The sequence below is a fragment of the Pristiophorus japonicus genome, chromosome 3 (assembly GCF_044704955.1).
Source record: "Pristiophorus japonicus isolate sPriJap1 chromosome 3, sPriJap1.hap1, whole genome shotgun sequence".
Taxonomy (NCBI): Eukaryota; Metazoa; Chordata; class Chondrichthyes; family Pristiophoridae; genus Pristiophorus; species Pristiophorus japonicus.
The window spans coordinates 215,232,985-215,521,342 of record NC_091979.1 but is presented as its reverse complement, the minus strand read 5'-3'; the positions used below and the strand labels follow the sequence as shown (position 1 = coordinate 215,521,342).

Sequence of the window (288,358 nt, the reverse complement as noted above, 5' to 3'; positions counted from 1 at the left end):
AGATTGAAATCAATGATCCTGTATTTGTATTAAATTATGGACAAAGTCCCAAGTGGCTTCCCGGCACTGTCGTGGCCAAAGAGGGGAGCAAGGTGTTTCGGGTCAAACTTTCAAATGGACTCATTCACCGGAAACACTTGGACCAAATCAAACTCAGATTCACGGACTATCCTGAGCAACCCACGTTGGACCCTATCTTTTTTGATCCCCCAACATACACACCAGTGGCAACCGGCACCACGGTTGACCACGAAGCAGAACCCATCATCCACAGCAGCCCTGCAGGGCCCAACACACCAGGCAGCCCAGCAAGGCCAGCTGCACAGCAGCCCAGCGAGGGCACAACAAATGATTCAACATCACCAGCTTTCACACCAAGATGATCAACCAAGGCAAGAAGGGCCCCAGATCGACTCACATTGTAAATAGTTACACTATTGACTTTGTGGGGGAATGTCATATATGTGGACTTGTATTCACTCTGTACAGCCACCACAGGGCTCATTCCCCAGAGTCCCAAGGGATCCCATAATCCCTTGGGAGCACAGGTATTTAACAAGGCTTGACAGGTTGGAGAGGCACTCTGGAGACCTGCAATAAAAGACTAAGGTAACGCTTTACTTTGAGATCACAATGTTCAGTCTGACTCTTTCTCCATACACAACACTAACCTTTTGTGTTTCATGCACAAGTACCCCCAGGTCCCGCTGTACTGCAGCACTTTGCAATTTTTCTCCATTTAAATAATAATTTGCTTTTTGATTTTTTTTCTGCCAAAGTGCATGACCTCACACTTTCCAACATTGTACTCCTTCTGCTAAACTTTTGCTAGTAGAGTGGAGAAGGGAGAACCAGTGGATGTGGTGTATTTGGACTTTCAAAAGACTTTTGACAAGGTCCCACACAAGAGAGTGATGTGCAAAATTAAAGCACATGATGTTGAGGGTAATGTACTGACGTGGATAGAGAACTGGTTGGCAGACAGAAGCAGAGAGTCGGGATAAACGGGTCCTTTTCAGAATGGCAGGTTGTGACTACTGGGGTGCCGCAGGGCTCAGTGCTGGGACCCCAGCTATTTACAATATACATTAATGATTTGGATGAGGGAATTGAGTGTAATATCTCCAAGTTTGCAGATGACACTAAGCTGGGTGGCGGTGTGAGCTGTGAGGAGGACGCTAAAAGGCTGCAGGGTGACTTGGACAGGTTAGGTGAGTGGGCAAACGCGTGGCAGATGCAATATAATGTGGATAAATGTGAGGTTATGCACTTTGGTGGCAAAAACACGATGGCAGAATATTATCTGAATGGTGGCAGATTAGGAAAAGGGGAGGTGCAACGAGACCTGAGTGCCATGGTTCATTGAAAGTTGGCATGCAGGTACAGCAGGCGGTGAAGAGGGCAAATGGTATGTTGGCCTTCATAGCTAGTGGATTTGAGTATAGGAGCAGGGAGGTCTTACTGCAGTTGTACAGGACCTTGGTGAGGCCTCACCTGAATATTGTGTTCAGTTTTGGTCTCCGAATCTGAGGAAGGACGTTCTTGCTATTGATGGAGTGCAGCGAAGGTTCACCAGACTGATTCCCGGGATGGCAGGACTGGCATATGAGGAGAGACTGGATCAACTGGGCCTTTATTCACTGAAGTTTAGAAGGATGAGAGGGGATCTCATAGAAACATATAAAATTCTGACAGGACTGGACAAGTTAGATGCAGGAAGAATGTTCCCGATGTTGGGGAAGTCCAGAACCAAGGGACATAGTCTAAGGATAAGGGGTAAGCCATTTAGGACTGAGATGAGGAGAAACTTCTTCACTCAGAGAGTTGTTAACCTGTGGAATTCCCTACCGCAGAGAGTTGTTGATGCCAGTTCATTGGATATATTCAAGAGGGAGCTAGATATGGTCCTTACGGTTAATGGGATCAAAGGGTATGGAGAGAAAGCAGGAAAGGGGTACTGAGATGAAAGATCAGCCATGATCTTATTGAATGTTGGTGCAGGCTCGAAGGGCCAAATGGCCTACCCCTGCACCTATTTTCTATGTTTCTATGTTAACCGATAAGGGATTAAGAGGTTATGGGGCACGGGCAGGGAAGGGGACCTGAATCTATGATCTGATCAGCCATGATTCTATTATATGGCAGAGCAGTCTCGAGGGGCCATACGGCCTACTCCTGCTCCTATTTCTTATGTTCTTATGTTCTTTATGATCCCTAATGGCTGTGCTGATTTCTTGTCCTCACATTCTCTTTGTGAACAAAATAGTGATTAAAAATAGATAAAGAGAAGGTACAAGAAAGGCCGGCGGTAATTAAAGTGGATAAGTCACTCGGTCCGGCTGGGATGCATCATAGATTGCTGAGGGAAATAAGGTAGAAATTGTGGACGTGCTGGCTACAATCTTCCAAATTTCTTTAGATATAGGGGTAGTGCCAGAGGACTGGAGGATTGCAAATGTTATACCCTTGTTCAAAAATGGAGAGAATCATAGAAAATTACAGCCATTTTGGCCCATCGTGTCTGTGCTGACCGACAAAGCTATCCAGCTTAATCCCACTTTCTAGCCCTTTGTCCGTAGCCTAGTAGGTTACAGCACTTCAAGTGCACATCCAAATACTTTTAAAATGTGGTGAGGGTTTCTGTCTCTATCACCCATTCAGGCAGTGAGTTCCAGATCCCCACCACCCTCTAGTTGAAAGAAATTCCCCTTGCATCCACTCTAAACTTCCTACCAATTACTTTAAATCTATGCCCCCTGGTTGTTGACCCCTCTGCTAATGGAAATAGGTCCTTCCTATCCATTCTATCTCAGCCCCTCATAATTTTATACATCTCAATAAGGTCTCCCCTCAGCCACCTCTGTTCCAAATAAAACAAATCCAGATTATCCAATCTTTCCTCATAGCTAAAATTCTCCAGTCCAGGCAACATCCTCATAAATCTCCTCTGTACCTTCTCTAGTACAATCACATATTTCCTGTAATGTGGTGACCAGAACTGCATGCAGTACTCTAGCTGTGGCATAACTAGTATTTTATACAGTTCAAGCATAATCTCCCTGCTCTTGTATTCTATACCTCTACTAATAAAGGCAAGTATTCTTAACCACTTTATCTACCTGGCCTGCTACCTTCAGGGATTTGTGGACATGCACTCCAAAGTCCCATTGTTCCTCTACACTTCTCAGTGTCCTATGATTTAATTTGTATTCCCTTGCCTTGTTAGTCCTCCTCAAATGCATTACCTCACACTTCTCCGGATTAGGGTTTAGGGTTGCGCACCTGACCAGTTCATTGATATCTTCCTGCAGTCTACAGCTTTCTTCTTCATTATCAACCACAGAGCCAATTTTTGTATCATCTGCAAACTTCTTAATCATACCCACTACATTCAAGTCTAAGTCATTGATATATACCACAAAAAGCAAGGGACCTAGTACTGAGCCCTGTGGAACCCCACTGGAAGCAGCCTTCCAGTCACAAAAACACCTATCAACCATTATTACCCATTGCTTCCTACCTCTAAGCCAATTCTGGATCCAACTTGTCACTTTACCTTGGATCCCATGGGCTTTTACCTTCATGACCAATCTGCCATGTGGGACCTTATAAAAAACCTTGCTAAAATCCACATACACTACATCAAACGCACTACCCTCATCCACCCTCCTTGTTACCTCCTCAAAAAATTCAATCAAGTTAGTCAGACACGACCTTCCTTTAACAAATCCATGCTCACTATCCTTGATTAATCCGTGTCTTTCTAAATGAAGATTTATCCTGTCCCCCAGAAATGTTTCCAATAATTTTCCCACCACCGAGGTTAGGCTGACTGGCCTGTAATTACTCAGTCTAACCCTTTCTCCCTTTTAAAACAAAGATACCACATTAGCAGTTCACCAGTCCTCTGGCACCACACCTGTAGCCAGAGAGGATTGGAATATGATGGTCATAGCCTCTGCTATTTCCTCTTTTGTTTCTCTTAAAATCCCCATCTGGGCCTGGGGATTTATCCACTAAACCCCTTAATACTTCCTCTCTCACAGTTAATATTAGGGTAGTTGAAATCTGCTACTATTTTTGCCCTATAGTTTTTTCACTTCTCAGAAATGTGCCTATATATTTGCTCTTCTATCTCCCTCTGACTGTTAGTACACTCCCAGCAATGTGATTGCTCATTGTTTGTTCTTCAATTCAACCCATATGGCCTCATTTGATGATTCTTCTCACATATCATCCCTTCTCATGGCTGTAATTGTTTCTTTATTCAATACTGCGTTCCCCCTCCCCTCCTTTTTTTATCCCCCTCTCTATCCCGTCTGAAAACCCTGTAACCAGGAATGTTGACTTACCATACCTGCCCTTCTTTCAGCCATGTCTTAGCAATAGCTATAATATCATACTCCCAAGTGTCTATCTGTGCTCTCTGCTCATCTGCCTTATTCCCTAGACTCCTTGCATTGAAGTATATACCATTTAGCACTGCCAAACTCCAATGTTGTCCATTGTCGAGCTTTTATTCCCTCTGCCTTCCAAATTCACTTTCTAATTTTCAGCTTTCCAATTTAAGCTTAGCTTTTCTCCCTTGTGAATCTATTCTCAGGATCCCATCCCCCTACCAAGCTAATTTAAACCCTCCCCAACAGCACTAGCAACCCCCTCCCTCCAACAAGGATATTGGTCCCAGCTCTGTTGATGTGCAACCAGTCTGGCTTGTACATGTCCCACCTCCCCCAGAACTGGTTTCAATGTCCTAGGAATCTAAAGCCCTTCCTCCTGCACCATCTCTCCAGCCACGTATCCATCTGCTCTATCCTCCTAGTTCTGTACTCACTTGTATGTGGCACTGGGAGTAATCCGGAGATTACTACCTTTGAGGTCCTGCTTTTTAATCTTTTTCCTAGCTCCCTAAAATTTGCCTGCAGGACCTCATCCCTCTTTCTATCTATGTCATTGGTACCGATGTGGACCACGACCTCAGGCCTCTGGCTGTTCACCCTCCCCCCTCAGAATGTCCTGCAGCAGCTCAGTGACATCCTTGACCCTGGCACCAGGGAGGCAACATACGATCCCGGAGTCATATCTGCAGCCTTAGAAACACCTGTCTGCTCCCCTAACTATTGAATGCCCTACCACTATTGCTCTTCCACTCTTCTTTCCCCCCCCCCCCCCTTTGCAGCTGAGCCACCTGTGGTGCTGTGGACTTGGCTCCTGCTGCACTCCCCAGAGGAACCATTCTCAGAACAGAATACCAGCCTGGTCATGAGGACTTCGGTCTGGTGGTCGCCCATTCCCTCTCTGCCTGCACACTCTTAAGCTGTGGGGTGACCACCTTCAGAAATGTGCCATCCACATAGCTCTCAGCCTCGCGGATGCACTGCAGTGACTTCAACTGCCGCTCAAGCTCCGAAGCCTGGAGCTTGAGCTGCTTCAGCTGACGACACTTCCTGCACACATGGTCGTCCAGGTCACGAGAAGCATCCAGGATTTCCCACATGGCACAGGATGTGCATTCCACTGGACTGAGCTGCCCTGCCATACCTCTATTTATTAGATTAATTAATTAAGATTTTTAGTATACCCCTCTGTCCTTACTTAAAGACTAAAAGACAAAGAGGAAAAAAAACAATGATATTCAGCAGAAGGATAAGCCAAGAAATTACAGGCCAGTCAGTTTAATATCAGTGGTGGGGATGCTTTTAGAAACAATAATTCCGGTAGAAAATTAACAGCCACTTGCATGGACTACATATGTGTAAAGGAGAGCTAGCACAGATTTAACGGCACATCATGTTTGACTAACTTGATTGAATTTTTTGATGAGGTAACAGAGAGGGTGGTTGAAGGCAATGTGGTTGATGTTGTGTATATGGACTTTCAAAAAGGCATTTGATAAAGTATCACATATTAGGCTAGTTAGCAAAACTGAAGCCCACGGGACACAAGGGGCAATAGCAGCATGGATACAAAATAGGCTAAAGGATAGAAAACAGAGTTGTGTTGAATGGCTGTTTTTCATACTGGAGGGAGGCACGCAGTGTTGTTCCCCAGGATTCAGTGCTGTTTTTGATATACATTAATGATTTGAACTTGTGGGTATTGGGTACTGTTGTAGAGAGTAGAAATATATATAGACTTAGGCATTAGGCACCTGCTGGATATTTAAAACTCACATAAGCTTAAATGGACACACACATAAAATGGCTGCCCAGGCATTATGGGAAATCAGGTAGTCAAACTGTGAACTGTTGAACGTTCACTGACCGAGCAATAACCCTGTGAGGCCCACTGTAGGAATGCCTGGGAAGACAGAGATAAGAAGGAAACCATCTCCTGTGAACAAGGCCATGAAACCAATTATTTCAGGAAGAAAGATAAGAGGGAAACCATTTGCTGTAAACAAGGCTATATACCAATTATTTCTCCAAGAAGAAAGAACATAAGGGGAATTCTATTGGGTTAAAATAACCTATATGTAATCTATAATCATTGTGATTGGCTTGTGTCCAGCCGTGATGGGCTGTGTAGCTGCAGTAAACTGTTTTGTAACTGTTGTGAAACATATAAAGGTACATGTAACTCTTTGTTCTGTGAAGAGAAACCTGGATACGGTCCTGAGTTTTTCCTTCCCGCTGAGCGTAATAAAAGCTGCTTCAGCATTGGAACTGACCCTGAGTGTTGAGTGATTCTTCTAAGAAAACACTAACGCTAACAATGGCGTAGTCGGCAGGATTTCCCGGAGTCGCTGGACGCCCTTGGGAAAAAAAACCCGGGTGAGTATAAAAAACAATTTTTAAGTATAAAGGGTGCGGAAGGTGGAAGCTGGTTGATCGACATGAGGAGACGGTCTAATATCTCAAACGCCTAGCCTGAGCCTGAATTAAGAGGACTTTTGTCCCACGTGACGGCCAGGAACCAAGTAGGCGTAGGGAACACACTTAGACCGTGGGATCGTGATACCGAGAGACATCTTCCGGACCCAGTAGTGAAATTTGAAATACCCCGGGGTAGAACCAAGCGGTGTACAGCGGCTAACGGAATCCAAACCTGTGAACAGGGTCGGACCAACAGGCTGAGCGGTGGTAGGTAGTCGTTAAGGATATGTAGAGCACTGCGGGAATTGCTTAAACGCGTTTTTAAGAATTGTATAAGTTTGTGTAACAGCAGAACTTGTGACCTGACAGTAGCCAAGAGACAGTTTACTACAAGTCGCGCTAGAAAGAAAGCGGACCTCTGAGAGTAGATTCCTAACGATACCAGTCCTACCCAGGAATGGCCATGAAAACAAGTAAACTCGAGTGGGGACCAGAAGGGTCGCTTACCCGCCACCTGGCGGAAAAACAAAAGAAGCTAATTGAAAAAATGATTAAAGCAGGGTGGAATCCTCAGGAATTAGTTATGTGAGGAATTATTTAGATAAAACTACGAATTCCCTGAAAGGTCATGGATCCAAAAATAGAGCCGGCCAAAACAAGAAGAGAGACTGTTGTAAATGTCTGATCGTTGAGTGAGAAGTATCTGTGTGATTTTTGACTGCAGAATGAATTTTTTATGTTTTCATGTTCCGAAAGCCTGGTTGGAAGAGGAATGCAAGTGTCTGTTTATTTTAGAAACAGAGTGAAAGTCTTTTTTTTAAACCCTTTGTAATGTTGTCCTGTATGTGGGAAGTTTTAAGACATTTAAGTTAGAAACGCAGGTGTGGATTTATTCGGATGATAAGTTACGGAGCTAGGAAAATAAACAAATAAAGAATAGGTTTGTTGAGCAAAATATTTATTTGACATGCTCACTTACTTGCCGAAAGAAAACATGCAATGATTGATTGGGTTGAAAGACATAAATTTAGTCTCGGAATGAGATAAAGAATGCTTTAAAAAAAAAGAGCTTCCAAAAGAAAAGTTTTAAATAAAGATTGAAATTACAACGTTTGAATTGGGATTTTGAGATATTCAGAGAAGGCACAGGAAATACTGAGGTGGATTTAAAAAAAAAGAGAAAGATTAAATTAAATCTGATCAGGTCAAACTCCTGGGCAAGTGGCGAGCTATCTGCGAAGGTGTAAAAGGAACTTTTGGAAAATGTTAAAAAAAAAACAGCAAGCTTTAGTAACGACTTTGAAACTGGAGCATTTTGAGATAACGAAAAAGCACTCAAACTCTCAAAGATGGACTTCATTCCAGTTATGGAGAAAAAGAAAAAGATAAAGACGCCACTTTGAAAGTAAACAAATGATTTTAAATTAACAACTTTATGGAGTTACGAACCCTCCGTGTAAAATACAAAACCTAATTTGAAGAAAGGAAAAAAAAAAAGATGTAACGGACTAAATGGAAAAAGACATAACTTACTAAATACTAGTTGATGTTTGCTGTGAAAAAGATATTGGTTTAATTAGAAGAGAAAAAAAATTGGAATAAGTAAAAAAACACTCTACATGGATTCGAATTTTAAATTATGAAAAAGTTTCAATGCAGTTTGAAAAGATTTCCAAAATGGACAGTGTTTATCAAAAATGTCCCGAACAGTCTGAACAAGCAGGAGGGTTTTGAAGATAATGAGGAGAAAGAGAGAAATAAAAAAAAACAGAATTGAATTTCAGTAAACAAAATTGCTATTGTATGTGTGGTCTTGTTTTAAAACAATTTAAAAAAAAAAAAAATTCTTTGGCAAGTACTTGAATTAGAAGTTAAGAAAACATTGGAGTTTACTCTAATGATTTATGCTGTTTAACGGATTCCTAATTTCGAAGCCAGTTTTGAAGGCACAAAGACTTTTTTTTTCAGATGATTACGTGAAGTCACGTAATGACATCAGGTCTTCTTACAAACCTGGAAAGGAGTTAACCCTTTCCATTGACAGCCGTTTTATACTGAACATTATTAATTTGGATTTCTTAATAGGGAAAAAAAAAGACTCACCTAACAGAGGAAACAAAAATAAAAACAGAACTAGCTTATGTAATAATACTTGCCTGATACAATAAAGAAATAGATATTCAATAAAACAAATTGAAGAGTTAAAAGCTAAGATAAACAGGCTGGAAGAGATAACGGGACTAGACGGATAGTGCAGTGCGCAGCCATAGCACCATCACCTCTGGCAATAGAGCCAATGTACCCCACGGTGGGTAGGTGTAGTCCACAAACCCAACCTAACGGTAAAGCAGACAGCGATGTTTGGAGGAATAGCTTTGGCCTTGGTCATAATAGGAGTTTGGGTAATATTTAAGTGGGTAAAGACACAGGCGCACGCCCTACAGATTCAGCTCGAAATGGTTCGATTATAACCTTGTGCTTCTGATTTTGCAGGGTGACAGGGACACTCGTAGAGCAAAAAAACTTAACCCCTGGTGACGACCAGGCCGTCTGTTTAAAATTACAGATAATACTTACCGGAATGGGAATACGAACGGCGCTACTCGTAATATGGATAGCCCTGCGACAGGCACGTACCCTGGGCAACACCGACGGACAGCAGAGCACGCTGGAAATAAACAACTATATGAACTATGGAGTCTTGTTTAATTTAACGGACGGAATGTGCATCCCAGCAGCCAAGGACTGGAGCAAGGACAGGACTTATTTTAATAAGAATCCTAATAAGAATAAGAGTATGTGTACAGTGCTCCACGGGTATAAGGAGCAGATGCATTAAACGGAGGGATGTCAAAGGGCCTGATGAATGTACTTTCGGCATAATTTGCGCGCCTCCGGGACAATCCCAGCAATCAGTCATCCGCAAGAAGGGAATGGGGCTGTGTGGGTATTACGAGGAGGCGGGGGCGGCTGCAATATAATTGTATGTATGTTTCTCACCCCCTCCGACACCGCGCCCCATAAGAATCACTACATTGCCCGAAGAACTGCCTTGTCCCATAACTACTAAGGGACCAGAAAATGGGATTGCAATGTACAACGAAGGGGAATTATTGTATGATAATGTTAAACATGAAATTGTGCCTGTTCTGATCAATATTTCAGGCATCCAGATGCCGGAATATTGTACCGAACAGTCAAGGAAGATGTACAATGTATTAAGTAAAGTCGTAATGCAGCAGGCTGCCGATGCCATGGGTGCCAGTAAGTTCCGGGGACAGGGGTTAGCACCCAGGGTGAAGAGGGAAATAGTAAATGATGTTGCTACCGTTTTCAATACAGGAACCTCCGTAGTGAACTCGATAGACATACAAGGGCTAAATGAGAGGGTAGAACAGCTTAAAGGGGTGATGAAGGGGTTATTGGAGAGGGTGGAGCAAAACCAGGAAGACCAGGCCAACCTAGGAAAGGAGGGTGCCGAAATCCAGTTGGATGGCATCTCAGTCCTGGAAGCTCACGCTAAAACCATCAATCACCTCATTGATAGAGAACAAGAAGATACAATAAAGCAAAGACAGGGGCAACTCTGTCATGCTTATGGTCTGTGGATGGTGGGACAGATCCGCCACAACCTCGACCAGATCCAACGCGGGGAAGTACCCGATTGGATAGACAGTTCACATTTGGCTCAGTTGGCGAACCAAAGGGGGACACTGGATAATTGTACTCTGAAGGGACTGACCCGAGTATACCCCGCAATTCCAGATTGCCAGATGGGTAGGACTACCGGGATAGGGATAGTCCTGTTGATCCCCATAGCAACGCCGGACTCAGGGCCGTTCCCCTTATACCAACTAGAGAATATCGGAGTAATACGGGAAAATGTCTCCATTCGCTACTACCTAACCACCACCTCTGCCGTTCGTCGCAACAACATACTTACTGGGATTTCCCTAGCAGATTGCAAGCAAAGGGGGGAAATCACAGTATGCCCTCACCCGGTGGGCCGAGGGGAACTAGACGAGTGCGGGTTTAACCGAACCAACGGGTGTGTACTAGAAATAGTGCCCGCACACATGCACTTCGCGAGGGCAGGCTACGGAGGGAGGGGAAGATACTGCGTCTCTACTACTGAGCGTTCATACCAGTATAATGACCTGCAGTGCCCTATACCGCAGCCAAACTTTTGCTTTACACCACTACGACCTGTCGCGATCGGGCAATCGCATATCACCCAGGTTAGGCGCCGGAAGTCCGAAGTTATTGAAGTAACTGATCAGCTCCATGATCATTTGCAGGATTATGACGAGCCAGAGCAGGTCCCTATCCCACATCTAACCGAAGTATTACGGGAGTTGAGGCTCAGAGTGGGTCAATCTGTAAAACTCTATCACCAGCTACAAACTAAAATCAAAGAAGATACCGAGGTAGACTTACAAAGTCAGAGTTGGTGGAGAAAGGTCTGGGACTGGGGAATAAATGTGAATATCCACCCATGGATTCGAATTATTTCACACACACTGGTCGGAATACAATTAATCTTAGCAATAACATGGGGCGTGATGGCCTGCCAGGTATGCAGGCGCCACAAACGGCGGAAACGGACCAATCACCGTTCCCTGGATATTAAACAAGCCTGTTTGATAAGGGGACGGGAGGAGCTAGCCTTTGTTAATTTGATCTAAGCAACCGGGACTCCTGAAACCGCGTGACTGGCCAGCACGTTGAGGCAAGGAGTACCGGGCAGTGCACAAATATCAGATAAAGGCAGTACGGTCGGTTAAAAGGGGACTAGGACTCGTCCCTTTACCGAAAGGGGGGAATTGTTGTAGAGAGTAGAAATATATATAGACTTAGGCATTAGGCACCTGCTGGATATTTAAAACTCACATAAGCTTAAATGGACACACACATAAAATGGCTGCCCAGGCATTATGGGAAATCAGGTAGTCAAACTGTGAACTGTTGAACGTTCACTGACCGAGCAATAACCCTGTGAGGCCCACTGTAGGAATGCCTGGGAAGACAGAGATAAGAAGGAAACCATCTCCTGTGAACAAGGCCATGAAACCAATTATTTCAGGAAGAAAGATAAGAGGGAAACCATTTGCTGTAAACAAGGCTATATACCAATTATTTCTCCAAGAAGAAAGAACATAAGGGGAATTCTATTGGGTTAAAATAACCTATATGTAATCTATAATCATTGTGATTGGCTTGTGTCCAGCCGTGATGGGCTGTGTAGCTGCAGTAAACTGTTTTGTAACTGTTGTGAAACATATAAAGGTACATGTAACTCTTTGTTCTGTGAAGAGAAACCTGGATACGGTCCTGAGTTTTTCCTTCCCGCTGAGCGTAATAAAAGCTGCTTCAGCATTGGAACTGACCCTGAGTGTTGAGTGATTCTTCTAAGAAAACACTAACGCTAACAGGTACAATTTCAAATATGCAGATGACACGAATCTTGGAAATGTAACAAATAGTGAGGAAGATAGTAATAGAGGCTGGTGAATGGACGGACACATAGCAGATGAAATTCAACGCAGAGAAGAGTAATGTGATACATTTTGGTAAGAAGGAGGAGAGACAATACATGCTAAATGGTACATTTCTAAAGGGGTTGCAAGAACAGAGAGACCTGGGGGTGCTTGTGCACAAATCTTTCAAGGTGGCAGGACAGGTTAACAAAGCAGTTAATGAAGCATATGAGATCCTGAGCTTTATAAATAGAGGCATAGAGTACAAAAGCCAGGAAGTTATGTTAAACCTATATGCAACACTAGTTCGGCCCGAGCTGGAGTATTCTGTCCAATTCTGAGCACTACACTTTAGGAAGGACATGAAGGCTTTGGAGAGGTACAGAAAAGATTTACTGGAGTGGTTCCAGTGATGAGGGATACAGTTACGTGGATAGACTATGGTTTTTCTTCTTGGAACAGAGAAGGCTAAGCGGAGATTTGATAGAGGTGTTTAAAATAATGCAGGATTTAGATTCGTAAATAAAGAGAAGTGGGCTAGAAATTCATTATAGGCAAGAAATGGGCAGTGTTTAGATTTAAATTGGTTCAGTAGTGCCAGTTGAAAATCAGCTAGGCGGCTTGCAAAATTCATCCTCATTAAAATGATTACAGTCATGATTCTAGACTAAAAGATCATGCTCAGTGGCGTTACAGTGAAAAGCTAGACCAATATTGGGGCAGTCTAATTGCAAGTAATGATTGCCACAGGTTTTTTTCTCTACTTAAAGGGGAGGTCCATTGATGATGCAGCACCTCATACTAGCATTGTTGGGTGTATGGTTGCCTCAACAACCATAAGAAGAAGGACAAGGAGAATGAGCACTTATTTACAAATCTTGATGGCAGATCGCCTGCCCAGGGAGAGAGCCTGGGGCTTTTCCAAGGAAGCTTTGGAGGCCGTTGGTTTTAGCGGTGGAGAGTAAGCGGGCAGTCCTGTACCAACTGGCTGGAGGCCCTCGCCCCAAGTCTGCCAGACTGTGTGGAGGGAGGGGCAGCACTGTGGTCCCCTGGACCCACACCCAGTGCAGGAGGAAGTTTAACAAGTTCACATGGGTGGTCAAGGTGAGTGAAGGCTTCAACAAATGCTACATGTCACCATCTGTACCACAAGTTTGACACACTGATCAATACACCACAACCCCAGCACTCACACCCACACCTCACACAGCTATTCAACTGTAGCAGGCACATCACCCAGGCACATTGTTCCACACTCAGTCACACACTTTCCCTTCTCTTGCAGGCCAAGATGGCTTACAACTGGAGGGAGCAGGAGCGGATAGGCGGGGGCCAAGCCCACATTGAACAGCTGAGCCAGCTGGAGACAAGAGTGCTGGAGACCATTGGGCGGCAGGACATCGGCACCATTGTACCGGTGATGTTGACCCCCCCTGGGGACAACAACGATATGTTCATTTCTAATCTTTCTTCTCACATTCCACTTCCCCTCAGCCCACAATCTTTTCTCACTTTTAAGCTACCCATGCTGTATGTATGCATTTCTCCCTTCCCGCTGCCCTCCCCTTACCATAACCTGACTCTTGTGCCTTTATGCTTTCAGATAATCAGCCAGCACCTGAGCAGCCTGTCCCTGAGGGCACCGTACAGAGCGAGGCGGGAGAAGAAGAGGAAGAACACACCGCATCACTGCATGTCTCACCCGCAGGCACCAGCTCAGACACTGGCTCTACGCGTTCTTTAGAGGCTAATATAGTAGTGGGATCTGCACAGGGTGAGGCACCAGCCATAAGTGGGCTGCAGCAAGACCAGGGGGAAAGGGTAGCTCGAGGGCCAGCTCTCCCAAGCGCGAGTTCGCGTGTGAGTTCTGCTGCACAGGACTCAGATGAGGACCACGATAGGGAGGCCTTCAGATGTAGGGTGATGGGCATGCACACGGAAATGATAAGTGCAATGGCAGGGCTGCTCGAGAGTCTCTCGGCAATGGCAAGGAGCGTGGAGGTGTGTGTCATGTATCCTACATGGCTACTGTTGGTACTATCACAAGGTGTGCCACCAGAGGGCACAGCAGTGGGAGACTTGTAGGTTACCTGTACAGGTGTGCCTGGCCTAGTATAAAAGGCAGGCCACCAGGTGTGATCCTCACTCTGGAGTTAATTAATAAAGGACTAAGGTCACTACAATTTAAGTACAACACATTGCCTCGTGGATGTCATGATTGTAACCTTCACATAACTCTAACCTTTATGTAACAACACCATACACTGTATACACCTGAGAAATGTACACCTTGACCACAGGGGGTGAACTTGTGGGAGACACTCCTCACCTGGTCATCCAGGTATATAAAGGGAGGTCCCACGCAGGGTCAGCATTCCTTGGACCTGGGAATAAAGGTTCAGGTCACGTAGTGACCTTGTCTGCATTACATGCTTCGTGTGATTCTATAGTAAGGTGTAAGGACACCACACACTCCTTTTCCCACATTACAACAGTGACTACATTCCAAAAGTACTTAATTGGCTGTAAAGTGTTTTGAGATGTCCGGTGTTCGTGAAAGGCATTATATAAATCCAAGTCTTTTTTTTCTTGCAACATCCAGGTAACTTTTTGTTTGTGTGTCGTAGTGAGGAGTAGCAGAAGGATTAGAGATCATCTACTCTCTGTGGAGGTTCCAGGAGCGATCCTCAGTTTGTATGGAATTAGCTGGTCAATTGTCTATAGTTGGCCCAAGTGCCCGAGCTCCAGGAAGAAGGGGGTGGACTTAGCCTGGGTCCCACACCTGAAATGACCCCTGCTGGACAATGTGCATAGAGGGGGAAATTACTGCTGTGTGTTATTTATAATGAAATCCTGAACATGTTTATGAATTGATTTACGGTTTCATTTCAAAGAGCAGAGAGGAAATCTTCCTGCTGAGTGAGAACAGGGGTGGGGTCAGTTGTGTTGCCCGAAATGGTCAATCAGCCCACCAACACTCAGGCCTAGATGGTCCGCTAGTAAGTCTGGTGGGGTACGGCATCCCCCAGCCCGACAGGAGTGCCGCGGACCCAAGAACATTTTCTGAGTGGGCCTAATTTAATTTTTGTTTTGCCTGTGGATGTTTAAAGGGCTCGTCCTCCTCCAAGGCAGGGAAATGCATCAGGCCTCTAACAGATCCCACACAAATTGCATGACTCAGTCGCCCGACAGTGTTTGAACTTGCTGCGGTGGGCCAGTTAAGATTTAATAGTCCCTCGGGGACCCAGACGACTTTGGCCGCCTGCTGAGCACAGGTGTTCCTCTTACCCAGTGTTGCTGTGGCTGCAATACAGAGAATGTGGTGCATGGTGTCCCTTCCTCATTACTGGCTTATTTGGTCACACCCTCCCCTTTTTGGACAGGAGAATGAAGTCGGAAAATTACCTAAACTGTCCACATTGCAGTGGTCAGTGATGGGACTGATGGTGAATGCTGGGGTGTGCACATTGATTTCTGACGTGTGCAAGGATCTCATCGGAGTGCAAGCTGGAAAAACTCCCCTCTGACATTTGCCTATGAATCAGCCATCACTACACTCTAAGAATAATTCATGATGTGAAGCACTTTGATCTGCTTCAACCTGTTGTACAGCTCTAAATATGAGTGTTATATTTAATCTGGTCACAGTTACAATTTATTAACATTGATTACAATTTCATGCTTCATGAGGCTGGAGTGTAAGGTCCCTCAATGCAGCAGCCAACATTCCCTGTGCACCCTGGAATCTTTCCCAATCCTCCCCACTGTGTTCTGTGCACACAGTTTCAACATCAGGTCTGCCCTCAGGTTCAAACCAAAGGTAGAGAACCAATAACAGCTATCAGCGTCAGATAACCTCTCGAGAATTTTATCTCTACCTGCGTAAGCGATAAAAGGAAAACAAGCTGTCAGCTCCTCATTGATGAATGGGCCTCCCAGTGTGGTACTGAACGACACAGACCAGGAAGATCCCAGCTCACTCCACAGCTGCACCAGGATTAGGTGAGGGAAGGGACAACTATACTGTGTCCTGTGGGCAACGGGTGAGGGCAGGCTCAAGCGTGGTTGTGCTGTACTCCATGGTAAAATAGCCTGCTGATATTCACTGCTCAGACTGACACATGAGGAATGAGTGAGGTCCTGGAGAGAGTCTCGTGCATTGGAAGCAAAGCCCAATGTAAAGCAAGCTGCAAAAGATGTTACCTAATCCAAGCTGCGATTCTACATCTACAGCTAACACAACATGCAGGAGGGACTCAATAATTACAAAAATATATTCAAATACTGTTCATGAAAACAATTCACTACCACTACAATGCAATAGTAACATGAAAGTGATGCGCTGGTGAGAGTAACAAAGTGAGGGACAGAGATCACTGTTCCACTCAACTCCTGAAACTATGAGTTATGGGAAGATGGAGGGGGGGACTTGAGGAGGGAGTGCAGCTGTGCCTGGCCACTGGATTTAGAGACACTGCCAACAGACCAAATGTTCCCATCTTGGGAGCAGATTTGCCAACCCTTTGGGATTGTCCTGGAGTCTTCAGGAATGACAGGATGAACGTCCAGGATACTAAAACTGTTTTTTATCAAAGTCACAAATGACATCCTATCCCTCCTCATCCTGTCCACAGTCTTTGACATGGTTGACCACTCTATCCTTCTCCATCGTCTAGCTGGGTGGGACTGCACTCGCTTGGTTCCATTCTTATCTATCCAGCCGTAGCCAGAGAATCACCTGCTTCTCTTCCCATTCCTGCTCTCACACCGTTACCTCTTGAGTCCCCCAAGGATCTATCCCCTCCTATTTGTCATTTACATGCTGCCCCTTGGCGACATCATCCAAAAACACAGCATCAGTTTTCACATGTATGCTAATGACACCCAGCTCTACCTCACTACCACTTCTCTTGACCCCTCCACTGCCTTGGATTTGTCACGCTGCTTGTCCGACATTTAGCATTGATGAGCAGAAATTTCCTCCAATTTAATATTCGGAAGAATGAAGCCATTGTCTTTGGTCCCCGTCACAAACTCCAATTCCCTAGCGACTGACTCCATCCCTCTTCCTCGCATCTCTCTGAGGCTGAACTAGAATGTTCACAAATTTGGTGTCATATTCAACCCGAGATCAGCTTCCGACCATATATCCATGCCATCACTAAAACAGCCTATTTTTGACTGCGCCCCGCCTCAGCTCATCTGCTGCTGAAACTCTCAGCCATGCCTTTGTTTCCGCTAGACTTAACTATTCTAGTGCTTTCCAGGCAGGCATCCCATCTTCTATCCTCCATAAATTTGAGGTCATCCAAAACTCTGCTGCCCGTATCCTAACTCGCACCAAGTTCCTTTGTTCGTTGATCTACATTGGATCCCGGTCCAGCAACGCCTCGATTGTAAAATTCTCAACTTTGTTTTCAAAGCCCTCAGGGTGACGTCCTCACTTTCTCTGTAACCTCCCCCAGCCCTATAACCTTCCGAGATCTCTGCGCTCTTCCAATTCTGGCCTCTTGCATATCCCTGATTTTAATCATTCCACCATTGGCGGCCGTGCCTTCAGCTGCCTGGGCCCTAAGCTCTGGAATTCCCTCCCTAAACCTCTCTACTTCTCTCCCCTCCTTTAAGTTGCTCCTTAAAACCTACTTCTTCGACCAAGTTTTTTGTCACCCGTCCTAATATCTCTATGTGGCTCGGTGTCAAATTTTGTCTGATAACACTCCTTGAAGTGCCATTGGACATTTTACTGAGTTAAAGGTGGCATATAAACACAAGTTGTCGTTGCTGCAGCAGTTGTCTGCAGTGTCTCTGGGTTATGGAGAGTTTTATCGAGGACCCCATACTTGGCTGGGGTTCCAATGCCCTACGCGTTAATCTATCCTGGCTCACACGTGTAGCTTTCAGTAAGATCACTGGCTAATGATCAGGTGAGGGAACCCTGACTTAGATTTACATCCTTAGCCTGGGATAATGAAACTAACCATAAAGCAGTCCTGTGTGATCAGCTACCCGAGAAAGGGCCAGGAATTCAAGCACAGAGCTCCCTGGTGCGAATGAATCAGAATACAACATTTACACACAGGCTAATCAGGCAGAGCAATATGTGATTCTTTCTAAGAAATATTGACCAAGCAAATCCAATTTCCAGCTATTTATAGATGGGCCCTCCTGACTCTTCTACGATAAAAACATTTACTTTGCTTCTATTAATAGTTGTAATCTAATAAAGCTTTTTATATCTTGAGATGTTATGACACTAGATTCGAACCCTGATGAATTTACTTCTGGGCCTCATTCCAATAACCGTGAGGACCTTTTCCAACAACTCTGAGTACAGTGCATTCACACAAAATGTACTTTTCTCTCTTTTATATCTCCAACATATACATGAGACTTGAGGGCATACTCCAGGCTGACACTCCAGTGCAGTACTGAGGGAATCTTTTAGGTGAGATGTTAAACTGAGTTTGCCATGTTAGGTGAACATAAAAGCTCTCATGGAACTATTTCAAAGAAGAGCAGGGAAGTTCTTCAAGTGTCCTGGACAATATCAACATAATTAAAAACAAATTGATTGGTCATGTTACGCACAGCTGTTTATGGGATCTTGTTGTATGCAAATTGGCTGCATGTTTCCTACAACAGTAACTACACTTCAAAAGTACATTGTGTGTGAAGCACTTTGGGGAGCTTGAAATTGTAAAAGGTGTTTTCCTTTTCTTTCTTACACAAGCAAACAAACTGTTATATATGTGAACTTGCATTTATTCTGTACAGCCACCAGAGGGCTCATCCCCTGGAGTCCTGAGGGATCCCATAATCCCTTGGGAGCACAGGTATTTAAGGAGGCCTCACAGGTTGGCGACCTGCAATAAAAGAATAATGTCACACTTTACTTTGAGCTCACCGTGTTCAGTCTGACTCTTTCTCCACACATAACAACTGGACACGAGATACAGATAGCGAACCCAAAGATGCAGAGAACAGTGGGCATCTTGGAGAAATTCTCGGAGGGAGATGATTGGGAAACTTTCGTGGAGCGACTCGACCAATACTTCGTGGCCAACGAGCTAGATGGGGAAGTGGGGCATCAACATATGGCCTCATGAAGAATCTACTCACTCCAGCGAAACCCAGGGTGAAATTGGATGACGATTTGTGCACACTGGTCCGAGAGCATTTGAACCTGAAGGAAAGTGTTCTGATGACGAGGTACATGTTCTACACCTACAAAAGGTCTGAAGGCCAGGAAGTGGCAAGTTATGTCGCCGAGCTAAGACGCCTTGTGAATTTGAAGGACATTTGGAACACATGCTCAGAGACTTTTTCGTACTTAGCATTGGCCACGAAACCATACTTCGCAAACTTTTGACTGTAGAGACCCCAACCTTGAGTAAGGCCACAGCGATAGCCCAGGCGTTCATTGCCACCAGTGACAATACGAAGCAAATTTCTCAGCACACAAGTGTTGCTACAAGTACTGTGAACAAAGTGATGTTGTTTTCAAATCATAACGTACAGGGCAGGTCAAACATACCTGCAGCTGCACGTCCGCAGATGATTCAGAGTCCACCATCAAGGATGATGAATGCGAGGCCATTAACACCTTGTTGGCGCTGCGGGGGTGATCATTGTTTCCATTCATGCTGATTCAAAGAGTACGTTTGCACGGGCTGTGGAACAATGGGACACCTCCAACGAGTGTGTAAGCGAGCTGCAAATCCTGCTAAAGTTGCAAACCATCATGTGCAGAGGAGGACAGATCCACGGAGGATCACGACGGACCAGAGCCTCAGACCAAGGAGGCAGAGGTACATGGGGTGCACACATTCACCACGAATTGTCCCCCCGATAATGCTGAATGTTGAACTAACTGGACTCCCAGTTTCAATGGAGCTGGACATGGGCGCGAGCCAGTCCATCATGGGCAAAAAGACTTTCAAAAGATTGTGGTGCAACAAGGCCCTCAAGGCCAGTCTTAACTCGAATTTGCACGAAACTAAGAACTTACACAAAAGGACTGATTCCTGTCATAGGCAGTGCTACCGTAAAGGTCTCCCACGATGGAGCGGTGCACAAGCTACCACTCTGGGTGTACCGGGCGATGATCCCACATTGCTCGGCAGGAGCTAGCTGGGAAAGATACACTGGAACTGGGATGACGTCCAAGCACTATCGTCTGCTGATGACACTTCGTGTGCCCAGGTCTTAAACAAATTTCCTTCACTGTTCGAACCAAGCATTGGGAAATTCCAAGGAGCAAAAGTGCAGATCCACCTAATTCCAAGGGCGCGATCCATCCATCACAAGGCGAGAGCAGTACCGTACATGATGAGAGAAAGGGTAGAGATCGAGCTAGACCGGCTGCAAAGAGAGGGCATCATTTCACCGATCGAGTTCAAAGAGTGGGCCAGTCCTATCTTCCCAGTCCTCAAGGGAGATGGCACCGTCAGAATCTGTGGCGATTACAAAGTAACTATCAATCGTTTCTCACTGCAGGATCAATACCCACTACCAAAGCCCGATGAGCTCTTTGCAACGCTGGCGGGAGGAAAGACATTCACAAAGCTAGATCTGACTTCAGCCTACATGATGCAGGAACTGGAGGAATCATTGAAGGCCCTCACCTGCATCAACATGTTTATAACAGATGCCCGTTTGAGTCCAATAAGCGGCAGCGATATTCCAGAGAAACATGGAAAGCTTACTGAAGTCATTCCCCCCACACTGTGGTCTTCCAGGACGACATCTTGGTCACAGGTCATAACACAGTCGAGCATCTGCAGAACCTGGAGGAGGTTCTTAGCCGACTCAACCCCATGGGGCTCAGGTTAAAATGCTCGAAGTGCGTTTTCCTGGCACCTGAAGTGGAGTTCTTGGGAAGGAGGATTGCGGCGGATGACATCAGGCCCACTAACGCGAACATGGAGGCAATCGAGAATGCACTGAGGCCACAGAACGTGATGGAGCTGCGGTCGTTTCTGGGACTCCTAAACTACTTTGGTAACTTCTTACCAGGTCTCAGCACACTGTTAGAACCACTGCATGTCTTACTATGAAAAGGGGATGAATGGGTTTGGGGCAAAAGCCAAGAAAATGCCTTTGTAAAAGCGAGAAAATTGTTATGCTCAAATAAATTGCTTGTGTTGTATGATTCATGTAAGCGTTTGGTACTAGCATGTGATTCGTGGTCATATGACGTCAGATGTGTATTGCAACAAGTTAATGATTTCGGGAAACTGCAACCGGTTGCTTATGCATCCAGGAGTCTGTCTAAGGCTGAGAGAGCCTACAGAATGATTGAGAAAGAAGCATTTGCGTGTGTCTATGGGGTAAAGAAAATGCATCAATACCTGTTTGGGCTAAAATTCGAATTGGAAACTGACCATAAGCCACTCATATCCCTGTTTTCCGAGAGTAAAGGGATAAATACTAACGCATTGGCCCACTGACAGAGATGGGCGCTCAGGTTGTCCACATACAACTACGCCATCCGCCACAGACCAGGCACAGAAAACTGCGCTGATGCTCTCAGTAGGCTGCCATTGCCCACCACGGGAGTGGAAATGCTGCAGCCCGCAGATTTAGCCATGGTTATGGAAGCATTTGAGAGTGAGCAATCACCCGTCACTGCCCGGCAGATCAAAATCTGGAGGAGCCAGGGCCCCTTATTATCCTTAGTCAAAAGCTGTGTGCTTCACGGGAGCTGGTCCAGTGTCCCAGTGGAAATGCAGGAAGCGATAAAGCTGTTCCAGCAACGTAAAGATGAAATGTCTATTCAGGCACACTGCCTTCTGTGGGGCAATCGTGTAGTAGTTCCCAAGAAGGGCAGAGACACCTTCATCAATGACCTCCACAGTACCCACCCTGGCATCGTAATGATGAAAGCGATAGCAAGATTCCACGTGTGGTGGCCCGGTATCGATGCAGACTTAGAGTCCTGCGTTCATAGATGTAATTCATGCTCGCAGTTAAGCAATGTACCCATGGAGGTGCCGCTAAGTTTATGGTATTGGCCCTCCAAACCATGGTCGAGGGTACACATCGACGATGCAGGCCCGTTCTTGGGTAAAATGTTCCTTGTGGTCGTAGATGCGTACTCCAAGTGGATTGAATGTGAGATAATGTCGGCTAGCACGTCCGCTGCCAGTACTGAAAGCCTACGGGCCATGTTTGCCACACACGGCCTACCCGATGTCCTGGTGAGCGACAATGGGCCATGTTTTACCAGTGCTGAGTTCAAAGAATTCATGACCTGTATTGGAATCAAACATGTCACATCTGCCCCATTTAAACCAGCGTCCAATGGTCAGGCAGAGAGAGCAGTGCAAACCATCAAACAAGGCTTGAAGAGAGTAACAGAAGGCTCGCTGCAGACTCGCCTATCCCGAGTCCTGTTTAGCTACCGTACGAGACCCCAATCGCTCACTGGGATCCCACCTGCTGAACTGCTCATGAAAAGAGCACTTAAGACAAGGCTCTCATTAGTTTACCCTGATCTACATGAATAGGTAGAGAGCAGGCGGCGTCAACAAAGTGCATACCATGATAGCGCAAATGTGTCACGTGAGATTGAAATCAATGATCCTGAATTTGTTTTGAATCATGCACAAGGTCCCAAGTGGCTTCCCGGCACTGTCGTGGCCAAAGAGGGGAGCGTGGTGTTTCGGGTCAAACTTTCAAATGGACCCATTCACCGGAAACACTTGGACCAAATCAAACTCAGATTCATGGACTATCCTGAGCAATCCACCTTGGACCCGAACTTATTTGATCCCCCAACATACACACCAGTGGCAACCGGCACCACAGTTGACCACGAAGCAGAACCCATCATCCACTGCAGCCCAGCAGGACCCAACACACCAGGCAGCCCAGCAAGGCCAGCTGCACAGCAGCTCAGCGAGAGCACAACAAATGATCCAACAATACCAGCTTTCACACCGAGATGATCAACCAGGGCAAGAAGGGCCCCAGATCGACTCACATTGTAAATAGTTACACTGGAGTGTTGTTATATATGTTTACTTGTATTTACTCTGTACAGCCACCAGGCGGCTCATCCACTGGAGTCCCAATGGATCCCATAATCCCTTGGGTCGGTTACCACTTGTGTGTGTGTTGGAGGGTCGAAAAAGGTAGAGTCTATTGTTGGTTGTTCTGGATAATCCATAAATCTGAATTTGGTTTGGTACAAGTGTTTTCTGCAGGTGAGTGCATTTGCGAGTTTGATCACAAACACCCTACTCCCCTCTTTGGCCAAAACAGTGCCAGGAAGCCACTTGGGACCTTTTCCATAGTTCAACACAAATACAGGATCATTTATCTCAATTTCGCATGACACATTTGCGCGATCATGATATGTAAACTGTTGAAGCCGCCTGCTCTCTACCTGTTCATGTAGATCAGGGTATATTAACGAGAGCCTTGTCTTAAGTGCCCTTTTCATGAGTAATTCAGCGGGAGGGACCCCAGTGAGCAAGTGGGGTCTTATGTGGTAACTAAGCAGGACTTGGGATAAGTGAGTCTGCAGTGAGCCTTTAATTACCCTCTTCAAGCTCTGCTTGATTGTTTGAACTGCTCGTTCCGCCTGACCGTTGGACGCTGGTTTAAATGGGACAGATGTGACATGTTTGATCCCATTGCGGGTCATGAACTCCTTGAAATCGGCACTGGTAAAGCACGGCCCATTGTCACTTACAAGGACATCAGGTAGGCCGTGCATGGCAAACATGGCCCGAAGTCTTTCAATGGTGGCAGCGGATGTGTTTGCAGACGTTATCACACTTTCAATCCATTTGGAGTACGCATCTACAACCACTAAGAACATTTTTCCCAAGGATGGGCTTGCATTGTCGACATGGACCCTGGACCACGGTTTGGAGGGCTAGGGCCATAAACTTAGAGGCACCTCCCTGGGTGCATTGCTTAACTGTGAACATGTATTACATTTGTGCACACAGGACTCTAAGTCTGCATCGATACCGGGCCACCACACGTGGGATCTGGCTATCGCTTTCATCATTACAATGCCTGGGTGGGTACTGTGGAAATCACTGATCAAAGTGTCCCTGCCCTTTTTTGGCACCACTACCCAATTACCCCACAGGGGGCAGTCTGCCTGTAAAGACATTTCATCTTTGTGCTGCTGGTACGGCTTTATTTCCTCCTGCATCCCTAATAGGACATTAGACCAACTCCCGTGGAGCACACAGTTTTTTTACTAAGGACAGTAAGGTGTCCTGGCTCGTCCAGGTTCTAATCTATCGGGCGGTAACAGGTGATTGCTCACTCTCGAATGCTTCCATTACCATAACTAAATCTGCGGGCTGTGCCATCTCGCAAGGTTCTGTGCTGGGGCCCCAGCTGTTTACATTGTACATTAATGATTTAGACGAGGGGATTAAATGTAGTATCTCCAAATTTGCAGATGACATTAAGTTGGGTGGCAGTGTGAGCTGCGAGGAGGATGCTATGAGGCTGTAGAGTGACTTGGATAGGTTAGGTGAGTGGGCAAATGCATGGCAGATGAAGTATAATGTGGATAAATGTGAGGTTATCCACTTTGGTGGTAAAAACAGAGAGACAGACTATTATCTGAATGGTAACAGATTAGGAAAAGGGGAGGTGCAACGAGACCTGGGTGTCATGGTTCATCAGTCATTGAAGGTTGGCATGCAGGTACAGCAGGCGGTTAAGAAAGCAAATGGCATGCTGGCCTTCATAGTGAGGGGATTTGAGTACAGGGGCAGGGAGGTGTTACTACAGTTGTACAGGGCCTTGGTGAGGCCACACCTGGAGTATTGTGTACAGTTTTGGTCTCCTAACTTGAGGAAGGACGTTCTTGCTATTGAGGGAGTGTAGCGAAGGTTCACCAGACTGATTCCCGGGAAGGCGGGACTGACATATCAAGAAAGATTGGATCAACTGGGCTTGTATTCACTGGAGTTCAGACAAATGAGAGGGGATCTCATAGAAACGTTTAAAATTCTGACGGGTTTAGACAGGTTAGATGCAGGAAGAATGTTCCCAATGTTGGGGAAGTCCAGAACCAGGGGTCACAGTTTAAGGATAAGGGGAAAGCCATTTAGGACCGAGATGAAGAGAAACTTCTTCACCCAGAGTGGTGAACCTGTGGAATACTCTACCACAGAAAGTTGTTGAGGCCAATTCACTAAATATATTCAAAAAGGAGCTAGATGTAGTCCTTACTACTAGGGGGAATCAAGGGGTATGGCAAGAAAGCAGGAATGGGGTACTGAAGTTGCATGTTCAGCCATGAACTCATTGAATGGCGGTGCAGGCTCGAAGGGCCGAATGGCCTACTCCTGCACCTATTTTCTATGTTTCTTTATGTTTCCACCCTTGTGGTGTGCAATGGTAGCCTACTGAGAGCATTGGCACAGTTTTCTGTGCCTCGCCTGTGGCGGATGGCATAGTTGCCTGTGGACAACGTGAGCGCCCATCTCTGGATGCGGGCCGATGCATTTGTATTTATCCCCTTGCTTTCAGAAAAGAGGGATATAAGCGGCTTATGGTCGGTTTCCAATTCAAATTTGAGCCCGAACAGATACTGGTGCATTTTCTTTACCCCGTAAACACACGCTAACGCTTCTTTTTCGATTATACTGTAGGCCCTCTCGCCCTTAGACAGACTTCTGGATGCATAAGCAACAGGTCGCAATTTCCCAAATTCATTAGCTTGTTGCAATACACACCCGACCCCGTACGACGACACATCACATGTTAGTACCAAATGCTTACATGGATCATACAACACAAGCAATTTGTTTGAGCATAACAGCTTCCTAGCTTTCTCAAAGGCATTTTCTTGGCTTTTACCCTATACCCATTCATCTCCTTTACACAATAAAGAGTGCAGCGGTTTTAACAATGTGCTAAGACCCGGTAAGAAGTTACAAAAGTAGTTCAGGAGTTCTAGAAACGACCGCAACTCCGTCACGTTCTGTGGTCTTGGTGCGTTCCTGATTGCCTCAGTCTTCGAATCGGTGGGCCTGATGCCGTCCGCCGCGATTCCTGTCCCCAGGAACTCCACTTCAGACACCACGAAAATGCACTTCCGAGCGTTTTAGCCTGAGCCCCACACGATTAAGCCGACTAAGAACCTCTAACATGCTCTGCAGGTGCTCGACAGTAACCCGACCTATAACCAAGATGTCGTCCTGGAAGACCACGGTGCGCGGGACCGACTTCAGCAAGCTTTCGATGTTCCTCTGGAATATCACCGCGGTCGATCAAATCCCAAATGGGCATCTGTTGTAAATGAAGAGACCTTTGTGCGTGTTGATGTAGGTGAGGCCTTTCGATGATTCCTCCAGCTCCTGCGTCATGTAGGCCGAGGTCAAGTCCAGCTTCGTGAACATTTCCCTCCCGCCAGCATCGCAAATGGGTCTTCTGCCTTCGATAGTGGGTATTGATCCTGCAGTGAGAAATGATTGATAGTTACTTTAGAATCACCAAAGATTCTGACGGTGCTGTCTCCCTTGAGGACTGGAACAAGCGGACTGGCCCACTCGTTGAATTCGATCGGCGAAATGATGCCTTCTCCTTGCAGCCTGTCCAGTTCGATCTCCACACTCTCTCTCATCATGTAAGGTACCGCTCTCACCTTGTGATGGATGGGTCGCGCCCCCGGAATCAAATGGATCTGCACTTTTGCTCCTTGGAACTTCCCGATGCCTGGTTCGAACAGCGAGGGGAACTTGTTTAGGAACTGGACACATGAGGTGTCGTCGACAGACGAAAGTGCTCAGATGTCGTCCCAGTTCCAGCGTATCTTTACCAGCCAGCTCCTGCCGAACAGCGTGGGGCCATCGCCTGGTACCACCCAGAGTGGTAACTCGTGCACCGCTCCATCGTAGCACTGCCAATACGGAATCAGTTCCTTTGTGTATGTTCTCAGTTTAGTACGAATGGGAGTCAGGACAGGCCTTGAGGCCTTGCTGCACCACAATTTATCGAAAGTCTTCTTGCTCATTATGGACTGACTTGCGCCCGTGTCCAGCTCCATGGACACCGGGAGTCCATTTAATTCAACCTTCAGCATTATCGGGGGACACTTTGTGGTAAATGTGTGCACCCCATATACCTCTGCCTCCTTGGTCTGAGGCTCTGGTTCGCCATGATCCATCGTGGATCTGTCCTCCTCTGCAACATGGTGGTTTGCAGGATTAGCAGGATTTGCAACTCGCCTGCACATACGTTGGAGGTGTCCCATTTGTCTACAGCCCTTGCAAACGTATCCTTTGAAGTGGCATGAATGGAAACGATGATCACCCCCACAGAGCCAACAAGATGTAAATGCCCTTGTATTCACCACCCTTGATGGTGGCCTCTGCGGACGTGCAGCTGCAGGCGTGCAAGTCCTGCCCTGTATATTTCGATTCGAAAACAACGTTACTTTGTTCACAGTACTTGCAGCAGCACTCTTGTGCTGAGAAATTTGCTTGGTATTGTCACCGGTGGCGATAAAACGCCTGGCTATCGCTATGGCTTTACTCAAGGTTTACGAAGTATTACTTCATGGCCAATGCCAAGTACAAAGAAGTCCGTGAGCATGTGCTCCAAGTATCCTTCAAATTTGCAATGTCCTGCAAGGTGCCTTAGCTCGGTGATGTAGCTTGCTACTTCCTGGCCTTCAGACCTCTTGTACGTGTAGAACAGATACCTCGCCATCAGAACTCTTTCCTTTGGATTTAGATGCTCCCGGACCAGTGTGCACAATTCATCGTATGACTTGTTTGTGGGTTTTGCTGGAGTGAGCAGATTTTTCATGAGGCCATACGTTGGTGCCCCGCAAATGGTGAGGAGAATCGCCCTTCGTTTGGCAGCGTTCGCTTCTCCTTCCAGCTCGTTGGCCACGAAGTATTGGTCGAGTCGCTCCACGAAGGTTTCCCAATCATCTCCGTCTGAAAATTTCTCCAGGATGCCCACGGTTCTCTGCGTTGTTGCGGTGGGGTTTGTCATTTGTATCTCGTCGCCAGTTGGTAAGTCATGACTAAAGAGTCAGACCAGATACTGCAAGCTCAAAGTAAGGTGTGAACATAGTCCTTTATTACAGATCTCAGAATGCCTCTCCAGCCTGTGAGGCCTCCTTATATATAGGTGCTCCCAAGGGATTGTGGGATCCCTTGGAACTCCAGGGGATAAGCCCTCTGTTGGTTAGACATGGTATTTACAGGTTTACATACATAACAGATATATTTTTGGAATCTAGGGGAATAATCCCTGGAGATCGGGCGGGAAAGTGAAGTTGAGGTTGAAGATCAGCTATGATCTTTATGAATGGCGGAGCAGGCTCAAGGGGCCGTATGGCTTACTCCTTCTCCTATTTTTTATGTTTTTAAATCAACCAGAACTAATATTATTTGCAAATGCTAATTGCATTATTTCCTTTTAACATTATCACTGGGAGATCTTTACATTAAAAATAATCCCAAGATTTAGAAAAAAACATCTGCTCATTTTAAAAATCGAAATCCTGCCTCTAAACCGCTGCCTTCCTGACCACTGTAATATTAATGGCGGTGTTTCAGGCCCTGGACGAGGCTCCCATTAAAAGCAGGTGAATGAAGCCTACTGAAGATTCAAAGTCGTGGATCGATTATATCATTGGAACCACGACGATGTGATATTTCCAAGTTTGCTGACGACACAAAACTAGGTGGAATTGTGAGTTGTGAGGAGGATGCAAAGACGCTGCAAGGCGATTTAGATAGGTTAAGTGAGTGGGCAAACACATGGCAGATGCAGTATAATGTGGATAAATGTGAAGTTATCCACTTTGGTAAGAAAAACATGAGGACGAAGTATTAGTTAAATGGTGAAGGCTTGGGAAGTGTCGATGTACAGAGGGACCTGGGTGTCCTTGTACACCAGTCATTGAAAGCAAACATGCAGGTGCAGCAAACAGTTTGGAAAGCAAATGGTATGTTGGCCTTCATTGCAAGAGAATTTGAGTACAGGAGCAAGGATGTCTTACTACAGTTATACAGGGCCTTGGTGAGACTGCACCTGGAGTATTGTGTGCAGTTTTGGTCTCCTTACCTAAGAAAGGATATACTTGCCATAGAGGGAGTGCAGCGAAGGTTCACCAGACTGATTCCTGGGATGGCAGGACTGTCGTATGAGGAGAGACTGGGTCGACTAGGCCTGTATTCACAAAAGTTAGATGAATGAGAGGGGATCTCATCGAAACGTATAAAATTCTGACTGGGTTGGATAGACTGGATGCAGGGAGGATGTTTCCCCTGGCTGGGAAGTCTAGAACAAGGGGGTCACAGTCTCAGGATACGGGGTAGGAAATTTAGGACCGAGATAAGGAGAAATTTTTTCACTCAGAGGGTGGTGAACCTGTGGAATTCTCTATCACAGAAGGCAGTGGAGGCCAAGTCACTGAATATATTTAAGACGGAGATAGATAGATTTCTAGAAACAAAAGACATCAAGGGGTATGGGGAAAAAGCGGGAATATGGTGTTGAGATAGGGGATCAGCCATGATCATATTGAATGGCGGTGCAGACTCGAAGGACCGAATGGCCTACTACTGCTCCTATTTTCTATGTTTCTATGTTATCTTAAGGTCCACTTGGGCGAGTCCTGTGCTGTCTGTTGCACCGCAACTGAAAAGTGGCAGGAGGAGATGACAGGCCGAAAGAGATGCAAGCAAGTTTAAAAACTTTACCTCTCTTTGAAATCCTTGTGCCCGCCCCACCCCCGATCACAATGCGGAAAGGGAGTCCCAAACCTTATTGACCTTCCGATTGTGAATAGGCCAGCGCCAGACTTCTCCGCAATCCCAACGCGATCGCACTGCAACCCTTTGTCCACTGACTGGCGGGGATTGTTCCCAAGGGTTCCCAGCTGCAGCCTCTGCTGCGAGCTGCACAGTCCCACCTGTTGGGCAGGACTCTGCATGCATTTAGTTAAATGAGCCCCTGTCACTATGCTTGGCAGGGCCTCCACATCCCTGACCTTGCCGGATCAGTCGCCCGCGACCGGACTCACCTGCACCCTCCCAGCACCCCTGTGAAAGTCGAGGTCAAGATGCCTGTGGTTGCACCAAAACCACGGAGCCCACCAGTGGCATGCTTCAATGATGGGCACGATAGTTTTAATTCAGCATAGCAAGATAACCGTTGATTTTAATAGGGCGGCACTATGCTATCACTGTTCCGCAGAGGGAGACAGAGGAGCGGTGCAAAAGTCCCAGGGGTGTAAGTCACATATAGAGTGCCCTTTAAGATGCAGCAAGTGTTTTGGGGCTGTTACCTGGCTGTGGTGCCATGGAAATGCTCTGCAGCCACCTGCTCCTCCGAGTGTCAGTTGCTTGGGACCATCAAGCTTTTCGGGACTAAACAAATTGGTCCAGATCTTTCTGGAAAAATAACAGCGAGCTCACGATGCTTGGCATCATTCATGTAGAAATCATCTCTCATATTCAGGACATGAAGAGGAGAGAGTTGTAAATCTCCAGAACTTGCTGCTTGATTCACACCACTCCACTGTTTGCTATGCACAAATGAGATCTCACCCTTAGCCTCCCCACTATTTTTAAGAACCTGCTGGAACATAAAAGTGTAAGTACCTTTTTAACACCATGATAATTGTTAATGAATGCCAATCAATCTCTCCGGCCCAGAAAGCGAACAATTTAAAATCTGGACTCTCATTCCTTCAGGTAGTAAATTGTTGTTGGAGATTTTAAAAATTATTTTTTTTTTTACTTTCTTACTTTTCCTTTCTCTCTCTCTCTCTCTCTCTCTCTCTCAATACATTCTTTTTCCCTCTCTTTATTTCTCTTTCTGTACCTGATTTGACGTTGAATTCACCCATTCTAATTCACTCTCCTTCTCAGACTGTCCGCTGTTTTTTTCTCAATCCTTTAATCTCACTGGTTAAGGAGAGAGACTGCTGGTCCTAGTGTTTACCGAGATCCCAGATGGTCTGTTACTCTCATTGCCCCACGTCTCGCACTTTCAGCAAGTTACGGTGCAAATTATATTTGAGCTGAAGGGTGTAGCAAAAGGTCTAACACTGCAAGATGCCCCGATCCAGCAATATTTCACTCAAAGTTTCCAGCCATTCAAATGCCTTTTACCCTAGCTGCAACCTTGTTTTAAAATTAGCAGGAAAAACAGGAGATGTAGCCATACAGGTGGGGAGAGTAAGGAGATCTCTGCATCCATGTGAGCAACTCTACAATCCACTCGAGTCATTTGGCTGTATCAAAGGAATGATGCACAAAGAAAAACAGGATGTAAAGCTCAGAGTTATGTGACGTGCTGGGCCCAGGACTGGAGGGCCCCCTTGTGAATCTAAGGGGGAGAAATTGGGGTCATTTGCACCTCCCATTGCCGCCCGGGGCGCTAACGGGTGCAAACAATTTTTCAGCTCGGCACAGCGCTGCTAACAACTCCCACTAAATCCCGGTAACCGGAAGCGCCCCGCTCCGTTGCCGATGACAACGTCATCACCATGTGCAGCAACCCGCTTTTGCCCCGAAGCAAATATTCAGTATCACCCCCTGAAGCTGCGCCGGGTGATGCTAATGATGCCAATACTTGGCATCTGGCTGCTCACAGAGCACTAGTTAAAGGGGAGGAATAAAAAATTGTCTGATTTACTTGTCGCGGGCCATTGCCTCCTTCAACGCGGGGTCCATGCCGCGATCTGGCAGCCCGGCAAGTGCTGGACTGATGGCATGGCACCCCACTCCACAGGACCCCACAGAGGCTGCAGCTTGTTCCTCCGCTTTTATTATGCTCATAATAAAGGATGAAACTGAGTACCGTATACAATGAGTAAGTGTGACCTCAGCTCCTTTAATTAGACTCCAGAGTGCAGGTACAGCGTGAGACCTGCTTATATACAGTGCTCCCAAGGGATGCTGGGATCCCGTGGGACTCCAACAGGTAGGTTGTCAAGGGTTAAATACATAACACCTTTAATGAAAGGGAGGGCACCTCCTACGTGGCAACGCTACGCAGCCCAGTGCATAGTGTTCCCACCCCCTTAACGCCCCAGAGATGAAGTGCAGTGCCTTTTTTTGTGCTCCACTTCCTCTCGTGAGTGGTAACCCCAATTTCGCGAGCGGGGCGGGACTTCCACGCCTGGCGCAGGAACTCCCGCCTCACGGATGTTACCGTCCTCAAATGCAATTTTCCAGCCTAACTCTTTATCTGTGGCAGCAACAGCCACAATGGCCATTTGTTTATCCCCTGGATCATTCCAGGCCTGAGGAGAGATTACAGGGGGTCAGTATTTTCAGGAGACAGTCACATTTTTGGGGAACTTGGCAGGTTTTCTCCAAAAGTGATGAGGAATAGTTTGGCCACATGGTGCCTATATGGTGCAATCGCTGACTTTCTCAGAGTGCTGGGTGCAGTATACTGTGGTTACTGTGTATATGTTCACACACTGGATGTAGTATAATGTGGTATATGTATATGTGCCATATATTGGGTGCCGTATAATGTGGTTACTACGTATATGTCCATACATTTGGTGCACAGGAGTTACAACAGCTGGCCGAAAGTCATGATGTGCGAGGATTCTTCATCGCAGTCAAGGCCACCTATGGTCCAAACACCCAAGGCCCCACCCCACTGCTGGCCAAGAACGGGGAAACAGTCATCAAGGACACCAAGGCAGTCAGGGCTTGCTGGAAGGAGCACTTCGAAGATCTCCTCAATAGAGACTCTGCCTTTGACTTGAGTGTTCTCAACTCCATCCTGCAGCAGGCTACCCACCACTACCTCAGTAAGACTCCAACATTGCATGAGGTAGAAGAAGCCATAAGACAGCTTAAGAACAACAAGGCTACGGATGCGGATGGAATCCTTGCTGAGGCATTGAAGTATGGCAGAGAGGCACTGCTGGTGTGAATACACAACCTCATCTCTCTCGTCTGGAGGGAGGAAAGCATGCCGGGGGATCTCAGAGATGCGGTAATCATGACCATCTTTAAAAAAGGGGACAAGTCCGACTGCAGCAACTACAGAGGAATCTCCCTGCTATCAGCCACTGGGAAAGTCATCGCTAGAGTCCTCCTCAACGATCTTCTTCCCGTGGCCGAGGAACTTCTCCCGGAGTCACAGGGCGGATTTCGTCCCCTATGGGGCACAACGGACATGATTTTTGCAGCGCGACAGTTACAGGAAAAATGCTGGGAACAGCACCAGCCCTAATACTTGGCCTTCTTCGACCTTACAAAGGCTTTTGACACTGTCAATGCGAGGGTCTATGGAGTATTCTTCTCCATTTCGGATGCCCCCAAAAGTTTGTTACTATCCTCCGCCTGCTCCACGATGACATGGAGGCCATGATCCTTACCAACGGATCCAACACAGACCCAATCCACGACTGGACCGGGGTCAAACAGGGCTGCATCATTGTCCCAACCCTCTTGTCAATCTTTAACGCTGCAATGCTCCACCTCACAGTCAACAAGTTCCCTGCTGGATTGGAACGAAACTACAGAACCAGTGGGCACCTTTTCAACCTGCGACATCTCCAGAAGTTGGGTGGTCAGCAGTTTAATGGGAATGGGAGCCAAGGGAGCAGGGGTGTGTCTCATGGACAAAATGAGCTCAGAGAGGGCATGAGGGGAGTTAGGAGAGAAACTGGAGGATGTCCCAGGTTCAGAGTTCGGGCAGGGGGGAACCTGGGCTTAGGTTTGTCTTAGTGGACAAGGGGAAGGGGGGTGGGAGAGGTCATGCCAGATACAACTGAATGGATCATCTTGATCTTAATGACAAAGAGACCCAACTGTCTTCTTTTCTGGGCTCTCTGCAGAGTTAAAAACCTATCACATTGACAGACAACAGATAGCCTAGGCACAATCAGACCTTAATGAAGATAAGATTAAGTCAATTTAGTTGTAAACTCCATTCTGTATCAGCCTTGTGGCTTCTGACCTTGTGCAACTTTCAACTCTTTCAAATATGTTAAAAGAAGGATGATTAGGCAAATTGTTTTAACATTACTACAAAACCAACCAAGCACAAAGAACATATGTACACAATCCTCCCAGCCAGCCAGTCCACAGATAAGCCACCATAACAATGTGAGGTGATAACCTTTAACCAATGGAAAATAACACTATACCCACAGGATAACAGGCCCAATTGGGTCCTCTCATGATTAAACAAAAGGGTCACAGCAGAATGAATCTATCTCATCCATTCATTGAGTGGGTACATTTTAGTTTTAAAAAAACAGATCTGAATTTCCTCTGGTTGCACTTTGCTGCCTTGGATATGAGAGGCCCTGTCCCCCACTCTCTGGCGTCAGGCACATTTAAAAGTTTCCGGCAGGCACCGTTTATGATACACTTGGATGCCCGTCTCAGGCGGAGGGTGGGGAGCTGAGGAAATTCTCTTTGCTGCCTCTGCCATGGCAGCAGTGGCCCAGGGTCCAGAGGGGGCTGAAATTAAACTCTGCTGATTTCATTGGAGGCCAGCCAGTCTCCCAAAACCCATTGAATGATCGATAATTGATTAGAAACTGGCCTTTAAAACAGACGGGTAAACTCACCATAACCAGATCCTGTCCCGACCTCTGCCTCCTCCAAACCACAACCTGTTGTTTTCGCAACCCTAGGGTTACAACAACAACTTGTTTTTATATAGAGCCTTTAATGTAGTAAAACATCCCAAGGCACTTCACAGGAGTGTTATAAGACAAAAAAAGAAATTTGACAGAGAGCCAGTTAAGAAGAAATTACGGCACATGACCAAAAGCTTGGTCAAAGAGATAGTTTTAAGGAGCGTCTTGAAAGAGGAATGAAAGGAAGAGAAGCGGAGAGGTTTACACAGGAAGTTCCAGAGCTTGGGGCCAAGGGGACAGAAGACACGCCCACCAATGATTGAATGATTATAATCAGGGATTCTCAAGAGGGCAAAATTAGAAGAGTGCCGATATCGCGGGGGTTTGTGGGGCTGGAGGAGATTACAGAGTTAGGGAGGGATGAAGCCATGGAGGGATTTGAAAACATGAATGAGAATTTTGAAATCGAGGCGTTACTTAACCGGGAGCCAATGTAAGTCAGCAAGCACAGTGACAGGTGAGCAGGACTTGGTGTGGGCTGGAGAATGTTTGGCTCCTGACCTTCATATTAGGTTGCATGCACACTGCAACAAATGTGCCAATAAGGTCAATTTTCTTGACTCATTTCCTCCAACGCAGAAGTCAGAAAAAGGACATAAGAGCCATCAGTAATCTGTTAGATACATGCATGCATGCACATCAGATTGACTGATGTTTTTAATGTTGGCGATGCAGTATAGAATTACCCTGTGGTGAACAATTTCATGATCTGGTGACTTTGACAGCTGCTGGCAGTGGGTCCGAATGATGGAGACTGGCTCTAGAAAATGGAACAACACATCCAGGCTTTCCCTCCTGAAGCACAGACTGCATAGCTCCAGGCTCAGGTGAAGGGCCAAGGTTTGTGCACTCTGGAAGATAGGAACCAGTGAGTGACACCCCAGTGTATCAGGTTCCCGAACCGTTTTATGCAGACTGCCAGGTTCCATCAGAGAAAAATCAGGACCCTTGCCTCTTGTTATGGAACTACTGAGGAACGTGAGGAACTGAGAAATGTACCTCTGGATGACACTGTTACGTATATCAACAATGAAATACAATTAACCATAAAAAGTTAAAGCAAGCAATGGTACTTCCTCAACATTAGCACAAGAGCAAAGGATACAGTGTTGCAAATTTTATGGACAATTGTCAGAAACAACTTAGTGATAAGCCCTGATATTGCTGCTAATAGTGCTCGGGATCTCTGATTTTTTTAAATCGTTTTTCATGATACATGTTTATGGTTACCAAGTATTGTGGAATAGTACAATTCCAGGTTAGAATCACTCCCGGGGCAGGTATAGCATGGGTTAGAAACAGAGTAAAGCTCGCTCTACACTGTCCCATCAAACACACTCAGGGCAGGTACAGCACGGGTTAGATACAGAGTAATCAAATAAATCTGGAAATAAAAGCTAGTATCAGTAATGGTGACTATGAAATTACCAGATTGTCATAAAAACCCATCTGGTTCACTAATGTCCTTTAGGGAAAGAAATCTGCCGTCCTTACCTGGACTGGCCTATATGTGACTCCAGACACACAGCAATGTGGTTGACTCTTAACTACCCTCTGAAATGGCCTAGCAAGCCACTCAGTTGTAACAAACCGCTACGAGAAACAATAATAAGGATAAAACTGGACGGACCACTTGGCATCGACCTATTGACCGGCTTCGGACACGACAACGACACTCCCAGCCCAGTCAACCCTCCTCACGAACATCTGGGGACTTGTGCCAAAATTGGGAAAGCTGTCCCACAGACTAGTCAAGCAACAGCCTGACATAGTCATACTCACAAAATTAAACCTTTCAGCCAATGTCCCAGACTCATCCATCACCAGTCCCACTGGCTGGACAGATCCACCAGGGGTGGTGATACAGTGGTAAACGTTCGGGAGGGAGTGGCTCTGGGAGTCTTCAACATTGACTCTGGATACCATTAAGTCTCAAGGCTTCAGGCCAGGCATGGGCAAGGAAATCTGCTAATTACCACCTACGGCCCTCCCTCAGCTGATGAATCAGTACTCCTCAATGTTAAACACCACTTGGAAGAAGCACTGAGGGTAGCAAGGGCAAAGAATGTATTCTGGGTGGAAGACTTCAATGTTCGGGAGGGAGTGGCCCTGGGAGTCTTCAATATTGACTTCGGACACCATTAAGTCTCAAGGCTTCAGGTCAGGCATGGGCAAGGAAATCTGCTGATTACCACTGACTGACCAAGCTGGCCGAGTCCTTAAGGACATATCTGCCAGATTGGGCCTGTGGCAAGTGGTGAGAGAACCAACACGAGGGAAAAATCTACTTGACCTCATCCTCACCAGTCTACCTGTCGCAGATGCATCGGTCCATGACAGCATTGGTAGCAGTGACCATCGCACAGTCAGTGTGGAGACGAAGTCCTGTCTTCACACTGAGGACACCCCTCCATCGTGCAGCATGGCACTACCACCATGCTCAATGAGATAGATTCAGAACAGATCGAGCAGCTCAAAATTAGGCATCCATGAGGAGCTGTGGGGAATCAGCAGCAGCATAATTGTATTCCACCACAATCTGCAACCTCATGGCCCGGCATATCCTTCACTCTACCATTACCATCAAGCCAGGGGACCAACCCTGGTTTAATGAACAGTGCAGGAGAGCATGCCAGGAAAAGCACCAGGCATACCTGAGAATTAGGTGCCAACCTGGGGAAGCTGCAACACAGGACTACATGTACGCTAAACAGCAGAAGCAGCATGATTTGGACAGAGCTAAACAATCCCGTAATCAACAGATCAGATCAAAGCTCTGCAGTCCAGCCACATCCAGTCATGAATGGTGTTGGACAATTAAATAACTAACGGGAGGAGAAGGCTCCATGAATATCCCCATTCTCAATGATGGCGGAGCCCAGCACACGAGTGCAAAAGATAAGGCTGAAGCGTTTGCAATCACCTAAAGTCAGAAGTGCCAAGTTGATGATCTATATCGGCCTCCTCCTGAGGTCCCCACCATTACAGAAGTCAATCTTCAGCCAATTTTATTTATTCCACATGATAACAAGAAACGGCTGAGTGCACTGGATACAGCAAAGGCTATGGGCCCCGACAAAATCCTGGTTGTCGTGCTGAAGACTTGTGCTCCAAAACTGGCCACACATCTAGCCAAGCTGTTCCAATACAGCTACAACACTGGCATCTACCCGACTGTGAACATAACATAAGAACATAAGAATTAGGAACAGGAGTCGGCCATCTAGCCCCTCGAGCCTGCTCCGCCATTCAAAAAGATCATGGATGATCTGGCCGTGGACTCAGCTCCACTTACCCGCCCACTCCCCGTAACCCTTAATTCCCTTATTGGTTAAAAATATATCTATCTGTGATTTGAATACATTCAATGAGCTAGCCTCAACTGCTTCCTTGGGCAGAGAATTCCACAGATTCACAACCCTCTGGGAGAAGAAATTCCTCTCAACTCGGTTTTAAATTGGCTCCCCTGTATTTTGAGGCTGTGCCCCCTAGTTCTAGTCTCCCCGACCAGAGGAAACAACCTCTTTGCCTCGATCTTGTCTATCCCTTTCATTATTTTAAATGTTTCTATAAGATCACCCCTCATCCTTCTGAACTCCAACGAGTAAAGGCCCAGTCTACTCAATCTATCATCATAAGGTAACCCTCTCATCTCCGGAATCAGCCTCGTGAATCGTCTCTGTACCCCCTCCAAAGCTAGTATATCCTTCCTTAAGTAAGGTGACCAAAACTGTACGCAGTACTCCAGGTGCGGCCTCACTAATACCCTATACAGTTGTAGCAGGACCTCCCTGCTTTTGTAATCCATCCCTCTCGCAATGAAGGCCAACATTCCATTCGCCTTCCTGATTACCTGCTGCACCTGCAAACTAACTTTTTGGGATTCATGCACAAGGATCCCCAGGTCCCTCTGCACCACAGCATGTTATAATTTCTCTCCATTCAAATAATATTCCCTTTTACTGTTTTTTTTCCCAAGGTGGATGACCTCACACTTTCTGACATTGTATTCCAGCTGCCAAACCTTAGCCCATTCACTTAACCTATCTCAATCTCTTTGCAGCCTCTCCGTGTCCTCTGCACAACTCGCTTTCCCACTAATCTTTGTGTCATCTGCAAATTTTGTTACACTACATTCTGTCCCCTCTTCCAGGTCATCTATGTATATTGTAAACAGTTGTGGTCCCAGCACCGATCCCTGTGGCACATCACTAACCACCGATTTCCAACCCGAAAAGGACCCATTTATCCCGACTCTCTGCTTTCTGTTAGCCAGCCAATTCTCTATCCATACTAATACATTTCCTTTGACTCTGCGTACCTTTATCTTCTGCAGTAACCTTTTGTGTGGCACCTTATCGAATGCCTTTTGGAAATCTAAATACACCACATCCATCAGTACACCTCTATCCACCATGCTCATTATATCCTCAAAGAATTCCAGTAAATTAGTTAAACATGATTTCCCCTTCATGAATCCATGTTGCGTCTGCTTGATTGCACTATTCCTATCTCGATGTCCCGCTATTTCTTCCTTAATGATAGTTTCAAGCATTTTCCCCACTACAGATGTTAAACTAACCGGCCTATAGTTACCTGCCTTTTGTCTGCCCCCTTTTTTAAACAGAGGTGTTACATTAGCTGCTTTCCAATCTGCTGGTACCTCCCCAGAATCCAGAGAATTTTGGTAGATTATAACGAATGCATCTGCTATAACTTCCGCCATCTCTTTTAATACCCTGGGATGCATTTCATCAGGACCAGGGGACTTGTCTACCTTGAGTCCCATTAGCCTGATCAGCACTACCCCTCTAGTGATCGTGATTGTCTCAAGGTCCTCCCTTCCCACATTCCTGTGACCAGCAATTTTTGGCATGGTTTTTGTGTCTTCCACTGTGAAGACTGAAGCAAAATAATTGTTTAAGGTCTCAGCCATTTCCACATTTCCCATTATTAAATCCCCCTTCTCATCTTCTAAGGGACCAACATTTACTTTAGTCACTCTTTTCCGTTTTATATATCTGTAAAAGCTTTTACTATTTGTTTTTATGTTTTGCGCAAGTTTACCTTCGTAATCTATCTTTCCTTTCTTTATTGCTTTCTTAGTCATTCTTTGCTGTTGCTTAAAATTTTCCCAATCTTCTAGTTTCCCACTAACCTTGGCCACCTTATACGCATTGGTTTTTAATTTGATACTCTCCTTTATTTCCTTGGTTATCCATGGCTGGTTATCCCTTCTCTTACCGCCCTTCTTTTTCACTGGAATATATTTTTGTTGAGCACTATGAAAGAGCTCCTTAAAAGTCCTCCACTGTTCCTCAATTGTGCCACCGTTTAGTCTGTGTTTCCAGTCTACTTTAGCCAACTCTGCCCTCATCCCACTGTAGTCCCCTTTGTTTAAGCATAGTACGCTCGTTTGAGACACTACTTCCTCACCCTCAATCTGTATTACAAATTCAACCATATTGTGATCACTCATTCCGAGAGGATCTTTTACTAGGAGATAGTTTATTATTCCTGTCTCATTACACAGGACCAGATCTAAGTTAGCTTGTTCCCTTGTAGGTTCTATAACATACTGTTCTAAGAAACAATCCCGTATGCATTCTATGAATTCCTCCTCCAGGCTACCCCGTGCGATTTGATTTGACCAATCGATATGTAGGTTAAAATCCCCCATGATTACTGCCGTTCCTTTTTCACATGCCTCCATTATTCCCTTGATTATTGCCCGCCCCACCGTGAAGTTATTATTTGGGGGCCTATAAACTACGCCCACCAGTGACTTTTTCCCCTTACTATCTCTAATCTCCACCCACAATGATTCAACATTTTGTTCATTAGAGCCAATATCGTCTCTCACAACTGCCCTGATATCATCCTTTATTAACAGAGCTACGCCACCTCCTTTCCCTTCTTGTCTATCTTTCTGAATTGTCAGATACCCCTGTATGTTTAATTACCAGTTTTGGCCACCCTGCAACCACGTTTCTGTAATGGCCACCAAATCATACCCATTTGTAATGATTTGTGCCATCAACTCATTTACTTTATTTCGAATGCTGCGTGCGTTTAGATAGAGTGTTTTAATACTAGTTTTTAAACTATGATTTTTAGTTTTGACCCCTCCTGCAGCCCATATATATTCAGTGGCCCTTTTTGTTTTTTGCCTTGGGTTTCTCTGCCCCCCACTTTTACTCATCTCCTTTCTGTCTTTTGCTTTTGTCTCCTTTTTGTTTCCCTCTGTGGAAAATTGCCCAGCTATGTCCTGTCCATCATTAAGAATGGGGATATTCATGGAACCAAAAAGCTTGACAAATCCAATCAGACCAATTATCAGACCATCAGTCTACTCTCAATCATCAGCAAAGGTGTTATCGACTGTGCTATCAAGTGGAGCTTATTCACCAATAACCTGCTCACCGATGCTCAGTTTGCGTTCCACCAGGACAACTTGGCTCCACTCCTCATTACAGCCTTTGTCCAAACATGGACAAAAGAGCTGAATTCCAGAGCTGAGGTGAGAGTGACTGCCCTTGACATCAAGGCAGCATTTGATCAAGTGTGGCATCAAGAAGCCCTAGTAAAATTGAAGTCAATGGGAATCAGGGGAAAACTCTCCACTGGCTGGAGTCATTCCTAGCACAAAGGAAGTTGGTTGTGGGTGTTGGAGGTCAATCATCTCAGCCCCAGAACACTGCTGCAGGAGTTCCTCAGAGCAGTGTCCTAGGCCCAAACATCTTCAGCTACTTCATCAATGACCTTCCTTCGATCATAAGGTCAGAAGTGGGGATGACTGCACAGTTCTCAGTTCCATTCGTAACTCCTCAGCATGCAGCAAGACCTGGATGACATTAAGCTTGGGCTGATAAGTGGCAAGTAACATTTACACCACACAAGTGCCGGGCAATGACTGTCTCCAACAAGCGAGAGTTTAACCACATCCCCTTGACATTCAACGGCATCACCATTGCCGAATACTCCACCATCTACATCTTGGGGTTCACCATTGACCAGAAACTTAACTGGACCAGCCACATAAATACTGTGGCAGCAAGAGCGGGTCAGAGGCTGAGTATTCTGTGGAGAGTGTCTCACCTCCTTACTCCCCAAAGCCTTTGCACCATCTACAAGGCACAAGTCAGGAGTATTATGTTCAAAATAACTCCACAAGACTGTTGTAAGCTCAAACCATTGTGACCTTGGTCTCTTTAACGTAACTCCAAAGTGAGTAAGCAGCATAGTGGATTACCTTTTACACCTGCTTGCCCAGGGTGCACAGGTGACCCTTAGGTCTCCGACAGGTATGCCCCCTGGTAGCAAGTCTTACACATTGGTGAGGTTTGCATACATAACATCACTCCCCCCCCCCGCCAAAGTCTTATGCACAAGTTATTTACAGGTTGAGGTTATCAGGCGCTCTGCGTTCCCGGGTCGATCGCCTGAGTTGAAGTCCTGGCATGGGTGAGTTGGTCGGATAATTGCTGCACGGCAGCGCGGCTGGTCTGATCGGACTGTCGGACATGGTGGGTTATCCTCGTGGTTGACAGCGAGGTCGATTGCTGGTTGGGTGTGTGTTGGTGGATCATAGATGATAAAGTCTTCTTCAAACTGTTCTTGGTTGTCAGTGAATCGCAGTTTCGTCTGATCCAAGTGCTTTCTGCACGTTTGCCCATTCAATAGCTTAACAACAAACACTCTATTCCCCTCCTTGGCTAAAACAGTGCCAGCAATCCATTTGGGACCATGACCGTAATTGAGAACAAACACAGGATCATTAACCTTAATGTCATGCGATACAGCTGCGCGATCGTGGTATACATTATGTCGGTGCCGCCGGGTTTCTACGTGATCATTGAGATCCGGGTGGACTAAGGAGAGCTTGGATTTGAGTGCTCTCTTCATTAACAATTCTGCAGGGGGAGCCCTAGTGAGTGAGTGGGGGCGCGTCCGGTAGCTGAGCAGGACCCGAGATAACTGGGTCTGCAAGGAGCCGTCTGTTATTCGTTTCAAGCTCTGCTTGATGGTTTGGACTGCCTGTTCCGCTTGACCATTGGATGCGGGCTTAAATGGGGCAGACCTGACATGCTGAATGCCATTACGGGTCATGAACTCGTTGAATTCCGAGCTGGTGAAACACGGTCCATTGTCACTAACAAGAACGTCTGGCAAACCATGGGTGGCGAGCATAGCCCTGAGGCTTTCAATGGTGGCAGTGGATATACACGATGATATTATTGTACATTCAATCCATTTAGAGTAAGTGTCCATTGCTATTAGAAACATCTTTCCTAGAAAAGGGCCAGCTAAATCTACGTGGACCCTGGTGTGCCCCCTGGCAAGTCTTACAAATTGGTGAGGTTTGCATACATAACAAGGAGCGTGATGGAATGCTCTCCACAACACTCAAGAAGCTCGACACCATCCAGAACATAAGAACATAAGAACATATGAACATAAGAAATAGGAGCAGGAGTAGGCCATTTGGCCCCTCGAGCCTGCTCTGCCATTCAATAAGATCCTGGCTGATCTGATCATGGACTCAGCTCCACTTCCCTGCGCGCTCCCCATAACCCTTTACTCCCTTATCGCTCAAAAATCTGTCTATCCCCGCCTTAAATATATTCAGTGACCCAGCTTCCACAGCTCTTTGGGGCAGAGAATTTTATAGATTTACAACCCTCTGAGAGAAGAAATTCCTCCTCATCTCAGTTTTAAATTGGCGGCCCCTTATTCTGAGACTATGTCACCTAGTTTTAGTTTTCCCTGAGAGTGGAAATATCCTCTCTGCATTCACCTTGTCGAGCCCTCTCATTATCTTGTATGTTTCAATAAGATCACCTCTCATTCTTCTGAACTCCAATGTGTAGAGGCCCAACCTACTCAACCTATCTTCATAAGTCAACCCCCTCAGCTCCGGAATCAACCTTGTGAACCTTCTCTGAACAGCCTCCAATACAAGAATATCCTTTCTTAAATACGGAGACCAAAACTGCACGCAGTACTCCAGGTGTTGCCTTACCAATAACCTGTACAGTTGTAGCAGGATTTATTTGCTTTTATATTCTATCCCCCTTGCAATGATGGCCAACATTGCATTTGCTTTCCTGATTATTTGCTGCACCTGCACACTAACTTTTTGTGTTTCATGCACAAGGATCCCCAGGTCCCTCTGTACTGCAGCACTTTGCAATTTTTCTCCATTTGAATTATAATTTGCTTTTCTATTATTTCTGCCAATGTGGATGACCTCACATTTTCTCACATTATAGTCCATCTGCCAAATTTTTGCCCACTCACTTAGCCTGTCTATATCCCTTTGAAGATTTTTTGTGTCCTCCTCACAATTTTCTTTCCCACCCATCTTTGTATCATCAGCAAACTTGGCTACATTACACTCGGTCCCTTCATCCAAGTCATTAATATAGATTGGAAATACTTGAGTATCCAGCACTGATTCCTGTGGCACCCCATGAGTCACTGTTTGCCAACCTGAAAATGACTCATTTATCCCGACTCTCGGTTTTCTGTTAGTTAACCAATCCTCTATCCATGCTAATATATTACCACCAACCCCGTGAACTTTTACCTTGTGCAGTACCTCTTATGTGGCACCTTATCGAATGCCTTCCGAAGTCCAAATACACCACATCCACTGGTTCCCCCTTATCCACCCCGGTCATTATATCCTCAAAGATTTCCAGAAAATTTATCAAACATGATTTCCCTTTCAAAAAATCATGCTGACTCTGCTTGATTGAATCATGCTTTTCCAAATGTCCCGCTATTGCTTCCTTAATAATGGACTCCAACATTTTCCCAATGACAGATGTTGGGCTAACTGGTCTATAGTTTCCTGCTTTTTGTCTGCCTCCTTTTTTAAATAGGGGCGTTATATTTTGGTTTTCCAATCCGCTGGGACCGCCCGAGAATCCAGGGAATTTTGATAGATAACAACCAATGCATCCACTATCTCTGCAGCCACTTCTTTTAAGACCCTAGGATGTAAGCCATCAGGTCCAGGGGACTTGTCCGCCTTTAGCCCATTATTTTGCTGAATAGTACTTCATTTGTGATAGTGATTGTATTAAGTTCCTCCCTCCCTATAGCCCCTTGATTATCCACTGTTGGGATGTTTTTAGTGTCTTCTACCGTGAAGACTGATACAAAATATTTGTTCTCTGCCATTTCCCTGTTCTCCATTATTAATTCCCCAGTCTCATCCTCTAGGGGACCAATAATTACTTTAGCCACTCTTATCCTTTTTATGTACCTGTAGAAACTCTTACTGTCATGTATGTATGCTTGGGGTTACTAGCCACCAGGTGGCGCCACTGTCGAAGTTCAGCCTGTGTGTGCAGCACATGTATAAAAGGCAAGCCATCTTGTAATGTAATCACTTTGGGCCCTAATAAAGCAGAACCAGGTTTGTACCTGTGTTAGTTTACAGTATTCAGTCTATTGAGTTATTACAAACATAACATTTGGCGACAAGGTAACTTAAGAACCTTCGCATGCAAAAATGAGCACAATTGGAATTCTGGAGAGATTCATGGAGGGAGAAGACTGGGCAGATTTTGTAACTCGCCTGGACCAGTACTTCGTGGCCAACAAAATGGAGGAACCCACTGACGCAGTTAGGCGCAGGGCGGTCTTCCTCACAGTTTGCGGCCCGAAAGTTTATGGACTCGTAAAGAATCTTCTCTTGCCTGCAAGTCCAACGGACAAGGACTATGAAGAATTGTGTGCTCTGGTACGTGACCATCTCAAACCAGAAGAAGGCATCATTATCTCAAGATATTGATTCTACACGCACGTTCGTTCTGAAGGCCAGGATGTGTTGGAATTCATTGCCGACCTAAGACATCTAGCTGGACCAAGTTCTAAAATGTATTGGTAGACATGCTGCGGGACTTCTATGTAGTCGGTATCAACCACGAGGTGATCCTGCGTAAGCTACTGGCGGCGGAAACGCTGGACTTGAGCAAGGCCATCACGATTGCCCAGGCATGCATGACGACGGACAAACACTTAAAGCAGATATCATCGGAAAATCGGAACTCAGCAAGTACTGCAAACAAGATTGTATCATTGTTTGGCAGAGCTGCATATGGCAGGGCTTCCTCGACTGCGTATGCGAAACCTGTGGCTGCCCAAAGTCCGCCAATGGGAATGAATCTGATTTCACCATGTTGGCGTTGTGGGGACAATCATCAGCCTCATTAGTGTCGGTTTAAACAGTACATTTGTAAAGGTTGTTTGAGACTGGGGCATCTCCAGCATATGTGTCTGCAACTGAGCAAGCGTACTGCGACTCATCACGTGGAGAATGATGACCAGTATAGCACGGATCCAGACCTGCAATCAAAGATACCAAAGGAGGAAATGTATGGACTGTATTCGTTCCTAAAAAAGAGCCAACCAATAATGATTAACATGAAACTTAAAGGTGTGCCGGTATCGATGGAATTGGACACGGATGCGAGTCAATCGATAATGAGCCATTCGACAAACTGTGGGATACCAAGGCTGTGAGGCCTATGCTGAGTCCAGTCAACGCCAAGTTACGTACGTACACTAAAGAACTCATAATGGTGATTGGCAGTGCAGTAGTCAAGGTGTCTTATGATGGTGCAGTTCATGATTTACCGTTATGGATTGTTCCAGGCAATGGTCCAACGCTGTTCGTCAGGAATTGGATAGAAAAAATCAAATGGAATTGGAACGATATCAAAGCATTGTCCTTGGAGGATGATACTCCTTGTGCTCAAGTGCTGAGCAAGTTCCCCTTGCTGTTTGAACCAGGCATCGGCAATTTCACGGGAGCCAAGGTGCAGATCCACTGGACTCGGATGCAAGACACGTCCATCATAAAGCTCAGGCAGTTCCATACATAGAAACATAGAAAGTAGGTGCAGGAGTAGGCCATTTGGCCCTTCGAGCCTGCACCACCACTCAATATGATCATGGCTGATCATGCAACTTCAGAACCCCATTCCTGCTTTCTCTCCATACCCCTTGATCCCTTTAGCCGTAGGGGCCACATCTAACTCCCTTTTGAATATATCTAATGAACTGGCCTCAACAACTTTCTGTGGTAGAGAATTCCACAGGTTCATAATTCTCTGAGTGAAGAAGTTTCTCCTCTATCTCAGTCCTAAATGGCTTACCCCTTATCTTTAGACTATGTCCTCTGGTTCTGGACTTCCCCAACATCGGCAACATTCTTCCTGCATCTAACCTGTTGAATCTCTTCAGAATTTTATATGTTTCTATGATATCCCCTCTCATTCTTCTAAATTCCAATGAAGAGAGCCTAGTCAATCCAGTCTTTCTTCATATTTCAGTCCTGCCATCCCGGGAATCAGTCTGGTGAACCTTCGCTGCACTCCCTCAATAGGAAGAATGTCCTTCCTCAGATGAGGAGATCAAAACTGCATACAATACTCAAGGTGTGGTTTCATCAAGGCTCTGTACAACTGCAGTAAGACCTCCCTACTTCTATACTCAAATCCCCTCGCTATGAAGGCTAGCATGCCAATTGTCTTCTTTACTGCCTGCTGTACCTGCATGCCTACCTTCAATGACTGATGTACTATGACACCCAGGTCTCATTGTACCTCCCCTTTCACTAATCTGTCACCATTCAGATAATGATCTTCCTTCCTGTTTTTGCAACCAAAGTGGATAACCTCACACTTATCCACATTATACTGCATCTGCCATGCATTTGCCCATTCACCTAACCTGTCCAAGTCCCACTGCAGCCTCCTAGCATCCTCCTCGCAGTTTGTACTGCCACCCAGCTTAGTGTCATCTGCAAACTTGGAGATATTACACTCAATTCCTTCGTATAAACCATTAATGTATATTGTAAATAGCTAGGGTCCCAGCACTGAGCCCTGCGCCACCCCACTAGTCACTGCCCGCCATTCTGAAAAGGACCTGTTTATTCCCACTCTTTGCCTCCTGTCTGCCAACCAGTTCTCTATCCATGTCAATACATTACCCCCAATACCATGTGCTTTAATTTTGCACACTGATCTCTTGTGTGGGACCTTGTCAAAAGCCTTTTGAAAGTCCAAATACACCACATCCACTGGTTCTCCCTTTTCTACTCTACTAGTTACATCCTCAAATTTTTCTAGAAGATTTGTCAAGCATGATTTCCCTTTCATAAATCCGTGCTGACTTGGACCGATCCTGTCACTGCTTTCCAAATGCGCTGCTATTACATCATTAATAATTAATTCCAACATTTTCCCCACTACTGATGTCAGGCTAACCGGTCTATAATTCCCTGTTTTCTCTCTCCCTCCTTTTTTAAAAAGTGGGGTTACATTAGCTACCCTCCAATCCATAGGAACTGAACCAGAGTCTATAGAATGTTGGAAAATGACTACCAATACATCCACTATTTCTAGGGCCACTTCCTTAAGTACTCTGGGATGCAGACTATCAGGCCCTGGGGATTTATTGGCCTTCAGTCCCTTCAATTTCCCTAACAATTTCCTGACTAATAAGGATTTCCCTCAGTTCCCCCTTCTCGCTAGACCCGCGGTCCCCTAGTATTTTCGGGAGGTTATTCATGTCTTCCTTAGTGAAGACAGAACCAATGTATTTGTTCAATTATCCTGCCATTTCCTTGTTCTCCATTATGAATTCCCCTGATTCTGACTGCAGGGGACCTACATTAGTCTTCACTAATCTTTTTATCTTCACATATCTATAGAAGCTTTTGCGGTCAGTTTTTTATGTTCCCTGCAAGCTTACTCTCATATTCTATTTTCCCCCTCTGAATTAAATCCTTAGTCTTCCACTGCTAAATTCTAAATTTCTCCCAGTTCTCAGGTTTGCTGCTTTTTCTGGCCAATTTATATGCCTCTTCCTTGGATTTAACACTTTCCCTAATTTCCCTTGTTAGCCACGGTTGAGCCACCTTACCTTTTTTATTCTTACGCCACGCAGGGATGTACAATTGTTGTAGTTCATTCATGTGATATTTAAATGTCTGCCATTGCCTATCCCCAGTCAACCCTTTAATTATCTTTCTCCAGTCTATCCTAGCCAATTCACGTCTCATACCGTCGAAGTTTCCTTTCTATAAGTTCAGGACCCTAGTCTCTGAATTAACTGTGTCACTCTCCATCTTAATAAAGAATTCTACCATATTATGGTCACTCTTCCCCAAGGGACTCCACATGACCAGATTGCTAATTAATCTTCTCTTGTTACACAAGACCCAGTCTTGGATGTCCTACTCTCTAGTTGGTTCCTCGACATATTGGTCCAGAAATCCATCCCTTATACACTCCAGGAAATCCTCCTCCATAGTATTGCTACCAGTTTGGTTAGCCCAAACAATATGCAGATTAAAGTCACCCATGATAACTGCTGTACCCTTATTGCACGTGTCCCTAATTTCCTGTTCGATGCCATCCCCAATCTCCCTACTACTGTTTGGTGGTCTGTACACAACTCCCACTAACGTTTCCTGCCCTTTGGTGTTTCGCAGCTCTACCCATATAGATTCCACATGATCCACGCTAATGTCCTTCCTTACTATGGCGTTAATCTCCTCTTTAACTAGTAACGCTACCCCACCTCCTTTTCCTTCCTGAATATTGAATACCCCTGGATGTTGCGTTCCCAGCCTTGGTTACCTTGGAGCCATGTCTCCATAATCCCAATTACATCATATCCGTTAACAGCTATCTGCGCAGTCAATTCATCCACCTTATTACGAATGCTCCTCGCATTGAGACACGGAGCCTTCAGGCTTGTTTTTTTTTAACACTCTTTGTCCTTTTAGAATTATGTTGTAATGTGGTCCTTTTGATTTTTGCCCTTGATTTCTCTGCCCTCCACGCTTGCTTTTCTCCTTCCTACCTTTTGCTTCTGCCCTCATTTTACTTCCCTCTGCCTCCCTGCATTGATTCCCATCCCCCTGCCTTTTTAGTTTAACCCCTCCCCAACAGCACTAGCAAACACTCCGCCTAGGACATCAGTTCTGGTTTTGCCCCGGTGCAGACCGTCTGGTTTGTACTGGTCCCACCTCCCCCAGAACCGGTTCTAATGTCCCAGGAATTTGAATCCCTCCCGCTTGCACCATTCCTCAAGCCATGTATTTAGCTGAGCTATCCTGCAATTCCTACTCTGACTAGCACGTGGCACTGGTAGCAATCCTGAGATTACTACCTTTGAAGTCCTACTTTTTAATTTAACTCCCAGCTGCCTAAATTCTACTTGTAGGACCTCATCCCATTTATTACCTGTATCGTTGGTACCTATATGTACCATGACAGCTGGCTGTTCACCCTCCCCCTCCAGAATGCACTGCAACACCTCTGAAATATCCTTGACACTTGCACCAGGGAGGCAACATAACCATCCTGGAGTCTCGTTTGCGGCCACAGAAACGCCTATCTATACCCTTACAATAGAATCCCCTACCACTATAGCTTTCTCACTCTTTTTCCTGCCCTCCTGTGCAGCAGAGCCACCCCTCGTGCCGTGGACTTGGCTGCTGCTGCCTTCCCCAAGGTGGTGTATCTGTTTTGGAAGGAGATGCCTGCAGGGGACCCCTGCACTACCTTCCTTCCACTGCTCTTCCTGATGGTCATTCATTCCCTGTCTGCCTGTGTAACCTTTGCCTGCGGTGTGGCCAACTCACTAAACGTGCTATTCACAACATCCTCAGCATTGTGGATGCTCCAGAGTGAATCCATGCGCAGCTTCAGTGTCGCAATATGGTCTGTCAGGAGCTGCAGCTGGATACACTTCCTGCACACATAGTAGTCATTGACATTGGAAGCGTCCCTAACTTCCCACATAGTACAGGAGGAGCATGACACAGGTCTGATGAGGAAGAAGGTCGAAATCAAACTGGACAGACTCCAGCATGAAGGGATCATGTCACCAGTCGAATTTAACGAATGGGCCAGCCCCATTGTTCCTGTGTTGAAAAGTGATGGCACTGTCAGGATTTGTGGAGACTACAAGGTTACGATCAACAGAGTTTCGAAACAGAATCAATACCCGTTACCGAAGGCTGATGACCTGTTTGTAATGCTAGCTGGGGGGGAAGTCGTTCACTAAACTGGATCTGACGTCGGCCTACATAGGAGCTTGTCGAGACATCGAAGAAACTTACGTGCATCAACACTCATAAAGGATTGTTTATCTACAACAGGTGTCCTTTCAGAATTCGCTCAGCTGCAACCATATTTCAGAGGAATATGGAGAGTCTACTGAAGTCCGTCTCTAGAAACGTCATGTTCCAAGACGACACATGCCGTGACACCGCCGAACATCTGAACAACCTGGAAGAGGTTCTACATCACCTGACAAAGTGGGACTCAGACTGAAGCGTTCGAAGTTTGTCTTCATGGCACTGGAAGTCGAATTCCCATGGAGGAAAATTGCTGCTGACGGCATCAGGCCTACAGACTCGAAAACCAAGGCTGTCAAAAATGCACCCAAGCCTCAGAATGTGACGGAGCTGCGTTCATTCCTTGGTCTACTCAACTATTTCGGTAATTTCCTACCCAGATTAAGCATTTTATTAGAGCCACTACACACGCTGCTAAGAAAAGGCGACAATTGGGTTTGGGGTGCGTCTCAAGATAGAGCTTTTGAGAAAGCTACTAATCTGCTTTGCTCTAACAAGCAGCCGATACATTATGATCCATGCAAGCGTCTAGTATTGGCCTGTGATGCTTCGTCATATGGAGTTGGTTGCGTGTTCCAACAAGCTAATGGGTCAGGTAAACTACAACCTGTTGCATATGCTTCTAAAAGTTTGTCAAAGGCAGAAAGAGCCTACAGCATGGTAGAAAAAGAAGCATTAGCCTGTGTGTATAGGGTTAAAAAGATGCATCAGTACTTGTTTGGTCTTCGGTTTGAACTGAAAATAGATCACAAGCCACTCATTTCATTGTTTTTGGGAAACAAAGGTATCAATACCAATGCATCGTCCCGCATCCAGAGATGGGCACTGACATTATCTGCCTATGATTATGTCATTCATCATAAACCTGGCACCGAGAATTGTGCCGATGCACTGAGCCGTCTGCCGTTGCCCACACCGGAGGTGGAGACGCTACAACCTGCAGACCTACTGTTAGTTATGGATGCTTTTGAAAGTGAAGGAACCCCTGTCACGGCTCAACATGTTAAGACCTGGACCAACCAGGACTCGATATTATCGGTTGTGAAACGTTGTGTCCTTAGTGGTGACTGGTCTGCCATACCCAAGCAAATGGGTGATGAGACCAAACCTTACAACCGTCACCAAGACGAACTATCCATTCAGTCAGATTGTTTACTGTGGGGTAATCGTGTTGTTATGCCGAAGAAAGGCAGAGAGAAATTTGTACATGATCTACATAGCACGCATCCCAGTATTGTCATGATGAAAGCCATTGCCAGGTCTCATGTATGGCGGCCTGGAATTGACTCTGATCTGGAATCATGTGTGCATCAGTGAAACACTTTCATGCAGCTTAGTAAAGCACCAGCGGAATCGTCGCTGAGTCTGTGATCGTGGCCATCTAAACCATGGTCCAGGATCCACATCGACTTTGCAGGTCCCTTCCTGGGAAAGATGTTTTTAGTTGTGGTGGTTGCATATTCCAAGTGAATAGAGTGTATAATCATGTTATCCAGTACATCCAGCTACCATTGAGAGCCTTCATGTCGTGTTTGCCACTCATGGTCTGCCCGACATCGTTGTAAGCGACAACAGATCTTGCTTCACTAGTGTGGAGTTTCAAGAGTTCATGAAACTCAATGGTATCAAACATGTGAGGTCAGCACCATTCAAACCCGCATCTAATGGTCAAGCAGAGCGTGCTGTCCAAACCATCAAGCAGAGTATGAAACTCAAGGTTCACTGCAGACTCGCTTGTCCTGTAACTAAGCAATATGCTTGACAAGACCCCACACGCTTACCGGGGTCTCCCCCCCTGAACTATTGATGAAGAGAGGTCTCAAGACCAAGCTCTCTCTTGTCCACCCTGATTTGAACGATCATGTTGAATACAGATGTCAAAATCAGCAGTGGTATCATGTTCGCGCTGCTGTGTCACGCGGCATTTCTGTCAACGATCCTGTGTCTGTACTAAATTATGGTCAAGGTCCCAAGTGGATCGCCGGTACTGTTACAGCCAAGTAATGTTTATCGTCAAGCTCAAGAATGGGCAAACATGCAGGAAACATGTTGATCAGATAAAGCTGCGACACACGGATGAACTGGAACAGTCTGAGGAAGACACAATCAGTGACCGACCAACATACCCCCAGTCATCAGAGAACTCCGCTGTCATTAATGAATCTGAACTTTCAATCCCTGACATGGTCATTGCCGCTCCCATCAGATCGGCTACCCAGTCCCCAGTTATAACAGACTCAGAACGCTTGCCCAAGGCTGGAGTTGAACTGAGATGATTAACTCGGGAGTGGAAAGCCCCGGACCATCTCAATTTGTAAAATGACTGTTAATAATATCTTAAAGGGGGATATTGTCATGTATGTATGCTTGGGGTTACTAGCCACCAGGTGGCGCGACTGTGTGCGGCCCAGATATAAAAGGCCAGCCATCTTGTAATGTAATCACTTTGGGCCCTAATAAAGCAGCGCCAGGTTTATACCTGTGTTAGTTTACAGTATTCAGTCTATCGAGTTATTACATACATAACACTTACTATCTGTTTATATTTCATGCTAGCTTACTTTCATAATCTATCTTCCCTCTCTTTATCATTTTTTTACTTGTTCTTTGCTGGCATTTAAACATTTCCCAATCCTCTGGCCTCCCACTAATCTTGGCCACATTGTATGCCCTTGTTTTCAATTTGATACCATCCCTTATTTCCTTAGTCATCATCATAGTCGAATCGAGGATGACTTGCTTCCACGTCAAAAAGTTCACAGGTGTTTCAATGATGGCCCTAAAATTCCAGATCCGAACTAAATCTTGAAGGGTGGAAGATGCCTGTGCTTGGATTTTTTTAACGTGTGGTGACCATTGCACACCAGCCACCCCACAGGCTTGACAGAACTAGGTCTTGGTCCAGTAGCAAGGATTAACCAAGACGACTGGAGACCAGCTCTGCTGCACGGACCTAGTGTGCATACATATCGCAGTGTGGGCTGGCCCGAGCTGCCCCTGGGCCCTCGCCTCTTCTGGGCCCCGAACTCTCGCCTCTCCTGGGCCCCGCTCACGTCCCTCGACAATCTCTCGCGGCTCCTTCGCCCCGATCTCGCCGCTCCTGCAGTACCTGCCCACGCTCCAATCATCGACCTGGACCTTGATGACATCACTCTTTGCTGCCGTTGCTCTCCTGCTTCAGCTCACGCTGCTCCCTGGAGGGGGCCGCACAGACTGCTGGGCTAGGCCGCCACGCTGCTCCTTCCGCTTCCCGACCTGCTCCAATGATGCTTGCAGGCCGGGCTCTCAGCATCTTTCCTTCTCATTGGGATATATTTTTGTTGTAAGTTATGAAATAACTCTTTACATGTCTGCCACTGCTTATCAACCGTCCCATACTTTAGTCTATTTTCCCAGTCCACTTTATCCAACTCTACCTCCATACCTTTGTAGTCTCCTTTATTTAAGCTTAGGACATTGGTTTGGGAACCAACTTTCTCACCGTCCAACTGAATTTGAAATTAAACCATGTAATGGTCACTCATTCCTAGAGGATCCTTTACTAGGAGATCATTTATTAATTCTGCCTCATTACACAATACTAGATCTGAGATAGCCTGCTCCCTGGTTGGTTCCACAACGTACTGTTCGCGGAAACTATCCCGGATACACTCTATGAACTCTTCCTCAAGGTTACCCTGGCCAATTTGCTTTGTCCAATCAATATGAAGGTTAAAATCGCCCATGATAATTGCCTTTCCTTTTTTACAAGCCTCCATTATTTCTTGATTTATACTCCGTCCAACAGTGTAGCTATTTTTAGGGGGCGTATACACTAATTTACATTATTTAAGCTTAGGACGCTGGTTTGAGAACCCACTTGATCCTCTGCGCCAACATCGTTTTTCACTAATGCACTGATCCCATCCTTTATTAACAGAGCTACCCCATCTCCGTTTCCTTTCTGTCTGTTCTCCCGAATTGTCAAATACCCCTGAATATTTAGTTCCCAGTCCTGGTCACCTTGCAACCACGTCTCTGTAATGGCGATCAGATCATACCTACTTGCATCTATTTGTGCTGTCAACTCATCTATTTTGTTACAAATGCTACATGCATTTAGACCAAGAGCTTTTAAATTTGTTTTTTTACCAGAAGAGGAGGATTAGGAATGTAGTGCAGGAGTCTCCCGAGTCCACCTCGCTCTCCAACCGGTATTCTCTTCTGAGTACCGGTGGGGCGATGGTGCCTCTGGGGAGTGCAGCCTGAGCCAAGTCCACAGCATCTTTGGCAGCACCTCCCAAACTTGTGAACTCTACCACATAGAAGAACAAGGGCAGCAGGTGCATGCTAACACTATCACCTGAAAGTTCCCCTCCAAGTCACACACCATCCTGACTTGCCTTTCTTTCACCATCTCGGTCAAAATCCTGGAATGCCCTCCCTAACTGTACTGTGGGAGTACCTTCACCACAAGGACTGCAGCAGTTCAAGGCGGCGGCTCACCACCACTTTCTCAAGGGCAATTAGGGATAGGCCTTGCCAGCAATGCCCACATCCCAGGATCGAATAAAAAAAGTAAAGCTCCCTCTACACTGTCCCATCAAACACTCCCAGGGGAGGTACAGCATGGGTTAGATCCCGAGTAAATCTCTCTCTACATTATCCCATCAAACACTCCCAGGGCAGGAGCATGGAGTAACTTAATGCCAGCACATCTGATATATCACCTCTATTGTTGATAAAGTGGAATGCCACACTGTGTAATATTAGTAACACATGCATTTAAATAAATGGATCCAGGCCTTTGAAAAGATAATGGAGAAAATGATTCAATTTGAACCTATTGAACGTTTTTTCCTAATTTTACATAAGCAGATTTTAATGCACAAAAATGAATTAATAAACAAATTCTTTTGTAACTTGAATTTTTACTCTGATAATTACCATGAGAAATTTCACATTCTCCCTCCCCCACCCGGATTCACTTGCTCTAAATATAAAATCAGAAACATTCCTACACATTAATGAAGAATTAAACTGGAAAAAACATCATGTAAATAAACATGCGGAAAACGTTAAATGAATTATTCTGCAAGCTTTGAAAAGATCTTGTCATAATCTGTTCCATTCTGTATATTTTGCTGTCGATTGTAGTTAGGTGTGTTTCACCTCTCGCATCCTCACTGCGGGCGGGGGCGGGGGCGGGGTGATTGGTCGGCTTTTCCAATGGAATTACACGCAGGCGGGGCAAAGTGTTGCTGGTGGGAGTGCTGTTTGATTAGGAGAAATACGGTGCTGACATTTGAACACTGGAGGGATTACTGTGCTGTAAGCAGCTGATGCGATTTCATCACTTTACAAGAGAACCCCGAGATCGAACTGAAGTGAAATTACGAGACACGAGGTCGCTGCCTGCAAACCATTAACGTCAGTGACACTGCCGGGTCATCAAACACAGTAGTACAAAAGAACTTGGATTCGTATTTCCGACACTGGCAGCCAGCCGTGGCCGTTTACTCAATTCTGCAAAGGGTGGGGGGGAAGAAAAGACTTGTAAAGAAAATAAAGTGAATTTTAAAAGAAGTTGGATTAGTTTCTGCCCAAAATCCGACCATGACTAAGATACTAAGAGCGTGCAACTTGTTCAAATCCCTCAAACATGGCATTACAACTTGCAATCACATACAGCGGCCGGTGTGGTGTCTGGGGAAATCAGGAGTCAGATTATTCAGCGTCAAGGTAAAGACATTTATTTATTTTGCAGATTAGAGGCTATTGGAGAGAGAAAAAACTAGTTATACTGTTCTACTCAGTCAATTTGTGAGTAAATAACTCAATGGAATAAAGTTTTTCGATGCAAGTATTTTAAGCTAGAATCAGTCTTCGGTTTGATATGCAAAACAAAATGCAGCTATATAATTAATTTGCAGTTATAGTCTTGGGCCTATTTTGGAGAAAAAATCCTGTGAATCTAAGTGTTTGACATGGGAACACAGTGGTTCGAAACGCTTTTTGTTGTGTGTATATTTGTTTCCGTTCTGGGAGCCACCTTTTTGGAGGCAATCACTTGGGATAGATTTGTATTTGGAGACTTGGATTTAACAACTTGTTGCATTGCATTAGCTGGTTACAAATCTCCCGGCCACAATGGCTCAAAACGATACTATTCCGGCAACAAATGAATGCTGAATTTAAAGGGAAGGGCTGCACACAGTGTGTAGCAAAGGTGCATTTCCGCGTTGTTATGAGAGGGAGTGAAGGGGGATGGATGGGAACCAGTCCTGTGAGTTTTTTGTGCGCAGCCCTGAGTGAGCCGGGTGGAGTTTGCAGTCCCGGGACGGTCAGGGAGCTCCTCGCACGGCTCCGGGGTCCGGATCTGGCCCGGGAGCGCGCAGAACACTGCGCACGCGCGCTGGCGGCTTGGCTACATTTGCTAAATGTACATCGGATTAAAGGGGCCCTCTTTGGTTATTTCTCCACCCCCAAATATCTCATTTACTCAACGTAGCCCGAGTCGTGCCAGGGTGCTGTTCCAAAGCTTTGCCCAAGTCCCTATTTCTAAACATGGCGTGTCTCTGCGTTTGGCAGGCTCTTTGACTGTGGAGGGCGTTACAGCTGGGCTTATTTTTGTCCTTGCTTGACACTTGGGGGAAGGAGGCACAAGAGCTCTCCCCGGTGTCCTGACCAATATTTATCCTTCAATCAACATCATTAAAACAGATGATCTGGTCATCATCACATTGCTGTTTGTGGGAACTTGCTGTGCACAAATTGGCTGCCACGTCTCCTACATTACAACAGTGACGACACATCAAAAAAATAGTTTGTTGCTTGTAAAGTGTTTTGGGACGTCCAATGATTGTGAAAGGCGATATATAAATTCAAGCCCTTTCACAAGGTAGGGGTCAGGAGCAGGAATCATGGCCGTTTCCTTTAACCACCATCACCCCCCCCCCCTCCCCCCCCTCCCCTCCCCTCCCTTGTTGAGGGTTGCTACAGGCAGCTGTTGTGCCCTGGATATGAGCCTGGGGCCTTGACGGCCTTTAGTTATGTACCAGCTGAGTGAGCTGGAAGGGTGCGTTCTTGACACAAGTGAAGTAGCGAGGTAAACGTGCAATGAAAAACTTAGGTGGTTGCTGAGAAGTGATTGGTGAGTTGGAAGGCACTGCCCTATGTAATCACAGGAAATACAGATGAGCCCCATCTGGTTGTGTAGTAAAGGACAAGATTCATACAGCATAGTAACCTTGCTTTGCCTCAGGGTATCAACTAATTAGACACAGTAGAAGGTTCTTGTGATGCAAATCAGCCAAGTTCGGAACTGCGACGTTCCTGCTTGAGTTTCTGAAAATCCAAAGCAGGAAACTGCAACTGCTGTAAATCTGAAGCCAATAAAGAAACTTCAGGTCAGTCAGCACCTGTGGAAAGATTTATGTTTTGAATTTGGAACTTTCATCCGAACAGGTGAAAGGTTATATCTAAAACATTAACTAGCCTGTTCTCTCAATAGATGCTGACTCTGTCCAACACTGCATTTTAAAAATATTAGAAAAATATTGGACACTAACCCCCCCGCCCCCAGCTTTCTTCTCATTGCACGCTAACTCAGAGGCTGCTGTCGGTATCGAAATGATGGGATCAGAGTTAAACTTTGCAGCTGGGGCTGATTTCAGAAATGGAGGGTTCACATATTGGGACCACTGGCCTCTTTTCTTTGAACTTGGATACTGGCAGGATTCCAGAGGCCAGCAGTGCGAGTACATAAGCTGTATTACTCAAATTGACCTTCGTTGAAAAAAATGTCTGGCTTGTTAATGGATGACAGTAGATAAAAAACTTTAAATGTTTTATCTCAGGCATGTTTTAGCAATGAGCTGCAGTGGAGAGGTGTTAATTCATCTTTAATATTCTCCCACACCTCCTAGGTGGCACTCAGAACGGTAATGGAATAAGTCCTACTTAGCTTGGGAGAGGTGCATTTTATAAGATGGATTGAAAAGTGTGAAAAAAGTGAACTATCTAATGTCTTCATTTCCATGTGGGCCAGTGGCTCTCAGAGGTGCAAAAGGTTAGAATTAGTTTCAGGGATGGGACAAACTAAAGAAAGACTTGCACAATGAAAGAAATACAGCACAATGTCCCAACGTGCTTTACAGCCAATGAAGTACTTTTTTGTGGAGTGTAGTCACTTTTGTAATGAGGGAAACGCTGTAGTTAATTTGTGCACAGCAAGCTCCCACAAACAGCAATGTGACAATCAGAGTTTCAGATATACAAGTTGGAGGATTATTTGCTGTGGTAGGTTAGCACACTGTCCTTCCATCTCTGCAACCTGACTGATGGGATGAAAGTCTCTTTCCTGGGAGGGAGGGCTCTGTTTTAATGTGGACAATTACAAGGTGATGAGACTGGGGAAGGAGAGTAAGCAGTAAGTTGAATGGTAGTGAACGACAGGACAAAACACAGGAGATGGAGGACTAGTAGATAGTTCACTGAAGCAATCAGCACAGTGAGTGACAGCACAATCTTGGTCCATAGCTAGTTAGAGGGACAGGGTCCCAAGGGGGTAACGGTGAGCTCACAAAGGCCACCGATTCACTTGGTAATGCCAGCTACTGTTGACTTTAGCAAAGCTGTCCAGAGATAGGGGTGTTCATAGATTGAACTCAACAGTTTGACTAAACTGCATAATTAGGGTGTGCTGAGAAGAAGGGAGGTGAAGAGACAGGTTCGATTTAATTGTTTCACACAGCGGGTGGGATTGTGTGGGATTGACTGCCTGGGGGAGAATGCAGTAAATTCAAATGGCAGCTGTAAAGCTTTTTGATGATTGAGGGATATAACCTTTTTGAAGTTTGGGGCTGATGAGATGGGCTGAAATGCTGTCCTGGTCGTGTGCTTTCTGCTGTTGCTCAGTGAAATGAGCTCGGCAGTGCCAGCCCAATTTCTGGCAGACACAAGCCCATAGCCGTCAATCTCGGTTAAAAAAGCTACACGCATGACTATTTATTATGGGGAGAAATTGGAATAGTTGCACCTTTCCAGTCAGATATGCCTTTGAGGTTAGGATGTGTTAGAAGGAGGCTTTGAGGGTGTCCTTGAAATGTTTCCTCTACCCACCTGGAGCTCACTTGCCGTGTAGGAGTTCCGAGTAGAGTGCTTGCTTTGGGAGTCTTGTGTCAGGCATGAGAACAACGTGGCCCACCCAACGGAGCCGGTCGAGCGTGGTCACTGCTCCGACGCTGGGGATGTTGGCCTGGTCGAGAACACCGACGTTGCGTCTATACTCCCAGTGGATTTGCAGGATCTTGCGGAGGCAGTGCTGGTGGTATTTCTCCAGCGATTTGAGGTGTCTACTGTATACGGTCCACATCTCTCAGCCATATAGGAGGGCAGGTATCACTACTGCTCTGAAGTCCATAAGCTTGGTGCCAGATTTGAGATCCTGGTCTTCCTCAGGTGACCGAAGGCTGCGCTGGCACACTGGAAGTGATGTTGGACCTCGCTGTCGATGTGCAACATCCCCACCGGCACAGGGCGATCTTGGGCCAGGGATTCCCCGAAGTGGAGGAAGAGCATCCGGGAAGGCGCTGAACACCTCGAGTCTCGACGCCAGGAGCATGCAGAAACCAAGCGCAGACAGTAGAAGAGCGTGCGGCAAACCAAACTCCCCACCCACCCTTTCCTTCAACGACTGTCTGTCCCACCTGTGACAGAGACTGTAATTCCCGTATTGGACTGTTAAGTCACTGAGAACTCACTTTTAGAGTGGAAGCAAGTCTTCCTCGATTTTGAGAGACTGCCTATGATGATGATGTTAGAAGGAACTCTACATCTGCTGTGCATTGGGTGCTCAATAAATTCATGTGTTCTATTTCTTAGCTCTGCTCTTGATGAGTGTATATTTCATTTATAAATGTATCTTTACAGAAGTTAAATATTTTTTGGTTTTGTTCAATAATACTAGGTGGTCAGGATAGGTTTGTTGCACCCGTTTCCTGTCGCACACATTTACATATGAAATGTTTAATTCCTCACATTTCATGGGTACGAACAGTTATCCTTTTTGCTCTCCATAACTTGGGATAGGTACATCAGCCAGCTGATGGAAAATCACAAGCAGAGATTTACTGGTGTGTTGTACGCTCAAGTCACATGATCTTCCCCCATCCCGACCCACACTACTAATAAAGTCCTGTGCACAGATCAGTGAACTCCTTGTATTACAGCTGTTGCTGGCCGAGTTGGGAATGCTTTCCCAGTCTTATTGTTACATTGATGCACTCCCACTTAGCGAGAGGGAATTTCCAGTGTCCGGTATCACAAGCAGGGCCTTCATGCAGTGGATGACTTGGTGGAAAGTTGCTGTTGCTTTGCCTGCAGTTTTCTGTTCTGACCTGGATAGAAAATTACAAACTGTGCATATGCAATTTTTGAATACGGTTCCCAATGGCAGAGCAGAGCCTTCAGTTCTGCCCAATATATGCAGAGAAATAATATAGATAAGGCCCCCTCCATGATGTGAGACATGACATGTGTAAGTAGCATGCTTGGGAGGAGCAGGTGACTTTGGACCTATGGTTCCCAAAGCTCGCCACTGAGGTTTTCCTCGTCTCATGTCTGAGTCTGTTGTAGACTAAGTGCTAGAGATTGGTTGCTATAATTAGTCAACAACTCCATTATTGTAGCCTGTGACTAGTAGGATGGTACAAGGAGAACCTGGTGGACCTTGTTTTTTTCAGTCTAGCAAATAGAAACATAGAAAATAGGTGCAGGAGTAGGCCATTCGGCCCTTGGAGCCTGCACCACTTTTCAATAAGATCATGGCTGATCATTCACCTCAGTGCCCCTTTCCTGCTTCCTCTCCATACCCCTTGAACCCTTTTGCCATAAGGGCCATATCTAACTCCCTCTTGAATATATCCAATGAACTGGCATCAACAACTCTGTGGTAGGGAATTCCACAGGTTAACAACTCTGAGTGAAGAAGTTTCTTCTCTATCTCAGTCCTAAATGGCTTACCCCTTATCCTTAGACTATGTCCTCTGGTTCTGGACTTCCCCAACATCGACAACATTCTTCCTGCATCTAACCTGTCCAGTCCCGTCAGAATTTTATATGTTTCTACGAGATCCCCTCTCATCCTTCTAAACTCCAGTGAATACAGGCCCAGTCGATCCAGTCTCTCCTCATATGTCAGTCCTGCCATCCCGGGAATCAGTCTGGTGAACCTTCGCTGCACTCCCTCAATAGCAAGAACGTCCTTCCTCAGATTCGGAGACCAAAACTGAACACAATATTCCAGGTGAGGCCTCACTAAGGCCCTGTACAACTGCAGTAAGACCTCCCTGCTCCTATACTCAAATCCTCTCGATATGAAGGCCAACATACCATTTGCCTTTTTCACTGCCTGCTGTACCTGCATGCTAACTTTCAATGACTGATGTACCATGACACCCCGGTCTCGTTGCACCTCCCCTTTTCCTAATCTGCCGCCATTCAGATAATTTGCCTTCGTGTTTTTGCCATAAAAGTGGATAACCTCACATTTATCCACATTATACTGTATCTGCCATGCGTTTGCCCACTCACCTAACCTGTCCAAGTCACCCTGCAGCCTCTTAGTGTCCTCCTCACAGCTCACACTGCCACCGAGCTTAGTGTCATCTGCAAACTTGGAGCTATTACACTCAATTCCTTCATCTAAATCATTAATATTGTAAATAGCTGGGGTCGCAGCACTGAGCCCTGCGGTACCCCACTAGTCACTGCCTGTCATTCTGCACCACCCATACCGATTCCACATCATCCAAGCTAATGTCCTTCCTTACTATTGCGTTAATTTCCTCTTTAACCAGCAACGCCACCCCACCTCCTTTTCCTTTCTGTCTATCCTTCCTGAATGTTGAATACCCGTGGATGTTGCGTTCCCATCCTTGGTCACCCTGGAGCCATGTCTCCGTGATGCCAATTACATCATATCTGTTAAACAGGTATCTGCGCAGTTAATTCGTCCACCTTAATACGAATACTCCTCGCATTGAGGCACAGTGCCTTCAGGCTTGTCTTTTTAACACACTTTGCCCCTTTAGAATTTTCTGTAATGTGGCCCTTTTTATTTTTGCCTTGGGTTTCTCTGTCCTCCTTTTACTTTACTACTTTCTATCTTTTGCTTCTGCCCCCATTCTACTTCCCTCTGTCTCCCTGCATAGGTTCCCATCCCCCTGCCATATTAGTTTAACCCCTCCCCAATAACACGAGCAAACACTCCCCCTAGGACATTAGTTCCGGTCCTGCCCAGGTGTTGACCGTCCAGTTTGTACTGGCCCCACCTCCCCCAGAACCAGTTCCAATGCCCAAGGAATTTGAATCCCTCCCTTTTGCAGCACTCCTCAAGCCACATATTCATCTGAGCTATCCTGCGATTCCTACTCTGATTAGCACGTGGCACTGGTAGCAATCCTGAGATTACTACTTTTGAGGTCCTACTTTTTAATTTAGGTCCTAGCTCCCTAAATTCTTGTAGGAGCTCATCCTGTTTTTTTACCTATATCGTTGGTACCTATATGTACCACGACAACTGGCTGTTCACCCTTCCCCTTCAAAATATCCTGCAGCCGCTCCAAGACATCCTTGATCCTTGCACCAGAGAGGCAACATACCATCCTCGATTGTGACCGTAGAAACGTCTATCTATTCCCCTTACAATAGAATCCCCTACCACTATAGCTCTCCCACTCTTTTTCCTGCCCTCCTGTGCAGCAGAGCCACCCACGGTGTCCTGAACTTGGCGACGGCTGCTGCTGCTCTCCCCTGATGAGTCATCCCCTTCAACAGTACCCAAAGCTGTTTTGCAGGGGGATGACTGCAGGGGACTCCTGCACTACCTTTCTTCCACTGCTCTTCCTGTTGGTCACCCATCCCCTATCTAGCTGTGTAACCTTTACCTGCGGTGTGGCCAACTCATTAAACGTGCTATTCACGACATCTTCAGCATCGCGGATGCTCCAGAGTAAATCTACCCGCAGCTCCAGTGCCGTTATGCGGTATATCAGGTGCTGCAGCTGGATACACTTCCCGTACTTAGTGGTCAGGGACACTGGAAGCGTCCCTGATTTCCCACATAGCACAGGAGGAGCATGATATGTGTCCAAGCTCTCCTGCCATGACTTAACCCTTAGATTAACTTAATTTGGCAACAACAATGCTAAAGGTTACCTACTGATAAAGAAAAAGAAAAACTACTCACCAATCACCAGCCAGTCACTTACCCCCTTGGCTGTGATGTCACCCTTCGATTTCTTTCTACTTTTTTGCTTTCTCTCCCTGCAGCTTTACCTGCTGACCTTTTATAGGCCTTACCACGCTGCCGCTCCGCCTCCTCGATGTCCCGCTTGCCTCCCGACGACGTTGGGCCTTTTATAAGCCTCCCCACGCTGCCTATGTTCCATGGCCTGGGGTGGGGCTGCTTCATGGTGCGGCTCAGTGCAATATTGCCCCTCACCGACCAGAAGGTCCCAGGTTTGATTGCTAGTCTTGGCTGTTGCAGAAACTGTGAGCGTGTCAGTTGGCTTCATTATTCCTGGGTTAAGGAGGGGAAAGTAAACTCTGGTTGCTGCTGCTTTTAGCTGCCCAGTGAGTCCTGTTGGATAGTGTGTTTGTACATCAGCCGAGGAGGACAGAATCTGGCTCAGCTGTGATGCCCTTATGGTAGAATGGCCTACCAACGCGCTCAGTATAAGCTTTCATTAATGAAGAGAGGAAAAAAATCAGGATATCGTGCCTTAAAAATGATAGATGCACTGGTCATGAAAATATAATCATTTGGAAGGGATGATGGCCTTTTAGTTAAGTTACAGTTATCATCAGTTTACACCTTTTCAAGTGTGTAATCATTTTTAAGATGCTTAACCTACATTAAGTTGAGTTTTATGACATTGCCCCAGTACAATTAATATTATAATTGGAAGCTAAATGAGATGCGGATTGTGGAGAGGGTCTGGGTAGTTAGATTTTTGTTCACAATGTTGTCCACAATCAATTAAGATGTCAATCCCAAAATACTTGCGTAAATTTAAAAAAAAATAATGTATGTGGAAAAAATAATTTCACTCCATGACATGAAAGGAATTTTCTTAACTCTGTTTTCATACTGATTTCTTTTGGCTCTTTGTTGGGGTAGTTTCATGGACTTGATACCACAGGGCTGCCAGCACCATGTTTATCACACGTGAGCCTGGATAGTGAGTGTCGACAGGCTATTTACCATGCGAAGGAATCATCCCATGCCCTGTCCTGTACTCCGCTTACTCAAAGTTGGGAACATTTGTAAAACTATTACTACTGGTATATCCAAGTATGACTTGAGTGAGTGGGGAAACTGGCAGATGGATTTCAATGTGGGAAGGTGTGAAGTCATCTAGTTTGGACCTTAGAAAATACTCTGATTTATCTTTCTTAACGGTGAGAAGCTAGGAATTGTAGAGGAGCAGAGAGATTTAAGGGTCCAAGTAATCACTAAAAACTCATGTACAGGTGCAAAAACTAATTAAAAAGGCTAATGAAATGTTGGCCTTCATCTCAAGGGCTGGAATATAAAGGCATGGAAGTTATGTTACAGCTGTACAGAGCTCTGGTTAGACACAGTCTAGAGTACTGCATTCATTTTCGGGCACCTCACCTCAGGAAGGATATATTGGCCTTGGAGGGGGTGCAGTGCAGATTCACCAGTGTTGCTCGAATGGCAATTTCGCTAGTCGTGTGACTAGTAGTTGCCTGTGACGGTTCTTGAGTTAAATACCAAATGACACACTAGACAATGGCGGTACCATTAATGTTCGTTAAATACAGAAGAAGTACAAGACTCACCACTTATACTTTACAGTTACCCAATAGGTCCGCGGATGATCAGTCCGTCCCAACACTGTTCCGTCAAGCATCTCTTCCCTGGTGTCTCCTTCTGCCGAGTGTTACTCCTAGGTCCTCGCTATGGACTGTCCGAACCTGTCTATCTTTATATCCTCCTTTTCATGCAATATTCCTATCCTAACTCGTCGAGTTGGTGCCAATAAGTCTGAGGTGATTAGGTAAGTAAGTCTAAGGTAATTAGCTTCTTTCCTGCTGAAATTGACAGTGCATACTCGTCTTTGTGTTGGGGGAAATTGGCTCCGCTTTGTCTGCCCAGACCAGTGACCTTATGGCCTGTACTTCCACAACCAGAATGATGGTGATGAAGGGATACAGATGATAAACTCACCGATAATGACAGCGAAATGACAGAAATATTAAATAATTACTTTCCCTTGGTATTTACCAGAGAGACCAACATAGTAGACATAACATTAGAAGAGATCAAAAAAGATATAAAGACATTTAAGGTAGATAGGGGGAGATTATTGATAAAATCAAACTTAGAAAGGATAAAACAACTGGTCTGGATGGATTGCACTGGTGCATATTAAAAGAAGTTGAGAAAGAAATAGCAGAGGCACTATTCCGTATATATGAAAAGGGAATAGTGCCAGAGGACTGGCGGGCAGGTAACGTGATTCCCATAATTAAAAAGGGAGAGTGAACAAGCCCAGGGAACTATAGACCAATTAACTTGGCTTCGGTGGTAGGAAAGATAATGGTTCCTTACTCAAAGATGGAATAGAAAAACAGCTAGAAACTGAAAATATAATCAGCATGGATTTCAAACGGGAAGGTCATACTTGACCAACCTTATTGAATTCTTTGAAAAAGTAACTAAGGGTGATGCAGTAGATGTAATATATTTGGATTTTCAAAAGGCCTTTTAATGTACCGCATAGTAGACTCATGACTAACGTCACGGGTGTCGGGGAACAAGTAGCAGAATGGACAAGCTGGCTATAATACAGAAAGCAGAGAGTAGGACAAAAGGTGGGAAGTGGTGTTCCACAAGGATCGGTGCTGGGAACACTGTGGTTCATCATTAAAAAATGATTGTACTAAAGATTCCAGAGTACAAATTTCAAAATTTGCTTGACGACACCAAATTGGAATTGTGGTTAATACAGAGGAGCACTGTGACAAAATACAGGAAGATATTTTCAATTTACCCCCAGCCTCAGCAGCTTTTTGGGAGAAAGAAAGAGTTCCAGATTTCCACTATTCTCTTTGTCTGAAGAAATGCTTCCTGACATCACCCCTGAACAGACTAGTTGTAATTTTAAGGTTATGCTGCCTTGTTCTGGACTCTCCAACCAACAGTTTCTCTCTATTTACCCTATCAATTCGTTTAATCATAAATTCTTCAATTAAACCACCCCTTAATCTTCTACAACAACAAAGGCAGATAAATCCCCTGGACCTGATGGCTTGCATCCTCGGGTCTTAAGAGAAGTAGCGGCAGGGTTTGTGGATGCATTGCTTGTAATTTACCAAAATTCCCTGGATTCTAGGGAGGTCCCAGCAGATTGAAAAACTGCAAATGTAATACCCCTATTTAAAAAAAAAAAGGAGGCAGACAAAATGCAGGAAACTGTAGACTAGTTAGCCTAACATCTGTGGTTAGGAAATTGTTGGAGTCCATTATTAAAGAAGCAGAGTCAGCATGGCTTTATGAAGGGGAAGTCATGTTTGACAAATTAGCTGGAATTCTTTGAGGATGTCACAAACAGGGTGGATAAAGGGGAACTAGTGAATGTGATGTATTTCGACTTCCAGAAGGCATTTGACAAGGTGTCACATAAAAGGTTACTGCACAAGATAAAAGTTCACTGGGTTGGGGGTAATATATTAGCATGGATAGAAGATTGGCTAACTAACTGAAAACAGAGAGTCGGCATAAATGGTTTATTCTCTGGTTGGCAACCAGTAACTAGTGGGGTGCCACAGGGATCAGTGCTGGGACCCCAACTATTTACAATCTATATTAACGACTTGGAAGAAGGGACTGAGTGTAACATAGCCAAGTTTGCTGGCGATACAAAGATGGGAGGAAAAGCAATGTGTGAGGAGGACACACAAAATCTGCAAAAGGACATAGACAGGCTAAGTGAGTGGGCAAACATTTGGCAGATGGAGTATAATGTTGGAAAGTGTGAGGTCATGCACTTTGGCAGAAAAAAATCAAGAGTAATTTATTATTTAAATGGAGAAAGATTGCAAATTGCGGCAGTACAGTGGGACCTGGGGGTACTGGTGCATGAAACACAAAAGGATAGTATGCAGGTACAGCAAGTGATCATGAAGGCCTATGGAATCTTGGCCTTTATTGCAAAGGGGATGGAGTATAAAAGCAGGGAAGTCTTGCCAAAGCTATACAGGGTATTGATGAGGCCACACCTGGAATACTGCATGCAGTTTTGGTTTCCATATTTACGAAAGGATGTACTTGCTTTGGAGGCAGTTCAGCGAAGGTTCACTGGGTTGATTCTGGAGATGAGGGGGTTGACTTGAGGAAAGGTTGAGTAGGTTGGGCCTCTACTCATTGGAATTCAGAAGAATGAGAGGTGATCTTATCAAAACGTATAAGATTATGAGGGGGCTTGACAAGGTGGATGCAGAGAGGATGTTTCCACTGATGGGGGAGAATAGAACTGGAGGGCATGATCTTGGAATAAGGGGCCACCCATTTAAAACTGAGATGAGGAGACATTTCTTCTGAGGGTTGTAAATCTGTGGAATTCGCTGCCTCAGAGAAGCTGGGACATTGAATAAATTTGAGACAGAAATAGACAGTTTCTTAAACGATAAGGGGTTTTGGGGAGCAGGCAGGGAAGTGGAGCTGAGTCCATGATCAGATCAACCAAGATCCTATTGAATGGTGGAGCAGGTTCGAGGGGTTGTATGACCTACCCCTGTTCCAATTTCTTATGTTCTTATGTTCTTACCTTGGATATAGCATCTTTAACAAAGTAATACATTCCAAGGCGCTTCACGTGAACATACCAAATAAAATTTGACACCGAGCCACATAAGGAGAGATAGGACAAGTGACCAAAAACTAGGTCAAAGAGGTAGGTTTTAAGGAGTGTCTTAAAGGAGGAGGGGTTGAGGTTTAGGGAGGGAATTCCAGAGTTTAGTGCCTAGGCAACTGAAAGCACAGCCATCAATGGATGCGCAAGAGGCCAGAATTGGAGGAGCGCAGAGATCTCGGAGGGTTGTAGGGATGGAGATGTTTTATAGAGGTAGGGAGGGTCAAGGCCATGGAGGGATTTGAAAACCAGGATGAGAATTTTTAAATTGAGGGGTTGCCAGACCAGAAGTCAATGGAGGTCAGAGAGCACAGGGTGATGGATCAATGGGACTTGGTGCGAATGGGCAGCAGAGTTTTGGATGAGCTCCAGTTTATGGAGGATGAACGTTGGGAGGCCCCAGGAGTGAGTTGGAATAGTCAAGTCTTGAGCTAACAAAGGTATAGTTGAGGGTTTCAGCAGCAGATGAGCTGAGGCAGGGCCGGAGTCGGCCAATGTTACGGAGGTGGAAGTAGGCGGTCTTGGTGATCGTGCAGATATGTGGTCGGAAGCTCATCTTGGGGTTGCGAAGAGTCTGATTCAGCGTCAGACAGCTGCCAGGGAGAGAGATGGAGTCAGTGGCTAGGGAACTGAGTTTGTGGCAGGACTGAAGACGGTGGCTTTGGTTTTCCCACTATTTAGTTGAAGGATTTTGGACAACTTAGAGACAGACTTCAGGGTATGCAACCTGTCCTCGTAATTTAACCTTTTTTACCCTGGTATAATTCTGGTGAATCAGCACTGCAGCACCTCTAGTGCCAATATATCCTTCCTGAGGTGTGGTGCCCAGATAAGCAGTACTCTAATTGAGGTCTAACCGGAGCTTTATGTAACTGTAACGTAACTTTCACCCCTTTGTATTCCAGTTCCTTTGAGATAAAGCCCAACAGGGTGCCAAAGCCATTGTACTCCTACAGACAGACCCCTCTGCTCATAAATCAGTCCGTTCCTGTCGGTGCCGCCTTCTATGGGTCCTGATATTGTCTCCTGAGTGTCTGAGCTCACTTGGCAGGTAGAAATACTTTTGCCAGAGTTTTACTAGTTACTCGCAGCAAACTGCACAAGCAACTGGCCTCTGCCACCAGCTCAACTGGTGAATCACCATACCCTTCCATTCCCTTTATTACTTGTGATTTGTGACACGTTTTAAAAATAAGATTACTCTTCTCTGTTCGTTCTGTAGCTCTTATTCTTGTTGAGGTACAATTGCACGACTATCGGATCCTGAAGTTGTAAAACTAAATATAGATTTTTAAAAAAAGTTTCAAATATTCTACTATGTCTACTTCATGTTTTACCCCTGTAAACAACTAGCAACAGATCATTTCAAATACCTTCACTGTATATTTGCCAGACAGGAGTTGAAGATAATGCAGTCACGGTCAAAATCATAGGATAATTATCATCAGAGCAGCAATCTTTTATTGGAAATTTGCAAGCATAGTGATTTAGTTGCAGAGAAGTGATATGACCAGGGCTACTGTGGGTCAGAAATTTTGGGAGAAGTTTAAATATGAAAAGGAGGATTAATTTAGTAGTGAGGGTTCAACCATTAACGACCTTTCTGCAGAGTCTCAATTGGCAACCTGCTGTCCTTAATTTATTTTTAATTGCAGTTGTTCCTGGCTACAATACAGAAGGGCTTGCACCAATAGCCCTGGTCTTGGGGACCTCTGTTGGTGCTGCTCCTCTCTGGCATTGGCTTTTTCTCTCGTCTGGGACCATTGACTAATTCAGAAAATGGAGAACCTCCCTTGTTTGCTTGTGTAGCAGGTCTACAGGAGAGTGGAGGCAAAGGACGATGAAACTGAGACAGAGGTCCCACGCGTCCGTGCGCTGAAGTCACAATGCTATTTTGCATCATGGCCGAAGCAGAGTGACTCACTGGGCCGGATCAGGCATTCAGCAGGTCCACAGCAAGGTCCACAGAAAACTGTTGAGCTTGAATATCTAATCTTTGGCATGCTGTTGACTGTGGGAGACTGTTGTTCTTCAGGGTTCAAATAAGATAAAAGGGCCCTATAGTCCGACCTGAATACATTAGTGATGTGTACCATGTTCATGGTCCATAGACTTGAGGCACATAATCCAGGCTGACATTCCAGTGAGTACTGAGGGAGCACTGCACTGTTGGAGGTGGCATCTTTTGAATGAGATGTTAAATTGAGACGTCTGCCCTTTTGGGTGTACGAAAAGATCCTATGGCACTATTTCGTAGAAGGGCAGGGGAGTTATCCCTGGTGTCCTGGCCAATATTTATCCCTCAATCAACATCACTAAAACAGATCATCTGGTCATTATCATATTGCTGTTTGTGAGACCTGGATGTGTACAAATTGGCTGCCGCGTTTCCTACATTACAGCAGTGACTACACTTCAAAAGTACTTCATTGACTGTAAAGCACTTTGGGATATCCTGAGTTTGTGAAAGGTGCTATAGGAATGCTAGGCTTTCTATTCATGGTCCATGGTGTATGATACAAACATACAGAGTGACTGGAGATGAGCCTTCTGCATACAGTTCTGGACACTGCACCGCTGAAAGGATATATTGGCCTTGGAAGGAGTGTGTAGCGCACATTCATTAGAATGTTCCCAAGGGTTAAACTATGAGCTGAGATTACATAAACTAGTCTTGTATTCCCTGGAATATAGATGGTTAAGGGGTGATTTATTTGAGGTTTGGGGATTTTTGAAAGGAATTGATGGAGAGAAACTTTTTCCGCTGGTGGGGGAATCTAGGACAAGGGGACATAACCTTAAAATCAGAGCCAGACCATTCAAAAAAATAAAAGGAAGACTTGCATTTATATAGAGCCTTTCATGTCCTCTGGTCATCCCAAAACGCTTTTTAAGTGTGGTCACTGTTATACTGTCAGAAATGCGACAGCCAATCTGTACTCGGCAAGGTCCCACAAGCAGCAATGTGATAATGTTTTGGTGATGTTGATTGAGGGATAAATATTGGCCAGGACACCGGAGATAACTCCCCTGCTCTTTGAAATAGTGCCATGGGATTTTTTATGACCACCTGAGAGAGTAGATGGGGCCTCAGTTTAATGTCTCATCCAAAAGACGGCACCTCCGATAGTGCAGCACTCTCTCAGTACTCAACTGGAGTGTCAGCCTAGATTTTTGTTCTCAAGCCTCTGACTTGGGGGTGAGGGGAACCTGTCACATTTCCTGCTTCCGATTGCTGTCCACTGAACTGCGGCCCCGTCTCCAGGTTTGCCGCATCTCCGTCTCCTGCCCGTCCCCAGGATTACTGGGATCAATGGTAGTATGTTGGGAAATGGAGCTGTTTGGGTCCTGCCAGCAGTTACAGGCAGTTGTCGGGGAGGAGAGAGCCAATACGCTTCTCGTTGGGGTGGGACCGTAGCAGTAGAACTTGCTGCTCCTTTTTTTTTCTTGCTGCTATTCCTCCTGACCTGATGTGGCTTAGTGATAGAAATTTCAGGCCAAAACGTGTGTGTGAACCTGCTTAGCCATCCAGCACCAGATCTGGCTGGACCTTATTGAGCTCCAGTGGATGTTCCTAGCTCTGACAAATCGATGCACTACTCTTAGATTATCCCAGAAAGCAAAGAGCTCCATTTCTCCAGTTGCTTCTCGTAACAAGTGTGAACAGCTGATGGTTATTGCCACCAAGATAGGGGACCCTCTGTTCAGTTGCCTGTTATGTTTCCCCAGCCCCCTTGCCTGTCTCCATGCCTTCCTGGGCCAGAGTGTTTGCTGCCTTGCCATGCTAGTCATCTCAAACTGAGTTTCCGATCTTGCCCTCTGCTTCACAGAGACTGCCTAGTTCCGCCTCCGCCCTTGCCTCAGCTCATCTGCTGCTTAAACTCGCATCCATGTCATTGTCGCCTCCAGACCTGACTATTCCTAAGCTCTCCTGGCTGGATTCCCAATCTCCACTCTCGATAAATTTCAACTCATCCAAAACTCTGTTGCCCATGTCCTGGCTCTCACCAAGTCCCATTCACCTATCACACGGTCCTTGTTGATTTCAGCTGGCTTCTTGTCCCTCAGTGTCCCACATTTAAAATTCTTATCTTTGTGGTTCAATCTCTCCATGGCCTCGCCCCTCCTTCTAGCTCTCTCCTCCTCCTCCAGCCGGAAAACCTTGTCCCACCTTAACTATCTAACCTCTTCCAGCCCTATAGCCCCCTGAAGCTTTAATTACTCCGGCCTCTTGCACATCCCCCACCCCCATCTCCCCACCATTGCTGGCCATACCTTCAGCTACATGGGCCCTGAGCTCTGGAATTCCCTCCCTAAACCCCTCCACCTCTACACCTCTCTCCTCCTTTTAAGACGCTCCTTAAAACCTATCTCTTTGACTATCCTTTTGGTCATCCGTCCTAATATTTCCTTTGTTGGCTCGATCTCAAATTTTGTTTGGTAACGCTCCTATGAAGCGCCATGGGACATTTTACAAGGTAAAAGGCGCTATAGAAATTAACGTTGTTCAGTCGTCTAGGCCCCACCTCAAAGCACTCGAAGGTCCACCGACACTGCCTCTGCAAAATCCTGCAAATCCATTGGCAGGATAGGCATACCAACGTCAGTGTTTGTTCTCAGGCCAACAACCCCAGCATCAAGGCCACAGACCACGCTCAATCAGTTCCGATGGATGGGCCACATTGTCCGCATGCCCGACAATAGACTCCTGAAACAAGCATTCTACTCTGAACTCCGTCATAGCAAGTGAGTCCCAGGAGGGCAGAGAAACCACTTCAAGGACGTCCTCAAAGCCTCCTTGAATAAAAGGTAATATCCCCACTGACTCTTGGGAATCGCTGGCCCAAGACCGTTCAAAGTGGAGGAGAAGGATCCGAGAAGGCGCCGAGCACTTTGAGTTTCTTCATCGGGAGCACACGGAAGCCAAGTTACAAACAGTGGAAGGAGCGTGCGACAAACCAAGCACCCACCCATCCACCCGTCCCTTCAACTACCACCTGCCCCACTTGTGACAGAGTCTATAGATCCCACATTGGGCTCATAGGAGTCACCTTAGAACTCCTATTAGTGTGGAAATAAGTCATCCTTGACTCTGGGGGACTGCCTAAGAAGACGACGACACTCTAGGATACCCTTACTAAACTTCGCCATCTCTCTCTCTCTCTCTCTCTCTTTTTTAAACCCATCTCTTTGATCATGCTTTTGGTCACCTCCTAATATAGTTAGGAAAGAAAGAACTTGCAATTATATGGCACTTTTCTCAGCCTCAGTACTTTTGAAGTTTAGTCACTGTTGGATTGTAGGTAAATTCTGCAGCCAATATAATTGCATTGTACTTGCAAGTGCAATGGTACAATGTCCTGAATATGGAATTTTGAAAACGGGAATTGTCTGAAAACTGGACATTGTTGAGGTGGCCAGTATGGTGACATTGGACGGCGAGGAGACTAGGAAATCCGTAAAAAATACAGTGCTGGGGGGGCGGCGAGGATCGACGGGCAGAGATGAAGCAGGAATCAGTGGACGGCAAGGAGTGGAGGATCGGCGGGCAGAGATGAAGCAGGAATCAGCGGATGGCAAGGAGTGGAGGATCGGCGGGCGGAGATGAGCGCCAACAGCGAGGTCTGAAACCTGGCAAAACCCAAAAACCGGCATGGACTCGGTCCTGGGGTTGCCGTATTTCCAACATTTTACCTGTACTTACAAGCTCCCACAAATAGCGATGTGATAATTACTGTACCAAATAATCTGTTGGTGGTGTTGGTTTAGAAATAGATATTGTGCAGGAAAACTTCCTTGCTCTGCGATCTTTTACAGCCATCTGAAAGGGCAGCCGGGATCTCGCTTCAACATTTCATCTGAAACACAGCTTCTCTGACAGTTGCAGCATTCCCTCAGTATTGCACTAGAGTATCCACCTAGATTTTTTTTTTTCCTTAAGTCTTTGGAGTGGGACTCGAACCCACAACCTTTTGGTCTCGGGCGAGCACGGTCCCAACTGAGCCAGGATTGACCCACTACTCCTTCATTGGTTCCGAGAGTCCTTTGTTTTTCCTCTTATGCCTCTGAAGTGCCTTGGGAGGTTTTCCGGTAAAGATTCTGTATAAATGTAAGTTTGAGTGTCCGAAAAAGAAAGACAAAAGAATGGCAGACAAGCAAAGCGAATGTATGTGAAAAGATAAACGGGTACCATAAAAATGAATACGAAAGTATTTTGTCAGCATATCCATATGTTTCCATCCCAACGAGGAAGGAAGCAGTGCTGGATCTCGTTCTAGGCAATGAAGTGGGGAAATTGTTTCAGTTGGAGAGCATTTGGGGAACAATGATCACAATACCATTAGGTTTGCAGTAGTCATGGACAAAATGAGGAATAATCAAATGTCTAAATAGGAAGAGGGTTCATTTCAGTGAGTTGAAAAAGGATCTGACCCAGGTGGATTGAAATTAAAGATTGGCAAGTAACAGTAAATGAGCAATGGGAGTCCTTCAGTGGGAGATATTTTGTATAAAGTGTATGAGAATAGGGTAAAAGTATTTTTAAACATATAAATAGAGAAGGATTGGCCCAATTAAGGACCAAATAGGAGATCTTGTGGAGGCAGATGGGCATGGCTGAGGTACTAAAGGAGTACTTTGCATCTGTCTTCATTAAAGAAGAGGTTGCTGCCAATGTCACAGTAGAGGAGGAGGTAGATAGGATAAATATAGATAGAGAAGGTATTTGAAGGTTTAGCCGTGCTTAAAGTAGAAAAGTCACCCGATCTGGATGAGATACATCCTAGGTTGCTGAGGAAAGTATAGGTGGAGATCACGGAGGCCCTGAACATAATCTTCCAATCTCCCTAGGAAATGGGAGTAATGCCAGAGGACTGCTAATGTTAAACCCTGTTCAAAAAAGGAGAGAGGGATAAACCAGGTAATTACAGGCCAGTCAGCCGAATGTTAATGTTGGGAAACTTTTTAGAGGCAATAATCTAGGACAACCTAGGTCATTACACAGTACGTCATAGGGCAAGGCCTCGATGGAGATAGTTATAATTGTGGTATCGTGTTCTGTACATTTTATACAAACTACTGAAATGCTACTTTTTTTAGGCACAGACAGCACACTTGATCCTTGACGATGGAACAAAAATGAAAGGTGTGTCTTTTGGGTATCCTCACTCAACGGCGGGAGAAGTCGTATTCAACACCGGGTTGGTTGGGTGAGTACAGCGTGACCTTACTAGACTGGCTGGATATGTGGCTTCATCTTTCCGCACACCGCATTCTACATGATATTTCCCCAATGGTGGTGCGGACGGGGGTGAGATGGACATCACCTTGCCACTTCTCCTTTTATTTTTGAGGTGGTAGAAGTGTGAATGCATCTTGGGTTTTGGATATCATTCTCCATTCCCAAGGTACACGGTGCTTTTCCTCGATCGCTGAGCCAGTCTCTGGAACTGGCTGCATGGAACATTACAGCTACAACGAACCTTGCGACTCTCCTCTAACACGGTGTCATTGGATTTTGGGCTGCTTGGTGCAGTGACCTTCCACCATGGCAGATGCATGTATTTACTCTGTTAAAGACACTGTTGCATTTATCACTTCAGATGTTGGGAGAACAATATCTGTGTGCTGTGCTCTCCGTGTTTGCTGAAAGCAGCTCCCGTATACCAATTGTAGAATCGTATATCCTTAAAAGTACAGAACCTGGGTGTCTCCTTGCTGATACTGGGTGCTTGAAATGCAGTGTGTTCCAGCTCTGCTCAAAGCACTGCTTTGCATTGGGAATCCCTGTAATCCTATTCTATGAAGAGGAAATTGAGACAATAGAGGCTATTAATCTGAGGCATCACAGAAGGTGTTTCTTCCCTACAAGTACATAGTCACTCACTAACATCTACAAACTAAAAACTAAATGTGTCCAAGACCTACATCACAGTCCCAGAAAATGGAAAAACTTTCCTCAATTTCTTTGTCTGTATCCTTTCAAGCAGCAGCAGGTGACTTTCATCGCAGTCGTCAGCAACTGCTCACCATTGCAACAAGAAGGTCATTGATGCTGTATTCAGGAGAGCTGAGCCATTTATATACTTCCCAATGGAAGCAGGCAAGCAGTTCTCCAGATTGCCAATCTTTCCAGGGATGCCCACATCCTGTGAATGGTGGGGGTGGGGGAGGGGTGGAAAGCGAGGGGAGGGGAGGGGAGAGGATGGATGGGGGCGGGCAGCCAGCCAGAGAAAGGACAGCACAACTGATAGCCCAGTGCTTTCTGTGAATAAAGTTTGACTCACCTAAAGAAGTAATTTCACTGTTCTTCAACCCCCCGCCCCCATCCCCCCCACTCAATAACCTCTGCTTAGTTCCTTCACCAGCCAGATGTTTACATTTCCCGTGCCATCTTCCAAACCCCAGATATTGAGAGCATACACAGAAAAAAACCATATAATTTTGAAAACCTCTCTCAAATATTCTCTTAAACCTTCTTTGCTCTAAGGATAACTATCCCACCTTCTCTAGAATCGCCACATAACTGAAGTTCCTCATCCCTCGTACCATTTTAGAAAATCTCCTGCACCCTCTCCAAGGCCTTCACATCCTTCCTAAAGTGTGGTGCCCAGAATTGGACACAATACTCCAGCTGAGACCTACCCAGTGATTTATAAAGGTTTACCATAACATCCTTGCTTTTGTACACTCTGCCGCTGTTTACAAAACTAAGGATCCCATATGCTTTTTTTAAACAGCCTTCTCAACTTGTCCTGCCAGCTTCAAAGATTTGTGTATGTACACCCTGAGGTCTCTCTGTTTCTGCGCCCCCTTTAAAATTGTACAATTGAGTTTCTATTGCCTCTTCTCATTTTTCCTACCAAAATCCATAATTTCACACTACTCTGCATTAAATTTAATCTCTGATGTGTCTACTCATTTCCCCCATCTCTGTCCTGCTGAAGTCCATCACTATCCACCTCATTCTTTACTACTTCCCAAGCTTTAAGTCATCTGCAAACTTTGAAATTATACAAAACTGACTAAGACAGAAAGCAAAGAATGGTGAATAGTTGTCTTTTAGACTGGAGGGGAGTATACAGTGGTGTCCGGCAGGGGTTGGTATTCGGGCCACTGCTCTTTTTGAAGTCCAGGTCATTAATATATATCAAAGGGAGCAGCGGTCCTAATACCAACCCCTAGGGGGCACTACTGTATACTTCCCTCCTGTCTGGAAAAACAACCGTTCACCACTACTCTCTGCTTTCTCTCCCTTAGCCAATTTTGTATCCATGCTGCCATTGCTCCTTTAATCCCATGGGGTTTAATTTTGCAAACATATTATTTACATGAATAGAAAACAAGAGGTCCCAGCATTACACTTATCCTGCCCATTGGATAGCATGCATTTACCCTACTCTCTGCCTTCTATCTCTATTATTAGTGGCTACATTTTAAGCTTCAACGTATCTTAATTTTGTAAGTCTTTTATGTGGCACCTTAGTTACTACATTCTAAAAAATCTATAGCTACATCTCATTCCCTTCATAGACTGTGATTTCTTTAAAACAAATAATTAAATGAGTTGAGCAGAACTTGTTATTGACATCCATGCTAACTGTTCCTGACTCAGCCCACAGCTTTCCAAATCTTCATTCATTTCATCAGTATTCTGAGCTCTGGAATGTTGCCTATTTTCACCTTTCTTGAATATGGCTGGAACATTTGACACCTTCCAGCGGTTTGGTACAATTTCCATTTCAACTATGGGTGATACCTCCAATATCTCCTCCCCAACCTCCTTTTTATTATTGGGGGAGACAAGCCATTTGGGCCAGGTGGCTTGTCAATCTTTAGTTCCAATCATTTGCTGAAGTGTGCTTTGAATTTTTATCTCCAGGAGTGGCTCTTATCCTCTCTCCACATACTCCTACAGTTCTATTTAATCTTCTGCAAAAACAACTGAGCTAAAATACTTGATCAGCACCCTCACTTTTCCCTCACCAAAGTCTCTACATGGTCCTAACCATTCTTTGACTACTCGTTACTCCTATGTCTAACTTCCCTTTATGTTGACTGCTAGTCTTTTTCATGTTCCTTCTCAAATCTTCCCTTCTATACTTATATTTCTCAGATTTCTTCTACATTATCCCATCTTTTATTATCTGTGTACTTTTTGCTCGAAGCTCTCTCTTTATCCATGAGATCCCAGAAGTTGACCTACATCCTTTACTCCTACAGGAACAATGATCTGTTGTAATCTGTCCAACACTGCACATAAGGATAATAACGTGCCTTGCTTTTACCCCTCCATACTGTCGCGCTCTTTGTATTCTTTGTATGCAAGTAGTGCTCAATGATCCAGCCTACTTGTGCCAATGTTGCCCCTGCTACTGTTCCAGATGTCTCCATTTGTAGCTCTAAGCTGCTGCTGCAGCTGGAAACCAATGCTGTTTCCTCTTCTTGCCAGTCAGCAATGAAAATCTGTTGGAAGGAAAAGCTCTCAGTATTTACTTGGCAACTCCCCACGGCGGCACAGTTGAGATCAGAATCTCACCAGGTAGATACAGACTCATGCCCCGGCACTACACTGGAGAGCAGATTGGCACATTCTTCAGAGTGGCAAGCCAATGTTTGGTGTTAAGGTCCTTACAGAAAGCCGATGAGTACCCCAGCGTTGTTGGTTTGATAACTTCCTGCTCATTCCATCTGTGCTTCATCCATGGCTGTTATCCAGTATCCTGCAGTTTGGTAAAGCCTTTATTAAATTAAGTGCACCAGTTTTCAGTATCCTGGTTAACGTTCTGCCATCGTCAACAAACTAATAAAACTGGCCTATCAACTTATTAATGTATGTGGGGTGTTGATGTGTACCAAATGAGTGGGACTTGACAATATTAAAAGCTGCTCTTGGGAGATATTTGTAATGGTAAGGTACTTGAGAAGTTTCTTCTTTCTAGGGAAGTTATGATGAACCTGTACAAAAAAAAACACTGGTTTGGCCTTAACTGGAGTACCGTGTCCAATTCTAGACACTGAACTTTAGGAAGGATGTGAAGGCCTTGGAGAGGGTGCAGAACAGATTTACAAGAATGGTTCCAGGGATGAGGGACTTCAGCTATGTTAATAGATTGGAGAAGCTGGGGGAGTTGTTCTTGGAGCAGAGAAGGTTGAGAGGAGATTTGATAAAGGTGTTCAAAATCATGAGGGGTCTAGACAGGGTAGATGGAGAGAAACTGTTCTTATTGGCAGAAGGGTTAAGTACCAGAGGGCACAGATTTAAGGTGATTGGCAAAAGAACCAAAGGCGACATGAGGAAAAACTTTTTTATGCAGCGAGTGGTTAGGATCTGGAATTCGCAGCTTGAAAGGGAGGTGGAGGCCGATTCAATTGTGATTTTCAAAAGAGAATTGGATAAGTACCTGAGGGAAATAAATAGCAGGGCTACAGAGAAAGGGCAGAGGAGTGGGACTAGTTGAAGTACTCTTGCAGAGAGCTGGCACGGGCTCGACGGGCCGAGTGGCCTCCTTTGCTGTAACCATTTTATGATTCAGTGATTCTTTTGTGATTAACAAACTTTTTAATATTTTTTTTTAGCTACCCTGAGACCTTGACAGACCCAAGCTACAGAGGACAGATCCTGACTCTCACATCCCCCATGGCAGGAAACTACGGGGTCCCTGATACAAAGAAATTGGATGAATTGGGGTTAATGAAATATGTAGAGTCTGAATTTATCCAGGTAATAATGTCTGTTAGCACCTGAATGTGTAATTGATAAGTGGGCAGGTTTATTGATCTGCTGAATAAATATTATTAACACTAAGGTGTTGAAATATATTATCAAACTCTTCATTTGCTATTAATGGGTAAACCTGTCACATAAAATGGTGATAGAAGTGGTGATCAAAGTTTGGGAATAGTGGGAGTTGGAGAAACACTATACTGTATTCACCATGTGGTTTTGAGAATGGTGGGGTTAGATATGATTTTGGTTAAGCCTGTGTCCTTGCAGTCCATGATACAAGGACCAATAATCCTGAGAGCCATTTGCTTGAGGCATGTTTCCAACATGTCCACATACACCAAGATTCCAGAAGTTATAACAGTATCATTTGACTTTGACTTGCAGCCATGGACTAGGCAGGAGAGGAAAAGCAGCAGGGAGGACAGGAAGCTGAAATTTGATGTTGCATCGAACTGTTGCGCCTGCATGAGTCATCGGGTCTAATGGATTAAATCTTTAAGTGTCTTAAGACCTTCAATGCACAAGTCCTCTCCACCCAACACCATCACCTCCATTGGGCTCAGCCACACATCCATGAGTGCCATATAATTTATCAACAGTTAGAACCACAGTTACTAGTCCTATAACCCCTCCATCATGCACTGAAGTTGCACCAAAAGGATCGTCAGGACAGATTCCAGCATCGGTCTACCTGACTTTAATTAACACAAGTGGTGCAGGACTTTTCAGCATGTTTCACAGTGCTTCCCCCTTGTGTGCTTTTATATTCCTTAACCATTCTAAGTGTTCCCTAATTGGAGGAAGAGGTAGAATGGATGGCTGCTGGGTGACACTGGCCTTCTCTAGAGTGCAGGGTTAGTAGGTGTTACATCTGTGGTCATTGAGTCAGGTGGCTGGGGGGATTGTGGTTTATTGATGTTGTTTCATCTGGAGAGATGGTGCCATCATCTGCCAGCTCCTGCCAATCCCCAGCTGCTGGGCACTTCTTCAGCATGGCTAGAGAGCTGTGTGAACAGACTAGTGAACAGCAATGTGGTTGTTGAAACTTGCATAGATTGGAATTCAAGGCCTGTGGAAACCTTACACATGCGTAATGGTAGCTGTGGCCTCTGTCAGCGGGACCTGGGCTGTAGTGATCACTTTCTCTGTGGTGGTCCTCGGCTCAGTCGGGAGGTCATTTCATGGATATGGGTTGAGGAGCCCACATAGATGTCACCAGGATTGGCACGCGCTCTCATTACTCTGTGAAATGCCGATGCTGCGTGCTGGCTGGCCCTTGTGCACATTGTGCAGTTCTACTTGTCCGCACTCATTCTCACTCGTTCTTAGCCAAGTGCTCCCTTCTGGAACTCTGCCAACTCCTGCAGTGGCCATGTCTGCGGTGATTGCCATTGCAGGGTGCTGTGAGCAACTCTGTTGGGTGCTGTCTCCCTCTGCCGTTGGGGTACCAAGAGGAGCAGAATAATAACATATTGGCAGTGGACCCCCTCGAAACACAGCTTTAAGTGGGAACAGATTGCAGTGCATTAGATCAAAGTGTTACACTGTCTGAGTGACTGAGTAAGGAGAAAAAGAATGAAAAGGAAACTATACCAATCACCGACTCCCCTCCCCTTGTCCTCAATTGTCTCTGTGACCAGAAAGTCAGAAGCCTTCTCTTTGTTACGAGTACAGGCTTGAAGCTATGGTCACTCCTTCCCCTCTTGTCTGTATGTGCTACCTTTTGTATTGCAGCTGTCTCCTGTAAGCAAAGGGACATCGACTGGATGGAAGAATGAGAAGATTTGTGCCATCAAGGTGCCCAGGGACTATTAGATGGGACACGAGGCAGCTTTACTCTGTATCTAACCTGTACTGTACCTGCCCTGGAGTGTTTGATGGGACAATCTAGACAGGGCTTTACTCTGTATCTAACCTGTACTGTACCTGCCCTGGAGTGTTTGATGGGACAATCTAGACAGGGCTTTACTCTGTATCTAACCTGTACTGTACCTGCCCTGGAGTGTTTGATGGGACAATCTAGACAGGGCTTTATTCTATATCTAATCTGTGCTGTACCTGCCCTGGAGTGTTTGATGGGATAATCTAGACAGGGCTTTATTCTGTATCTAACGCATGCCATGCATTGACTGGGGGTTGATTGCTTACTCTGGATACAGAAAATGGAAAGCTCTAGCCATGATGAGCACAAGGATTCACTATAGGATGGAACCGGCACATGAGCATTCAGTGATGGACTAATTTCTTGTTTTGGTATTTCTAGGTTTCTGGATTACTAGTGCAGGATTACAGCCATGAATATAGTCATTGGAACTCTGTTAAATCACTTGGCGAGTGGTTACATGAAGAAAAGGTATGTTTCTCCTCCAATTTCCACCCCCCCCCACTCTTGTATCCTGCGGTACAGATTCAAGGTGCTAAACACCCTCTAATGTCTTGTCCTCCTGGCCATTCTCCATTTGTGAGAGGGCCTCAGTTTTGGGGTGGAGGTTTCTGTTCTGGTACCCTGATATACACGCATCGTCCAGCAAGGGCGCACATACCATGGTTGATGTCCCCTCTCCCTAACCCAGAGGCACTGGGGCAAATTGGAGCACCACTACCACTGGCTAGCTGAGATTAGATTTCTGTGTAGAATGCGGATTGGACATTGCTTTTACTCCTGAGCCATCTGAGGGATCTCCAAGCTGCACCTCAATGTCCAAACGTTCAACTATTGTTTGGAAGTGACAGAATATGGGTATGACTGTGTGCGTAGCAACATTGTAAATGGGTTTGTGAATCTTTTCTCTGTATTTCTGATTACATCATAAATGCTTTCAGCATCTTACTTCCACTGGTTGGTGAGTCGGTAGCTGGAGATATAAATGTAAGCTGCTCAGCAAAAGAATGAATGGAGAAGAAAGTATGTTGTTACGTGGCGAGCTGCTGGGGCTGAGTGGAGCTTAGCTGCCGGGAACCTGGGGCAGAACAGAGATTCAACCGTCTTTTTGGTGCAGCCATTGTCCAGAAGGGGAGCTATTGGTGCATCTTCTGATCTGCCCCGCCACATCAAGGGTATTGGAGGAGTTCCCTGAAATTCCAATCTTTATGCCTTTAATAAGCTTCAGGGAAGGACGAGCTAGATGGGAGTTCTTGGGAGTTTTGAGGCTTTCTGAAGTACTCCAAAACTTTACCAGAGGGAGTGGATTACTTGGAGGCACAATGACTTCTTTTGGAATACTGCAAGAAAGTTTTTCTCTTTGTCCCTGTTGTGTCTATTTATTCCCAAAGAACGTTGATGAAGTTAGGAATGGTCAGCAGTTTCTTTTCCCTGTGACCGGCAGACATTGACTCTGTGCTGGGGAATTTGAGGGCTCACTGGTTGTCGTACAGTAAATTGTGTGGGGCTTGGTGCTGAGCATCTGTAGGCATGTCTTCGACTGCTGGGAGCACACATTGCCATTGAGCCCAGTCCTGCCCTTGCTCGATGACACATATGTCCTTCCAGCAGGATCAAGAGTGGGAGTCATGGCCGATTGTTTCTCCCCGAGTTTAGGCGCACCAAGGCCAGTTTTGATGCCTGAACTGCCGCCTTGTCTGAAGCCAATGCTGTGCAGGCCTGTGATTTGAGCTGGAGATCTTCCTGGTCTGAATGGTCGATCTACTCGGTGCCTAACCCTGAAGGTCACGAACGAGTTTTACAGTGCTGCTGCTCTTGGAGATGTTGCTGTCAGAGCTGGATAGTTCTGGCCTCAGCCAGCAGTACCATTCTAGTCGGCATTTCAAGTTGAGTCTTTGAGGGGAAGAGTTGGAATTGAGAAGGAAATGCAGTTTGGGTTATTCTGGTGACTTGTTTCATAGAACGTGTTTTCTTGTTGAACAGATCCCAGCCCTTTACGGAGTAGACACAAGAATGCTCACAAAGATTGTCCGGGATAAGGTAATCAGCTTGATGAAATTCCTACAACAAATTGAGTTGCTTCCAGTCATTTAATAAACACATGACATGCATTTTTAAAAACATCTTCACAGGGAACAATCCTCGGTAAAATTGAGTTTGACGGTGATCCTGTGGAATTTGTAGATCCCAATGTGCGAAACTTAATGGCAGAAATATCAACCAAAGTAAGTTTTGTAGCTTGTGTTTGAAGACTTGCCTATAAATGTCTCACTAGCAGATTGTATTTTCTTCCCATCCACTGATAAGTTTGCAAAGCTTAAACTCCGCATAACTATGGGATTATTCCAGAAGGGTTTGTGCCACGGGCATGGGAAATGTGGGCCGCTGTGACCGGGGGGGGGGGAAATGTGGGCTGCTGTGTCGGTGATGAGGTGGGGAATGGGGGCGGCAGTGTCGGGGGGGGGGGGGGGCTGGCAAATGGGGGCGGCTGTGACCGGGGGGTGGCAGTGTCGGGGGGCTGGGGGGGGGGGGCGAACGGGGGCGGCAGTGTCGGGGGGAGGGGGGGGGACTGGGGCGGCAGTGTCGGGGAGAGGGGGGGGAACGGGGGCGGCAGTGTCGGGGGGGGGGGACTGGGGCGGCAGTGTCGGGGGGAGGGGGGGAACGGGTGCGGCAGTGTCGGGGGGAGGGGGGGAACGGGGCGGCAGTGTCGGGGGGAGGGGGGGGAACGGGGCGGCAGTGTCGGGGGGAGGGGGGGAACGGGTGCGGCAGTGTCGGGGGGAAGGGGGGAACGGGGGCGGCAGTGTCGGGGGGAGGGGGGGAACGGGGCGGCAGTGTCGGGGGGAGGGGGGGAACGGGGGCGGCAGTGTCGGGGGGAGGGGGGGAACGGGTGCGGCAGTGTCGGGGGGAGGGGGGGGAACGGGGGCGGCAGTGTCGGGGGGAGGGGGGGGAACGGTTGCGGCAGTGTCGGGGGAGGGGGGGTGAACGGGGGCGGCAGTGTCGGGGGGAGGGGGGAACGGGGGCGGCAGTGTCGGGGGGAGTGGGGGAACGGGGGCGGCAGTGTCGGGGGGAGGGGGGGAACGGGGGCGGCAGTGTCGGGGGGAGGGGGGGGACGGGGGCGGCAGTGTCGGGGGGAGGGGGGGGACGGGGGCGGCAGTGTCGGGGGGAGGGGGGGAACGGGGGCGGCAGTGTCGGGGGGAGGGGGGGACGGGTGCGGCAGTGTCGGGGGGAGGGGGGGGACGGGGGCGGCAGTGTCGGGGGGAGGGGGGGAACGGGTGCGGCAGTGTCGGGGGGAGGGGGGGAACGGGTGCGGCAGTGTCGGGGGGAGGGGGGGAAACGGGGGCGGCAGTGTCGGGGGAGGGGGGGTGAACGGGGGCGGCAGTGTCGGGGGGGAGGGGGGGAACGGGGGCGGCAGTGTCGGGGGGAGGGGGGGACGGGTGCGGCAGTGTCGGGGGGAGGGGGGGGACGGGGGCGGCAGAGTCGGGGGGGGGGGGGGGCGGCAGTGTCGGGGGGAGGGGGGGGAACGGGTGCGGCAGTGTCGGGAGGAGGGGGGGGGACGGGGGCGGCAGTGTCGGGGGGAGGGGGGGGACGGGGGCGGCAGTGTCGGGGGGAGGGGGGGGACGGGGGCGGCAGTGTCGGGGGGAGGGGGGGGGACGGGGGCGGCAGTGTCGGGGGGAGGGGGGGGGAACGGGTGCGGCAGTGTCGGGGGGAGGGGGGGGGGGAACGGGTGCGGCTGTGTCGGGGGGAGGGGGGGGAACGGGGGTGGCAGTGTCGGGGGGGGGGGGTGAACGGGAGCGGCAGTGTCGGGGGGAGGGGGGGGGGAACGGGTGCGGCTGTGTCGGGGGGAGGGGGGGGAACGGGGGCGGCAGTGTCGGGGGGAGGGGGGGTGAACGGGAGCGGCAGTGTCGGGGGGGGAACGGGGGCGGCAATGTCGGGGGGAGGGGGGAAACGGGGGCGGCAGTGTCGGGGGGAGGGTGGGGGAACGGGGGCGGCAGTGTTGGGGGGAGGGGGAAACGGGGGCGGCAGTGTCGGGGGGAGGGGGGAAACGGGGGCGGCAGTGTCGGGGGGAGGGTGGGGGAACGGGGGCGGCAGTGTTGGGGGGAGGGGGGGGTGAACGGGAGCGGCAGTGTCGGGGGGAGGGTGGGGGAACGGGGGCGGCAGTGTCGGGGGGAGGGGAGGGGGGGAACGGGTGCGGCTGTGTCGGGGGGAGGGGGGGGAACGGGGGCGGCAGTGTCGGGGGGAGGGGGGGGTGAACGGGAGCGGCAGTGTCGGGGGGGGGGGGAACGGGGGCGGCAGTGTCGGGGGTGGGGGGAACGGGTGCGGCAGTGTCGAGGGTGGGGGTAACGGGTGCGGCAGTGTCGGGGGGGGGGGGGAACGGGGGCGGCAGTGTCGGGGGGGGGGGGAACGGGTGCGGCAGTGTCGGGGGTGGGGGGAACGGGTGCGGCAGTGTCGAGGGGGGGGGGGAACGGGGGCGGCAGTGTCGGGGGTGGGGGGAACGGGTGCGGCAGTGTCGGGGGTGGGGGGAACGGGTGCGGCAGTGTCGGGGGGGTGGGGGGAACGAGTGCGGCAGTGTCGGGGGTGTGGGGAACGGGTGCGGCAGTGTCGGGGGGGGGGGGGAACGGGGGCGGCAGTGTCGGGGGGGGGGAACGGGGGCGGCAGTGTCGGGGGGGGGGGGGTGAACGGGTGCGGCAGTATCGGGGGGAGGGGGGGAGAAACGGGGGCGGCAGTGTCGGGGGGGGGGAAGGGGAGAACGGGGGCGGCAGTGTCGGGGGGGGGGAAGGGGGGAACGGGGGCGGCAGTGTCGGGGAAACGGGGGCGGCAGTGTCGGGGGGAGAGGGGGGAAACGGGGGTGGCAGTGTCGGGGGGAGGGGGGGAACGGGGGCGGCAGTGTCGGGGGGGAAACGGGGGCGGCAGTGTCGGGGGGGGAAACGGGGGCGGCAGTGTCGGGGGGGGGGGGAAGGGGGGAACGGGGGCGGCAGTGTCGGGGAAACGGGGGCGGCAGTGTCGGGGGGAGAGGGGGGAAACGGGGGTGGCAGTGTCGGGGGGAGGGGGGGAACGGGGGCGGCAGTGTCGGGGGGGAAACGGGGGCGGCAGTGTCGGGGGGGAAACGGGGGCGGCAGTGTCGGGGGGAGGGGGGGAACGGGTGCGGCAGTGTCGGGGGGGAAACGGGGGCGGCAGTGTCGGGGGGAGGGGGGGAACGGGGGCGGCAGTGTCGGGGGGAGGGGGGGAACGGGGGCGGCAGTGTCGGGGGGAGGGGGGGAACGGGTGCGGCAGTGTCGGGGGGAGGGGGGAACGGGGGCGGCAGTGTCGGGGGGAGGGGGGGAACGGGTGCGGCAGTGTCGGGGGGAGGGGGGGAACGGGGGCGGCAGTGTCGGGGGGAGGGGGGGAACGGGGGCGGCAGTGTCGGGGGAGGGGGGAAACGGGGGCGGCAGTGTCGGGGGGAGGGGGGGGGACGGGGGCGGCAGTGTCGGGAGGAGGGGGGGGGACGGGGGCGGCAGTGTCGGGGGGAGGGGGGGACGGGGGCGGCAGTGTCGGGGGGAGGGGGGGGAACGGGGGCGGCAGTGTCGGGGGGAGGGGGGGGGACGGGGGCGGCAGTGTCGGGGGGAGGGGAGGGGGGGAACGGGTGCGGCAGTGTCGGGGGGAGGGGAGGGGGGGAACGGGGGCGGCTGTGTCGGGGGGAGGGGGGGGAACGGGGGCGGCAGTGTCTGGGGGAGGGGGGGGTGAACGGGAGCGGCAGTGTCGGGGGGGGGGAACGGGGGCGGCAGTGTCGGGGGGAGGGGGGAAACGGGGGCGGCAGTGTCAGGGGGGGGGGGTGAACGGGAGCGGCAGTGTCGGGGGGGGGGGGTGAACGGGAGCGGCAGTGTCGGGGGGAGGGGGGGGTGAACGGGAGTGGCAGTGTCGGGGGGGGGGGGTGAACGGGAGCGGCAGTGTCGGGGGGAGGGGGGGGGGAACGGGTGCGGCTGTGTCGGGGGGAGGGGGGGGAACGGGGGCGGCAGTGTCGGGGGGAGGGGGGGGGGAACGGGTGCGGCTGTGTCGGGGGGAGGGGGGGGAACGGGGGCGGCAGTGTCGGGGGGAGGGGGGGTGAACGGGAGCGGCAGTGTCGGGGGGGGAACGGGGGCGGCAATGTCGGGGGGAGGGGGGAAACGGGGGCGGCAGTGTCGGGGGGAGGGTGGGGGAACGGGGGCGGCAGTGTTGGGGGGAGGGGGAAACGGGGGCGGCAGTGTCGGGGGGAGGGGGGAAACGGGGGCGGCAGTGTCGGGGGGAGGGTGGGGGAACGGGGGCGGCAGTGTTGGGGGGAGGGGGGGGTGAACGGGAGCGGCAGTGTCGGGGGGAGGGTGGGGGAACGGGGGCGGCAGTGTCGGGGGGAGGGGAGGGGGGGAACGGGTGCGGCTGTGTCGGGGGGAGGGGGGGGAACGGGGGCGGCAGTGTCGGGGGGAGGGGGGGGTGAACGGGAGCGGCAGTGTCGGGGGGGGGGGGAACGGGGGCGGCAGTGTCGGGGGTGGGGGGAACGGGTGCGGCAGTGTCGAGGGTGGGGGTAACGGGTGCGGCAGTGTCGGGGGGGGGGGGGAACGGGGGCGGCAGTGTCGGGGGGGGGGGAACGGGTGCGGCAGTGTCGGGGGTGGGGGGAACGGGTGCGGCAGTGTCGAGGGGGGGGGGGAACGGGGGCGGCAGTGTCGGGGGTGGGGGGAACGGGTGCGGCAGTGTCGGGGGTGGGGGGAACGGGTGCGGCAGTGTCGGGGGGGGTGGGGGGAACGAGTGCGGCAGTGTCGGGGGTGTGGGGAACGGGTGCGGCAGTGTCGGGGGGGGGGGGGGAACGGGGGCGGCAGTGTCGGGGGGGGGGGAACGGGGGCGGCAGTGTCGGGGGGGGGGGGTGAACGGGTGCGGCAGTATCGGGGGGAGGGGGGGAGAAACGGGGGCGGCAGTGTCGGGGGGGGGGGAAGGGGAGAACGGGGGCGGCAGTGTCGGGGGGGGGGGAAGGGGGGAACGGGGGCGGCAGTGTCGGGGAAACGGGGGCGGCAGTGTCGGGGGGAGAGGGGGGAAACGGGGGTGGCAGTGTCGGGGGGAGGGGGGGAACGGGGGCGGCAGTGTCGGGGGGGAAACGGGGGCGGCAGTGTCGGGGGGGGAAACGGGGGCGGCAGTGTCGGGGGGGGGGGAAGGGGGGAACGGGGGCGGCAGTGTCGGGGAAACGGGGGCGGCAGTGTCGGGGGGAGAGGGGGGAAACGGGGGTGGCAGTGTCGGGGGGAGGGGGGGAACGGGGGCGGCAGTGTCGGGGGGGAAACGGGGGCGGCAGTGTCGGGGGGGGAAACGGGGGCGGCAGTGTCGGGGGGAGGGGGGGAACGGGTGCGGCAGTGTCGGGGGGGAAACGGGGGCGGCAGTGTCGGGGGGAGGGGGGGAACGGGGGCGGCAGTGTCGGGGGGAGGGGGGGAACGGGGGCGGCAGTGTCGGGGGGAGGGGGGGAACGGGTGCGGCAGTGTCGGGGGGAGGGGGGAACGGGGGCGGCAGTGTCGGGGGGAGGGGGGGAACGGGTGCGGCAGTGTCGGGGGGAGGGGGGGAACGGGGGCGGCAGTGTCGGGGGGAGGGGGGGAACGGGGGCGGCAGTGTCGGGGGAGGGGGGAAACGGGGGCGGCAGTGTCGGGGGGAGGGGGGGGGACGGGGGCGGCAGTGTCGGGAGGAGGGGGGGGGACGGGGGCGGCAGTGTCGGGGGGAGGGGGGGACGGGGGCGGCAGTGTCGGGGGGAGGGGGGGGAACGGGGGCGGCAGTGTCGGGGGGAGGGGGGGGGACGGGGGCGGCAGTGTCGGGGGGAGGGGAGGGGGGAACGGGTGCGGCAGTGTCGGGGGGAGGGGAGGGGGGGAACGGGGGCGGCTGTGTCGGGGGGAGGGGGGGGAACGGGGGCGGCAGTGTCTGGGGGAGGGGGGGGTGAACGGGAGCGGCAGTGTCGGGGGGGGGGAACGGGGGCGGCAGTGTCGGGGGGAGGGGGGAAACGGGGGCGGCAGTGTCAGGGGGGGGGGGGTGAACGGGAGCGGCAGTGTCGGGGGGAGGGGAGGGGGGGAACGGGTGCGGCTGTGTCGGGGGGAGGGGGGTGAACGGGGGCGGCAGTGTCGGGGGGAGGGGGGGGTGAACGGGAGCGGCAGTGTCGGGGGGGGGGGGGAACGGGGGCGGCAGTGTCGGGGGTGGGGGGAACGGGTGCGGCAGTGTCGGGGGTGGGGGGAACGGGTGCGGCAGTGTCGGGGGGGGGGGGGGAACGGGGGCGGCAGTGTCGGGGGTGTGGGGAACGGGTGCGGCAGTGTCGGGGGGGTGGGGGGAACGGGTGCGGCAGTGTCGGGGGTGGGGGGAACGGGTGCGGCAGTGTCGGGGGGGGGGGGGGGAACGGGGGCGGCAGTGTCGGGGGGGGGGGGAACGGGTGCGGCAGTGTCGGGGGGGGGGGAGCGGGGGCGGCAGTGTCGGGGGGGGGGAGCGGGGGCGGCAGTGTCGGGGGGGGGGGAGCGGGGGCGGCAGTGTCGGGGGGAGGGGGGAACGGGAGCGGCAGTGTCGGGGGGGGGGTGGGGGGGGAACGGGGTCGGCAGTGTCGGGGGGGAGGGGGGAACGGGAGCGGCAGTGTCGGGGGGAGGGGGGGGAACGGGTGCGGCAGTGTCGGGAGGAGGGGGGGGGACGGGGGCGGCAGTGTCGGGGGGAGGGGGGGGACGGGGGCGGCAGAGTCGGGGGGAGGGGGGGGGGGCGGCAGTGTCGGGGGGAGGGGGGGGAACGGGTGCGGCAGTGTCGGGAGGAGGGGGGGGGACGGGGGCGGCAGTGTCGGGGGGAGGGGGGGAACGGGTGCGGCAGTGTCGGGGGGAGGGGAGGGGGGGAACGGGGGCGGCTGTGTCGGGGGGAGGGGGGGGGACGGGGGCGGCAGTGTCGGGGGGAGGGGGGGGGAACGGGTGCGGCAGTGTCGGGGGGAGGGGGGGGGGGAACGGGTGCGGCAGTGTCGGGGGGAGGGGGGGGGGAACGGGTGCGGCTGTGTCGGGGGGAGGGGGGAAACGGGGGCGGCAGTGTCGGGGGGAGGGGAGGGGGGGAACGGGTGCGGCTGTGTCGGGGGGAGGGGGGGGAACGGGGGTGGCAGTGTCGGGGGGGGGGGGGGTGAACGGGAGCGGCAGTGTCGGGGGGAGGGGGGGGAAACGGGGGCGGCAGTGTCGGGGGGAGGGGGGAAACGGGGGCGGCAGTGTCGGGGGGAGGGGAGGGGGGGAACGGGTGCGGCTGTGTCGGGGGGAGGGGGGGAACGGGGGCGGCAGTGTCGGGGGGAGGGGGGGGTGAACGGGAGCGGCAGTGTCGAGGGTGGGGGTAACGGGTGCGGTAGTGTCGGGGGGGGGGGGGAACGGGTGCGGCAGTGTCGGGGGGGGTGGGGGGAACGGGGGCGGCAGTGTCGGGGGGGGGGGGAACGGGTGCGGCAGTGTCGAGGGGGGGGGGGGGAACGGGGGCGGCAGTGTCGGGGGTGGGGGGAACGGGTGCGGCAGTGTCGAGGGGGGGGGGGAACGGGGGCGGCAGTGTCGGGGGGGGGGGGAACGGGTGCGGCAGTGTCGAGGGGGGGGGGGGGAACGGGTGCGGCAGTGTCGGGGGTGGGGGGAACGGGTGCGGCAGTGTCGGGGGGGGTGGGGGGAACGAGTGCGGCAGTGTCGGGGGTGTGGGGAACGGGTGCGGCAGTGTCGGGGGGGGGGGGGGAACGGGGGCGGCAGTGTCGGGGGGGGGGGAACGGGGGCGGCAGTGTCGGGGGGGAGGGGGTGAACGGGTGCGGCAGTATCGGGGGGACGGGGGGAGAAACGGGGGCGGCAGTGTCGGGGGGGGGAAGGGGAGAACGGGGGCGGCAATGTCGGGGAAACGGGGGCGGCAGTGTCGGGGGGAGAGGGGGGAAACGGGGGTGGCAGTGTCGGGGAAACGGGGGCGGCAGTGTCGGGGGGAGAGGGGGGAAACGGGGGTGGCAGTGTCGGGGGGAGGGGGGGAACGGGGGCGGCAGTGTCGGGGGGGGGAAACGGGGGCGGCAGTGTCGGGGGGGAAACGGGGGCGGCAGTGTCGGGGGGGGAAACGGGGGCGGCAGTGTCGGGGGGAGGGGGGGAACGGGTGCGGCAGTGTCGGGGGGAGGGGGGGAACGGGTGCGGCAGTGTCGGGGGGGGAAACGGGGGCGGCAGTGTCGGGGGGAGGGGGGGAACGGGTGCGGCAGTGTCGGGGGGGGAAACGGGTGCGGCAGTGTCGGGGGGAGGGGGGGAACGGGTGCGGCAGTGTCGGGGGGGGAAACGGGGGCGGCAGTGTCGGGGGGAGGGGGGGAACGGGTGCGGCAGTGTCGGGGGGGAAACGGGGGCGGCAGTGTCGGGGGGAGGGGGGGAACGGGGGCGGAAGTGTCGGGGGGAGGGGGGAACGGGGGCGGCAGTGTCGGGCGGAGGGGGGGAACGGGTGCGGCAGTGTCGGGGGGAGGGGGGGAACGGGGGCGGCAGTGTCGGGGGAGGGGGGAAACGGGGGCGGCAGTGTCGGGGGAGGGGGGGTGAACGGGGGCGGCAGTGTCGGGGGGGAGGGGGGGGAACGGGTGCGGCAGTGTCGGGGGGAGGGGGGGGACGGGGGCGGCAGAGTCGGGGGGAGGGGGGGGGGCGGCAGTGTCGGGGGGAGGGGGGGAACGGGTGCGGCAGTGTCGGGAGGAGGGGGGGGGACGGGGGCGGCAGTGTCGGGGGGAGGGGGGGACGGGGGCGGCAGTGTCGGGGGGAGGGGGGGGAACGGGGGCGGCAGTGTCGGGGGGAGGGGGGGGAACGGGGGCGGCAGTGTCGGGGGGAGGGGGGGGAACGGGGGCGGCAGTGTCGGGGGGAGGGGAGGGGGGGAACGGGGGCGGCTGTGTCGGGGGGGGGGGGGGGGAACGGGGGCGGCAGTGTCTGGGGGAGGGGGGGGTGAACGGGAGCGGCAGTGTCGGGGGGGGGGAACGGGGGCAGCAGTGTCGGGGGGAGGGGGGAAACGGGGGCGGCAGTGTCAGGGGGGGGGGGTGAACGGGAGCGGCAGTGTCGGGGGGAGGGGAGGGGGGGAACGGGTGCGGCTGTGTCGGGGGGAGGGGAGGGGGGGAACGGGTGCGGCTGTGTCGGGGGGAGGGGGGGGAACGGGGGCGGCAGTGTCGGGGGGAGGGGGGGGTGAACGGGAGCGGCAGTGTCGGGGGGGGGAACGGGGGCGGCAGTGTCGGGGGTGGGGGGAACGGGTGCGGCAGTGTCGGGGGGGGGGGGGGGAACGGGGGCGGCAGTGTCGGGGGTGGGGGGAACGGGTGCGGCAGTGTCGGGGGGGTGGGGGGAACGGGTGCGGCAGTGTCGGGGGTGGGGGGAACGGGTGCGGCAGTGTCGGGGGGGGGGGGGGAACGGGGGCGGCAGTGTCGGGGGGGGGGGGAACGGGTGCGGCAGTGTCGGGGGGGGGGGGGAGCGGGGGCGGCAGTGTCGGGGGGGGGGGGGAGCGGGGGCGGCAGTGTCGGGGGGGGGGTGGGGGGGGAACGGGGTCGGCAGTGTCGGGGGGGAGGGGGGAACGGGAGCGGCAGTGTCGGGGGGAGGGGGGGGAACGGGGGCGGCAGTGTCGGGGGGAGGGGGGGGGAACGGGGGCGGCAGTGTCGGGGGGGACGGGGACGGGTGCGGCAGTGTCGGGGGGGGGGGGGGGGGGGGGAGAGGACGGGTGCGGCAGTGTCGGGGGGGTGGGGGGGACGGGGTCGGCAGTGTCGGGGGGGGGGGGGGAAACGGGTGCGGCAGTGTCGGGGGAGGGGGGGTGAACGGGTGCGGCAGTGTCGGGGGGGGGGAGGGGGGAACGGGTGCGGCAGTGTCGGGTGGGGGGGGGGGAGCGGGGGTGGCAGTGTCGGGGGGAGGGGGGGGAACGGGGGCGGCAGTGTCGGGGGGAGGGGGGGGGAAACGGGGGCGGCAGTGTCGGGGGGAGGGGGGGGAAACGGGGGCGGCAGTGTCGGGGGGAGGGGGGGGAAACGGGGGCGGCAGTGTCGGGGGGGGTGGGGGGGGGAACGGGGTCGGCAGTGTCGGGGGGGGAGGGGGGAACGGGAGCGGCAGTGTCGGGGGGGGTGGGGGGGCGAACGGGGGCGGCAGTGTCGGGGGGGACGGGGACGGGTGCGGCAGTGTCGGGGGGGGGACGGGGACGGGGTCGGCAGTGTCGGGGGGGGGGGGAACGGGTGCGGCAGTGTCGGGGGATGGGGAGGGGGGAACGGGTGCGGCAGTGTCGGGGGGAGGGGGGGGGAGCGGGGGCGGCAGTGTCGGGGGGAGGGGGGGGGGACGGGGGCGGCAGTGTCGGGGGGAGGGGGGGGGAAACGGGGGCGGCAGTGTCGGGGGGAGGGGGGGGTGAACGGGGGCGGCAGTGTCGGGGGGAGGGGGGGGTGAACGGGGGCAGCAGTGTCGGGGGGAGGGGGGGGTGAACGGGGGCGGCAGTGTCGGGGGGAGGGGGGGAACGGGGGCGGCAGTGTCGGGGGGAGGGGGGGAACGGGGGCAGCAGTGTCGAGGGGAGGGGGGGGTGAACGGGGGCGGCAGTGTCGGGGGGAGGGGGGGGTGAACGGGGGCGGCAGTGTCGGGGGGGGGGGGGAACGGGGGCGGCAGTGTCGGGGGGAGGGGGGGGAACGGGGGCGGCAGTGTCGGGGGGATGGGGGGGGAAACGGGGGCGGCAGTGTCGGGGGGTGGGGGAGATGGGTGCGGCAGTGTCGGGGGGAGGGGGGGATGGGGGTGGAAGTGTTTGGTGCTCCCCTGCTTGCGGTTTAAGATTGTGATGTCCCGTTTCCCCCTCCTTCTTTACAACTTACGTATAGGCTGAGCTGGAATTGCACTATTCAGTATCAGCACTTGTGTGAAATCCCCTTGCTTGAGGGTGCGCAACCTGTTCCGAATAACTGACATGGTGTCCTGTTGATCTTGTCAGATTTGGTGAATGTGGAAAGTGTTTGTAGGCGTGCTGCCTTTGCACGCTGTTGTTTTACTCGTAAGCATTTGGTTTGAATGATGTTGTGGTACATGTGTTACATCTCTCTTTCTCTTTCAACAGGAAGTTAAAATCTATGGGAAAGGGAATGCAATCAAAATCGTGGCAGTGGACTGTGGTATAAAACACAACATAATCCGACTTCTTGTGAAGGTATTTACACTTGGCCCTCGCCCTCGCCCAATAGCACTGAATAGTATTTAGTTATAGTCACACCATTACTCCACTCTATTGGGGCCATTTAGAATCTCCACTTTCGACAACAGCATGATTGTAAAACTCTTCTGGTATCCTTTGGTGGTAAGGTTTATGGATGGGCCATTAGTGTCCCAATCTTTGTCTGTAAAATACACGAGCAGTGACATACTCGGGGATCATTAGTCCGTGAATACTCAATTCCTTTGTGTGAAATTCCACTGTCTGCAAAAAATGCATCGAAGTTTGTGCAAATATTAGCACAATGTAATGGCATGCCTCCAGGGATGTCCCAGTGCTGAATTGTGCCGGGTTTGGTTCCAGAGGTATCTCAAGCCCTCTGGAACCTCTCCCAAGTGGCTATTCTCGAGTTGTGATCTCAGGCGGTGAGTTAACGGGCTATGTAATTGCGGAGAACCTCGCTGCCAAGCCTCCGAGGTGCTGACTGCTGACCTGCAGAGCTCAGCTAACATAGCACACACCAGTAGTGGCACCTTTTGTGGCATACGCCTACCTGGGCCAATGACTTTTACCCCACTAGGTCTTTGGCTGAGCTGAAGTGGAGCTTAAGGGCAAATGCTGCTATGGGCAGCCAGAGGAAATCCTCTTGTTTTTGTCACAAATGACTGATTATAACATTTTACAGTAGGCTAACAAATTAATGATCTTTTAATGAAGCCCAAGGAATATGGCAGTAAATTTATTTTCTTTTTCTTTTCCAGAGAGGTGTTGAATTACATTTAGTTCCGTGGGATTACGATTTCACCAACATGGAGTACGATGGACTCTTTCTATCCAACGGCCCAGGAGATCCCACAATGGCCGGACAGCTGGTTGCAAACGTACACAAGGTATGGGCTTCACCTGCTTCTTTGTAGACAAGTTATTGTATGTAACTGCTGATTAAATGTTTTACAGTGTGACTCATTCTCTGTATTGTGCAGGGATGTAGTGTTGAGAGTGCACTGCCTCCTTTCTGCAGGAGCATCTCAGGCCATCCTTTACCTGTAACTGCTTTTTGTACCGTTCTTCAGGTCATTGGAAGCAATCGGCCAGAGCCAGTGTTCGGTATCTGTATGGGGAATCAGCTGACTGCATTGGCTGTCGGTGCTAAGTGCTACAAACTACCAATGGGAAACAGGTACCAGAAATCTTGGGGCTATGTCCTGTAAATGTAGTTGCTGCTGTCTTTTTCTCCCTCCTCTTCAGATTGCATTGGTTCTTTCTGTGTATGGTGTGGTAGTGCAGTGTTTGTGGTACTGGACTAGCAATCCAGAATTTAAATCCCATCATGGCAGCTCAGGAAATTGAATTCAATAAATCTGGTGATTTTTTTTTTTGCACTTGCACTAACACTGGGAAATGGACTCTGAAAGCTGCTGGATTTTTAAAACAAGCCAACTAGTTCACAATGTCAGTCAGGGAAGGGAATCTGCCACCCCTACCCATTCTGACCTCCCTGATTCCAATCTCATAGTATGTCACCCACTCTCGTGTTCTCTCTTTTTTTTCTACCTCTATGCCTCATTTTCCAGTGGGCACTTCTCCCACCAGTCAGGCTTCAGATTTTCCCTTGTTAAGCCTTGGCCCGGACTAAGGCCTAAAAACAGCAGATTTCCTCCTTAACCTTCGCTGTTCTCCAGCCCCTTTTAAATAGAGTGGTGGTTCCACAGCAACGCAGCCAGAATGTTTTGGTGGGGTAGGGTGGGCAGCATGGCCTACCACTCGCTGATTGGGAGCTTGCCCTGCCTCAGTTAGTGGCTACCCCAGAAATTGTGTCAGGATCGCGGCAAGGCCTGGAAAGCTGGTGGAACTCGCAGCCCAATCCTCCTCCGGTAGGAGAGGAAAATCCAGGCCTAATGGTCTGGCTAGGTCAAGATGAAACTAGGTCTATGTAGCTGAAGCTCAAGAATGATTGACTCTACCAGCATCAACAGGAGCTGTCCATCTTGTGGAAAGGGATATTGGGACAATATCAAATCATTGATTAGAATGGGAGGATTATCGAAGCATGCTTTTTTTCCAAGGGGCGGTAATGGTACACGTTGGGGTGCCGTAATGTTGGCAGTTTAATGTCACCCCATGGCCAACTAGGAACTGGGGCTGAAACTGCCCAGACTTGCTTCCCACAGGCCTCGAACATCCAGCCGAGAGTCAACATGTCTGACTTTTTGGCCTGGGCTCATTTCAAACTCTATTTGCTGCTTCGCCTGAAGTCTTCTGTTCTAGAAGAATTGAGCCTGAACCTCCATGGGCCAAATGTACAGACTCTGAGCACGCTGCAGCCCATTGCCTGCACCAACAGTGACCCAGGTTACAGTTCCGTGCTGCACCCATCAGTGTACTTGCCCAGTGTACATGGAGGCTGAAGCTGGCTGCTATTTAGGAATTGCGAGCGTTTGAAATGAGGCTGGTAGTGGAAAATAATCTTTGTGGGAAGTGCCTGAACATGCTGATGGACTTTTACTAAAAATGCCTGCCTACCAAGCTGCAGCTTCTCTTTTACAGAGGACAAAACCAGCCCGTGGTGAATGTAATGAATGGCCAGGCGTTCATCACTGCTCAGAACCATGGATTTGCCATCGATAGTACCACTCTACCGGAAGGATGGAAGCCGATGTTCGTAAATGCTAACGACGGCACCAATGAGGTAAGCTGAGGTCGAGAAGGAATGATATTGCCATATGAGCAAGTGCTCTTGTAAGACTGCTATATATCTGTTAAATAATGCATTATGTTTCATTATGACTCCCCGAGGGCTGTCTTGCTTAAGCCAATGAGTGGCTGAGCCATACAGATCAAGAAAATCCCAGATTTAATGGTGGTTTGTGCTGAGTGCAGAAGTAGGTAAGGCGGTCTGTATGGTGAGTGGAAGTCTGTCTTTGTGCGGGTGCCACAGATTATTCTAGGTCCTGTTTGTTCCCCATTGATCCTTGTTGGAAGAGCATAAGTGTGGACTTCAGGGTCAGGCCCAGTTATGCTGCCCTCAGTCGTCGCGTAGTCTGCCAAAGCTTTCCGTCTAGACTCCAGTGTTAAGAATGAGCAGCTTGGTGAAGGGGCCCACTGCCTGGGGAATCAATGCCGCGCAAGGAGTCAGCAGCTTTGGTGTAGGGAGGGGGGAAATGGCGTCAGCTAATATTGTTAAATTCTGGATTGGTATAACTGAGTGATGATTCCAAGTCCCAGGAAATCCACTCAGCAACCGTGAAATTGGCAGATTGTACTGGCATGTGATAAGAGAGCTGGGCGCAATTGATTTGTTGGGGGTGTGAACACAGAACTCAAACAGTAGAAAGGAATTTCCTGTCCATTTGTATGGTGCAAAAGGTCAAGGTATTCTGTGTGCATGAGTTGCGCCTGAAGTTTCTGGGCCCTAAAATTGGGGCAATGGACTTGCCTGCCCAACAAATTGGGGTGCATGCTGTTTCCACCTCAAAAATTCACGCCCAAACTTTCCCTTCGGGACCAAGTTAAATGTGGCACTGCAGCCCTATATTTGCTGTGTTTACACTCTCAATGCACCAGGGATAAGTTGGAATCAGAAATATAAGCTCAAGCCTATGGCATGACGGGTTTGAGAGCCAGATGACAGCTGGAAGTTGGATTAATGTTTGCCACAGGTGGGAACCATTCTTCGGAGTGCAGAAAATATGGTATTCCCCATGATATACAAACAGCAAATGTTGGAAACATGCAGCAGGTCATGCAGCATCAGTTGATAGAACAGATAAGTTAACCACTTCTGGTGTGGACTCCTTGGTGGTACACAGTGCTGACGGGTGGGTGCGGATTGGTTAAGAATGTGGCAGATGGAATACAATATGGAAGTGTGAAATTTTCCACTTTGGTAGGCAAAATAGAAAAGTAAAATATTTTTTAAATGGTGAGAGATTGAGAAATCTTGGTATTCAGAGGGACCTGGGTATGTGAATCACGTAAAGTTAACTTGCAGGTACAGCAAGCAATTAGGAAAGCAAATGTTATGTTTGCCTTTATTACAAAGGGATTTGAGTACAAGAGTAAAGACATCTTACTGCAATTATATAGGGCCCTGGTGAGACCACACCTGGAGTACAATGCACAGTTTTGGTCTCCTTACCCGAGGAAGAATATAGTTGCCATAGAGGGAGTGCAACCGAGGTTCACCAGACTGATTCCTGGGATGGAGGTATTGTCCTATGAAGAGAGATTGAGGAGACTAGGCCTATATTCTCTAGATTTTAGAAGAATCAGAGGTGCAAAGAAAATTTGAAGGGGCATGACAGGGCAGATGCTGGGAGAATATTTCCCCTGGCTGGGAAGTCTGGAACCAGGGGTCACAGTCTCAGAATAAGGGGTCAGCCATTTAGGACTGAGATGAGGAGAAATTTCTTCACTCAAAGGGTTATGAATCTTTGGCATTCTCTACCCCAGAGGGCTTTGGAAGCTCAGTCGTTGAGTATACTCAGGGCTGAGAGAGATAGATTTTTGGGTACGAAGGGAATTAAGGGATATGAGGATAGTGTGGGGGGGGAAGGTGGAGTTGAGGTAGATGAGCCATGATACTGAATGGCGGAGTAGGCCCGAAGGACAAAATAGTCGACTACTGCTTCTATTTCTTATGTTCTCGTGATGATTTTGCTTGTCCTCCTCTCCTCCTCCCTCCATGACCATTGCTGTGGTGGATCTGCAGGCAAGGGAAAGAGAAGCTAAAACCAGATGAGCATCACTCTCTTGGGATAAAGGAGACTGAAGGTGTGGCCTGGCATTATGCCCCAGCCTTGCCATCTCCTAAAGCTGGAGCATTGTGCCACCATACACCTCCAGCAGCACCATAGCCTGATCCTCATAAGGTGTCCCTGCTGCATTCGGGGGGGAAAAAGGAATAGGAGGAGGCCATTCAGTCCCTCGAGCCTGTTCTATCATTCTATTAGATCATGGCTGATCAGTACCTCAACTCTATTTAACTACCTTTACTCCATATACCTTGATAAACTTATCACAAATTTATATTAATCCCAGTCTTGGAAATTTCAATTGTCCCAGCATCCACAACCTTTTAAAGGCGGCGGAGAGTTCCAGAATTCCTCTACCTTCTGTGGAAAAAGTGCTTCCTGATTTCATTCCTGAACGGCCTAGTTCTAGTTTTAAGATTGTGCTCCCTTGTTCTAGACTCTCCTCCCAGATTCTCTGTATATACCCTATCAACGCTTTTATCATTTTAAACAAAACTTAAGTACCTCCTTAAGTACCTGTGCTCCAAAGGGATTGTGGTATCCCTTGGGACTCCAGGGGATGAAGCCTCTGGTGGCTGTACAAGGTATATACAAGTTTACAAACATAACAACACTCTCCCCAGCCTGCCCCCCCCCGCCCCTCAAAGTCAACAGTGTAACTATTTACAAGGCCTTTCTTTCCCTGGTTGATCGTCTCGGTGCAAATGCTGGTTTTGGTGAATCGTTTGTTGGGCCCTCGGGCTGCTGTGCAGCTGGCCTTGCTGGGCTGCCTGGTGTAGTGAGTCCTGTTGGGCTTCTGCGGGTGATGGGTTCTGCTTCGTAGCCAACCGCGATGTCGGTTGCCACTGGTGTGTATGGTGGGGGGTCAAAGAAGGTAGGGTCCAAAGTGGGTTGCTCAGGATAGTCGGTGAATCTGAGTTTGATTTGGTCCAAGAGTTTCCGGTGAATGAATCCATTTGAAAGTTTGACCCGAAACACCCTGCTCCCCTCTTTGGCCACAATAGTGCTGGGAAGCCACTTGGGACCTTGTCCATAATTCAATACAAATACAGGATCATTGATTTCAATTTCACTTGACACATTTGCGCTATCATGATCTGTACTTGGTTGAAGCTGCCTGCTCTCTACCTGTTCATGTAGATCAGGGTGAACTAACGAGAGCCTTGTCTTAAGTGCCCTTTTCATGAGCAGTTCAGCAGATGGATTCCCAGTGAGCGAGTGGGGTCTCGTGCGGTAGCTTAAGCAGAACTCGGAATAGGCGAGTCTGCAGTGAGCCTTCAGTTGCCATCTTCAAGCCCTGCTTGATAGTTTGCACTGCTCTGTCTGCCTGACCATTGGATGCTGGTTTGAACGGGGCAGATATAACATGTTTGATCCCGTTATGAGTCATGAACTCTTTGAATTCTGCACTGGTAAAACATGGCCCGTTGTCGCTCACAAGGACATCAGGTAGTCCGTGCATGGCAAATATGGCCCGCAGGCTTTCAGTGGCAGCAACAGATGTGCTTGCCGACATTATCTCACATTCAATCCATTTGGAATACGCATCTACAATCACAACCGTGGCTAACAAAGAAAATTAAGGATAGTGTTAAATCCAAGGAAGAGGCATATAAATTGGCCATAAAAAGCAGCAAACCTGAGGACTGGGAGAAATTTAGAATTCAGCAGAGGAGGACAAAGAGTTTAATTAAGAGGGGGAAAATAGAGTATAAGAAGAAGCTTGCCGGGAACATAAAAACTGAGTGCAAAAGTTTCTATAGATTTGTGAAGAGAAAAAGATTAGTGAAGACAAATGTAGGTCTCTTGCAGTCGGATTCAAGTGAATTTATAATGGGGAACAAAGAAATGGCAGACCAATTGAACAAATACTTTGGTTCTGTCTTCACGAAGGAAGACACAAATAACCTTCTGGAAGTACGAGACGACCGAGGGTCTAGTGAGAAGGAGGAACTGAAGGATATCCTTTATCAGGAGGGAAATTGTGTTCGGGAAATTGATGGGATTGAAGGCCAATAAATCCCCGGGGCCTGATAGTCTGCATCCCAGAGTACTTAAGGAAGTGGCCGTAGAAATAGTGGATGCATTGGTGATCATTTTCCAACAGTCTATCGACTCTGGATCAGTTCCTATGGACTGGAGGGTAGCTAATGTAACACCACTTTTTAAAAAGGGAGGGAGAGAGAAAGCCGGTAATTATAGACCGGTTAGTCTGACATCAGTAGTGAGGAAAATATTGGAATCAATTATTAAGGATGAAATAGCAGCATATTTGGAAAGCAGTGACAGGATCGGACCAAGTCAGCATGCATTTATGAAATGGAAATAATGCTTGACAAATCTTCTGGAATTTTTTGAGGATGTAACTAGTAGAGTGGACAAGGGAGAACCAGTGGATGTGGTGTATTTGGACTTTCAAAAGGCTTTTGACAAGGTCCTGCACAAGAGATTGGTGTGCAAAATCAAAGCACATGGTATGGGGGGGGGGGCGGGGGGAGTAATATACTGACGTGGATAGAGAACTGGTTGGCAGACAGGAAGCAGAGAGTCGGGATAAATGGGTCCTTTTCAGAATGGCAGGCAGTGACTAGTGGAGTGCCGCAGGGCTCAGTGCTGGGACCCCAGCTCTTTACAATATACATCAATGATTTAGATGAAGGAATTGAGTGTAATATATCCAAATTTGCAGATGACACTAAACTGGGTGGTGGTGTGAGCTGTGAGGGGGACGCTAGGAGAGGCTGCAGGGTGATTTGGACAGGTTAGGTGAGTGGGCAAATGCATGGCAGATGCAGTATAATGTGGATAAATGTAAGGTTATCCACTTTGGGGGCAAAAATGCGAAGACAGAATATTATCTGAATGGCGGCAGATTAGGAAAAGGGGAGGTGCAACGAGACCTGGGTGTCATGGTTCATCAGTCATTGAAAGTTGGCATACAGGTACAGCAGGTGGTGAAGAAGGCAAATGCTATGTTGGCCTTCATAGCTCGGGGATTTGAGTATAGGAGCAGGGAGGTCTTACTGCAGTTGTACAGGGCCTTGGTGAGGCCTCACCTGGAATATTGTGTTAGTTTTGGTCTCCTAATCTGAGGAAGGACGTTCTTGCTATTGAGGGAGTGCAGCGAAGGTTCACCAGACTGATTCCCGGGATGGCTGGACTGACATATGAGGAGAGACTGGATCAACTGGGCCTTTATACATTGGAGTTTAGAAGGATGAGAGGGGATCGCATAGAAACATATAAGATTCTGATGGGACGGGACAGGTTAACTGCGGGTAGAATGTTCCCGATTTTGGGGAAGTCCAGAACCAGGGGACACAGTCTTAGGATAAGGGGTAAGCCATTTAGGACTGAGATGAGGATAAACTTCTTCACTCAGAGAGTTGTTAACCTGTGGAATTGCCTGCCGCAGAGAGTTGTTGATGCCAGTTCATTGGATATATTCAAGAGGGAATTAGATATGGCCCTTATAGCTAAGGGGATCAAGGGGTATGGAGAGAAAGCAGGAAAAGGGTACTGAGGGAATGATCAGCCATGATCTTATTGAATGGTGGTGCAGGCTCGAAGGGCCGAATGGCTTACTCCTGCACCTATTTTCTCTTTTTATGTTTCTACAAGCAACATTTTACCCAAGAACGGGCCTGCATTGTTGACCTGTACCCTAGACCACGGTTTGGAGGGCCAAGATCATAAACTTAGCGCCGCCTCCCTGGGTGCATTGCTTAACTGCGAGCATGTGTTACATCTGTGCACACAGGACTCTAAGTCCGCATCGATACCGGGCCAGCACACGTGGGATCTGGCTATCGCTTTCATCATTACGATGCCTGGGTGGGTACTGTGGCGGTCACTGATGAAAGTGTCTCTGCCCTTCTTGGGGACCACTACTCGATTGCCCCACCGAAGGCAGTCTGCCTGTATAGACATTTGATCTTTGCGCCGCTGGTACGGCTTTATCTCTTCCTGCATTTCCACTGGGACACTGGACCAGCTCCCGTGAAGCGCACAATTCTTTACGAGGGACAGTAAGGGGTCCTGGCTCATCCAGGTTCTAATCTGTCAGGCAGTGACGGGTGATTGCTCACTCTCATGCTTCCATAACCATGGCTAGATCTGCAGGCTGCGCCATTTCCACCCCCGTGGGGTGGGCAATGGCAGCCTACTGAGAGCATCGGCACAGTTTTCTGTGCCTGGCCTGTGGTGGATGGCGTAGTTGTATGCGGACAACGTGAGCGCCCAAGTCTGGACACGGGCCGATGCATTCGTATTTATCCCCTTACTGTCGGAAAACAGGGATATTAGTGGCTTGTGGTCCGTTTCCAATTCAAATTTTAACCCAAACAGATATTGATGCATTTCCTTTACCCCATAGTCACACGCTAACGCTTCTTTTTCAATCATGCTGTAGGCTCTCAGCCTTAGACAAATTTCTGGATGCATAAGCAACCAGAATCATTAGCTTGTTGTAATACACACCCGACGCCGTACGACAATGCATCACATGCTAGTACCAAACGCTTACATGAATCATACAACACAAGCAATGTGTTTTGAGCATAACAATTTTCTAGCTTTTACAAAGGCATTTTCTTGGCTTTTGCCCCATTACCCATTCGTCTCCTTTATGCAGTAAAGAGTGCAGTGGTTCTAACAGTGTGCTGAGACTCGGTAAGAAGTTACCAAAGTATTTCAGGAGCCCGAGAAACGACTGCAGCTCCGTCACATTCTGTGGTCTCGGTGCGTTCTTGATTGTCTCTGTCTTCGAATCGGTGGGCCTGATGCCGTCCGCCGCGATTCTTCTCCCCAGGAACTCCACTTCAGGCACCAGGAAAACACACTTCGAGCATTTTAACCTGAGCCCCACGCGGTTGAGTCACCTAAGAACCTCCTCCAGGTTCTGCAGATGTTCGACTGTGTCCTGACCTGTAACCAAGATGTTGTCCTGGAAGACCACTGTGCATGGCACCGACTTCAGTAAGCTTTCCATGTTTCTCTGGAATATCGCCACGACTGATCGAATTCCAAACATGCATCTGTTATAAATGAAGAGACCTTTGTGTGTGTTGATGCAGGTGGGGCCCTTCGATGATTCCTCCAGCTCCTGCGTCATGTAGGCCAAGGTCAATGTCAACAGCTTCATGAATGTCTTTCCTCCCGCCAGTGTAGCAAAAAGGTCATCAGTCTTTGGTAGTGGGTATTGATCCTGCAGGGAGAAACGATTGATAGTTACTTTGCAATCACCACAGATTCTGACGGTGCCATCTCCCTTGAGGACTGGAACAATCGGACTGGCCCACTTGTTGAATTCAATCGGTGAAATGATGCCCTCTCTTTGCAGCTGGTCTAACTCGATCTCTACTGTTTCTCTCATGTATGGTACTGCTCTCGCCTTGTGATGGATAGGTCCTGCCCCGGAATTAGGTGGATCTGCACTTTTGCTCCTTGGAACTTCCCGATGCTTGGTTCGAACTTGTTTAAGATCTGGGCACACCAAGTGTCGTCATCGGACGAGAACGCTGTGACGTCGTCCCAGTTCCAGCGTATCTTTCCGAGCTAGCTCCTGCCGAGCAGCGTGGGACTGCCACCCGGTACCACCCAGAGTGTTAGCTTGTGTATTGCTCCATTGTAGGAGACCTTTACAGTCGTACTGCCGATTACGGGAATCAGTTCCTTTTGTGTAAGTTCTCAGTTTCGTGTGAATGGGAGTCAAGACTCGCCTTGAGGCCTTGCTGCAGCACAATTTATCAAAAGTTTTTTTGCTCATAATGGACTGGCTTGCGCCAGTGTCCAGCTCCATTGACACCGGGAATCCATTTAATTCAACCTTCAGCATTATCGGGGGACATTTGTGGTAAATGTGTGCACCCCATATACCTCTGCCTCCTCGGTCTGAGGCTTTGGTTCGTCGTGATCCACCGTGGATCTGTCCTTCTCTGCAACATGAGGGTTTGCAGTTCGCCTGCACATACATTGGAGGTGTCCCATTGTTCCACAGCCCTTACAAAAGTACCCTTTTAAGCGGCATGAACGGAAATGATGATCACTGCCGCAGCGCCAACAAGGTGTTAAAGGCCTTGCATTCATCACCCTTGATGGTGGACTCCGACAAATGTGGACGTGCAGCTGCAGGCATGTGGGGCCTGCCCTGTACGTCGCGATTTGAAAACATCATCACTTTGTTCACAGTACTTGTAGCAGCACTCGTGTATTGTAATTGGTGGTAATGAACGCCTGGGCTATTGCTATGGCCTTACTCAAGGTTGGGTCTCTACAGTCAAAAGTTTGTGAAGTATCACTTCATGGCCAATGCCAAGTATAAAAAAGTTTCTGGGCATGTGCTCCAAATATCCTTCAAATTCGTAATGTCCTGCAAGGCGTCTTAGCTCGGTGACATAACTCGCCACTTCCTGGCCTTCAGATATTTTGTAGGTGTAGAACTGGTACCTCGCCACCAGAATACTTTCCTTCGGGTTCAGATGCTCCCAGACCAGTGTGCACAAATCATCGTACAATTTCTCCGTGGGTTTCGCTGGAGCAAGCGGATTTTTCATGAGGCCATACGTTGATGCCCCGCAGACGGTGAGGAGAATCGGCCTTCATTTGGCAGCGTTCGCTTCTCCTTCTAGCTTGTTGGCCACAAAGTATTGGTCGAGCCGCTCCACGAAGGTTTCCCAATCATCTCCCTCCGAAAATTTCTCCAGGATGCCCACTGTTCTCTGCATCGTTGGGTTCCTCTTCTGTATCTTGTCACCAGTTATATATGAATAAAGAGTCTGACTGTATACTGTGAGCTCAAAGCAAAGTGTGACCGTAGTCTTTTATTGCAGGTCTCCAGAGTGCCTCTCCAGTCTGTGAGGCCTCCCTAAGTACCTGTGCTCCCAAGGGATTGTGGGATCCCTTGGGACTCCAGGATGAGCCCTCTGGTGGCTGTACAAGGTATATACAAGTTTACATACATAACAAAAAAAGCTTGCATTTATACAGCGCCTTTAATGTAGTAAAACGTCCCAAGACGCTTCACAGGAGCATTCGGCCAAAATTTGACACTGCCACATAAGGACAGGTAATGCTGGAGCGATGAAAATTGGGGATACGCAAGAGGCCAGAATTGGAGGAGCGCAGTGATATCGGAGTGGGGAGGGAGGAGGGGGGTGGGATTGTAGGGATGTGGAAGGTTACAGAGATAGCGAGGGCCGAGTCCATGGAAGGATACAAATGCAAGGATAAGAATTTTAAAGTGGAGGTGTTGCCAGACCTGAAGCCAGTGTGGGTCAGCGAGCAGCGGGATGATGGTGGACAGGACTTGGTGTGAGTTAGGACATGGGCAGCAGAGTTTAGATGAGCTCTAAGTTTGCAGAGGGTGGAAGATGGGAGGCTGGCCAGGAGAGCATTAGAATAGACCCTGATTCAAGCATCACTCGATGTTCTTAACTCGATAGTCTAAGCAACCGGTCCTCATAATTTAACCCAGTATCATTCTGGTGAACCTGCACTGCAGCCCCTCCGAGGCCAGTATATCCTTCCTGAGGTTTGGTGCGCAGAACTGAACACCGTGTTCCAGATGGGATGTGTCTGGCACTCTCTACAACTGAAGCATCACTTCCTCACTTTTATACTGTCAACATTCTCCTCTTTGCACTTCCTCTTGGTGGTGGGAATCCTGCTGCAGGCCCACTGAGCGTTTCTGATGACTCCCAATGCAGGGAAATGGTTTGGGCTTGTGACAGCTTCAGAGGGGTGGCTAGATGTGGGGATGTCCCCCTCCCCCTGATGTGTTTGGAAGAAGAGGACCACCCCAGGGGTGACTGGCAGGTCAAGCTGCACGAGATGCTCTGTCTTCCCGGTACCTGCACCCACACCTCTGCAGACAGGGAAGAACCTATCTGTCCGGAGCAGATGTTTAGTGCAGCTGGAGGCTGCTCCTTCTAAAGGAAGCAGATCACCGATGACATGACTAAGATGTAACCACCTGATCAACTATTCCATTAGATGCTGCTTCTGAAGCACCCTAGTCGCGGCACCTCGTGTTCAGTGGCACTGCAGGAAAGCATGCCAGGGTAACCAACAGCTAGCATTATCTGACTGCACCCACCAAGGTGCCCACCCCTTTCTGCATTGTAATGGTCATGCGGAAGTGACTAGTCCGTGTCTGGGTCCACTGAGTTCTGGAGTTGTGCCACTGTTGGAGTGACTGACGCAGCATGCTGAGTGCTTGGTTGAGCTTGAGATTTGTGCACAAACCGCCTTCCCCACTTGGTCACTCACAGGAGGAGAAGATCCTAGGTTAGAATACTGGACAAGGCTGCTTTACATGGCAAGGTACCCATTCTGCTGTGAGGAATGCCTGTGTGTGAGGGAGTGAACAAGTGGGTAAGTGAGGAGTTAAAGAATGAAAATCAAAGGATAATCCTCTCCATGAGCATGAGGGAGGTGGCCAGACTCTGCCTGTCCGGCCTCTGAACGCCACGCCCCCTCCCCCACCCCCGACCCCCTCATTTTGTCCTCCTGCATGGAATCTTGGGGATCCTCTCCTCACGGAATGGCGGCATGCAACTTGGGTTAACCCACCTGCATTTTGTCAGTGCTGGTTATGTGCAGCTGTCTCGTTCAGAGGAGCATGTGTTGGAATGAGGAATATGAGGGTCGATATCGCTCCCGTATCTAGCCCAGCAGCCACCTCAGTGAGTCTGTGAACATGCAGTGTGCAAGTACATTGTGTCATAACATGCTTGCCATTTGTAATATTTATTACAACTGGCTTACATCCTTTTGAACAGTCATGAGTGGAATTTTGGCAGTGTGTAATTTTTAATTGCATGCCCTCTCCAAGCATTTAGTCATATCCTGCCAGCTAATCATAGCGAGGGCATGTGGGTTTGAGTGTTTCTGCTTGTGGGTGATAGAAATCATCCAATGCTGTCTCTTTGAATTGATCTAAATGTATAGCTGGTGATTTCTCATGCCCTGGTTGCACTGAATAAATTGCGAAGATTAAATGTGTCCGACATTTCTAAGCTCCACTTCTGTGAAACTTTTTTCAAAGCCGCAGAGCACTTGACTATAGTGGCTGTGGGTTACTTGGGCTATCTAAATATTTGGCCCATTAAATTGCGTCTTGTAATCTGTAATTCGGCTTACTACACGTTTAGGTATGTGTGTGCATCCATCGTTATCATCCTCAACGGCAGTCCCTCGGAATCGAGGAAGACTTGCTTCCACTCCACTCTTAAAATGAGTCCTTAGATGGCTGAACAGTCCAATACGAGAACCACAGTCCCTGTCACAGGTGGGACAGATAGTCATTGAGGGTAAGGGAGGGTGGGACAGGTTTGCCGCACGCTCTTTCCGCTGCCTGCGCTTGATTTCTGCATGCTCTCGACGATGAGACTTTGTGCTCAGTACCCCCCCCGGATGCACTTCCTCCACTTGGGGCAGTCTTTGGCCAGGGATTCCCAGGTGTCGGTGGGGATGTTGCACTTTATCATGGAGGCTTTGAGGGTGTCCTTGTACCGATTCCTCTGCCCACCTTTGGCTCGTTTGCCATGAAGGAGTTCCGAGTAGAGCATTTGCTTTGGGAGTCTCGTGTCTGGCATGCGGACAATGTGGCCTACCCAGCGGAGCTGGTCAGTGCTTCAATGCTGGGGATGTTGGCCTGGTCGAGGACGCGAATGTTGGTGCGCCTGCCCTCCCAGGGAATTTGTAAGATCTTGCGGAGACATCGTTGGTGGTATTTCTCCAGCGACTTGAGGTGTCTACTGTACATGGTCCATGTCTCTGAGCCATACAGGAGGGTGGGTATTACTACAGCCTGTAGACCATGAGGTTGGTTATTGTGTATCTTGTAATTTGGTTAAGAATGTCTGTGTGTAACTGTAAAAGTTAAAACCTGCTCTTGTGATGCACTACAAGGTGAATTCACCAATCTTAGGCTGCTGCGCTCAAAGGAAGCACAGGCCTGAGAGAGTCAACTTGTGCTCCCTACGGGGAGCTGCACTGGAAGGGAGCCCAAGGCTGGAGAATCGGTCTGACAGTGTTCAAGCTCTGTCTCCACCGTGCCAAGATAGCTGGATTTAACCTTCCATTTGTAGTATACAATGTATAAAGTGCACTTATTTGGTCTGCTGCCTTTTTCTCTTCCTAAAAATTCTCATGCGAGAAACTCTGATCTGTAAAGTTCACGTATGACCATTTGCTATGCTCATACTCCATTCCTGTGGGTGCTATTTTTACACTTAACCCTTATTTAAAATGGGAATGTAGAATGTGTGAGTTAAGTGTCCGTATGTGAAGGTGACAGGACCAGCTGATGCAGCTTTTTTTTAAAGCATGTGCGATCTTGGTTTTATTAATAGAGACATAGAATACAAAAGCAAATGTTCACTGGTTAGGCCCCAGTTGGTGAGGCCTAGTGTCCAATTCTGGGCAACACACTTTAGGAAGGATGTCAAGGCCTTGGAGAGGGTGCAGTGATTATTTACGAGAATGGTACCAGGGCTGTGGGAGTTACGTGGATAGACAGTAGAACTAAGTTTGTGCTTGGAGCAGAGAAGGTGAAGGAGAGATTTAATAGAGGTGTTTAAAATCATGAAGGAATTTGATCGAGTAAATAACTATTTGACTGGCAAGAGGGTTCAGTAACTAGCGGAAACAGATTTAAGGTAATTGGCAAAAGAACCTGAGCGGGAGATTCTTTTTCACCTTGTGAGTTATGATGATCTGGAATGCATTGCCTGAGAGGGTGGTGGAAACAGATTCAGTAATAACTTGCAAAAGGGAATTGGATCAATAATTGAAGGGATCAAAATTTGCAGAATTAGGGGAAAGAGCAGGAGCGTGGGATTAATTGGATTGCTCTTTCAAAGAACCCGCACAGGCATAATGTGCAAAATGGCCTCTTCATGTTCTGTATCATTCTATGAACAGGGAGGGAGGCACTGTCGAACTGAGCCTTGTGTTGTCTTGGGGCAGTTCTTGCAGCCAATTTGTTGCGTTTGCTGTGAGATGCAGGGGACTGCGAGGAAACTCACTTGTGCAAAATAAAAGTGCTCCTGTCACTGAATGGGAGCACAAATCTTTTAAATGAAAAGCAGTAAGTTAATTTTTTTTCCAGGGAATCGTGCATGACACCAGACCGATTTTTACCGCACAGTTCCATCCAGAGGCAAAGGGAGGACCAACAGATACTGAAGTGAGTCAAAAAATTTTTCCAACCAAAGTTCAGAGGAGATTTAACTGTAAACATCACAATTATCAGAAGTTACTAAAAAATCACTCGTTGAAAGCACAGGTGTAGAATGCGTTTGATTCAGAGTATAGTTGGGTTAGAGCTGGAACATCAGTGTGTGTTCTCTGACTATCCAAAGCGAGAGTCCACATCAGTAAAAGAGCCTTGCCAAGCCATTTCACTCTCCACTTCAACTGATAACACCCAGGGCTACAAATATAGCTTTAGTCCTTCCAACCCCGAGAGAAATTTGAGCTATATAAGTGAGGTACAGATCTGTCACTGTAGAACACTGGGGTACAGTGCTGGTGGGTACAGGTCTGTCACTGTATAACACTGGGGTACAGTGCTGGTGGGTACAGGTCTGTCACTGTATAGCACTGGGGTACAGTACTAGTGGGTACAGGTCTGTCATTAACACTGGGGTACAGTACTGGTGGGTACAGGTCTGTCACTGTATAATTTTCCATCCAGCCGCTTTTATACAAATGTACAAAATTGAACTTGAGAACACAGCATAAATGTATATGATAGAGTTTGACCCGCAGGCTAACCATGGCAGGTATGCAAAATATTCATGTGGTGCTTCATGTGTGCTCGAATGTGCAAACAGCTGCTTTGTGTGGGATCTGCCTGTAAATGATGTTTAGCCACTGTACCCCAACACTTCTGCCACACCGTCCCCATGCCGCAGGGCTCCTCTACTTATCCAACTGCCACTATACAGCAGAGTCCCATGGCTCATGTAGATCCATCCCAAAATATTTTTTTTAACAAAATGAATGTTTGTCCTAATATATCCACGGCACCGTTCCCCTTTTCCTGGGTCTTGCTTAGCGCTGGTGTCAGGTAGGGAATCTCTGGGTGTAATTTACACTTTCTGCTCCTCACCGGGACAACATTCGGAGTGCCAATATTGACAGTCATTTGTACACATTGCTTTTAAATAGATTTGATCAGGTTTACATTCTTCATCAATGTGCAAACTAGCTGGAAAAAAACATGGCATTGACATGACTCGTGCAACAAAGTAGAGAAGTCACCCGGTCCGGATCGGATACATCCTAGGTTGCTGAGGGGAGTATGGGTGGAGAAAACGGAGGCTCTGGCTACAATCTTCCAATCCTCCTTAGATATGGGGAGTGGTGCCGGAGAACTACAACTGTTACATCACTGTTCAAAAAACGGAGCTGGATAAACCTGGCTACTGAAGTCCAGTCAGCTTAACGTCGGTGGTGGGAAACTTTGAGACAATAATCTGGGACATAATTAACTGCCATTTATATAAAAAAATGTATGGCTAATAAATGAAAGCCAGCACAGATTAATAAAGGCCAATCATGCTTGACTAACTTGATTGAGTTCTTTGAAGTAATGGAGAGGATTGATGAGGGTAGTGTGGTTGATGTGTGTATGGATTTTCAAAAAGTGTTTGATAAAGTACTACATAATAGACTTGTTAACAAAATTGAAGCCCATGGGATTAAAGGGGCAGCATGGATACAAAAGCTAAGGGACAGAAAGCAGAGGGTAGTGGTGAACAGTTGTTTTTCAGACTGGAAGGAAGGATAGATACAGTGGTGTCTCCACAGATTGATATTGGGTTTGTGATACAGGTTGAGCGTCCGAAATCCGGAAACTTCGGGAACGAGGCCGTTGCGGATTCCAGGTATTTCCGGATTTTGGAATGTCTTTGCCTGGGCCGTGGTAGGTGGGGTCGGCTCACCGAGGTAAGGGGGAGAGAGCGGGGCTAGGGCGAAGTTGGGCCGGGACGAGGTCGAGCCACAGGGGGCCCGAGGGCGGGGTCGGGCCGCCGAGAGTCGGGGGCGGGGTCGGGCTCCCGCCGGGCTGGGGTGAGGTTGGGCCGCCGAGGGTCGGGCCACCGGGGGGCGAGGCCGGGCCGCCGAGGTGGGGGGAGTCCAGATTTCGGAACATTTTCCCGTTTCTGGATGACCCCACCACGGATCGGCCCGGATTCTGGAACATTCCGAATTTTGGAACACCGGATTTCGGACGCTCAATTTGTATATATTAATGGCTTGGACTTGGGTATACAGAGCATAATTTCAAAGTTTGCAGATGTCACAAAACTTGGGAATGTAGTAAACAGAGAGGGAGATAGTGGCAGACTACAGACTGATGAAATGGGCAGACACATGGCAGATGAAATTTAATGCCAGGAAATGTGAAGCAAGTTATGATGATCTGGAATGTATTGCCGGAAAGGGTGGTGGAAGCAGATTCAATAATAACTTTTTCAAAAGGGAATTGGATAAATAGTTGAAGGGGTAAAATGCCCATGGAAAGAGCAGGGGAGTGGGACTAATTGGATAGCTGTTTCACAGAGTCAGCACGATGGGCTGAATGGTCTCCTTCTGTGCTGGATCACTCTATGATTCCTGAACATACTGGAATGTAAAGTCTTTAATGTTTGCCTGCTGCAAGCTTGCTCCTGGTTTGTGAAGGCACTTTGAACCATGTTCGATATGGAGACCACTAACACTGACTCTCTTTTTCAGTTCTTGTTTGATGCTTTTATTTCGCTAATAAAGAATGGAAAAGGCACCAGCATTGCCTCTGTAATGCCAGCAGTGTCCCCTCCCCCCGATAAGCTTAAGGTTGGTTTTCTTTATCATCAGTGATTGTACGTCGAGTCTAATATTCTAATCAGTCTGCCAGGAAGCATTATTTTTGAATGGCACATGCAAAATTCATGCTTTCTCTCTCTCTTTCTCTTCCTGTCACTCTCTGTCTGTCTGTGTCTCTCTCTCTCTCTCTCTTAGTGCCTTGCTCGCTCTCTCACACTCTTTTTCCTTGTCTCTTTGTCTCTCTTTCCCTCGCTCTGTGTCTCGCCCTCGCCCCTCCGGCCCCCCCCCGGCCTCGCCCGACTGCCTTCCGGCTTTGGCCGGCCTCCTATCTTCGACGCTCTCCCCCTCTGCCCACTCGCCCTCTGGCGCCCTCTCCCCCTCTGCCCACTCGCCCTGGCGCCCTCTCCCCCTCTGCCCACTCGCCCTGGCGCCCTCTCCCCTTCTGGCGCGCCCTCGCCCCCTCGCGCCCTGGCGCCCTCTCCCCTTCTGGCGCGCCCTCGCCCCCTCGCGCCCTGGCGCCCTCTCCCCTTCTGGTGCCCCCTCGCGCCCTGGCGCCCTCTCCCCTTCTGGTGCCCCCTCGCGCTCTGGCAGAGAAATTCGCCGAACCGCTTAAAGACATGCCCTTATGCAACATTAACATCCCCGCCTTCGTTTGACTATGTTGGCTTCATCATTTCCAGCTTTTTAAAAAAAAAAATACAATTTTAACATGCCGGTTAACCATTTGCCAGAGTTTTCGGTTAATGATTTACCACATTCAGACTTAGTCTCTGGTTGGATTTTAATGATTTTGCTTCACCATTTGCACCACATTTTTCGGTTAATGCTTGAGTTACGGGTCCTAACGTCCGCCAACCACCACCAGCAGCGGCCGTCGCGCCCTCAGTCCCTCCCCCTCCCCCTCGGTCCCGTCCTCCCCGCCCCCCTCCCCATCGGCCCCACCCCCCTGCCTCGACCCATGCAGGGCAGATTCACCAGAATGATTCCAGGGCTAAAAATGTTAATTTAAGAGGATGGGTTGCATAAACTAGGCTTCTATTTCCTTCAGTATAGTATGAAAGGATGATCAAATTAAGGTGTTTAAGATGATTAGAGGGCATGATAAGGTTGATAGAGAGAAACAATTTCCTCTGGTGGGAGAGTCCAGAACATGGGCGATTCACCTTAAAATTGGAGCTGGGGCGTCCAGGGGTGATGTCAGAAACCACCTTTTCACACAAAGGAGAGTGGAAATGTGGAACTATTTCCCCCTCAAATAGCTGTGAGGGTGGCGGTCAATTGAAAACTTCAAAACTGCAGTTGGTGGATTTTTGTTAGGCAAGGGCACCAAGGGTCATGGAACCGCGGTGGCTAGATAGATCAGCCATAATCTGATTGAATGGTTGTTGAGGTGCTGAATGGCCTTCTCCTGTTCCTATGTTCTTTCATGATGTTCTGTTGCTGGTTTCAGGTTTCCAAGGTTCTAGTCTTGGGTTCCGGAGGCCTCTCGATCGGCCAGGCTGGAGAGTTTGATTACTCTGGATCGCAGGCAATCAAAGCATTAAAGGTGAGGCCTCTCCTCTCCTCTCCTCTCCTCTCCTCTCCTCTCCTCTCCTCTCCTCCTCTCCTCTCCTCTCCTCTCCTCTCCTCTCCTCTCCTCTCCTCTCCTCTCCTCTCCTCTCCTCTCCTCTCCTCTCCTCTCCTCCAGGTGTCACTGACTCTCTGGGTTACAGGTTCCCTGGGCAACCGAGCTCCTCCAATATCTTACCCAAGTGACGATTCTTCATACCTGAGCCCAGACAGTTATATGTCATCGGGCTCATGGGAGGCATCAGATCTGAGTGTGACATTGTCTTCACCTGCCATTTATAATGGTAAACGTGCTCGCACGCACACACTCACATTTTGCAGAAGAGGAATTCCCCCTCTAAACCTCTCCACCTCTCTCTCATTTTAAGATTCTCCTTAAAACCCGCCTCTTTGACCAAGCTTTTGGTCACGTGTCCTAACTTCTCCTTGTGTGGGTTGGTCTCAAATTTTGTTAATGCTCCTGTGAAGCACCTCGGGACATTTTACTGTGTTAAAGGCGCTATATATAATGCAAGCTGTTGATGTGACTGGATAATGGGCAGGGTCTATCTTGACTGCCTCCCTCCTTACCCCAGGGTACTGAAACCATTGGAATTTTCCATCGGTTGGCTCAGGTGAGCTCAGGTAATTCAGCATAGGTTGAGAATCTTCAGTGCAGCACCAGGTAGGCCTCAGCCTAGACCATGGGATGTTGTTTCTGCCCGTCACTGAGGCTTGGTGCAGACATTCTCCCGCTACTTGTTATCAACCCACACAAGAGCAGCCCCACCATTTGTGTTCTCTGTATTTACTGCTTTTTGTGAATTATGTGCCGCTCATAGAGCGGGTAATTAAATAATTTCCTTCTCAAGCATCCAATGCCCTGTCAAACACTCCCAGGGCAGGTACAGCATGGGTTAGATACAGAGTAAAGCTCCCTCTACACTCCTCTTGTACAGATGGAGTCACTGAGCTAACAGTGGAGAGTAGCAGCCCATGTTGGGAGTAATGGTGGAATGCTGCTCTGTGTTGAGTGGGATGCTGTCTGATTGAGCCAGTGTAATGTGTGTGTGGATTATCATCGTCTGCCTTGTTGTAGGAGTGTGCACATAACCTCCCAGCATGTTCAACACATTACTTTTATATTGAACCTTCTAGGTCTTGTCTCTTTTTTTTCTCTAGGAAGAAAATATTAAAACAGTATTAATGAACCCGAATATTGCATCAGTGCAGACGAACGAGGTGGGAACTAAGCAAGCGGACACAGTTTATTTCTTACCTGTCACCCCAGAGTTTGTGACTGATATTATTAAAACAGAAAAGCCTGATGGGATACTGCTGTCCATGGGAGGGCAGACTGCCCTGAACTGCGGTGAGTTATTTGCAGGGAGTGGCACTGTTCTTTATTGAAGAACATCTTTTTTTGTTAGCCAATTTTTTTCTTCTCTTCTCCTCTCCTGTCCTGTCCTGTCGATGATTTCTTGCTGGTCTACGCCCCTGGTATCTGGTACAGCTGGCTACTCCATGTGCGGGGGCGAGACTATGTACATTACATAGGTTTTACGACACAGAAACAGGCTATTTGGCCCAACCAGTCCATCATCATCATCATCATAGGCAGTCCCTCGGAATTGAGGAAGACTTGCTTCCACTCCTGAATTGAGTTCTTTGGTGGCTGAACAGTCCAATACGAGTGCCACAGACTCTGTCACAGGTGGGACAGATAGTCGTTGAGGGAAGGGATGGGTGGGACTGTTTGCCGCACGCTGTTTCCGCTGTCTGTGCTCTCGGTGATGAGACTCGAGGTGCTCAGCGCCCTCTCGGATGCACTTCCTCCACTTAGGGCGGTCTTGGGCCAGGGACTCCCAGGTGTCAGTGGGGGATGTTGCACTTTATCAGGGAGGCTTTGAGGGTGTCCTTGTAGCGTTTCCACTGCCCACCTTTAGCTCGTTTGCCATGAAGGAGCTCCGAGTAGAGCACTTACTTTGGGAGTCTTGTGTCTGGCATGCGGACTATGTGGCCAGCCCAGCGGAGCCGATCGAGTGTGGTCAGTGCTTCAATGCTGGGGATGTTAGCCTGACTAAGGATGCTGATGTTGGTGCGCCTGTCCTCCCAGGGGATTTGTAGGATCTTGCGAAGACATCGTTGGCGATATTTCTCCAGCAACTTGAGGTGTCTACTGTACATGGTCCATGTCTCTAAGCTATACAGGAGGGCATGTATTACTACAGCCCTGTAAACCATGAGCTTGGTGGCAGTTTTGAGGGCCTGGTCTTCAAACGCTCTTTTCTTCAGGCGGTCAAAGGCTGCACTGGCGCACTGGAGGCAGTGTTGGATCTCGTCGTCGATTCCTGCTCTTGTTGATGGGACGCTCCCGAGATATGGGAAGTGGTCTACGGTGTCCAGGGCCGCGCCGTGGATCTTGATGACTGGGGGGCAGTATGCGGGGTGAGGACAGGCTGGTAGAGGACCTTTGTCTTACAGAAATAGTCCATGCCAGCATTTATGCTCCACTCAAGCCTCCTCCCGTCTTTCCTCATCTAAAGTAACAGCATAACCCTCTCTTCTCTTCTCCCACATATGCTTATCTAGCCTTCCCTTAAATGCATCTATACTATTTGCTTCAACCACTCCCTGTGGCAGCGAGTTCCACATTCTCACCACTTTTTGGGCAAATAATTTTCTTCTAAATTCCCTATTGGATTTCTTGGTGACTATCTTATATTGATGGCCTTTAGTTATGCTCTTCCCCACAAGTGGAAACATTCTCTCTCCACTCTCTCAAAATCTTTCATAATTTTAATGGCCTCTATTAGTGTTGTGTCCTTAGATGCTCTAATAATGACTCCACGAGGCAATGTGTTGTACTTGAACTGGTATGACCTTAGTCCTTTATTAGTTAACTCCAGAGTGAGGATCACACCTGGTGACCTGCCTTTTATACTAGGCCAGGCACACCTGTACAGGTAACCTACAAGTCTCCCACTGCTGTGCCCTCTGGTGGCACACCTTGTGATAGTACCAACAGTAGCCATGTAGGATACATGACATCACTCTCCCATGAGCCTTTAGTGCAAATCTCTTCTGCATTGACTGTGCTCTGGGCTTAGCTCTATGTGGGCTCTGTCTGGTTGACCCTTGACAGGTCGTTTCAATCTTAGGTGAGTGGTTGGTGCAGTAGAGTGCTGGTGGTTGCTGTTTGTGTGTTTCCCTGACCATTCCATTCTCCCCCCACCCCCTCCCCTGCCCTCCCAACATCGATTATGGTGGAGGCTTGTAGCATTCATATACATTCAAGTTCAGGAAAACAGGTTTGCATTACTTAGTCTCTGATTGGATTTTAATGATTTTGCTTCACCATTTGGTTAATGCTTGAGCTACGGGCCCTCGCGACCGCCAACCACCACCAGCACCAGCAGCGGCCGTCGCGCCCTCAGAACCTCCCCCTCCCCCTCGGTCCCGTCCTCCTCACCCCCCTCCCCCTCAGCCTCCTCCCCCCCCCCCCCTGTGCCTCGACCCATGCAGGGCAGATTCACCAGAATGATTCCAGGGCAAAACGGGTTTGTGGTTCTGTTGTGAGACAAGTACATTAGGCTGGTGAGATGCCTTATTGATGCACTGACCGGTTGGCGTGAGGACGAACTAGTTCCAGAGCTGCTGGGTTGTGGCGGCTCAGTGCCCGGTGCTGGCAGTAGGAACCTGGTTGGCTCGAGTTGCCTGCTCTTGGGGCTGTTGCCGTGGTCCCTAGCGTCAGGCTGGTTCACAGATGCCCGTGACCTCCCTGTCCTTTCTTTGCGCCCTGGGTCGCTGCTGCTCCCTGAGGAACTGTCGCCTAGCAGTACAAGGGACTGCTGACTTGCTGGCCTGGGCATTGTTTGGTTTTGGATCCTGGCTGGTCCCGGTCCTCTCTGGGTGAACTGTAGCGGGTGACCCTTTGTTTACGGGTATGGCCTTGGTGGTGAATAGGGTCTGGCGACTGCGCCTTAGTACAATCTGCTCCTTCAGGTGCCATCGGGTGCATGAGAGGTGGAGCCGATCAGGGGCAGGGTATCGATACTGGTGCCGTTGCCCTGCTGAGGTCCCTTGCTCTGCAGCTCGTGTGGCCTCACTCCATGGTGCATGACTCTGGTCCCCGGGACACAGGTTACAGCATTGGGCCTGAGTGCTCCCGATGGGTGTCTGCCCGTTGCATTGGCTGCGTGCAGTTGAAAACCTGTATCGCACAACTTTTCATTACTTATGCTGGACACACTGTGGGTATGATCACGATCGCACGACTTTTCCTCGCTGGTTGCATGTGTAAAATTCAAATCATCAAATACACATTTTACATAATCGCACGACTTTTCCTCGCTGGTTGCGTATAGGCAATTCAGATTATCAGTTACACATTTTGTCTCTGACTTAGTTACTATTACATTGCTTAAGTATGTGGAACTGTCCCTTTAATTGTAGTGGGTTGCAGGCCTCCTTTAAGAGAGCTTTGCTTGCTTTACCCCAATCCTTTGCTCTGTTTGGTGCCACGTGTTGCTCAGTCAGCGCTGCACCTCATGGTCTGGCCACGGCCATCATTTTCTTCAGCGCCTCACCTCGTGGTTTGGACGCCATCTTTCCTCCATCCACGATGTCGACTGTAGTGATCCTCTTCTCCCCGAATTCTGCCACCGAAGCTGGGAAGTCGCCTCTGGATCCGATTTTCCTCCTCCGGAGTCCTGCCACTGGAGCCTGGAAGGTGCGTACAGGTCGTCTCAGCTGGATCATCTCCACGCAGTCATGCTGAGTGGTCTGTGCCTCGGGTGCTGTGCTGGTCTGCTCTCTGGTGCTGGGGCCACCCTCAAGTGAGGGCTTGCTGTGCCTCTGAGTGCGGAGGACGTCGATCGCTGGAGGGTTGAAGTCTTTCCATTTCCAATGGATCTTCTCCATCCACCTGCCGAGCAGCGTTGGTCCATCTGCAACAATCCACAGAGGTAACTTGTGCATCGCGCCATCATGGAGTACCTTTACATTCGTACTACCAACGACGGATAATTTCATCGGTGTAGGTGCGTAGCTTTGCCTGAACCGGGACCAATCGGGTCGTTCAGCTTGATTTTCCTATAGCCTCTCAAAGGCTTCTGGATTCATCACTGACTGGCTCACCCCCGTGTCCACTTCCATGAAGACTGGAACGCCCTCTATCTCGACTTCCATCTTCAGCGGGGAACACTGGGTGGTGTAGGTAAGCATGCTATGTACCTCCCCGTGGGGCTGGGCTGGCTCTCTGCCTATCGATTCATAATCCGCGCTGGATTCCTGGCCATTTGCAGACTCTTCATCGACAGTGAGTCATATTTCTCTTACACATTCGCTGGAGGTGGCCCTTTGTGCTACAGCCTTTGCATACGTAGTCTTTAAAGCGGCACTGGTGAGCCCTGTGATTCCCTCTGCAACGCCAACATGGTGCTACTCGATTAGCCCCCCTCGGTGGACTCTGAGTAAAGGGACTCGTGGGCCTGTTCTCCCTTCCCTGAGAGGGTTCGCGCTCGACAGTCCAGCCCCTGAATGGTGCCACTCTGTGCACAGTACCTGCCGGGTTTGAGTCCTGTGGTTGAGTCATCTGCCGAGAGCCACAGGTCGAGGTCATGAATGACTGGCTCAAAGAGATGGCCTTCTGCAGTGTGACTGTGGTATCCGCTGATGTAGCTTATGAAGAAGGCCCTCATGGCCAATTCCAATGACAAAAATGTCCCACAGCGCTTCGTTGAGCTGGTTGCCAAACTGGCACGGTGCCGCCAGCCTCCTGAGGTCTGCGGTGTACTTCGCGATTTCCTGGCCTTTGGGCCGTCGGTGGGTATAGAACTGGTATCTGGCTGTGAGGATGCTCTCCTTGGGCTTGAATTGCTCATGGATCAGGGTTACGAGCTCCTTGTACGTCTTGGTCATTGCCTTCGCTGATGCCAGCTAGTCCCTGACGAGGCCATAGACGGTGGGCCCACAACTTGTTAGCAAGATAGCTCGGCGCTTATCAGCCAATGTGGCCAGGTCGTCTCCTGCCAGGTAGTTTGCTGTGAAGAAATGTTCTAGCCGCTCCACAAAGGCGTCCTAATCATTACCATTGGCGAACTGTTGCAATGTACCAAGGGTAGCCATTTTCGCGTGAAAGTTCATATTCTTGTCACCAGTTGTTGTGTCCTTGGATGCTCTAGTAATGACTCCATGAGGCAATGTGTTGTACTTGAACTGTAGTGACGTTAGTCCTTTATTAGTTAACTCCAGAGTGAGGATCACACCTGGTGGCCTGCCTTTTATACTAGCCCAGGTACACCTATGCAGGTAACCTACAAGTCTCCCACTGCTGTGCCCTCTGGTGGCACACCTTGTGATAGTACCAACAGTAGCCATGTAGGATACATGACAATTGGGTCACCCCTGAGCTGTCTTTTTTCAAGAGAAAAGAGACCAGGCCCATTCATCCTTTCCTGATATATATACCCTCGCATTTCTGACATCATCCTAGTAAATCTCTGCCCCTCTCCAGTGTCTCTCTATCCTTTTTATAATACGGCGACCAGAACTGTACACTGTACTCTGTGTGCTCTAACCAAGGTTCGATACAAGTTTAGCATAACTTCTCTTTTTTTAATTCTATACCTGTAGGAATAAACCCTAGTGCTTGGTTTGCTTTTTTATGGCTTGCTAACCCGTGTTGTATCTATGGAGTATCGGCAGAGTGCTTGGCCATGAAAGCTGTTTCACTCCGTGTTCTCTCACTTCTAGCCGAAGTCACTGGGTAACTGAGGAGCAGGAACCTTGGTAGATTGTCCCTCTTCTCGCCCAGGGTTGTTGGTGTGGGGACTGCTGCCAGCAGAGGTCCGCTACCTCCACACAGACTTACCATTTCCTGGAATCCAGTAGCCAGCTGCTAATGCAGATATTGTGCTGGCTTGTGTATTGCAGAGACCAACTCCATCTGAGTGTAGCAGCACATGTTTTCTTTAAGATTCATCCTTTAAGAAGCTCTGCACTGAATGTTGTGTACTGATAGTACACAGTAGAAGCTGTTTATCCAATTATCTTAATTGTCCTGTTTGATAGAAGTCACATGTCTGTTCTGTTTGCCTTCGTGATCTTCTGCGTCTGTTAGCAATTCCATTCCTCTCTGGGACTCTGCCCTCTGACCAGTTCACGCACAGTCTTCCAGAAAACTGGATGCACCGGAGACCCAGTCCGTGGAAATACATTAAGGATCTCAGTTTCTGGTAGACCTCTCTCCTTGTTCTTTGCACAATTCTCAGATAGTTGGGTAAAGATCTCATTGTAATTTCATACGCATAACTGACTGGAATGTGCATCATTCTTTTTCTTTCTGCACAACCAGATCGGTTGGATTAAAATCCAAACTCTGGACTAATGTGGAGCGGTGAATCACAGTTTGTGAGCAGCACCTCTAACTTTACTTTATTTTCTAGAATAATGACTGAGAGTGAATACAAGATGAAGCGGGTTCCCCCTGAGCAGTCATTGTGTATCACGAGCAGTTCTGGGTACCGAGGTTAACTGTTAAATGGACTTGTCTTGTTTGCGGCAGGTGTGGAGCTGTACAAGCAAGGAGTGCTGGAGAAGTATGGTGTCCATGTAATGGGAACTCCCATCACCTCCATCATGGCCACTGAGGACAGGCAGCTGTTTGCCGACAAACTGGTGGAAATCAACGAGAAAATAGCTCCAAGCTTTGCAGTAGAAACGGTGAGACACAGGCAGAGATGCTGCTCCACCCTTCCTCTTGTTTCCTCCCTCACGTGTTTTTGTTTTTTCCCCTCCCCTAGATCTGTTGTACTGTTCATCCCTAGGGGTAGGCTCCCTGACCTCTGCCAGCACCTTGCTTGGGCAAGAGTTGGTTGATGGCTTTGTCCTCGCTTTGTTTTCTCTCCCACTCCATGGAGAGGTTGCTTCCCCAACAGACTCAGACGCTGCCTTTGCAGTAAAAAGCAAACCCTTAGTCAGTGTCACGATTGCGGTGCCCCTATTGGAAATGGGCAGGCGGAGGTGCCCCTGTTGGGAATGGGAATGGTCTAGTGGTGGTCCGGATTGGGTTGCCATACCCCTGCCCCCCCCCCAGTGGCGAGAGTTTCTCTGCATCTCTGACAGGAAGTGCTGTTGCTGACCAAATGAAATATGTAGCAGGTCCACGATCTGCTGTCCTGCGAGCCATTCAAGTGCCAGCACGATTGCATTCGTGGTCAGCGAATACCTCCATGAATTCTGAGCAGTATCCCGCACAGGTGCGGCTTCTCCATTTTTCTGGAATTTGCCTGCAGTATGAGTGGGAAATTTCAGCATCAACAAGCACAATAGAGAAATGCTTTCCTGCCATAATGTGCTGCCTATTCAGTGAAATGGCAATCTGTCACTTTGGAGATCTGAACAGTCCCACATGCAGATAGTGTGACCAAAGACATTTGTTGCTCAGTGCTGTATCCCAGACAGTCAGGGCGCACTGTTGTTTGCACAGAAGTAGTTATAAAAGATTCATGTAGAATTACTTGATTCTAGATGGACCTGATTAGAAGGAATATTCCCCAATTACAGAATCTGAAGTGATTTTCTTCTAATAGTTAAAGCCCTTGAACAAGTGTTCTATATCTAAAGTTTATATTTTGGATCCCCTATCCTTTCCTGGAGAAAGCCCCATAAGCAGAGCCACAGGAATTGTTGATTGGTAATGAGCCAGAAGATTGTGATTTCAAGACTGTGAACTAGATTGACACGTCAGTGCAGCACTGAGGGAGTGTTACATTGTTGGAGGTGCTGCCCATTGAGGTGTGAAACCCACCTGTTCAGATGAATGCTCAAGATCCTACGGCACTATTGAGGCAAAATCTATTGCATCTCGTGGGTGCTTGGTGCAAAAGGGCTGCTGCATCTGAATGCAGTTCAAAGATGATTGGCTGTGTGTGAAGCAGTTTGAGGCCTGACGAAGTTCAATAGCAAGAATTTCTTTTTGTGTAGGCTGCACTTTTAAAGCAAAAGTTGGAGTGCAACATGTGTGTTTGTTTTTCTGGGGGGAAGGCTCGATTTTGGAGTGAGACTGGTGGTATGTATGTTTGACAAGTGCTAACTGAGTTGCGAAGACATCCCTTCCAAGCTCTACCAATGACTCCTTAAATTTACAGCTGGAGGATGCCTTCCAGGCAGCAGAGAAGATCGGATATCCTGTCATGGTGCGCTCAGCTTACGCGCTCGGCGGCCTTGGATCAGGTCTGTGCAACAACAAAGAAAAACTCAACGAAATTGCTGGAAACGTAAGTAACATTTCCTAACGTGCTGTGCTGCGAGGTTGCAGGTGAGCGCTCCGTGGCCCAGGGTGTCAGTGCCGGTGAGCGCCCCGTGGCCCAGGGTGTCAGTGCCGGTGAGCGTCGCATGGCCCAGGGTGTCAGTGCCGGTGAACGCCCCGTGGCCCAGGGTGTCAGTGCCGGTGAGCGCCCCGTGGCCCTCGGTGTCGGTGAACGCTCTTTGTTCTGACCGTTATTGACTGGGTGTTTTAGCCCGCATTCAACCTGAATGGTCTATCCAACATCACCGCTGGTTATTAGTTTTAAGGTGTTACAACTTGTTAGCAATATTGGTTGTTGTAGAATCACAGGACAGCGGAGCTTTTATAAAACTAACTTCAATTTGTCACATGATGAGCATTAGCCATTTGTATTAATGTCATTTTCAAAGTTGCCGGATATTGTGTCTTTATCGCATCATTTGCTCTGGGCAGAGGCGGCTGTGCTTACTCACTTGGTACAAATTAAACATAACCATTCTTTTCTTATTTCGAAGAGGATACCTCCGTTCTTGAACAGAACTTTCCAATCTAGTTGTGGAACGTAAACTCATTCTAGGCTGATCCTGAGGAGAGCTTTTCTCCAGGGGCTGACCTTGATCTACATTTGGACACTCTACAACTTTGGACTGTTTGTCTGCCTGACTTGAACTCAGACTTAAATTCTGACTTTCTCTTGGACTTGTTTCTAGTACATCTGATGTAGGATTTGCTACTGGTACTTTACTTGTAACAAGACTATCTGACTCATCAGAAATAATCGAATCATTCCAACTTTCAACTCCTTCCACATCTGTAGGTAAAATATAATCAATGTGAACAAACCTAACCTTTCCATGATCAAACATCTTGACCAAATATGTACGAGGACCACATATCTTCACTAATCTTCCTGGTAACCACTTTAACCATTTATGCTGATTGGTTCTTCACTCTCACCTTCTGATCCAATTTCACACTTCTCTCTCTTACTCTACATCTAACATGACTCTCTTTCTGCCTTGATTGTTTCTCTTCTACAGACTGTGCCAAGTTTGGCTTTAACAACGAGAACCTGGTTCGTGGCTGTCGTTTGAGAAACAACTCTGCTGGTGTTCTACCAGAAGTTGTATGTGGAGTATTCCGATAAGTAATCAGAGCATTTGCCAGTTTGTGGTTCAATGACAACTGCCGTGTCTTTGGATTTAGATCCAACATCTGTTTGATGAGGGCGTGTTTTACAATTTGTACTGTGCGCTCTGCTGCACCATTTGAAGCAGGTTGGTATGGTGGGACCTTGGTATGTTGCACATCGTTTCTGCTCATGAACTCTGCAAATTTTTCTGAACAAAATTGCGCCCCATTAGAAGAACATTAGAACAAAAGAAATAGGAGCAGGAGTAGGCCATTTGGCTCCTCGAGCCTGTTCCGCCATTCAATAAAGATCATGGCTGATCTAATCATGGACTCAGTTCCACCTCCCTGCCTGCTCCCCATAATTCTTCACTCCCTTATCGCTCAAAAATCTGTCTATCTCCACCTTAAATATATTGAATGACCCAGCCTCCACAGCTCCCTGGGCAAGAATTACATAGATTTACAACCCTTTGAGAGAAGAAATTTCTCATCAGTTCTAAATGGCCCCTTATTCTAAGACTATGTCCCCTAGTTTTAGTTTCCCATATGAGTGGAAATATCCTCTCTGCATCCACCTTGTCGTGCCCCCTCATTATCTTATGTTTCCATAAGATCACCTATCCTTCTGAACTCCAATGTGTATAGGCCTAACCTAGTCAACCTAAGACAACACCCTCATCTCTGGAATCAACCAAGTGAACCTTCTCTGAATAGCCTCCAATGCAAGTATATCCTTCCTTAAAAATGGAGATGAAAACTGTACGCATTACTCCAGGTGTGGCCTCACCAATACCCTGTACAGTAGTAGCAGGACTTCTCTGCTTTTATACTCTATGCCCCTTGCAATAAAGGCCAACATTCCATTTGCCTTCCTGATAACTGGCTGTACCTGTATACTAACTTTTTGTGTTTCATGCACAAGGACCACTAGGTGTCTCTCTACTGCAACACTTCACAATTTTTCTCCATTTAAATTATAATGTGCTTTTGTATTATTTCTGCCAAAGTGGATAACCTTACATTTTCCCACATTATACTCCATCTGCTAAATTTTTGCCCACACACTTAGCCTGTCTATATCCCTTTGCAGATATTTTTGTGTCCTCCTCACAATTTGCTTTCCCACCCATCTTTGTATCATCAGTAAACTTGGCTACATTATTCTCGGTCCCTTCATCCGAGTCAGCAATATAGATTGTAAATAGTTGGGGACCCAGCACTGATCCCTGCGGCACCCCACTAAGTCAGACACACTTTCTTCTGGGAGGCAATATGAAGAAAACAATCTTTGCAAATTGTCTAGTGTTTTACTTGTTATTTTCTGCATCGGAAGCACCTCTACTCAATTCAAATGACTATATCACAATTAACAATTGCTGTCCTTCTAGCTCAGCAAAATCTACATGTTAGGCCACAGCTAGAGTACTGCGTGCAGTTCTGGTCACCACATTATAGGAAGGATGTGATTGCACTGGAGGGGGTACAGAGGAGATTTATGAAGATGTTGCCAGGAGTGGAGAATCTTGGCTATGAGGACAGATTGGATTGACTGGGTTTGTTTTCCTTAGAACAGAGGAGGCTGAGGGGAGACCTCATTGAGATGTATAAACTTATGAGAGGCCTAGATATAGTGGATAGAACAGGCCTATTTCCCTTAGCAGTGGGGTCAACAACCAGGGGGCATAAATTTAAAGTAATTGGTAGAAGGTTGAGAGGAGATTTGAGGGGAAGTTTCTCCAACCCGGAGGGTTGTGGGGATCTGGAACTCACTGCCTGAAAGGGTGGAAGAGGCAGAATCCCTCACCACATTTAAAAAGTACTTCGATGTGCACTTGAAGTGCTGTAACCTGCAGGGCTCAATTTTCCCGCCGTCGTTTGCACATTTTTTTGGCGCGTCGTTTTTTTTGGCGTAGGTATTTAAATCCAAGTTTCCCCAGGAATCTGTACTGGCGTAACTGAGTTAGTTACGATTTTTTAACATTTTATTTGACGTCCTCTCATGCCTGTGCCAGTTTTGCTGATTTTTCACACCTTGACCAAAAAAAATTTCTGCTAGTTCGGCATATCTGGCCACTCCCGACAAACCTCTGGTGAGTTAACAGAGAGCAGCACACATTGAGAAATCGGCGCTGAAAGAATCCATTGATTTTCATCGAAGTTTTTGGAGGAAGTCCAGAACATTTTAAATATCCATAATAAAGATGACTTTTTTTACCTTTCAACGGAGTACATGGAAGGTTCATGGAATTCTGAAGTTTTCACTTTTTTTACTCACATCATCACCGAACATCTCCAAACAGGGCTGGAGGGCCGCAGCGTCAGCCGGCAGAATCGGCCCCACGCCCGGACACTGGCTCGGTGCTCGGCTGTAAAACAAGCCCGGGGTGGAGGTGGCGATCGGAAAACTGCGCATCAAATGAGCCCGAAGGAGTAGAAGTCACCAGACTGCAATGAGCCCGGGGTGGGGGGAAGGGAGGGAAGTCACAAAACTGCTGAGACCTAGGTGTGGTCCATACAGACCTTGGGGAGAGACAACAAAGAACCTGTTCTTCTGCTTTCCTGCCATTTTGAGCTTCTTGCAAAGGTTACATTTAGCCATAGGGGCACAACTGACAATGTCGTACCTTGTGCGAGCCTTCTGCATCATGGTGCAACGGAGGAGACAAATGATTCAATGTCATCGCATCAGGAACCTCAGAGCCCGGAGGGTGCTGGGCAGAAGGCCTGACCCACCTCGGGTATTTTGAGAAAGGCGTTCGTACCTGCACCTGAGTGATGCGTTTCTGCAAAGAAGTTGTAACTGAGATCTGTGAGTTGGTGAAAACAGACCTGCAACCTAGAAGCATCAGGAGGACTGCTTTATCAGTTGAAGTGAAGGTTACAGCTGCACTTTCATTCTATGCCTCCGGATCATTTCAAGCTACAACTGGGGATGTGTGCGCCATTTCTCAACATGCAACACATGTCTGCATTCGGCAGGTGACAGCTGCGCTATATGCCCGGAGGAATGACGACAGAAAGTTCTCCATGACCGCCCAGGCAATGCGTGACCGGGCTGTGGGAGGAAGCTGACCGGGAATACATGTTGCAAATTGTGACGCACAGCATCATAGAGAGGGGACCATTGGCATCTTGAAACAGCATTTCTGATGCCAGGACCATTCCGGTGGTTACTTGCTATACTCCCCTGAGATTGTCAGTTCACTGTTGTGTGCTGCATGCTGCATAACTTAGTCATCATGAAGCAGTAGCAGCTGGTAGGAGAAGACCCACCTGTGGTGAGAGTGGCTGATGATAATGATGAGGAAGATGCAGATGACGAGGACGAGGAAGCTATGCAAGTACCTGAACCCGGAGTACGACAGCGGAGGAGGATGGGCCATCATACCCCTTTAACGATTGCTCGAGCCTTGTGCCAGCAGCTCATAAGAACATAAGAACATAAGAACATGGAACAGGAGTAGGCCATCTAGCCCCTCGAGCCTGCTCCGCCATTCAATAAGATCATGGCTGATCTGGTCGTGGACTCAGCTCCACTTACCCGCCCTCTCCCCGTAACCCTTAATTCCCTTATTGGTTAAAAATCTATCTATCTTTGACTTGAAAACATTCAATGAGCCAGCCTCAACTGCTTCCTTGGGCAGATTCACAACCCTCTGGGAGAAGAAATTCCTTCTCAACTCGGTTTTAAATTGGCTCCTCCGTATTTTGAGGCTGTGCCCCCTAGTTCTAGTCTCCGCTACCAATGGAAACAATCTCTCTGCCTCTATCTTGTCTATCCCTTTCATGATTTTAAATGTTTCTATAAGATCACCCCTCATCCTTCTGAACTCCAAGGAGTAAAGACCCAGTCTACTCAATCTATCATCATAAGGTAACCCCCTCATTTCTCGAATCAGCCTAGTGAATCGACTCTGTACCCCTTCCAAAGCTAGTATATCCTTCATAAAGTAAGGTGACCAAAACTGCACGCAGTACTCCAGGTGCGGCCTCACCAATACCTTATACACTTGCAGCAACACCTCCCTGCTTTTGTACTCCATCCCTTTCGCAATGAAGGCCAACATTCCATTCGCCTTCCTGATTACCTGCTGCACCTACAAACTAACTTTTTGGGATTCATGCACAAGGACCCCCAGGTCCCTCTGCACCGCAGCATGTTGTAATTTCTCCCCATTCAAATAATATTCCCTTTTACTATTTTTTTTTCCCAAGGTGGATGACCTCACACTTTCCGACATTGTATTCCATCTGCCAAACCTTGGCCCATTCGCTTAACCTATCCAAATCTCCTTGTAGTCTCTCTGAGTCCTCTACACAACCCGCTTTCCCACTAATCTTAGTGTCATCTGCAAATTTTGTTGCACTACACTCTGTCCCCTCCTCTAGGTCATCTATGTATATTGTAAACAGTTGTGGTCCCAGTACTGATCACTGTGGCACACCACTAACCACCGATTTCCAACCTGAAAAGGACCCATTTATCCCGACTCTCTGCTTTCTGTTCGCCAGCCAATTCTCTATCCATGCTAATACATTTCCTCTGACTCTGCGTACCTTTATCTTCTGCAGTAACCTTTTGTGTGGCACCTTATTGAATGCCTTTTGGAAATCTAAATACACCACATCCATCGGTACACCTCTATCCACCATGCTCGTTATATCCTCAAAGAATTCCAGTAAGTTAGTTAAACATGATTTCCCTTTCATGAATCCATGCTGCGTCTGCTTGATTGCACTATTCCTATCCAGATATCCTGCTATTTCTTCCTTAATGATAGTTTCAAGCATTTTCCCCACTACAAATGTTAAACTAACCGACCTATAGTTACCTGCCTTTTGCCTGCCCCCTTTTTTAAACAGAGGCGTTACATTAGCTGCTCTCCAATCCGCTGGTACCTCCCCAGAGTCCAGAGAATTTTGGTAGATTATAACAACTGCATCTGCTATAACTTCTGCCATCTCTTTTAATACCCTGGGATGCATTTCATCAGGACCAGGGGACTTGTCTACCTTCAGTCCCATTAGTCTGTCCAGCACTACCTCCCTAGTGATGATAGTGATCATCTCAAGGTCCTCCCTTCCCATATTCCTATGACCAGCAATTTTTGGCATGGTTTTTGTGTCTTCCACTGTGAAGACGAAAGCAAAATAATTGTTTAAGGTCTCAGCCATTTCCACATTTCCCATTATTAAATCTCCCTTTTCATCTTCTAAGGGACCAACATTTACTTTAGTCACTCTTTTCCGTTTTATATATCTGTAAAAGCTTTTACTATCTATTTTTATGTTTTGCGCAAGTTTACCTTCGTAATCTATCTTCCCTTTCTTTATTACTTTTTTAGTCATTCTTTGCTGTTGCTTAAAATCTTCCCAATCCTCTAGTTTCCCACTAACCTTGGCCACCTTATACGCATTGGTCTTTGATTTGATACTTTCCTTTATTTCCTTAGTTATCCACGGCTGGTTATCTCTTCTCTTGCCGCCCTTCTTTTTCACTGGAATATATTTTTGTTGCGCATTATGAAAGAGCTCCTTAAAAGTCCTCCACTGTTCCTCAATTGTGCCACCGTTTAGTCCTTGTTTCCAGTCTACTTTAGCCAACTCTGCCCTCATCCCACTGTAGTCCCCTTTGTTTAAGCATAGTACGCTCGTTTCTGACACAACTTCCTCATCCTCAATCTGTATTACAAATTCAACCATATTGTGATCACTCATTCCGAGAGGATCTTTTACGAGGAGATCGTTTATTTTTCCTGTCTCGTTACACAGGACCAGATCCAAAATGGCTTGCTCCCTTGTAGGCTCTGTTACATACTGTTCTTAGAAACAATCCTGTATGCATTCTATGAATTCCTCCTCCAGGCTACCCCGTGCGATTTGATTTGACCAATCGATATGTAGGTTAAAATCCCCCATAACTACTGCCGTTCCTTTTTCACATGCCTCCATTATTCCCTTGATTATTGTCCGCCCCACCGTGAAGTTATTATTTGGGGGCCTATAAACTGCGCCGACCAGTGACTTTTTCCCCTTACTATCTCTAATCTCCACCCACAATGATTCAACATTTTGTTCATTGGAGCCAATATCATCCCTCAACTGCCCTGATATCATCCCTTATTAACAGAGCTACCCCACCTCCCTTCCCTTCCTGCCTATCTTTCCGAATCGTCAGATACCTCTCTACGTTTAATTCCCAGTCCTGGCCACCCTGCAACCATGTCTCTGTAATGGCCACCAAATCATACCCATTTGTAATGATTTGTGCCGTCAACTCATTTATTTTATTTCTAATGCTGCGTGCACATCCGTGAACGCTTTGCTGCCTGAAGGTTCAGCGACAACTATTCCACATGGACCATGTTTACTGTTTGGACCTGTTCCGTAATGTTGTGTTGTGGTAATGTAACAAATAATGTAAATGATTCAGTTTTAATGTAAAATATATTTTATTCAATGTGAAGAGCCCAGAGGGCAATGTGGAAGGCCCGTCTTGGGGTTCTTCAGAGGCTTATGTGGGGATTGGAGTGGGAGTAGCAGTTGATTCTTTCAATGGCCGAAGGGTCTGGGCATATTCCCTTATTGCAGCAACTAATTCCAACATGCCGTCCCTCATGCGCCCTGACAGTGTCTCAATGACCGGCAACATTCCCTCCCTCATGTTGAGCAAAAGCATCTCAACTACCTGCAACATTCCCTCCCTCATGGTCACTGACATGGTTTCAGCTGACTGAGATATCCTGTCACTCCTGGTCCCGGACATCGTTCCCATTTCTCGTGAGTGTTGTTACTTCTCCCAGTCCCGCTACCTCATCACCCACCCCACTGAACGTGTCCAGGTGTGATCGCGTAATGTCAGTGCTCTCCCCACTCATTGCCATCATCTGAAGCACATCTGTTCGATCCTGCACTTCAGGAGTGTGCAGTCAAGCTCTCCTTCCCCTCCTCTCCATGGGTGTGGCTCGCACTCCAACACTGGGACCCGCAGCCTGGGACGGTGGGGCCCTGGGTGTGCATCGCTACACCACACCACTGGGACCCGCAGCCTGGGACGGTGGGGCCCTGGGTGTGCATTGCTACACTACACCATTGGGACCCGCAGCCTGGGACGGTGGGGCCCTGGGTGTGCATCGCTACACCACACCACTGGGACCCGCAGCCTGGGACGGTGGGGCCCTGGGTGTGCATTGCTACACTACACCACTGGGACCCGCAGCCTGGGACGGTGGGGCCCTGGGTGTGCATCGCTACACCACACCACTGGGACCCGCAGCCTGGGACGGTGGGGCCCTGGGTGTGCATTGCTACACTACACCACTGGGACCCGCAGCCTCGGATAGTAGGAAGCCATGGAATGTCCCACCAACATTCAAACCACTAGTCATGGAAGGGGCTGGCACCTGCACCTCCTCCATTTCCATCTCGATCTTCATCCCCTCACCCCCATGCTCTTGGTCTGGAGGCTGGGATTGGAAGATGTCCTCTTCAGGCTCGTCCGCGTTTGAATCTTCTGCATCGTCAGGGTTCGCCTCAAGTTCTACAAAATATAACAGAACAGACAAATGGTTAGCAGCAGAGAAGGGACAGGATGGGTGGTATGAGTAGGCTCACACAGCGCCGATATCAGGCTGATTTGAAGGACTCCGATGAATGATAGCACATTGTATCAATTGAAGCGTAGCTGATGGGGACATCACCAGGAACCAAAGTATGGCTAGCCCCCACAGAACTTAACATTTAGGAAAGCCAGACTGTAGAATTTGCTGGACTTTTCTCCAGGCAGGACCCATCAAAGCAGTGACCCTCTCTTCCAAGGGTGTCAGTGGGTGCAGATTTGCCGGGCCTCCTCCTGTTCGAGTTCTTTCCCTTTTATTGTGTGCCACCTTTCTCTGCAAAGATGAAAATGCAACTTTTTAAGAGAGGGTGTCTTTCTGCTGGGTGGGACATATACAGCTGGTCACAGTTACAATTACAATTCCATTGAATAAATGAAAATATTACTTACACTAACTACTTGACCAAGGTCCTGCCAATTCTTTTTACACTGGCCTCCAGACCTCGGGGTGGTCACCATTGCACAGTAATCTTCTGCAACTTGGTTCCAGCGTTGTTTCTTTTCTTTGGGTGGAACTTTTATGTGACCTCTACTGGTGTCCAGCTCCTGCCACCTGTTCTCAATCACAGTAACTAGTGCCTCCACTTCATCCTGTAAGAAATTCTTGGTCCCATGTAGCATCCTGTATTGCTGTGCCTATTTTTTCCAATGTTCTCTCACAGCACTCAACGTTCTCACACACACAACTGGCTCTTTAAAAATGGCCGATTGCAGACCCGAAGCTGTAATGTGCATGCATGCCCATTGGGATTACATCAAAAACATCCTTTTTTTTCCCCCCGTGCATGCACAGAAGGTGCAGCATCATTTTTTTGGCGCAGACAACAGGCTCCACACCCCGAGGTGACTGGACAGGCTGTGCTGCGCCAAATTTGAAAAATACAGCGGGGAAACTTTGGACAAATATTTTTGGGGCATTTCTGGCCTAGAAAACAGGCATAACTCTGGTAATACGCCAAAAAACGGGCTTGGACAAAATTGAGCCCCTAGAGCTGGAAAGTGGCAGTAGGCTGGATAGCTTCTTGTTGGCTGGCACGGACACGATGGGTCAAAATGGCCTCCTTCCGTGCTGTAAATTTCAATGATTCAGCCTTTGCCACCCCCTGGGAGGCCATTTCCATGGCTGTAATGGTACTGATGGTGGTCTCTTGCTCACCGATTGACATGTTGTACACTGACTCACGATGTATTCTATATCTTTATCTAGACCTGGCCACCATAAGTAACTATGTGCAAAACTCTTGGTCAAGCACATTCCCAGGTGCTGGTCATGAAGATCTCCTAATAATTTGGACCTGAACTTATTTGGGATAACTACTCTTGCTCCCCACATGATACAATCTTTATCCACTGACAATTCATTCCTACGAACGAAGTATGGATGAATATCTTCGTCTGATATCTGGTTTGGCCATCCATTTGTTATGTAATCATACACCTTTGACATCACTGGGTCACATTTGGTTGCCCTACCAATCTCTTCAGCTGTGACTGGCAATGTATGAAAAATATGAAGAACACTTCTTCCCTATTGGTTGTAACTTGTGATAGGGATGGCAATCTAGACATAGCATCAGCATTACTGTGATCAGCTGATCGTCTATACTCAATTTCATGCATATTTGCTAACAAAATCAAAGCCCATCTCTGCATTTGGGCTGCAGCTAAGGTTGGAACTGGGGACTTTGGATGGAGGATTGCTGTCAGTTGCTTATGGTCAGTAACTGTGGTAAACTTACGATCAAACAAGTATTTGTGAAATTTCTTGACCCCAAAAATCAATGCCAAAGCTTCCCTTTTGATCTGCGTATTATTCCGTTCACTGGCACTGAGAATGCGTGAAGCAAAAGCAATTGAACTCTCCTCCTCACTATCTAGTACATGAGAGATCACTGCCGCAATTCCATACGGAGAGGCATTGTCGGCTAGAATGATCTCCTTAGATACGTCAGAGTGAACTAACATAGTACTCTCTACTAACTTGCTTTTATACTCTTTGAATGCTCTGTCACATTCTTCTGACCACTTCCAATTGACCTGTTTTTTTAATAGTTCATTCAGTGGATGTAATACTGTAGCCAGATTTGGGAGGAACTTTCTGTAATAATTCAGAAGACCCAAAAATGATCAAAGTTCAGAGACATTTTTGGGAGTAAGTACATTTGAGTGCATCCAGCTTTTCCTTGGTTGGATGCAAACCATCTTTGTCTACTCTGTGCCCTAAGTACTCCACTGAGTTTTTAAATATCTTACACTTGTGAGCAGTCACTCGTACTCTGCTTCTCTTGCTGTTTGAGCACCATTCAACGCTTTAAGAACATAACATAAGAAATAGGAGCAGGAGTCAGCTATTTGGCCCATCGAGCCTGCTCCGCCATTCAATAAAGATCATGGCTGATCTGATCTTGGACTCAGCTCCACTTCCCTGCCCGCTCTCCCTTAACCCTTCACTCCCTTATTGCTCGAAAATATGTCAGTCTCTCCACCTTAAATATATTCAATGACCCAGCCTCCACAGCTCATGGATTTGCCTGTTTGGTGCTGAAATAAGTATGTCATCTAAATAACACACTACCTCTTCAATCCCTGGTAAAATCTGGTTCGTCACCCCTTGGAATGTGGCGGGGGAGGAAGACACTCCAAATGGTAGCCTATTATACTGATATAGGCTGAGATGAGTATTTATAGTCAAGTATGACTTGGACTCTTCATCTAACTCAAGTTGTAGGTTGGCGTTTGTTAGATCTAACTTTGGAAAGATCTGGCCACCTGTCAGTGTTGTGAACTAATCTTCTACATTTGGCAACGTATTGGGTAGATTACACTCTAGAACCTGGTTTACGGTTACTTAATAATCACCCCACAGCCTTACCTTACCATCTGACTTGGGTACAACAACAATGGTTGTAGCCCAATTACTGATAGGTATGTTAGAAATAATGTTCTCAGTTTCTAGTCTTTTGAGTTCTTGCTCAACTTTCTCCTTGAGTGCGTATGGTATGGGACGTGGCTTGCAGTAAACTGGTATTGCGTATTTCCATACTCTGACATTCGCCTTGAAGTCTTGAATCAGACTGCCTTTTCATGGAACACCTTCGGATACTGCTTGATGACATCATTTTCCGATGCAAATTTTGTTTCCGTGTGAAAATTCTCATTCCAATCCAGCGTCAGTAATCCCAACCAATTTCTACCCATCAAGGCAGGCTTATCTTCTGCCACTAGTATGAGAGGCAAGCTCTGAAACTGATCCTTGTACTTCACTGGTATGGTGATACTTCCTACAACAGGGATTTGCTCTCGAGTAGCCTCACAGCTCTATCTTCGATTTCTCCAGTCGAAAATCACGCAACTGGTGGAGATATAGTGATTCCGGTACTAAGCTCATGGATGCACCAATGTCGATTTCCACGGGTATCCTGATTCCAGCAATGTCTACTCGGAAGACGATAATTTGCGAATCTTAAAGGTAGTAATCTCCGATTACTCCCGTTACCACGAGCTAGTGAGTACAGAAATAGCAGGATAGGACAGATAAATGCGTGGCTGGAAGGATGGTGCAGGCGGGAAGGCTTTAGATTCGTGAGGCATTGGAACCGTTTCTTGGGGAGTTTTGGACCTGTGCAAGCCGGATGGGTCGCACTTCAACAGAGCTGGGGCCAGTATCCTCACTGGGGGCATTTGCTAGTGCTGTTGGGGAGGGTTTAAACGAGCTTGGGAACCCGAGAATAGATTCAGTAGGGAGAGAAGTAAAACTGGAAGTAGAAAGGAAAAAAGTAGAAAGTGAATTTGGAAGACCAAGGTAACCAGGACTAGAAAATAGACAACAAGGAAGTTTGGCAGTGCTAAATGGTGTATACTTCAATGCAAGGAGTACAGGGAATAAAGATGAGCTGAGAGCACAGATAGACACTTGGGAGTATGATATTATAGCTATTACTGAGATATGGCTGAAAGAAGGGCAGATATGGCAGCTCAACATTCCTGGTTACAAGGTGTTCAGACGGGATAGAGAGGGGGATAAAAAAGGAGGTGGGGGGGTTGCAATATTGATTAAAGAAACAATTACAGCTGTGAGGAGGGATATGATGTTGGTGGGATCATCAAATATGGCCATATGGGTTGAATTGAAGAACAAAAAAGGGTGATCACACTGCTGGGAGTGTGCAATAAAGCCCCCCCCCCCGCCCCCAAACAGTCAGAGGGAGATAGAAGAGCAAATATGTAGGCAAATTTCTAAGAAGTGCAAAAACTATAGGGCAGTAATAGTTGGGGATTTCAACTACCCTAATATTAAATGAAATAAAATTAGTGTGAAAGGTATAGAGGATGCGGAATTCCTAAAATGCATTTAGGAGAACTTTTTAGCCAGTATGTAGCAAGCCCAACAAGGGAGGGGGCGGTGGGCAGGTGGAAGGGATATCAGTGGGAGAACATTTTGGTGCTAGTGATCATAATTCAGTTAGATTTAGGGTAGTTATGGAAAAGGACAAAGATAGATCAGGAATAAAAGTTCTCAATTGGGGGAAAAGTCAATTTTGATAAGTTGAGAGGTGATTTAGGCATAGTGGACTGGAAACAGGTACTTGAAGGTAAATCAGTGTCAGAGCAGTGGGAGGGATTCAAGGAGGAGATCCAGAGGGTTCAGAGCAAATACATTCCCTTAAAGAGAAAGGGAGTAACTAACAAATCTAGAGCCCCCTGGATGTCAAGAGACATACATGGCAGGATAAAGAAAAAAGGGAGAAAGGGAGAAAGGGATAAGACTGAGTAATTACAGGTCAGCCAGCCTAACCTCGGTGGTGGGAAAATTATTAGAAAAAAATTCTGAGGGACAGGGTAAATCTTCATTTAGAAAGACACGGATTAATCAAGGACAGTCAGCATGGATTTGTTAAGGGAAGGTCGTGTCTGACTAACTTGATTAAATTTTTTGAGGAGGTAACCAGGAGGGTCGATGAGGGTAGTGCATTTGATGTAGTGTATATGGATTTTAGCAAGGCCTTTGATAAGATCCCACATTGCAGACTGGTCACAAAAGTAAAAGCTCATGGGATCCAAGATAGTGACAAGTTGGATCCAAAATTGGCTCAGAGGCAGGAAGCAAAGGCTAAAGATTGATGGGTATTTTTGTGACTGGAAGGCTATTTCCCTTGCTAGTTGTTATATATATCAATTATTTAAACTTAAATGTAGGGGGTATGATTAAGAAGTTTGCAGATGATACTAAAATCGGCTGTGTGGTTGATAATGAAGAAGAAAGCTGCAGACTGCAGGAAGATATCAATCAACTGGTCAGGTGGGCAGAACGGTGGCAAATGGAATTCAATCCGGAGAAGTGTGAGGTATTACATTTGGGGAGGCTAATAAAGAAAAGGAATACACATTAAATGGTAGGACACTGAAAGGAGTAGAGGAACAAAGGGACCTTGGAGTGCATATCCACAGATCCCTGAAGGTAGCAGGACAAGTAGATAAGGTGGTTAAGAAGGCATACGGAATGTTTGTCTTTATTAGCCGAGGTATAGAATACAAGAGCAGGGAGGTTATGTTTGAACTGTACAAAACACAGGTTAGGCCACAGCTAGAGTACTGCGTGCAGTTCTGGTCACCGCATTACAGGAAAGATGTGATTGCACTAGAGAGGGTACGGAGGGGATTTACGAGAATGTTGCCGAGACTGGAGAACCTTAACTATGAGGAAAGATTGGATAGGCTGGGTTTGTTTTCTTTGATAGAGTGAATATGGACCTAATACCCTTAGAGGGGTGAACAACCATAGATTTAAAGTAATTGGTAGAAGGTTTGGAGGGGCAATTTCTTCACCCAGAGGGTGGTGGGGGTCTGGAACTCCCTGCCTGGAAGAGTGGTAGAGGCAGAAACCCTCACCACATTAAAACAGTTCTTGGATGTGCACTTCAAGTGCTGTAATCTACAGGACTACGACCAAGAGCTGGAAAGTGGGATTAGGCTGGATAGCTCTTTGTTGGTTGGTGCGGACACGACTGGTCGAAATGGCTTCCTTCAGTGCTGTAAATTTCTATAATTCTATGAATCGCTGTTTGATACCTTCGTGCTCCTGATGATGTGTATCTCCAGAACCTCCTCATCCTGTTGCTTCTCTTCAATGCCAAGTGGTGTTTGCCGATTTCTACTTCTGGCATTGAAAATCGGTTTGCTCTTCAGTCGGCAAGCCTTCGCAAGGTACCCAGTTTTCTTGCAGCAGATGCAGTCTGCCTTCACGTGGACAGCTTTGAGTGATGTGTTGTCCCGGGCACCAATAGCACGACTTCAATGCACTGTTGCCGTGGCCAGTTGCTGAGCCCTTGCGGCCCAACTTCCTTTTACTTTTAAGAACATAAGAATTAGGTGCAGGAGTAGGCCATTCAGCCCCTCATGCCTGCTCTGCCATTCAATGAGATCATGGCTGGTCTTCTACCTCAACTCTACTTTCCCACCTGATCCCCATATCCCTTGATTCCCTTAATATCCATTTGGCTGATGACTCTGCTCATGTCTGTTTAATCTCAATGAACATATGAATCCACCAGCTGGCCTGGATTGTCCAGCCCAGGTTCTCGCAGATATTGATCTGGTTCAGGAAGTGTTCGCGCGCTGGCTTCTCCTCCTCCCCCACAGCCAGTGCTTCCCGCAGGTACTGGATGTCCTCCGTGCAGGTCAGCTCAGGGATCCCAGTCAACATCAGTGAGAAGAGGGTGATCAGAGGCTGGAGTGGGCCTGGATGCAAATATTCTTGAACCTCCGGAAGTAAAGACTGGATCGTTTGATCACTCGTCCCATCACAAACAGGAAGTCCGGGGTCAGGACAAAGGGGACACACTCCCGGTTTACACCCAGAATCTGTTTGGTGTTACCCAGAATGTGACCAAAATCAATGTGGAATAAGGTGCCTTGCTCTGTTATCATGTCGTTGTGCCAATCCCCAATTCCGAGAACGTAGGTAGCGACACACTATCCTGCGCAGGAAGTGACGAATGTCTCCATTGCCTAGTAATACACTTCCTCCACCTGGAGTTTGGATTTCTGCCAGTCGGATAAGGCATCGTTTTTAAATACCCCGGTGTTCCCGCTCTTGCTCCGCTGCACAGTCGCGATCGTTGTCGCGCCCTTACCTGCAGCCGATTCACCTCGGTTGTCTGATGACTGGAAATGGCACGGAATTCTTGGGCGTATTGGTCGACCATATCCATCGACATAGCTGTCTGACAAGCTAAGTCAAAAGTCAAGTTAAGAGTTGTCAACAATTTCCTTCTGATTCCTTCATTTTTCAACCCACAAACAAAGCGGTCACGCAATGCTCGGTCCTGAAAGTTTCCGAAATGACAGTGAATGGATAGTTTTTTAAAAAAGCTACAATGTACTCAGTGATACCCTCATCACTCAATTGATTTTGTTTTCCAAAACGATAATTTTCAGTGATTTCCAGGGGCTCAGGACTGTAGTACTGGTTAGAATCTCAGTTAGTGGTATGACTTTGGCTTGATGGGAACAAGCACATTTTTCAAGGTTTCATACATGTCAGGGCCTGCTTCAGTCAAGAAAATAGCGCGTTTCCTTTCTAAAACCACCTTACCACCAGGTTACGGTTTATATCATCGGGAACTTCGACGATACTATTCGCGGAGAAAAACATTTCTAGCCACTCCACATGTGCTCCAAAAGTCTCTCGGTTGTGATGGAACTCACCCAAGCGCCCTATTCCCATAAGCGCGGCCACCTGGACTCTGGCAACGTCAACAGTTCAGCCATGAGTGCTTGAATTTTATCTTGGACTTTTAGCTGTTCTGCAGAACAACGAACCTCTCAAAGGCTTTCCGTCAGTTGACAGGATTATCCACCAACAAAAATATCAGCTAGGAATCTTAAAAATTGCACCCTCGTCGCCAACCTGTGATATCTTGAGACGCAGCTACACAAGCACACACACTTATAAGATGGCTCCTAGTAGAATTGTGACCATATGCTTTATTGTTATTACATCATTAGTCCACTGGAGGGAGCAGTCCACTAGTCTACAACACATACCAGTGTTTCCGATTCTCCAACTAGAATGAAGGATGTCTAGAAAGTGGATAATTTGTGTTTTTACACTTTTCAATCTGATGTATTATAATTTTGTTGTGTACTAATGGTACATAGTTTAAGTGAGTAAGTCTGGAATGTGCTGTTTTTTCTGTCAGACTTCCCGTGCTTCTCGACTTTTAAATAAAATGTTGTCCAACTCTCATTCCACCGATACAAAGTTATAAGTGTCTGCTGTCTTCAAAACCGTGTACTGTACATTGAATAGACATGTTTCTGCTTGACTTTTAAGACATTAAACCCAAATAGGGTGATGGACAGTATTGTTATAAATGTCTACTGAATGAATATAACATATTACAAATAGGAAAACATGTCGGAATGGCCTTCAATGCTTGAAGTGGCCAGGTTTTCTGCAGGCTGGTCAATGTCCCAATGCATGTCTAATAGCAGTGAGTATATTTCATTCGTTGAATGCCAGCTGTCCCATTTGGGCTCAGTGCCTTAACTTGCTGATAGAAACATAACTTTTAAAAATTTTCAATAACCATAATTTCCAAACGTTGTTGAACCCAGAAATGGCCTTTTTACCGTTGCAATTATTTTGTATGTTACCGACTTGACTTGCTGGCAAAAGGTAGTGCGGTGAGATCTTGGTGCTGCTTAAGGCAAAATGACTCGAGTTCTAATCGAGGCTGTGGAATTACTGTGTGACAGGTGCTGTGTCTCACTGATCAGCACTTCAGGCAATCTCAAATTACATACTGAGAACAGGACAGGCAAGCAACCTGAGCCCAAATATGTACAATATTCTCTTCAAACTGACGCTGGGGCTTTTTTGGAGTAAGATTCACATAGTTTCTATACAGAGAACATCACAGCTGAGTGGAATCCTGTTCACTCACTTCTTTCCAACTCTTTCCCAGTAGAGCTCTTTTTTTTATATATACATTAATGAGCTGAACTTTGGTATAGAGGGCATCATCATTTCAAAATTTGCAAATTACACACAACTCTGAGGATAGTAACAGACTTCAGGAGCACATAGACAGACTGGTGAAATGTGCAGACTCATGGCAGATCAAATTTAAAGCCCAGCAGTGTGAAGTGATGCATTTTGGAAGGAAGAACAAAGAGAGGCAATATAAACTCAATGGTATAATTTTAAAGGGGCTGCAGGAACAGAGAGACCTGGGTGTGTGTACACAAATCTTAGGTGACAGGACAAGTTGTTGAGGCTGTTTTTATTTACTAAAATATCTGGGATATTTGGCTTTGTAAATAGAGGCATAGAGTACAAAAGCAAGGATGTTGTGCTAAGCGTTCATAAATCACTGGTTCGGCCCCAGCTGGAATATTGTGTCCAATTCTGCGCACCACACTTTAGGAAAGATATCAAGGCCTTAGAAAGGGTGCAGACTAGCACCAGGGATGAGGGACTTGAAACTGGGATAGTTCTGCAGGTTAAGAAGAGATTAAATGGAGGTGTTCAAAGCTATGATGGGATTTGATAGAGTAAATAGGGAGAAACTGTTTCCACCGGCAGAAGGGTCGGTAATCAGAGGACACAGATTTAAGATAATTGGCAAAAGTGCCAGAGGCGAGATGAGACTGCAGCGAGTTATGATCTGAAAGAGTAATGGAAGCATATTCAGTAGTAAGTTATTTGCAGGGCTCAGGGGAAAGAGCAGGAGGGTTGAACTAATAGTTCTTTGAAAGAGCCAGGACAAATGGCCTCCTTCTGTGCTGTATCATTCTATGATTCAGTGATTCTAGAGGAGGCCAGCGTATAGCCATCGGGAGCAGGAGCCGAAGTTGGTTTAGTTTTTATTTTTGCCCAGGGGTCTTGATGCCAAGTAAGCTTGCCTTTGGGTTAGAAAATTGCAAATGTCACTTATTCTTGGTTAGTTTGTGTAAACTGAGTTTTCATCGATATTTAAGTTACTGCTGGTCTTCACTGTCTCAAAGCTCCTCCTTGTCTGATTGTGAACCTTTCCAGTCCCACTAGTTGCTCTCATCTAACCATGGAGCTTGCACACATGTGTAACAACACCCCCTCCCCCGAGTTTACTCTGGTGTCACTGTCCTCTTCCCCCCCCCCCCCCCCCCCCCAAGTCCCGACTCTTACTGGGGTACAGCTTTGTGGGTGCCTGCAGCCCTTTGATATCTCACCCAAATGCTCATTCCCCATGAGCGAGCCTACAAAAAGTGTGCTGGCAGGCTATTCAAGCACAAAGGGCATATCCACCAAACCTGGACACCTCTGGACCCCTACTCCACCCCAGCACAACACGACATCCACATACTCTTTCGAGCAAACTTCAGAGGATCGTGCTCAAGTCCATGAACCTGGACGAGTGCCCACTTGCCACCTGCAGTTTGTAATCCACTCCTAGTTGTACATTCAAATGATTGTGCGTGCTGAATAGATCCTTCTGTAAAACCACAATGACCGAGCACTGGGCTTGGTCTGCACGGGATGCAGTTTAAATGTTGTCCATGTTTTTTGTTTTGAAGGTCAGTGCTATGTTTCTTAATGGCTTTGCACTTTTTCTCTCTAGGCCTTGGCTATGACCAACCAAATCCTTGTAGAGCAGTCGCTGCGGGGCTGGAAGGAGGTGGAGTATGAGGTGGTGCGAGATGCAGCTGATAACTGTGTCACTGTGTGTAACATGGAGAACTTTGACCCCTTGGGAATCCATACAGGTAAAATAGTCTGCGCAAATAAGCGGACATTCAATGATGCTGTGTTGGATTTGAGACTCAACTCCATGCCACGACCTCTGACTGTGGATCTCCTCTCGCATTCTCCTGTAAACTGGACTAAACACTGCTCCCTGATTTGTCCTGTCTTTTCATTCACTCTTTTTGACCCACACTGCTCTCATCACGCAATGCGTATACTGTTGTTCTGTTAGGTCCTCTGTACAATTTCCAACTATTTTGGTGCTTCCAGCAGTAGCAGGAGTCAGATTTGTACGCTGTCTGTCCTCGTTAGTTTTTTCTACCACACCCTGTTAAGATGGTGACTGCCAACTGATTGGCAGGCAGGATTCTTAGAAAATTCACACTAGAATGGAGAGGAAGTCCCCCACCCGGAGTACACTCTGTACCATTGCTACCCTCAGTGCTTCTTCCAATTGGTGTTCAACATGGAGGAGTACTGATTCATCAGCTGAGAGAGGACGGTAGGTGGTAATCAGAAGGAGCTTTCTTTGCCCATGTTTGACCAGATTCCATGTTGCACTGGGAGTCCTCAACATTGACTCCCATGGCCACTCCCTCCCAACTATACCACTCTGCTGCCACCTTTGGTTGGTCTGTCTTGTCTGTGTGACAGGCCATACTCCGGGATTGTGATTGAGGAGTTTGGGACATTGGCTGAAAGGTATGAATCTATGTTGGGCTGTTGCTTGACTAGTCTGTAGGACTGCTCTCCCAATTTTGGCACAAGTCTCCAGGTGTTAATGAGGTGGACTTTGCAGGGTCGACTGGGCTGGTGTGCCTTTGTTGTGTCCAGTGCCTAGGTCGATGCCGTGTGGTCTATTCGGTTTTATTCTCAGTATAATTCTTTGTAGTTGTTTGGTTCAGAGGGCAGTTAAGCATCAACCATGTTGCTGTGGGTCTGGAGTCACATATAGGCCAGACCGGGTAAGGATGGCAGATTTCCTTCCCTAAAGGACATTTGTGAATGTTTTTTATGACAATCTGGTAGTTTCATGGTCACCATTACTGATCCTAGCTTTTTTTATTCCAGGTTTATTTAGTTAACTGAATTTAAATTCCCCAGCTGCCGTGGTGTCTGGATCATTAGTCCAGGCCCCTCTATTACTCGTTCAGTAACATAACCACTATGCTACTGTACCCGCGTTGCTGTTTCAGACACTGTTCACAAGTGTTTGTCTTTGGAGCCTGTAGGTTTCATTTTGTGTCTCCTGTGCCCTGTGTCTTGTGTGTTTAGGTGACTCGGTAGTTGTAGCCCCAAGCCAGACCCTGTCCAATGAGGAGTATCACATGCTGCGTGAAACTGCTATCAAGGTGGTGCGTCATTTGGGCATTGTGGGAGAGTGCAATATTCAGTACGCCCTGCACCCCTCGTCCCTGGAGTACTGCATCATCGAGGTCAACGCCCGGCTGTCCCGCAGCTCTGCACTTGCCTCCAAGGCTACTGGGTAAGGATAGGGCAGTTAAAAAGACACACTGTAAAGATGGCCAATAGCACTCTGAAATCAGAATAGTTGATGCCAGAATAGGGAGGGGTCCATCTACATAGTATTACATACAATTTATAGCACAGAAGCCATCCATTTGGCCCAACAGGTCCCTGCCAGTGTTTATGCTTCACACAAGCTACCTCCCACCCTACTTCATCTAACCCCATCAACATATCCTTCTATTCCTTTCATGTGTTTATCCAGCTTCCCCTTAAATGTATCTATGCTATTCGCCCAAGCTACTCCTTGTGGTAGCGAGTTCCGCATTCTCATCTCTCTCTGGGCAGAGAAGTTTCTTTTGGATTCCCTATTGGATTTATTAGTGACTATCTTGTATTTATGGTCCCTAGTTCTGGCCTCCACCGCAAGTGGAAACATCTCCACATCTCCACGTCTACCATTTCCTAGTGTTAAAGACCACTATCATGTCACCCCTCAGTCTTCTCTTTCCTAGAGACAAGAGCCCCAGCCTGTTCAATCTTTCCTGATGGGCATAACCTCTCAGATCTGGTATCATTCTAGTAAATCGTTTTTGCACCTTCTCCAGTGCCTTTTTTATTACATCGAAACCAGCACTGTACACAGTACTCCAAGTGAAGTCTAACCAAGGTTCTATACAACTTCAACATAACTTCTCTGCTTTTCAGTTCTATCCCACTAGAGATGAACCTCAGTTTATGACGTTATTAACTTGCATCGCTACGTTTAGTGATTTGTGTATCTGTACTTCCAGATCGCTCTGCTCCTCTACCCTATTTAGACACTTATTTCCCGAGGAGTATATGACTTCCTTATTCTTGTAGAAACATAGAAAATAGGTGCAGGATTAGGCCATTCGGCCCTTCGATCCTGCACCACCATTCAATATGATCATGGCTGATCATGCAACTTCAGTACTCCACCCCTGCCTTCTCTCCATACCCCGGATCTCTTTAGCCGTAAGGGCCACATCTAACTCCTTTTTGAATATGTCCAACGAACTAGACTCAACAACTTTCTGTGCCAGAGAATTCCACAGGTTCACATGTCTCTGGGTGAAAAAGTTTCTCCTCATCTTGGTCCTATATAGCTTACCCTTTATCTTTAGACTGTGACCCCTGGTTCTGGACTTCCCCAACATCGGGAACATTCTACCTGCATCTAACCTGTCCACTCTGTCAGAATTTTATAAGTTTCTATGAGATCCCCTCTGATTCTTCTAAATTCCAGTGAGTATAAGCCGAGCCAGTCCAGCCTTTCCTCATATGTCAGTCCTGCCATCCTGGGAATCAGTCTGGTGAACCTTCGCTGCACCCCCTCAATAGCAAGAATGTCCTTCCTTGGATTAGGAGACCAAAACTGGATACAATATTCAAGGTGTGGTCTCACCAAGTCCCTGTCCAACTGCAGTAAGACCTTCCTGTTCCTATACTCAGATCCCCTTGCTATGAAGGCCAGCATGCCATTTGCCTTCTTTTCTGCCTGCTGTACCTGCATGCCTACCTTCAATGACCTGATGTACCATGACACCCAGGTCTCTTTGCACCTCCCCTGTTACTAATCTGTCACCATTCAGATAATCTGCCTTCCTGTTTTTGCCACCAAAGTTGTAAGTGATATTGTAAATGAAAATAGAAAATGGCAGACATGTTGAACAATTACTTTACGTCAGTATTTACAGTAAAGGAAGAGGGTAGCATGCTGGTTGTCCCAAGGACACTAATATTGAATCAATGATGGGGACTCAACAAAATTAACATAAGCACAATAATAATGAAGAAAATAATGGCTCTAAAGAGTGACAAATCCCCAGGACCAGATGGTTTCCACCCCAGGGTTTTAAAAGAAGTAAGTGAGCACATTGTAGATGCCTTAACTATAATCTTCCAAAGTTCTCTCGATTCAGGAACCCTTCCTTTAGATTGGAAACTTGCATGTCACTCCGCTATTTAAGAAAGGTGAGAGGGAGACCAGTTAGACTAACATCTGATGTTGGGAAATTACTAGAGTCTATAATTAAGGATAGAGTAACTGAACACTGAAAATATTCAGCTGATCAGATAGAGCCAGCGTGGATTTGTAAAGGTAGGTCATGCCTGATGAACCTGATGAATTTTTTTGAAGAGGTGACTAAAGTAGTGGACAGGAGAATGTCTATGGATGTTATTGATGTGGACTTCCAGGCATCCGATAAAGAGATTATTAGCTAACGTAGAAGCTCATGCAATTAAAGGCAAATTATTGACCTGTTTCGGAAATTAGCTGAGCAGCAGAAGACAGAGATTAGGGATAATGAACAGTACTCTAACTGGCAGGATACGACTAGTGGTGTGCAGCAGGGATCTGTATTGGGGCCTCAACTATTCACCATTAATGCCTTGGGCGATGGGAGAGAGAGCCACAGATCCAAGTGTGCAAATGACACAAAGATAGGTGGCGTTGTATTTGTATGCTTCCATCTACACTGCTTACAAAGGGATATTAATAGATTAAGTGAATGGGTAAAACTGTGGCAAATGGATTTCAATGTATGCAAGTGTGATGACCTAAAAGGGATAGAGTACTTTCTAAATGGTGAAAAGCTAGAAACAGAGACTTGGGGATGGAAGTACATAGATCATTAAAATGCCGTGGACAGGTGCAAAAAATAATCAGAAAGGCTAATGGAATGCTGGTCTTTATATCTAGAGGATTAGAATACAAGGGGGTAGATGTTATGCTACAGCTATACAAAGCCCTGGTTAAACCACAACTGGAATACTGTGTTCAGTTCTGGGCACCACACCTTTTAGGAAGGATATATTGGCTATGGAGGGAGTGCACTATGGAGGGTTAAATTACGAGGAGAGAAAACTAGGGTTGTATTCTCTGGAATTTAGAAAATTAACGGGTGATTTGATCGACGTTTTCAAGATTATGAAAGGAAACAAATAGGGGAGATAGAGAGAAACTATTTCTGCTAGTTGAGGGGTCTAGGACGAGGCATACATAGCCTAAAAATGCCTTTCAGGAGTGAAATTAGGAAACACTTCTACACGCAAAGGTAGTAGAAGTTTGGAACTCTCTTCCGCAAACATCAATGGATACTAGATCAATTGTTAATTTTAAATCTGAAATTGATAGATTTTTGTTAACCAAAAATGGGGCAAAGGAGTTGGGTCGCAGATTAGCCGTGATCTCATTGAATGGCGGAACAGGCTCGCAGGGCTGAATGGCCTACTCCTGTTCTTGTGTCCCTTCGTTCTTCATACCAAAATGTATTACCTCATACTTATCTATACTGCAAGGTTATCAATGTCTTCCTGTATTTGTTGCAGTCCTCCTCTGTAGTAACTACATCTCCCCCCCCCCCCCCCCCCCCCAAAAAAAGTTTTTGGTGTTCGCAAATTTTGAAATTGTACTTCCGATTCCCGAGTCCAAATTGTTTATGTAAATGCTGGACAACTGCGACGGTGAAGGTTGGCAGACTATTCAACTGTGCAGAACAACAAAGGCCGAGCAGCTGATCAATTCCCTCTGCCGGTCCCAGCCAAGCACACTGACTTCTCGGGGCCATTTGGCAGCTCTTGTATTTTCTTAACCTATTTTCGCCAAAGCAAAAGAATAAACTGCTGACCTCTCGGCAGTGACTGCAGGAAGCAGGAGGTGTGGTTCTGGAATCTGCACTTTGAAACTTAGTTAGGCCAGAGAGCTTCTGACTGTGCGTGTCCGCCTGTGTATCGAACAGTCTCGCGTCTGGGAAAGAAAGGTCATTTTCCCCTATTTGCGGTTACAAACCATGAATTTTTTGTCTCTCTCTTAACTTCTCTCTCTCCCTCTCCCTCCAGCTACCCATTGGCCTTCGTAGCTGCCAAACTGGCCCTGGGAATCCCCCTACCCGACATCAAAAATGCAGTTTCAGGGAAGACCACTGCATGCTTTGAGCCCAGTCTGGATTATATTGTGACCAAGATTCCGCGGTGGGACCTGGACCGTTTCCATGGAGCCTCCCGAGAGATTGGCAGTTCAATGAAGAGTGTTGGGGAGGTGAGTGGGCCGGGCTCCAAATGTTCTTGCACACATGCATTGGATGCCTCCCATTTTCCTACGGCCTTTGTGTATGAAGATCACAAACTTCCATTTCCAGCCCCCTCCCAGGACTGAGGAGCTAACATTTATCCTGTCGTAAAAATACGGTCATGCTAACAAACCAGAAGTTGATTGTGTGACTATATATTTTATTTATAGTTCTATATAAATCCTGTAGAGCTTTTATGTTTCTATATATATATATTTTTTTTTAATTCTGCAGTTTGCGATTTATAGATTTCTGAAAATCTCCCCAATTTAAGGCATGTGCACTGGACATGAAAGGATAACCGGGATCCAGTTTGTGGGTCAGATAATGGTGGTAGGTGAAAATAGCCTGTCTATCTGACTGACTCACTGCTCACCAAGAACCTCTGAAGAGGCTGCCCTGGTTTCAAAGGGCCCAAGTTTCCACACGATAAAAAACGGGCGCCCCTCCGAGCTGGGTGCCCGTTTTTCGCGCCTAAAACGGTGCCTAAAAAAAACCGCGCTATTCTCAAGCGCCCTGCAGCTCCTTGTCTGCCTGGCGCGGCGCCCAGGGGGGCGGAGCCTACACTCGCGCTGATCTTGTAAGTGGGAGGGGGCGGGTACTATTTAAATTAGTTTTTTTCCTGCCGGCAACGCTGCGCGTGCGCGTTGGAGCGTTCGCGCACGTGCAGTGTGAAGGAAACATTGGCTCTCGGCCATTTTTATAGTTCTTTGTAGCTGTTTAATTTTTGAACATTTTTTAATAAAAGCACATTGCCCTTCCATGATCAGCACTGAGGCTTCTTGCAGCAGTGAGAAGGTGCAGAAAGCCTCAAAGTTGAGGCAGCCGTTTCCCTCCCCACCCCCGCCCGCCGTCGGGAACGAACGGAACGGCTCCCCCCCCGCGGGAACGAACGGCCCCCCCCCCCCCCCCCCCCCCCCCAGCGGGAATGAATGGAACGGCTCCCCCCCCCCCGCGGGAACGAACGATGGCTGAAGCACTTTCACACAGGTAGGAAGATGGTTTATTCTTTTCTTTGCTTATAAATGTTTATTCAGATTGGATTTATTTGTATAATATTTGTAGAAGTATAAATAAGGATTTATTATAGAATTTAATGACTTCCCCCCCCTCCCCCCCACCTCGTTCTGGACGCCTAATTTGTAACCTGCGCCTGATTTTTTAATGTGTAGAACAGGTTTTTTCAGTTCTACAAAAATCTTCACTTGCTCCATTCTAAGTTAGTTTGGAGTACGTTTTCACTGTGGAAACTTTGAAATCAGGCGTCAGTGGCCGGACACGCCCCCTTTTGAAGAAAAAATTCTGTTCCAAAGTGGAACTGTTCTACCTGCCTAGGACTGCAGAAAAAAAAATGTGGAGAATTGCGATTTCTAAGATAGTCCGTTCTCCACCAGTTGCTCCTAAAAATCAGGCGCAAATCATGTGGAAACTTGAGCCCAATGAGTGAGCACATCTCTTGGCTCGGGATCTCGATCATCATTGAGTAGAAAGATGAAGCCCTTTGCTTCAACCAATCGCTGTGTATGGAAAGACTTGGTCTGATAGTGGCTCCGATTGGTTCTGTATGTAAACATTGTAACTGTGTAAGACTTGCCACCAGAGGGCGCAACTGTTGGAGGCCCAAGGGTCACTTGCACACCTCATGCAAGGGTGTATAAAAGGTTGTCTGCCATGCTGCCTAGGCACTCTGGAGTTGTATTAAAGAGACTAAGGTCACATCAGTTTTAGCTCACAATACTCAGCCTTGTGGAGTTCTTCCATACTTAACAGGTTCGGTTGCATTCCCCTAAGCGGCATGTTTATGTTTCCCAGGTAATGGCTATTGGCCGCACGTTTGAGGAGAGTTTCCAGAAGGCCCTGAGAATGTGTCACCCATCCGTGGAAGGCTTTGTGGCTCGTCTCCCAATGAAGAAATCGTGGTCTGATGATTTTGATCTGCAGAAAGATCTGGCTGTTCCTTCTATCCACCGGATCTACTCCTTGGCAAAGGTAATGACCTCTTACTGAAGCACAGTCACTGGTTGGTCTGGTGGTTCTGCCCCACTCTTTCTTGGAGGGATGTTGACAGTTTTTCTTTTTGCCCTCCATTACCGAGTTATGGTGCCTCAAAGTCAGGGACACTATGGTGGTAATTTTCCAACTTGGTGCCCCCAGGAGAGCCACAGCTGTCTTGACGTGCACTGCTCCCGAGGAACGACAGTTTTAAAAAAAATTTATTTATTCGTTGCCAATCTTTCCAATTCTTTGTCAGATCATCTTGTCAGATTACAAACGCCAGAAGTCACCTTGCACACATCAAGGATCACTCTGCGCCAATGCTCTTAGCCAAAAGGCCTAGAGCCACTGCACCGTTCCTGGAAGTACTGCAATACCAGGTTCGTGCCATGGAGGTGGGTGTGTGCCCCCCACCCACCTCCGTGGAGGTGGATGGGTCAAGCCACCCCACCCACCTCAGGCCTAAATATTTACAGCTGGTCAATCACGGAGCCGGAATGTTGCATTATCTTAAAATTGGAGCTGGGCTGTTCAGGGGTGATGTCAGGAAGCACTGCTTCACACTTAAGTAGTGGAAATCTGGAACTCTCCCCTGAAAAGCTGTTGAGGCTGGGGGGGTCAATTAAAGGTTTTTGTTATGCAAGAGCATTAATGGTTACGGAACCAAGGTGGGCAGATGGCGTTAAGATGCAGATCAGTCATGTTCCAAATGAATGGTGGAACAGGCTGGAGAGGCTGAATGGCCTCGTCCCATTCCTATAAACGGTTGAGGCTATGGGATTACCTCGTGAAGCCCGGGTCTAGATTTGCTCCATTGACCTGCGAGCTGCTGCTTTGTCCAGTGTGAAAAGGACTGGGGGGGTGAGTGAGGCTCAGGAGATGCAGCTCGGTGTATTGGAAGAAGCATTATACTTGTGGAGGCATGATATGGAGGAGCTTGTGGAGCCATGAATCATATCCTTCGATAGCAAATAGAAATGGTGTGTTTCAGCATGTGTAAATGAAAACTGGTCTATGTGAATGTTAAACAAAACAACAACAAATTGTATTTATATAGTGCCTTTAATGTAGTAAAACATCCTAAGGAGCTTCACAGGAGTGTTATAAGACAAAAAAAGATTGATACCGAGCCACAAATGAAGAAATTACAGCAGGTAACCAAAACCTTGGTCAAAGAGGTATGTTTTAGGGAGCGTCTTAAAGGAGGAAAGAGAGGCGGAGAGGCTTAGGGTCTTGTTTTGTTTTAAAACAGTCCTGTAAAGTGTTTTGGGACATTTTACTATGTTGAAGGCGCTATATAAATACAAGTTGTTGTTGTTGTAAGGATGGAGTTAACCATGAGCCAATGTAGGTCAGTGAGCACAGGGGCGATGGGTGAACGGGACTTGGTGCGAGTTAGGACACGGACTGCCGAGTTTTGGATGACCTCAAATTTACATAGGGTAGAATGTGGGAGACGGGCAATGTTACGGAGGTGAAAGTAGGCGGTTTTAGTTATGCTGCGAATATGTGGCCGGAAGCACTCTGTTCTGTCCCTTAGCCAATTTTGCATCCACGCTGCCACTGTACCTTTGTCGGGATTTCCTGCTATCTAACTAACTGAAGTTTTGATGATGCAGTCTCTCTATGGGCAGAATAAGCAGCTTATTCAGATCTGACTGCCAGACAGAAGGATTTGTGTTTGAGGTTACTTTGTAAAGGCTGCATCCAAACCATTAAAGGCGCAATGACCTCCTTTTCCTGCCCCACCTTGAAGAGCAATGATGCCTGTGGTTTATGTGCTGCCAAAACTTAGTGGCACATGTTCTGAAGCAGGAGCTGCAGAATATCAGCTTTAAACACACTTTTTTTTTTCACCACCAGTCGTGTACCTGTACTTCTCTTACTGTAGTGCATTTAGTGTCAGCTTGCTTCGTATTGGCACTCCATCACTGCTCACCACACGCCTGGTTGGTGGCAGCAGAGGCCAGTTTCTGTTTTCATATTGTGCTATAGCTAAGGTGATCTCAGAGGCTATATTCAGCTTCACCATACTGCCATACGCTGTCACAATCTATTCTGGTTGGGATGACAGGGTGGATAAAGAGGAACCAGTGGATGGTATTTGGACTTCCAGAAGGTATTTGACAAGGTGCCACATAAAAGGTTACTACACAAAAAAAAGTTCACGAGGTTGGGGGTAATATATTAGCATGGATAGAGGATTGGCTAACTAACAGAAAACAGAGTTGGGATAAATGTTTCATTCTCTGGTTGGCAACCAGTAACTAATGGGGTGCTGCAGGGATCAGTGCTGGGACCCCAACTATTTACAATCTATATTAATGACTTGGAAGAAAGGACTGAGTGTAACGTAGCCAAGTTTGCTGGCGATACAAAGATGGGAGGAAAAGCAATGTGCGAGGAGGACACAAAAAATCTGTAAAAGGACATAGACAGGCTAAGTGAGTGGGCAAAAATTTGGCAGATGGAATATAATGTTGGAAAGTGTGAGGTCATGCACTTTGGCAGAAAAAATCAATGAGCAAGTTATTATTTAAATAGAGAAAGATTGCAAAGTGCTGCAGTACAGCGGGACCTGGGGATGATTGTGCAGGTACAGCAAGTGATCAGGAAGGCCAATGGTATCTTGGCCTTTATTGCAAAGGCGATGGAGTATAAAAGCAGCAAAGTCTTGCTACAGTTATATAAGGTATTGGTGAGGCCACACCTGGAATACTGTGTGCAGTTTTGGTTTCCATATTTATGAAAAGATATACTTACTTTGGAGGCAGTTCAGAAAAGATACACTCGGTTGATTCCGGAGATGAGGGGGTTGACATATGAGGAAAGGTTGAGGAGGTTGGGCCTCTACTCATTGGAGTTCAGAAGAATGAGAGGTGATCTTATCGAAACGTATAAGATTATGAGGGGGCTTGACAAGGTGGATGCAGAGAGGGAGACATGATCTTGGAATAAGGGGCTGCCCATTTAAAACTGAGATGAGGAGAAATTTCTTCTAAGGGTTGTAAATCTGTGGAATTCGTTGCCTCAGAGAGCTGTGGAAGCTGGGACATTGAATAAATTTAAGACAGAAATAGACAGTTTCTTAAATGATGAGGGGATAAGGGGTTATGGGGAGCGGGCGGGGAAGTGGAGCTGAGTCCATGATCAGATCAGCCATGATCTTATTGAATGGCGGAGCAGGCTCGAGAGGCCGTATGGCCTACTCCTGTTACTATTTCTTGTGTTCTTCTGTTATGACATCATTCTGACTGACCCCCCCCCCCCCCCCCCACACCCCATCTCCACAACGTTGACTATGCTGTTAAACGTTTTCACCGTGTGTGCTGGAGAGGCTGGCATGGCTGGTGTGCTCTGTAGGTGTCCCATATAATCTTTCCTACTGCAAAATAGGTTATTGATGGGTTTGTGATTTGCCTGAATGAAGGAGCCTGGATTTCTGCATGAATGATCTTTGCAGAGGATGAATTCATTGTGTTGGGACTTTTTTTAAGTAAGCTATCTATATTCCAAACAAATCCAGCAGTCTCGCTCTGCATTTTTACAGGAGCATAGTTTTTTGACTTTGCCAGACAGCAGACCTGCCATAAATCTATCAATGTTGAAAATTCGATCCCCAGATTTCTCTAGACTCCCGCTGTAACTGACAGGAGTCCAGCAGAAGCTTTCAGAAAAAGGTCAGGTATGGTTGTGCCATCTCTTGCTAACTGGTCTGCAGTTTCTGGTCTGGCATTTCCAGGGTTGGAGCCGGGGTGGGGAGACGCAGCTATTACTTGAGGTTGACAAGCCAACAGGGCTAAGGATAACTCCTGCTGCACAATAATGGATGTTTTTTAAAAAAAAAGAAGTTCAAACTGGCCATTCTATTGGCAGCCCTTTCAAGGACCACCGATTTGGCTGCCAAGCACCTGAAGAAACTGACCACAGCCTGCATGGCACCCACTGAGGTCACGCACAATCCAATTTTGCAAAGGGGGCCAGAAAAGGGTGTTGAGTTCTTTGTAAAGAGGGGGCCTAAAGTTTGCTTCAGATGCACATCAGCCTTTACCAATATGGCTGTCTGGAATGAGCAGGCACACTCTGCCTGCCATGTTGGACTTTAAGCCCTGTTTTACGCCTGCAAAAAAGTGCATTGCGTTGCAATTTCTAGGCCAATACATTTAGGAGGGTTAGAAAAAATCCAAAAGGAAGCAGAGTGGCAATATTGGTTAGAGCGAATACAGGCAGTACAGAGGGTTAATGGAAAAGGAGACAGACAGTCGGCCAGTATGGCTGGGACTCGGAAAATAATAAAAGGGCTTGTTGAATTAGTAAGGGCGTATTGCAGACCTCCAATGAGAGGGAATGGAAATGGAAATCTGCAGTTAGCAAGGTGAGTAGGAATAACAAAATAATTATTCTGAAAGATTTTAATTATCTACTTCTTGCTTGGGGCAGCAAGGGAGTAACTGGAGAGAAGATGGTGGAATTCCTAAAATGTGTTTCAGATTCCTTCTGGAGCAGTTTCTTGGTTCGTCTACAGCAGGTAGAGGTGTTGCTAGATCTGGTTTCAGAACATAAGAAATGGGAGCAGAAGTAGGCCATTTGGCCCCTCAAGCAATTTAATAAGATCATGGCTGATCTGATCATGGACTCAGCTCCACTTCCCTATCCACTTCCCATAACCCTTTATTTCCTTATCGCTCAAAAATCTGTCTATCTCCGCCTTAAATATATTCAATGACCCAGCTTCCATAGCTCTCGGGGACAGAGAATTCCATAGATTTTCAAACCTCTGAGAAGAAATTCCTCCTCATCTCAGTTTTAAATGGCCGGCCCCTTATTCTGAGACTGTGTGCCCCAGTTTTAGTTTTCCCTATGAATGGAAATATCCCCTCTGCACCCACCTTGTCGAGCCCCCTCATTATCTTATATGTTTTGATAAGATCACCTCTCATTCTTCTGAACACTAGTAAGGCCCAACCTACTCAGCCTATCTTCATAAGACAACCGCCTCATCTCCGGAATCAACCTAGTGAACTTGCTCTGAACAGCCTCCAATGCAAGTATATCCTTCCTTAAATATGGAGACCAAAATTTTATGCAGTACTCTAGGTATGGCCTCACCAATACCCTGTACAGTTGTAGCAGGACTTCCCTGCTTTTATACTCTATCCCGTTGCAATAAAGACCAACAATCCATTTGCCTTCTTGATTACTTGCTGTACCTGCATACTAACTTTTTGTGTTTCATGCACAAGAACCCCCAGGTCCCTCTGTACTGCAGCACTGAGCAATTTTTCTCCATTTAAATTATAATTTGCTTTCCTATTTTTCTGCCAAAGTGGATAACCTCACATTTTCCCACATTATACTCCAGCTGTCAAATTTATGCCCACTCACTTAGCCTGTCTGTAAAGCTTTGCAGATTTTTTTGGTGTCCTCTTCACAATTTGCTTTCCCACCCATCTTAGTATCATCAGCAAACTTGGCTACATTACACTCGGTCCCTTCATCCAAGTCATTAATATAGATTGTAAATAGTTGAGGCCCCAGCACCAATCTTTGCAGTACCCACTAGTTACTGTTTGCCAACCGGAAAATGACTCATTTATCCTGACTTTGTTTTCTGTTAGTTAGCCAATCCTCTATCCATGCTAATATATTACCCCCAACCCTGTGAACTTTGACCTTGTGCAGTAACCTTTTACATGACACCTTACCGAAAGCCTTCTGGAAATCCAAGTGCACCACATCCACTGGTTCCCCTTTATCCACCCTGCTCGTTACATCCTCAAAGAACTCCAACAAGTTTGTCAAACATGATTTCACTTTCATAAAACCATGCTGACTGATTGAATTATGCTTTTCCAAATGTCCCGCTTCCTTAATAATGGACTCCAGCATTTTCCCAATGACAGATGTTATGTTAACTGGTCTATAGTTTCCTGCTTTTTGTCTGCCTCCTTTTTTAAATAGGGACATTACATTTGCAGTTTTCCACTCCGCTGGGACCGTCCCAGAATCCAGGGAATTTTGGTAGATTACAACCAATGCATTCACTATCTCTGCAGCCACTTCTTTTAAGACCCGAGGATGTAAGCCATCAGGTCCAGGGGACTTGTCTGCCTTTAGTCCCATTATTTTACCGAGTACTACTTACATGTAGTGAAATAGATCAAGTAGGTGAGTAAAATGTGGGTGATGACCTTGGGAGTAATGACCACAATATGATGGGGTTTAAGATTCAACAAGAAAGGAAACCAATCAATCGAAAAACTATAACATCAGGTTGGATTAAGGCAGATGAGCGAATCGAGCTCAGCGAGGTGAGAGGAGAAATTGGAACCCAGGACAATAGAGCAAGTGGGATGGTTATTTTTTGTTGAAGAAAGGAGATCGCAAAGCTACAGAATATGTATATTCCATTGAAAAAAAGTAGGAGACTAGTAGTTTCTGGATGCCAGAGGTTAGAAACGAATTAGAATTAAAGAGGGCCTATGAGGAATATAAGAATAATACTGAAAAAAGTAAAGGAGAGGCTACAAGGGCATTCTGGGGGGAGAGGCTGAACAGCCAGTGGTCGTGGTCCATATTGGCACCAATAACAGAGGTAGAAAGAGGGATGAGGGTCCTGTAGGCAGAGTTTAGGGAGCTAGGAGTGAGATTAAAAATCAAGACCTCAAGGTAGTAATCTCTGGATTACTCCTGGTGCCACGTGCTAGTGAGTACAGAAATAGGAGGGTAGGACAGATGAATGTGTGGCTGGAAGGATGGTGCAGAAGGGAAGTCTTTAGATTCCTGTGGCAGCATTGGGACCATTTCTGGGGGATGTGGGACCTGTATAAGCTTGGACGGGTTGCACCTCAACAGAGCCGGGACCAATATCTTCGCGGGGGGGGAATTTGCTGGTGCTGTTGGGAAGGGTTTAAACTAGCTTGGCCAGGGGATGGGAACCTCAATAGATTCAGTAAGGAGGGAAGCAAAGCTGGAAATTGGAAAGCAAAAAAGTAGAAAGTGAGTTTGGAAGACAGGAAACGAGGGCTAGAAAATAGACAAGAGGGGAGTTTGACAGTGCTAAATGGTAGAGGGATGTGATCGGGCCCAGGAGAGTCTTGAGTTTGGGGCCAGGGGCCCAGGGGCAGCACGGGCCAGTCCACACTGCGCGCTATGTGTGTGCACTAGGTCTGTGCAACAGAGCAGGTCTCCAGTCATCTTGGATAACCCTTGCCACTAGATCAAGACTGAGCTCTGTCAAGCCCATGTGGTGGCTGGTGTGCAACGGCCACCACACATTTAAAAAAAAAAAAAAACATCCAAGCACAGGCATCTTCCACGCTTCAGGATGTAGTTCGGGACCTGGAATATTAGGTCCTTCATTGAAACACCAGTGAACTCATCCCTGTTTGGCGTGGAAGCAAGCCATCCTCATTTTGAGGGACTGCCTATGATGATGATGATTACTTCAATGCAAGGAGCATAGGGAATAAGACCTATGAGCTGAGAGCACAGATAGACACTTGGGAGTAAGATATTGTAGCTATTACTGAGACATGACTAGCTAACATAGAAACATAGAAATTTACAGTGCAGAAGGAGGCTATTTCGGCCCATCGTGTCTGCGCCGGATACAAGATTTTCAGACGGGATAGAGAGGGAGGTGAAAAAGGAAGGGGGTGGGGTCGCAGTATCGATTAAAGAAACATTTACAACTGTGAGGAGGAATGATATGTTGGAAGGATCATGAAATGAGGCCAAATGGGTCAAATTGAAGAATAAAAAAGGGGAGATCACACTGCTGGGGGTGTACTATAGACCCCCAAAACAGACAGAGGGAGATTGAAGAACAAATATTTAGGCAAATTTCTGAGCAGTACAAACTACAGGGCAGTAATAGTAAAGGGGTTTTCAACTACCCTATTATTAACTGGGATAAAATTAGTGTGAAAGATAGAGATAATGCAGAATTCCAAAATGCATTCAGGAGAATTTGTTTAGCCAGTATGTAACGAGCTCAACAAGGTAAGGGGTGGTTCTGGACTTAGTTTTAGGGAATGAAGCTGGGCAAGTGGAAAGGGGTATCAGTGGGAGAGCATTTTGGTGCTAGTGATCATAATTCAGTTAGATTTAGGGTAGTTATGAAAAAGTACAAAGATAGACCAGGAATAAAAGTTCTGAATTGGGGAAAAGCCAATTTTGATAAGCTGAGAGGTGATTTAGCCATAGTGGACTGGAAACAGCTACTTTGGTTCTGTCTTCACAAATGAAGACACAAACAACCTTCAGGAAATACTAGGGGACCGAGGGTCTAGGGAGAAGGAGGAACTGAAGGATATCCTTATTAGTCAGGAAATTGTGTTAGGGAAATTGATGGGATTGAAGGCCGATAAATCCCCAGGGCCTGATAGTCTGCATCCCAGAGTACTTAAGGAAGTGGCCCTAGAAATAGTGCATGCATTGGTAATTTTCGAACATTCTATAGACTCTGGATCTGTTCTATGGATTGGAGGGAAGCTAATGTAACCCCACTTTTTAAAAAAGGAGGGTGATAGAAAACAGGGAATTAGACCGGTTAGCCTGACATCGGTAGTGGGGAAAATGTTGGAATCAATTATTAAGGACGTAATAGCAGCGCATTTGGAAAGCAGTGACAGGATCGGTCCAAGTCAGCATGGATTTATGAAAGGGAAATCATGCTAGACAAATCTTCTGGAATTTTTTGAGGATGTAACGAGTAGAGTGGACAAGGGAGGACCAGTGGATGTGATGTATTTGGACTTTCAAAAGGCTTTTGACAAGTTTCCACACACGAGATGAGTGCGCAAAATTAAAGCACGTGGTATTGAGGGTAATGTATTGACGTGGATAGAGAACTGGTTGGCAGACAGGAAGCAAAGAGTAGGAATAAACGGGTCCTTTCCAGAATGGCAGGCAGTGACTAGTGGGGTACCGCAAGGTTCAGTGCTGGGCCCCAGCTATTTACAATATACATGAATGATTTCGACGAAGAAATTGAATGTAATATCCTCAAGTTTGCAGATGACACTAAGCTGAGTGGCAGTATGAGCTGTGAGGAGGACGCTAAGAGGCTGCAGGGTGACTTGGACAGGTTAGTTGAGTGGTCAAAAATGCATGGCAGATGCAGTATAATGTAGATAAATGTGAGGTTATCCACTTTGGTGGCAAAAACACGGAGGCAGAATATTATCTGAATGGTGACAGATTAGGAAAAGGGGAGGTGCAACGAGACCTGGGTGTCATTGTACATCAGTCATTGAAAGTTGGCCTGCAGGTACAGCAGGAAGTGAAGAAGGCAAATGGCATGTTTGCCTTCATAGCGAGAGGACTTGAGTATAGGGGCAGGGAGGTCTTACTGCAGTTGTACAGGGCCTTGGTGAGGCCACAGCTTGAATATTGTGTGCAGTTTTGGTCTCCTAATCTGAGGAAAGACATTCATGCTATTGAGGGAGTGCAGCGAAGGTTCACCAGTCTGATTCCCGGGATGGCAGGACTGACATATGAAGAAAGGCTGGATCGACTAGGCTTATATTCACTGGAGTTTAGAAGAATGAGAGGGGATCTCATAGAAACGCATAAAATTCTGACATGATTGGACAGGTTAGATGCAGGAAGAATGTTCCCGATGTTGGGGAAGTTCAGAACCAGGGGTCACAGTCTAAGGATAAGGGGTAAGCCATTTAGGACCGAGATGAGGAGAAACTCCTTCACTCAAAGAATTGTGATCCTGTGGAATTCTCCACCACAGAAAGTTGTTGAGGCCAGTTCGTTAGATATATTCAAAAGGGAGTTAGATGTGGCCCTTCATCATCATCATAGGCAGTCCCTCAGGGTCGAGGATGACCCGCCTCCACACCATAAACGAGTACCCAGGTGACTGATGAACCCAACGGCTAAAGGGATCAAGCGGTATGGAGAGAAAGCAGGAAAGGGGTATGAAGGAATGATCAACCATGATCATATTGAATGGTGGTGCAGACTCGAAGGGCTGAATGGCCTACTCCTGCACCTATTTTCTATGTTGAAGGTAAATCAGTGTCAGAGAGGCATTCAAGGAGGCGATGCAGAGGGTTCGGAGCAAGTATGTTCCCTTAAAGAAAAAGGGTGGGACATCCAAATCTAGAGCCCCGTGGATGTCGAGCGACATACAGGGAAGGATATGAAATTCAAGAGGAGTATAGAAAGTGCAGGTGTGAAATTAAAAAGGAAATTAGGAAAGCAAAAAGAGAGCATAATAACATTTTGGAAAGTAAAATCAAGGAAAACCCCAAAATGTTTTACAAATACAAGAGGATAACTAAAGAACGAGTGGGGCCTATTCGAGACCATAAAGGTAATCTGTGTGTGGAGACGCAAGACGTGGGCATGGTTCTGAATGAATACTTTGCGTCTGTTTTCACAAAAGAGCGGGGCAATGCAGACATTGCAATCGGGGAGGAGCAATGTGAAATGTTAGATGAAATAAACAGTGAGAGAGGAAGTATTGAGGGGTTTTGCAGCTTTTTAAGTGGATAAATCCCCAGGCCTGAATTAAATGTATCCCAGGTTGTTGAAGCAAAACGTAAATAGCAAAGGCTCTGACCATCATTTTCCAATCTTCTCTGACTGCAAGTGTGATGTCGGAGGACTGGAGGACTGCTAACGTGGTACCTTTGTTTAATAAGGGAGAAAGGGATAGACCAAGTAATTACAGGCCAGTCAGCCTAACCTCAGTAGTGGGAAAATTATTGGAAAACATTCTGAGGGATAGGATAAATCTTCATTTAGAAAGACACACATTATTCAAGGAGAGTCAGCATGGACTTGTTAAGGGAAGTTCGTGTCTGATTTACTTGACTGAATGTTTTGAGGAGGTAACAAGGAGGGTTGATGAGGGTAGTATGTTTGATGTAGTGTATATGGATTTTAGCAAGACTTTTGACAAGGTCCCACAGACTGGTCACAAAAGCCCATGGGATCCAGGGCAAAGTGGCAAGTGGGATCCAGAGCAAAGTGGCAAGTTGGATCCAAAATTGGCTCAGAGGCAGGAAGGGTAATGTTTGATGGGTGTTTTTGTGACTGGAAGGCTGTTTACAGTGGGGTTCCACAGGGCTCAGTACTAGGTCCCTTGCTTTTTGTGATATACATCAATGATTTAGACTTGAATGTAGGGGGTATGATTTAGAAGTTTGCAGATGATACTAAAATTGGCTGTGTGGTTGATAATGAAGAAGAAAGCTGTAGACTGCAGGAAGATATCAATCAACTGGTCAGAACAGTGGCAAATGGAATTCAATCGGAGAAGTGTGACGTAATGCATTTGGAGAGGGCTAACAAGGCAAGGGAATACACATTAAATGGTAGGACAGTGAAAAGTTTAGAAAAACAAAGGAACCTTGGAGTGCATGTCCTCAGATCCCTGAAGGTAGCAGGCAGGTAGATAAGGTGGTTAAGAAGGCATACGGAATACTTGTTTTTTTTAGCCGAGGCATAGAATACAAGAGCAGGGAGGTTACGCTTGTACTGCATAAAACACTAGTTAGGCCACAGCTGGAGTACTGCGTGCAGTTCTGGTCACCACATTACAGCAAAGATGTGATTGCACTAGAGAGGGTACTGAGGAGATTTACGAGAATGTTTTCTGAGCTGGAAAACTTTAGCTATGAGGAAAGACTGGATAGGTTAGGGTTGTTTCCTTTAGAACAGGGGAGGTTGATGAGAGACCTTATTGAGGTGTATAACATTGAGGGGCCTAGATAGAGTGGATAGGACGGACCTATTTCCCTGAGCAGAGAGGTCAAAAACCTGGAACCATAGATTTAAAATAATTGATAGAAGGTTCAGAGGAGATATGAGGGGCAGTTTCTTCACCCAGTGGGTGGTGGGGGTCTGGAACTCACTGCCTGAAAGAGTGGTAGAGGCAGAAACCCTCACCACATTTAAAAAAAATACTTGGATGTGTACTTGAAGTGCAGTAACCTACAGGGCTACAGACCTAAAGCTGGAAAGTGGGATTAGGCTGGATAGCTCTTTGGTTGGCCGACGCGGATACGATGGGCCAAAATAGCCTCCTTCCGTGCTGTAAATCTATATGATTTTATGAGAGGAATTTGGAGGTAGCTTAATAGTTTGGAAAGCTGTATGAGTAAAGTCATCAAAAGGAAGAGCATAGTATTTTACAGGTGTATCAGAGAATAGTCAAGTGAGGTGGAACTCTACGGAGAGGGTTGTCCATTTATAGATGATCAGTAAATGGCGGAGGTATTTCAGCAATTTGCATCGATCTTTACTGAACATCTGGTGAATAAACACTGGCATAGACCTGTTGGGCTGAATGGCCTGTTTCTGTGCTGTAGGTACAATGTGAGAGCAGGATATCGAAGAGGAGGCGAATCCCGAAGTGTTTGAGAGATTAGATAAGCGATGTTATGAATTAATAAAAGGAAGATGTTAGGCTGAAGGAAGATTGGATCCATCCGAAGATAATGAGGGAGGGAATTGCAAAGGTCCTGGAAATTATATTTCAGGCTTCTACTGAGTGTGGGTGTGAGCTTGAGGTCTGGAGGATGGTCAAAGTAGGAGCACTTTTTAAAAAGGGAGACAAAGCTAACCCGAACAGACACAGGCCAGTTAGTTTTACATCAGTGGCAGGGGAAATGCTGGACTTTAAGGATGAAACTCACACATGACTAGATAAGAGAAGGTTGGAAGGAGCCAGCACAACTCCTGGATGTACAACCAGATCAGAATATTTAGTTGAAGAAACTATAAATTTAAGATGTTCTTCAGTTACTGACATCAACATAGCCCCAAAGTGGAGGGGGCAGCAGAAGCAGTGCTGCAAAAAAGTCAATGCCGGGGCACTTAAAGACCCAGCTAAGAGAGCCCAATACAGCCAGCGACTCACAGCTAACCTGGCATGCCCTGATGATCCCGAGACGCAGAATACCCATAGAACATAGTCTTCCCTCCAGGCCTCCATAACCAGTGCCTGCAAAGAGATGCTCGGACACTCAACCAGGAAACACCAGGATTGGTTTGATGAGAATGATCAGGAGATCCAAGAGCTAATATATCGCAAGCGCAGGGTATTTCTGAGCCTTAAACAACAACTCAACACTGGAGCAGCGAAGCAGCATTACAGACGGCTCAAGGCTGAGGTACTACAAAAAACCCAGGACCTAAAGAACAGGTGGTGGATGGAGAAGGCACAGGAGATACAGCAGCTGGCCGACAGCCATGATGTGCGAGGATTCATCATCGCGGTCAAGGCCACCTACGGTCCAAACACCTAAGGTCCCACCTCACCGCTGGTCAAGAACGGGGAAACACTTATCAAGGACACCGAGGCAGTCAGGGCCCACTGGAATGAGCACTTCGAAGATCGCCTCAATCAAGATACTGCCTTTGACTCCAGTATTCTTGACTCCATCCCGCAGCATGCTACCCATCACCACCTCATTGAGACCCCAACACTGCACGAGGTAGAAAAAGCCATAAGACAGCTTAAGAACAACAAGGTTACGGGAGCGGATGGACTTAAGTATGGCGGAGAGGCACTGTTGGCGTGAATACATGACCTCATCTCTCTCATCTGGAGGGAGAAGAGCATGCTGGGAAATCTTAGATGCAGTGATCATGACCATCTTTAAAAAAAGGAGAAATGTCCGACTGCGGCAACTGCAGAAAAATCTCCCTGTTATCAGCCATTGGGAAAGGCATCCTCAACTGTCTTCTCCCTGTGGCCGAGGAGCTCCTCTCGGAATCGCAGTGTGGATTTCGTCCCCTATGGGGCACAACGGACATGATTTTTGCAGCTCAACAGCTGCAGGAAAAATGCAGTGAACAGTGCCAGCCCTTATACATGACCACCTTCGATTTTACAAAAAGGCCTTTGACACGGTCAACCACGAGGGTCTATGGAGCGTCCTCCTCCATTTCGGTTGCCCCCAAAAGTTCGTCACCATCCTCCGCCTGCTGCACGACGACATGCAGGCCGTGATCCTTGCCAACAGATCCCTTTGCAGACCCAATCCACGTCCGGACCAGGGTCAAACAGGGCTGCGTCATCATCCCAACCCGCTTCTCAATCTTCCTCGCTGCTATGCTCCACCTCACCGTCAACAAGCTCCCCGCTGGAGTGGAACTAAACTACAGAACCAGTGGGAACCTGTTCAACCTTCGTCGCCTCCAGGTCCAAGACCAGCCCAACCTCTGTCATCGAGCTACAGTACACGGATGACGCCTGCATCTGCGCATGTACAGAGGCTGAACTCCAGGATATAGTCGACGTATTTACTGAAGCGTACGAAAGCATGGGCCTTACACTAAACATCCATAAGACAAAGTTCCTCCATCAGCCTGTCCGCGCCGCACAGCACTGTCCCCCAGTCATCAAGATCCATGGCGTGGCCCTGGACACCGTGGACCACTTCCCATACCTCTTATCAACAAGAGTAGGCATTGACGACGAGATCCAACAACGCCTCCAGTGCGCCTGTGCAGCCTTCGGCTGCCTGAGGAAAAGAGTGTTTGAAGACCAGACCCTCAAAACTGCCACCAAGCTCATGGTCTACAGGGCTGTAGTAATACCTGCCCTCCTGTATGGCTCAGAAACATGGACCATGTACAGTAGACACCTCAAGTCTCTGGAGATAAACCACCAACGATGTCTCCGCAAGATCCTACAAATCCCGTGGGAGGACAGATGTGCCAACATTAGCGTCCTTGACCAGGCCAACATTCCCAGCATTGAAGCACCAACCACACTTGATCAGCTCCACTGGGCAGGCCACAACACAAGACTCCCAAAGCAAGCGCTCTATTCGGAACTCCTTCACGGCAAACGAACCATAGGTGGGCAGAGGAAACGTTACAAGGGCACCCTCAAAGCCTCCCTGATAAAGTGCAACATCCCCACTGACACCTGGGAGTCATTGGCCAAAGTCCACCTTAAGTGGAGGAAGTGCATCCGGGAGGGCACTGAGCACCTCAAGTCTCAATGCCGAGAGCATGCAGCAATCAAGCGCAGGCAGCGGAAAGAGCGTACGGCAAACCAGTCCCATCCTCCCTTTCCTCAATGACTATCTGTCCCACCTGTGATTGGGACTGTGGTTCTCGTACTGGGAGCAAGTCTTCCTCGGTTCCGAGGTATGATGATGACAGAATAAATTTTGGACCTCATTAAACTTGGTGAGGCACTAGTGAGTTCACACCGAGGGGAGACTGCTTCAATGTTCCAGCAGCAGGGAGAGCTTTAAAAGCTCCAAGGACCATTGCATAGAGCCCATTGAAATGCTCTCACTGCGGTAAGATATAGGCAGTCTTTTGAAACATGAGCGCATTCACACTGGGGAGAGGCAGTTCCCCTGCTCTGTAAGTGAACAGTGTTTCACCGTCTGTCTGACCTGCTGAATCACTGCACTCTGGTCCGACTCTGCTGTTAACCACATCCAGGATTGATCCATGTTAATTACGGTCATTGGGGAGGGGTTTGTTGATGCTGATAACCTGAATAACTCGACGAAATTTAATATCCTTTATATACTTCTGTTGGAAAATAAGTGCTCATTATATGTCGGGTTTAGTGCTAAAAAACACCCAAGTGGTTAACATGGGCATCAAGGGTAAGCAAAGTTAGTCTGAGGTAGAACATGCAGCCAGTCTCGTGGCTTATTTGCTGAGAGGTTGTTTCCCCTGGCTGGAGCATCTCGAACTAGGGGGCAGAGTCTCAGGGTAAGGGGTCGGCCATTAAGACTGAGATGAGGAGGAATTTCTTCACTCAGAGGGTTGTGAATCTGTGGAATTCTCTGCCCCAGAGGGCTGAGGATGCTCAAATCGTTGAGTATATTCAAGACTGAGATAGGTAGATTTTTGGAGTCTAGGGGAATTAAGGGATTATGGAGATTGGGTGGGAAAGTGGAGTTCAGGTTGAAGATCAGTCATGATCTTATTGAATAGCGGGGAAGGCTTGAGGGGGCCGTATGGCCTAATCCTGCTCCTTTTCTTAAGTTCCCAATTATATGTCAGTGTTGGAGGTCAGAGTTTCAGAAACGGTGAAGCGAGTGGTTGTAAGCGGAAGCTCCTGTGCACAAGTCAGTCAGGTCTTTTCGTGCTTGAAGTGGTGGTCTCGGTGTGGAGCCTTATCTCCTCGCACCACATTCCTGCACTTGCGCTCTTGCTTCACAATTATTATATTTTAAACCTATTATTTGTTCCTCCCAGCCATCAATTTATTGCTGTTGTGTCTTGAAGGTCCTAAAGCACCATTCCTTGGGCAAGAGTGCAAGCAGGCCAGTGTGTGCCAGCCGGGGAGTAAACCCCAAACTCCCTTATTTGGTGCTGTGGGCACAATTTCTGATTTGTACTTTGTGTAGAATTGGGCCCTTTCATTAACGCAATGGTTATTTCTCTTGCCATATACTCTTCAATTACACCCCCTTTTTCCTTTGTCTTTTTCATATTGAAAGCACTGTGCGGTACGGTTCCATGGGTGTGAACTGGCACTGTGCCTCATCCCAAGTGCCAGCAAAGCATCGAGTCTGGCCAGGTTATTTGAAGGGTTTGCGCTGAGCAAAAGCTGAGACTGATCCAGTCCTTGCCTGCCACCCACAGGAATGGATTGCATCAGGATCAGGGGACCAGGCTGCTGCTGATTTTTCTTTCTTCTCCTCTTCCCAACCCCCAGCCCAAGTGTTCCAGCTCCAAAGCCACAACCCTCATCCACTTGCATTTTGGGAGGCTAGTGATTTTCATTTCCTTTGATTACGAGATCTGTTGTGTTATGTGTTGATATACCAGCCAGTAGGATTTCTGGTCTCTGACTCGCCAGGCTATTCACTGCTGTTGCCTGATATTCCTTCTGCTGCAGGCATTACACAGTGGGATCTCGGTGGATGAGATTTATGACCTGACTGCTATAGACAAATGGTTCCTCTACAGACTCAAGTGTATAGTGATGATGGAGAAACAGTTAACCGAACAAAACAGGTAACTACACCCAGTGATATAACGTGGAATAGTGCCCCAGTGATCTAATGTGTCCCAATGCCCCAGTGATATAATGTGTCCCAGTGCCCCAGTGATATAATGTGTCCCAATGATATAATGTGTCCCAGTGCCCCAGTGATCTAATGTGTTCCAGTGTCCCAGTGATATAATGTGTCCCAGTGATATAATGTGTCCCAGCGCCCCGGTGATGTGTGACTGCGTCCTGGTGACGTGATGTGTGACTGCGTCCCGGTGATACCTCCCTGCTGACCCAGTTGTTGCTAGGTAGTTGTGGCAATGCCTACAAGTATTGTTGAAGTCTGTTTGCAGGTATGGGTTATTAGGTTTTGCTGTCTGACAGGCTTATTTCATACACTATCACGTAAAGTATGGCGTGCTGTGTTTCCAGTGAACCATATTGTCTAGCTCTTCATCTGGCCTTTAATAAGTATGTGTGCATTGGACTGCTCCACTTAAGCAAGTTGGCCGGAATCTTACCAGCCCTGCGAGTGAGAGTTTGGAGGCTTTCACTGTCAAAATCAAAGCTTGACAGAGCATTGGTATCCCGCTGTAAACCAACCTGGTCAGTTTCCCAGGTGTTGGATCTGTCATTCCTGAACAGACCCGACACCAAGCGGTGGATGAATCAATTTAGATAGTTGAAACTTGTTGAAAGGTAGTTTTAGCAGGATTTTACCATGTACTTACCATTTTACCATGTTTTTAACGAGTTTCCCAGAGCACGGTTATCACGTCTGGCAATTAGGTCGGGTGTTGTGTCAGCATCGATGATTCACTAACCTGACGGCTGCAAATGATCTATGAAAGCTCCTATTTCTTCTTCACTTTCCAAGGTTACAAGCAGTTGCTTACTGCATTTAGAAGACAGATTGACCTTTATGCAGCTAGCAAATGTTTAGAGCAAACTCTTTATCCAATGTCACCTCATTGGAAGTGTCATGTATCTCACACTACTGTGTATAACTGTATCTTACTATGCTATACATGACTGTAACCAGATATGACCTGTACCCACAAGCATACTTTACCACCAGGGGTGCACTTACAGGAGACACTGCATACCTGTTCCACACAGGTATATAAAGGCAGGTCTCAGGCAAGTGTGGCACTCGAGAGCTGTGAAATAAAAGTGCAGGTCCAGAGTGACCTTGACTTCAGCATGTGCCTCGTGTGAGTCTGTACTGCAGGGTTAGGACTTTACAGTGGCGACGAGTTACGGGATCACAGAATTCACAGAATGGCTACCAACAGCTCAGATGAGAAATACAATGCTGGAGACAATTGGAAGGACTTTATAGAAAGGCTCCAGCAAAGCTTTGTAACCAAAGACTGGTTGGGCAACGATAAGGCAGACAAGAGAAGAGCCCATCCCTTGACCAGCTGTGGCTCGAAAACATACGCCTTAATGAAGGACCTGCTGGCACCTGAGAAACCAGCAAGCAAGTCGTTTGAGGAGTTGAGCACACTGGTGAGAGACCACCTGAAGCCAGCGAGCAGCCTACACATGGTCAGACACAGGTTCTACAACAGACGCTGTGTGGGCCAGAGCATACCCGACTTTGTGGTGGAACTTCAGAGGCTGGCTAGTTTATGTGAGTTCTCTGATGAACTAAGGAGAGAAGTACTGAGAGACTTTTTTATTGAAGGAAAAGGCCACGCAGCCATATTCCGAAAGCTTATTGAGACCAAGAACTTGACCCTAGAGGCAGTAGCACTGGTCGCACAGACATTCTTGGCAGGAGAAGAAGAAATTAGGTTGATCTATACTGCGGGTACGACAACTAACGAAACATCAGAACAAGGGGTTCACAGCGTGAAACGAGCTGCTACCCCCACACACAGACAAAGGCAGGAGAGCAGGCCTTCAACAGCAGGCAGTGGCGCCAGAAGCCATCAAGGGCCACAGGAACGGCCGTTCACACCTCATCAACCCACAATACGAGCAATCAACTACAGACTGAGAGAAGCTGAAGAGTGATCAGCCAGACGCAGCTCATCCTTCGGAAACAATGGAAGCGGTCTGTGCTGGAGATGTGGGGGAAGGCACTCAACAAGGGGGTGCCGATTTCAGCATGCTGTTTGCAGAAACTGCAACTGTACAGGGCATCTGGCTCGCATGTGCAGAAAAACAGCAGCTCGGCTGGTATACGAATTGGAAGGGTCGGAGTGGGGACAGTGCCCGGGACACCGGGGTACAGCGGGTCAACATGATCAATGTCCACTGTTCTTGCACCAGGATGCCTCCAATAATGATGAGGGTCCTACTCAACGGGATACCCATCAACATGGAACTGGACACGGGAGTTAGTCAATTTCTCATGAGCGTCCAACAATTTGAACAGCTGTGGCCGCACAAAAGCAACAGACCAAAACTCACAAGGATCGACACCAAACTAAGAACCTATACCAAAGAAATCGTCTCAGTCCTTGGCAGCGCTATGCTCTCAGTCACACACAAAGGGACGGTGAACCGGCTTCCCCTGTGGATTGTCCCCGGAGATCTCCCAGCACTGTGTGGGAGAAGCTGGCTAGCAAAACTAAATTGGAAATGGGATGATGTTCACACCATGTCGACAGAGGAACGGACCTCCTGCTCAACAGTTCTAAGTCGTTTTGAACATCTTTCAGCTAGGTGTGGGCACCTTCAAGGGGGCTAAAGTTAAAATCTACATCACACATGATGCCAGACTGGTCCATCACAAGGCTAGAACTGTGCCTTATGTGATGAGGGAAAAGGCATTATCTCACCCGTGGAATTTAATGACTGGGCAAGTTCCATCGTCCCTGTCATGAAGCCTGATGGATCCGTATGAATCTGTGGGGACTACAAATCTACCATAAAAAGAGTCTCCCTACAGGACCAATACCCGCTGCCCAGAGCGGAGGACCTATTTGCCACATTGACTGGAGGAAAGATTTTCTCGAAACTAGATCTCACATCTGCGTATATGATGCAAGAACTGACTGAAGAGTCTAAGCTACTCACCACCATCAACACACATCAAGGCCTTTTTATGTACAATCGATGCCCATTCGGCATCAGGTCGGCAGCTGTTATATTCCAGCACAACATGGAGAGTCTGCTCAAGTCCATCCCGGGGACGGTTGTGTTTCAAGATGACATACTCATCACGGGCAGGGACACCGATTCCCATCTCTGCAATTTGGAGGAAGAACTAAGTCGATTGGATCAGGTAGGCCTACGAGTTAAGAAATCCAAGTGTCTGTTTCTCGCGCCGGAGTTGAATTTTTGGGCAGAAGGATTGCCGCTGATGGAATCCGCCCAACCGAATCCAAAACCGAAGCAATTCGTCTGGCACCCAGGCCCCGGAATGTCTTGGAACTGCGCGCCTATCTCGGGCTACTCAATTACTTTGGGAACTTTATGCAGAACTTGAGCACGTTGCTGGAGCCTCTCCATGTGCTACTCAGAAAGGGGTGTGATTGGTTTTGGGGGACGCCCAAGAACGCGCCTTCAATAAGGCACGCAACCTTCTATGTTCCAAGAGTGTTTTAGCCATTTTTGACCCAGGTAAAAAGTTAGTCCTTACGTGTGATGCGTCAGCGTACGGGGTCGGGTGCGTTTTACTGCATGTCAATGATGCGGGTAAATTACAACCCATTGCTTATGCCTCCAGGTCACTTTCGCGGGCGGAGCGCGGGTACGGTATGGTTGAGAAGGAGGCGCTTGCGTGCGTGTACGGTGTCAAAAAGATGCACCAATACCTTTTCGGGGCCAAGTTTGTGTTAAAAACCGACCACAAACCCCTCACGTCCCTGCTATCCGAGTGCAAGGCAATAAACGGCAACGCCTCGGCGCGCATTCAGCGGTGGGCACTCATGCTGGCGGCTTACGACTACACAATAAGGCACAGACAACTGTGCCGACGCGCTTAGCAGGCTACCCCTGGCGACCATGGAAGGGTCCGACAAACAGGACTGTGAGATGGTCATGGCAATCAATGCCTTTTGAATCCACAGGTTCGCCCATGACGGCTCGCCAAATCAGAGCCTGGACGACGAGCGACCCCACATTATCCTTAGTCAAAAGATGTGTTTTAACTGGTGACTGGGCAAAGGCCCGCGATGCCTGCCCCGAGGAGATCAAACCTTTCCATAGGCACATCACTACAGGCAGACTGCATGATGTGGGGCAGCCGAGTAGTTATGCCCTTGCTAGGCAGAGCGGCATTTGTCCGGGAGCTCCACCGCGAGCACCCGGGGATCGTCCTTATGAAGGCTATAGCCAGATCCCACGTCTGCTGGCCTGGCATTGACGCGGACTTGGAGCTCTGCGTCCGGCGGTGCACCATTTGTGCCCAACTCAGTGAGGCCCCCCCTAAGCCCCTGGCCCTGGCCCATCAAACCGTGGTCGTGGGTGCATGTAGACTATGCGGGCCCATTCATGGGCAAAATGTTCCTCGTAGTCGTCGATGCAGTTTCAAAATGGATCGAGTGCACCATTTTAAACTCGAGCACCACCTCCACACTGTGGAGAGCCTTAGAACCATGTTTGCAACGTACGGAATTCCTGACATATTGGTCAGTGATAATGGTCCGTGCTTCACCAGCGCAGAATTTCAAGATTTTATCGTTGACCATGGCATAAATCACGTTAAGCCGGCCTCCAATGGCCAGGTGGAGCGAGCAGTGCAAATCGTTAAACAAGGCAAGCTAAAAATCCAAGGTCCCACGCTGCAGAGCTGCCTGTCGCGACTGCTGCTGGCATACAGATCTCGTCCGCATTCGTTGACTGGGGTTCCCCCCATGCAACTATTGATGAAACGGACCTTAAAGACTAGGCTCTCGTTAATCCTCCCAGATATGCATGAAATTGTTGAGGCAAAGCGCCAGAAGCTAACTGAGTACCATGAACGAAATTCGAGGGGGAGGTGGAATGAGATAGGGGACAAAGTGTTCGTGCTAAACTATGGCAGGGGTCCCAAATGGCTTGCAGGGACAGTAACAGGCAAGGAAGGAAACAGGCTACTGTTGTACAAATGGACAATGGCCAAACCTGCCGGAGGCATGTAGACCAAGTAAAAAGTAGATTCACCAACAACACTGCAGAACCAGAGGCAGACTACAATGTGGAACTCACACCACACCTGGTGGACAGACAGAGGGAACAACCTGAGGAAAGGGCAGTCTCAACAGACAGCCCAGGCGAGATACCAGCAATTATACTGAATGAAACAGACAGCCCAGGTGAGATAGCAGCAATCACACCGAAAGAAAAACAGACACCAAGGCAAACAACTGAACCACAACTAAGAGGCTCCACATGAGAGCGTAGACCACCTGAGAGACTGAATCTATAAAGACAATAAGACCTTGTGGGAGGGTGATGTCATGTATCTCACACATTACTGTATATAACTGTATCTTACCATGCTATACATGACTGTAACTAGATATGACCTGTAACCACAAGCATACTTTACTACCAGGGGTGCACTTGCAGGAGACACTGCATACCTGTTCCACACAGGTATATAAAGGCAGGTCTCAGGCAAGTGTGGTACTTGTGAGCTGTGAAATCAAGGTGCAGGTCCAGAGTGACCTTGACTTCAGCATGTGCCTCGTGTAAGTCTGTACTGCAGGGTCAGGACTTTACAGGAAGAACCTCTCACCATTGACCGATTGCTTCTGTTATCTCAACCTCACCTGCCATCTATTCCATCAGCATCGGTGCCCTTGAAAAAATCTCATCTTGGTCCTCAGATTCCCAACACCAGCATCACTGGACACACGAGTAGCACCAACATCAACACCAACCTGCTCCGCAATTGACTGATGCTGCACTGGACATAGGACATCATCACCCATGCACATTGCTGCCCGGGATGCCAGCGATGGCCTTACCATGTCCAGATTTGCTTCACTTAACACTATACCCTGGCTGCCACATGATATGCCAGATTGGCACCACCCCATACCAACACCATAAAGCATCACTACCACGTCGTTATGTCTTACCATTTACTGGAACTCACTTAGACAAAGGTGTACACACATCTGTCCCAAGAAGGCGAAGTGGTGAAAATAAAGATTTCAATGCTTGACAACAGAGGAACAGAAACTTTACACCAACATTCGCTAAAGCATCCGAGTGTCTAGCCTTGTGTGTTCGTTTGAATGATTGGACAAGAATAAGGGTGAGTGTGAGGGGTGGCTGGTGAGATGGAGAAGTGATAACGTAGATCGAGAGGAATGGGTGGAGGTGTAAGATAAGTTGGTGTGCGCATGGACGTGCAAGAGTAGGGTAGGGAAGGCTGAGTGATGGGACTGTAATGAGTGGCACAAGAGTATGAGGTTGAGTGTGGCTTTGCAGTAATGCAGGTCGGGGCAGTGTGGTGGCCCCGACCTGCGAGAAACCATCAGCGGCAGGCCGGGGCCTTAAAGGAGCAGTGAGCGGTGGCCATGGGCAGCGTGGCGGCGTACCATTGCAAGGTACAGAGCGAGCTGGTGCAGGAGGGCGACGGCAGTGAAGAGGAATGTCATCAAGGTCCAGGTTGCTGATTGGAGCTTGAACAGGTACATCAGGAGTGGCGAGATCGGGGCGAAGGAGTGGCGAGAAATTGTAGAGGGATGTGATCGGGGCCCAGGAGAGGCGAGGGCCCAGGAGCAGCACGGGTCAGCCCATATTCCGATATGTGTGCGCACTAAGCTCGTGCAGCAGCGCAGGTCTCCAGTCGTCTTGGTTAACCCTTGCCACTGGACGAAGACCTAGCTCTGTCAAGCCCATGTGGTGGCTGGTGTGCAACGGCCACCCCTCATTAAAAAAAATCCTCGCACAGGCATCTTCCACCCTTTAGGATGTAGGTCAGGATCTGGAATATTAGGTCCTTCATTGAAACACCTGTGAACTCATCCTTTTTTGGCATGGACGCAAGTCATCCTCGTTTCGAGGGACTGCCTATGGTGATGATCAGAACATAAGAAATAGGAACAGGAGTAGGCCATATGGCCCCTCGAACCTCCTCCACTATTCAATAAGATTGTGGCTGATCTGATCATGGACTCTGCTCCACTTCCTTCCCGCCCACTCCCCATAACCCCTTATCCCCATATTATTTAAGAAACAGTCTATTTCTGTCTTAAATTTATTAAATGTCCCAGCTTCCACAGCTCACTGCGGCAGCGAATTCCACAGATTTACAACCCTCAGAAGAAATCTCTCCTCATCTCAGTTTTAAACGGGCGACCCCTTATTCTAAGATCATGCCCTCTAGTTCTAGTCTCCCCCATCAGTGGAAACATCCTCTCTGCATCCTCCTTGTCAAGTCCCCTCATAATCTTATACGTTTCGATAAGATCACCTCTGATGATTCATGATTTACTGAAATCATTGAAAGGTTTGCGCTACTGCAGCCTGGTCCTCCTGGCGAAATCTCTGCTTGTGCTGTCCTGTGCAATGTACACCCAGGCTGCGTTGATCTCCTGGGGAGGTCTATTCGCCCATTGGAAGGGAAGAGAACCTCCATGACAGCATATGGAGGGAGTCATGTGAGAGCCTGTGTGCAGCCGTACACCTTTGTGCAATGTTTTGTCAGTGTTTGCAGCACCTCAATGCTGCAGAATACTGACAGTACAATTGTCAAAATTTATGTGGCTATGTCCCCTTTAAGGACACTGGCTGATGCGTCATCAAATTACGTCATCAGATCCGCTTCCTTTTAATTGGCTGGAATCCTCGTAAGGCGGGCTTAATGAGCCCCAGCAGAGCAAAATCACTTTGAGAAGGCGGGATATAGACAGGAATGGGGTTTGAGGCTGCTGTCTACTCTGGCCGCACCAGAGTCGCCATGGGTGGTGAAATCGCTGTCACGGTCTGGTGAGCTCTGTCTGCAGGTATGCAGGTCCCGACCGTGGGCTCAGAATCCATCGGGCAGCCCAACCTGCCTGGTGTTCCTTTGGCAGTCTTCCTCTTCAAAGCACATCGGACAAGAAAATTCCCACCGGGAAACTCATTAATGCCAGCAATGATGTTTTGGTTCAAATTCTTTTTTAAAATATTTAGCGTAAGAGCTCATGATTCCAAGGTGGTGGGGAGGGAAACAAAAAAAGTGTTGGGAGAATTTCACCAGAAATAGCCTGGAAACTGTTCAAGTTCTACTGTCTTGGTTGCCTTCCTTGTCTAGCCCCAAAACACTGAACAGCCATTTTTCTGTTTGAGCTGTAGAAGTGACTCGGACCCATTATATCGGCTGCAAGAAAACACGAGGCATCATAGGGGCACTCCCATATTGCTTGCATTTTCCATACCCAGCGATCTTGTGACATTCAATCAGTTTGCAAATGTTATTGCATTTACCTTAGAAAGGTTGGGTCCCCTGCAGTGGATTATCTTTGCTCCCACAGAACCACACCCAGCAGGAGCTAGTGTGCTGAGAAAGGTGGAAAGAACGCAATAGGAAAAATATATATAAAAACTTAAATTTGTATTGATACAGAAATTTAAGGTTGTTGCAATATACAGAACCCTGGTATTGTAGTCGATGAGAAGATAGAATGTACCAAAGCTGTGTAAATTGTGCAATCTTCTGCTTCTTGTGTTTTCACTTGGGAGTTTCACAGGTGTGTGTGTATATATATATATAGATATTTTAGTGTTGATCATTTTATATTGAAAGTCAGCAACACTCAATACAAGGTTAAAACTGTGTAGAGGTTTAGAATGACCTCTTTGCTGTGAGAGGTTGGAGCAGTGGAGTTGCTCTAGGATGCAGGAAGCAGCTCCCCATCTTTGATTCACGGAGAAGCTAAGCAGTGAGTGGGACCTGAATCAAGGCTGAGTATTGATATTTAAAAACAACCACAGATTCTTGTACATTAATTTTCTCTGTGCAGTGAGTACTTTGAACAGAAAGCACTTCCTCCTTGACAGTCAATGAGCTTTGATTACTGACAATCATTGACACTGCATTCCAAAGCAAGTCCAGTAAGTTGCATCTATGGTGCTAAAATTATCAGCTCTCTAGAGATTGTGATTTACCCCGCGGTTGGTAACTTTCCACATCTCAGAAAAAGCATCAGGTCATTTGTTGAAAGGGTTAATTTTGTGTTTAACATGGGCATAATGCACTGGAAAGTGTTAGAAGTATCAGGTACTGCTGGGGGAAAAAAAAGAAATGGCAGCAGGAACTCGTGAAGCTTGTGCAAGGTTGAATTCACTGAGTCGGGTAACTGTAATCAATGGCTCGCGAGATTTCTGCCACTTTCACTGAAGGAGCAGATGGAGGGCCCACAGATAGAAGCAGGACATTGGAAGAAGGCCATTGGTGGGAGAGTCAGCGCTGTCCTCAGTATGTGCCAGATGGCGAGATCGATAGGATAGTGCAGGTTAGTGGGTGCAGACCAAGACAATCACCATGGCATCCCTGTAAGTTACCAGTCAGCCAGAAGCTTTCTTCCCATCACCATCTCCGTTATCTCAAAGGGTGATGCTAACTCATTCCCGCTTTATGCCCTTCCTTTCCGCAGATCCATCATAGCAATGGTGTGGAGGGGGCAACAGATGCTGATGATTATGGTGTAGGAGGAAAATTTAAAGGAATTTCTTTCTGGGAGACTAACTTACTTTCTCAGTCCCACAGGGTGATGGGGGAGTTTCACTAACGTCTTATGGGAAGGAAACCTTCTTCCATCCTTACCCAACCAGTCTCACAGCAATGTTGTTGGGAGAGCAATCCCGCAGACAAGTTGCGCAACAGCCGAATATAGATATGATTCTGTGAGCCTCATTGACTATAAGCCAATGCTCCTGACTCCTCCATCACCATCCCTGGGTGTTCCTACATCACAACAATGACTGCAATTCAAAAGTGCTTCATTGACTGTAAAGAGCTTTGGGACATCCTGAGGTTGTGAAAGGCGCTATAGAAATGCAAGTCTTTTTCTCTTTTTTTTTTTTTCCCCCTCTTTTTCTCTCTCCCCTCTCTTTCGCTCTTTCTCTCTCCTCTTTTTTTCTCGTCCCACCAGAGGTGGGGGCACAATGGTATAGTCGGGTGGGAGAGTCTTTGGGAGTCCTCAACATTGACTCCAGACCAATCTTCCCCCGCGCTCCCTTTAACAGACTGTGTGGCCCACTCAATTGAAAAGCTGCTTGATCGGCCTGTGCGGGAACTCCAGACGGCTGTGCAGCTTAATGGGAACATTGCACCAGACCTCATGAAGTCTCAGGGCTTCAGATCAAACATGAGCAAAGAAACCTTCTGCTGTTTACCGCCTATCACCCTCCCTCAGCTGATGAATCAGTGCTCCTCCACGTTGAATACCACTTGGAAGAAACACTGAGGATAACAAAGGAACAGAATGTGTTCTGGATGGGAACTTCAATGTCCATTACCAAGAGTGAACTGGTAGTGCCACCACTGACTGAGCTGGCTGAGTTCTGAAGGACATAGCTGCCAGACTGGGTTTGCAACAGGTGGTGAGAGAACCAACGTGAGGGAATAACTCACTTTACCTTGTCCTCACCAATCTACCTGTCGCAGATGCATCTGTCCATGACCGCATTAGTACCAGTGACTAATGCACAGTCCTTATGGAGACCAGTCTTACATAGAAAATAGAAACATAGAAAATAGGTGCAGGAGTAGGCCATTCGGCCCTTCGAGCCTGCACCGCCATTCAATGAGTTCATGGCTGAACATGCAACCTCAGTACCCCATACCCCTTGATCCCCCTAGTAGTAAGGACTACATCTAACTCCTTTTTGAATATATTTAGTGAATTGGCCTCAACAACTTTCTGTGGTAGAGAATTCCACAGGTTCACCACTCTCTGGGTGAAGAAGTTTCTCCTCATCTCGGTCCTAAATGGCTTACCCCTTATCCTTAGACTGTGACCCCTGGTTCTGGACTTCCCCAACATTGGGAACATTCTTCCTGCATCTAACCTGTCTAAACCCGTCAGAATTTTAAACGTTTCTATGAGATCCCCTCTCATTCTTCTGAACTCCAGTGAATAGAAGCCCAGTTGATCCAGTCTTTCTTGATATGTCGGGAATCAGTCTGGTGAACCTTCGCTGCACTCCCTCAATAGCAAGAATGTCCTTCCTCAAGTTAGGAGACCAAAACTCCAGGTGTGGCCTCACCAAGGCCCTGTACAACTGTAGCAATACCTCCCTGCCCCTGTACTCTAATCCCCTCGCTATGAAGGCCAACATGCCATTTGCTTTCTTAACCGCCTGCTGTACCTGCATGTCAACCTTCAATGACTGATGTACCATGACACCCAAGTCTCATTGCACTTCCCCTTTTCCTAATCTGTCACCATTCAGATAATAGTCTGTCTCTCTGTTTTTACCACCAAAGTGGATAACCTCACATTTATCCACATTATACTTCATCTGCCATGCATTTGCCCACTCACCTAACCTATCCAAATCACTCTGCAGCCTCATAGCATCCTCCTCGCAGCTCACACTGCCACCCAACTTAGTGTCATCCGCAAATTTGGAGATACTACATTTAATCCCCCCGTCCAAATCATTAATGTACAACGTAAACAGCTGGGGCCCCAGCACAGAACCTTGCGGTACCCCACTAGTCACTGCCTGCCATTCTGAAAAGTACCTATTTACTCCTACTCTTTGCTTCCTGTCTGACAACCAGTTCTCAATCCATGTCAGCACACTACCCCCAATCCCATGTGCTTTAACTTTGCACATTAATCTCTTGTGTGGGACCTTGTCGAAAGCCTTCTGAAAGTCCAAATATACCACATCAACTGGTTCTCCCTTGTCCACTCTACTGGAAACATCCTCAAAAAATTCCAGAAGATTTGTCAAGCATGATTTCCCTTTCACAAATCCATGCTGACTTGGACCTATCATGTCACCTCTTTACAAATGCGCTGCTATGACATCCTTAATAATTGATTCCATCATTTTACCCACTACTGATGTCAGGCTGACCGGTCTATAATTCCCTGTTTTCTCTCTCCCTCTTTTTTAAAAAGTGGGGTTACATTGGCTACCTACCACTCCATAGGAACTGATCCAGAGTCAATGGAATGTTGGAAAATGACTGTCAATGCATCCGCTATTTCCAAGGCCGCCTCCTTAAGTACTCTGGGATGCAGACCATCAGGCCCTGGGGATTTATCGGCCTTCAATCCCATCAATTTCCCCAACACAATTTCCCGACTAATAAGGATTTCCCTCAGTTCCTCCTTCTTACTAGACCCTCTGACCCCTTTTATATCCGGAAGGTTGTTTGTGTCCTCCTTAGTGAATACCGAACCAAAGTACTTGTTCAATTGGTCTGCCATTTCTTTGTTCCCCGTTATGACTTCCCCTGATTCTGACTGCAGGGGACCTACGTTTGTCTTTCCTAACCTTTTTCTCTACATATCTATAGAAACTTTTGCAATCCGTCTTAATGTTCCCTGCAAGCTTCCTCTCGTACTCTATTTTCCCTGCCCTAATCAAACCCTTTGTTCTCCTCTGCTGAGTTCTAAATTTCTCCCAGTCCCCAGGTTCACTGCTATTTCTGGCAAATTTGTATGCCACTTCCTTGGCTTTAATACTATCCCTGATTTCCCTTGATAGCCACGGTTGAGCCACCTTCCCTTTTTTATTTTTACGCCAGACCGGGATGTACAATTGTTGTAGTTCATCTATGTGGTCTCTAAATGTCTGCCATTGCCCATCCACTGTCAACCCCTTAAGTATCATTCGCCAATCTATCCTAGCCAATTCATGCCTCATACCTTCAAAGTTACCCTTCTTTAAGTTCTGGACCATGGTCTCTGAATTAATTGTTTCATTCTCCATCCTAATGTAGAATTCCACCATATTATGGTCACTCTTTCCCAAGGGGCCTCGCACAACGAGATTGCTAATTAATCCTCTCTCATTACACAACACCCAGTCGAAGATGGCCTCCACCCTAGTTGGTTCCTCGATATATTGGTCTAGAAAACTGTCCCTTATGCACTCCAGGAAATCCTCCTCCACCGTATTGCTTCCAGTTTGGTTAGCCCAATCTATATGCATATTAAAGTCACCCATGATAACTGCTGCACCTTTATTGCATGCACCCCTAATTTCCTGTTTGATGCCCTCCCCAACATCACTGCTACTGTTTGGAGGTCTGTACACAGCTCCCACTAACGTTTTTTGCCCTTTGGTGTTCTGCAGCTCTACCCATATAGATTCTACATCATCCAAGCTAACGTCCTTCCTAACTATTGCATTCATCTCCTCTTTAACCAATAATGCTACCCCACCTCCTTTTCCTTTTATTCTATTCTTCCTGAATGTTGAATACCCATGGATGTTGAGTTCCCAGCCCTGATCATCCTGGAGCCACGTCTCCGTAATCCCAATCACATCATATCCGTTAACATCTATTTTCACAGTTAATTCATCCACCTTATTACGGATACTCCTTGCATTAAGACACAAAGCCTTCAGGCTTGTTTTTTAACACCCTTTGTCCTTTTAGAATTATGATGTAGTGTGGCCCTTTTTGTTTCTTGCCTTTGTTTACTCGGCCGTCCACTATTGCTTTTTACCTTTCTACCATCTGTTTCTGACTCCATATTACTTCGCCCTATCTCGCTGCATAGGTTCCCATCCCCCTGCCATATTAGTTTAAACACTCCCGAACTGCATTAGCAAATGTTACCCCTAGGACATCAGTTCCAGTCCTGCCCAAGTGCAGGATGTCCCTTTTGTACAGGTCCCACTTCCCCCAGAACTGGTTCCAATGTCCCAGGAATTTGAATCCCTCCCTCTTGCACCACTGCTCAAGCCACATATTTATTCTAACTACCCTGGTCCCTCTACTCTGATTAGCACGTGGCACTGGTAGCAATCCATAGATTACTACCTTTTGAGGTCCTACTTTTTAATTTAACTCCTAGCTCCCTAAATTCAGCTTGTAGGACCTCATCCTGCTTCTTACCTATATCATTGGTACCTACATGTACCACGACAACTGGCTGTTCACCCTCCCTCTCCAGAATGCTCTGCAGCCACTCTGAGACTTCCTTGACCCTTGCACCAGGGAGGCGACATACCATCCTGGAGTCTCGGTTGCGGCCGCAGAAACTCCTATCTATTCCCCTTACAATTGAATCCCCTATCACTTTAGCTCTCCCACTCTTTTTCCCACTCTTTTTCCCACCCTTCTGTGCAGCAGAGCCAGCCACGGTGCCATGAACTTGGCTGCTGCTGCCCTCCCCTGATGAGTCATCCTCCTCAACAGTACCCAAAACGATGTATCTGTTTTGCAGGGGGATGACCGCAGGGACCCCTGCACTACCTTCCTTGCACTGCTCTTCCTGCTGGTCTTCCATTCCCCAGCTGGCTGTGGACCCTTCACCTGCGGTAAGACCAACTTGCTACATGTGCTACTCATGTCATTCTCAGCATCGTGGATGCTCCAGAGTAAATGCACCCTCAGCTCCAACTCCGCAACGCGGTCTGTCAGGAGCTGGAGGCGGATACACTTCCTGCACACGTAGTCGTCAGTGACACCGGAAGTGTCCCTGAGTTCCCACATGGTACAGGAGGAGCATACTTCACACTGAAGATACCCTCCATCGTGCTGTGTGGCATTATCACCATGCTAAATGGGATAGATTCAGAACTGATCTAGCAACTCAAAACTGGGCATCCATGAGGTGCTGTGTGCCATCAGCAGCAGCAGAATTGTTTTCCACCACAATCTGTAATCTCATCACTGTCAAGCCAGATGACCAACTCTGGCTCAATGAGTGCAGAAGAGCATACCGAGAAAAATTGGAAAAGTGGTAAATTGCCCAGGTATGTCCTGTCCACAAAAAGCAGGACAAATCCAATCTGGCCAATTACTACCCTATCAGTCTACTCTCAATCATCAGCAAAGTGATGGAAGGGGTTGTCAATTGTGCAACCAACAACTTACTCACCAATAACCTTCTCACTGATGCTCAGTTTGGGTTCCACCAGGACCACTGGTCCAGATATCATTACAGCCTTGGTCCAAACATGGACAAAAGAGCTGAATTCCAGAAATGACGTGTGTGTGTCTGCCCTTTACATCAAAAGCCCTAGTCAATGAGGATCTGTCATTCGTCTCTTCTCTCAAACAACGGTTCTTCATGTGTGAATGTATTTGGTGATTTGAAGGTCGACAGTGGAGCTGTTTGTTGACTATTCCATAGTATGCAGCTCTATTCGCAACTTTTCTGATGAAGCAGCCCATGCCAGCCTACAGCCTGCCCATGACAAAATCCAAACTTGGGTTGATAGGTACCGCTCACACCACTAGTGTCAGATGATGGCCATTACAAAAAAGTCTAGGCTTGTAGTCCCTCGAGTATAGAAGGGTGATCTAATTGAGGTGTTTAAGATGAATGAAGCAGTTGATATGGTAGATAGAGAGAAACTTTTCCCTCTAGTGGGAGATGCCAGAACAAGGTAGCTTAACCTTAAAATCAGAGCTCGGTCATTCAGGGGTTATATCTTCACACACAGGGTCATAGAAATCTGGAACTCTGACCTAAAAAGCCATCAACGCTGGGGGTCAATTGAAAATTTCAAAACCGTGATTGATAGATATTTGTTAGGCAAAGGGCATTTATGGATATAAAACCAGGGTGGGTAGATGGAGTTAAATTACAGATCTGTCATGATCTCATTGAAGAGGCTGGAAGGGCTGAATGATTTCCTCCTGTTCCTATATTCCTGCTGTCTGTGCTGTTGGGCAGATTAAATTGAATGCTGATAAATTAAGTACTGTATATTGGTGGAAAGATTTTGCTTGATCAATATATACTGACTGGGATTGATTGGTTAGAGAGAGACCAATGAAAGGATTGATCGAATAAAACAATGCATTGTTGTCAGCACAGAATTGCAACATGAGCTGTGGAGTAGGGCTGGAAGCCACCACCACCTTCCCCAGGGCTAACCCAGCCAGGCTAACATGGTTCATTTAATGAGTGGCTAGAGAGCTCGTAGGCCTGATGTTTATGTCTTGAATAAAGAATCTGACCAGATACTGTAAGCTTAAAGTAAAGTGTGACCGTAGTCCTTTATTACAGGTCTCCAGAGTGCCTCTCCAGCCTGTGAGGCCTCCTTATGTACAGGTGCTCCCAAGGGATTGTGCGATCCCTTGGGACTCCAGGGGATGAGCCCTCTGGTGGTTAAACAAGGTATTTACAGGTTTACACATAACACCTGAAGCCTGATTTCCATTGTGCAGTCTCATGGAAGAAGAGAAAAACAGACTATCTTTTAAATGGTGAGAAACTATTAAATGTTGGTGTTCAGAGAGATTTAGGTGTCCTTGTGCAGGAAACACAGAAAGTTAACATGCAGATACAGCAAGCAATAAGGAAGGCAAATGGCACGTTGGCCTTTATTGCAAGAGGGCCGGAGTACAAGAGTAAGCAAGTCTTGCTCAATTGTACAGGGCTTTGGTGAGACCACACCTGGAGTACTGTGCAGAGTCCTGCCGAGGGCACGTGTCCGGCTCAGCCCTGCCCTCGTTCCTTCCCTGATGCACAAAGGAACAATTTTCTCTCTTTTTTTTGCCTTTTCCAATGTTAACTTGTTGCTGACTCATTCTGGGGGCCAATTCATTGGGTGACTGGCATTATCTGGTACCATACCCAAGTGGCTGCTCCTCAGACGTGAGCCTAGATGTTAAGTGCTATCAGATTGTTCAACTGCAGAGAGCTGCACGGCTGAGGAGCATCCTGTTCTCATCTGATGTTACATGTTCAAGCAGTGGCCACTGGTTTGTGCTCGAAGACAGGAATCTTGTCTGATACACCACCTCCATCTCCCATAGATACTGAGGCCACCGGATATCATAGAATAGCACAGACTGGGTCCAAATCTGGGGTCTCCTTTGTCTGTATGGCTGGGAGATTGATTTTAGAAAGGCTTGTCGTTCTGTAAGAATGCAGCCTACTTTCCCTCTGAGCCGCACAACTTTCTGTCGGTCCTGCGCAGCCCGGACCGGCTTTTTCAATGTTAAACCTTGCGCATGTGTGAAACTGTGAATCTGCCGCGCAGCCCCTTAAAGGGGCCACACACCCAGCCCTGTCAACTGTCTGGCATTTGCCATTTTCTAGAAAGGGCCCACGTTGGAACACCAACTAAATGGCTCAGTGTTGGCCAGGGCCCACCTTTTTTTGTGATTATCCTTTTACTCTATATAAGTTTATAAAAGACTTTTGGCTTCCCTTTTATGTCACCTGCTAATCTATCCTCATACGCTCTCTTTGCCCCTCTTAATTCATTTTTCAGTTCTCCTCTGTACTTTCTGTATTCAGCTTGGTTCTCTACTGTATTATGAGCCTGACATTTATCACAAGCCTCCAATATCTGTTCCATTTTAATTTCTGTATCTCGTTATCCTAGCTTTGGATGTCCTTCCTTTCCCCCTTGTGGGAATGTGTCTAGTCTGTACACAAACTATCTCCTCTTTGAAGGCCTCCCATTGTTCATTTACTGTTTTCCTGATGATCTTTGATTCCAATCCACCTGGGCCAGATCAGCTACTAACTCACTAAAATTAGCCCTCCTCCAGTTGAGTATTTCGTTTGATGTCCTTTTCATAACTGTTCTAAACTGGATGATATAATCCCTGTTCCCCAAATGCTCTCTCACAGTAACACACTCTACTTGCCCTACTTCATTCCCCAGAACCAGATCCAGCACTGCTTCCTCCTTCATTGGGCTGGAAATATACTGATCAAGAAAGTTCTCCCATACACATTTCAGGAATTCCTCCTCTTCCTTGCCTCTTACAAGCTGATTCTCCTTGGTGACTTTAATGGCAGAGTTGGAAAGGAAACTCGTGACTTAAAGAACAAATGGTGGGTCGAAAAAGGGCAGGAGATCCAGCATCTAGCCGACAGTCACGACCTGCGGGATTTTTTAGCGCAGTCAAGATCACCTACGGCCCAAGCACTCGAGGTCCTATTCCACTGAGAGCCAAGAACGGAGAGATGCTCATCAAGGACAGAGAGGCAGTCAGTGCCTGCTGGAAGGTGCACTTCGAGGATCTTCTCAACCAGGAGTCTGTCTTTGACATGAGTGCCCTTGACTCCATCCCACAGCATGCTACCCGTCACCACCTCGGCACAATCCCAGCCCGGCATGAGGTTGAAAAGGCCATCCGACAACTGAAAAATAACAAGACCTCAGGAGCAGATAGAATTCCTGCCGAAGCACTAAAACATGGCGGAGACGTCCTCAGCGCTAATCCATGATCTCATCTCTGATTTGGAAGAAAGAGAGCATGTCAGGGGATCTCAGACACCGTAATCGTGACCATCTTCAAGAAAGGGGACAAGTCCGACTGCACTAATTAGAGGAGTTTCCCAGCTGTCTGCCGCAGGAAAAATAAAGAATCCTCCTCCATCATCTCCTCCCAGTGGCTGCAGAGCTCCTCCCAGAGTCACAATGCAGATTCCACCCACTAAGGTGCACAGTGGCCATGATCTTCAACGTGTGACAAATCCAAGAAAAATGTTGGGAACAGTATCAACCTCTCTACATGGCTTTCTTTGACCTCACAAAGGCCTTCGACTCTTGTCAACCGTGAGGGATTATGGAGTGTCCTTAAATTTGTCACCATCCTTCGCCTGCTTCACGATGACATGCAAGCCATGATGCTTACCAACAGATCCACCACAGACTAAATACACGTGCGGACCGGGGTCAAGCAATGCGTCATCTCACTCTTAATGAGCTCCCTGCTGGAGTGGAGTTAATCTACAGGACAAACGGGAAATTGTTCAACCTCTGACGCCTCAATCCAGATCCAAGGTTGCTCCAACCTCTGTCATTGAATTACAATATGCAGATGACGTTTGTGTTTGTGTACACTCTGAGTCCAAACTCTAAACCATCATTGACACTTTCACTGAAGCGTACGAGAGTCTGGACCTCACATTTAACATCAGTAAGACAAAGGTTCTCTACTAACCTGCCCCCGCTACACAGTACTGCTCCCCAATCATCAAGATCCACGATGAGACCTTGGACAATGTGGACCACTTCCCATACCTTGGAAGCCTACTATCAGTAAGGGCAGACATCGCTGACGAAGACCAACACCGCCTTCAGTGTGCCAGTGCAGCCTTCGTTCGCCTGAGGAAAAGAGTGTTCGAAGACCAGGATCTCAAACCCGGCACCAAGCTCATGGTCTACAGAGCAGTAGTGATACCCGCCCTCCTATATGCTTCAGAGACATGGACTATGTACAGCAGGCACCTCAAAGCACTGGAGAAGTACCACCAACGCTGCCTTCGTAAAATCCTGCAAATTCATTGGCAGGAGAGGTGCACCAACATTAGCATTCTGTCTCAGACCAACATCCTCAGCATCAAGGCATTGACTACGCTCGATCAGCTCTGGTGGGCTGGCCACATTGCATGCCCGATACTAGACTCCAGAAACAAGCACTCTACTCTGAGCTACGTCACGGCAGGCGAGTCCCAGGATGGCAGAGAAAACACTTCAAGGACACCCTCATAAACCTGCTTGAAAAAATGCAACATCCCCACCGACTCTTGGGGATCCCTGGTCCAAGATAAGTCAAAGTGGAGGGGGAGCATCTGAGAAGGCACTTCGAGTCTCTTCGCCGGGAGCACACGGGAAGCCAAGTACAAACAGCGGAAGGAACAAACGACAAATCAAGCAACCCACCCACCCGTCCCTCCAACCACTGTCTGCCCCACCTGTGATAGAGACTGTAGATCCCGCATTGGTCTCAACTGTCACCTTAGAACTCATTTTAGTGTGGAAGCAAGTCTTCCTCAACTCCGGAGGATTGCCTAAGAAGAAGACTACACTTTTTCCCCCCGTCTACATTAGGATAATTGAAGTTTCTCTTTTTTTACACTTGTTTTTACCTCTTTCTGAACTTCATTTGCAAATTTGTTTCTCCATTTGCTCCCGACTGAGCTACAGTATGCAGCTAGCAATGTAACAGCTCCTCTGCTGGTTCTTAACTCTAGCCAAAAAGATTCTGTCTTTGAACCCTCAAGCATCACCCCTTTCAACAAGAACAACTTGCATTTATATAGCGCCTTTAATGAAGTAAAATGTCCGAAGGCTCTTCACCGGAGCGTTATTTGACACTGAGCCACGTGAGGAGATATTAGGGCAGATGACCAAAAGCTTGGCGAAAGGTAGGTGTTGAGTATTTTAAATGACTAGTGATAGGTACAGAGGCAGAGAGGTTTAGAGAGGGAAATTCCAGTGCTTGGGGTCTGGGCAGCTGAAGGCACAGCTATTAATGGTAGGAGGATGAAAATCAGGGCCATAAAAGAACCCAGAATTGGAGGAGTGCAGAGACTGCAGGGTATTGTAGTACTGGAGGAGGTTACTGAGACAAGGAAAGCATGAGGCTATGGAGGGATTTGTAAACAAGAATGAGGATTTTAAGTTCAATGCATTGCCAGACCTGGAGCCAATGTAGGTCAGGGAGATCAGTGCTGTAACATATCTTTGATCAATACTGTCACCCCTTTTCTTGCTTCCCTATTCCTCCTGAATATATTGTAGTCTTGATTGTTAAATTCCCAATCTTGTCCTTGTTTGAGCCAGGTTTTCTGTTGTTGCCAATACATCATAACCACATGCGGCAACTTGTGCCTGCAGCTCACCAACCTCGTTTGTCATGCTCTGCATTTACACACATGCACTCTAAATCTGCCTTGGTCTGCTTAGCACTTCCCCCTGTTTGATCCCTCCTCTTTCTGGGCTAGTCTTTATTCTAATGCTGCTTGTCTCTCCCAATCTTCTGTACTCCTCTGATGCTTCATTCCGATTCCCCTCTCTCCTACCAAATTAGTTTAACCCTCCCCGCAGCACTAGTTATGAACTAGTAAAAGTTAACTTTTCTCTCTTCTTGCTCTCAATTGGTCACTTTGTCTCCCATTGCAAGCTGATCCTGTCCTATTGTACATTCAACTTGTCATACTTGGAGGCTGTTGTGCGGTAAATATGTTTTGGGGAATTTTCTCTTCTACTCTCCTGAAGATTCTGGCGATTGCTGGGGTACATTTCCATGGGATCAAAGCAGAAAATGCTGAAAACATTTTGCAGGTCAGGCAGCATCGGTGGAGAGAGAAACCGAGTTAACAGTTCAGATCGATGACCTTTTGTCCGAACTGGTAGATGTTGACTGTTCCATGGGCATTGACAACAAGTACCTCGCCCAAAGTAGCCATTGATTGGAGAGGTAGCAAACACAACCGAGTCTGATCCTGGCACCCATGCATCCACACTTCGCCCAAACCCATCATGAGGAGCACAGATCCTCCCAGTTAAATCAGAGGCACTATGGCAACATGATTTTTTTCAACTTCGATTTCTGTACTGCTTGATTCAGTGTGTAGGAGGTCAACTTCATGCAATGTGACTTGAAGTGGTAATTAATTAGACATATCTGTCACTGTCTCTTACATATGAGCCACTGGTACATCTGAATGGCTGGTGCCAGAACAGCAAGCTAGAGGCAAAGGCCAGGTCAAACACACTCACTCTTGTGTGCTTAGAAGTGACTTACAGAGAAGAAAGTCAAATTGAATGGAAAGTAAATGAGAAGCTATTTCCACCAGCCCATAATACCAAATGTCTCTGCGCTATGAAGAATGTATTATTGAAGACTGGCTTCAAGTCCAAGATAATAAAAGTGGAATTAACAGAGGAGACGTGTGGGCTGAGATTATCTGGGCGAAGAGCTAAATACTGCAGATGCTGGAAAGGAGAGAGGAGCCGCGGGGGGGGGGGGACAACATTTCAGGTCAATGAAGTTCTGCTGAAATGCTTCCTGACATCTTGAATGTTTCCAGTATTTCCTGTTTCTGTTACCTGGCCCATGTTTTTAAGCCATAGGCAGTCCTGCCTTGCTTATCTCAGGCCTCACAATACTTCAGCACCAGTGGTATGTGATCATATAGCGGATGCAAACTCTGCCTCCCAGGGCAATCCAAGAGCCAAACTATCATGGAACTGGAGAGCTGCCATTGGAGGTGGTGGGATTACACGGGCTTCTGTCCCTGTTGGACCTCCACAGGTCTGGTAGGTGCTGAGGCCTCACCCGGGCAAAGGGTACTTGTGGGTTGTGAGTCTCTGGTTGAACACCACACTCTCAGCCCTGACCTACAACACAGCCCAATGGTGTAAGGTTAGATTAACTAAGCAGGTAGGTTTGGGGGAGCTAATTGTACACCTGCAAAGTTGCATTGTTGCTTTACCTGCTGTGCGCTCTCTCCCATCAGTGAATCCATCACTGACGAGCTGCTATTAAAAGCGAAGCAAGACGGATTTTCAGACCGCCAGATTGGGGACTGCATCGGACTAACTGAACTCGATGCAAGAAAGTTGAGGATAAGCAGGAACATTAAACCACAGGTTAAACAGGTCAGTCACTTGATGTATCCTGCCTCGGCAGGGCCGTGTGTGTGCACATAATGGCGCGCGTGTGAACTTGTCCTTCATTGGAGACCATCATTCCCCACAGTACCAAGTCATAAGCTAGAAGGGCCTGATTTCAATCTCTGGTATACACTTATGTTAGCTGATCTCAATCATAAAAGTGTGCAGCACAGAAGGAGGCCATTCAGCCCATCATGCCTGGACCAGCTCTCTGCTCTAAATAGTCCCAATACCTCAAGTCCTTTCTCTTAACTAGAGTCACTATACTGTACACATTAACCACAGTCTAAAATCCCTTTACTGTACACTCTAACCACAGCCTGGACATAAGAACATAAGAAATAGGAGCAGGAGTAGGCCATACGGCCCCTTGAGCCTGCTCCGCCATTTAATACGATCATGGCTGATCCGATCATGGACTCAAGTCCACTTCCCTGCCCGCTCTCCATAATCCCTTATTCCCTTATCGTTTAAGAAACTGTCTATTTCTGTCTTAAATTTATTCAATGTCCCAGCTTCCACAGCTCTCTGAGGCAGCGAATTCCACAGATCCACAACCCTCAGAAGAAATTTCTCCTCATCTCAGTTTTAAATGGGTAGCCACTTATTCTAAGATTATGCCCTCTAGTTCTAGTCTCCCCTATCAGTGGAAACATCCTCTCTGCATCCACCCTGTCATGCCCCCTCATAATCTTGTACGTTTCGATAAGATCACCTCTTGTTCTTCTGAATTCCAATGAGTAGAGGCCCAACCTACTCAACCTTTCCTCATAAGTCAACCCCCTCATCTCTGGAATCAACCTTGTGAAACTTCTTTGAACTGCCTCCAAAGTAAGTATACTTCGTAAATTTGGAAATCAAAAATGCACGCCGTATTCCAGGTGTGGCCTCACCAATACCCTGTACAACTGTAGCAAGACTTCCCTGCTTTTATACTCCATCCCCTTTGCAATAAATGGCAAGATTCCATTGGCCTTCCTGATCACCTGCTGTACCTGCATACTAACCTTTTGTGTTTCATGCACATGTACCCCCAGGTCCCGCTGTACTGCAACACTTCGCAATCTTTCTCCATTTAAATAGTAACTTGCTCTTTGATTTTTTTCTGCCAAAGTGCATGACCTCATACTTTCCAACATTATACTCCATCTGCCAAATTTTTGCCCACTCACTTAGCCTGTCTATGTCCTTTTGCAGATTTTTTGTATTCTCCTCACACATTGCTTTTCCTCCCATCTTTGTATCGTAAGCAAACTTGTCCCTATACTGTACACTCTAACCACAGACTGAGGTCCCTGTATTGTACACACCAACCACAGACTGCGGTCCCTATACTATACACGCTAACCACCTCCTGAAGTCCCTCTACTGTACAACTCTAACCACCTCCTGAAGTCTCTATTCTGTACACCCTACCCACAGACTGAAGTATCTGTACTGCACACTCTAACCACAGAAAGAAAAAGGAGGTGGGGTAGCTCTATTGATAAAGGATGGAATCACTGCAATAATGAGAAACTGTATTGGCTCAAATGATAAGGATGTTGAAACAGTTTGGGTGAAGATAAGGAATAATAAGGGAAAAAAGTCACTGGTGGGCATAGTCTATAGGCCCCCTACCAGTAACAACTCTGTTGGTCGGAGCATAAACCAGGAAATAGTGGGGGCTTGTAAAAAGGGAACAGCAATAATCATGGGTGATTTTTAACCTCCATATTGATTGGACAAATCAAATTGGTCAGGGTAGCCTTGAGGAGGAGTTCATAGAATGCATAAGGAACGGGTTCCTTGAGCAGCATCTAACTGAACCAAACAGGGGGCAGGCTATCTCAGATCTGGTCCTGTGTAATGAGACAGTATTAATAAACAATCTCCTGGTAAAGGATCCCCTTGGAATGAGTGATCATAGCATGATTGAATTTCAAATTCAGATGGAGGGTGAGAAAGTTGGATCACTAACCAGAGTACCAAGATTAAATAAAGGAGACTATGAAGGTATGAGGGCAGAGTTGGCTAAAGTGGACTGGGAAAATAGATTAAAGTGTAGGACGGTTGATGAACAGTGGTGTACATTTAAGGAGATATTTCATAACTCTCAAGAATAATCTATTCCAGTGAGGAGGAAAGGGTGTAAGAGAAAAGATAGCCATCCGTGGCTAACTAAAGAAATAATGGACGGTATCTGATTTAAAAACAAGGGCATACAGAGTGGCCAAAACTAGTGGGAGGACAGAAGACTGGGAAGCTTTTAAAAGCCAGCAAAGAATGACTAAAAAAATGATTAGGAAAGGGAAGATAGACTATGAAAGTAAACTAGCACAAAATATAAAAACAGATAGCAAGAGTTTCTATAGGTCTATAAAAAGGAAAAGAGTGGCTAAAGTAAATGTTGGTCCCTTAGAGGATGAGACCGGGGAATTAGTAATGGGGAACATGGAGATGGCAGAAACTCTGAACAAATATTTTATATCCGTCTTTATGGTAGAGGACACTAACAATATTCCAACAGTGGATAGTCAAGTTCTCCCCACAGCTCCCCCCCTGCCCCCCTATAGCCCCTTAACACAATCACAATCACTAAGGAGGTGGTACTCAGCAAGATAATGGGACTAAAGGCAGATAAATTCCCCTGGACCTGATTGCTTGTATCTTAGGGTCTTGAGAAGTAGTGGCAGGGATTGTGGATGCATTGGTTGTAATTTACCAAAATTCCCTGGATTCTGGGAAGGTCCCAGCAGATTGGAAAACTGCAAATGTAAAGCCCCTATTTAAAAAAGGAGGCAGAAAAAAAAGGAAACTATAGGCCAGTTAGCCTAATATCTGTGGTTGGGAAAATGTTGGAGTCTATTATTAAAGAAGCAGTAGCAGGACATTTGGAAAAACATAATTCGGTCAGGCAGAGTCAGCATGGATTTATGAAGGGGAAGTCATGTTTGACAAATTTGCTGGAATTCTTTGAGAATGTAACAAAGAAGGTGGATAAAGGGGAACCAGTGGATGTGGTGTATTTGGACTTCCAGAAGGCATTCGATAAGGTGCCACATAAAAGGTTACTGCACAAGATAAAAGTTCACGGGATTGGGGGTAATATATTAGCATAGATAGAGGATTGGCTAACTAAACAGAAAACAGAGAGTCGGAATAAATGGTTCATTCTCTGGTTGGCAACCAGTAACTAGTGGGGTGCCGCAGGGACCCCAACTATTTACAATCTACTGGGACTGAGTGTAACGTAGCCAAGTTTACTGACGATACAAAGATGGGAGGAAAAGCAATGTGTGAGGAGGACACAAAAAATCTGCAAAAGGACATAGACAGGCTAAGTGAGTGGACAAAAATTTGGCAGATGGAGTATAATGTTGGAAAGTGTGAGGTCATGCACTTTGGCAGAAAATATCCAAGAGCAAATTATTATTTAAATGGAGAAAGATTGCAAAGTGCTGCAGTACAGTGGAACTTGGGGGTACTTGTGCATGATACACACAAGGATAGTATGCAGGTACAGCAAGTGATCAGGAAGGCCAATGGAATCTTGGCCTTTATTGCCAAGGGGCTGCAGTATAAAAGCAGGGAAGTCTTGCTACCGCTATACAGGGTATTGGTGAGGCCACACCTGGAATACTGCGTGCAGTTTTGGTTTCCATATTTACGAAAGGATGTACTTGCTTTGGAGGCAGTTCAGCGAAGGTTCACTAGGTTGATTCCGGAGATGAGGGGGTTGACATGAGGAAAGGTTGAGTAGGTTGGGCCTCTACTCATTGGAATTCAGAAGAATGAGAGGTGATCTTATTGAAACATATAAGATTGAGGGGGCTTGACAAGGTGGATGCAGAGAGGATGTTTCCACTGATGGGTAAGACTAGAACTAGAGGGCATGATCTTAGAATAAGGGACCGCCCATTTAAAACTGAGATGAGAAATTTCTTCTCTGAGGGTTGTAAATCTGTGGAATTCGCTGCCTCAGAGACCTGTGGAAGCTGGGACATTGAATAAATTTAAGACAGAAATGGACAGTTTCATAAATGATAAGGGTTTATGGGGAGCGGGCAGGGAAGTGGAGCTGAGTCCATGATCAGATCAGCCATGATCTTATTGAATGGCGGAGCAGGCTCGGAGGGCCACATGGCCTATTACTGTTCCTATTTCTTATGTTATGAAGTCTCAATACTGTACACACTTGCCACAGACTGAAGTCCCTTTACTGTGGAATCAGAGATTTACAGCACGGAAGGAGGCCATTTCGGTCCATCAAGTCTGTGCCTAATCCCACTTTCCAGCTCGAGGTCCATAGGCCTGCAGGTTACCGCACTTCAGGTGCACATCCAAGTATCTTTTTAATGTGGTGAGGGTTTCTGCCTCCATCATCCTTTCAGGCAGTGAGTTCCAGAACTCCACAACCCTCTGGATGAAGACATTTCTCCTCAAATCCCCTCTAAACCTTCTACCAATTACTTGGAATTTATGCCCCTGGTTGTTGATCCCTCTGCTAAGGGAAATAGGCCCTTTCTATCCACTATATCTAGGCCCCTCATCATTTTATACACCTCAATCAGGACTTCCCTCAGCCTCCTCTATTCCAAGGAAAACAAATCCAGCCTATCCAATCTGTCCTCATAGGTAAGATTCTCCACTTCTGACAACATCCTTGTAAATATCCTCTGTACCCTCTCTAGTGCAATCACGTACTTCCTGTAATGTGGTGACCAAAACTACACGCAGTACTCCAGCTGTGGCTTAACCAGTGTTTTATACAGTTCAAGCATAACCCCCTGCTCTTGTATTCTGTGCCTCAGCTAATAAAGGCAAGCAATCTGTATGCCTTCTTAATCACCTTATCGACCTGGCCTGCTACCTTCAGGGATCTGTGGACATGCATTCCAAAGTCCCTTTGTTCCTCTACACTTCAGTGTCCTACCATGTAATGTGTATTCCCTTTCTTTGTTAGCCCTCCCCAAATGCATTACTTCACACTTCTCTGGATTAAATTCCATTTGCCACTGTTCTGCCCACCTGACCAGTTGATTGATATCTTCCTGCAGTCCGCAACTTTCTTCTTCGTTATCAACCACACAGCCGATTTTAGTGTCATCTGCAAACTTCTTAATCATGCTCCCTATATTCAAGTCTGGATCATTGACGTATAGCACAAAAAGCAAGGGACCTAGTACTGAGGCCTACAGAACCCCACTGGAAACATCCTTCTAGTCACCAAAACACCCAACAACCATTACCCTTTGCTTCCTGCCTCTGAGCCAATTTTGGATCCAACTTGCCACTTTGCCCTGGATCCCATGGGCTTTTACTTTCATGACCAATCTGCCATGTGGGACCTTATCAAAAACTTTGCTAAAATCCATAAACACTATATGATACGTTTTGCCCTCATCTACCCTCCTGGTTACCTCCTCGAAAAATTCAATCAAGTTAGTCAGACATGACCTTCCCTTAACAAATCTGTGTTGACTCGCCTTGATTAATCAGTGTCTTTCTATGTCAAGATTTATGCTGTCCTTCAGGATTTTTTCCCATAATTTTCCCACCACTGAAGTGAGGCTGACTGGCCTGTAATTACTCGGCCTATCCATTTCTCCCTTATTAAACAAAGGTACCACATTAACAGTCCTCTAGTCCTCTGGCACCACACCTGAAGCCAGAGAGGATTGGAAAATGTTGGTCAAAGCCTCTGCTATTTCCTCTTTTGCTTCTCTTAACAGCCTGGGATACATTTCATCCAGGCCTGGAGACTTAGCCACTTTCAAAGCTGCTAAAGCTCGTAATACCACCTCTCACTAAGTTTATTTCATCTAAAATTTCACACTCGATAGTAGTGTCTGCATTGCCCCTCTCTTTTCTGAAAACAGACGCAAAGTATTAATTAAGAACCCACATCTTCCGCCTCCCACAAACTGATTTTACTCATGGTAACTAATAGACACTCTACCCACCTTCTGACGTCTTTACACTGCACACTCTACTCATCTCCTGAAGTCTCTATACTGTACACTCTAACCACAAATTGAAGTCTCTATCCTGTACAATCTAAACACCTCCTGAAGTCCCTATACTGTAGACTCTAACCATTTCCTGAAATGACAATGCTGTACACACTAACCACCTTCTGAAGTCTCTATATTGTTCACACTAACCACAGACTTTAATCTCTAATGTACACTTTAACCACCTCCCAATTTCACTATACTGTACACACTAACCACAGACTGAAGACCATATACTTTACATTCTGCCCACAGACCAAAGTGTCTATACTGTACACTCTAACCACCTCCTGCAGTCCCTCTAATATATACTCACCACCTCCTGAAGTCCAGATACTGTACACTCTATCCACCTCCTGAAATCTTTATAGTGTACACTGCAACCACAGACTGAAGTCTCTATACCGTACACTCTAACCACAGACTTTAGTCTCTACTGTACATTCTAACCACCTTTTAAAGTCCCTATACACTCTAACCACCTCCTGAAGTCTCCTTAATGCACACTAACCTCGGACTTAAGTCTCTCTACTCTACACTCTAACCAACTCCTGAAATCCCTATACTGTACACTCTCACCACCTCCTGAAATCTCAATATTGAACGATCTAACCACCTCATGAAGTCTCTATACTGTACACACTAACCAGCGACTGAAGTCCCTATACTGTACACTCTACCCACAGATGGAAGTCTCCATACTGTACAGTCTAACCACAGGCTGAGGTTTCTATACTGTACACTCTAACCACATCCTTAAGTCGCTCTGCTATACACACTAAACACCCCCTGAAGTCTCTATTCTGCACACTCTGCACACTCTCTCCAACTCCTGAAGTCCCTGTATTGTGCTCTGGAACCAACTTCTGAAGTCCCTGTACTGTGCACTTTAACCTCAGACTGAGGTACCTATACTGTACACTCAAAGCCTCCTGCAGGCTCTATACTGTACAATCTAACCACTGACTGGAGTCTCGACACCGTACACTCTAACCAACTCCTGAAGTCCGTATACTGTACACTCTAATAACCTCCTGCAGTCTCTAAAATGTACTCTCTCCAACTCCAGAAGTCTCTATACTGTACACACTAACCACTGACTAATCTGTATACTGTGCACTCTACCCACAGACTGAAGTCTCTATACTGTATGCACTAACCACAGACTGAAGTAGGTAGACGGTACACACTAACGACAGACTAAAGTCTCTATCACCATCATCATCATCATAGGCAGTCCCTCGGAATCGAGGAAGACTTGCTTCCAATCTTAGGTGGCTGTACATTCCAATACAAGAACCACAGTCTGTCACAGGTGGGACAGATAGTCGTTGAGGGAAGGGGTGGGTGGGACTGATTTGCCGCACCTTCTTTCCGCTGCCTGCGCTTGATTTCTGCATGCTCTTGGCTACGAGACTCGAGGTGCTCAGCGCCCTCCCGGATGCACTTCCTCCACTTAGGACGGTCTTTGGCCAGGGACTCCCAGGTGTCAGTGGGGATGTTGCACTTTATCAGGGAGCCTTTGAGGGTGTCCTTGTAATATTTCCGCTGCCCACCTTTGGCTCGTTTGCCGTGAAGGAGTTCCGAGTAGAGTGCTTGCTTTGGGAGTCTCGTGTCTGGCATGCGAACTATGTGACCTGCCCAGCGGAGCTAATCAAGTGTGGTCAGTGCTTCAATGCTGGGGATGTTGGCCTGGTCGAGGATGCCAACGTTGCGTCTGTCCTCCCAGGGGAATTGTAGGATCTTGCGGAGACATCGTTGGTGGTATTTCTCCAGTTACTCTACTGTACACTCAAACCAACTCCTGAAGTTTCTATACTGTACACTCTAACCACGGACTGAGGTCCCTATCTTGTACACTCTAATAACCTCCTGGAATCTCCATAGTGTACACTCCATCTCCTGAAGTCTCTATACTGTACACTCTAACCACAGACTGAAGTCCTGATACTGTACACTCTAACCACAGACTGAGGTCCCGATACTGTACACTCTAACCACAGACTGAAGTCCCGATACTGTACACTCTAACCACAGACTGAAGTCCCGATACTGTACACTCTAACCACAGACTGAGGTCCCGATACTGTACACACTAACCACAGACTGAGGTCCCGATACTGTACACACTAACCACAGACTGAGGTCCCGATACTGTACACACTAACCACAGACTGAAGTCCCGATACTGTACACTCTAACCACAGACTGAAGTCTCTATGATGTACCCCCCTGGTCCAGCAAGCCTCGATTTTAAAATGCTTATCCTTGTATTCAAATTCCTCCATGATCTCGCCCCTCCCTGTCTCTATAAACTCCTCCAGCCTGACGACCGTTATGATCTCTGGGCTCCTCCAATTCTGCCAACTGCACATCACTGATTTTCATCACTCCACCATCGGTGGCTGTGCCTTCAGCTGCTGAGGCCCTAAGCTCTGGAATTCAGCCCTAAACCTCTCCACCTCGTTACCTCACTTTCATTCTTTAAGACACTCTTTTAAAACCTACCTCCCTGTCCCAATATCTCTCTCTGTGGCTCAGTGTTGATCACACATTGTCTTTACCTTTTGATGACCAAAACATGAAGGCCAGAATTTTCCTGCTGACATGCGCCCGGGTATAGCTCAATCTGGGTGCAAACAAATCACACCGCGTAAGCGATCGTGGAAATTTGGCTGTCAATGAGTTATGCCCGCAGTATGAAGTATCCATGATCATTTAAGTGTGTTCAATGAGCCCTTTGTCTGAACGGGTCCCCGCCTACAAACCTGGCCACGCCCCCTCATCTCGAAAGACGAGTTTGATTGAATTGTGCCTGTTCGGGGTAGGGTGGAGGTGTCATTACTTTGCTCCCAGATTCTCAGCTGCACAGACTCCTGACGACATATGAAACCAGTGCAATTCAGCAGTGTTTTAAAGGTTGGGCCTGCCCTGCTGCTGTGGAAATCGAAGATCTGTTGTAAACAAAATTTAATGGATGGCTCATTTTCTAGATCTCCCTCTGTAGGCGGGGAAAAGTTAAAATGACTGCAGACTGTACAGAACGAATTGAATTAATTGCTGTAAAAGTTGGCAGGACTGAGAGAAAAGTGTTGCTTAACTTGTAGTCTCCATAGAATCATAGAAATTTACAGCACAGAAGGAGGCCATCTGGCCCATCGTGTCCGTGCCGGCCAACAAAGAGCTGTCCAGCCTAATCCCACTCTCCAGCTCTTGGTCCGTAGCCCTGTAGGTTACGACACTTCAAGTGCACATCTAAGTATTTTTAAAATGCTATGAGGGTTTCTGCCTCTACCACCCTTTCAGGCAGTGAGTTCCAGACCCTCACCACCCTCTGGGTGAAGACATTTCTCCTCACATCCCCTCTAAACCTCCTACCACTTACTTTAAATCTATGCCCTCTGGTTATTGGCCCCTCTAATAAGGGAAATGGGTCCTTTCTATCCACTCTATCTAGGCCCCCTCATAATTGTATACACCTCAATAAGGTCTCCCTTCAGCCTCCTCTGTTTGAAAGAAAACAATCCCAGTCTATCAAATCTTTCCTCATAGCTAAAATTTTCTAGTCTTGGCAACATCCTAGTAAATCTCCTCTGTTCTCTCCAGTGCAATCATATCTTTCCTGGAATGTGGTGACCAGAACTGTTCGCAGTACTCTAGCTGTGGCCTAACTAGTGTTGTATACAGTTCTAGCATAACTTCCCTGCTCTTGTATTCTATGCCTCGGCTAATAAAGGAAAGCATTCCATATGCCTTTTTAACTACCTTATCGACCTGTCCTGCTACCTTTAAGGATCTGTGGACATACTATCCAAGGACCTTCTGTTCCTCTACATCTCTCAGTATCCTCCCATTTATTATGTATTCCCTTGTCTTGTTGCACCTCCCCAAATGCATTACCTCACATTTCTCTGGAATGAATTCCATTTTCCACTTTTCTGCCCAACTGACCAGTCATTCGATATCTTCCTACAGTCTTAAGTTTTCCTCCTCACTGTCAACCACACGGCTAATTTTTGTATCATCTGCAAACTTTTTTTATCATGCCCCCTACAGTTAAGTCTAAATCATCACTATACACCACAAAAAGCAAGGGACTGAGGACTGAGCACTGAGCCCTTGGAACCTTACTGGAAACTGCCTTCCAGTCGCAAAAACACCCATCAACCATTATCCTTTGCTTCCTGCCACTCAGCCAACTCTCCCTTGGATCCCATGGGCTTTACTTTTTTGATCAGCCTACCATGCGGGACTTTGTCAAAAGCCTTGCTAAAATCCATGTAGACTATATCAAACGCACTGCTCTCATCGACCCTCCTTGTTACTTCCTCAAAAAATTCAATCAAGTTAGTCAGACACGAACTTCCTTTAACAAATCCATGCTGACTGTCTTTGATTAATCTGTGTCTTTCTAAATGAAGGTTTATACTGTCCCTCAGAATTTTTTCCAATAACTTTCCCACTACCTAGGTTAAACTAACTGGCCTGTAATTACTCGGTTTATCCCTTCCTCTCTTTTTAAGCAATGGTACGACATTAGCAGTTCTCCAATCCTCTGGCACCACTCCTGTAGCCAGAGAGGATTGGAAAATGATGGTCAGAGCCGCCGCAATTTCCTCCCTTGCTTTTAATAGCCTAGAATATATTTCATCCTGACTTGGCAATTTATCTACTTTCAAAGATGCTAAACCCCTTAATACTTCCTCTCTTACTATGTTTATCCCATCCAATATTTCTCACACTTCGTCCTTAACTTCAACATCGGCATCATCCCCCTTTTTTGTGAAGACAGCCGCAAAGTATTCATTAAGTACTTTACCCACATCCTCCGCCTCCACACGTAGGTGAGCGCAATTCAACCTCGGCCAGACGACTGCAGTGTCGAACACATTTTGGGCGCAATAAACTAATTGCGCCCATGGAGCAAACTCTAGGTCAAGGGAAACATCTAAACTACTAGGCTCCAAGGTTGGAGAAAGGCTTGTTTAGCTTTGGAAGCAAGTGATGATGAAGGGACTTTATAAGAAGTATATAAGGTAGTAAATGGCATTATTTCACGGCATGCCAAGATACTAAAGCAAAGGGGCATAGGTTAAAACTGGTGAAAGGAAAATTTAGTGAAAATATCAGGAGTAGCTTCACACAGTGATCAGCACTTCGAATGTTCTCATGGATGAGTAATGGAGGCAAAACACTTGGACTAAAGAATGATAAGCTGAGATTGGCCGATGTGCCTCATTCACTCTCATCTGCTTTCCTTTGCTAGATTGACACGCTCGCTGCAGAGTACCCAGCTATCACCAATTACCTGTACGCCACATATCACGGACAGGTGAGTCTTGCTAGGACAAGTTTTTTTTTAATTTACTGGATTCCACTGTTCTTTTGACCAAAAATAGATGAGCTCTGTTTCTGTTTCAGGAGCATGACTTGGATTTCAATGATCATGGAATCATGGTGCTGGGATGTGGACCATACCATATAGGTAAATAAAATAAAAAAACACGAGATGTGTTGCCACCCAAATCCATGTCCATCTTTCCCACCACTCCATGTTTGAACCCCTCCAATCAGGTTTCAGTCCGTGCCAGAGCATTTATCAAAGTCACAAATGACATTCGATGTGACTTGTGACCATGGTGCACTGTCCCTCCCCCTCCTTGACCTCAATACAGACTTTGACATGGTCAAGCCTGTCTGTCTCCAGCACTTTTCCTCAATTGTCCATTTTGGTGGGACTGCCATTGCTTGCTTTCATTCTTGTCTATCCTGTTGTAACCAGAGAATCGCCTGCAATGGCTTCTCTTCCCACCATTACCTCTGAAGACCCCCAAGCCTCTCACCCTGGCTCCCTCCTCTTCCTCATCTACATGCTGTCCCTCAGTGACAACATCCGAAGCCATGGGCCCAGCTTCCATGTGTGTGCTCATGACACCCAGCTCTACCTCACCACTAGCTCTCTCCGCTGTACTATCAAACTGCTTGTCAAACGTACAATTTTGGATGATCTGCAATTTCTTCTAGTATAAACGTTTGGAAGACTGAAGCCATCCCCTTCAGTGCCTGCCACAATCCTCATGGGCTCATCAACTATTCCATCCCCACTCGGGCCGCCATCTCTGGTTGAACCAGACTGTTTGCAAACTTGGCATTCTATTTCACCCCGAGCTAAGATTCTGACTCCATATCGTCTCCATCATAAAGACTGCCTACATCCACCTCCGTAACATCGCTAATAATCTGCCCCTCCATCTTCCGCTGAAGCACTTATTCAGGCCTTTGTCATCTCTAGACTCTGCTGTTCCAATGCTCTCCTGGCCGGCCTCCCATCTTCCACCCTCTGTAATTATCAGCTCATCCAGAACTCTGCTGCCCATATCCTAACTTGCACCAAGCCAAGTTCACCATAAGAACATAAGAAATAGGAGCAGGAGTAGGTCATTTGACCCCTCTAGCCTGCTCCGCCATTTAATAAGGTCATGGCTGATCAGACTATGGACTCTGCTCCACTTCCCTGCCTGCTCCTCATAACTCTTTTTCCCTTATCGCTCAAAAATCTGTCTTATCGCCGCCATAAATATATTCAATGACCCAGCCTCCACAGCTCTCTGGGGCAGAGAATTCCACAGATTTAAAACCCTCAGAGAAGAAATTCCTTCTCATCTCAGTTTTAAAAGGGCAGCCCCTTATTCTGGAACAATGCCCTCTAGTTTTAGATGACAACCAATGCATTTACTATTTCCATGGCTACCTCTTTTAGTCTGGGATGCAGATCATCAGGCCCTGGGGATCATCAGGTTTGCAGTGCCATTAGTTTCTCCAGCACTATTTTCATACTAATAATCATTTCCTTTCATTCCTCTTGCTCACTAGACCCTTGGTTCCCTAGCATTTCTGGGATGTTATTTGTGTCCTCTTCCGTGAAGACAGAACCGAAGTATTTATTTAATTGTTCTGCCATTTCCTTGTTCCCCATTACAAATTCTCCCATTTCTGTCTGTAAAGGACCTACATTTGTCTTCACTAATCTTTTTCTTTTTACGTACTTGTAGAAACTTTTGCAATCGGTTTTTATGTTTCTTGCACGTTTACTCTCAGACTCTCTTTTCCCCTCAGTCAATCTCTTGGTCCTTTTTTGCTGAATTCTAAACTGCTCCCAATCCTCTGGCTTACTACTTTTCTGGCAACTTTGTATAACTCCTCTTTTTGGATCTAATACTATCCTTTTGTTAGCCGTGGTTCGGTCACTTTTCCTTTTGTGTTTTTACACCAGAAAGGAATGTATAACTGTTGCAATTCATGCATTCGTTCCTTAAATATTAGCCATTGCCTATCCACCGTCATGCCTTTTAATGAATTTTCCCAATCTATCACAGCCAATTCATTCCTCATACCCTCGTAGTTTCCTTTGTTTAGATTTAGGACCATAGTTTTGGATTGGACTACTTCACTTTCCATCTTAATAAAGAATTCAATCATGTTATGGTCACTCTTCCCTAAAGGACCCCGCACAACAAGACTGTTAATTAACCCCTTCTCATTACACAATACCCATTCTAGGATAGCCTGTTTCCTGGTAGGCTCCTCAACATACTGGTCTAGAAAACCATCTCGTACACACTCCAGGAATTCATCTTCCACAGTATTATTACTAATTTGGTTTGGCCAGTCTATATGTAGATTAAAGTCACCTACAATTACTGTAGTACCCTTACTACATGCTTCTCTAATTTCCTGTTTGATGCCATCCCTTACATTACCCTTAGTGTTTGGAGGCCTATAGACAACTCTCACCAATGTTTTCTGCCCCTTGGTGCTCCTTTGCCCTATCCAGACTGATTCTACATCTTGATTTTCTGAGACAATATCCTTTCTCACTATTGCTCTGATTTCATCCTTTACGAAAAACACCACACCAACCCCTCTTCTTTTTTGCCTGTCCTTCCTAAATATCGAATATCCTTGGATATTCAGTTCCCAACCCTGGTCTCCGTAATTGCAACTATATCGTATCCCTTTACATCTATTTGTGCTGTTAATTCGTCAACCCCATTACAGATGCTTCATGCATTCAGATACAATGCTTTTAAATTTGTCTCTTTAACATTGTTAGACATCTTAACATTATTTTGTACTATAGCCCTATTTGTCTTATCGCTATTTTTTCTTACCTGGACCCTATTTGTTAGTGCACTCTTGTGTTTGTATGCTCTGTCCCTTCCTGACATAATCTGGTTATCCTTACCACAATCACTTTCCTGCATTGCTTCCTTTTCTTTTCTCTTCAGCATTCAAGATTGTTCTCTACTGCGACCATACTTCCCCGCCCCCCCCCCCCCCCTTATTTAGTTTAAAGCCCTGTCTATCTCCCTTGTTATTCAGTTCGTTAGAACTCTGGTCCCAGCATAGTTCAGGTGTAGTCCATCCCCATGGAACAGCTCTCCTTTTTCCGAGTATTGGTGCCAGTGCCCCATGAATCGAAACCCACTTCTCCCACACCCACCTCTGAGCCACACATTCATCTCCCTGATTCTATTGACCCTATGCCAATTTGCTCATGGCTCAGGTAATAGTGCAGAGATTATTACCTTTGTGGTTCTGCTTTTCAATTTAGTCCCTAGCTGTTCAAACTCTCTCAGCAGAACCTCTTTCTTAGTCCTACTTATGTCATTGGTACCTACATGTACCATGACAACTGGATCCTCCCCCTCCCAGTCCAAGTTCTTCTCCAGCCCGGAAGAGATTTCCTTTACCCTGGCACTGTGTAGGCAACACAGCCTTCGGGACGCACACCCTCGGCTGCAGTGAATCCTATCTATCTCCCTAATTATAGTGTCCCCTACTACAACCACCTGCCTCTTTACTCACCCCCCACTTGAATGGCTTTCTGCATCAAGATGCCTTGGTCAGTCTGCTCATCCACCCCGCAGTCTGCACACTTGTCCTCAAAGGTTGCAAGAACCTCAAATCTATTGGACAAGTGCAGGGACTGAGACTCCTGTAATACTACCTCGTGGATCCCCGTACCTGCCTCACTCGCAGTCACACCCTCCTGTCCCTGACCACGTGTAAATTCTAAAGTATTTAATGTAGAGGGTGTGGCTGCCTCCTGGAGCAAAAGGTCCAGGTAACTTTCTCCCTCCCTGATGTCTCGCAATGTCTGCAGCTTGGACTCAAGCTCCTCAACTCGGAGCCGAAGTTCGTGGAGCCGCAGACACTTAGCGCAAATGTAATCGCCCTGGACCAAAACGACCAGAAACTCCTACATATTGCAGCAGCAACACATCTCATGTTTTCCCATTATTTTATTTTAAATTAGTTTAGCGTTAATCAAGTATTTACCCTATATAGTTTATTAAATTAGTTTAACAAATAAAGGTTAGTTTTTCTTATTGAGTTATATGCTGTATGTTAATTTAAAAGAAAAACTTAGCCCACAGTCACTACCTGTGATGTCACAGAGCAGAGTTCTCCTCACCCGGAGCTGTGCGATCTCCTGGAAAAGGCAAAAAAACAGATTAAAAACCCAGGCCAACCCAACCCTAGGATGCAAAGCCATCAAGTCCAAGGGACTTGTCTGCCTTTAGTCCCATTATTTTACCGAGTACTACTACTTTAGTGATAGTGATTCCTCCCTCCCTATAGCCCCCTGATTATCCACTATTGGATGTTTTTAGGTGTCTTCTACTGTGAAGACCGATACAAAATATTTGTTCAAAGTTTCTGCCTGTTCCCTGTTCCCTGTTGTTAATTCCCCAGTCTCATCCTCTAGCGGACCAACAGTTACTTTAGCCACCCTTTTCCTTATTATGTACCTACAGAAACTCTTACACTCTGTTTTTATATTTTGTGTTAGCTTACTTTCATAATTTATCTTCCCTCTCTTTTTATTATTTTTTTAAGTCGTTCTTTGTTGGCTTTTAAAAGTTTCCCAATCCTCTGACCTCCCACTAGTCTTGGCCACATTGTTTGCCCTTGTTTTCAATTTGATACTATCCCTTATTTCCTTAGTTATCCACAGATGGTTATCCCTTCTCTTAGTCTTTCCTTCTCATTGGGATATATTTTTGTTGAGAATTATGAAATATCTCCTTAGATATCTGCCACTGCTCATCAACTGTCTCTCACTTTAATCTATTTTCCCAATCCACTTTAGCCAACTTTGCCTTATTACCTTTGTAGTCTCCTTTATTTAAACTTAAGACACTGGTTTGAGATCCAACTTTCTCACCCTCCAACTGAATTTGAAATTCAACCATGTTATGGTCACTCATTCCTAGAGGATCCTTTACTAGGAGATCATTTATTAATCCTGTCTCATTACACAGTACCAGATCTAAGATAGCCTGCTCCCTGGTTGGTTCGGCAACGTACTCTTCTTCAAGGCTACCCTGGCCAATTTGCTTTATCCAATCAATATGAAGGTTAAAACTGCCCATTATTATTGCCGTTCCTTTTTTTTTTTTCAAGCCTCCATTATTTCTTGATTTATACTCCGTACAACAGTGTAGCTACTGGAGGCCTATAAATTACGCCCATCAGTGACCTTTTCCTCTTATTACTGCTTATCTCCACCCAAACTGATTCAACACTAATACAAAAGCAAAATACTGCGGATGCTGGAATCTGGAATAAAAACAAAAAATGCTGCAAATCTCAGCAGGTCAGACACCATCTGTGGAGAGAGGAAGCAGAGTTAATGTTTCAGGTCGATGACCCTTCGTCAAAACTGGAGAGTGTTCGGAAAGAACAGATTATTAACAAGCACTGTAAGGGAGAGGGGGAAGAAAGTTCAAAAGGGAAGGTCTGTGATAGGTTCGAAGACGGGTGAGATTAGAGAGACAAAAGGGATGATGGCCCAAATTCAAATGGTAATAGCATGATGATTCAACATCTGATCTTCTGAGTCAATATCGTTTCTCACTAACGCACTGATCTCATCCTTTATTAACAGAACTACCCCATCTCCTTTTCCTTTCGGTCTGTCCTTCCGAATTGTCAAATACCCCTGAATATTTAGTACCCAGCCTTGGTCACCTTGCAACCACATCTCTGTAATGGCTATCAAATCATACCATGTGTATCTATTTGTGACGTCAACTCATCTATTTTGTTACGAATGCTGCGTGCATTCAGATAAAGAGCTTTTACATTTGTTTTTTTTCCATTTTTTCCTGCTTTGACTCCACTTTCTGATTCACTTTTATATTTATACATTCTGTCACTTCCAGTCACGCTCTGGTTTTCATTTCCCCCAGTGCTACCCTACTCTATTGCCTTCTCCTTATTCTTTGACTTTTAACATTTTCGCTCATGTGCTGCAGCAGTGCTCGCTGTCCTACATTGGCTCCCAATCCTCCAATACCTCCACTTTAAAATTCTCATCCTTGTGTTTAATTATTCTCTGGCCTCCCTAACTCAGTAACCTCCTCCGGACCTACAACCACTGTCCTACCACTTGATTCTCTGTTCTTCAACTCTCGCTTTTTGTGCATCGCCCTCTCCATTTGCACCACTGTTGGAGCCTCTGTCTACAAAACTGCAACCAATTCCTTATCCATGTATTATTATTGCTTTGTAGACAGGTGAGGACCCTCTGGTATGATTTCTTCCTTTGTCATTGGTTTCAACATGAACCATGGCTTCAGGCTGTCTTCTACCCCTCAATCTTTTGTACCCACCCCGTGATGTCCCTTATCTGGTACCTGAGAGGCAACCCACTATTTGGGACCCTTGGTTGCAACGGTCAGAAGAGCCTGTTGATTCCCCTGACTCTGGAACTGTACTGCTGCCTTTTCACTTCATTCCCTCCTCTTTGGCAACTGCTTTTTACATGTTGCTGGTATTGAGTACCCGTTGGTCAATTCAATAACCTTGGCAGATTCCTGGGTTCCCTCATTTTTCTACCCTGATGGATGGGCACCCTCTTCCATTCCTTACTAACTTGCTCTGTTTGCTGGGTGACCATCTTCAGCCTCCAAGAAGTGTCTGTGTTACCAGCTGCTTCTTTCAATTTGAAACATTGAGCTTCAGCACAAGCAATTGGAGAGGCTTTCTGGTCATCTCAGGCAAATGAAGCATCAAGAACATCTCACACCATGCGGGTCTCAGCCGCCCCCCACCCTCTCCATACTAAAATTAAATGGGTTTCTCTCAAAAGGTTAATAAAATCAAACCCGTTTTATAGGTTTAAACCTTCAAGTATAACTTCAGGCCCATTGCATGTCAAAATTGTACTCCAGCATTGGGTGAACTTCCAATGAGGATCCAGGCATTGCATAGTCCACTGGCCTCTTGCAACTCAAGATTCAAATCTTGCTATAATAAAAACAGGAAATGCTGGAAATACTCAGCAGGTCAGGCAGCATCTGTGGAGAGAGAAACAGAGTTAACGTTTCAGGCTGATGACCCTTCGTCAGAACTGGAAAAAGTTAGAGATGTAATAGGTTTTAAGTAAAGAGGCGGGGGGGTGGGAGGAAAGAACAAAAGGGAAGGTCTGTGATCAGGTAGAAGGCAAGAGTGATTTGAGACAAAAGGGGTGATGGTGCAAGGCAAAAGGAGATGGTAATGGGTCAAATAAAGAAACAAAAGATGGGTCTACAGGAGGTGTAAATGGAAACAGCCGAATCATTACCAGCAAATGCTGTCCGAAAAAATGGGAGCAGCGGTTATGGTCTGAAATTGTTGAACTCAGTGAGTCCGGAAGGTTGTAAAGTGTCTGTCTAATCGAAAGGTGAGGTGCTGTTCCTCAAGCTTGCATTGAGCTTCATTGGAACAGTTGAAGAAGCTGAGGTCAGAGTGGGAGTGGAGCGGAGCATTAAAGTGACAGACAACCGAAAGATCAGGGTCACACTTGCGGACTGAACAATCACCCAATCTGCGTTTGGTCTTCCCAATGTAGAGGAACCACATCGTGAGCAGCGAATACAGTATACTAAATTGCAAGAAGTACAAGTAAATCGCTGTTTCACCTGGAAGGAGTATTTGGGGCCCTGGATAGTGGGAAAGGAGGAGGTAAAAAGACAGGTGTTGCATCGCTTGCGCTTACACGGGAAGGTGCTGAGTGAAGGGGAGGGTCTGTTTGGGTGATTGAGAAAGGGACCAGCGCGTTGCGGCGGGAGTGGTCCCTTCGGACTGCTGAGAGGGCAGGGGAAGATGTATTTGGTGGTGGGGTCACGCTGGAGATGATGGAAATAGCGGAGGATGATCCATTGACTGTGGAGGCTGGTAGGGTGAAAGGCGAGGACAAGTGGAACCCTATCATGGTTGTGGGAGGGAGGGGTGAGAGCAGAAGTGCAGGAAATGGGATGGACACAGTTGCCAGCACTGTCAACCATGGTAGAGAGGAATCCTCATCTGAGGAAAAAGGAAGACATCAGAGGCACTAGTGCAGAAGGTGTCATCGTCTGAGCAGATGCGACAGAGAAACTGGGAGAATGAACGGGTACTTTTCAGAATGGCAGGCAGTGACTAGTGGAGTGCCGCAAGGTTCTGTGCTGGGGCCCCAGCTGTTTACATTGTACATTAATGATTTAGACGAGGGGATTAAATGCAGTATCTCCAAATTTGCGGATGATACTAAGTTGGGTGGCAGTGTGAGCTGCGAGGAGGATGCTATTAGGCTGCAGAGTGACTTGGATAGGTTAGGTGAGTGGGCAAATGCATGGCAGATGAAGTATAATGTGGATAAATGTGAGGTTATCCACTTTGGTGGTAAAAACAGAGAGACAGACTATTATCTGAATGGTGACAGATTAGGAAAAGGGAAGGTGCAACGAGACCTGGGTGTCATGGTACATCAGTCATTGAAGGTTAGCATGCATGCAGGTACAGCAGGCGGTTAAGAAAGCAAATAGCATGTTGGCCTTCATAGCGAGGGGATTAGAATACAGGGGCAGGGAGGTGTTGCTACAGTTGTACAGGGCCTTGGTGAGGCCACACCTGGAGTATTGTGTACAGTTTTGGTCTCCTAACTTGAGGAAGGACATTCTTGCTATTGAGGGAGTGCAGCGAAGGTTCACCAGACTGATTCCCGGGATGGCGGGACTGACCTATCAAGAAAGATTGGATCAACTGGGCTTGTATTCACTGGAGTTCAGAAGAATGAGAGGGGACCTCATAGAAACGTTTAAAATTCTGACGGGTTTAGACAGGTTAGATGCAGAAAGAATGTTCCCAATGTTGGGGAAGTCCAGAACCAGGGGTCACAGTCTGAGGATAAGGGGTAAGCCATTTAGGACCGAGTTGAGGAGAAACTTCTTCACCCAGAGAGTGGTGAACCTGTGGAATTCTCTACCACAGAAAGTAGTTGAGGCCAATTCACTAAATATATTCAAAAGGGAGTTAGATGAAGTCCTTACTACTCGGGGGATCAAGGGTTATGGCGAGAAAGCAGGAAGGGGGTACTGAAGTTTCATGTTTAGCCATGAACTCATTGAATGGCGGTGCAGGCTAGAAGGGCTGAATGGCCTGCTCCTGCACCTATTTTCTATGTCTATGTTTCTAATAGAGTCCTTACAAGAAGCGGGGTGTGAGGAAGTGTAGTCCAGGTAGCTGTGGGCTTATAGTGGATAATTTCTTGCTAGCCAGCTTAAGTTTATACTGTCTTAACCTGCACACTTCAAAGTAATGAATTGCATGTGAGGTGCTTTGAGATGTGATGCATGCTGTATAAATATAAACTGTATAAGTTGCTTTTAAAACAGAAAATGCTGGAAATCTCAGCGGGTCAGGCAGCATCTTTGGAGAGAAACAGAGTTAACGTTTCAGGTCGATGACCCTTTGTTTAACTCTCTTTCTCTCCACAGATGCTGCCTGACCTGCTGAGATTTCCAGCATTTTCTATTTTTATTTCAGATTCCAGCATCCGCAGTATTTTGCTTTTGTATAGTGTATAAGTTGCTTGCTATTTTGTTGCTGCGTTTAATGGTGAAGTTGACACCAGTACCAGGTGTGTTCCATCAGGTCGGGAACCTCCACACTGTGTGCTTTGCGTGGTGGGACACTAATGTATAGTAGCAGAAGCTCTTGGTACAGATATTTGCAGTGGCTGGTATTTCAGATCAGCATCTTATGTCTGCAGGTAGCAGTGTGGAGTTTGATTGGTGCGCTGTCTCCAGCATTCGAACCCTGCGGCAGCTTGGGAAAAAGACAGTGGTTGTAAACCACAACCCAGAGACAGTGAGCACGGATTTCGACGAGTGCGACAGGCTCTACTTTGAGGAGCTCTCATTAGAAAGGATCCTGGACATCTATGAGCAGGAGGTAAGACAGCAACTCTGGTTCCCCTTTGCCTTCCACATCGGTGCAGTGCCTGTCCCATCCCGGCATTGTGTTGCTGCCTGTCCCATCCCGGCCTTGTTTTGCTCCCTGGCCTGTCCCCTTGACCTGGTGCGTCTGCCTGGCCTGTTCACTTGGTGTTGTCAAGTAGTCTATTCAGACAGTCATAAATTCTTTGTCATGTATGTATGTATGTATGTATGTTTGGGTGTACTAGCCATCAGGTGGCGCCACTGTCAGTCATTGGGCTGTGTGCACATGTGTGCGGCCCAGGTATAAAAGGCCAGCCATCTTGTAATGTAATCATTATGGGCCCTAATAAAGTAGAGCCAGGTTTGTACCTGTTCGGAGTTTATAGTATTCAGTCGATTGAGTTACTGCATACACAACATTTGCCGACGAGGTAACAAGAACCTTCGCACGCAAAAATGAGCACAATTGGAATTCTGGAGCGATTCGTGGAGGGAGAAGATTGGGCAGACTTTGTAGCCCGCTTGAACCAGTACTTCTTGGCAACAAAATGGAGGAAGAGGCAGACTCACTTCAGCGCCGGCCGGTCTTCCTCACGTTTTGCGGTCTGAAAATCTATGGACTCATAATGAATCTCCTCTCGCCCTCAAGTCCAATGGACAAGGACTATGAAACGTGTGCTCTGGTACGTGACCATCTCAAATCAGATGAAGGCATCATCTCGATATCGATTCTGTACGCACGTTCGTTCTGATGGCCAGGCTGTATCGGAATTCATTGCCGACCTAAAACGTCGAGCTGGACCGTGTAAGTTCAAAACTGCGTTGGCAGACATGCTGCGGGACTTCTTTGTAGTCGGCATCAACCACAAGGTGATCCTGTGTAAACTACTGACGGCGGAGACGCTAGATTTGAGCAAGGCCATCACGATTTCCCAATCATGTACGACGATGGATAAAAGCTTAAAGAAAAATCAGAACTCGGCAAGTACTGTAAACAAGATCATATCGTCGTTTGGCAGAGCTGCATATGGCAGGGCCTAATCAACTGCATACGCGAAACCTGTGGCTGCTCAAAATCCGGCAACGGGAATTAATCTGATATCACCATGTTGGCATTGTGGGGCAAATCATCGGCATCAGTGTCGGTTTAAACAGTATATTTGTAAAGGCTGTTTGAGAGCGGGGCATCTCCAGCACATCTGTCAGCAACTGAGCAAGCGTGCTGCGACACACCACATGGAGGATGATGACCAGTCTAGCGCGGATCAGGATATGCAATCCGACATACCAGAGGAGGAAGTGTATGGACTGTATTCATTCCTAACAAAGTCAACCGCTAATGATTAATGGAAAACTTAATGGTGTGCTAGTATCGATGGAATTGGACACTGGTGCGAGTCAATCAATAATGAGCCGGAGGACATTCAACAGGCTGTGGGATACTAAGGCTGTGAGGCCTAAGCTGAGTCCAGTCAACACCAAGTTGCGTACATACACTAAAGAACTCATAACGGTGATTGGTAATGCGGTTCACGATTTACTATTATGGATTGTTCCAGGCAATGGTCCAACGCTGTTCGGCAGGAATTGGTTAGAAAAAAATCAAATGGAACTGGAACGAAATCAAAGCATTGTCGTCTGAGGAGGGTACTCCATGTGCTCATGTGCTGAGCAAGTTCCCTTCGCTGTTTGAACCAGGCATCATCAATTTCACGGGAGCCAAGGTGCAGATCCACGTGGACTCGGATGCAAGACCCGTCCATCATAAAGCTCGGGCAGTTCCGTACATGATGAGGGAGAAGGTCGAAATCGAACTGGGCAGACTCCAGCGTGAAGGGATCATATCACCGGTCGAATTTAATGACTCAGCCAGCGCCATTGTTCCCGTGTTGAAAAGTGATGGCACTGTCAGGATCTGTGGAGACCGAGTCTCGAAACAGGATCAATACCCATTACTGAAGGCTTGCGACGCTAGACCGGGGAGGGGGGGCGGGAGAGAGAGTTGTTCACAAAACTGGATCTGACGTTGGCCTACATGACACAGGAGCTGGTCGACACGTCGAAGAAACTTACGTGCATCAATACTCTAAAGGACTGTTTATCCACAACTGGTGCTCTTTTGGAATTTGCTCAGCTGAAGCCATATTTCAGAGGAACATGGAGAGTCTACTGAAGTCCATCCCCAGAGCCGTTGTGTTCTAAGATGACATACTGGTCACAGGTCGTGACTCTGCCGAACATCTGAACAACCTGGAAGAGGTTCTACATCATTTGGACAAAGTGGGACTCAGACTGAAACACTTGAAGTGCGTCTTCATGGAAGTCGAATTCCTGGGGAGGAAAATTGCTGCTGACGGTATCAGGCCTACAGACTCGAAAACCAAGGCCATCAAAAATGCACCCAAGCTTCAGAATGTGACGGAGCTATGTTCATTCCTTGGTCTACTCAACTACTTTTGGAATTTCTTACCTAGATTGAGCACCTTATTAGAACCACTGCACACGCTGCTAAGAAAAGGCGACAACTGGGTTTGGGGTGCGTCTCAAGATGGAGCCTTTGAGAAAGCTACTAATCTGCTTTGCTCTAACAAGCTTGCTGGTACATTATGATCCGTGTAAGCGTCTAGTTTTGGCCTGTGATACTTTGTCATATGGAGTTGGTTGCGTGCTCCAACAAGCTCTTGAGTCGGGCAAATTACAACCTGTTGCACATGCTTCAAAAAGTTTGTCAAAGGCAGAAAGAGTCTACAGCATGGTAGAGAAAGAAGTACTAGCCTGTATGTATGGGGTTAAAAAGATGCATCAGTACCTGTTCGGTCTTCAGTTTGAACTGGAAACCGATCACAAGCCACTCATACCTTTGTTTTCCGAAAACAATGAAATCAATACCAATGCATCATCCCGCATCCAGAGGTGGACGCTGACATTATCTGCCTATGATTATGTCATTCGCCTAAGACCTGGCACTGAGAATTGTGTAGATGCATTGAGCTGTCTGCCGTTGCCCATACTGAAGGTAGAAACGCCACAACCGGCAGACCTACTGTTAGTCATGGATGCTTTTGAAAGTGAAGGAATCCCTGTCATGGCCCAACAAGTGAAGACCTGGATCAGCCAGGACCCCATATTATCGGTTATGAAACGTTGTATCCTTAGTGGTGATTGGTCTGCCATACCCAAGCAAATGTATGAGACCAAACTTACATCCATCACAAAGACGAACTATCCATTCAATCAGATTGTATACTGTGAGGTAGTCATGATGTTATGCCCAAGAAAGGCAGAGAGAAATTTGTGCATGATCTACATAGCACGCATCCCGGTATTGTCATGATGAAAGCCATTGTCAGGTCTCATGTATGGTGGCCTGGAATGAACTTTGATCTGGAATCATGTGTGCATCAGTGCAACACTTGCATGCAGCTTAGTAAAACACCTACGGAATCGCCGCTGAGTCTGTGGTCGTGGCCATCTAAACCATGGTCCGGGATCCATTAAAGGTCCCTTCCTGGGAAAGATGTTCTTAGTTGTAGTGGATGCTAATTCCAAATGGATAGAGTGTACAATCATGTCATCCAGCAAATCCACAGCTACCATTAAGAGCCTTCGTGTTATGTTTGCTACGCATGTTCTGCCTGACATCGTTGTAAGTGACGATGGATCTTGCTTCACCAGTATGGAGTTTCAAGAGTTCATGAAACTTAATGGTATTAAACATGTGAGGTCAGCACCATTCAAACCTGCATCTAATGGACAAACGGAGCGTGCTGTCTAAACCATCAAGCAGAGTATGAAACGTGTAACTCAAGGTTCACTGCAAACTCGCTTGTCCCGCATATTGCTTAGTTACAGGACAAGACCCCATACGCTGCTGAACTATCGATGGAGAGAGGTCTCAAGACCAGGTTCTCTCTCTCCCACCCTGACTTGAATAATCGTGTCAAATACAGACGTCAAAGTCAGCACTTTCGGCCCCAATAAAGTAGAGCCAGGTTTGTACCTGTTCGGAGTTTACAGTATTCAGTCCATTGAGTTGTTGCACACAACATTCTTACAAGTTAATTTATTTCTGCAGTAATGAGAAATAATTAGCGCAATGCCTTGAAATCAGTCTGTATGATACTGTGCTCCTATCAAATTCCTTTGGTAATTATATGAGTGCTGATGATTTATATTTTAGATCTGTTAATCTAACGCGGACTGCAATGACAATTTGTGAAAGCTAAATTTAAAAGGGCAGGAGAAGCCAGCATGGAGGTGATGGGCTGTATTGCTCCACCGATATTCTGGGTCCTGCCATTTTCAATGGGTCAACTAACCTCTTCAGTTACAGTAGCAAATGTCACTGGAAGACACACGCTTCCGTTACTGATATTACACAGCAGGAATTCAAGATGATGAATTGATGATCCAGCTCAGACTGGTGGGATTAAAGTCTCATCCAGTGTCGTGTGTGAAATGAGGTGGGGGCAGGCTCACTTGAATTTAATTAACAATTAAGAAATAGTCAAAACAAAAATTGTCAATTAGCTGCAACATAACCAAGGAGGCAGTGAAACACCAATCACCCACCAATACTGTACCCCAGTGTCATACAGTGACAGACCTGTATCCACCAGTACTGTACCCCAGTGTTTAACAGACCTGTACCCACCAGTACTGTACCCCAGTGTCATACAGTGACAGACTTGTACCCACCAGTTTATACAGTGACCGACCTGTACCCACCAGTACTGCACCCCACTGTTATACAGTGACAGACCTGTACCCACTAGTACTGCATCCCACTGTTATACAGTGACAGATCTGTACCCACCAGTACTGCACCCCACTGTTATACAGTAACAGACTTGTACCCACCAGTTTATACAGTGACCGACCTGTACCCACCAGTACTGCACCCCACTGTTATACAGTGACAGACCTGTACCCACTAGTACTGCATCCCACTGTTATACAGTGACAGATCTGTACCCACCAGTACTACACCCCACTGTTATACAGTAACAGATCTGTACCAACCAGTACTGCACCCCAGTGTTATACAGTGACAGGCCTGACTGGGTTCTCACTGAGATGTGTTGTGTAATCAGACTGTGACTTTCTTTCCTCAGAGTTGCAAAGGATCCATTATTTCTGTCGGTGGGCAGATTCCAAACAACCTGGCTGTTCCATTGTACAAGTACGGTGTGAACATTCTAGGCACCAACCCAATGCAGATTGACCGAGCCGAGGATCGCTCAGTCTTCTCTGCAGTGCTCGATGAGCTCCACATCAGCCAGGCTCCATGGACTGCTGTCAATACTTTGGTAAATAACCATCATATTGTAGATTTGGAATCTAATAAAGAACATGGGTTGGGTAAGAATCAGCATGCACAGTAATAGAATCAGTCCTGTAACCCTGGAAAATTTTTTCTTTCAAATATTTATCCAATTCCATTATGAAACCTACTGTTGAATCTCTTTCCACCAGACTCTCAGGGAGTGCAGTCATTGAAAGAAAAATTGTCAATGCTGCAAATCTGAAATTAAGCCACAAACTGTTGGAAATATATAGCAGGTACATCAGTATCTGTAATAATTTGGTTGTTGCGTTGCATAAATAGAAATGGAAAATTATAAGCGGCTCTATGTTGGGTAATTTGTATTTCCTGCACGGCGGCACTGGCAGGGGAATGGGAAACTATGACTATGCCCAGAATATGTGTGTGTGAGACCCAGAAATGGGAAACAATGATTAAACCAACAAAGCCCAAATTCCGTCTGAGAGGGGACAGGATTGTTCTCGCCTGTGATGCCCATTGTGCTAGAATAGCATGCTGAAACCTGCTGACTAAGGTCACATGTATGAAGTACCAGAAAGTGAAGCGCTGCCTGAGGAACTCTGCCCAGCGAGAGTCAACACATTGAGGAGGGGATCGGCGCTCAATGTATTACTTTATTGTCAGTGTCTTTATATCTGGTCAAGGATTTTCATTTGCTCACTTCCCGCCATCAACTGACTTTCATTTTGCTGGAATTGTCGTGTAAAAATGGATCCCCTCGCCGGCCCTCTGCTGCTGCCTCTTGTGATTGGACAGTTATGACATGTCCGTCACTTAAAGCGGGGGAAGGGAGGGCTCAGGCAGAAATAAAAAATAAAAATAGCCTATAGATAAGTAAAGGATCCGAGCGACGTCCAGGTCATCAATAGTGTTAAAGGTAATATGAATATTTCATATTCAGAACAAAATATAGGAAATAATAACAAAATAACTGACTAAAATACAACAGGAGTGATGAAAAACAAGGTGTGTGATCAGTTAAAACATGTTAAAAGCAGCATCAGGGTAGGACAGGGTCTGTTGCCCAATTCAAACTTCGATACAGTAATGCACGTCGCATAAGGAATAAAATTAGTGAATTAGAAGCCCAAGTTCAGTTTGAATGGTGTGATATAGTGGCCATTACGGAGGCCTGACTACAAGCTGAGCATGACTGGGAGATAAATATTCCAGGTTGAGGTCTTTGGAATGGACAGGGAAATTGAAGCAGGAGGTGGGGTAGCCATATTGGCAAGGGACAGCAGTAGAACTAGGGGATATCAGTAAGGATGAGCAGGCAAGAGAAATCCTATGGGAAGAATTGTTCTTCAACCATCAAGAGAACCAGCCATCTTAGATTTAATGATGAGCGATGAGCCAGAATTAGTCAAAAATCTAACAGTAAGGGAACTCCTAGCTAACAAAAAAGAAAAAGAAAAACTTGTATTTCTACAGTGCTGTTCATAACCTCCGGATATCCCAAAGCGCTTTAAAGCAAATGAAGTACTTTTGAAGTGTAGTCACTGTGCAATGTAGGAATTAATGACCATAACATGTTGGAATTTGATATTTGGTTTGAGAGGGAGAAGAGTGAGTCACCAACCAAGGTTTTAAACTTAGGCGAGGCTGACTTTGGAGGGATGAGGCAGAAACTGACCACATTAAACTGGGCTGAACTAGTAACGGATAAAACTATGGATGAACTGTGCGACATGTTCAAAGAACTATTTGTAAGAGTACAAGACATGTACATATCCCTAAAGGGCAACAACTCCAAGTGTGTAATTGAACAATCTTGGTCAATAAGTGAAGTGAGAGACAATATCAAACTAAAAGAGCTTATCCAAAGGCAAAAACAGTTGAGATTCCCAGGATTGGGAGAGATTCCCGGGACTGGGAGAGATATAAAGAACAGCAAAGGGATACAAATATAATGGGGGAAGCCCCCAAAGGGAATACGAAAAGAAGCTTGTGAGGGATATCAGGGACAGCACTAAAGATTTTTACAAGTGTATTAAGAGAAAGACGGTGGTTAACAGTAATGTGGGACCCTTAAAGATAAACACACAGGTGATACTGTAATTGGAAATAAGGAAATGGTAGACTTACTAAATATTCACTTTGTATTGGTCTTCACAGTCGAGGATGAGAATAAAGTACCAGAGATTTGAGGAAAAGTTTTAAAAAAAACTTGGAGAAACAAACTAGATTCAATACAAGTAAAAAATAAATAATTAAATGGTGAATGAGAAACTAATGATATTGAAGATAGACAAATCCCCAGGACCTGATGGGGAGGGCTAGTACAGGTGCATAGACTAGGCTTGTATTCCCTTGAATATCGAAGATTAAAGGGTGATCTAATTGAGGTGTTTAAGATGATTAAAGGATTTGATAGATTAGATAGAGAGAAACTATTTCCCCTGGTGGGTGAGTCCAGAACAAGGGGGCTTAACATTAAAATTAGAGCTAGGCTGTTCAGGAGTTATGTCAGGAAGCACTTCACACAAAGGGTAGTGGAAATCTGGAACTCTCTGGAAACCCCAAAAGGTATGATGAGGCTGGGGGTTAATAGAAAATTTCAAAGCTGAGATTGATAGATTTTTGTTGGACGGTGGTATTAAAGGTTACGGAACCAAGGCGGGTAGATGGAGTTAAGGTACAGCTGAGACATGATCGAACTGAATGGGGAACAGGTCTGAGGAGCTGAATGGCCTCTGTTATGTATGGAGAAAGAGTCAGACTGAACACTGAGCTCAAAGTAAAGTGTGACATAGTCTTTTATTGCAGGTCTCCAGAGTGCCTCTCCAACCTGTGAGGCCTCCTTAAATACCTGTGCTCCCAAGGGATTATGGGATCCCTTGGGACTCCAGAGGATGAGCCCTCTGGTGGCTGTACAGGGTATATACAAGTTTACGTATATAACAGCCTCCTCTTGTTCCTATGTTCCTCTATTCTTGTCCAGTATCTCAACATTGTGCTGTCAGTAGCACTGCCCATGCCCAGTAAATATTTATACTGCACTTTTAATGTAGTAAAACATCCCAAGGTGCTTCACGGGACTGTATTCATAGAAACATAGAAGAAACATAGAAAATAGGTGCAGGAGTAGGCCATTCAATGAGTTCATGGCTGAACATGCAACTTCAGTACCCCATTCCTGCTTTCTCACCATACCCCTTGATCCCCCTAGTAGTAAGGACTACATCTAACTCTTTTTTGAATATATTTAGTGAATTGGCCTCAACAACTTTCTGTGGTAGAGAATTCCACAGGTTCACCACTCTCTGGGTGAAGAAGTTCCTCCTCATCTCGGTCCTAAATGGCTTACCCCTTATCCTTAGACTGTGACCCCTGGTTCTGGACTTCCCCAACATTGGGAACATTCTTCCTGCATCTAACTTGTCTAAACCCATCAGAATTTTAAACGTTTTTATGAGGTCCCCTCTCATTCTTCTGAACTCCATGAATACAAGCCCAGTTGATCCAGTCTTTCTTGATAGGTCAGTCCCGCCATCCCGGGAATCAGTCTGGTGAACCTTCGCTGCACTCCCTCAATAGCAAGAATGTCCTTCCTCAGGTTAGGAGACCAAAACTGTACACAATACTCCAGGTGTGGCCTCACCAATGCCCTGTACAACTGTAGCAACACCTCCCTGCCCCTGTACTCAAATCCCCTCGCTATGAAGGCCAACATGCCATTTGCTTTCTTAACTGCCTGTTGTACCTGCATGCCAACCTTCCATGTCTCGTTGCACCTCCCCTTTTCCTAATCTGTCACCATTCAGATAATAGTCTGTCTCTCTGTTTTTACCACCAAAGTGGATAACCTCATTTATCCACATTATACTTCATCTGCCATGCATTTGCCCACTCACCTAACCTATCCAAGTCACTCTGCAGCCTCATAGCATCCTCCTCGCAGCTCACACTGCCACCTAACTTAGTGTCATCCGCAAATTTGGAGATACATTTAATCCCCTCGTCTAAATCATTAATGTACAGTGTGAACAGCTGGGGCCCCAGCACAGAACCTTGCGGTACCCCACTAGTCACCGCCTGCCATTCTGAAAAGTACCCATTTACTCCTACTCTTTGCTTCCTGTCTGACAACCAGTTCTCAATCCATGTCAGCACACTACCCCCAATCCTATGTGCTTTAACTTTGCACATTAATCTTTTGTGTGGGACCTTGTCGAAAGCCTTCTGAAAGTCCAAATATACCACATCAACTGGTTCTCCCTTGTCCACTCTACTGGAAACATCCTCAAAAAATTCCAGAAGATTTGTCAAGCATGATTTCCCTTTCACAAATCCATGTTGACTTGGACCTATCATGTCACCTCTTTCCAAATGCGCTGCTATGACATCCTTAAAAATTGATTCCATCATCTTACCCACTACCGATGTCAGGCTTACCGGTCTATAATTCCCTGTTTTCTCTCTCCCTCCTTTTTTAAAAAGTGGGGTTACATTGGCTACCCTCCACTCGATAGGAACTGATCCAGAGTCAATGGAATGTTGGAAAATGACTGTCAATGCATCCGCTATTTCCAAGGCCACCTCCTTAAGTACTCTGGGATGCAGTCCATCAGGCCTTGGGGAATTATCGGCCTTCAATCCCATTAATTTCCCCAACACAATTTCCTGACTAATAAGGATTGTATTCAGATAAAAGTTGACACCTAACCAATGGAGAATGCTGGAAAGCACTCAGCAGCTCAGGCAGCATTTGTGGAGACAGATATAGATAACATTTCAGGTCGATGACCTTCCACCAGAACAGACTCATTAAGATATGAGAAGGGGAGGTTTAATCAGAGCCTTGAAAGAGAGCGCGGTGGAGAGGTTTAGAGAGGGAATTCTCGAGTTCAGAGCCTCGGCCGCTGAAAGCTTGGCCACCAACATTGGGGACAAGGACGTGGGGGATGCACAAGAGGTGAGAATTAGAGTAACACAGAGATCTCGGCGGTTTATAGGGCTGGGGGAGGTTACTGACATACGGAGGGGTGATGCAATGGAGGGATTTGAACACGAGGCAAATTTTAAAATCGTGGCGTTGCCAGACCGGGAGCCAATGTAGGTCAGCGAGCACAGTGGTGATGGGTGAACGGGATTTGGTGCGAGTTAGGATACGGGCAGCAGAGTTTTGGATGAGCTTGGGCTTTGAGGGTGGAAGATGGGAAGCTGGTTGGGAAAGCACTGGAATAGTTAAGTCTTGAGGCAACAGAGGCATGGATGAAGGTTTCAGCAACAGATGGGCTGAGGCTGGGCGGTGACCGGCGATGTTAGTGATGCTGGGCTTGAAAGTGATGCCCACATCCCATGAACCAATACATTTAAAAAAAGATGGAAGTAGGTGATCTTTGTGATGGAGAGGATATGGGGGTCGGAAGTTCATCTCTGGTTCAAATAGGGCGCCAAGGTTGTGAACGGTCTGTTTCATCCTCAGACAGGAGCCAGGGAGTGGGATGGAATCAGTGGCTAGGGAACGAAGTTTGTGGCAGGGGAAAAAGACTATTGCTTCAGTCTTCCTAATATTTAATTGGAGGAAATATTGGCTCATCCAATACTGGATGTCGGACAAACTGTGTGACGACACAGAGGCAGTGGAGGAGTCCAAGTGATGGTGGGGATTGCTGGGTGTCATTGGCGTACATGTGGAAACTGACGGTGTTTTTGGAGGGCCAGCATGTAGATGCGAAATAGGAGGGGACTTACGATAGATCCTGCGTAGGGGGCTCCAGAGGTAATGGGGAGGGGGCAGGAAGCAAAGCCATTGCAGGTGATTCTCTGACTATGACTGGATATGTAAGAATGGAACGAGGTGGGTGCAGTCCCACCCAGCTGGACAGTGGAGGAGAGGTGTTGGAAGAGGATAATGTGGTCAACTGTGTCAATGGCTGCAAACAGGTTGAGAAGGATGAGGAGGAATAGTTTACCATTGTCACATTCACATAGGATGTCATTTGTGACTAAGTGCTGTCTCAGAGGTGTGACAGGGTGGAAACGTGATTCGAGGAGTTCAAGCATGGAGTTGCAGGAAAGATGGGCTCGGATTTGGAAGGCAACAACATGTTCAAGGACTTTGGAGAGGAAAGGAAAGTTGGAGATGGGATGGTTATTTGCAAGGACAAGAGGGGTCAAGGGTAGGCTTTTTAAGGAGAGGGTGCTGGTGGCAGATTTTACAGTCAGTAATTGGATATATTCCTCCAATTTTCTCACCTTCTCTTCAGAAACCACTGACTCTTGGTGGGGTACAGATTCACGATGTCAGCTGCCTTTTGGATAGTTCATTCAGGCTAGACAAAGATTGAAGTGGTGCTATTCCAATGTGGAGGGTATCACAGCCACGCCTGATTCTATGCTTAAATGACACTCACAAGCATGCCCTTTCCAGTAAGAATCATTGGATAGTGAACGGGAGTGTGAATGCACACTGTTGTTTTTCTCACTTCTTCACTTCGGGTTGCTGAGGCCAGCTGCAATTAACTAATTTAATAATCAATGTTTGATAAAGGAGCTGGAGTGCTCAGCTCTCACTTTTGTAGTTAAACTTGCTGCATCTTTATGAAGTTGCTGTTCTTATGATATCCTAATAAATTCTATAAAATTAATTTTAATTTAACATAGCTAAGTAATTGATTCTCTAATCTCATTGGTCCTCTTGCTCCTGATTCTCTGATCTCATTGGTGCCTCTTGCTCCTGATTCTCTGATCTCATTGGTCCCTCTTGCTCCTGATTCTCTGATCTCATTGGTCCCTCTTGCTCCTGATTCTCTGATCTCATTGGTCCCTCTTGCTCCTGATTCTCTGATCTCATTGGTGCCTCTTGCTCCTGATTCTCTGATCTCATTGGTGCCTCTTGCTCCTGATTCTCTGATCTCATTGGTGCCTCTTGCTCCTGATCTAGAATGCAGATTGTGATGGAGATTCACACCCACTGCGATCAAGCTTCAGGAGGAGCAGGGTATATCAATAGATTTTAATTGAGTGTTGTTTGTGAGTGTATGTGGAGCAATGGCTATCAGGAGGCACCTGTCTGTTATATTACCAAATACAGTTAAACAGGGAGGGTCCATGGAATGTCATTCCTAATTGTGCCATTTTATATTTGACCAGATATGCAGTCTCCCTTATTTACATGTTGCTGCTTAACTCCCAAGTCTGTAAACCCGCTGTGATTTTTTTTTTTAAACCTGGGTCGTACCACAGGAACTTGCTATTGATTAATTATTTGGGACTATGTTTCCGTTCAAACATTAAGTATGAGAAGGGAAAATAAAAGTGGAAAACAAACAGGTCTGCCAGCTTGTGGGAAAAGACTGGTTAATGCATCAGGTATAGACACTGATCAGAGCTACAATTCTCATGAAGCTTTAACCCAGTTTCTCTCTCTCGGGATGTGGAAGACCGTGCTGTGGATTCCCAGATCTGTTCAGTATGAGAGGAAGATTTGGTGGTTAGTAAGTAGCCCTTTCACTGACTGACTTTTTTTCTGTGCTAGGATAATGCCCTGTCATTTGCAGAGACTGTGGGATACCCCTGCTTGCTGAGGCCATCTTACGTCCTAAGGTAAAGTTGTTATTTCTGGGCTCGGGGCTCCACTTTACATCCGCGGCAAGTATCAGCTACATTTTATGTAAGATACCAAACATCCAATCAGTGCACACTTTGGTCACAAAACCGGTTTTGTGTCAGATTGTTGTCCAGTAGCTGTCCCTCCTTCCCTGTCCTGCTGTCCTGTTCTGAAAGTGCTGACTTGCTCACTCAAGTGGCCATTCTTCATGTGTGAACCGAGATGGTGAGTGTCGACAGGCTATCGAACTGTGAAGGGATGTCACAGCCTAGCCCAATGCTACGTGTAGACTCTCTGGCAGGATTCCCAGGATAACCCCCAGCAGCTGGCAGCCCTGCCTGAAGCCAATTGTTTTCCTCAGCTGTGTCTCATAGGAAATAAGGAAAGCAAAGAGAGAGTATGAAAAAAGGTTGGCAAATAAAATCAAGGAAAACCTTGATCGGGGAGAGGGGTTTGAACTGGTGGTTGGTCGTACAGACCAGTGATTATTTTGTGTTTTGAGGAGGTTATGGCGTTGTTGAATAATGGAAGCTGTGTCTTTTATTGTGTATTTAGATTTTCAAAAAGCCTTTCGTCGCACAGTGCTGTGTCTTTGTGGGATTTATGGGCAGGTTTTAGGTTGGACAGGAAATAGGTTATATCGGCTTAGACAAAAGGCACTCATAATGAAGGCCTGGTCAGTCTTGGAGTCACGCAGAGATCCGTGCTCTTTTCCATCTTTTATTACCGATCTGGAATGGAGCAAAGGTTTGCTGTTGACATGCAGATTTAGGTGGATGTTAGGCCGTTGGATGATAAATAGAGACACGTTGCATGAATGGGTCTGACAGATGGCTTTCAATATAGACAAGTCCATGATGGTGCCTTTGGGCTGAGCCAGCTGTGTGGGGGAGGGGCTGAGCCAGCTGTGTGTGTGGGGGGGGGCAGAGCCAGCTGGATGTGGGGGAGGGGGGTGGAACAGCTGTGTGGGGAAGGGGAGGGGGGGTGGGACAGCTGTGTGGGGGAGGGGAAAGGGGGTGGGACGGCTGTGTGGGGGGGGGGGTGGGACAGCTGTGTAGGGGAGGGGGGGTGGGACGGTTGTGTGGGGGAGGGGGGGTGGGACAGTTGTGTGGAGGGGGGGGTGGGACAGCTGTGTGGGGGAGGGGGGGTGGGACAGTTGTGTGGAGGGGGGTGTGGAACGGCTGTGTGGTGGGAGGGGGGGGTGGGATGGCTGTGGGGGGGGTGGGACAGCTGTGTGGGGGAGGGGGGTGGGACGGCTGTGTGGGGGGGGGGTGGGACGTCTGTGTGGGGGAGGGGGGGTGGGACGGCTGTGTGGGGGGAGGGGGGGTTGGGATGGCTGTGTGGGGGGAGGGGGGGTGGGACGGCTGTGTGGGGGGTGGTGAGCCGGCTGTGTGGGGGTGGGACAGCTGTGTGCGGAGAGGGGGAAGTGTGGGACAGCTGTGTGGGACAGCTGTGTGGGGGGAGGGGGGGAGTGTGGGGGATGGGGGGGGAGTGTGGGACAGCTGTGTGGGGGGGAGAGGGGGGTGGGACAGCTGTGTGGGGGAGGGGGGGTGGGACGGCTGTGTGGGGGTGGGACAGCTGTGTGCGGAGAGGGGGAAGTGTGGGACAGCTGTGTGGGGGGAGGGGGGGGGAGTGTGGGGGATGGGGGGAGTGTGGGACAGCTGTGTGGGGGGAGAGGGGGGTGGGACAGCTGTGTGGGGGGAGAGGGGGGTGGGACAGCTGTGTGGGGGAGAGGGGGGTGGGACAGCTGTGTGGGGGGAGAGGGGGGTGGGACAGCTGTGTGGGGGAGGGGGGTGGGACGGCTGTGTGGGGGTGGGACAGCTGTGTGCGGAGAGGGGGAAGTGTGGGACAGCTGTGTGGGGGGGGGGGGGGGGGAGTGTGGGGGATGGGGGGGGGGGGGGAGTGTGGGGGATGGGGGGAGTGTGGGACAGCTGTGTGGGGGGAGAGGGGGGTGGGACAGCTGTGTGGGGGGAGAGGGGGGTGGGACAGCTGTGTGGGGGGAGAGGGGGGTGGGACAGCTGTGTGGGGGGAGAGGGGGGTGGGACAGCTGTGTGGGGGAGGGGGGGTGGGACAGCTGTGTGGGGGGAGAGGGGGGTGGGACAGCTGTGTGGGGGGAGAGGGGGGTGGGACAGCTGTGTGGGGGGAGGGGGGGTGGGACCGCTGTGTGGGGGGAGGGGGGGGGGGAGTGTGTGGGGAGGGGGGAGTGTGGGACAGCTGTGTGGGGGGAGGGGGGGGTGGGACGGCTGAGGGGGGGGGGGGGAGTGTGGGACAGCTGTGTGGGGAAGGGGAGGGGGGGTGGGACGGCTGTGTGGGGAAGGGGAGGGGGGTGGGACGGCTGTGTGGGGGAGGGGGGGTGGGACAGCTGTGTGGGGGGGGGGGTGGGACAGTTGTGTGGGGGAGGGGAGTGGAGGGGGGTGGGACGGCTGTGTGGGGGAGGGGGGGTTGGGACAGCTGTGTGGGGGGAGGGGGAAGTGTGGGACAGCTGTGTGGGGGGAGAGGGGGGAGTGTGGGACAGCTGTGTGGGGGGAGGGGGAAGTGTGGGACAGCTGTGTGGGGGGAGAGGGGGGAGTGTGGGGGATGGGGGGAGTGTGGGACAGCTGTGTGGGGGGAGGGGGGGAGTGTGGGGGAGCTGTGTGGGGGGAGGGGGGGTGGGACCGCTGTGTGGGGGGAGGGGGGGGGAGTGTGTGGGGAGGGGGGAGTGTGGGACAGCTGTGTGGGAAGGAGGGGGGAGTGTGGGACGGCTGTGTGGGGGAGGGGGGGTGGGACGGCTGTGTGGGGGAGGGACGGCTGTGTGGGGGAGGGGGGGTGGGACAGCTGTGTGGGGGGATGGGGGGTGGGACAGCTGTATGGGGGGGTGGGACAGCTGTGTAGGGGGATGGGGGGGTGGGACGGCTGTGTGGGGGGAGGTGGGGTGGGACGGCTGTGTGGGGGAGGGGGGGTGGGACGGCTGTGAGGGGGGGGATGGGACGGCTGTGTGGGGGAGGGGGATGGGACAGCTGTGTGGGGGGAGGGGGACTGTGGGGGGAGGGGTAGTGTGGGACAGCTGTGTGGGGGGAGGCGGGAGGGTGGAACAGCTGTGTGGTGGAGGGGAGGGTGGGACGGCTGTGTGGGGGAGGGGGGGTGGGACGGCTGTGTGGGGGAGGGGAGGTGACGGCTGTGTGGGGGAGGGGGGGTGGGATGGCTGTGTGGGGGAGGGGGGGTGGGATGGCTGTGTGGGGGAGGGGGGGTGGGACGGCTGTGTGGGGGGAGGGGGGATGGGACAGCTGTGTGGGGGGAGAGGGGGGTGGGACAGCTGTGTGGGGGGAGAGGGGGGTGGGACAGCTGTGTGGGGGGAGAGGGGGGTGGGACAGCTGTGTGGGGGAGGGGGGGTGGGACGGCTGTGTGGGGGGAGGGGGGGTCGGACAGCTGTGTGGGGGGAGGGGAGAGTGTGGGACAGCTGTGTGGGGGGAGGGGGGGGAGTGTGGGGGGAGGGGGGAGTGTGGGACAGCTGTGTGGGGGGAGGGGGGGGAATGTGGGGGGAGGGGGGAGTGTGGGACAGCTGTGTGGGGGAGGGGGTGGGACAGCTGTGTGGGGGGAGGGGGGTGGGACAGCTGTGTGGGAGAGGGGGAGGGGGGAGTGTGGGACAGCTTTGGGGGAGGGGAGGGGGGTGGGACAGCTGTGTGGGAGAGGGGGGTGGGACAGCTGTGTGGGGGAGGGGAGGGGGGGTGGGACAGCTGTGTGGGAGAGGGGGGTGGGACAGCTGTGTGGGGGGAGGGGGGATGGGACGGCTGTGTGGGGGGAGGGGGGATGGGACGGCTGTGTGGGGGGAGGGGGGATGGGACAGCTGTGTGGGGGGAGTGTGGGACAGCTGTGTGGGGGGAGCGGGGGAGTGTGGGGGGAGGGGGGAGTGTGGGACAGCTGTGTGGGGGGAAGAGGGGGGTGGGACGGGAGGGGGGTGAGTGTGGGGGGAGGGGGGAGTATGGGACAGCTGTGTTGGGGGAGGGGGGAGTGTGGGACAGCTGTGTGGGGGGATGGGGGTGAGTGTGGCGGGAGGGGGGGGGGGAAGTGTGGGACAGCTATGTGGGGGGAGGGGGGAGTGTGGGACAGCTGTGTGGGGGGAGGGGGGTGGGACAGCTGTGTGGGGGGAGGGGGCTGGGACAGTTGTGTGGGGGGGGGACAGCTGTGTGGGGGAGGGGAGGGGGGGTGGGACGGCTGTGTGGGGGAGGGGGGGGTGGGACGGCTGTGTGGGGGGGGGGGTGGGACGGCTGTGTGGGGGAGGAGGGGTGAGCCGGCTGTGTGGGGGGAGGGGGGGGTCGGACAGCTGTGTGGGGGGAGGGGAGAGTGTGGGACAGCTGTGTGGGGGGAGGGGGGGGGAGTGTGGGGGGAGGGGGGAGTGTGGGACAGCTGTGTGGGGGGAGGGGGGGAATGTGGGGGGAGGGGGGAGTGTGGGACAGCTGTGTGGGGGGAGGGGGTGGGACAGCTGTGTGGGGGGAGGGGGCAGTGTGGGACAGCTGTGTGGGGGGAGGGGGGTGGGACAGCTGTGTGGGAGAGGGGGAGGGGGGAGTGTGGGACAGCTTTGGGGGAGGGGAGGGGAGGGGGGGTGGGACAGCTGTGTGGGTGAGGGGGGGTGGGACAGCTGTGTGGGAGAGGGGGAGGGGGGAGTGTGGGACAGCTTTGGGGGAGGGGAGGGGGGGTGGGACAGCTGTGTGGGAGAGGGGGGTGGGACAGCTGTGTGGGGGAGGGGAGGGGGGGTGGGACAGCTGTGTGGGAGAGGGGGGTGGGACAGCTGTGTGGGGGAGGGGGGACAGCTGTGTGGGGGGAGGGGGCAGTGTGGGACAGCTGTGTGGGGGGAGGGGGGTGGGACAGCTGTGTGGGAGAGGGGGGTGGGACAGCTGTGTGGGGGGAGGGGGAGGGGGGAGTGTGGGACAACTTTGGGGGAGTGGAGGGGGGTGGGACGGCTGTGTGGGGGAGGGGGTGTGGGACGGCTGCGTGGGGGAGGGGGGGTGGGACGGCTGTGTGGGGGGGTGGGACGGCTGTGTGGGGGAGGGGGTGTGGGACGGCTGCGTGGTGGAGGGAGGGTGGGATGGCTGGGTGGGGGGAGGGGGAGGTGGAACGGCTGTGTGGGGGAGGCGGATGGGACAGCTGTGTGGGGGGAGGGGGAGTGTGGGACAGCTGTGTGGGGGGAGGGGGGGGGGGGAGTGTGGACTGTGGGACAGCTGTGTGGGGGGAGGGGGGGGGAGTGTGGGGGGAGTGTGGGACAGCTGTGTGGGGGGAGGGGGAGGGTGGCACAGCTGTGTGGTGGAGGGGAGGGTGGGACGGCTGTGTGGGGGGAGGGGGGAGTGTGGGACAGCTGTGTGGGGGGAGGGGGGTGGGACAGCTGTGTGGGGGGAGGGGGGTAGGACAGCTGTGGGGGGAGGGGGGAGTGTGGGACAGCTGTGTGGGGGAGGGGGGTGTGGGACAGCTGTGTGGGGGGAGGGGGGAGTGTGGGATAGCTGTGTGGGGGGAGGGGGAGTGTGGGACAGCTGTGTGGGGGGAGGGGGGAGTGTGGGACAGCTGTGTGGGGGAGGGGGGGTGGGACAGCTGTGTGGGGGGAGGGGGGAGTGTGGGATAGCTGTGTGGGGGGAGTGGGGGTGGGACTGCTGTGTGGGGGGAGTGGGGGTGGGACAGCTGTGTGGGGGAGGGGGAGTGTGGGACAGCTGTGTGGGGGGAGTGGGGGTGGGACTGCTGTGTGGGGGGAGTGGGGGTGGGACTGCTGTGTGGGGGAGGGGGAGTGTGGGACAGCTGTGTTGGGGGAGTGGGGGTGGGACAGCTGTGTGGGGGAGGGGGAGTGTGGGACAGCTGTGTGGGGGGAGTGGGGGTGGGACAGCTGTGTGGGGGAGGGGGAGTGTGGGACAGCTGTGTTGGGGGAGGGGGGAGTGTGGGATAGCTGTGTGGGGGAGGGGGGTGGGACAGCTGTGTGGGGAGGGGGGAGTGTGGGACAGCTGTGTCGGGGAGGGGGGAGTGTGGGACAGCTGTGTGGGAGGAGGGGGGAGTGTGGGACAGCTGTGTTGGGGAGGGGGGGTGGGACAGCTGTGTGGGGGGAGGGGGGAGTGTGGGATAGCTGTGTGGGGGAGGGGGGTGGGACAGCTGTGTGGGGAGGGGGGAGTGTGGGACAGCTGTGTCGGGGAGGGGGGAGTGTGGGACAGCTGTGTGGGGGGAGGGGGGAGTGTGGGATAGCTGTGTGGGGGAGGGGGGTGGGACAGCTGTGTGGGGAGGGGGGAGTGTGGGACAGCTGTGTCGGGGAGGGGGGAGTGTGGGATAGCTGTGTGGGGGGAGTGGGGGTGGGACTGCTGTGTGGGGGAGGGGGAGTGTGGGACAGCTGTGTGGGGGGAGTGGGGGTGGGACTGCTGTGTGGGGGAGGGGGAGTGTGGGACAGCTGTGTGGGGGGAGTGGGGGTGGGACTGCTGTGTGGGGGAGGGGGAGTGTGGGACAGCTGTGTGGGGGGAGTGGGGGTGGGACTGCTGTGTGGGGGAGGGGGAGTGTGGGACAGCTGTGTGGGGGGAGGGGGGACTGTGGGATAGCTGTGTGGGGGAGGGGGGTGGGACAGCTGTGTGGGGAGGGGGGAGTGTGGGACAGCTGTGTCGGGGAGGGGGGAGTGTGGGACAGCTGTGTGGGAGGAGGGGGGAGTGTGGGACAGCTGTGTTGGGGAGGGGGGGTGGGACAGCTGTGTGGGGAAGGGGGGGTGGGACGGCTGTGTGGGGGAGGGGGGATGGGACAGCTGTGTGGGGGGAGGAGGAGTGTGCGGGGAGGGGTAGTGTTGGACAGCTGTGTGGGGGGAGGCAGGAGGGTGGGACAGCTGTGTGGTGGAGGGGAGGGTGGGACGGCTGTGTGGGGGAGGGGGTGTGGGGGGAGAGGTGAGTGTGGGACAGCTGTGTGGGGGGAGGGGGGAGTGTGGGACAGCTGTGTGGGGGAGGGGGGAGTGTGGGACAGCTGTGTGGGGGAGGGGGAGTGTGGGACAGCTGTGTTGGGGGAGGGGGGAGTGTGGGACAGCTGTGTGGGGGGAGGGGGGTAAGCCGGCTGTGTGGGGGGAGGGGGGAGTGTGGGACAGCTGTGTGGGGGGGGGACAGCTGTGTGGGGGGAGGGGGGTGGGACAGCTGTGTGGGGGAGGGGGAGTGTGGGACAGCTGTGTGGGGGGGGGCAGCTGTGTGGGGCGAGGGGGAGGGGTGGGACAGCTGTGTGGGGGAGAGGGAGTGTGGGACAGCTGTGTGGGGCGAGGGGGAGGGGTGGGACAGCTGTGTGGGGGAGAGGGAGTGTGGGACAGCTGTGTGGGGGAGGGGTGAAGTTTAGCAGCCAGTCACTGGATGAGACCAGTGACAACGTGTGGAGGTTTGACGCCAGTGTTTCATTTTGTTGTTCCAGTGGTTCAGCGATGAACGTGGCTCACGATGCAGTGGAAATGAAGAAATTCTTAGCGGAAGCAGCCCGTGTCTCTCCGGTACCTCCCCCCCCCCCCCCACCCCACCGACCGGCCACCTCCACCGCCCCCCCCCCCTCCATATATATACCTCAATCAACTCTCCCCCTCGGTGGTCTCTGTTACAAAGAAGCCAGCCTGTCCAATCTTTCCCCATAGATCAGGGGAGGAGGAATGTGGGGGCGGGGGGGGAGCGGCTGTCTGGGGAGAAGGATGGGGAGGATGTGGGCTGGGGAGAAGGATGGGGAGGATGTGGGCTGGGGAGAAGGATGGGGAGGATGTGGGCTGGGGAGAAGGATGGGGAGGCTGTGGGCTGGGGAGAAGGATGGGGAGGATGTGGGCTGGGGAGAAGGATGGGGAGGATGTGGGCTGGGGAGAAGGACGGGGAGGATGTGGGCTGCGGGGGGTGCTGTCTGGGGAGAAGGATGGGGAGGATGTGGGCTGCGGGGGGTGCTGTCTGGGGAGAAGGATGGGGAGGATGTGGGCTGCGGGGGGTTCTGTCTGGGGAGAAGGACGGGGAGGATGTGGGCTGCGGGGGGTTCTGTCTGGGGAGAAGGACGGGGAGGATGTGGGCTGCGGGGGGTTCTGTCTGGGGAGAAGGACGGGGAGGATGTGGGCTGCGGGGGGTGCTGTCTGGGGAGAAGGATGGGGAGGATGTGGGCTGCGGGGGGTGCTGTCTGGGGAGAAGGACGGGGAGGATGTGGGCTGCGGGGGGTGCTGTCTGGGGAGAAGGATGGGGAGGTTGTGGGCTGCGGGGGGTGCTATCTGGGGAGAAGGATGGGGAGGATGTGGGGGGATCTGGGGAGGAGGATTGTGGGGAGGGGGGGTTTTGGGGAGGAGGGGGTTGGGTATATACGCCTGACCGGGTTAGGTCTTTGTAATGTATTTGCTTAATGGTTCCTTTGTTTGAGAATTGCTATTAAGAACTAGTTGGTTTATTAACAAAGGTTTAATGATCACACTACACAGTACCAGTGAGATTTGAATTCTGGTTCTCCTGATTAGTAACAACCACTACACTACTGTAGTCCGTACTGCCAACATCACTCTCAAAGAATTGTCACTTTGCTGTTAGAACCTTCAGCCAGCACTGATCCCGTAGAAAGTGTCAGGAAGAACATTGGGAGGGAGGGAGGGAGGGAGGAAGACCAATGCTGCAAAGTCCGATGGCAGTGGTGCACATTTCCTGTTTGATGGCTCTAATAATTGCCATTTAAAGGGACGCTGCCTTTAATGTGTTTCGTTCTCCTACAAATGTTAGGCTTGTTTTCGCCCAGCAGCCCAGCCAAATGCTGACCCAACGCAGCAGATACTGAAATCCATGAATTCCTGTACAGAATTAGCAGCATTGGGCTAGATATCTGAGCTCACCTTAACTGCCCTTGGGAAACAGGACTTCAGTCCCAAACCAGCTGAAACCTGAATCAGGCTACTTTCATATTCCTTAGCAGTTCAATTCTGAATACATGTTCAGTTAAATCAATCCAAGTAAAAAGGCCTTCCTTAACACTTGGGTTGCTCAGAATCAGAGCACCTACTGACCTCAGTCACTCAGCAATTGCTGCAGGTTGTGAGCATGGAAAAGAAGCACATGCTTTAATGTTGTTTCTGTGTCATCAAGTCTTGACATACCCATCACACAGTTGACACTGCACAGCCAATGACAGTAGCCGGTCTTTGCTGGGTCTCTGAACTCCATCGTTAGATTTTTAATTGGCTCACACTTGGCTGAGGTACTGAAGGACAGCTGGTGTCTGTGGAACTATAACCAAACAAGAGGCTGCACAAGATGGAGAACTTGCACAAAAGAGAGCCATTCCTGGTAAAATTCATTTGTTTGGAAATTCCCAAGAAGGTTCAGCTCTGCTCACACAAAACTATCTCTTCTGTTGCCTGCAGGAACACCCAGTTGTCATCACCAAATTTGTTGAAGGGGCCAGAGAGGTTGAAGTTGATGCAGTTTCAAAGGAAGGGAAGGTAAGAATAATATTTAATGAGCCAATGTTCAATCTGACTAGAACACAATGCGGCAGTTGAGCACGTGGCCAGGCTTCAGTTGCCAAGCCCTCGTTTGCCATAAGAACGTAAGAAATAGGAGCAGGAGTAGGCCATACGTCCCCTCGAGCCTGCTCCGCCATTTAATACGATCATGGCTGATCTAATCATGGACTCAGGTCCACTTCCCTGCCCGCTCCCCATAACCTTTTATTCCATTATTGGTTCAGAAACTGTCTATCTCTGTTTTAAATTTATTCAATGACCCAGCTCTCTGAGGCAGCGAATTCCACAGATTTCCAACCTCTGAGAGACGAAATTCCTCCTCATCTGTTTTAAATGGGTGGCCCCTTATTCTAAGATTATGTCCCCTAGTTCTAGTCTCCCCCATCAGTGGAAACATCCTCTCTGCATCCACATTGTCAAGCCCCCTCATAATCTTATACGTTTCGATAAGATCACCTCTCATTCTTCCTCATACATGAACCCCCTCATCTCTGGAATCAACCAAGTGAACCTTCACTGAACAGCCTCCAATGCAAGTATATCCTTCCTTAAATACGGAGATCAAAACTGCACACAGTACGCTAGGTGTGGCCTCACCAATACCCTGTACAGTTGTAGCAGGACTTCCCTGCTTTATACTCTATCCCCATTGCAGTAAAGGCCAAGATTCCATTGACCTTCCTGATCACTTGCTGTACCTGCATACCAACCTTTTGTGTTTCATGCACCAGGACCCCCAGGTCTCGCTGTACTGCAGCACTTTACAATTTTTCTCAATTTAAATAATAACTTGCACTTTGATTTTTTTTTTCTACCAAAGTGCATAACCTTACACTTTCAAACATTATACTCCATCTGCCAAATTTTTGCCCATTCACTTAGCCTGTCTCTGTCCTTTTGCAGGTTTTTCGTGTCCTCTTCACACAGTGCTTTTCCTCCCATCTTTGTATCGTCAGCAAAGTTGGCTATGTTACACTCGGTCCCTTCATCCAAGTTAATTTAGATTGTAAATAGTTGGGGTCCTAGCACTGATCCCTGCGGCACTCCACTAGTTACTGATTGCCCACCCGAGAATGGACCATTTACCCTGACTCTCTGTTAGTTAGCTAATCCTCTATCCATGTTACTACCAACCCTGTGAACTTTTATCTTGTGCAGTATCCTTTTGGGCTCCATTTTCCCCAAAGCTTTTTTTTGGCTTACTTGAAGAGTTACGCCAGATTTTTTGGGGCCCAAGTATGTCCCCAAAAAATGTTCTAAGTTTCGCCGTTGGAGTTCTTCATTTTGGCGTCGCCTAACCTGTCCTTTAGTTTTGGGGGTGGAGCCTTGATCTGCGTGAAAAAGATCGGGCTGCCATGGTAACTAGGGACACAATGCGAGCTGAGGCTGCAAAGTGACACATACAGCCAGCTCCCACCACATTAAAAGAATTGAAAAACACATAGCAGCAACTTACCTCCAACCCCGCCCGAAGGACTTGCTGGTCCGGTCCAATTCTCGGTCCCCAGTCTCTCGCGCTCTCTCTCTCTCGCGCTCTCTCTCTCTCCCCCGCGCGCGCACGCTCGCTCTCTCGCGCTCGCTCTCTCGCGCTCTCTCTCTCTCTCGCGCTCTCTCTCTCGCGCTCTCTCTCTCGCGCGCTCTCTCTCTCTCTCTCTCTCTCTTGCGCTCTCTCTCTCTCTCTCGCGCTCTCTCTCTCGCTCGCTCTCTCTCGCGCTCTCTCTTGCGCTCTCGCGCTCTCTCTCTCGCGCTCTCTCGCTCTCTCTCTCGTGCGCTTGCGCGCTCTCAATGGGACCGGACAGCCTTCAGGCGGGATTTGAGGTAAGTTGCGGCTATGTGTTTTTCAATTCTTTGTGTGTCCGGGCACCTGCTGCGCCGATTTCCTTACTTGCGGCAATTTATTTAACTCTCCGCACAGGTTTTCTGGAGAGGCCATATATGTTGGCCTAAGCAGAACTGGAGTAACTCTCAGCTGGCCAAACTTCCATAAATGACCAGAATTGGCGCGGGTGGCTGGTAACGCCCCCTTTGGCTGAAAAAAAAACTGACCTAAAAAAATCGTAACTGAGTTACACTGGTGCAAATTCATTGGGGAAACTCTGTTTTTTCAACTTAGGCCAAAAAAAACAGCGCAAATCATGGGGAAAATTGAACCCTTTGTGTGGCACCTTGTCAAGTGCCTTCCGGAAGTCCAAATATACCACATCCACTGGTTCCCCTTTTATCCACCCTGTTCGTTACATCCTCAAAGAATTCCAGCAAATTTATCAAACATGACTTCCCCTTCATAAATCCATGCTGACTTTGCCTGACCGAATTTTGCTTTTCCGAATGTCCTGCTACTGCTTCTTTAATAATGGGCTCCAATATTTTCCCAACCACAGATGTTCGGCTAACTGGTCTATAGTTTCCTGCTTTTTGTCTGCCTCCTTTTTTAAATAGGGGTGTTACATTTGCAGTTTTCCAATCTGCTGGGACCTCCCCAGAATCCAGGGAATTTTGGTAAATTACAACCAATGCATCCACTATCCCTGCCGCTACTTCTCTTAAGACTGTAGGATGCAAACCATCAGGTCCAGGGGATTTATCTGCCTTTAGTCCCATTATCTTACCTCCTTAGTGATACTCATTAGTACAGAAGACCCAACCAGCCCATTAATGCCTGTTTCTTCCACACACCAGATTAAAATATGTTCTATCACAGTATCACAGACCCACACATATTAAAATGTGGCATAGTCTCAATGTGTGCAAAATTCGGATCTGTAGCGCCTGCTTTTTGTACATTGAGTGCCCTTAGAGCGCCAAAATGGCATCCACGGCAGGCGTGCACACTTGTTGGGTGAATCGGGCCAGATGCCATATTAGTGAGGACCTTGGTGTGCGCGCAGTGAACCTACGCCGGAATTATGCAGAGGTGGCAGACCATGACGTCAATCAGTGTGCAATGCTGATTTGGTGCCTGCACTGGCATTTTGGAGCTCAACGCTCCAGCTAATGCACTCTCAAGCTCGCACAGCTGAGCACATGTTCAGCAGCAGGAAGGACCCCCACCAGCGCGACTGAGAGGAATCATTAACTACTTACAGGTTAGTTGCTGGTTGATTTTTTCTGGCTGTTGCTACGATTGTACAAGTGTTTGGCGCTTTCTATAGTTGTTTCAAGTTGTCAAAATTTACAGGGAGTGGTGTGGCAGGTGCTGAAGGAGTTTTGCTGACCTGCACAAACCAGTTACTCCCAGACATGGGTGCACTAGTAGGCCTTTCTCTTGGAATCGATCATGACTGGGAGAATGAGCAGAGGCCATGCAGAGCAGGACAAGCTGCTAGAAGAGGGGGGAGGGGGAGAAGGGCCATATCAGCCATGGATATTCGGGGAGCAATTCTCCTACCCGAGCTTTAGCAATGACGAATGTTTGAGATGTCGGTGCTTCACTAAGGAGGTTCTCACTGAAATCTGCCAACTCCAACCTCAGAGCAGGGCAAGGATCATATTGCCAGTGGCTGTGAAGCTGATCGTGGCTATGAACTTTAATACATTTGACTCCTTCTAGATTGGAGCCGGAGATATTTGCAACATCTCACAGTTTGACGTCCACTGTTGCGTAAGGGATGTCACTGAGACTCTGTATTCAAAAAGAGCTGAATGCATTTCATTCTCTCTCCAGAGAGCAGCAGGCGGAGCGAGCATGCAGCTTCACTAGGATTGCAGGCTTCCCATTGTGCAAGGTGGCATTGACTGCACACATGTCGCTTTGTGGGCGCTGCATATCAACTCTGCCATATACCGTAACCAAAAGGGATTCCACTTCCTCAACATCCAGCTGGTGTGCAATCATAGGCAGTGAATAAGGCAGGTCAATGCCCGGTATCCTGGCAGCAATCATGATGCCAGCTGAATTTCAGCCACCACAGCAGACCAAAGGGTGACTACAAAGACTTCTGACGACATTGGTCATAACTCCGGTGTGCAACCCACGCACAGGTGTGCAGAATACATACGATGAGAGCCATGCTACCACAAGAAATCTGATGGAGCAGACCATTGCATCCTGAAACAATAATTTTGCTGCCTAGACTACTCTGGAGGAGCCCTGCAGTACTCGGCTGAGTGGGTCTCAAGATTTGTGGTCGTCTGCTGCATGCTGCACAATCTCGCCATCATGAGGGCACAGCCCTTATCATGAGCTAGATGACCCCTTTCTGGTCGTGCTGTCCATGAAGAACTCATCTGAGTGCGATACCAGTAACCTCAACCCCAATTCCCCATTCACCAACAGACCCACACTCCTTCCCTCTCTCATTGACCATCAGTATCCGTTTGGCCACAATGCAAAAATTAAAGCCTCCACAAATTAAACATTCCAAACCAAATTTATAAATTAAATCATGCCCTACTGAATACACACTTAAACTAATCACTCTTGTCCAGTTCCTTTAGTGCCTATGTTCCATGTGCCTTTGCCTGTCCTAGTGCTCCTATGCAGTGCTACCCCAGTGGCTGCAGCATGGCTGGAGGAAGGCTGCTGACTTTCAGTGGGGGAAGACTGCAGATGGCCTTGCAGGATGACTTTGAGGAGCCCTGGGTCTAGTAGGCCCAGCTTCAGACTGCACCAACTTGACATGGGCAGCAGTCTGAGCTGGCTGGCTGACAGGCAGCAGCAAGGAAAGTGGCAGTGTGGCAGAGGTGGAATCACGAATGCTGTCATCCTGTGATAGGACAGCAGGGTCGTGTTCCACGGAGCAACTGCCACTCCCCTGGGGCAATCCTAGCAATCTGTTGGAGGACAGATTGCTGTTCTGCTGTGACATGCCGCAAGCCCCTTTGAACACTGGTATCCATAGCCATGATGGCAGCAAGCTGATCCTGCATGACATCAGTCTGAGCTTCCACTGCAGCACACAGACTTTTGGTGGCAGCTGCTTGTGCTGCAATGGAAACTAAGACATTGGCCATCAGACACTGCATTATGGTTGGGTCCACGAGTGTGTTGATGGAGTTGGCCACCAGTTACATGCTGGAAAGGATGCATTCCAAGCTCTGCACAAAGCCTTGTGCAAAGTTGGTGCCGGATTCCTCGATGTTCCTTGACATTAAACGCACGCTTCCCAATGCACCAAGCATTTCGTAGTTTACACCCATTAGCCATCTTCTGTGGCCTGGCCCATCAAAGTTCTCATCTGAATCCTCTGCAGCAGAACTTGTGTGCGACCTCGCGGGCTGGTACTTGCGCTATCATTGCCCCCTGCCTTGGTTGCAGCGCACTTGTGTCTGGTATCTCACCACATGCAGATCCCGCCTCTATGCTAGCATCTAAATTACACGCAGTGTCAGTATCTGAGCTAGTGGCTGAGAGTGTTAAATCGAGTGTCGTCTTCATCACTGTCGTCTTGCACTTCCACCACTGTCTGGGCAGGTTGCACTTCTTTGGTATCTGAATGGAGAAAGGCACAAGGGTAGGGTTGTGGTGTGGGGAGGGGGGGAAAGAAAGAGGTGCATGCTTACACCATCTGCAGCTTGTAAATCAGAAGAGATTGTGGGGTGAGGGGGAAGTAGGATGTGAGAAGGTGGATTAGGTATGAGAATACCGGCATCTTTTATGGTTTCAGCCCCGCCTCAGCAAAGTTCCAATAATCGCCAGCACCATCTCCTCATAGGGGTTAAGACATGCAGGCGTGCCTCTCCCTCGCCAATTACCTCTTGCTGCATCCAGTTATGTACCACCTTGTCCTGCAAGAGAGAAGTGCGTCAATGAGCGTCATGCCATCTGTTTGGGTGATGTTGTTGTCATGGTTGAATTGCTGGCAGTGTGTGGAAGGTGTAAGGCTTGCAACAGTACAAAGTGTGTGAGGATGAGGTGAAACTTTTGAATGTTAGGATTGAGTCCTGATTGCTAGATTTTGTCATAGGTTAGTGATGGGGTGTGGTGCATTGAGCAGTGGCTGAAGCTAATGGTGCAGTTGGTGGGATATGGCATTTGAAGATGCATTCACTGACCTTGACAATTCGTATGGTCATTGAACTTCGTGCAGAAACCAGGTTCTTGGGCTTGACTTCTGGCATTGACCTCCAGCTATCCGCTTCCACTGCCTCCTGGCCCCCTGTGGATACAGAACATCTCTTTCCACCTCTTCACCAAGACCTCCAGTGCAGCGTCTGGAAACCTTGGAGATTGCTCTCTCCCATGTTGTGCCATTCTTCACTGTTTCCCAGGTCAGATTCACTTCCTGCATGACTGCTAGCATTCGCTCCAGCCACAATGCACCACCTCTTTTAAGAGGTGCAGGCTAGCTTTAAGCAGTGCAGGCTAGCTTTAATGGGTGCCAGCAAGCAACGATTTTGGGGCCCCCTGCCGATGCGTGCAGTCAATGAACAGCGGGGTTAGCGCTGGCTGCACGCTGAAATCATTGAAATGAGCTTGCAGCACATCGTTGGTGAGTGGTCTGCATTGCAATCAATGAGAACGGGTCAATCACACACAGACACACAGACCAGATTACAATATGTCCTGTCATCGACTCACAGACCAGATTACAATGGAGGCAAAACTGCCCCTTTTTATAACCCCAGTTTTTGCCCGGGGAAGGGACACGCTGCCCAGGATAGCGCCTCCCAGGAAATGACCCGGGTGGTTTGGGGGGCGATGTCCCTGTGTTTAGTGCATCAAACCGCCACGCGCTGACCTCTTAACGCCCCGTGGGCCGTGAGGCTGGCATGGTCAGGGCAATCATCGTGCAGCCCGGCACTCCATCTTGGGTGCCAGGCTGCTGGCCTGGTCCCACGCTGCCCTGGTGGCCCAGTGGCGGCCACCAAAGGGCCTGCAGAGTGCACAGGGGCCCCCTCCTTTCATTAAGGGGAGGGGCATTGTAGCGCATCAACACTACGCGGAACATCTGCATAGCACTGCACTCCTTGCTGCTGTACCACCCTGGGACCGCCACTACAGGAAACGGAGTGCCGGAGTGCCGCTTCCTTTCAGGGGCGGTAGGCCCAATTCCGCATCGGGGCAGGACCTCCGGACTGGACGATAAAAGTCCCAGACTCGGAAGTTTACCACCCCCAATTGGGGTGAGGGGCAATTCCGCCCCCAATGTGTCCTGTCATAGTCCCACAGACCGGATTACAATGTCAGTCATCTGTGAGCAGCTACTTTCCTTGCCATTTATTTCTGAGGTACCAGCGGTTCACAAGCCTCGGGATCCCATGTTGGAATGGACAAGGTTGATAATGTGAACAGCAGTAACATACTTAACTGGAAGAGAGCTAATTTAAGTGAGCTGCGTATGATAAAGGTTCATAATACAGTGGAGAACCAAGCTGAATACTGAGAGTACAGAGCAGAACCTGAAAAGGCAATGAGAGGGGCAAAGAGAGTGTCTTAGCTACTAAATGAGTATTTTGCATCTGTCTTCACCTTGCCGGGGTATATTCACTAAGCTGGGTTTATTCTCCCGATTGCAATGTTTCACCGTGCAGGGGGAGTATATCTGGGTTTATTCACCCTCGTAAGGATCATGTAATTCGATCCATTGTGGCCCTCTTCCTGCATAAAAAGACCCTGAAGACTCAGGTTCATCCATATCTTTTCAAGGACTGGGCCTTTCCTGTTTTTCATTCAGGTTTTGGCTGACTGTTTAATTTTCACAAGGTGTGCTGTTCTTCTCAAACAGTTAATTTAAAGAAAGGTCTGTCAAGGTTAGATCCTCTGGCACAGCTGCAGTTTCCGCACCATGTTCAGGCCATTGCCTGCGACGGTGTTGAATGTCCCATTGGCAGATTACCACCGCACCATGCTCATTGCATTGCTTGCAGCTGTGTTGAATGTCCCATTGGCAGATTACCACCCACAATTATCAAAGTGACCGTTGTATCGCCTTGCTTCATGTGCCTTCGTTCCATTCTGGTTCCACTCTGTTTAATTGGGCCACCTTGTTTGATATCGGCTTAATGGGACCACCTTGTTTGATATTTGCTCTTGGTGACAATTGCTTGCTAATTGCAGTGTTTGTTTCTGCCCCTGCCCAGGTGCTGGCTCACGCTATCACGGAGCACGTAGAAGATGCAGGTGTTCATTCTGGGGATGCAACATTGATTCTCCCAACGCAGACCATCAGCCAAGGAGCCTTGGAGAAGGTTGGGAGCAGCCCTCATGTGTCATAGAATCATACAGCACAGAAGGAAGCCAATCGGCCCATTGTGCCTGTGCAGGCTCTTTGTTAGAGCTATCCAATTAGTCCCACTCCCCTGCTCTTTCCCCATAGCTCTGTAAATTTCTCCTTTTTAAGTATTTATCCAGCTCCCTTTTGAACGTTATTATTGAATCTGCTTCCCCCAACCTTTCAGGCAGTGCATTCCAGATCACAACAACTCACTGTATAAAAATATTTCTCCTCATCCCCGCCTCTCCTTGCTTTTTTGATCATTACCTTACACCAGTATCCTCTGGTTATCGACCTCCTGTCACTGGAAACAGTCTCTTCATATTTGTTCTATCAAAACCCTGCATGACTCCTCGATTAAATCTCCTCTTCACTTTCTCTGCTCTAAGGAGAACAACCCCAACTTCTCCAGTCTATCCACGTAACTGAATCCACTCAGCATTGTCATCAACTATATATTTTAAGTGTGTTCCTGCTATTGGCACTTGTCTGGTTACTTAAGAACAAGAGTAGGCCATTCAGCCCCTCAAGCCTGTTCCATTCAATTAGATCATATCTGATCTGTATCTTAAATGCATTTATCCTACATTTATCTTGGCTCCATACCCATTGATACCTTTACCTAATATAAATCTATCAATCTCTGTCTTGAAAGCTTCAATTGTCCCAGCATCCACAGCCTCTTGAGGGAGAGGATTCCAGATTTCCACTACTTTTGCTTCCTGATTTCACTCCAAATTGGCCTAGCTCTACTTTTAAGATTGTGCCCCCTTGTTCTCAATTCTCCCACCAAAGGAAATAGCTTCTCTCTATCTACCCTTTCCTTTATCATATTAAACATCTCAATTAGATCACCCTTCAAACATCTAAACATAAGCTCCTCCCTCCATCAGCCGCATCCCTAACTATAAATGACCTGACCTGCAGGTTAGACTAACAAACCTGAGCCGCTGATGCTGCTGTCTGCTCAGCTGCCTCTTGTCATGAGAAGCCAGGCCAATGTCTCTGCACTCCTCTGCAGCCAGGTTCCTGTGTTACACAAGGAGCTTGCACAGAAGACCAGACCCAATAATAGAGAGTGCAAGATGCTTGCTTATTAATGAATTCTGGCTCATGACTCATTACTAAATCTAGTCTGTTAAAACATAATGGGCCAGATCTTGCTGGAAAAATAAAGGCGAGTTCACGACAGTGTTATATAGAGGTACGGTAGCATAGTGGTTATGTTACTGGAGCAGTAATCCAGAGGCCATGTCTAATAATCCAAAGACGTGAGTTCAGATCCCACCACGGCAGCTGGTGCAATTTAAATATAATTAAATAAATTTGGAATTGTCAGAAATTACCCGGGATTGTCAGAAAAACCCAACTCAAAACTAAAAATCACGGTTTAAAAATTAGTATTAAAACACTTTACCTAAACGCATGCAGCATTCAAAACAAACTAAATTAGTTGACGGCACAAATCATTACAAATGGGTATGATTTGGTAGCCATTACTGAAACGTGGTTGCAGGGTGGCCAAGACTGGGAATTAAACATACAGAGGTATCTGACAATTCGGAAAGATAGACAAGAAGGGAAAGGAGGTGAGGTAGCTCTGTTAATAAAGGATGATATCAGGGCAGTTGTGAGAGACGATATTGGCTCTAATGAACAAAATGTTGAATCATTGTGGGTGGAGATTAGAGATAGTAAGGGGAAAAAGTCACTTCACGGTGGGGCGGACAATAATCAGGGGAATAATGGAGGCATGTGAAAAAGGTACGGCAGTAATCATGGGGGATTTTAACCGACATATTGATTGGTTAAATCAAATCGCACGGGGTAGCCTGGAGGAGGGATTCATAGAATGCATACGGGATTGTTTCTTAGAACAGTATGTTACAGAACCTACAAGGGAGCAAGCTATCTTAGATCTGGTCCTGTGTAATGAGACAGGAATAATAAACGATCTCCTAGTAAAAGATCTTCTCGGAATGAGTGGTCACAGTATGGTTGAATTTGTAATACAGATTGAGGGTGAGGAAGTAGTGTCTCAAATGAGCATACTATGCTTAAACAAAGGGGACTACAGTGGGATGAGGGCAGAATTGGCTAAAATAGACTGGGAACATAGACTAAACGGTGGCACAATTGAGGAACAGTGGAGGACTTTTAAGGAGCTCTTTCATAGTGCTCAACTATTCCAGTGAAAAAGGGCGGTAAGAGAAGGGATAACCAGCTGTGGATAACTAAGGAAATAAAGGAGAGTATCAAATTAAAAACCAATGCGTATAAGGTGGGAAACTAGAAGATTGGGAAAATTTTAAACGACAGCAAGGAATGACTAAGAAAGCAATAAAGAAAGGAAAGATAGATTACGAAAGTAAACTTGCGCAAAACATAAAAACAGATAGTAAAAGCTTTTACAGATATATAAAACGGAAAAGAGCGACTAAAGTAAATGTTGGTCCCTTAGAAGATGAGAAGGGGAATTTAATAATGGGAAATGTGGAAATGGCTGAGACCTTAAACAATTATTTTGCTTCGGTCTTCACAGTGGAAGACACAAAAACCATGCCAAAATTTGCTGGTCACGGGAATATGGGAAGAGAGGACTTTGAGACAATCACTATCACTAGGGAGGTAGTGCTGGACAGGCTAATGGGACTCAAGGTAGACAAGTCCCCTGGTCCTGATGAAATGCATCCCAGGGTATTAAAAGAGATGGCGGAAGTTATAGCAGATGCATTCGTTATAATCTATCAAAATTCTCTGGACTCTGGGGAGGTACCAGCGGATTGGAAAGCAGCTAATGTAACGCCTCTGTTTAAAAAAGGGGGCAGACAAAAGGCAGGTAACTATAGGCCGGTTAGTTTAACATCTGTAGTGGGGAAAATGCTTGAAACTATCATTAAGGAAGAAATAGCGGGACATCTAGATAGGAATAGTGCAATTAAGCAGACGCAACATGGATTCATGAAAGGGAAATCAAGTTTAACTAATTTACTGGAATTCTTTGAGGATATAACGAGCATGGTGGATAGAGGTGTACGGATGGATGTGGTGTATTTAGATTTCCAAAAGGCATTCGATAAGGTGCCACACAAAAGGTTACTGCAGAAGATAAAGGTACGCGGAGTCAGAGGAAATGTATTAGCATGGATAGAGAATTGGCTGGCGAACAGAAAGCAGAGAGTTCAGCCATGAACTCATTGAATGGCGGTGCAGGCTAGAAGGGCCGAATGGCCTACTCCTGCACCTATTTTCTATGTTTCTATGTTTCTATAAATGGGTCCTTTTCGGGTTGGAAATCGGTGGTTAATGGTGTGCCACAGAGATCGGTGCTGGGACCACAACTGTTTACAATATACATAGATGACCTGGAAGAGGGGACAGAGTGTAGTGTAACAAAATTTGCAGATGACACAAAGATTAGTGGGAAAGCGGGTTGTGTAGAGGACACAGAGAGGCTGCAAAGAGATTTGGATAGGTTAAGCGAATGGGCTACGATTTGGCAGATGGAATACAATGTCGGAAAATGTGAGGTCATCCACCTTGGGGGGAGAAAAAAAACAGTAAAAGGGAATATTATTTGAATGGGGAGAAATTACAACATGCTGCAGTGCAGAGGGACCTGGGGGTCCTTGTGCATGAATCCCAAAAAGTTTGTTTGCAGGTGCAGCAGGTAATCAGGAAGGCGAATGGAATGTTGGCCTTCATTGCGAGAGGGATGGAGTACAAAAGCAGAAGGGTCCTGCTGCAACTGTACAGGGTATTGGTGAGGCTGCACCTGGAGTACTGCGTGCAGTTTTGGTCACCTTACTTAAGGAAGGATATACTAGCTTTGGAAGGGGTACAGAGACGATTCACTAGGCTGATTCCGGAGATGAGGGGGTTACCATATGATGATAGATTGAGTAGACTGGGTCTTTACTCGTTGGAGTTCAGAAGGATGAGGGGTGATCTTATAGAAACATTTAAAATAATGAAGGGGATAGACAGGATAGAGGCAGAGAGGTTGTTTCCACTGGTCGGGGAGACTAGAACTAGGGGGCACAGCCTCAAAATACGGGGGAGCCAATTTAAAACCAAGTTGAGAAGGAATTTCTTCTCCCAGAGGGTTGTGAATCTGTGGAATTCTCTGCCCAAGGAAGCGGTTGTGGCTAGCTCATTGAATGTATTCAAGTCACAGATAGTTAGATTTTTAACCAATAAGGGAATTAAGGGTTATGGGGAGCAGGCGGGTAAGTGGAGCTGAGTCCACGGCCAGGTCAGCCATGATCTTATTGAATGGCGGAGTAGGCTCGAGGGGTTAGATGGCCTACTCCTGTTCCTAATTCTTATGTTCTTATGGTTCACTAATGTCCTTTAGGGAAGGAAATCTGCCTTCCTTACCTGGTCGCGACTCTAGACCCACAGCAATGTGGTTGACTGTTAACTGCCCTCTGAATTGGCCTAGTAAGACATTCAGTTTGTACCAAACCGCTACGACAAAGTCAGCACTGTGGGAATACCTTCATCGCACGGACTGCAGCAGTTCAAGTAGGTGACTCACCACCATCTTCTCGAGGGCAATTAGGGATGGACAATAAATGCTGGCCTTGCCAGAGGTGCCCACATCCCGTGAACGAATAAATAAAAAAATATATATATAATGCACTAATAAACCAGCAAGTTCAGAGGATGAAGTGATATGTTGTGAATTGCGATTCTCAGAACTTGCTGGTCGATTTAAGCCACTCCGCCATTAGTCTCGCACAAACGCCATCTTGTTCTTAGTCACCCTCTATTTTTAACAATTCACTGGATTTGCACATAAATTGCCCATTAAACTCGCTGCAGAAAGTTAAGGCTGGGACTTAACAGATTAAATACCTTTTTAACATAGAAACATAGACATTTACAGTGCAGAAGGAGACCATTTCGGCCCATCGTGTCTGTGCCGGCCAACAAAGAGCCCCACGGCCCTTGGTCAGCAGCCCTAAAGGTTATATATAAACCTATGAACAATGACGGAAAGGCAAAGAGCACCCAGCCCAACCAATCCGCCTCACACAACTGCGACACCCTTTATACTGAAACATTCTACACTCCACCCCAACCGGAGCCAAGTGATCTCCTGGGAGAGGCAAAAACCAGATAAAGGGCCCAATTATGATCATGACTTGCATCAATTTTTTGGGAGTAAGTTGCTTTTTTCTGGCGTAAGTTTTAAAAAATGCCATTTTCTCCCCAGAGTAAGTCGATTAGGCATGATTTTTTTTTAGTTCACTTTTTTTTCAAAAGGGGGCGTTCCCAGACACTTGTGCCAGTTTTGGAAATTTATGCCACTTTGGCCAGCTAAAACTTTCTCCAAATCGACTTGGGTCAGCGTATGTGGCCAGCTCTGAAAAACATTACGGGCAGTTAAGAAATCGGCACAGGTTAGTACATTTAAAGTACTAACACTTACAAAGCACTAAACAAGGCACAAAAAGTAATAAGCAATCAATCAATAACAAATAAAAAATAGAAGACCTTTTATGCCAGAATCAAGCTTTTAAAAAAAAAAAAAAAAAATTTCTGTCCCCCCACATCAAAGCACTCTCTTTCTCCCCCCACCCCCCCCCCCCCTCCACCACAAAACACTCTTCCTTCCCCCCCATCCCCCCTCCCCCATCAAAGCTCTTGAGCACAACCATCAATTAATAAAAAATAAAACTGAAGTCCTACCTCGGCCCGGGAACTCAGCGGGCTGACCAGCCGGTGCGGGAGGCCACTCGGCCGGGGATAGGGTGTGGCGAAGATCAGGATGTCCCTTCGGCCGGGGATAGGGGCTGCGAGCATCGGGTCCTGCTCACAGCCTGCAGGACACGCTGTGAGGGCAGGAGCATGCGTGCAGACTTCACTGTGCATGCGTGCAGGTGCCGGCACTGTTTTCGACGCTGGCCTGTTGCTCCATCCCCCACGTCACAATGCACACCAGGCTGGGATTCCGGGAACTCGGAAGAGCGGCCAGGATGGGCGACTTTTTTCTGGCGCCATTTCCAGCGCGCAAAGTCGCCGCACTTAAAAAGGGGTTGGGCAAAATTGAGCCCGAAAACCCAGGCTAATTTAGGGAGAAAAAATCTGGGAAAATTCCTCTCCAACCCATCCAGGCGATTGAAACTCGTCCAGGAGATCACCCTGGCTGTATTCGTTTCCCTGCAGTACTTACCATTATATCTGCGCCGTCCAACAAAAGGTCATCCAGTCTAATCCCAATTACCAGCTCTAAGTCCGTAACCCTGCAGGTTACGACACTTTAAGTGCCCATCCAACCATCTCTTAAAAGTGGTGAGGGTTTCTGCATCCACCACTTTTCCAGGCAGCGAGTTCCAGATCCCTGCAACCTTCTGCATAAAGAAGCACCCCCTCAAATCCCCTCTAAACCTTCCACCAACCACCTTAAAACTATGCCCCCTCGTAATAGACCCCTCCACCAATGGAAATAAACCCTTACTATCCATTGTATCCAGGCCCCTCAATATTTTGTACACCTCAATGAGGTCTCCTCTCAACCTCCTCTGTTTCAAAGAGAAGAAACCCAGCCTATCCAATCTGTCCTCATAACTAAGATTCTCCATTCCAGGCAGCATCCTAGTAAATCTCTTCTGCACCCTCTCCAGTGCAATCACATCCTTCCTAATATGGCGACCAGAACTGCACGCAGTACTCCAGCTGTGGCCTAACCAAAGTATTGTCCAATTTAAGCATAACCTTCCTACTCTTGCCTTGATTGGCCAAGGCATAGAATATAAGTGTTATGTATTTAACCCTTTGCAACCTGTATCACACCACCACCAGAGGGCCTACCTGTTGGAGTCACAAGGGATCCTAGCATCCCTTGGGAGCACGGTATATAAGCAGGCCACACTCGAGGTACCTGCACTCTGGAGTCTCATTAAAGGAGCTAAGGTCACACTTACTCATTGTTCACAGTACTCAGTGTCATCCTTTATTTTGAGCGTATCAATTGATGAACAACCGCGCGAAAGTGCAAAGAACATTTGGTATCCTGGAGAAGTTCTCAGAAGGGGACAATTGGGAGGCCTTCGTGGAGAGACTTGACCAATACTTCATGGCCAACGAGCTGGAAAGGGATGAGAACTATGCCAAACGAAGGGCGATCCTCCTTACTGTCTGTGGGGCAACAACCTATGGCCTCATGAAGAATCTTCTAGCTCCGGTAAAACCAACAACTAAATCCTATGAAGAATTGTGTCTGCTGGTCCGGGAGCAGCTAAATCCTAAAGAAAGCATTCTGATGGCGAGGTATCGATTCTGCCCGTGTCAACGGCCGGAGAGCCAGGAAGTGGCGAGCTATGTCGCCGAACTAAGGCGCTCGCAGGACATTGCGAATTTGAGGGATTCCTAGAATAAATGCTGAGACTTTTTGTGCTTGGCCATGAGGTAATTCTTCGCAAACTGTTGACTGTTGAAACTCCGAATCTGAGCAAAGCCATAACGATAGCCCAGGCATTTATGTCCACCAGCGACAACACCAAACAAATTTCGCAGCACAAAGGTTTCGGTCAGTACTGTGCACAAAGTAACGTCATTTTCGAGCAGGAATATACATGGCAGAACGTACACGCCGGCTGCTGCTGCCCGACCTCAGATGACCCAGAGTCCGCCATCAATCGTTAATACGAGGCAGTTAACACCCTGTTGGCGTTGTGGAGATGATCATCGGGCCCATCAATGCCGCTTCAAGCACTATGCGTGCAACGGTTGCAGAACAATGGGACACCTCCAGTGAATGTGCAGGCGAGCTGCAAACCCTGCAAACCACCACGTTGCAGAGGAACATCGATCCACTGTGGATCAGGCTGAATTGGAGACTCATACCGAGGAGGCAGAAGTGTACGGGGTACACACATTCACCACGAAATGTCCACCAATAATGTTGAAAGTTGAACTGAACAGAATTCCAGTATCCATGGAACTGGACACAGGTGCGAGTCAGTCCATAATGAGTAAAAAGGCTTTCGACAGGCTGTGGTGCAACAAGGCACACAGACCCAAGCTCAGCCCCATTCACACCAAGCCAAGCACTTACACCAAGGAACTAATCCCTGTAATTGGCAGTGCAGAAGTCAAAGTCTCCTATGATGGAGCAGTGCACGAACTCCTGCTGTGGATTGTGCCAGGGGATGGCCCCACACTGTTTGGCAGAAGCTGGTTGAGAAAAATCCACTGGAACAGGGACGACATCCGAGCGCTTTCGTCTGTCGACGATGCCTCGTGCCCAGGTTCTGAGCAGATTTCCATCGTTGTTCGAGCCAGGCATTGGAAGCTTCCCTGGGGCGAAAATGCAGATCCATTTGGTTCCCGGTACACGACCCATTCACCACAAGGCACGGGCGGTACCATATATGATGCGTGTGGTGGCCCGGCATCGACTCGGATTTAGAGTCATGCGTGCGCCAGTGCAACACTTGCTCTCAGCTGAGCAATGCACCCAGAGAGGCACCGCTAAATTTGTGGTCGTGGCCCTCCAAACCGTGGTCGTGGATCCACGTGGATTATGCGGACCCATTTCTAGGCAAAATGTTCTTGGTTGTCGTGGATGCTTATTCAAAATGGATTGAATGTGTAATCATGTCTGTAGGCACGTCCATGGTTAGTCAAACACGATCTTCCCTTAACAAATCCGTGCTGACTGTCCTTAATTAATCCTTGCCTTTCCAAATACAGATTTATCCTGTCTTTCAGGATTTTTTCCCAATAATTTTCCCACCACTGAGGTTAGGCTGACAGGCCTGTAATTACGGTCTATCCCTTTTTTCCCTTCTTAAACATGATTGTTAATACAGTGCCAGACAACCCCTTTGGGCCAGAAAGGCAACAATTTAAACTGTGTTCAATCTCATTCCTGCATGTACTAAGTTGTGGTTAGATTTTTAAAATATCATTTAAAATATATATATTTTTTTGACCTTTTCTGTCTTTTTTTTTTCCTCACTCTCAATCCAATATTTCGAATGAACTAACACCAGCTAGATCTGGCCCAATGTTTCAGAAGCTGACCTGCATGCTCTCTAGAAAATCATTGCCTTTATGACTTGAGTTGTTTTGCATCTCCCAGACTTTGTGGAAAAATAAAATATCTCATTATAACTCATGTGGGAAAATGCTCACTGCCTGAGCCCACTGTGGAGAATGGCCACTTGGCTGAGAAGCTGGGGACAAGCTCCATAGTCCAGTAAAGAAAATTCCTTCGAGAGGGGAAAGTAATAAAAGGTGCAGCTGGATGGATCAGTAAAATTAAGTTCAGAGTGGCATTGCACTTTGGTATTCTGAACCAGTACTGGTCATTCCGCAATCTAGCGTATTCCTGGAACTCTTGTGGGGGGGGACGGTAATTACCCGGGAAATCTTAGGTCCAATATACCCAAGAAATCTTGGATACCCAGTAATTACCTGGGAAATCTCAGGCCCGGCAATTACCTGGGAAATCTCAGACACCCAGTAATTACCCTTTGTGTTCTTTCTGTTTTAGGTGAAAATTGCAACCAGGAAGATATCCAAAGCATTTGAGATTTCCGGTCCTTTTAATGTACAGTTTCTTGTGAAAGGAAATGATGTGATGGTAAGCAACCTCCTATGTCATGTTTAAAATATGTAGCCCTTGTATTTAATGGGATTGTAAACCAGAGAAACTCGGTTGAATTGCTCATTTCCTTCTGTGTTTCATTGTTATGAATGTTTATTTTAACCTTATCTCCAGTTAGTTATGTTGTACATGTTTAGCTCCTCTGGGTTGCTATGGTATTGTCATTTTCCTTGTCACGAGTCAAAAGGAAAATTATATCACCGGTGCATAATACTCCATATACAATTTATCCCATGTTAGCTACCTGCTATTAGGAACACGCAATTTGCCAACACTCTCAATTCTCAGCCAGACCTGATGCAGTGTCTGAACGGGTGTGTCCAGGCAAAGTGGAGCCAAAGAAATCTGGGTCTCCCTTTTGAGAACTGAGAGTACTCCCCACATGAGAACCGTTAAATTGCATAACTTCACTATGCCATAAACCACTGTTTTCAGCACTGAACGTCTAGTTATGAACATAGGAACAAGACTAGCTGGTTCTTTGGGTTTGTCCCATTTAGCCATGTTGTAGCTAATCAACACAACACCCAATGTGCCTCACCCACCAGCAGGTCAGCCATGGAATCTCCGGGGACTGGCAAACAAACAGATTCAAACAATTCCGGAAAAGATGAATTCTGGGAAATGTAAGGAGATTATAGTGACCGCGAGCTCTTTACCCAATAACAACAATTTGTATTTATACAGTGCCTATAACATAGTAAAATATCCCAAGGCACTTCACAGGAGCGATATCAAACAAAATTTGGCACTGAAGGAGATATTAAGGCAGGTGTCAAAGATGTTGGTTTAAAGGAGCATCATAAAGGAAAAACAGGTGTGTAGAGGTTTAGGGAGGGAATTCTAGAGCTTAGTGCCTTGGCAGCTGAAGGTACACCGCCAGTGGTGAAGCGATTAAAATCGGTGATGCTCAAGAGGCTAAAATTGGAGGAGCGCAGATATCTCGAAAGGTTGTACAGCTGTAGGAGGTTGGAGATGGGGAGGGGGTGAGACAGCGGAGGGATTTGAAAACAAGGATGAGAATTTTAAAATGGAGGCGTTGATGGACCTTGAGCCTGTGTGGGTCAGCGAGAACAATGGTGATGGGCGAATGGGACTTGGTATGAATTAGAATATGGACAGCAAAATTTTAGATGAGTTCTGATTTATGGAGGATGGGACTAATTATGGAGGATAGATGACTAGAACATGTCCTCCCTAAGTTGAATTCATGACTTGATATAAAAGAGAACAAAGTCCTGAACAAGCTTGCTTAATGGATGCAAAACAAATCATTCCCCATGGATGGATGATGGTTATTCCAGAGAGCAGAGCTACGAGAAATGAGATTTGAAAGATATTCATGAGGAACACTGAAAGATTTGCTAATAAACATGAAATTCAATATTTGCACATCTTCTCATGCTCCGATCATTGTAGCAGATAAATGCAGATGAGGTAAGGCGTCATCTAAGAAAACATGCAGCTACTTGCATTGCAGCACTGATCTCTCCATGCATTTTGTCTGCACTATTCTACCTGGAAGTCCATTTGAAATGTGCCATTACTCTTTCTCTTCCTGGCGGATTCCCAGCCGCGTGGTAATTGTGCTGTTGTGCTGTGTTGAATAACTCAATTATGACCAACCACTAACTCTTTCTACCTAATTCTTTCTCTACTGGTTGCTAGGTGATCGAATGTAACCTCAGGGCATCCAGATCCTGCCCCTTTGTCTCAAAGACCATTGGAGTTGATCTCATCAATGTGGCCACACGAGTAATGACTGGAGAGAGCATAGATGAGTCTTCTCTGCCATCGCTGGAAAACCCCATCATACCTACTGAATATGTGGGCATCAAGGTACTGTTAGCAATCCCTTCAACAGGCTGTGTAGGAAGGAGGTAGAGACACCAGTACAGTCCAAGATCTTCTGCTGGAGTATCTATCAGTGCATTCTACCATCTTGTTAATCTGGCTGGTCTTCGGATGGCTTCTGATTCCTGTGGAAGTGGTGCCATTGGAGAATGCAGATTCTAGGTGTTGTGTTGTTATGAGATGTGTGTGCATGTGTAACAGGTCTGTAATTGGTGGGAGGGTGTTCCTGAGTTTTAGTCAGATTTATTTGCTACTTTCTGAGCAGTATATTGTTTTCAATTTCCACCTCACTGTGCAGCCAAATATCACAGACCCCTGCGCACCACCACAGGAGATTAGCTAGTTAAAATCCAAGTCTTGGCTTCCAATCTCTAGTAATCCTGCCTGGTCAATGTGAGACTTAGAATGTATTCAGCGTTGATTCCTTCACTGAATCCCTTGGCCTCTCTACTCTTTTAAGATGTTGCTCTTTGATCAAGCTTTTAGTCACCCTCCTAATATCTCCTTACACGGCTCGCTGTCAATTTTTGTTTGAGGGCGCTCCTGTGAAGCGCTTTGGATGTTTTCCTGCATTAAAGGCACTAGAATCATAAAATGGTTACAGCTCAGAAGGAGGCCATTCGGCCCGTTGAGCCTGTGCCGGCTCTCTACAAGAGCATTTCAGCTCGTCCCACTCCCCCACCCTTTCCCCGTAGCCCTGCAATTTTCTTTTCCAGTACTTATCCAATTCCCTTGGGAAAGCTACGGTTGAATCTGTCTCCACTACCCTTTCACGCAGTGCATTCCAGATCCTAACCACTCACTGCGGAGAAAGGTTTTTCCTCATGTCGTCTTTGGTTCTTCTGCCAATCACCTTAAATCTGTGACCTCTGGTTTTCGATCCTTCCGCCAATGGGAACAGTTTCTCTCTCTACTCTGTCTAGACCTCATAAGTTTGAACACCTCTATCAAATCTCCTCTCAACCTTCTCTGCTCTAAGGATTGCCTGCTATTTTTACGTGTTTTAACCAAACTATTTTAATGTGTTATAGCCCCCATTGTAATTTTTTTTTTTTATAGCGCCTTTAACATAGTAAAACGTCCCAAGGTGCTTCACAACAGTCTTGCAACACGTTAAATTATGTCTAGGAGGGGAAGGAAAGAAAAAGCAGGAGAAGGAAGTGTAAAAGAGGTCACAGGCTCAGGTCTGAAGGAGTTTTATAAGGAGTTATATAGTGGCTTATATAGTGGAGAGTTTTCTGCAACACCATATGGGGTCAATAAACAAAAGGAGTAATGGTGGCGACAATAAGCCATGGTGTGAGAGTTGGGGAGAGGTGATCAAAAGTTTTAAGTGGAGCAAAAGGTGGAGAGACAGAGGTGTTGAAAGAAAGAGAGGGGATTTGTACACTAACATCTCACAGGGGATTTCACCCAAATTTTATTTTCAACAAAATCAAAATTGGTTGCATTGTTACACTAAACTGAGACACTTGACAAGTTTGAGGGCATGGCACTAAATATGACTCACTCTGGTGACTAGCTCTGGAAAAATTAACGTGGTGAATTCTGGTTTTCAACTGCAAGGGGTGCTATTGTTTAATAATGTCGAAGGCTTTGGCATCCTCGATGTACATATACCGCGTTAATTTCACATTAATTAAATGGTTTAGAAATCCATGTAAATAATATGTTTTAAGTTGTTGCTTTTGGGCACTTGCAGGCTCCCATGTTTTCCTGGCCACGACTGAGGGATGCAGACCCCATTCTGCGTTGTGAGATGGCATCTACTGGAGAGGTACCAGCACTTCGATACTCAATTGATCTCCATAGATACAACTTCCTTTTAATTATTAGCCTGAGAGTAATTACAGAAATGTGTTCCAAATGTTTACTGTCTGCTGCCCAAGGGACAGACAACTGAGAAAGGCTGAGTGGGTAGGAAGAAAAATAAATGAATTAATTGTATTTATATAGCGCCTTTCATGACCTCATAATGTTTGACTGTCAGCTGGGGCTCAGTGGGTAGCACGCTCACCTGAGTCAAAAAGTTGTGGGTTCAAGTCCCACTCCAGGGACTTGAGCACAAAAAATCTAGGCTGACACTCCAGTGCAGTGCTGAGGGAGTGCTGCCCTGTTGGAGGTGCCGTCTTTCAGATGAGACATTAAACCGACGCTCTGAGGTCAACGTAAAAGATCCCATGGCACTATCTCAAAGAAGAATAGGGGAGTTATCCACGGTGTCTGACCAATATTTATTCCTCACGCAACATCACTAAAACAGATTATCTGGCCATTATCACATTGCTGTTTGTGGGATCTTGCTGTGTGCAATTTAGCTGCCGCATTTCCCACATTACAACAGTGACTTCACTTCAGAAGGACTTTATTGGCTGTAAAGTGCTTTCGGTCGTCCTGAGTTTGAAGTGCCTGTCTAGATTTTTGTGCTAAAGTCTCTCGAGTGGAGCTTGAAACCACAACCTTCTGTTCAAAGGCCAGAGTGCTAGCACTAAGCCAAATGGAATAACATTGGCAGTTTTATTTAAATATATACCAAGTGTGTAGGTCTTTAATGTTTGATATTTCAGCAACTGAACGGGATCGGTCTGCTTCTGTTTCTGCAGGTTGCTTGCTTTGGGCCAAATATTTACTCTGCGTTCCTGAAGGCGATACTGTCAACTGGCTTCAAATTACCTCAGAAAGGGATTCTAATTGGAATTCAGGTACAGTTTGGAAATTAGCTTCAGCCTCGCCCACAGGAAGCCCAGCTCATACTGGCTCAGACCTTTGCGGGTGTTTAACGACGCTCGTATGCCACTCTTGGGTTTGATTTTGGCCTTGCCCCTTGGTAGCGCGCCCGGTAGCCTAGCTTTCTGCGTTCAAGTGGAGCCAGCCTCTGGTTAGGTCATCTCCCAAGAAAGGAAGCCACTGTTGTGCATGTACACGATTGTCAATACACTGATGCACATGTAGGCTGGCTGCTCCCGTGTGTTATGACATGAGCACTCTGCTTAGAGGCAGCACTGAACCTTTACTAGATAGCTCCGAGAATAATAGTTAATATGTACACAAGAACATAAAAATTAGCAGCAGGAGCCTGATTTGCCATTCAGTAAGATCATGGCTGATTTTCATCCTCAACTCCACCTTCCCACACTAACCCCATATCCCTTGATTCCCCATAATGCACAAAAATCTTATCAATCTCTGTCTTGAATATACTCAATGACTCAGCATCCACAGCCCTCTGGGGTAGAGAATTCCAGAGATTCACAACCTTCTGAGTGAAGAAATTTCTCCTCATCTCAGTCCTAAATGGCCGACCTCTTATTCTGAGATTGTGACCCCGTGTTCTAGATTCCCCAGCCAGGGGAAATAACCAGAAAAACTTGTTGGTTGAATGTTGGTACTATCGCAATGTACAAGCCCTTTAGGTTTTGTTCTGCATTCATAGGAACATAAGAATAAGTAGGCCATAAGGCCCCTCCAGTCTGCTCCACCATCCAATAAGATCATGGCTGATCTTTGATCTCAACTCCACTTTCCCACTCAATTCCCATATCCCTGATTCCTGTGCTTCCAAGGAACTTGGGCTTCAGCGTTGGTGACCCCTCTCGTGGGAGCTTGGGTTTGTAGAACTAACCCGGTCATGATTATTCTTGTGTGTTAGAATGCATGTTGATCCTCCACTCCTTTGGTCTTCCCTTCTGACGACAATCTTTATTACCCAAGCCGTGAGCTGCACTATGGCCTTTGGCCCTTCACCTCGTTCCTCAGCCTCGACGGTAATGAAGTCTCGGGCTGCTCTTTTACAACCCATTCTATTGTGCAGAAGAGTGAATTGTAATCAACGGTATCAGAGCAGAGATAAACAGATTACTGTGAAATTACAAACACTACTTGATTACGGCACATTAAAGGACAGTCGGCAGGATATGAGGAATTTGGTGGAGGCAGGGAAAGGAGGTCTGGCAGACATTGGCCCTCTACTACAGCTATAATCATCATCATAGGCAGTCCCTCGAAACGAGGATGACTTGCTTCCATGCCAAGCAGGGATGAGTTCACAGGTGTTTCAATGAAGGACCTAATATTCCAGGTCCCAAACTACATCCTGAAGGGTGGAAGATGCCTGTGCGTGGATTTTTTTAACATGTGGTGGCACATGACACCAGAAGTAATCCAGAGATTACTACCTTTTGAGGTCTTGATTTTTAATCTCTCTCCTTGCTCCCTAAACTCTGCCTGCAGGACCTCATCCCTCTTTCTGCCTACAATGTACTTGTTACTTGTGACGATGAGGAGAAAGACTGAGGGAAAGAGAGCCACAGTGCTGACCAAGCACCGTGGAGCAGGGGGCTGTCCAAGGGGTGGAGGAGCGGAATAGAAAGATTGTAGTTATAGGGGATTCGATAATTATAGGGACAGATATCATCCTTCGCAATCAAGATAAAGAGTCCTGAAAGATGTGTTGCCTACCTCGTGCCAGAGCAAGGGATATCTCGTGGCTGGAAAGGAACCTGGAAAAGGAGGGGGAAGATCCAGTTATCGTGATCCATGTTGGGACCAACGACCTAGGAAGGAACAAAGAGGTCCTGCTAAGAGAACATCAAAAGCTAGGAGCTAAATTAAAAAGCAGGACCTCGCATGTGGTAATCTTGGGGTTGCTACATGAGACACGTGTTAATTGGCATAAGGATAAGATCTGGAAGGTGAATGTGTGGCAGAAAGTGGTGTGGAACGGAGGGTTTCTACTCCATGATATACTGCCACTTGTATTGGGATAGGACAGGGCTGCACCTGAGCCGTAATGAGACAAATGTCCTAGCAGAAAGGATAAATAGTGCTGTAGATGAAACTATGCTGGGAAGATGAGGGAAGGGATCTGGTAGAAATAACAATAACCTGAAGATCAAAGAAATAGAGATGAGACTAAAGATTGGATCAAAGTAAGGAATATGGGTAACCCAAACTGTCGGGGAACAGATAAAGTTATCAAGTGTCCGCATAAAGCTACACTCCCCACACCCTGTGCTCTGTTCCTATGGATAATAGTACTCCCTATTTACCTTTTACCTCCCAGACAGGATTGTGGTTTCAATTACTGGCGGGCACAGTTTGAAATGGTAACGTGTACGGATAAACAGGATATGGAATAAATGCCTTTCATTTGATGAAGTAGAAATATCTGAAAAGCATCTATTGACAGTAACACCCACCTCACATACATGGGCCCAAAATTTGCCACCATTTAGCTCCAAATTTTTGGAGGTATAAGTGTGTTGTGTCTTGAATAAAGAGTCAAACTAGATACTGCAAGCTCAAAGTAAGGTGCGACCGTAGATCTTTATTAGAGATCCCAGAGTGCCTCTCCAGCCTGTGAAGCCTCCTTTATATACAGGTGCTCCCAAGGGATTGTGGGATTCCTTCGGACTCCAGGGGATAAGCCCTCTGGTGGTTAGACATGGTATTTACAGGTTTACATACATAAGTGTTTTTTGGAACAAACTTAATTTTGCAAGTTTCGCCAAGGGTATAACACTGTCCTTAACAGGTAATGGATGATTTTTTTAGTTAAGATTTTTATGAAGTCACTTGGAGTCAAACCCACCCATTTTTGCCCGTTCTTGCGAATTTCGCCAATAAGGATTTTTTTCAAAAACGGCACTGGGGACCGCCTTGAAAAACCTTACCTTAACAAATCGGAGTCAGATAGATATCGGTGTTACAGACGCCATCTTGTTTATCTCCCTTGGCTGGACACAGGAGCTCGATGCTGGACTTCCAAAGAAGCCTGGGAGGGAGGTGGAAGCCAAGCGAGGGATAGGGGCGGCAGCAGCAGGGCCATTTGGCCGAGGTTAGGGACGGCAGAAGCGGGGACCTGTAAAACAACCTCTTGATGAGGAAAAAAGTATAAGCTGGCTTTTACCATTAACCATCGTTCTTGATAGACACTTTCTGCGGGTTCCTTTCGGCCGGGGCTCGGGGCAAAAATACTGGAAATCTCAGCGGGTTGGCACGGGAAAAATCAGCACGGGTTAGCTACAGAGTAAAGCTGTACTCATTACGCTGGAAACCTAAATGCTTGGGCATGCGCAGAATGGGACCTCAGTTTTTCGGCGCTATCAATTAACTCCACCCATAGTAGCTAAGGTCTTTCTGCGCGCTGCCAAATTCAAAGAGAAAAATGACACAACTTTTTTGGGGGGGTGCTTCGGCTTAAAAACCGTCCGTTAATCTTAAATGGTGCCAAAAAAAGGCAATGTGGACTTTTGGGCCCAAGATGTCAGAGCTGTTGTCCTCCCAGCCTGTTTATTGACTTAAAAGAAATAACACATAAATCACAACCCCGATTACTTATGTCTTTAGTTTTGACTGGAGTTCTGAGCTTGGTGGGTACACTGAATTTTCACCTGTTTGCATACATCATATGAAGGTCTCTGAACGACTCTTCCAACTGTCTGCTTGCATCTCAAGCTGTGCAATGGAATACACCTTGTGTCGTGATTTCATTTATATTGCATTTGAATTATTTTGCTGTCTTGCTGAGGCTCACTGCTTCTGTGTATTCAACCTTTAAATAAATCCCCTACTCATTCATCGGACATTTTCTGGAACACATGGTGGGATTTCATCTGATTGGCAAATGTTCGATATGACTATGGGGGGTGGGGTGGAGAAATATTTGTTAATTGGGCCACACTCCCATCCACAACATGTACAAAGGTGGTTCATGGTACTTCAGTACCTTTATGGACACCACCTTTTTGCCAGGAGCCAGAAATATTGAGAGTCGACCTGTGCTGTGTTGCCCTCCACCATGGGGCTTCTCCCTTTACCTAGGTTTAAAGTTTTTTTTTTAAAGTCTGTTTAAACTGCATTTAAAGCTAACACTCAAACTCCGGGATCAGTATAGGAATCTATTTCAACTCTGAATCTGAATAGTCACAGAGCAGCTTTAAGTCACAAGGTGCTGGCGAGAGGCTCAGACCTTCTACCAATAATGAAATCCCTGATAATCCCTGACGATACCTGCCCTGCCAAGATCTTTTACACCAAGAACTGATGTTCAGAGTTGATAAAAGCCGCACGGACCCTCATTCAGAGTGAACTGAGACTCTCATTTTACGCTTACTTTCACAGAACTCATTCCGATCAAAGTTCCTGGACACCGCACAGCAGCTGCATGAGCAGGGTTACAAGGTAGGTCTCGAAGCCTCAAGTTAAAATAGATGGTTTAGAGTGCTGTATATGCTGTTACACCACTGTGACTCTGCGTGCTGTTTTTAATTCAAATGTCATTTAGATGACCTGTTTATGAAATTGTTTGCCCATTGCGATGAGGAACGCTTGTGCTTGGGAAGGGACGGCTGTGAGTTCAAGCACCCATCAGGCAGATCAGGTATAGTAATGGATCGGTGCTCTCCTTACTGAGCCCCTGCAACATGCCTCGTGCTGCACCATGTAGGACCAGTGCAGCAGAAAGCCTGGGCTGGATATGAACTCTGCTCCCAAATGTGGATGAGTAGTGCAACCCATTGTCGCATCTATTCCCCCCGTCCCACCTCGGTTAGGTGTGATCTATGCAGCCTCAGTTTGTGTTTATAAAAGGCAGAATTGATTTCTGGCTTGTACTTTCGAGAAAGTACAAGCCTGGGCTTTGATGTGGCTGTCACACCCCTTCTTTAGTTCTCGCTGGCCTGCCCCAAACTGCATAGGGTAGGGTTTCCTCTCCAGCACACCTGGGATGGTCCATGCCTGAAAGGGGACTGCTGCCTGCACATTTCAATCCCCGGACCACTTGCATGCAAGTCTAGGCAAGTCACTCTGCACGCTCCAGACTGTGAGGGTGCAGGGCAAACTGAGTGTTAGGAGAGGCGATTAAAGGCAAGAGGCCAGGAACGCTCGCTGCAGCCTCGTGCCAAGGCAGTTGCACATTGTAAGAAAGCCCTAGGAAATGCCGAGGATCACAGCTTTCCTGTCCTGTACCCTGGGGTCTGCCGGGGTCATGGCTTCCTGTACCCTGGGGTCTGCCGGGGTCACGGTTTCCTGTACCTGGGGGATGCCGGGGTCACGGCTTCCTGTACCTGGGGTATGCCGCAGTCAAGGTTTCCTGTACCTGGAGTATGCCGGAGTCACGGTTTCCTGTACCCTGGGGTATGCCGGGGTCATGGTTTCCTGTACCCGGGGTATACCGGGGTCACGGTTTCCTGTACCTGGGGTATGCCGGAGTCACGGTTTCCTGTACCCTTGGGTATGCCGGGGTCACGGTGTCCTGTACCCTGGGTATGCCGGGGTCACGGTGTCCTGTACCCTGGGTATGCCGGGGTCACGGTGTCCTGTACCCTGGGTATGCCGGGGTCACGGTGTCCTGTACCCTGGGTATGCCGGGGTCACGGTTTCCTGTACCCTGGGTATGCCGGGGTCACGGTTTCCTGTACCCTGGGGTATGCTGTGGTCATGGCTTCCTGTACCCTGGGGTATGCTGTGGTCATGGCTTCCTGTACCTGGGGTATGCCGGAGTCATGGCTTCCTGTACCTGGGGTATGCCGGGATCATGGCTTCCTGTACCTGGGGTATGCCGGAGTCACAGCTTCCTGTACCTGGGGTATGCCGGAGTCACAGCTTCCTGTACCTGGGGTATGCCGGAGTCACAGCTTCCTGGATCTGGGGTATGCCGGAGTCACAGCTTCCTGTACCTGGGGTATGCCGGAGTCACAGCTTCCTGTACCCGGGGTATGCCGGAGTCACAGCTTCCTGGATCTGGGGTATGCCGGAGTCACAGCTTCCTGGATCTGGGGTATGCCGGAGTCACAGCTTCCTGTACCTGGGGTATGCCGGAGTCACAGCTTCCTGTACCCTGGGGTATGCCGGAGTCACAGCTTCCTGGATCTGGGGTATGCCGGAGTCACAGCTTCCTGGATCTGGGGTATGCCGGAGTCACAGCTTCCTGGATCTGGGGTATGCCGGGGTCACAGCTTCCTGTACCCTGAGGTATGCATTAAATGCACCAGAGACTTGCAGGAGGAAACAAGTCATTTTAGTTACTTCTTTGACCATTTTTTTTCTCCCCCCTCTCCTGGAGACTGACTTGTCAGGGTCCTGTTCTCTGTCTCCCATGCACCCTCTAGTACCTGACTAATGTGAGCCTGGACACCGTGCCAGCAGGCAATAGGGAAACACAGGGCTATTCAGTGACCCCTCCTGGGAAGTCCATCAGGAAAATCAGGGAACCTAAAAAGAAAATAACCTTTCATTTGCAGCCCATCACAACATTATAATCAATGGTTAATGTATCCCGAAGGACAATGTTTGACATGAAACCCACTGTTTTTTGTTGAAGCTTTACGCTACAGAAGGCACGTCTGCCTGGTTGAATGCCAATGATGTGCCAACTGCGCCGGTGTCATGGCACACTGCAGAAGATCACAGCTCCTCAGCTCCTTCCTTTACCAAGTGAGTGCTAGCAGCGATCACTGGAGATACTCTGTATGGCTACCTTGGCAGAGAAGAGGTTATTAGAGACTCCGAACATTGCTTGAGTTGTAGAGTTTGGGCACAATCTGGGGGCTGAATGCGCTGGTTTTCCGCAGTGACCTTTTGGTTCAAGTTTTTGCTCAAGCTCATTTGTATAATTGCAAACATAAAATCTTGTGAACCAGCGCAATCGGGCAGCTCATTAGAATGTAATCGTTTATTATTCTTTGCATTAAAAAAATATTCCTGGATATATTTAACCTGATGTAGTTTTATTAATCCAGCTAAAAATGGGTTTAGCACAAAAAATAAACATTTTTAATCAGTGTCCAGTCCACCACCTCTGAGTAACCTGGTTTTAAATCACAGAAAATTAATTAAGAAGAACTATATTGAACCATTTACTAGTTTCATTGGTGCACATTAGTCAGTTTTTTAGTAAATTAAATATTTTTTAATATGTAAAAGCTTTTATAACATGCCTACTAGTGCCTGCGCTCCTAAGAAGATTAGCTTAATTTGAAGAGCCTCCTCGAAGGCCCGCAAACCGACAGATTAGCAGAAACTTGCCAAAGTCATTAATTCAGTCTGGGCGCGTGTAATATTTTGTGGGCTCCAGACGATATGATTTTTAAATCAGTGTTAAAAATCATGGGGGTGGCGGTTGCTAGTGCTGTTTAAACTAATTTGCCTGGGGGATGGGCACCAGGATGTAGTACTGGAAAGGAGAAACAAAGTACACAAAGAATTGGGAGAGACATAAGAACATAAGAAATAGGAGCAGGAGTAGGCCATTTTCATCCCTTGAGCCTGCTCCGCCATTCAATAAGAACCTGGCTGATCTGATCATGGACTCAGTTCCACCTCCCTGCCCGCTCCCCATAACCCTTTACTCCCTTGTCGCTCAAAAATCTGTCTGTCGCCGCCTTAAATATATTCAACGACCCAACCACCACAGCTCACAGCAGAAAATTCCATAGATTTACAACCCTCTGAGAGAAGAAATGTCTCCATCTCAGTATTAAATGGGGGCAGCCCCTTATTCTAAGACTATGTCCCCTAGTTTTAGTTTCCCCTATGAGTGGAAATATCCTCTCAGCATCCACCTTGTCGAGCCCCCTCATTATCTTAAGTTTCAATAAGATCACCTCTCATTCTTCTGCACTCCAATGTGCATAGGCTCAACCTATCCTTATAAGTCAACCCCCTCAACTCCGGAATCAACCTAGTGAACCTTCTCTGAACAGCCTCCAATGCAAGTATATCCTTAAATACGGAGACCAAAATTTTCCGCAGTACTCCAGATGTGGCCTCACCAATACCCTCACCAATGTACAGTTGTAGCAGGACCTCTCTGCTTTTATACTCTATCCCCCTTGCAATAAAGGCCCACGTTCCATTTGTCTTCCTGATTACTTGCTGTACCTGCCTACTAACTGTTTGTATTTCATGCACAAGGACCCCCAGGTCACTCTGTATTGCAGTACTTTGCAATTTTTCTCCATTTAAATTATAATTTGCTTTCCTATTATTTCTGCCAAAGTGGACAATCTCTCATTTTCTTACATTATACTCAATCTGCCAAATTTTTGCCCACTCATTTAGCCTGTCTATATCCCTTTGCAGATTTTTTGTGACCTCCTCACAATTTGCTTTTTCACCCATCTTTGTATCATCAGCAAACTTGGGTACATTACACTCGGTCCCTTCATCCAAGTCAGTAATATAGATTGTAAATATTTGAGGCCCCAGCACCGATTGCTGTGTCACCCCCACTAGTCACTGTTTGACAATCGGAAAATGACACATTTATCCCGACTCTCTCTTTTCTGTTAGTTAACCAATCCTCTATCCATGCTGATATATTACCCTCAATCCCCAACCCCGTGATCTTTTATCTTGTGCAGTAACCTCTTATGTGACAGATAGTACCAGAGTAAGAAATGGGTGGGGTCAGATTAGGAGAGAATACAAGAAGGTCTAAAATAGGTTTACAGTGCATGTGTGTAAACACATGAAGCGTGGTAAATAAGGTTGGTGAGCTACAGGCGTAAATATCCACATGGGAATATGATGTTGTGGCGATAATGGAGATCTGGTTGAAAAAAGGGCAGTATTGGGTTTTAAATATTCCTGGATATAGGGTGTTCAGAAAAGATGGGGAAGGAAAGATAGCAGGTGGGTGGCAGTATTGGTTAAGGAGAATATTAGTGCTGAAGAGAGAGGATGTCCTGGAGGGGTCAAGAACAGAATCTATTTGGTTAGAGTTAAGAAACAATAGAGGCCATTACACAACTAGGTTTATTCTATAGGCCACAAACTAGTGGGAAGGATATAGAGGAGCAAATTTGCAGGGAAATTATAGAAGTGCAAGAACTATAGAGTAGTGATAATGGGGAACTTCAACTATCCTAATATCGACTGGGATAGTAAACAGTGTAAAGGGCAGAGAGAGGGAAGAATTAAGGTTTTCAGGAGAATTTTCTTGTTCAGTATGTTTCCGGCCCAACGAGAAAGGAGGCATTGCTGGATCTGGAATAAGGTGGGTCACATGGAGCAAGTACCAGTACTTGAACATTTCGAAAACAGTGATCACAGTATCATAAGGTTTAGATTAACTATGGAAAAGGACATGGGGCAATCTAGAGTAAAGATACTAAATTGGAGGAAGGCCAATTTCAGTGGGTTGCGAACAAATCTGGCCTGGGCAAATTGGAATCAAGGGCCCAGAAATTCCTCTCGAGGTCTTCCCACAGGCAATTGCCTCCTTGCCGGGGAATTTTTACGAATCTACCTGGTGGTCTAGGAGGCGCCCTGGATTCCGGTGGGGAGGCCTTCTCTTCCGCACTGCGAAGCATGCTCCCGTCTGGAGGGTTCCCATGCAGAAGATGCAGTCACGTGTGACTGCTCAGCCAATCAGGTAAGTATTTCACAGGTTCCCATTAATAGTACTGAGACTTGTGTATCTACAAGTTCTCAGTGCTATTAATGGGAACAAAACCAAACACTCAATAATAAAAAATAAAAAAACAGACCACACATTTAAAATTAATTGAAATTAAACTTATTATGTCTTATAAAAATAAAATATTTTCCTGATTTTTAAAGTTTTTTTAATTATGGTTAAAAATAAACTGAGCTTGGTGGAAAGGGTTTTTAACAATAAAAAATGTGTTTATAATTTAACTTGATCGTGTTTTTGTGTGTTTTAAAACACTTGCACCTGTAAAAGTAGACTATGTGCCTGCTTTTATCAGGCGCAAGACTTTTGAGGACATTTGCTGGGCAAGATATGCATAAATCCCGCAATCTTGCCCAAGAAATGTCCTCACTCCCGGGATGTCTACAATCTGTCAAGTTCCAGTTTGACAGATCGGAAAAGCCAGTTTTCAGCGCATGCACATTGCGCGCTGAAAACCGGCTTTTTTGATGCCTTCCAGGGTCCGTAGAAACTTCGTACGGGCCCGGGATGTCGGAATTTCTACCCCAATGTTTGACAGGCAAAACTGTAATCGAACAATGGGTTGCTTTTACAGAGGTGATAGTTTGGGTACAATTGAGGTACAAGGGGGAAAGGTAAGGCAACTAAAGCCAGAGCTCATTGGATGATTAAAGAGATAGAGAGTAAGATGAAGCAGAAAAAGAGCGCGTATGATAAATGTCAGGTTGAGAATACAAGTGAGAATCAGGCTGAATATAGTAAGTTCAAAGGGGAAGTGAAAAAGAAAATAAGAGGGGCAAAGAGAGGGTATGAGACTAGATTGGCAGCTAACATAAAAGGGAATTGAAAGTCATATATCGGCATATAAATAATAAGTAGTAGTAAGAGGAGGGGTGGGACTGATTAAGGACCAAAATGGAGACCTACATGTGGAGGCAGAGGACATGGCTGAGGTACTAAAAGTACTTTGCGTCTGTCTTCACCAAGGAAGATGCTGCCAAAGTCATGGTGAAAGAGGAGGTAGTGGAGATACTGGATGAGATAAAAATTGATAGAGTAGTTATTAGAAACGCTGTTTGTACTTAAAGTTGATAAGTCACCAGGATGGGATGGGATGCATCCTAGGATGTTGAGGGAAGTTAAGGAGAGGAAGTTAAGGAAGTTAAGAAATCGCAGAGGTACTGGCCATAATCTTCCAATCCTCCTTAGATACGGGGGTGGTGCCAGAGAACTGGAGAATTACAAATGTTGCACCATTGTTCAAAAAAGGGTGTTAGGATAAACCCAGCAACTACAGGCCAGTCAGTTTAACCTTGGTAGTGGGGAAGCTTTTAGAAACGATAATTAGAAGCAACGTTAAAAGTCACTTGGACAAGTGTGAATTAATTAAGGAAAGCCAATTAAGTTAAAGGCAAATTGTGTTTAACTAATTTGATTGAGTTTTTTGATGAGGTAACACAGAAGGTTGATTAGGGCAATGCGGTTGACGTGGTGTACATCGACTTCCAAAAGGCGTTTGATAAAGTACCACATAATAGGCTTGCCAGCAAAGTTGAAGCCCAGGGAATAAAAGGGACAATGGCAGCATGGATACAAAATTGGCTCAGTGACAGGAAACAGAAAGTAGTGGTGAACGGTTGTATTTTAGATTGGAGGAAAGTATACAGTGATGTTCCCCAGGGGTCAGTACTAGGACCACTGTTCTTTTCTTGATATATATTAATGACTTGGTTGTACAGGGCACAATTTCAAAATTTGCCGATGACACAAAACTTGGCTGTACAGTGAACAGTGAGGAGAATAATGATAGATTTCAAGACGACACAGACAGGTTGGTGAAATGGGCGGACATATGGCAGATGAAATTTAAAGCAGAAATGTGCAAAGAGCTACATTTTTGGAGGAAGAACAAGGAGAGGCAACATAAACTAAAGAGTACAATCCTAAAGTAGGGGTATGTGTGCATAAATCTTTGAAGGTGGTAGGGCAGGTTGAGAAAGCAGTTTAAAAAAGCAGCATCCTGGGCTTCATAAATCGAGGCATAGAGTACAAAAGCAAGGAAGTTATGATGAACCTTTTTAAAACACTGGTTCGGCCTCAATTGGAGTATTGTGTCCAATTCTGGGCACCACACTTTAGGAAGGATGTGAAGCCCTTAGTGAGGGTGCAGAAAAGATTTACAAGAATGATTCCAGGGATGAGGGACTTTAGTTACATGGATAGACTGGAGAAGCTGGGGTTGTTCTCAGAGCAGAGAAGGTTGAGAGGAGATTTGATAGAAGTGTTCAGACTCATGCTTGGTCTGAGGGCAGTTACGCATGAGTCGGGCTGGCCCCCAGTCAGAAAGGCCTTACTGTCCCGTTACTGCCTCTTAGAGGTGGTAATAGGCCTTAAAGAAGGGGGCAATTTCCCACCCGCTGGGTGGTAAAAGATCACCATTCTCCTTGCTGATTGTTTGACAAGTGGGTTTATCATTAGAAGGGAAGAGGGATCTGGATCAGCTGGAACTCATAGTGAATGGACAGGGGGGGCCAAAAATTGCCATTAATATGCTGAATGTGTGATGAGCAATACGGATTTTGTTTTTTTTTCCCTATGTCTATCTATGTTGATTATATGTGTGGGAACATCGGTTCCTTTAGAGCAGGTGTTTAGTCCCTAAATGGTTGAAATTCTGACCTTGCAACAAAAAGCGCAATAATAATTCTGAATATAATAAATGTTTAAATAACCCCATCAATATTGAGTAAATCTCGTGATCATAGGGATACCAGTGTGAAGACTTTATCAGTACTGTTAGTAGTGCTCCTTCTGAACCTGCACTACTTCGAGACAATGGGCTGGCACTACACGATTACTTTCCTTCACATGGACTCCTGAGAACAAATTGGAATTTACAATGGGTGCTTGGTGGAGATGGGTTTATTGTGAAAGGTGGGCAGATTTCAGCGTGCTGTGTTTACTGAGAGGGCCACTGACTCTGCTCCATTTTCTTTCCAGTCTAATTCATGATGGAGTAATTGACCTGGTGATAAACTTGCCCAACAACAACACGCGCTTTATGAGGGAAAACTACCTAATCCGAAGAATGGCCATTGATCATGGAATGCCTCTCATTACCAATTTCCAGGTAACAATAATGACTATACCATCTTCTTCTGATACTCAAAGTAGAAATGGCGGGAGGGGTTATGCTTGATGCGGTGAGTTTAACACACTAGCCATGGTATTCTAGTGGTTTGGTAGGGCTTAAACCTGGCCGATCTAAAGGGGTGGTTCAGAATTTGAGAGGATCTGTCGGTTATACGCACCATTTAATTTTTGTGCTACACTCTGCCAGAAGTGAGAGGGTGAAAGATACATCCTGAAGATGTTATTTGATTAGCTCCCTAAAGTTTTGTGTAAGGATGCTGCAGTTCATCCCTGAAACCTTGGAAGAGCTTTGCTTCATCTTACGGGGGAGATCTGGAAACATCCTCAAAAAAAACAAGACCGTACTTACTGTGACTCAGAGTCATATTGCACCTTTAATTCCTTAGTCATGCAGCATTCTGTCCATACCTCATCTGAACTATTTAAATTCCCTGAGTGATTCTGGGCTGGTGAGTGAGGAGATGAATGATGACAAGAGCAGGGAGGTTATGTTTGAACGGTAGAAAACACTGGTTAGACCGCAGCTGAAGTACTGTGAGCAGTTCTAGTCACCACATTACAGGAAAGATGTGATTGCACTGGAAAGGTGCAGAGGAGATTTACAAGAATGTTGCCTGGATTGGAGAATTTTGGCTATGAGGCAAGATTGGCGATGCTGGGTCTGTTTTGGAACAGAGGCGGCTGAGGGGAGACCTGATTGAGGTGTATACAATTATGAGGGGCCTGGATAGAGTGGATAGGAAGGACATGTTTCCCTTGGCAGAGGGGTCAACAACCAGGGGACATAGATTTAAAGTAATTGGGGGAATGTTTAGAGAAGATATGAAGGGAAATTTCTTCACCCAGAGGGTAGTGGCGGTCTGGAACTCACTGCCTGAAAGGGAGGTAGAGGCAGAAACCCTCACCACATTTAAAAAAAAAAATACTTGGATGTGCACTTAGAGTGCCGTAATCTACAGGGCTACGGAATAAGAGCTGGAAAGTGGGATTAGGCTGGATAGCTCTTGGTCGGCTGGCACAGACATGATGGGCCGAAATGGTCTCCTTCCATGCTGTAAATTTCTCTGATTGTATGTTTCTATGATTATACAGTACAGAAAGAGGCCATTCGGCCCATTGTTCCTGTGCTGGCTCTTTGAAAGAGCTATCCAATTAGTCTCACTTACCTGTCCTTTTCCCATAGCCCTGCACATTTTTCCTTTTCAAGTATTTATCCAATTTCCTTTTGAACGTTTCTATATGAATAATCCTCCAGGACCCTTTTCAGGCAGTGCATTCCAGATCATCATAACTCGCTGTGTAAAACAAAAATAATTCTCCATCTCTCCAGTGGCTCTTCTGCCAATTACCTTAAATCTGTGTCCTCTGGTCAATGACCCATTGCCAGTAGAAACAGTTTCTCCCTATGTACTTTGGTATCAAAGCCCCTCAAAATTTTGAACACCTCTAATTACAACTCCAGTATCTCCACATAACTGAAATCCCTCATCCCTGGTCCCATTCCAGTAAATCTCCGCTTCACCCTATTCAAGACTTTGATATCCTTCCAAAAGTGTGGCCCCCAGAATTGGACACACTACTCCAGCTGAGCCAGAAAACCCTGCGGCCAGTGGCCATGAACACTGCGACAGCCATAGCTGGTGCTCCTCTCGTCCTTCCAGGCACTGGAGCCTGCCCAGGATTGAGCCTGCAGTGGGGGCGAGATCCGGATTAGTTAAGTGACCTGAATCTTGGAATACAGATGTGTTCAGGTCATGTACAGGTGGAGGGCAGAAGGTTGAGGAAAATCAGCCCCATTCCATTTGTTATTTCCTTGCAGTGACTGATAGTAGTCTGTTGACAGTGAGCGAGTTTCAACACCTGCAAAATGTAGCTTCATATCCCTCCCAGAACCCCTTCAGTCTCTGCTGTAACTGGACCAGTGCCATTCATTAAGTAATCATTTTTCTTTATTAATTGCTGCTCTGCTCAGAGTTTTCAGAGCCACATCATTGTCAGCTGCTCTCCTAATTAGTTTCACACCATTAAGTATGTTTCCAAATTTTGCCTCGAAGGTGCAGGATTACATTACATATATTTTTATTGAATTTTATTTGTCATTGTTCTGTCCACTAGTAAATATTGCTGGAGTCCTGCAGTAACCCCTTGGCTGCTTCATCAGACTCTGCAGGCCTTCGAGATTGGTGTCATTGCCAATTTGACCAGGTCCGAAACAGTCGAAACCCTAGCACCAATCCTGAGGTCACTCCACGCAGTCTAACGTCAATCCCCTAAATGGCACCTAATGCTTCCTCGCTCTCTCCCATTTCAATGTCCATCTTCCAGGATGCACCCAAGTGTACAAGCTGCTCAAGTATTCATGTTATATTTGAAGATGTTACTGATTCCTTCCTGTACCCTTTCAGGTGGCGAAACTTTTTGCTGAAGCAATTAAGCACTGCGGGAAACTGGATTCTACCAGTCTGTACCACTACCGAGAGAACAGTGTGATCAGAGGATTGCAGTGAGTGCCTCCCATCAGCCTGGCTTGTGCAGGTCCTCACTCCACATCTGTACAAAGTTGGTTCTCAGATACAAACAAGAACAGGTTTTGTCCGTAACAGCTTTAATAAAGATATTTCATTGTGACCACTGTATTCAGCTCTTGTTTTAGAGGTTTAAGCACTATGTAAATAACTCCTTGTTCTTACTTTCCCTTTTTTCCCACCATATACATAAATGAAAAGGTGTACTGACATCCTACGGTAAGGATCTAGGACTGATGGGAGCATTAAGACCGCCCCCTCCCGTCTGTCAGCTGGGCCTTATGGATGCCAGCCTGTCGGAGTTACTTCAACCATCTGCTCTTGAGATCTTTAAACTCTGTCTGCTCCACACACCACTGTCTGAACTCCCCCAACCCTGTAGCATTCACAGGATTTCAGATTGCCACTTTGTACTGAACAGACAATTTGTTTCCATCAGGAATTTGAGCCATGTGTGTGGTTATGTCCCTCTTTCTGGGTGCTTTTTTGAGGTGTACTCCATTGCCAGTAGAGGCCCCTTTGATTGCACTCAGAGTGGCCCTGAAATGATGTGCCAGTGTCTCATAATCGCTTGCTTCACCCGTACCCCTGGTCAGTGATTACAAGATGTCGGTACCATCTGACATTCTATCTCAGTCGGGCAGCTGGTCGAAGTTGGAGTGATTTGATTTCTTGCAACTAAAGTGAAGCATTGGAGATGATCATGTTTACGTTGATGGACAGAGATTGATTAGCCCAGCATTGGGACCCAGATTATGTGCCCTGAATTGGATTCTAACACCGCCCGCCCCCCTCAGAATCTTGCACTGATGCTGACTTAACTGTACGGGAGTAAAATTTTACAGATTTGTAACATATTTTCTCATTTTCCCCAACTACCGTCACCATTGTGGCTGCATTTATAACCTTAGCAGAACACACTACCCCTCCACACTGGCCACTGCATTTGTGTACATATGTACACTAATGGCCCTGAAGTGGGAACAGCCTTGCTGTACGCAGTCCTCCCTCTCCCGCCCATGACATCGGCGAGAACAGTGGTTCTCGCCATCAGGTGGGTTTGTGGAGAAGCACCCTCTCTGGCTCAGTGTGCACTCGTCGGTGCCAGGCGCCCCCCCCCCCAGTCCCATCACAGTATCACAGCAGCAATTCCACGAATGTTTGGTTGCAGAATAATGCTGTCAGTGAGATGCACCCATGTAAGCAACTGCCACAGCATGCAGGGCTGCGGTCAGGCCAGTTCTTTTCATAGTGCTTTGTGTTCATTTAATTCCTCTGTTGTAAACCTGTATAATTCCTTGTAACCATAACGGAACAAAAATAAATGATTGTTTAATTAAATTCAAAGATGTGCATTTGTGAGTGAATTAGAATGTGCCCATGTCCATCTGGGACATTCCCAATGGACTTCCTTGTGTAGCAACTTGTGAAGTGGTTCGGCAATGTGCACGTAGTGTGGGACAAACTTCAGATAGAAATTGCAAGTGCCGAGGAATGATGAAAGTTCTTTGACGTTAGTAGCCTCCTGCATTCGCTGGATCGTGTCTGTTGTCAAGCGTCGGCTTGACACCTTGTGCTGTGACTCTAGCCCAGAAAGTTTATTTCTCCAGCAGCGAATGTACACATATCGGCATTAAGTGTAACATGTGTTGCAAGTCTAGCCATAGCTGCATGAAGTCGCTGGTCATGTTCTTCCGTTGTCCGTCCATGGACGACGATATCATCAAGCAGATTGAGGGCTCCCTCTATGCCTGCTAGCATAGTAGTGACAATCTTCTGAAATGCATTTGGTGCAGAAGATAATCCGTAGGGCATGCGTCGATACTGATACAGACCATCATGCGTCGTGAATGCCGTGAGCAGTTTGCTGTCCTCCGCTAGGGATATTTGTAGGTAACTGTGGCGCATGTCAAGTTTCGTAAAAACTATTGAGCCATGGAATTCTGAAGACAGTTCGCCGATGGTAGAAGAGGGTACTTGTCGGGGATGATGGCCTTGTTGATCTCTTTCAGGTTGATGTATAGGCCAAGCAATGACTAAGTTCGAGATCCAGGGTGAGGAGTCGATGCTCTCAATGATTCCGAGATTTGAGTCGCATTAATTCTGCGGATACTTGGTCGTGAATGGGAAACGGCGAAGTCGCTGCATAATCAGTTTGGTGGAAGGGTCAATGCGGAGACGATGGCAGAATTTTGTTGTCACTCCAAACCCTGTGAAGATTGAACGATACTGCTCGTCAAAGTCCACTGTGTACACAGGTGTGCTGGTTGGGTTGTAAACTTTGAACCCAAGCTTGTCAAAAAGGTCAACACCCATGAGGCTTCGTCCCTTCGTGACATAAAAGGAAAAGTTCTCCAATGTTATGTCCTTGTAGTATATCAGGACAGATATGACCCCAAGTACCTCAATTTTGGAGTCTGGGTACGCGGGTAGGTGAAAGTTGCGGGCTGCAGTTGACAGTGTGTGAAGTGGGTTTGTACACAGCCTCGCTCAATATGGAGACTTTGGCTCCAAGCTCAATGAGGAGGCAGATGGGCGTGCTGTCAATGTTTACATCACAGTCCTTGAATTTGCCCGAACCGATGTGCGAAATGTCACTAACGGTGTAAACCATTCTGGGTTCATCACTATCGGGGTTGTCCACATGTAGAATATGCTACGATGAGCGACAGACACTAGCAAAATGGTTCATTTTACCACATGCAGAGCATTTCTTCCCACGTGCAGGGCAGTTAGGACTCTTTTTGCTAAATGTGATTTGTCCCCACAGTTAAAGCAGTTAAGCCCGTGATCCATTATGGGTGGCTTATTATTGGGTCTCTGTTATGATTTCCACTTTGGACGAACGCTTTACACATGGGCTGTAGCTGAAGTCTGCTGCACAGCGGGAGCAGGGGATCTGATCGCTTTTGAATCAGGAAGTGCTGATTTGATTTGGATGGCCAAATTAGTTGCTTTGTCCATGGTCACTTTGTCATCCTCCATTAGCAAGTGTTCCCGAATGAGGGGGATCATTGTTTTCTCAATAATTTGATCCCTGATTATTTCCTCTGTGAGTGCACCAGAGTTACACGTAGCGGCCAGTTCAGTTAATGACATTATATACTGTTTGGTTCACCGTTCCCTTGCCCCCTTTGACGAAATTTGTATCTTTCCATCATACTTTTCTTTGGCCCAAAATATTTCCCTAGGGCAGTTAATTTGATTCATCCTTGTTGCCAAATTATGTTGTGTACATAAATAAACAGACTAATTGAACAGGAGTATTGTAATTAACTGTGTCCTTTATAGCAACTCTCAAAATGGTCTCCAAAACCATCATGTTTATAGCAGGCGTGAATAGCCCCCGCAGGGTCCTAATGCCTGTCTAGTGAGGGTTCATGTCATCATCATAGGCAGTCCCTCGGAATCGAGGAAGACTTGCTCCCATTCTTTAAAAAAAAAATTAGTTCTTAGGAGGCTGAACAGTCCAATACGAGAACCACAGTCCCTGTCACAGGTGGGACAGATAGTCGTTGAGGGAAGGGGTGGGTGGGACTAGTTTGCTGCATGCACTCTCCGCTGCCTGCGCTTGATTTCTGCATGCTCTCGGCGATGAGACTCGAGGGTGCTCGGCGCCCTCCCGAATGCACTTCCTCCACTTAGGGTGGTCTTTGGCCAGGGACTCCTAGGTGTCAGTGGGGATGTTGCCGGGAAGGAGCTCCGAGTAGAGCGTTTGCTTTAGGAGTCTCATGTCTGGCATGCGAACTACATGGCCTGCCCAGCTGAGCTGATCAAGTGTGGTCAGTGCTTCAATGCTGGGGATGTTAGCCTGGTCGAGGACGCTAATGTTGGTGCATCTGTCCTCCCAGGGGATTTGCAGGATCTTGCGAAGATATCGGTGATATTTCTCCAGTGACTTGAGGTGTCTACTGTACATGGTCCATGTCTCTGAGCCATACAGGAGGGTGGGTATTACTACAGCCCTGTAGACCATGAGCTAGGTGGCAGATTTGAAAGCCTGGTCTTCAAACACTCTTTTCGTCAGGCGACCGAAGGCTGCACTAGCGCACTGGAGGCGGTGTTGAATCTCGTCGTCAATGTCTGCTCTTGTTGATAGGAGGCTCCCAAGGTATGGGAAATGGTCCATGTCGTCTAGGGTCGCGCCGTGGATCTTGATGATTGAGGGCAGTGCTGTGTGGCAGGGACAGGTTGATGGAGAACCTTTGTCTTATGGATGTTTAGCGTAAGCCCCATGCTTTCGTACGCCTCAGTAAATACGTTGACTATGACTTGGAGTTCAGCCTCTGTGCACAGACGCAGGCGTCATCCGCGTACTGTAGCTCGATGACCGAGGTTGGGGTGGTCTTGGACCTGGCCTGGAGACAGTGCAGGTTGAACAGGTTCCCACTGGTTCTGTAGTTTAGTTGCACTCCAGCGGGGAGCTTGTTGACTGTGAGGTGGAGCATGGCAGCGAGGAAGATTGAGAAGAGGGTTGGGGTGATGACTCAGCCCTGTTTGACCCCAGTCCGGATGTGGATTGGGTCTGTGAAGGATCCGTTGGTAAGGATCACGGCCTGCATGTCGTCGAGAAGCAGGCGGGGGATGGTGACGAACTTTTGGGGGCATCCGAAACGGAGGTGGACGTTCCATGTACCCTCGTGTTTGACAGTGTCAAAGGCCTTTGTAAGGCCAAAGAAGGCCATGTATAAGGACTGGCACTGTTCCCTGCATTTTTCCTGCAGCTGTCACGCTGTAAAAATCATGTCAGTTGTGCCCCGTAGGGGACGAAATCCGCACTGTGACTCCGGGAGGAGCTCCTCAGCCACAGGGAGAAGACGGTTGAGGAGGACTCTAGCGACAACCTTCCCAGTGGTTGATAGCAGGGAGATTCCTCTTTGTTGCCGCAGTCAGACTTGTCACCTTTTTTAAAGATTGTCACAATCACTGCATCTGAGATCTCCCGGCATGCTCTCCTCCCTCCAGATGAGAGAGATGAGGTCACGTATTTGCGCCAACATTGCCTCTCCATCATACTTCAGCGCCTCAGAGTTCATGTATGAACACAACGGACACCAAAAACAGCTGCTCTGAACACAGGACTGTCCTTTTGACTAGTTTTATCCCTGTCATTCATTTATGATTCAACCCTCAATCAACATAACAAAAAAGCAGATTATCTGGTCATTATCACATTGCTGTTTGTTGGAGTTTGCTGTGTGCATGTTGCCTGCCGCGTTTCCCACATTACAACAGTACTTCATTGGCTGTAAAGCACTTTGAGACATCCGGTGGTCGTGAAAAGCGCTTTATAAATGCCAATCTTTTATTTTTTTCCCATTCTCTCCATCTGCCCCCGTTCCTGAATGGGGTATGGTTTCATGGGTGCTGGGCACCATTCTCTACGGTGTGCACTCAGCAAGCTGTTCAACTGTGGGGGCATCTTAGCCATGCTTGGTCCTGCCCTCTTCCAATATCCACACGTGTACAGTAATCAAGAGCAGGGAACTTCAGTTGATCATCCTCCTCTTCCCCCAATCGAGGGGTACCGAGGCTAATTCTAGTGCCCCTTATTGCACAGCATTCATTTCTTTATACATTCCATTTCTGTGCTTTCTTCTTCTGACCATTTTTTTTTTCTGTGCAACCTCTTCCCATCAAAAGAATTTGAATTAAGCTTGTCATAATACCAAGCAGTTTGCTACAAGGCAGCTGTAAAGTAAGGGGTTTGGGCAATACTATTGAAGGAGAGGGCGGAGGCTGAATGTCGAACACGTCATCTAAACCTGAAGATGTGCCATTCTTTGAACCATCTCCTAGTGGCAGAGCCATATTTGGCAAACTGCGGGAGGGACTCTAAACGAGTCCAACTTGCCACGCAGGGGAACGCCGACACACCTAGTGCGAAGGCCGAGCGAGGACCGCGCAAACCTACAGACCAAAGGTGGGCGACAGGTTCCTGGGAGCAAAATGGAGAAGGACCTCTGAAGCCACATTGGTCAACCTCAATGGTTGGGGGTCATGACCTCACCACGATCACTGCCATCTTCCATGCACTATTTAGTGATCGTCATCATCATAGGCAGTCCCTCGGAATCGAGGAAGACTTGCTTCCACTTCCAAAGTGAGTTCTTTGGTGGCTGAACAGTTCAATACGAGAGCCACAGACTCTGTCATGTCACAGGTGGGACAGACATTTGTCGAGGGAAGGGGTGGATGGGACTGGTTTGCCGCACGCTCCTTCCGCTGCCTGCGCCTTACCTCTTCACGCTCTCAGCGTTTAGAGTCGAAGAGCTCAACGCCCTCCCGGGTGCACTTTCTCCACTTAGGGAGGTCTTCGGCCAGGGACTCCCAGGTGTCAGTGGTGATGTCGCACTTCACCAGGGAGGCTTTGAGGGTGTCCTTGTAACATTTCTGCTACCCACCTTTGGCTCGTTTGCCGTGAAGGAGCTCCACATAGAGCAATTGCTTAGGGAATCTCGTGTCTGGCATGCAAACTATGAGGCCTGCCCAGCGAAGCTGATAGTGTGGTCCGCGCTTCAATGCTGGGGATGTTAGCTTGGACGAGGACACTGATGTTGGTGCGCCTGTCCTCCCAGGGGGTTTTCAGGATCTTGGGGAGACATCGTTGGTGAGATATCTCCAGCGACTTGAGGTGTCTTCTATACATCGTCCATGCCTCAGATCCATACAGGAGGGCGGGTATTACTACAGCCCCGTAGACCATGAGCTTGGTGGTAGATTTGAGGGCCTGGTCTTCAAACACTCTTTTCCTCAGGTGGCCGAAGGCTGCACTGGCGCACTGGAGGCGATGCTGAATCTCTGCATCAATATCTGCCTTTGTTGGTAAGAGGCTCCCGAGGTATGGGAAGTGGTCCACGTTGTCGAGGGCCACGCCGTGCATCTTGATGACTGGGGGGCAGTGCTGTGCGGTGAGGACAGGCTGGTGGAAGACCTTTGTCTTACGGATGTTAAGCGTAAGGCCCATGCTTTTATATGCCTCGGTGAATACATCGACTAGATCCTGGAGTTCAGCCTCTATGTGCGCAGATGCAGGCGTCGTCCATGTACTGTAGCTCGATGACAGAGATTGGAGTGGTCTTGGACCTGACCTGGAGCCGACGTAGGTTAACCAGCTTCCCATTGGTTCTGTAGTTTAGTTCCACTCCAGCGGGGAGCTTGTTGACTGAGGTGGAGCATGGCAGCGAGGAAGATTGAGAAGAGGGTTGGAGCGATGACGCAGCCCTGCTTGACCCCGGTCCGGACATGGATTGGGTCCCTTCGGCCAGCCAGCCCGGCCCAACGACTCACTCCAGGTCCCTTCGGCCAGAGGGCTCCGCCCAGCCTTGCACTCCAGGTCTCTTCAACCAGCCGGCCCGGCCCAACGACGGGTTGTATTTGCCCTAGGTCGTTAGCGGTGAACACTAACTTTTAAACAACTTGATTTACATTTTAGACTTTATCAACTTTTAATCAACTCTAAATCTATTTATTAAACCTTCAATCAACCTGTGTAACTTTTTTTTTTAAATTTGGAAATACTTTTAAACTCTTAGCCTGCATCACTAAATATATTTTTTTAAAGTTTATGTGACTCATAGAAAATGAATCACTCTACAGTCCACCTGCACTAGTGAGTTGCAATGCCCATGATGCAAGTCTGTTATCTACCATTAAGGTGCTGTGATGCCCAGACCCTACTGTTGCCTCCTGTTCTTTGCGATGGCTGACTCATCCTTTGCCTTCATCTCTCCTATCAAATGTCCAAACTGTCACTTGGGGCATTTGCTGTGAGGCCGTGACTTGAGGCGTCTCTCGGCTCTGATCACAGAGCTTCACTCCCGGGTTGTGTAATGTGAATTTTGGCATGTGCACGCCCACAATTTTCCGATGGAAAGTTTCCAATGCTCTTGGATTCTAATAGAAGCTGATGGGTTAAAGGATTGTGTTGTAATCAATGATCAAAAGTTAATGTCAGAATTTCTTAGTTGAATTTTTTCATGTAACAGATGGATTATAAAAAAAAATCAATTAAATTAGACAACAATTGAAGATTTACAGCCCATCGCTGGGATCTGTAACATCAAATTTTCTGAGAATTGCAGAGGGGTGAGAAGTAATTTGAATGAATGTACTTAGTTGTGTGAGAACATATGCAGATTTCAGACTGGCAGATAGCCTCCAGGTGCCCAGTCTTCAAACTGCTAAGATTGCAGTAATTCCATGTGTGATTAGTATATTAATTGTTGAAATAATGGTACCAGTAAAAGGGCTGTTGAAAGAAGCTGCTTACTTAAATGTAATTGCACCAGGTCTTGTTCTAATCTTTTTGGTATCCGTTCCCTCAGAGATCTCTTGAATATCCTCGAGCCTGCTCCACCATTCAGTAAGATCATTGCTGATCTGATCTTGGCCTCAGCTCCACTTTCCTGCCTGTTCCCCATAACCCTTGACCCCCCCCTTCAGTTCAAAAATCTGTCTAGCTCCACCTTCAATAACTCAACCGCCACTTCTCTGGGGTAGAGAATTCCAAAGATTCACAGGATATGGGCATCACTGGTAAGGCTGGCATTTATTGCCCATGCCAAATTGCTCTGGAGAAGGTGGTGGTGGCAGTCTGTAGGATGTGTCGTGGTGGTCAGAGAGAAAATAAGAATGACATTGCTGTGGGTCTGGAGTCACATATAGGCCGGACCAGCTAAGGATGGCAGATTTCCTTCCCTAAAAGATGTTAGTGAACCAGATGGGTTTTTACGACAATCCGGTAGCTTCATAGTCACCATTCCTGATACTAGCGCTTTATTCCAGATTTATTTAATTAACTGAATTTAATGTCGGGATTTGAACTCGTGTCTTCAGAGCATTAGACCAGGCCTCTGGATTATTAGGTCGTGAACAGAACCATTATGCTACCGAACCTCAAGCATTCGCGCCACACAATTGCCAGGCAATGACAATCTCCAACAAGAGAAAGTCTAACCACCGTCCCTTGACATTCAATGGCATTACCATCGCCGAATCTCCCATCATCAACATCCTGGGGGTCACCATTGACCTGAAATTTAACTGGACCAGCCACATAAATACTGTGGCAACAAGAGCAGGTCAGAGGCTGAGTATGCTGTGGTGAGTGACTCACCACCTGACTCCCCAAAACCTTTCCGCCATCTACAAGGCACAAGTCAGGAGTGTGATGGAATACTCTCCACTTGCCTGGATGAGTGCAGCTCAAACAACACTCGAAGCTCGACACCATCGAGGACAATGCAGCCCGCTTGATCGGCACCCCACCCACCGTGGCTGCAGAGTGTATCATCTACAAGATGCACTGCAGCAACTGGTCAAGGCTTCTTTGACACACCTCCTAAACCTGTGACCGCTACCATCTAGAAGGACAACAGCAGCAGGCACGCCTTCAAGTTCCCCTCCAAGTTACACACCATCCTGACTTGGAAACATATTGCCATTCCGTCAGCGTCGCTGGGTCAAAATTCTATGTAACAGCACTGTGGGAGTACCTTCACCACATGGACTGCAGCGGTTCAAGGCGGCGGCTCACCAGCACATTAGAGATGAGCGATAAAGGTTGGCCTTGCCAGCGACACCCACATCCCGTGAATGAATAAAAATAAAGTTACTCCCAGATTCCTTCACACCCACACCCCCTGAGATACTTTGATACCTGCCCCCGCCCGAGATACTCTCTGATCCCCCACCCCCCCGCCCGAGATATTCTCCCATCCTGCCCTGGAGATACACTCCAATCACCCTCTCCCCGCCCGAGATACTCTCCCATCTCCCCATCTCCCCATCTCTGCAAGTTGCATTCTGACCTGCCTAAAGTGCTAATGGAAACAGGCCCCGTACCTATAGGCCTCCACTTGGTGCACTGACGCTGCTTTAACCTACTCAACCACTCAGCCTAATGCAGTAACCCTAATGCAGCTGCATGATCCTTACCCTAACCTTCAACTTTTTACCTTAATACAGTGTAAATGATAACACAGTGGTTCTGATAAACCATAAACTTAACACACCACCCTTCAAGATTACACACTACCAGATAGAAGCATATACACCAAGCCACAACCCTGAATCACACTTCCACTATCAGATAAAGTACTAGGCAAGCTAATGGGATTAAAGGTGGACGTCCCCTGGACCTGATAGCATGCATCCTAGGGTCTTAAAAGTAGTGGCTGCAGAGATAGTGAATGCATTGGTTGAATCTACCAAAATTCCCTGGATTCTGGAGAGGTCCCAGCAGGTTCAAAAACCACAAATGTAACACCCCTATTTAAGAAAGGACGGAGACAGAAAGCGGGAAACTATAGACCAGTTAGCCTAACATCTGTCATTGGGAAAATGCTGGAGTCCATCATTAAGGAAGTAGTAGCAGGACATTTAAAATCTCATAATGCAGTGCAGCAGAGGTTTTATGAAAGGGAAATCATATTTGACAAATCTGCTGGAGTTCTTTGAGGATGTAACGAGCAGAGTAGATAAAGGAGAACCAGTTATTGTTGCTTATTTGGATTTCCAGAAAGCATTCAATAAGGTGCCACACAAAAGGTGACTGCACAAGATAAAAGCTCACGGGGTTGCTGGTAATATATTAGTTGTAAAGTCCTGTCCCCTCAGTACAGATTCACACAAGGCATGTAGTGAAGTCAAGGTCACTCTGGACCTGCACCTTTATTTCACAGCTCTGGAATGCTGCACTTGTTGAGACCTGCCCTTATATACCTGTCTCTTGCAAGTGCACCCCTAGTGGTAAGGTATGCTGGTGGTTACAGGTCATATCTTATTACAGTCATGTATAGCATGTTAGGATACAGTTATATATAATAATGTAAGATACATGACATCACCTTCCCCAAGGTCTTATTGTCTTTATAGGTTCAGTCTCTCAGGTGGTCTACGCTCTCACGTGGAGCGTCTGAGTTGTGGTTCAGTTGTTTGCCTTGGTGTCTGTTTTTCTTTGGGTGTGGTTGCTGGTATCTCGCCTGGGCTGTCTGTTTCGATTGGTGTGATTGTTGTTGACGCGCCTGGGCTGTCTGTTGGCATTGCCCTTTCCTCAGGTTGTTCCCTCTGTCTGTCCACCAGGTGCGGTGCGAGTTCCACATTGTAGTCTGCCTCTGGTTCCGCAGTGTTGTTGGTAAATCTGCTTTTGACTTGGACTACATGCCTCCGGCAGGTTTTGCCATTATCCATTGTACTACCAGTAGCCTGTTTCCTTCCTTGCCCATTACTGTCCCTGCAAGCCATTTGGGACTCCTGCCATAGTTTAGTACAAACACTTTGTCCCCTATCTCATTTCATCTCCCCCTTGAATTTCTATCAGCTTACGGCGCTTTGCTTCAACGATTTTGTGCATGTCTGGGAGGATTAATGAGAGCCTTGTTTTTAAAGTCCTTTTCATCAACAGTTGCGCGGGGGGGATCTCAGTCAGTGAATGCGGACAAGATCTATATGACAGCAGCAGTCGCGACAGGCGACCCCGCAGCGTGGGACCTTGGATTTTAAGCATGCCTTGTTTAATGATTTGCACTGCTCTCTCTGCCTGGCCGTTGGAAGCCGGCTTGAACGGTGCTGTCTTGACGTGATTTATGCCGTGGTCAATTATAAAGTCTTGGAATTCTGCGCTGGTGAAGCACGGACCATTGTCACAGACCAATATGTCAGGGATTCCGTGCATGCAAACATGATTGCGAGGCTCTCCACAGTGGTGGAGGATGTGCTCGAGTTTAAAATGGTGCATTCGATCCACTTTGAAAATGCATCTACAACAACGAGGAACATTTTGCCCATGAATGGGCCCACATAGTCTACGTGCACCTGCGACCACAGTTTGGTAGGCCAGGCCAGGGGCTCAGTGGAGGCATTGCTGAGTTGGGCACGAATGGTGCACCTTCGGACGCAGAGCTCCAAGTCCACGTCAATACCAGGCCACCAGACGTGGGATCTGGCTATGGCCTTCATGAGAACGATCCCCGGGTGCTCGCGGTGGAGCTCCCAGACAAATGCCTCTCTGCCTCGCAGAGGCATGACTACTTGGCTGCCCCACATCAGGCAGTCTGCTTGTAGTGATAGGTCATGCATGCACCTGTGAAAGGGTTTTAATTCCTCAGGGCGGGCATCGCGAGCCTCTGCCCAGTCACCGGTTAGGACACATCTTTTTACTAAGGATAACGTGGGGTCGCTGGCCATCCAGGCTCTGATTTGGCAAGCCGTCATGGCGAACCTGTGGACTCAAAGGCGTTGATTGCCATGACTATCTCACAGTCCTGTTCGTCAGACCCTTCCGTGGTCGCCAGGGGTAGCCTGCTGAGCGCGTCGGCACAGTTGTCTGTGCCTGGTCTGTGCCTTATGGTATAGTCGTAGGACGCCAGCATGAGTGCCCACAGTTGAATTCGTGCCGAGGCGTTGGCGTTTATTGCCTTGCTCTCGGATAGGAGGGACGTGAGGGGCTTGTGGTCGGTTTCTAACGCGAACTTGGCCCCGAAAAGGTCTTGGCCCCGAAAAGGTATTGGTGCATCTTTTTGACACCGTACACGCACGCGAGCGCCTCCTTCTCTATCATTCCGTACCCGCGCTCCGCCCGCGAAAGTGACCTGGAGGCATAAGCTATGGGTTGTAATTTTCCCGCACTATTGACATGTTGCAAAACGCACCCGACCCCATACGCTGACGCATCGCATGTGAGAACTAGCTTTTTACCTGGGTCAAAGAAAGTCAAAACACTGTTGGAACACAGAAGGTTGCGTGCCTTATTGAAGGCACGTTCCTGAGCGTCCCCCCAAAACCAATCGCACCCCTTCCTGAGTAGCACGTGGAGAGGCTCCAGCAACGTGCTTAAGTTCTGCATAAAGTTCCCAAAGTAATTGAGTAGCCCGAGAAAGGCACTCAGTTCTGAGACATTCCGGGACTTGGGTGCCAGGCGAATTGCTTCTGTTTTGGACTCTGTTGGGCGGATTCCATCAGCGGCAATCCTTCTGCCCAAAAATTCAACCTCGGGTGCAAGAAACAGGCACTTGGATTTCTTGACTCGCAGGCCTACCCGATCCAACCGCTTTAGTACTTCCTCCAAATTACGGAGATGGGAGACGGTGTCCCTGCCCGTAATAAGTATGTCGTCTTGAAATTCAACCGTCCCCGGGATGGACTTGAGCAGACTCTCCATGTTGCGCTGGAATATGGCAGCTGCTGACCTGATGCCGAATGGGCATCGATTGTACATGAAAAGGCCTCGATGTGTGTTGATGGTGGTGAGTAGCTTGGATTCCTCGGTCAATTCTTGCGTCATATACGCAGATGTGAGGTGTAATTTTGAGAAAAGTTTACCTCCAGCCAATGTGGCAAATAAGTCCTCTGCTCTGGGCAGCGGGTACTGGTCCTGTAGGGAGACTCTGTTTATGGTAGATTTGTAATCCCCACAGATTCATACGGATCCATCAGGCTTCATGACTGGGACGATGGGACTTGCCCAGTCGCTAAATTCCACAGGTGATATAATGCCTTCCCGCAGAAGCCTGTCTAGTTCGTGTTCAATCTTTTCCCTCATCACATAGGGTACAGCTCTGGCCTTGTGATGGACCGGTCTAGCATCCTGTGTGATGTAGATTTTGACTTTGGCCCCTTTGAAAGTGCCCACACCTTACTGAAAGAGATGTTCAAATCGCTTTATAACTGTTGAGCAGGAGGTCCATTCCTCTAATGATATGGCATGGACATCATCCCATTTCCAGTTTAGTTTTGCCAGCCAGCTTCTCCCCAGCAGTGCTGGGGGGGTCTCCGGGGACAATCCACAGGGGAAGTCGGTTCACTGTCCCTTCGTGTGTGACAGAGAGCATGGCGCTGCCGAGGACTGGTACGATTTCTTTGGTAAATGTCCTTAGTTTGCTGTCGACCCTTGTGAGTTTTGGTCTGTCTCTTTTATGCGGCCACAGTTGTTCAAATTGTTGAGCGCCCATGAGAGATTGACTCGCTCCCGTATCCAGCTCCATGTTGACAGATATCCCGTTGAGTAGGACCTTCATCATTATAGGAGGCGTCCTGTTGTAGGAGCAGTGGCCATTGATCGTGTTGACCCGCTGTACATCGGTGTCCCGGGTACTGTCCCCACCATCTTCTGGTTCGCTTTCCGACCCATCCCATTCGTATACCAGTCGAGCTGCTGTTTTTTTGCACATGCGGGCCAAATGCCTTGTATATTCACAATTTCTGCAAACAGCCTGCTGAAATCGACATCCCCTTGACGATGCCCACCCCCACACCCCCACACCTCCAGCACAGACCTGTTCCACTGTTCAAAGTGTTCCCAAAGAATGAGCTGCGTCTGGCTGATCTCTCTTGAGCTTCTCTCAGTTTGTAGTTGATTGCTAGCATTGTGGGTTGATGAGGTGTAAACGGCCGTTCCTGTGGCCCTTGATGGCTTCTGCCTGCTGTCGAGAGCCTGTTCTCCCGGTTTTGTCTGTGTGTGGGGGTAGTAGCTTGTTTAGTGCTGTGAACTTCTTGTTCCGATATTTCGTTAGTTGTCGTACTGCATTGTAAATCAACCTCATTTCTTCTTCCCCTACCAAGAATGTCTGTGCAACCAGTGCTGCTGCCTCTAAGGTCAGGTTCTTGGTCTCTATGAGCTTTCGGAATAAGCCTGCGTGACCTATTCCTTCAATGAATAAGTCTCTTAGCATTTCTCTCAGTTCATCGGAGAACTCACATAAACTAGCCAACCTCCGAAGTTCCGCTACGAAGTCGGGTATGCTCTGGCCCACACAGCGTCTGTAGTTGTAGAACCTGTGTCTGACCATGTGTAGGCTGCTCGCTGGCTTCAGGTGGTCTCTTACCAGTGTGCTCAATTCTTCAAACGACTTGCTTGCTGGTTTCTCGGGTGCCAACAGATCCTTCATTAAAGCATATGTTTTCGAGCCACAGCTGGTCAAGAGATGGGCTCTTCTCTTGTCTGCCTTATCGTCGCCTAACCAGTCTTTGGTTACAAAGCTTTGCTGGAGCCTTTCTATAAAGTCCTCCCAATTGTCTCCCGCATTGTACTTTTCATCTGATCCGTTGTTTGCCATTCTGTGGATTCTATAATCCCGTAACTCGTCGCCACTGTAAAGTCCTGTCCCCTCAGTACAGATTCACACGAGGCATGTAGTGAAGTCAAGGTCACTCTGGACCTGCACCTTTATTTCACAGCTCTGGAATGCTGCACTTGCCTGAGACCTGTCCTTATATACCTGTCTCTTGCAAGTGCACCCCTGGTGGTAAGGTATGCTGGTGGTTACAGGCCATATCTTATTATAGTCATGTATAGCATGTTAGGATACAGTTATATATAATAATGTAAGATACATGACATTAATGTGATTAGAGGATTGGCTCATTAACAGAAAACAGAAAGTCGGGATAAATGGTTCATTCTCGGGTTGGCAATCAGTAACTAGTGGGGTGCCGCAGGGATTGCTGGGGCGTCTACTATTTACAATCTATATTAATGACTTGGGATGAAGGGACCGAGTGTAATGTAGCCAAATT

At 47.8% G+C, this 288,358-nt stretch overlaps 1 protein-coding gene and 1 pseudogene across 2 annotated transcripts; one reads left to right on the top strand and one right to left on the bottom strand.

Moving 5' to 3' along the window:
- The first annotated feature begins 56,365 nt into the window (after positions 1–56,365).
- cps1 (carbamoyl-phosphate synthase 1, mitochondrial) lies at positions 56,366–274,189 on the top strand. Of its 2 annotated transcripts, XM_070876252.1 has the most exons (38): positions 56,366–56,811; positions 76,113–76,222; positions 80,592–80,736; positions 83,006–83,095; positions 84,608–84,664; positions 84,757–84,849; positions 95,636–95,725; positions 96,490–96,618; positions 96,802–96,908; positions 98,276–98,417; positions 111,596–111,673; positions 114,229–114,327; positions 115,748–115,843; positions 117,028–117,217; positions 123,413–123,570; positions 124,998–125,126; positions 144,494–144,638; positions 145,894–146,104; positions 149,953–150,151; positions 151,995–152,171; positions 169,027–169,145; positions 191,415–191,556; positions 202,834–202,899; positions 202,989–203,052; positions 212,650–212,831; positions 217,933–218,127; positions 225,631–225,698; positions 233,080–233,155; positions 235,034–235,111; positions 243,158–243,265; positions 252,800–252,889; positions 254,582–254,752; positions 256,470–256,544; positions 257,371–257,469; positions 261,890–261,949; positions 264,090–264,202; positions 270,165–270,294; positions 272,723–274,189. In XM_070876252.1, exons 1-38 carry the CDS (start codon positions 56,686–56,688, stop codon positions 272,822–272,824), a joined length of 4,509 nt encoding a protein of 1,502 aa, XP_070732353.1. In that variant the 5' UTR covers positions 56,366–56,685; the 3' UTR covers positions 272,825–274,189. The 2 variants fall into 2 exon arrangements, with proteins under 2 accessions (XP_070732353.1, XP_070732355.1); XM_070876254.1 differs by lacking the exon at positions 217,933–218,127.
- LOC139260419 (phosphatidylinositol 4,5-bisphosphate 3-kinase catalytic subunit gamma isoform-like) lies at positions 140,401–142,373 on the bottom strand (annotated as a pseudogene).
- Positions 274,190–288,358: the final 14,169 nt, after the last annotated feature.

Bases quoted from the DNA above. Each gene is read 5' to 3' on its own strand.
- cps1 (XM_070876252.1), top strand. From the start codon at position 56,686: ATGACTAAGATACTAAGAGCGTGCAACTTGTTCAAATCCCTCAAACAT. The intron at 117,218-123,412 runs GTGAGTTATTTG...TGTTTGCGGCAG, and splicing joins GCAGACTGCCCTGAACTGCG to GTGTGGAGCTGTACAAGCAA. The intron at 225,699-233,079 runs GTAAAGTTGTTA...TTGTTGTTCCAG, and splicing joins AGGCCATCTTACGTCCTAAG to TGGTTCAGCGATGAACGTGG.